This window comes from Acanthochromis polyacanthus, chromosome 2, assembly GCF_021347895.1.
Source record: "Acanthochromis polyacanthus isolate Apoly-LR-REF ecotype Palm Island chromosome 2, KAUST_Apoly_ChrSc, whole genome shotgun sequence".
Classification (NCBI taxonomy): domain Eukaryota; kingdom Metazoa; phylum Chordata; class Actinopteri; family Pomacentridae; genus Acanthochromis; species Acanthochromis polyacanthus.
In genome coordinates, this window is record NC_067114.1 from 6,283,125 (window position 1) to 6,571,482 (window position 288,358).

The window sequence follows — 288,358 nt, forward strand, 5'->3', positions numbered from 1 at the left end:
CCTCAGCATGTTTTTGGACTGTGGGAGGAAGCCGGAGTACCCGGTGAAATCCCACACATGCACAGGGAGAACATGCAAACTCCATTCAGAAAGATCCCAGGTCCAGGCCGGGTCGTGAACAGCGGATCTTCTAGCTGCAAAATGACTGCTAACCTCTGAGCCACTATGCTTATTTATGCTCAGTCAAAATAAAATCTGGAATTGTAGCTGCCAAGTTCAAGGTAAAAAGCACATATGTAGGGCTTACAGTTGCTTCGGTTCTGCTAAGAATAGAGACTTAATATGTATAGAAAACAACTGCAGAAATTCTGTATAAAAAAAAGTTGTAAAATGAGGTCGCATAGAGTAACTTCAGTGATGGTGGCACAATCATTTACCATCTTTTACAGATATTTTGCCTGTGAGTGCAGTGACCTTTGAACACTACGTACTGTGGTCAGTTGCATCATCCAGCATTTAAATGCTTTGCTAAAAATAATGCAGTGACCAGAAACTGACCTTTCCCTCGGCACATCAATAAAGCTAAAGGGAAAAGGGACAGTTTTGCTTGACTATAAAAAAACTACCTTAGGTGACTGGTATATATTGTTGCTGATGGCAGACATGAATGTTGTATCATATCTTTGAAACAAACCACACATCTGAGTCTTTGCAGCTAATCTGCATATAGTGGTTCAAGCAAAAGGGTAGAAAACACATACAGTACAATGCTTGAATTTTAATCATGCAAAAATTCAAAATACCACAAGTTTAGTCATTTCAGATTGTCTTATTTGCATTCAGTTTTAGCTATTACATTTAATAAAATATATATTTGGGGAAATTATCTTTGCCTCACATATGCTATATTGCCTTCCATATCAGCGGTTTCAATTTAGAAAAAAAAAAAATTAAAAATGCTGCACAGGTTTTTATTTGTTTCAAGTTCAGAGATGAGTGCAGGTAAGATTGCTGCCATATGGTTCCACGCCAAGATAGGAATTATTTATGACATATCTGCCTCACAGTTCAATTAATTATGCTCAGTCTAGTGTGCTTGTGCCAAAGCACGCAACGGCATAATGACAAATAAAAAATTTTGAATAATACATTATGAATATTTCCTTAAAATATCTGGATTTTTGATTCATCACTGAGCTTTAACTTGTCCAGGCATATTTTTGAGCAACAGGTAGGAACTGTGATAACCAATATTGTGTGATCTTGAGCAAATATTGATTCATTCTTGGATTCCCCCCCCCCCCCCCCCCCCCCCAACACTGGCAGTTCGGCATCTGGTAGACATTTGGCACAACCTGTAGGGGTTTTTTTGTGTGTTTTTTTGCCTGCATCTACAGCGATGTTTGTTGTCAGACAGCCATTCACATGAGAGAGGGCAGTCAAAAGATGAAAAGAGGGGAGAAAACAGCCACTCAGTCCCTGCCCCCGAATTCTCAAAACTCCACTTGACTACACCATGGAAGCAGTAGTGCCTGGGTGGCAGCAATTGTTGCCTGTCTGAACATGTCTTTCTACATTTTTTTCCCCTGCTGAAGATGACTGACAACACTCACCACCCACTCTGCACTGTTTCAGCACATAATGATGTGACTGATGTGTGTGGATGAGCACAGTGTTGTGTGGTGCCATGTTGTCAATCATGCTCAAATGAGCTAAACCAAGAATGGGCAGTTCCTCGCCTCTCGGGTCCATCTCACATTCTGATTAAATGCAATGCTAAAATAATCTGCTGACCATTTGTACATGTTTTGTTTTGGCATTTCAAAATACCAAACTAAATTTCATAAATGATCCAGTAAATGAGACATTGGGTACTGTGTTTGGACATTTTTACGACTCTGTTGTGCATGCGAGGTCTGGATGCTAGATGTGGAGCTACAAGTGGGAATCTGCTTCTGTATGCCCCAACGTTACGTACACAATTACTTGATGAACAGTGCCAAGAATTTATTCAAAGCTACAATCCAGGTGGAACGTGTACATTTCTCTCAGTAGTCTTGTTTATAACATAGCCCTTTCTGTCCCTGCTAACATCATAATTCTCAGGCCATACCAATTATCGTGTAATAGCACAACAAAGTCATGGACAGAGATGAAACACTTTTTATTGTTCAAACGGATATATAAAGAAAAAATAGAGGGCAGCACTAAAGCAAAATACACAGTCACATGATCTAAAAGTTCCTTAGATTAAAAATTTATTTTTATTATTTGTGGTTGTAAAGTAAAAGCATTGAAGAAATGAAGACGTTTACTGACCATTCCTTACTACTTTAAATTGATATTTAGTTTAACCTGTTGTCCCTGACCTGCCTGATCAATGCATTTTTTCAGAGTAAACCTTACCTTTCCATAAGCGTTTGAACTGAAGGTCCAGTGGACGAATTTTATTTTTAATGGCAATGTAACCACAGCAATAGGAACATTTTCACTACTACTGTGTTGTTGTGTGTCTAATGTGTGGAACATTACCATTAGCTTTGACTGTATTTAGATAGGTTGAAAACATTAAGACTGTTTTGAAACCAGTAAACAAGGACTTGGTGTGTTACTGTTTTCAAATCGCATCTTGTGCTTCAGCGCACCGAAGCTCTGCCATTGTACACATCTGTTGGCTTCACTCCTGCTCTCTGGGCTCGCACTAATTGCAGTTTGATAGAGCTAAATTCCAGCTCACATGTTATTCCATTTCTCAAACAACGTAACAATTATAAATTAGAGATTGAAACGCAACCTATTAGGCCTACATGTTAGCCAACAATCACTTTATAGTTATTTCCTGGCTCCAACTCCACATCGCTAAAACACTGATTTAACTGCGATATTGTCTGACCAACTCACCATTCATTTAAGTTAACAGTAATGGTTATGTTATTAATTCAGTGATATTCACATAGAGAATGAGCACTCAGAGAGATAGCCAGAAGCAATCGAAAGTTGTAGTCTCACACGCTCAGTCCCGCCTGTTTTGCTTAGTGCCATCGCAGATGCAAAAAAAAGAGTTCTTCTTCTTCTTCCTGAAGAGGGCACTAAAGACAATTAAACAACCTGTTTAGAATATGACTTAGTGTCACAGTAAAATTAAATGTCTTTGCAGTATTTTGAGCCAAAAAAATGAAAGACACATTCTCAGGGAATGGGAGACTTTTATTAATTTGCTGAAAATAACTGCATGATGGGGCCTTTACCTTTTTTTTTCAATGGCAAATGCTAAATGACATAGCGTAACTGACTGTGCCGCAGTAAAGATTTATTTATAAAGTCAGTCAAGTTTGACGGGTGGGGTGGCTGGAATGAGCTGAAACAAAATGAGAGGAACCCAGGAGGGGACATGTATTGGAGGAATGATTTGAGCACTGAGCTTGAAGGTGCGGTGACAGTGGACTTGATGAAGGCAGCAGACAGACAGCGAGACAGATACACAGAAATATAAAGAAAGAGTACCCACATTGAAAAGAGAGAGGGGGAAGGGAAAACACTTTTAAACCCATCTGCTGTCTGCCGGCTTGTCATTTCTAACCAGTCAACCAGTACCATAGGTGCCTTACTGAGGAGTGTTACTTTTTAGCACTCACCAGCAGCATCCCTAACAGTCGCCCAGCACACACACACAGACACGCATTCAATTAATATGTAACAATTCCAAGGCATTAATTTCATTAACTTTGCAGCATGCACTGATCCAAATTACACCAGAAAATCAATTCCCTAAACGCCATAGAAAAACTATTTCAGTGGGACAAAATGGAAACATTTGCATCATCTTTTAAAACTGGCATAGCATAAACGTCTTGTGAGAGAGCTATAATCTAATTACAATGAATTACTCCATGGAATAGTCCCCTAAATACCTTAATTATATACAGATTTAAACAGAACATTAGCATTTGTTGTAAGAGGCCTGAGGTCCTTTCTAAGCCTCATAAATAACAAGACATATAGCACTTATATGCAGCAGTCGCGTTGCTTTTGACATCGCATATCTTGCAACCAATCTTCCTTGCGGTGATTGCACCAGAAATGTGTGGCCAGTGCAGAGAGATAGTCTGCTAACCAGATCCTATTGGTTCAAAGCCCTGTGCTGGCCAGAATACCCGTGACATGTGTGATGAAAAAGGGGCCATGATTTCCCTGATGCCCACAACCACAAGCACAATGTTGGTATAACTGTTTCTGTGTAGTCTGATATCCAAGTCACCTTTTACATCCAAATAGCACACTGGTGGTGGCATAAGATGAGTCGAGGTTATATCCTCTTGTATTTGTATTCTACCCACTGAAAAATTTCTCTGAGACACCCACACTGATGTCAGAGTAACCACATTTGCCCCTGATAGTGGCAAACCATTTGTCCAGAAGGGAATTTTACTTGATTCCCATATTTGACTGGGAAATAGAGGAGAGAGAGAGTTCCCTGCCATGTCCCTGTGGGGGTGAAAGAACCATCAGTCATGCTTCCAATTTTAACAGGAGTGCCCCAGAAAAAAAAAATAAATAGGGACAGTGATTCCAAAAGTCTGGTGAAGGCTTGGATTCACAGCATTTGGTGCAGACATGGTCAGTTCCTGGACCACTGCCACCAGGAGATCCAAAAAAGGCTGGGGGAAAAGCTGTAGTCTGTGTAACTGGGGCCACTTCAGCTTGTGGTGGATTAGTCATGTTGAATAATGTTTTACACAAGGAACAGCTGATGACAAGATTGTGCTCTATTCTCTGAAAATGCTAAACCCAGTCTTCTGACTTGAAACTGAAACAAGGACAACCATTTCATGGCAACAATTAAATCTGGGAATGATGGCAGATTTGGTCATTTAATAATACATAGGAGGAAAAAAATGAAGTTAAACAGAGTACATGGAGGATTTTATCACTCTGAAATATCTGAAAAATCCTCAAGTAAGTTAAAATTACATTAATTCAATTGATTCAAGTTCAAAACTTTTGCAAATTATGGAGACACTACAAAGGCATGCTGACTCAGCTGTATATTCCTTAACATCTGTTAATGGAGCATGACATTTGTTGCATCTGATTCATCAGATTCATGGCTTCAATTAAAGGAAGTTCAATAAGAAGATAAGTACGAACCATCTGTGAGGGGTGGGGAGGAGAAAAAATGTCCTCTAAAAGTGTTCCAGTGTTCAGCTGTAAGTGAGAGGAAGGGGGTAACAGGGTAATGTGAGGCAGGTGAACCTTGGTGCCCTGACCAACTGGCTTGAATGCTGCCTTGTAGAGGCCACGGACCTTCTCCATGCAACCTTTAACCAGGTGGCCTCTGGAATGAATTTTGAGAGGATCTGAAGCAAAAATTACAAATACACCATAATAATAACAAATGAACACAGGTTAAGGGGTTTATGCAGATGGAGGTCAAAACCCCAACACACAATGTCTGCACAGATTCAAAGAAAATAACCGAAACTGCGTTCTGATCCCAGTACAGAGGTTCTGAATACTATGATGGCGCCACATTACTGATGGCTTAATGAAGGCGACCTAGTTAATGGTTAATAAAAACAAACATGTGAATCGAATAGATGCTGATTAAAGTTAATCAAATACAAATTAAAATTAAACTAAATACATGACTCTACACCATGGCAGCTGCAGTGAACAAGGGTAAGAGCTGCAAAAATAGAGGATTTGCCTTCACAGTTGAGGTAGACATTGTGTTTTTAATAGATGCATTTAATATATGGCTGTGGAGAATTTCTAAACATATATTTTTAAAAAACTACTGTAAACGCTGCAACGAGAGGATTTGCGTTTCTATATGATGTGTGTTTATGAATAGATGCATTTAACATGTGGCTGTAGAGAATATCAAAACATATCTCAAAAAAACTGTACTAAACATAGACATGTAGTTCTGCTAACTGGAGAATATACATTTCTACAACAGGACAATCATGTTATTGAATGGTTATGAAAGAAAAACACTGAATACTGACATTATTTTTTGATTATGTCATTCAGCTGAGCATGTTCCTGTAGTCCCATTTGATGGCTATTCTGTATCTTTCAATATACAACCAGGAGTTACCTTTGACTTGACATGTTCCATTTGAATTTACATTTTAAATTAGGAACTAAATAGAAAGAAAGTAAAAAAAAAAAAAGATCTTTAAATGGCACACCTCGTTAGTGTGCCATATCATAGTGGGTTGCACAGTGAAGCAGCCAACCAAACAACAGCACAAAAGGGTGAAAAAAAAACAAGCAATTTGCCTTTACCAGAGATGACCTATCTTCACATAACAGATTGTAACTTTGAATAAAAGAATAAAATGGAGTGGAAAAAGAGACATGAAGAGAAAGCAAGGGGCCACAGTGATAATAGGCTGCATTAGCCATATCTGCTGGGAATAGGCCTGCAGTGAGGCTACTTGCTCACTGAAGTGTAATCTTCAGTGGCCTGGCCCCTGTGACAGCCAGCATAGTGAGTGGTTTGGGTGAGGCCAGTGGGGCCTTACACAAAGCAATGAGTTTCACTATGGCAGGTAGGGGATACAAATAACACACATACAGCATAAACACAGGGGGAGGGCATCAGACCGTGTACGAGCCCAGCATGAAAGGTAGATCAGCGATGATATAGAGAGAAAACTAGATGTTGGAAAGGGGACTGTGGGGAAATTGGCTGGAGGGCGTGAAGGGATGAGAGAGAGAAGATAGAAACTAGACAGTAATGGTAAATAGAACAGAGCTGTAGATGTGGAGATGCAATGGGAGGAAAGGATGGATGGAATGATAAAGAGGGTAACTGTGGTGTAAAGAGTGAGAGCTGAAAGGATAAAACAAAAGATGGTAGGTCAAACAGGGGATGTAAAAGGAATAGATAACAGCGCAGACATGCTGGATCACATGTTCTCAAGACGACGCATTATGTTGCTAGGTAGAGGAGCCGAGTCATGCTCTTACACGTGGGCAAACGTCACTCTACATGGTGGGCGCTTTATGACAAGTTGCGTCTCCACTAAGCATTTAGTAGATAAAATGTGTTTTACTTGTGTCACTAACAAGACAGTAAAAGAAAAAAACTGCACCACTTCTATGTTACATTACAATGCCTGTATAATAAATACTATACAATATATATAACACCTACTATAGAATGCACCTGTGAAACTGAAACTGTATCTCAATAATGTAGCTGAATTTCTTAGTTTTGAATAATCTCTACACTGATTTTTGATGAATGTCTTACTCCGCAATAAATTAAAAGACGTTTGTTACATTTCATTTGTGCATTCGAATTATGAAAGTAAAGTGTTAAAAAACATTTGTAACATCCTTGAACAAAATGTTCTCCAATGCACCTTAAATCAAAGGTCAGAGCTGAATCAGCACAGAAACTACTGAAGGAGCTGTGTGAATGCAGACTGATCATTTTACATAAGGTGGTATTTACTGCAGGGTTGTTGTTCCGCCTTCCTTTTCATTGTACAGATGTGTCTTCAGTGGCTTTAACAATAATCCACCTCACAGAATCACCAAAACTAACTTCAAATGCCCTTACATGCAATCAAATCACATCACACATATGCATGACCAGCTTAGCCAGCCGTGCCCCTCAGGCCACCGTGCATCTATTCTAGGTGATGATAGCCATAGCCAAATCCACTTGACCAGCTGACTCGACCATGCCATCCTTTGTCCTTCAAGTTGTGACTGGGCTGTTTACGAATTGGAGGTACCACTTCATCCCCTCTTTTTCCACGTCCCTCCATCCTCGCGGCCCTGTGGGTGCCTGACCTTTAAGAAAGTGTCTGGTGAAACGAAACAGGGAGGCTCGGGAGATGTGCGTACCCCCCAGGGAGATGGACAGACTGGTAGACATGGGAAGTAGTGGCACTTGAAAGCAAATGGGAATTGGGATGGAAATAGAGGCACATCAGTAACTGTGGCCCGCAGGGTAGAGAGAAGTTGTTTGGTGTGCACCACTGAGGTGGAAACGTGTGGATGGCCCGGCATGGTAGGTGGGCAATAGTTTTTTTTTTGTTTTTTTAAATTAAAAAAAGAAGAAATGAGAAGCATGGCTATGGAGATTTGCCTTAGAGTATGTTTATCAGTCTCATGTTCAGTGGGATCTCATTCACAACATGACTTAAAGCCAGCATCCTGAACCTTTAAAGTGGATCTCGGTGTTCCTGATGGTTACAGATGCGTTGATCAATAATGTCGCACGAAGCATGTGCGATCTTTCTAGAAATGAAAGCTGTTAAATGTTCTGTTCATGTGAAAAAGTAACACCTGGTGTCTGATAATGCTTTTGTTAAACTGCTCTATCACACATTTCACAGGACCAACCTAAAGTAGGTAGCTTCATTCATAAATGAGAAAGCGTGTTCTCCCATGCATCTCAGCCTTAACTGGCAAAAGCATTTACTGTGCAGCGCTTATAAACAGCTGATTAACGCTGCCTCCACAAACAATATTACAAGCATGTTCACGTGCACAAACACATCATGTAAATAAGGAGTAATCCTTTACAATGAGGGCTGAGAGCAAACGGCAACAATTTTACGAGGTAATAGAGTGTGGAAGGTGACAGCTGAAAAACCACTTCTGAAACCACACACAGCCAGATATGAAACTGAGCATACTGTACATCCACAGCAGCAAGTGACTCTACATTGATACAAATGCGCTTTCTCTGTTTTTTCACATTGTCACAGGGTAGTACAGTATATGCAGCATACCTGTCACTGCAGCACATGACAAGGGCGACGACAGTGGAGTTCCTTGTCGAGGAAATCCAAAATTTGTCGTTATTAAAATCGAATTTCAAAGCCATCTGTTTCCATCAGCAGCATTACCCTTTTGCCTCTAAAGGGCTTATTGATTTGAGTCCTAATCTACAAATAAATATATTGTTTGAGTTTATTCTTCTCCCCCCTCCCCCATGCTGTCAGCAATGTTAAAAGGACACAGCTCATCTGGCTGATGGATGGGAGCAAATGTAGCCCAGGGCCTAAGGGTGGACTGCAAGAGAAATGTACCTTATAACACACATACAAGCTCACACACATACACACATAAACAACCCTTCCAGATGGGTCCCCCCTTGTGAGCAGTGTGTAGGGTCCAATTATGTGTGTGTCTGTGTGCATGTGTGTGTGAGTGCGAGTGGATGCGGGCTTTTTTTATTTATTTTTTGTTGTTGGTTTTTTTTCCCTCTCTGTGTGTTCCGGAGAAGAGGGGAGTGGAATTTCTTGTGGCAAACTATCACTGCAAAAGTCAGTTGCAAAATGCTTTAAGTGTGAAACATGTTTTAAATGAGTCCTAAGTAAGCTGTCGTCTATACACCATATACTAACCACAGCAAGTGTAAGTCAGCTGGTGTGGTGTAATTGTATAGGTCAAGTCTGTGGGTTATTGTTACTACTAAATAGGCTGTAAGGTACTGTACAATTCTGCCCCACAACATTCTAGTCATTGTATTTTGCAGCTTTGTCTCGTTGCTTGTAGTTACTGGGCGCTGACTCGTAAACACAAGCTTTAACAGAGCAGCAGATGAAGGAGAGAACGAGATGGTTGTGTTGCTGCAAATGAGGGGCTGTGACACAAAATCTCTGGATGTCACCTCCTTCATCTGCAGAGCTTTCGGATCACAGGACACCACTGCATTTATGTTGCTAGTGCTAGCAGTGACTCTGCAGCATTTTTGATGTAAATGTTTTAGCCTTTGTAGTGGAAGCTGGTAGTTCTAAGGACGGCGATGTATATGTTGCTGCGTTGGCTCAGACTGCTTTGGTCTGTTTGGGTGTAGGCAAACTCAGCTCTGTATACACACAGACCACTGAATCCGGCTGGTAGCAGAGCTTTTTGATTATCTGTATTGCGTTTTAAAATGCAGAGGTGATTCATACCAAACAACAAACCACTACTTTTGAAAGTATATATAATCTTAAAGCTAAATAAGAGTAATGGGAAAAAATTATTGGCAAAATACCAGTAACACCTTAGTTAAAAGGCAAAGAACACTTGCTGTGGCCATGCTAAACCATTTTACAGCTCCCTTTTCCAGCCACCAGACAGCCAGAGCAGCACAGAGAGGTCAAAGCTGAGCAGAAGTCCCTGTGGGAGCTCTCTTGCCCTTCAACCTTTAGGTGCTCATCCCCGATGTTCATTCCCCAGAGGTGTCAGATGAAGACAAACCAAGAGGTGCTGTATGCAAAGGCGAGAAACAGAAGTGTGGGAAGGGAGGGATAGGGAACTTGAGAAGGTGAAAGAGGACAGAAAGTGCTTTGAATGAGTGTGGTGAAAGAGAGAGTCAAGGAGAAGGGAAGGGGGGAGTAAGGAGGGAGGAGAGTGCGGCTCCAAACAGGGTATGTGGGGTTAACAGACAGCAGAGAAGGAGGGAGGAGAAGCAGTGCTTGGAGAAAGAATACAATGAAGATGAGGCTGCATTAGCGACACGTCTCAGGCCAATTACTCTGCTGCTAACCCTCTCTTCTATCTCTCTCCTGCTCTCGTTCTCCTTATGTCCTCTCCTCTCACTCTCCTTTTCTCTCCCTCTCTCACACTTTCTCTATCTCTGCTCCAACTATCCATGTGCTGTCAGCAGCAACAGATCCCTATATGATACCGGTCTGCACTGGCAGGTTTTATCTTCCCGTGCTACAATAGGAAAGAAGGATCTGAGAAAAGATAAGATAGGACCAACCAACAGTGACAACAGAAAACACATAGTGGCTCGATACAGGCCTGGCACAGTGCTTCACTGCCATCTAGTGGCAGGCAGCTCAGCAGGACCTCCATCACAGGGTGCTGATCATTAGTTACAGGCAGTTGCATTACAGTAATGTGATCAAAAAGCCCATCTAAGAAGGTGTTCTTCTTTACAGATAACTGCAGAAAACCTAAAGTCCTGAAATATGTTGTGCACCTGTGCACTGCAGGGGTTGTGAGACATGGATGTGCTGTGAGGTTTTATGTTTTCCACTGCATCCGTAAACTGAACAAAAAAAACATCCATTTCTGGCTAACTGACTGCTAAATTATGCAATTTATGTTTTCTTAAGCAGCTTGATGCCATGCTGATAACTACACTGAGGAGAATTTGATACACATTGTGGCAGAGTATCTGAAATTTTAGCCTCTAAATATATGTGTGTGGTTGCTTGGATAATGCAGATGTAGTCATGGGAGTGTCCAGTTTGTGGTACGAATAACTTGCTTGATATATGGATTGTATAGGAGGCTGGAGAGAGAGAGAGAGAGAGAGAGAGAGAGAGAGAGAGAGAGAGAGAGAGAGAGAGAGAGAGAGAGAGAGAGAGAGAGAGAGAGAGAGAGAGAGAGAGAGAGAGAGAGAGAGAGAGAGAGAGATCAGTGATATATCACACCAACCAAAATTTATTCACACTTCAATTTTCAATGAAAAAGGTGTTTGCATCCTATATAATTAACCTAAGAGCAGCTACAACACCAAATTCCAAAACCAGAAGATCAAAGAGCCACAATCCGGCCCAAATCTTAACATTTCTAACCATCTCAAAGAGTAATCAGCCAAACCTGGAAAAGCACATCTAAAGTTATCCAGCACAATAAGGAAAGCATAATGCAATTATGTATTTTTAAATTGTTCTTTTGGTTGCTTTTCTTGTCACAGTGGTTTGTGTATCAGAAGATAACTGATATGTTCCAGCCCTACAAAGGCAAACCATGTTCAAATTGATAACTTATCACCAATCCTAAGAATGTTTAATTGTTTCTCCTGTTGTTGTTGTTGTTGTTGTTGTTGTTGTTGTTGTTGTTGTTGTTCAGACTATTGATGGAAGGCAGTGGGAATTACTTAGCAGTCACGATGCAAGTGGCCAGTGTGACCAGCTAGATCACTGTGGCTGGAGTGCAAAACTGAAAAGCAACACACCACCAACAAAAACACTTTAAGCGCAACACAAGCAGGTTTAGCCATCTGCAGCAGAATGCATTCATGTATTCCCCAAAGCTTGACTGTCCTTTCAGAGCTCTCTTGGAAGTATTTTGTTGAAGCAAGTTGCAAAATATGGTAGAATGTAGACACTGTGGCATTAATTGGACCTGTTTGGGGATATATGTGTTTGTCTGACAAGAGATTCAGAGATTGAAAAATAAGGAAGGGTGGCATTAAGTGGGCCGATGTGACAGCAAATAATCCAAACTGTACGCGGGGGAAAGAAAACCCTTTAATTGCGTATTCATACGCTCAATTAAGTGATTACTGCAAAAGATGAAAGATAACACAATGTGAGATCATGTAAGAGCACTGGTATAACTGTCTAGTAGCCCATTGTAACACATGTGGAAAGAATAAAATAATCTCTTTAGATATTTTTACACTCCATTAAGCAATCGGTGGAAATTTTGATTGCAACTATTAATTAACAAGAAGTTTAGGGTTCCTCACCAGCCAGCTTGATATACTGTGTACTTCATAGTCACAATAAAATACAGCCATGAGTTTAAATGGTACTTATATGTGCTGTCTATATGAATAAAAGAAGAAGAGGAACAAAAGAATATATGTGAAATGATGTTGTTAAATACTATGGGCACAGTTTTTCACCTGTTATCTTTTAACTAGAAGAAGTTTAGATCAATTACAAACATGCACTAATCACAAAGGATGTTTTGGACAGCGTCTTCATTTACATGCAAATGTATGCATGTGTCCACCAGTCCACTGCAGCACGTGGATGTTTGTGTGTATGTGGAAGGGGAGGGGGTTGAGTGGGGTTAGTATAGGTGCAAAGAGCTGGAAACAGATAAAAATAAAATCACAGGACCACTCCAGAAATAATGGGACATCTGGTCCAGACATCTGGAGCCAGAGGACTTTTAGGAGCTTCCCAGCACCCTCTCACCTTGTGGGTAAATTAGCAAAGTGAGAAAATATGGCAGGGGTAAACGATGCTGACAATCACACAGAGGGAGGACAGTTGAGACAGGTTGCCGGGGAATTCATCATTTGGAGGTCTTTTTTTGTTTCCCATGAATAAAGGGTGATAACGGATGGACAATGTGGGAGTTGGAATGTGTGAGCGCAAAAAGACAGGGAGAGAGAAGGGTATTTGAAAGCAGATGGAGGTGGTAACCATCTCATTACTCTTTGGCAAGAATTGGTCAATTTTCTACATTGAGCTAATAAATAAAAATGTGTTCCTTAATGGAGATTATTAGCACAGGTATTGCAGGCTGTAGAATGGATGATTGACAGTTGTGTTCCTCATTCAGACATCAATATAATGTTGTGATTAATAAATGGAAAAACAAACATGGCAGCTATTCATGAAATGTCAGATTTGTCATTGGTTAGTTTATAAAATTAAGATTAGAATAAATTTGTGAAGTAGAAACGGATCGTGGTTTAGCTTTTAGCTGTAGTAATAGTTGTTCTTGAGTATGGATAGACAGGTCAATGATTAAACTTTTCCCAGCTTTAACTGTTTGTCAGGAAAACTGAGCTTGCAAGATGCTGTCTGACTTTGCAAGTACACATCATGGCTGGATGGGTTGGCATGTGTCTGCTTGAGAGGGAAAGAGGGAGACAGAAAGAGAGAGTGAGAGAGATGGTGTCAGATGTGATATTGATGACAAGCCAGTGTGCTTGTCTCTTGTTTCCCCTTGGCTTAATGTAAGGTCACAGTGGAAAGGTGGGACAACAAATGCCACCAAGTCGGTCTGACAGCTTGACCCCTGGGAGAGAAAATACCCTTTTCATCAGATGCCCCTCCTTCCCAAACTCCTTTCAACTTCTTCTCTGTCGTCTTTCTTCTCTTTGTGTCCAGTTCATCTTTGCGTAACCCATACTTTTCTCTATACCGTCTCCAACTCTTTTGCCCTCTTTGTTCTGTTTCTCCTTTCCATCTTTTCTACATAAACATGGACACATAAAGATACAGAAGCAGACGCGCAGCCTTCTCTTTCCAGGCAGTTTCCTTGGGCCCTCGATCTGATGTCACAAATAGGTAATAAAGATGCCATCAAAAGGACACCAGAGGATCAACATTCTGCCTTTGTTCCCTCCCACTCGTAACTCTCCAGAGGGCAGAAGGACATACATCACCTGGAGAGCTTGCTGGCATAGGAGTATGTTGTTTAGAGCAGCCTGCGCTCATCCTGATCCAAATGCATAACACTCAAGTGCACCGAGAAAGAATAAGAAGCGCACTGTGCAAATACAACTAATGGTAGCCAGTAAGTGGGAACCATTAAGTAATCTGAAATATAAAGCAAAATGTATCTTAGAGAGGCCCTGCTCAGCATGCTAACCACAGAGAAGAAGAAAGATGCAGGAAGCACACGCTGTATTTATTCCACTCTGAGCCCTCCTCAGACAGTCAGATAGGCTCTGCCCATAATGTCTAGTCAAATATGACCTTGAGCAAGTCCATTGTCTCTCAGGATCTTCACTCACACTGTCACATCAGACCACTTCAGTGTTCTCAATAAAAACAACACAGCAACAGCATCCAAATGATGTATTGCTGCACATCAGCTGCATTAGCAAACAGCTGGGGCAGGTTTGTCATTTCCAGTTATTGGACACTAACAGTGGCTTCAAAAGACTTCCCAGTCAAATCTTTTTGATTTAGCTTGTCTTGTTCTTGTCTTTGTTTTAGATGGCGTTATACAATAACTGTCGGTTTTTGTTTTAATCAATTTATTTAAAGTAGAAGGGACAAATGGCTTCTTATTTTTTTGCAAAAAAAAAATCCCATTGTGAGCAGGATTTGCATGTATTGCAATGTGCACTTCCACTGTTTAGGACATTCACAATTTGGAGCTGGAGTGATGACATTTTGCATATGAGCATGCCGGGTTCAGTGTGTTGATTTTAGGTGTCAAATTTAATGCAGTGCCTTTGGGAGTTCTCTCACCTCCATGCAAACGGCAAGCTGTGTTGTGAGGCTTCAGCTAAGTGGCATGCAGTTCTCAACTGTGCCCTTTTGGTATTTTGGTGGCAGTCAAGTGACTCACTCATGGTGAGTCACTTGACTGCACCTTTGTGTGACGAGAGGCTCATTTGGGGGGTAAATGACCTAACAGTTCAAATTATGATGATCTAAAGAGTTGTTTTAGATTGGCTGCAATGCTCAGGATGAGTGCTGCATAGATTTAAAGTGGTTTCATACTTAATGGATGCCTTTCTGTAAATCTGCCTCATGAGCTTCAATCTTAACCTTATTCTTTAGATTATGGCCCCCACCACAGTGTTGTTACTGGAGCCTTGTCTCCCAAAAATTACAGTCTATACATGAATAAGTTGCATTCTCAATTACATTTTGAGAAGAGGGTGTTTTGCTTATTTGTAAAGTATCACAAATATGCTTCTAATCAGCATATCTTCTTGAATCATTATATTGCTTTCCAGCTGTCACTCCTTTTCAGTCAACCAATCACATGTGAAATGGGACAAGAATTATCACCTTAGTGGCAAAGAAAATTAAACAGTTTCAGGACCTAAACCTAACAAAGCTTCTAATGAGCAGTAAACATGACAAAATGGTCCATTTTAACCCAAACCATAACATTTCCCTCAACCTAACCAAGTACTTTTGGTGCCGAAGCAGCGAGTTGAGCATAACTCTAGAAATAATAGACCCACAGGGGAGACAAACCACAGTCTCTTGGTTGACAGCTCTGTAATAATTTGGTAATGCTGAACTAATTAGGAATTTAGCTTAGTTGTACAGAAACATAATTTTCAGGACAACACGGGGTTTTGTTCTGTTATAGTCTCAAGGTGAGACTCGTGTTAATGCGGTACATTAATTAGTGTAACATTAATGAATGTGCCAACATGTGAGACCTTTAATGTAATATCACGTTTAAGTATCTGATGAATCTCTGATATGCTCCGAATACATATCTGATTAAATTACAGTATTTTATGTTGCCTTTAATTTGAACATTGCTGCTACAGTGATCAAATCACACCGGAAAAGAGCGACTTCGTAGGCGAGCTGGAAAACCTAAATTACAGGCTAAAAGCACATAAATGCTTTTCACCCGCTGTTCAGAATTTGAAATTTATGCAGAGTCTGCATGTAGTTTGTGCAATTTCACCGTCCCTTTGGTATTTTAGTCATGTTGTGTCACTTTCCATTTGTGCACAACACAACTGTAGTTACTTGGTTTTACATTTGAACTGGTTTTATGAGTTATCTCTGGGTGACTTCATTCTTTCTGGGTGTGGTAGACTCACTTTCTTACTGCTGGAATCCATCATTTCATTGTTCCTGCTCAGTGTTCTTCTGAGGTGCAGTTAACCACAAGACTATGTTCAGAACTGATACACTCAAAAGACCAAAGACAGAAAGAACAGAAGACGGAAGGAAGAAATTGCCAAAATTTCATTATAATTAATCTTTAGAGACAAAACTTTCCAGAAAGTTCACACCGTATTATACAGTACTCTAATGTCAACCCTGTCTCACAAAACTTACATTCCTATACAACTGAAATGCACTCTCATCTATGTTTTGAAAGAAATGTATTTTCTCCACAAGAAGTAAGACTATGATGTAGTAGGAAACATATTCAGTTTGAAAGAGGCACAAAGTCTGGGGAGGCTGGAGGCATCAGTGTGGAACGGGACTTTCACCCCGGAGACTCTTCATGTCCTTGCTCGTTCCTTGGTTTCTACTTTTGTTTCTCATTTGCTATTTGGTCAAGTTCAGGCATCACAAGTTGATTTAGAAACTATAATACATTTTGCCAGAATTCAGCCTTTTACAGCATTAACTACAAATTAGAAGCTTTAGGTTTAGGAAAAGTTCATGGCTGTAGTGAAAACACATCTTTTTTGCTGTGTATTTGAAACTCCCCTATTTTCTGGGTTGCCAAGGTGATAAGTCATTTTATTTATAATTAGGTGGCTGAAAAAGAGCAACACTAATGCAGCAAAATGCAGTGTACAACAAATATGAGAACACCTTTGTTAAATATCACTAAAATGTGAAAAGATTCACCCCTCAATAACTGCATTATTTCTGAGTTGACAAGAAGAGTGATTTATTTTATTCACAAGTCAAAACAAATACTTTAAAAAAAGACTACATTGAAAATACAATTCCCAAAGAAACTATGATCACTGACACACAAGTTAGAAATCTTGTGATCACTGAAACAAAACTGAGGTGATTTTCAATCAGCCTAATCACATGAATGGTGTTATAAAATGAACTTCAGAACAACAGAAGACAGTTTTAGACCTACGGACTGTGATTATCTGCATGTCCTTATCTTGGCTTCAAATGGCAAATAATAAACAGAGAGACTGAAAAATGTTATTGTGAGACTTCACAAAGATGGGAAAGGATACATGAAGCCTGAATAGCAACTATGAAACAGTGGAAATAGCAGCAGTAATCAGGAGGTATAGAATGAGATGAGCCATAGTGCCACTAATCAGAGTCACAATGGTCATCTTCCAGCAATAGTTGCAGAGTAGTAAATGGTTGCATAGTAGATAGTTGGAACTATCTACTACAATGGCTAGACTGCGTAATAGATAGATACTTGTGCAGTCTATGAAAAATAGATGGGCAGGTGGAGTTTCTATCACAGCACAGACAGTGTGGTACCTCTATCTATCAGTGTTTGTGCTTTGACCTAAAATTGAAGTTCAAACTTTGCAAAAGAACATGGAAAGATGTTTGATGAACATTGGAAGCATATCCCACTTAACTAGCCCAGATGGGTCCAGCATGTTGGGCATGAACCTGGCCAGGACCACCACAGTGAACCCACAGTCCTGACAGTGGGGTGCAGAAGTGAGAGTGCGATGACACGTGGTAAAATGAGTGCAAAAGGTGTTGGGGAGGTGACATCTATAGATGCAAAAAGAACACTTGTGAACATACACTGGCAAGATGACCCCTACTCTCCAAAAGCATTTCAGGACAGGAATATTCCAGTACGCTAACACACTGTTAAAATGATGCAGGAGTTTCTAAGGAACAAAAAAAGTCTAAACTATTACCTGGAAAAGTACATCACCTGACTTGAACCCAATGAAACACCTTTGGGTTATTTTAAAGAGAGAGGTAGAGCAGAACACCCCCCTCCAGTGAAGTACAGGGAGGGTGTGTCTTATCACAAGCAAAAGTGGAAATACGATCTAGTGAAATAATAGAAGACTCTTAAAAGAACAAAAGAATCTAAGTAATGAAAGGTGTATTGATTTTTGTTGCAGTGAACTACTGTGGGGCCTGTGTTTTTAATCAAGTAAATGTAAAATGCAACTCTTCAGAATTTTACATAACAGCAAATACCCTACTGTTCAGCTCAGAAGGAAAGCAATCACTGTAAGGTCATGCAATGTTGACTCATTTGACGTTTTGGTGATATTGCACAGGGCTGTACTCACATCTGTCATACACTCTATAAGGCAACAATATTTTTGATATACCAGCAAAGTAATCCCGCAGAAAATATCATTCCCTCAAAATGAAATTGAAAATGCAGTTTAGTTGTATCGGAATGTTATTTTTAGGAAGCAGGGCTGCTAATGTTGAATACAGTGTATCATAAAGGAGCTTATTCATATTCAGGTTAATTTAAGAGTCTGGATCACCATCTAAGCTAAACTCCATGTCTGATATTAGTTATTTCCACACATAAAATTAGATTCCTTCTTGTGCTGGAGAATGTGTGCGAATTTAAACAGTCGTGGCCATGCAACTAAATAAATCCCTAGTTGAAAAATGGGGAAAAAGTGTTTAAACAGATAAATGAAACCTTAATTACAAGCAGTAATGACAATAATAGTTGCTACTTATTATTCTTAACCTTGTTACTGCAGGACAACTCAGACATGGAATAAACTTAAAACCTTTCCAGAAGGTCATGGGCATACCTGTTTATTTAGAGGATGGAACTTCTTTTAATATTACACTAACCATCAGCCTCTGCCTGCAGGGCATCTATTTCATCTTGCTTTTGTAATCTTCTCTTGTTCACATTTAATGAGCCTCGCTGGTGCCTCACTTTCCTGCTCTTAGCTGACGGGAACAAAATGGAGCGCGACTTTCTGCTGTTGTATCTGGATCATATATAATTGAGGGACTTTTTGAATGGGATTTATCTTGCATATGTTTTTATTAAAAGTAAAAAATCTCATGTTTTTATGTTCATTGTGATCATGTCTTTACAAATTCCAGAATTATTTATTGTAGAAACAATCACTTATTAATTAAAAAAATGACTGGATATCACTAAAATGTCAACTAAATAACCGTTTGAATTTAATAACGACCACCTTCTAATTAGCTGAACAATAATAAATGAAGCTTATTCAACATTTGTTTTGATTGTGTTCTTTTTATTAAGTTGAGATCATCATGACAGATATTTTTTTTTGGGCAAAATATCAAATTTTATATAGAAAATAACGTATTGTATCTGTGTCCGAGAAATCACTTTCAGTTAAGTTACCCATTACAAAAACACCTCTCAAGGAAGTGTGTTGATTCCAGATCACATGACCTGCTCCACATGATGTCATTTCCTCCTGAAGAAAAGACTGGAAAGACTCCAAGGCTTTCTGACTTCTTTAATATAAAGTAGTATGTGAGTCAAGTGTGGATTTATGGCATGTCAACAGGTTTACTACAATATCTTTATAAATATCTTTCAGTTTCTATTTTACTCAATTGTATATATAATATTTAGAATAATCTTTTTGTTAAAATGTCATGGGGCTTTTTGTTTTAGGCGGCCATTTTGATTTTAGGACTGAAAACAGCAAAAATGTCAACTATGATACCTGTCAACTAAAACGTCCTGCAATTCTAAATTGACCCATCTACTTTGAGGTTTCACATGTGCATTCAGCGATGCTCCTCTGCATGGCACTGTTGTAACACGTGCTCACATCAGTTACCGTCACCTTCCAGTCCCTTTCTGCCAGTTTGGCCATTCTCCTCCAACTGCGCTCATTAACAGGCCATTTTTGTCCACAGAACTGCGGCTGGGACCCCGATGTTTACCCAGAACATGAACTGAACCTCATGCGAGCTTATTAGTATGCAAAAACAAGAGACACACATTGTTTGGACAGATGTCAATCACTGCGCATATCAGAGTTACCGCTAAAGTGCCCATTTCTTACCCCAAATACAGTGTGTGAACGCATCAATAAATAGCATTTAATTAGCAGCACGGCTCCAGTCATGGCACAGACTGTCACTGAGCAGTTTTCAGTTGATGTGCCCTTTTAAGCTGACACCCTTGTCTGAGAAAATAGTCCTCGTGTCACAGATGGCCGACTCTCACAGCTCCAGATGAGCTTTCCCACATCACACTTTCTTATATTTCTATTCATTTTTGGGTTCTTTATATGTTTCCCTTCTTGTTTTTACAGGTGCTACTTCTTAAATAAACTATACTATTAAAGAACAATAGGGGAATTATTACCATGTAAATTAATATTGGATATGTAAATGCTCACTGAAGCTTGGGCATATGTTGTGATTATTAGTTTTGTTTGTTACTGCACATCTGCTGTTTGTTTGTTTGTTTGTTTTGTTTGATTTAAAAGGCCATTATAAAGCCAATTCCTACCTTTTGTGGTAAAAGAAAAAATATACAGGAATATATTTGAATAATGCACTTTACCTGATGTGTTTTTGAAAATGTGGCAAGGGCTAAAACAGCCGGAAAACATATTATTGATAAATAATTATGTCAGCAGTGGAATGACTTGGGTTTAGACTTCTTGGGCAATATGTTCTCACAGGAATGTGTTTTCACATCTTTTCACAGTAACAACAACACAGGAGGGCAAAAAAACAACAGTGAATGTGAAGTATTGCCAGGGAATAATCCCAGGACAAGAATTGATTTTCTCTAACATCGATGAGGCAAAGATTGACTCTGCTTTTGAAATATGGATGTATAAGAAGTCGCTAAGCGATTATTTTCCATCAACAAATCGAACCCTCCTGGAAACTCAATTTTATATCTTAATTGATGTACTCAAAAACCTCAAACTGAGGCTTTGAAATAGTCACACTGTTAGCAGGCAGAAACAAGAACCTGTGGTGGGCCAATCGATAGAAACTTCATTACCGGGAAGCCAGGCTAGTAATCTCCTTGGCTGCAGCTGTGAGGGGCATACATTCTACCACAGCACCTGTTCTTAATGATATATCCAGCCTGCACCTGCAGAGGCACAAAGGCACACTCACACCACTTGCTGTTTTAACACTCCCGTACTATCTTACCATCTCTTTCCTCTGTCTGTCTGCCTATCAAACACGAGCTCACGAGGTTTTCACGTTATTTTATGCTCTTTCCCCGTGCCTCTCTCGTGGCTCCAGATGAGCTTTCTCACATTCATGCCAGGATGCATCTTTAGCAACTGACAAGAGGAGAACGGAGAGAAAACTGATGGGAGAAAACGGTGAACGAGAGGAGAGCAGCAGGGGAGGTGTGAGGAGGGGAGAAAGGAGGGAAAAAAAGAGGGGGGGAGCAGGATGAGAGCAGTTGAGTATTTTTTCAGTTAATAGAAAGAGGCCTTTGGGGTTCAGAAATTGTGTAGTATAATATTATGTTAGGACAGCTCCATTTTACACCAAAATTGGTTCCATGATGGCAAGCCACTAAGACATTTTAAAGCATTTTTCCTTTGTAGCTTTCCCTCTCTCAGAAAATTGGTTCCCCCGCAGCAAAAATGACAAATCATCTACTTATCAAGAATAAGTACTCTTACAAGTTTTTAGCCTTGGACTCAACTCGCACATTTGTAGCAATCTAATTCTGCTTTAAGAACAAAGGCCAGTGAAAACAAAACCATAGATTCAGTCCAAAATTGCATTTGAGGCCAACGAGAAATAGGCCACTACTGGTTTATGGGTCTGAACTAGTAACATATAACTGAAACATATATATTTTCTCCCTTTATGTTAATCCAGCCAGTAGATGGCAGTGAGAGAGCAAAAACAACCACTGCTTAGTTCACCCTAAACCACTACATACAAAGACAAGTTCATTATATCCCTGCAGTAGTGGAGAAAATAGTAGTCCCATTTATTTACACTTCATCCCATTTTGCAAAAGGCAGAACTAATCAAATTCTACTCGTCCCTGTTCCTGCTCAGTGAAGACTACTCATACAGTGGGGAATACTAAAGCCCTTGAGACACACGGATGCAGCTGCTGTGTCTGATGCACACTAGAGAGCACCTAGCTGGAAAAGACGAAAATAAATAAAGAGGTTTTTTTATTGTCTTATATCCTCTTGTAGATGTCAGTCAAAGTGCTAAAGGTCAATACTGGGACTTAGTCGAGGGAGAATATCTATATGCTAATAGTGTCCATTATGCATCCCTTTATTGCAAAGTAAAGCAGAAACATGTGGGCTATCTCCAGTGGGCCACTCTCAACTCTGACTGACATAATATATGTGGACAGAATGGATTTCTGCCCGTTAATAGACTTACTGAGCAGTGCATTGTGTGCTACTCCATTAAACTGAAATCTGTGTTTAATCTGCAGCAATTATCATTTGTTGGTAAACACAGGAAATGCAGGTTTGATTAATTCAGCGGTATAAAACAAGTATTTCTGACTGCGGCGCATTGATTTGCAAACAGGCATTTCCACAAACACTTCACAACAACACAGCTGTGATGCATGTTTCTAGAAGTGTATAATACTATAGGAGGCGGGGATTCCAGCTGGCATGGTAAACAAATTCAGTGTCCTCCGCTTTCTGACATTTTCAAAATTACAGTAATTAGTCTAAGAAGAGTGTGGTGGAGCGGTTCGTTAATTTGTACTGCATGAGACAATATATCACACACAGGAAGTAGTGCAGATCCCCAGTGTTCTGCCTTAAAGGGAGGCAGACCAGGGCTGGTCAAAGCAGTGTGGTAGATCTGTTTAGGGCGTCTGAGCAAATGACATATTTTGCTTTTTTTTTCCCCCTGAAAAGAAGCAAATACATGCAGTACAACAGAGAATTTTCAGGCTTGTATGCAAACTTTTTTTTTATTTTTAAGTCAAGATGACTGTGAGTGGCATTCCAGATGCTTCAGCTTGTGTTTCTTGTAGTCGTTTCTGGTGGATTTTGAGGTCTGCTTTGGGTCCTGTCACAGACACGATTCTATTTTCAGTTTCTGTTTCTGCACTGGCTAGTTAAATCTGCATTAAGAATTTACTGATATTTAGTGCAATTTGTTATTTCCTCCATCTGCAACATTTCCTGTGCAGCTGGCTGCCAAACAGACACACAGCAGAATATTTCCACCCCCATGCTCAACAGTTGGCAGCGTGTTCTTTTCATAAAATGCGGCTTCTTTTTTTTCCTCCCCATCAAACATACGTTTGGTGATTGTGGCCAAAATGCTCAATTTTGACTTCATCTGTCCATGGCATTTGCTTCCAAAATGACTCTGGCTTATCCAGATGTTGCTTTGCATGAGCTGATTTCACAGGTAAGTTTTTTCCCTCTAAAGACTCTTCCACCTTGTCTCTAAATTTGCTTTAACTTATCTAAAGGTTTGCTCGATCAGCCATGTCTTGTCTTGACTTCCAAATTTTTCTTTAACTGCTATTTCTTAATGGTATTTCAGACAAACGTGTTGTACTTTGATGTGTTTCCATAGCTTTCAGCTGCTTTGTAGTAACAGTGCATTGACATTTGATGAAATTCAGATTTTTTAAACGTCTGCTATGTGTGCTTCTTTTCATTCAAAAATCAGGAAAGTATGTAATTTGCCCAAAAGTGCCCAAACTTTTGCACATGCCAAGGCCTCTGAATAAGTCCTTTTTGTTGTTTTTAATTAGTTTTTAATCAGTATATTTGCTCAAATGCACCAAATATGTTATTTTTGGAAAGCTGCTCCTGGCATAGATTGAAAGTGGAAAATATGTGCTGCCTAATTTCATTCTTTTTTAAAAAAAAAAAATTAAATGGCAAACTGTTTTTAACAGTAAAGCCATTTTCAGTTAAAGCGCAACAGCAGAGATTGTTTTAAATGATTCTACAAAGATTCTAAACCAAAGTTTTCAAGCCACTATATCTCCTGACAACACTTCTGTGTGGTCACATCCATCTTACTTAGCAGCCATGAAGCTGTCTCTTTGCTATCAAGATAGCTTAGAAGCCCTTTGATTAAATGAAAAGACCGAGGTTAACGGGACATCTGTTAGGAAATCTGGGCAAAGATTACCCAGCCTCATCTCACACAGACTCAGAGCAGCAAATGATGTAATTAAGACCAAAGTAATACTGCTTCTTGGCCTTGGCTTCTTGCCTTATTCAACCTTTTATAGATGTTATTTTGCTGTTTTGGGGTTGTTGCTTTTTTTCCCCCTCTGGCCACTATATTTAACCATGATGTCACATTTTAGAATCCACAAAAAAGGAGGAAAGACAGAGAGGGTAGTTGGAATAATACTCTTTACATGTTGCAGAGGAAAATGAGTACAGTTGGATTTTTCACACTCTGTTCTGACCTTTAATTCTTATGAAGATGATTGGAGAAGGATGTAAAATCTAGATAAAGAAACTGATGTATGGCATGAAACCAAGACTTTGCCATTCTACAAAGATGATTCACACAGAAGTAATGCAATAATGATATTCGTCATGCCCTTGCTTTGTATTTTAACTGATTCTGGGTCAGAAAACATTCATTTTCCTGTGTCCTCCAGCTTGCTGCTCGTGATACCGAGATGAGTCGAGAGTTCAGAAGTTGATACTGAGTGAGTGGGTGACTGGTGGGAACAAACAGACACAGAGGTCACAGTATCAGGTTGACAGACCTGTAGCATCAATGACCGTCATCTTCAGCTCCTTGTCATGTACGTGCTACAGAGTAAATAATGTAAAGCCCACAGCTGCATGTAACATTTGCTTTTCGTTGTTGGTTTGAAAGAATTCTAATGCTGCTGATCCTCAAATCTTTTATCTGACCTGATTGGATTAGGAGACAGCATTTCTTTCCCAAAACATACTGTACAAAACATTGATTTCTTGAAGCTAAACGCTTACTACAATAACATTTTTGTTGTGCCATTTAAGGTAACTACACCTCAGACCTTCTGCACTTGAAGGCAGCTCTCCAGTGACTCTCATTTCCCTGATCTGCCGCTTTCCCACGCTCTAAAGCCTCTCAGCCTCCCGTGCCTTCCGTCTCTGTTTACAGAAATATTTCGTAGCTCAGTGCAAAACTCTGGATACCGGATGTAAGATGGATTTGTAGATGATCCGTTTTGATATACTGCTAACTCTGTCACAGGAATATATTGCACTGTGTTTTATGTACGTGTGTCATAAAACATGATATATTTTGTCTTTTTTTTCTATAATCTCACCAAATAAAAAGGAAAATAAATTAATTGCGTTATTAGATCCAGTTCCCAGTGATGTACATCCCTTATGATGAGGAATAGCGACACAAACCTAACACAGTTTGCAACTAAAAGAGTGTGTGTGCCTGTCTCAATCTGTCCTTTTCGAGAGAACTTCAATCACTCAATTTCTCTGAGCAGTATGCTTCCAATCCCAGCAAACAGCTGGCCTGGCATTTAGAACACACGAGGATTAGGGGCTTGATTTAGTTAAAGGCTCAATCCAGAGTCAGACCATAGCACCACTTATGATGCGAAGATCACATCTCTGCTGGCTTTGTTTAGGATATTATCATACCTTTATTTAACTGACTACATGCACGTCTGAAGAGGCTAAATGTGAACTAATTTCACAGTTTGGTTATGGCTGCAATTATAGTAAAATATCTTTAATCCATCTGTCTGTTGATACATTTAGAAAATCAAATGGTCAACATTTAGGACTGCTATGAAATATTCCACATCATCAGTCTATCATTACTCATTTGCTTTAATTTAACCTTTTTTTTTTTAATTTATCTGCAGTGTTTTTTAACTACAGCTGGATTAAAGTAATCTCTCGGCTGTGGATATTTTACATCTTGCTTAGTCTCCCGTGTCATTATAAGCTCAGCTGGTGATCATATGCTCTACTCTGCCACATGAACACAAGGTATGCAGCTGCTTGTGACAACATGGGTGTGTGTGGAGCGTGCAGGTGTGTGTCGACGTGCCTTTGATGACGTGCTCAAAAAAGGAATCTGTGAACTCAAGTAGATTTCCTTTTGGCCATCGCCTCTCATTGGTGAGCATGAAGGATTGATTTGCATATGGTGGGAGTGTCCTGAGCCAGCACTGGGATGAATGACTTGTTCAAGTCAGATAGAAATAAGGCATTGCACTTAGAAGAGGTCTGCACGGCTCAACGCTCAAAATGCCTGTGTTACTTCAGCTGCCACTCTTCCTGCTATAAGTGGAAAGTGCTGGACTAGGACATAAACATGTTCAACAGCAGACACCCCAGCCTTAGAAAAAGAGGAAGAATATGGGTAAGTTTGATGATAATTTGCTTTACAGAAATAATTCACTATAAAGCAGCTACAATTACATTTGATGTTATTGTGAATTTTATTTCTATTCTTCTCAGCCCCTCTCACTTTACATGTTGATGTTTCTATTCTCATGTCTCTTTTTAAACTTGTGAAAAAAACTTCTATCAATTCTAATTCACTGATTGATTTAAATAGCTCCTAAATGATAACAGTAAAAGAAATTGATGTCATGATTGTAGTTCAAATCATTGTTGCAGACCACTTTAACTGATAATGTAATATAAAGTCTCACACATAGTAATTATACATTAGGGATACCTCTTTTTGCAGCTCTTCTTCTATTCTGCAGCTCTTTTATTAAACTGTATTATCTTTAATTATCTTGTATTGCAGGGATTGTGCGTCCTCTTGCTTTACACCACCCCCCTTTCCTGTTTTGCAAATTTCAGTCAAGCAAAAGAGCTCATCTATAAGATAAAGGAGGGATTACCCAGGGGGACCTTCATAGGCGCCATCGGAGTAGACTTAAATTTGGATTTCACTGTTGAGCCCCCGTTTTTATTCAATCTCCCGCAAAAGAAGGTCAGCGAACAGTATGTGAACCTCAATAATACCACCGGGGAGCTTTTGACATCTGCTACAGAGATTGACAGGGAGACCTTGTGTCCTGATAACTCGGAGGGACAGGGATGTGTCCTCTCACTGGATGTGTTTGTATTGCCTCAGCAGTACTTTCAGCTTGTCAAAGTTAAGATCTTTATTGAGGATGTGAATGACAACAGGCCAAAGTTCCCTGTGGATGAGATCTCTATGTCCATCCCAGAAAATGCACCAGTCAACGCTCGTTATGCTGTGGAGCAGTCTGCGGTTGACCCAGACCTGGGTCTTCATGGAGTGCAGACCTACTGGCTGGTTAATGACTTCAGCATGTTCACACTGGATGTTGAGGAGAATGAGGGAGGCGAGCTGACACCCTTCCTCATTGTGACAGAGACCTTGGACAGAGAGACACAGGCTGAATACATTACAGATATTATTGCTGAGGACGGAGGGATCCCTCCTCTACTCGGTGCGGCCACTTTAAAAATTATCCTCACAGATGTGAATGATAACTGTCCCCAATTCACGGAGTCACAAATTAACGTTACTCTGCATGGGAATACCACCAAAGGGGCACATTTGGCGCGTCTGCATGCTTTTGACCCTGACCTTGGTGCTAATGCTCAGATCAGCTATGCTTACAGTGAACGTGTGCCAAGGGACACCAGGAGCTTGTTCCATTTGGACAGAATCGCAGGGGTGATCAAGCTAGCAGGGAAAATAGACACTGGCACAGCCACATTTTACAAACTCACTGTTCTGGCAAATGGACCTGGCTGTATTCCTGCTGTTGCCATTGTTACCGTCCATATCATCAAAGTTGTGACTGGACCCCCTGCGGTCATACCCCGGTACATTGCACCAGAAAAGGATGGAGTGGTGACAATAAAGGAGTCTGAGCCAGCTTTTTCTCCAGTTGCTTTTTTTACTATTAAAAACATTGATATCAACCAAAGGGTGGACTGTCATCTGGAGGGGAATGGTCCCTTCAGGCTTGTCCCCTATCAGCTGTTTAAGAATGAGTTCCTGCTGGAGACTACAGAAGCCCTGGACTATGAGAAGACTCAGGAGTATGAGCTCATTGTGGTTGCTAAGAATACTAAAGGCCTAGTCATCAAGACTTTTGTTAAGGTGCAGATTTTGGACGAGAATGATAACGCACCTGTGTTTCAGCAGTCTCTGGTGGAAATATCAGTTGAGGAAAACAATCCACCAAACACCTTTCTAACCCAGCTCCAAGCTTCAGACCAGGACAGTGAAGGCCGAGGGGAAGTCATCTACCTCCTCGGAGGTGACGCCCCCGGGATGTTCGTTGTGGATCGTGTGACGGGTGTCCTGACCGTGGCCACATCTTTGGACCGTGAGGAGAAAGAAACATACCGGTTCATAGTGAGAGCAGTGGACCAGGGGACGCCTAGGAGGGAGTCGATTGCAACAGTGGTGGTGACAGTGCAAGACCGCAACGACAACAGCCCACGTTTCATCAATAAGGACTTTACTTTCTTTGTCCCTGAGAACTTCCCGGGGTACGGTGAGATCGGTGTTCTCTCTGTGACGGATGCTGATGCTGGGGAAAACGGCTGGGTGGCCCTTTCCATCCTCAACGGCAGCGACATCTTCATGATAGACACTGGCCGAGGGGCCCTGAGGGCCAAGACGTCATTGGACCGCGAGCAACAAGGAACCTACCAGCTGTGGATTGAGGCTGCTGATGGTGGGGAACCCGCACTCACTTCTGTTACAATGGTGACCGTGCTGCTGTTGGATGTAAATGACAACCCACCAATTGTCCTCTTCCCCCAGTCCAATCAGTCTTACCTGCTAGTCCTACCCAATACTGTACCCGGAACATCAATCACAGAGGTATACGCTGTGGATAAAGATACAGGCATGAATGCTGTGATTGCCTATAGCATCATTAAAAGGAAAGGAGGTGAGCCAGGGTCCTTTGCTATTGATGCAGAAACAGGAAATATCACATTAAAGAGGGAACTTAGCAACCGCGGCCTCTACAGCCTTCTGGTGAAGGTCAGTGATCACGGTCAACCTGAACCGCTTTACTCGACTGTCATGGTTAACTTCTTTGTCAATGAAACAGTGAGTAATGAGAGTTACATCCAAAGTCTGCTGACCAGAGAGGCTGACATAGAGGTTGAAGAGAGGCCCTGGTACATTGGCCAGATGACCGAGGGGCCCGAGAGGTACGAGCTGTTCCCCTGTCAGCCTGTCCTCATTGCTCTTTCAGTGACATGTCTGGGGCTCTTTTTCTTAGTTGTCATGTTGACATCTTACATATGCTGTAAAAGGTTTAAAAAGAACAGGAAAAAAGATCAGAGGTAGACATACCTTTGAAAATGAAAAACGACTCAATGCAGGTTGTGAACAGGAAGCTCAGGCAGATCTCAAACATCTGATATTCAGTTGTCCAGACATCCAAAACCCACCACTGTTTACATGAATGTTTACAAAACTCACTGTAAGAAGTGTAGCGCTTTCATGAAGTTGCTCTTATGGCCTATGTTATATCATTTGTTATTACTGGAATATATCTGCATTGTGATTTAACTTGTATGCCACACGTTTCTGTCATCAAAAAGGGCACAGTAACCAAATTTCTAGTTTATTTTTTGTATCTACGAAGCACAACACCTCATTCTAATGTGATGTTTCAGAAAATTATTCAAAGTGATAACACAATGTTACAAAGTGATAAGAGCAGCTCATTGGAGAATACTAAGGTTCTATGTAAATAATGTACAAAATGTTTTACAACTTTATATGAAGCTTTTGCATTGACATGAGAAGGACACATGGAGGCACAAGAAATGCTCCTTTATTCCATTCTGTTTTGGAAAAATCCCATCTCTTTACACTTCCTGTCTTCACTTGGAAGCTATAGAAATCTAAATATATTTATTTTTAATGAAATATTCAGCTTTATTCATAATCATACATTTTTCAACTGACTGAAACAGAAAAGGCTAAATAAACCGTGGTAGATATGCTAAAAGACTATGCACAAATGTACTGACAAGGTATTCTGTAAAATGTCAAGGATGGGAATTTCTGAAAACAGACCAAAACGAAAACCGATGAGTCTTTCTAAAGCTTTCAGTTATGTTTCATACTGTGAGATAAGATTGAAAGCTCCACAAAAAGCCAATAAGTGCATCTTGAGTTTGTTTTTCTTTTTTCTTGGCAAAAATCTGTATGATGTCTGACAGCTCTCTGAGTAGCTACTGTACGCCTTCCAGATGTGCAGACTCACAGCAGCTACAGATCATACATGTAAAACCTTTGGATACCATGTCAGAACAGCAAAGAGTCCCATATTTTCAGCACATGGAACAATTAGAAGTGTGTCCAAACTATCATTAGACTGCTTTATGTCACTTAAATCACTCCCCTTTATAGAACCATGAAAATCTCAATGTGTCTGTGAAAACATGCAAGTGTTTGTGAAAGAAAATCAAAGTAACTATTAAAGATAATTTATTTTTGTAAGACACTGGGTGTTATTCTGTATTTATATTACATGTGTTTGCATCAAATGTGCGTGTAAAAGAAATCTTTGTCTTATTCAGTGCAGTTTATATGCAATCTATGCTACTAACACACAACAGGTTAATGTAATTTACTGATCTTCTGATGTTGCTCAAGTTTTATTCATTTATTTGTTCTATTTGAAAGCAGTACAGAGAATTAACAAATATACATCATGCAGATTTTTCATTTGTAACTGAAACTCTTGCAGTTGAGTCAGCAGACATGCCTCAGAAGTGAGGCATAAAATCAGTAGTAATCATGTGGGATATATGCAGTATTGTTTCTTTTACCTTTTCAGTATTTATTCATTAATTTATTATTACTCAAATTTGCATCCTCTTCAGACAAGATTTATTCTGCTTTGCAAATTAACAGCTGTACTGACACTTGCACGATGAAAGAGACGTGAAGCCGTTAAAGATCAAACACCTGAGGTTCTGTACTGTTGTTGTCATCACCTTCACAGGGCTGGAGCTGGTGAGGTAACACCCAGAGTCACACTTCGAAGCAAAACCACTCCACTGCTGTAGCACTTGTCTGAAACGTTGGAGGATCAAATCAACATTTCTCACTTTTCAAGAGTAGTTTTGGTAATGGCTGCACTACTAGTACCACCACAACTTTGTGAAATGTCACCCAGGAAATTGTCAAAGTGGCTCTGGCACTTTCTCTTCCAACAGATGAGCGCCTTCTGCTTTAAAAGCTGCGGTTTCTCTCTGTTTATGTTTCTATGCTTGCTTGTGTGTATGTTTACCATGAAAGTTGTGTGGAGAGAAAAGCTTTAGGTATGTTTGTATCGCCCTTAACTATGCACACTCCCAAGCGAGGAACTCTGTTGTATTATATGCCACCTTTGGAACCTGTTTGGGTTTGGCTCTTACAAAACAGCAAACCTGCAAACAAGTCTATGCCGAGAATGCATTCACATTTGCAGCTTCTCAAGTTATCGCCAGCCTTTTGTAGGACGGAAGCACATCATGTAAGCACAGAGCATATCAGGAGCTAGAAACAGCTCAGTGTAATCCTCAGTAATCACCTCTGGCCAAACTGTGCATTACACAAATAGGGTGAAAGATGATATACATGCATTCACTGGGTGTGCACACAGTTATGCCTTTGAAGACAGGTAATAATAGCAAAATAATTCAGAACACATTACATAAAAGAAATTGCATTTCATTTGCCTTTTGTTCTACAAGTGTAGCTGACATGTTGTTTAAGAGCAGGTGACAATGTAACTGGCTGAACAGGCCTGTTAGTTTCCAGTAAAGCTATTTAAAATCAAAACAACAAACCGTGTAAGCAGACTCATACCTACAATCTGTGTGTTTCTGTGTGTGAGCAAGAGGGAAACCCTATTCACCAAGGAAACTGTTTTCTATGTGTGACCAAAGCATTTATATTTTACATTTATTATAATTTCATGAATTTTAAATGTGCTTTGTTCAAGATTAGCTGGTCAAGATGTCCGCATGTCCTCATGTAGAAACATAAGTCATACTTATATAAGATGAATTTGAGTTTGTTTTTGTTGTCGCACTCTAATAGTTTCACTGTGCAGATCAACTATTGACTATGGGAATCGTGGGAATCAAATGCTGCACAGCCTTAGCAAGTCCAGGTGTGATATCATCATCAATTCTCCTCGTTCATCAAGTAGAACCGATACCCAGGCAGTACCTTGGAGATGCATTCCATATCTGCTTACAGTAACAGAGTCAGCTGCCTGGCCACTGACTGTCTGTAGCCATAGAATTTAAGAAGGTGTCTGGGTAATTTTACATTTGTTTTTTGACACTGTGCCAACAATTATAACATATGATTAATTGCAGTAATAACAACGGAGGTCTTATTTCACTGTATCTCATTTCTCTTTCACCCACACCAACTCTTGCAATTAGTCATTTTGACTCAGCATCTTGGGACAGGAAACAGTCATACAGGCCCTTCAGGCCTATTATGGCTCAAACCCAGCTCTTATGATGATAGAGTGTGCTCCTCTGTTCAATAACAAACAGTGGTGCTGGTTAATAAATGGCAAGGTTAGATAATGACATCACGTATCTTGGAAAAAAATGCTATATTTGCTTTGTTAGTTTTTTTATAAACTGCTTTTCCTTTATTTTGATAAAATTCATACCTGCTGTAATCATTACAGATCAAACATTTTGTGTATCTCGAAGGACAAAATGACAGGAATTTAATTTTATTCTGAAGCAACATTGTCTGTCATGACTAAGAGACAGTCTGCAGCCTCCTGGCAGTTGTGTGTGATATGGTGCTTGAGCAAAATTTTAGTGGTTTCATGCAGACTTGCTCATAATGACAACATCCTGATGTGAAGTGGTTATATTCCCCATGGTCACCAAATCTGCAACAAAATGATTGTACTGGCAAGAAAGAACAATTTGTTATGAGGAGAACTTAGTGTTCCAAAATTCATATCAATTTATCCAATAATTGTCAAGATATCTCCTTAAAGACTATCACTGTCAACCTCATGGTAGCATTTTATATAAATGACGATCACCAAAGTTGCTAGTTTACAAAGTTTGGGAATCATTTACCAAACTTTGTGCCAAGATGTCAACATATTTTTGTGGCAGCGTACAAACTTGAATGTAATAGGATGATCACAAAAGTTGCTGACATTCCTCTTCACCATATTGCACTTTTTTTTTTTTTGATAAGCCATAGTGGTGGTGAATGTTGCAAAATCCTGATTTGGCTGCAGTCTACAAATCTGCTGCCTGTGTCAGCAGGTCCATTGCAATTTGTTCTGCAGTCAGAAATACTGTGCAGTATCAAATAGCAATGTTATCCATACATTCCTCCCTCGGACATAATCCTCCAAATGAACTTTAACCTCTGCTGTAATTGTTTTTAACCCTCGGTGAGAGTGTTTAGATATATCTGTCTCATTACGTGAATCCTGCTCTGGATTGGAAACAGCTGGATAGAGGGTCACCCAGACTGAGACACTCCACTGCTTTTCTACATGACTGATCACCTCCAGCAGTAATCCTGCTGACAGCCAGTTCGGCATCTTCATACCAGGGGCAGAATGGACTTTGGAGGGGTCACTCGGCTTAAAACACGACCTTGAACCGTTTGTGACCCAAGGAATTAGTTGTCTTCATGCTCCATGCAGGTTATTAGAAAGATACTCAGCATGGAAGACTACAGTCATTCATTGGGGTGAATTTCGGTAAGTCAAACTGGTTTCCAGTTTACTTCTTTATTTAGCTGTCTTGCAGATGTTTGTCTTCATAAACACATACAGATACATATGGACATATATACATACAGCGCTCAGCTATTGCTCCTGTGATCGCTCTCTGTCTCTTTTTCTAGCTCTCTCCATCTCTCTCTAACCTCCACCCCCCTTCCAGGAAAGTCTATCTGAAATTACATTAAATTCTTAATGGTGTAGACAGCAAGTAATTACCATCAGTCACAGCCCGATCCCATTTCCAGATTGGCTTTATTGTAATGTCCCTGCCTTGAAATCAAACAAATAAAGACACAATGAGAGGCCCAGGTTAGGTTACACAGGTCTGAATAGAGGAGGTTACATTTCCCAAGTTATGACATCAAATACGACCCTCCAACACGCACACACACATGCAGGCACGATGGCACACACACACTTTGTTCAATCTTCAATAATGCATCTCCATATTCGCCCCCCTGAAAATCACAGCCTTTGATCTAAAACATCTTTCATTTGCTGTGATGCAACAAAATAGAATTCAATCGCACTCTTTTGATCCTGCTGTGGATTACGTTACTAATTTCCTTTATTCCTCCATCCCTATTTCTCTCTCAGTTTCATCCAGTTTCATCCCAGCAAAACACAGAGGGGCTTCCAGGGAATTAACTGAGGCAATTTATTTCTGAGCAACTTATTTTTTTTCCCCCACAACTGCTAACAATTTAATACCATCCTGTCATGCTACTGACCCTTAAGCAGTTCATTTGGACAATGTTGTTTCTGTTCACACGGCAAAAAAAAACAACAACTAAAGATATTGCTATTATTATGCTCTAGAGTAATGTTTTAACATTTGTTCACCTTAAAATAGTCAGTTCTTTCCAACATTTACAAAATTAAAAGTCTTTAGAGTCTTTTTTGACAGTGACAGTAAGCATGACACAATCAATCTATATTGTTTCAGTGAAGTGATGTTATCTAGTGTAGGTAATGTGCATTTCATCTTCTTTTTGGATACTTTAATGAGAACCGTGAAGCAGGACGATTGCATTTATAACACACCTTTTATTTTTTTACATTTGTGTGAATATAATGCATGTAAATACCAGCTTAAATGCTAGTGTAGATGCTTTATCTTTCCATTTTCTATAATGTTTACTTCAAAGCTTTAGTAAACATCCTCTGTTGAATGCTTCCTGGTTTTAACTGTGTTAAATTGTTCTGCTTTCACAGAAATGGAATGCTCAAATATGGAACATGAACTCTTCCTTTGGCATTGCTTATGGGATACGCAATTAAGGGATCACTGACCTAATTGCCTGGTTAGCCCTGAAAATGGCAGTTCGAACTATTTCAGGACAAACCTGTTTTGGCTGGAGTCGTCTTTCTGACAACTTGCTGTGAGAAAAAAAAAAAGAACATGCAGGACTTTTTGCCAGGATTCAACACAAACGAACCTGAACTAGAAAGCATACATTTACAGCAAAATCCGCCTGTATTGTTGGTGCTATGGGGACCTCAGCAACAGGTGAGTTTTAACAAATTGTTTTCAAATTAGGATTACGATACTCACACTTTATACCATTAAAGCTGAAACTTTGGGCACATATGCATGTTCCTTTGGCTTTTCTTGCCACATAAAATAAAACACCTTATCTCATATTTAGTGAGGTTCAGGATGAATCAATTTGGCAAAAGTGGCACATGCAATGGTCTCATTTTTGCATAAAGTGACAACATATTGCTCTGTTTTCCAATTATGCACTTCTTTCCTAATCTGTTTATCTACAGGTCTATACAAATTGCAGCAAACAGTAAGAGATGACATATTTGCCTCTCTTTTTCATATATATGTATGAAAAAAAATGCCATTTTACCACACTTTAGGAATGTAAATAAAATGGCCCTCAGCCAAGCAAATAGCATCTATTTGCCATTAGACCCCAAACTGCCAAAGAGAAATCCAACAAATCACAACACAAGTCCACTAAGAGCATTTTACATAGTAAGACCCTATATGAAATTGTAGAAGTATGCTTAACAATTCTCCTTTCAGCCACCTCTTGGAAAGAGTGGCACAGAAAAACTTGCCTTGAACAGGAAGAAGCAGGACCAGACTCAGGGTGGGTGGTCGACCAGTTAGCGTGAGAGGCGAGCGGAGAGAGAAAAGGAGAAGGAAACAACAAACAATACAACATAAACACCGGGCAGGCTGGCGAGGCCGGTAATCACACAAGTGAAACAGGCCTCTCCAGAGCCAGAAATATACAGCGAGAGAGAGAGAGAGGACGGAGAGGACAAAACTCAAATTGCAGGAGAGAGAATCAATGACATGCAGTAATGGCATATAAAATCAAGGAGAGTGAAAGAGAGGAGAGGTGTTCAGTGTATCATGATGAAGCTGACAGCAGCTTAGACCTGCAGAAGCATAACTAAGGGATGGTTCAGGGTCATCTGAGCCAACACTAATGTAAACTTTGGTTATTTTTACGACATGTCATGTGTTTTATATGCACCTGGACTGCTGTAGACAGCTGCACCTCAGAAAGGTAGTTGCTGTCCACTTGGAATCTGCTTGGTGGGTTGTGTTCCATACATGTACCGTAAATCAATGTCTGGATATCCTGCATTTGCACATCACTGCTCAGCATGTACACTACTGCCTGTGTAGCACAGTTGTCCACATGGGCACAAATTGTAGACTTCATATGGATATCTTTAGAAGGCTCTATGAATGCTAGCTGACAAAATTCATATCATGCATACTCCAGCAGACCTTTAAGAACTTGTGGACACAGACAATATAACACTGGCATTGAGTCATGATTATAGCCCCAATATACTAATTTTCTTGTCCACTTTGATAAATCTGTTTCATACATGTAAAACATGTACGGGAAGTCATCTGCACATATTTCTTAGACAGACACTACTGCTGAACATGAGTACCACTGGGTCAATGGATAATTGCGAGACTTTGTGTAACATAGTTGACAGGTATCATAGTTTACATTTTGTTTTTTTTCAGGCCGAAAATCAACATGGCCGCCTATAACCAAACACCACATGGCTTTTTTTGAATAAAGACTCTTCTAAAATGTTATATACACAATTGAGTAAAATTGAAATTGAAAGTTGTTCATAAAGATAATGTGGTGAACCTGTTGACATGCCATAAATCCAGACTTGACTTTCACATTATTAAATAACTCAGAAAGCCTTGGAGTCTTTCCAGTCTTTTCTTCAGGAGGAAATGACATCATGTGGAGCAGGTCATGTGATCTGGAATTAACACACTTCCTTGAGAGATGTTTTTGTAACGGGGAACTTAGTTGAAAGTGATGTCTCATGCACAGAGAGAATTCGTTGTTTCCCATAAAAAAACCTGATATATTGCCAAAGAAGACTTGGGGATTTATTTATCATACTTGTATAAGTAGAAAACTGGCCTTACAGTAATGACTCAATCGCATTCACCGTGTATTCCATTTTCTTCCAAAATGATGCTCTTCATGCTTGATTGTGGATGCTTGACTTTAATTGGAGCCGCAAATAGCTTACCAGACGAGAACTAACTAACAAAGCTAAGGATTAAAATAAAAATCACATCAGTTAGCTGACTACAAGGTCAGCTGGATCATCAGCATTATTATCAGTGCGCTTTAGTTTACAGACCACTGACTCCCCCTCCTCTTGCTCTTCTTCCTCTCAGCTGACTCTGTTTCTCCACTGACTGTGACAGCAGCACGAGCAAAAGAGAACATGATATTTTAATTTACAGACTGGTGGTAAGTCATTTCAAAAGCCTCAAGACCATGTTTCATTTGATTTCAATCTGATACACTTCACTTTTTGTCTGTTTATTTTTCACAAAACGGTTCATTGAAGTTATTTTACTCCCTAAACGCCATGGTTATTGCATCTCTGCTTTTGATTCTTCATGTTGCGTATTCCCTGTGCTTGGTGATTCATTCCTCTTTGATAAATAAAGACTCAAGCCTCCTCATCTCCTTGTTTTTTAAGGTTAATTTAGGTTATTCAAACCTAAATCAACCCAACCGGGTTAAATTTTGATTACACATCTCTTCCTATTTAAATATCTTTAATCCATGCCTTTCGGTGCAATACATTCATATCCCTATTTGTATTATATCCGTGTTTATTTCTGACTTGTTTGATCATGGTTATATATGCTGCTTTAGTTTTGAATTCTGTACACAATGCTGAGTTGTCATCCTACTATACAAATTTGCTCATGTCTAGTTTGGAGATGCTAGTTTTATGGTTTTAGCAACACACATTTCCTTGAACTGTACTTTTTCAAAGTATCCAACAAATACAAAAATATTCTTAAAAGGTGCTGTCTATAGTGTTGTTAGAGCTGATTTCAAAGTATTCCCTTTTTTTGGTCTCAGGCCTTGGCAAAGAAACTTGAACATGCTTTGAATATTAAACATTCACCAATCAACCAATATGAATGGAAATGAAAGACTCGCTGTTCCCAAAATCTAAACGTACTTGAAAATGTGAAGCCAGAGATCCTCCATGGAGGAATAACAATCCTAATTTGGTGGCAGTTTCAATGTGTACAGGTACTATTGTGGGATTATGGGTGTAACTGTCAGTATGACGCTAATCCTAGTCTACCTGTCATCCACTTAGCTTTCCTATTTACTTAGTTATTTGTTATACACCATTCTGTCAGGATGGAAAGTATGTATGCTTATGGGATTAGTTATCATGTGTAGGGTGTATGAGTCCACAAAGACTGCCTCTTCCTGTTGTCTTTTTTTCAACTCGGCATGCTGCTGTGTAGATGGGCTACACAATCAAACCTAATATGCCTCACCTGTGTAGGCTGGACAAAAAGGTATTTAGGTTGCACCCACACAAATGTGCTCATTTGAAAAGACAACTTCCACTGCATTTCCACCCAGAATCCACATCCCACCTGAATCTTTAGGCCCCCTGAAATTGAGACTTTTGGAAACAGAGCTGGCCCCTGTTTAAAAACTGTGGCGTTTTCTGGAAGATATATTTAGAAAGACAAAGAAATAAATGAATTCAGTTTAGATTACAAATTAGATTTAACTATGCTAGCATACCTGTTGTGCATTTAAAGAAGTCTCGCACCCTTTTTAGTGGCTAAAGTTGTGAATCCACTTGCAGACACAAAAGGCAGGAGGCAGAAGAATAGTTAAAACAGTTGATTTTATTGCAGCAGCACTACTGGGGCTAGGACTGGGTGGGACTCTGGGAATCTGGGACCTGAGGCCTGGGTTGGTTACTGGGAGCCTGGAACTGTAGGCCACATGTTGGGCTGGTAGCTGGAACCTGGGGCCGAGGCTTGGGATGGTTGTTGAGGAACCTGGGCAGAGCAGGGCAAACAGGAATCCAGAGAGCTGGGAGGTGAATCAAGTGGAGGGGAAGATATCTGGTAACACAACGTGGAACATTCATGGAGCTCCAGGCACAGGAAATGAGGGTTAGTCAAAATGTGATGGCAGCAGAAATGCTGGAAGGCTGATTGAACGCATGGGCAAAGTTTACACTCTGCCAGAGTGGAAGGGGCACGGCAGAGCGTCAGAAGCATGATCCTGATGAACTGCAGCTGACTCAGCTCAGCTCAGGCTGAAGTGCCCCTGTCTCCACTCCTGCAATTAAGCACTAAGACACAAGTACACAGAAGGAGGGTGAGAAAAACTGGCTGCAGGCAAAGGAGGAACTGGAGGCAGAGGCTAAGGCCATGGCAGTGCTACTTTTTGCTCTTCCTCCATTATATTTTCCACAACCATGAAACAAACTTCCTGCTTCATGTTTGTTTCCATATGCCCAGTGTGTGTAAGAAAATGTGCCTTTACAGGTGCGTAACATGGAGATTATCTCTGAAACACTGCTGAAATGCATGTCACAAAAATTAGAATACAAAAAAAGAAAATGTATTATTATCATGGATGTAGCCTAAAATGGTCTCCTTAACAGTCTCATCAGCACCATTTAGCCTTTTAGTTTCTCTTTACTTTTGCCTTCAGCACCTCACATCTAATTAACATTGCAACCACCAACAGTTAACAAATTTATTTATGTTGTTTACACTTGTATTTTATTAATAATGGTCTATTTCTAGCTTTATATGCCTTTTTTAAAATAAATTAAATTAAATTTAAAAAAAACTATTTTGTAAAAAATGTCTCCTATGTACAGATTTACCACTATGGGTATGTGTTCCTGAAGTTGCTGCCTGACAATAATTCCTATTATTTGTGATAAGTGGCCAATGTTTTCAAAGCAGGGGTTAGAAATAGCACGGTATGATCACTGAACCAGCTAACAGGGTTGGTCTGCTTTTGGATTTGATAAGTTATTGCTGTATGAGTGTGAGGATGTGAGCATGTAAGCTGCATAACTGCAGAAATGGTATCATGGATCATAAAATAAAAAGTGGCTAAAAAGAAAGCACCTGCAAAGGTAGGCCAGGAAGCTGATGCATGATCAGAGACTCCCAGAGACGAAAACAGATGCAGCCACCAACTTTAGCCTTTGGAGGAGGAGGTTCCATTCAGTGCAGCCAGTGTATTAAAGAAGTGGACGGTGAGTTACTGCAATAGTCCAGCATGACACATAGTGTGACTTTGTTGGAGTCATATTTGCATTTTTGCTCAATAAGACTGGGGGTTTACATTAAAATGAAATTAACTGAAAAATTTGAGGAAAATTTGCTTAGCTATGACTTTTATTTTTTTAGTACAGTCATCTATTGGTACAAGACTGCACTAGTGCCAGAATTTTGAACAGGTTATATCAGCGTTCTTTATTTTGTGGAAATAATGTTCTAAAGATCAACACAACTAATAAAGAGATTTTAACATGAGAAAACAAACATTAAAGAAGACTGTGATGCATTCTTCCATTCAAGGTAATAGACATTGAGTGTTGAATGTGTCTGTGGTATTGCCCAAGTAAAGCCTTCCTTCCTGCACTCCTAGAAAAGAAAAAAAAATAGAGGGAGAGGCGCCCTATATGGTCTGATTGTCTGTCTGACCAAGCTGCAGCATCAGACTGAGTTAATGGAGTGCCAGATGAGCGTTCCTTGTTAATATCAGCCACTCATGCATTTCAGGAAGCCGTTTCTTCTGTCAAGGGGAACTAAGTCTGCTCACCTAATTTGGTGAATAAAATGTGCAACAGTTTTTTTTAAAGGGGAAAAAAAGATGTATCTTCATTTCTCTCATGCCGCTTTTGATTGATGTTGATCACTGATCTGTTACATCATAATTGAAAAGGCATACCTTTTGTTTTGTTTTTTCAAAATGGGGCAGAGCAGTAGCAGGATTATGCCTTCACACAAACATGCACTCTATGCACTCTCCCTGTGAGCTAATTTGACATACTTAAAATCTCATGCTAATTTTCCGGTTTTCCAGTAGATACACTCCAGGCTGAATGGCAATAATAGATCACATGGAGAGAGAGGGAAAAAGGAGAGAGTAGCTACAGTTATCTGTTTGCACTCTATTTGTGGTTCTAACCTGGCAAGAAATTGAGGAAACAAAAACACAAGGAAGTAAGGAATTACACAGACAGTGCATTAAAGGACAGAGACACATAAAAGGACAGGTGGGCAGAGGAGTAAGAGTTCATGACATGAAGCTTGTTTGTGAGGGCTGCTGCTCATCTGCCATATGGCGCATGTACAAAGTGGTTTGTCTTATCTCCACTTCTCATTTAAACACTTTTAAGCCAAACAGAAACCTCTCTTAATGTTTTCTCTTTCAATTTTTTTTAATTTTTTTTTTTTTTTTTATTGGAAGAGTTGCTTTTCGAATCCCAGAGTTAAAAGTCAAACTATTCTGTTCTCCCCTCTGCACAGTCACAAGCTCCGTGACTCACTGGTTTAGGTGCATGCATGCACAAAATTGAGGCAATTACTTACTGTTTGAAATCCCAGGGCTGGCAACTGAAATCTGGGTGCAGAAAATTGAATGAATATTCCCCTTCAGCAACGAAAAACTTGTAGTTAGAAGCAGAGGTAACAGCTACGACTGTTTTTCAACGCAAACGCTCCACCTCGACCTCCTCCCTAACCTTTTATACAGACAGTATAGAAGAATTTGATGCTTGATTCTACTTGTGCCTTGGCTCCCGAGAGAGAATAATCATTACCCATACCACCACAAGAGGTACTTGTCAGAACAACATAAAGATGTTTTAAGAGTTCAATAAAACTAGCAACATTAGTTCCTTCAGTGATGGCAGGTTCACTGTTGCAGAAACAACAGTTTTTTTAGTAACATTATCTCTCAAAAGTCATAGAAAGCCACCATTTACAGTATTTCGGTGGCATGTGGCTGTTAATCCACAATGAAGTGTTTACCATCACTGGTCATTATGGTTTCACAGGACAAAAAAAAAGTCTTTTGTATTATCTCAAGCTAGACCGGTTCAAGAAAAATGATGGATTAGTCTTTGGCAGAGAGGTTTTAATTAACCAGTCACCTGTTCCAGCTGGTATCATGTAATGTGGCCAAGAAAAAGTCAGATTTTCCACTGTTGCATGCATTTCCGTGAACCATATCCTAACTGATGTCACACCCTGGCTCAAAATAGTCACAAAGGAGCGACGACAACACATACCTCTCAAAGAAAGCAAATGGTTTCAAATATATAAAGTACAATAGTGCATCCGGTGTCTGTGAATAGCATGATGTGAAACGCAAAGAATAGTATCAGCTGGTCTGCCGAGAGAAAAGACGGCCCTCCAAAAACCCACAGCTGCAATATCATAGAGTGGTCAAGGGCCTACTTGTGTGAATTTATATAGTGCCAATTACAGTCAAATTGTCTCAAGATGCTTTACAGAACCCATATGCCTGACCCCCAGAGCAAGCCCTAAGGCAACAGTGGCAGGGAAAAACACTCTTAACAGGGGACAAAAACCTCAAACAGAACCCAGTTCTTTATGTGAGAGGACCCATCTGCTACTGGCCGGGTGGGTTGAGAGGGACAGAAAAGGTAGAGAGGTAGAAGGGTAGAGGGGTGGAAAGGGGGAGGGATGGGAGAAGAGGGGTTGGGGAACAAGGACATAATGCACAGTTGGGAACATGTATGATAAGCGATATGATATATACAAAGTATAAGCTAACATTGAAATTGATTCATAGTTTGCCGTTATGGTGTACACCTCTGGCACTACATGTACTACATATATAGCTGGCAGTAAAATTCAAGCAATATGCAGATTAGCATATCAAGTATAGTATGTGAAGGATTTCTGGTAATTGCTAGAGTGCACAAGTGTCTATTAGGACTGAAAGGATGTGAAGCATTATGAGAGGTCAGCGAGACTCACAAAAGTCACAAATACTAATATTATACAAGGCGAAATATTACATTTATAGTCACTATTATGAGGATGTAAATGGTGGAACCTATTTGCTCTATTGTGTGTAGGAGAAATACGGCGTACAGTTTTGAATGGTTAATGATAGTTTATGTATAAAATGAGTTTCTCAAGCTTTTCAAAAAAAGGTTATGCTGTGTTTAATGTTGTTTTGTTGGCAATGTCAGATTTTGAAGTTGTTCCATTAATGTATTGTGTTCGGGCATGGAGAACAACCGGACTGAATCCAACATAACGTTAAAGTTAAACTTTCAATTATTTTCATTACTGTTGGTCCAAAAATCATCCCATTAGCATTCTGCTGCCAACAAATAAATCGTTCGGTGCAGGGTCCTGGTGTAGCTCCTAATTCCTGTTCAAGTGGTAATAGGAAAAAGTGCATCAGTGGATGTTGAGTGCATTGTATGTTTAATATTTGACGTCAGACGACCTTGCCTTTAACCTGACAGCAAGTGCTTCAAGACCACAAATACGTGGACTGGACACACTGAAGGTCTCAGCTTGACCTTCTGAGTTCCAGGAACAAAACGTAATACAGATACGGCCATCTGGAGGAGAGAAAACCTTGAGATGCTAACAGCGCTGATGTATGAATGGGCCTTATTTATTACAGAAGCAATTTATATAAGCAGTGTAATGCTAAAGAACATGATCCATGTTGGATATATGCTCCTCTTTCTCTCACAACTAACTGAAATACAAACTGTAGGCTGCATATGCTGCTTTTTTGCATCATGGCCAGGGGACTACAGATGAAAACTAGCCTTCTGGCTAATTCTGGCTTCTTTAACCATGTGTGATCATGTGTTTTATGAAATTGTATTGTCCCCTTTCAAATAAACTAAACTGAAACTGTTATGTGTTCAATTCATTAATAACTGAAAGTATTAAAGTGCTTTGTTTCCAGCTGCAGGCTCTGAGTTTTACCCCAGTCTTGACATTTTTCTGATTATTGAGTGAACAAAAGACACACAGCTTGACAACATTGTGAAGGAGCATGGGATCATGGGAGATGTTCTTTTTTTTTTCTTTCTTTCTTTTTTTACTGCTATTGAATATACAAATCCATATGACATGAGTCAAGCGAATCACGTTAAAGCACAAGGTGATGTGCTAATGTGGTAAAGTTTTATTTATTATGTTTGGTCACATAGATGAACAATGTTTAATTTCACACTCATTTCAATAGACTAATAACTAATGTAATGTTAATTGGAAACTTACCCTTGGATGAGTCGATCCACAGTGCTACGGTAGCTAATATTATGTGAAGTAATGGATATTTGTGATCAAACAATTACACTAAAATAATTGTGGTTCTTTATAAGTGACTAATACAAATATTAGAATTTGTATTAGTCACTTTTGGTCTGTCTATGCAGAAATATTAAGGCATTTATACCTAAAATTCTATTATTGGGTTTTATGTTTGACTGTTTATAAATACCTCACAACAACATAGTTTAATTAGGTGCTCTGCTGTTAAAATTTAAACATTGGTTTGTTGAGCAACAGCAGTACTGATTTTGCAAAAGACACAAGACAAAAGAAATTCACTGCAGTAAAAACAACTGCAGTTAATGCACAGATGTTTCATATTTTACTTTGAATAAAGTTCTGTTAGTTAGATAAGTTTCACTGTTTTTATGTACTTTATCAACTACATGGTTTCATTTTCAGTTGGATTTGGAGCTCTGATGTTAAAAATGAAGCATTAGTCTGCTCAGCAAGGCTAGTCGATATTGACTTCTGTAAATAATTCAAGACAAAAGGCATTCACATTGTTGGAGCACACTAGAAAGAGTAGATTTCTCCCACTGCAGACTTTCCTTAATATAACCTCTAACATTTAAATAGCCTTTTCCCTCTAAGTGTGATTTCTACAAAGGCAGTGAAGTGAGTATGAGTGGCATTGCACTCAATTTCACCTTGTATGTCTATGCTGGCAATGTTACACATCTCTGATCAGCAAAGTGTGCCAAGTTCAACTTGAGAAGATAAGTATAAACACATACAAGAGGCCTGGAGGACACCAAACAGTTTGAAGCTTCGCTGTTTTCACAATGAAGTGCTCTGCCAAATTGGATGACATACTGCAAGAGCAACGCTACTCACCCCTGCTGAGAAACAGCACTCAAAAAAGGAAGAAAAAGGAGTGTATGTTAATGGTGTTAAAGGTGTAAGTTCCCAGGTACATTTTTTATTTGTATGTTTTGTCACACAGGAAATTACAACTCAAAATCTGAAGAGGGATTTTGATACCTCTACACTTTTTATGTACACTACACTGCCAAAAAAAAAAGGATATGATCAAAATGTCTGCTTCTCTACTGTAGTGATACTCAAAGTGCTTTAGAAATCACACACCCACCAATACACCAATGGCGATAAAGCTGGCATGCCTCACGCACATTGGGAGCAACTTCGGGAAATCGAACCACCAACCTTGGAATTAGTGGACAACCCATGTGTGTAACTACTCCCACTGTATGATACATGTACACACACATTATGTAATTGTCAACATTAATAAGTGTTTGACTTTCTCATTATAAACACCATGGCCCTCCTACACTATTTCTCCCTGCAGACAAACCTTTAACCTTTGTCGCACTTCGCAATCATACTGTAAAACACATAAACCCAGGAACAGGAGGAAATAAGCTTCTTTGATATATAAGCCTCTTTAAGGGAAGAGACGCCTTATGGCACTCATCGCTGTTGATCGTGGTTTGTGGCTGCAATGCAAATCTCTATTGTCCACAGGTTAAGCCTGGGATTTAAGGGATTTTAGGTGCTACATCGAAGCCAAATTTAGCTGCAGTGAATGCAGACAACGCGTTGCACCCTAATTTAGTGATTGTATACGGCAGAGCTGCTTGTGAGGTGATATTTTCTTTAGAGGTACAGAGGGATTTCTAATGCCTACAACCAGTGCATGTTGAGGTGATTCACTGTGAAGCACACCGCGATAGGAGGAGGAACGTGTGGCAAGAAATGAATTCCTAAAGTACATCTTGCTTTAACCAATCATTTCCTGAGTGAGGAAGTAAACTGCTGGGTTACTAAACTGCATTTGTGTTCTGTGCTATTTTCGAATTAGGTTTCTTACAAATGAAGTCCATAAACTTCATCATCATCATGAACTTCATTAGCACTGTAAACCCTGACCACCTGCTTGGAGGAGACAAAGGTCTGGATGAGTCAAAACTTTCTCCAGCTAAATAGCTCCAAAACTGAAGCCGTTCTCGTCGGCACCCCTCATCAGGTCCAATCATCCTCTATAAGCACCATCACCATGTGTGGACAAGACATTCCCCTCTCATCGGCAGTTACCAACCTCGGTGTGAGACATTCAACACCCACATCAAACGTGTGCAAGTCTTCATTTTTCCACCTCAAAAACATTGCTAAACTCCGTCCCACCCTAGCCTTTTCTGATGCAGAGAAACTCATCCACACCTTTGTCTCCTCCAGGCTGCACTACTGCAACGCACTTCTCATCGGGATCTCTAACATGCAAAAGCTCCAGTACATTCCAAACAGCACTGCTAGGATCCTGATGAGAGTATGGAAGCAAGACCACATCACACCCATCCTCCGTTCACTCCACTGGCTCCCCATCTCCTTCCAAATCCGGATCACTCTCTTCACCCATTAGTCCATTCATGGCAATGCCCCAGACCACCTCAAAGAACTCCTCTGCCACCAGTCACCCAAAAGAAACCCAGAACCAAGCTCCAGACCATAGGAGACAGAGCCTTCAACATCTGGAACTCCCTCCCTGACTCCATAGAGCTCCACAAACAGTGGATGTCTTTAAAAAAGGCTCAAAGACTTTTCTTTTTACTGAAGCTTTTAATTAAACATGTTCCTGAAATTCTTATTTTTTATTTTTGTTTCACTTGTTTGCTTTGTTTTTATCCTTTTATATTTTTATTGTAGCACTTTGAGATTTAAAGAAACTTGGCATCATCAGTTTCCCTCTCTCATGCACAGACAAACTTTCACAGGACACATTGGAAGAGTTTTGTGTAAATCGGTCTGAATTTACAGAGCGGTCTGTGCAAAGTGCAAACACTCTATTTTTTTTAATGCACACTCAGAATAGACAGCTATTGGGCAATCGGGAGAATGTGACAGAAAGGACATTGGATTAGAATGGCATACCTTTGTCTTCAATACATGCAATGCTTTTATTTTGGTATATAATAACCAAAAAATAAACATACAACAGCCTTCCATTTGTTGCATAACTGCTGTATGTAATTTAGCTTTTGGTTTATATTTTTGTGCAATATATATTGTATTTGGTGCCAAACATCATAAAACAGAGTCATAATAGCACAATAGAGTTGAACCACCACTTATATGACACAAAGTCAGCCACAATAAATATTTATTACATGGCTGGAACATTACATTGCTATCTGTTATCTCTCTGGCACAGAATCACCACCTGTCCTTTCTGCTTACAGGATCACATTTTATATTCTGTTGATCAACCCTAGTCATTTATAATCAAGGTGCCAGATTAGTTTTTTGATGTCTAAACTCTACACTTTACAAGGAGAATGAGGTCATCGGACCAAATTTTTTATTTTTTTTTTTCACTTTGTTCCGACCAGTTGTTTGCATTTTGGCCATCCAAGATCTGAAATAGCCTTGCGAGTTTGGTTAGGGTGTTGTAAATGTGAATCTTCTTTATAAAGATGGACCTTTTACTGATGTCTTTATCAACTGGGGTATGTCTATGTCAATTATTTTTGCCTTATGCGAGGCACTTATGTCTGTACAGGTGTAAATGTCGTCAGAGCAGGAAGACAGGCTGTGCTCCATCTCTGCATTGGTGCAGCTTCACAAAACCGCTTCCAATGTGTGTGTCTTTTTTTTTTTTGTTAAATCCCATGGTGTTTTATAAAATTCTTTTGTTCTTCTTGAAGATTTTAGAGATTTCATGTCAGACTCAGAAGTTGCGAGCTCGTTTTCCAGCACAGTTCTGACCTCTGTTTTCAGTTCGCTGACTAAGTCCTCTGTCAGGGTGGACAGTATCTTGTTTCTAAAAGCCTCCGAGCTGAATGTAGCGCTGCCCCAGTAGTCTCTCTCACAGTATTTCTAAGATAGGACTCAAAACAGTGTCTTTTCCCTCTGGGTCAAAAGGGAGATCCGTGCTTCACAATTCAACACCCACACACCATACAGTAATCACCTAATTAGGAAAGTCATGGAAGCAGAGATTGAAGGCAGCACAAGACCAAGTGTTGTTTTTTTATTTTTTATCTGACTAGCCTGATGGACTGGACAGCTTTCTATTTTTCTGGCTTTCTTTTCTAATAACAATAATATATAATGCATTTTTGTCTAAATTACTGTGAAGCTTTTTTTGTTGAATGACAAAACATTAATTTCTAAATCCTGGGTATTACAGCTGACTAAATTGTGTAAAATGCTCCTGATTTTGCTCCGCTGTGCTTTTGTTCGTGTTCTTCTTTCTTCTTATTGATCACAGTGTTAATGAAAAATGAGTGATGGTGTAGAAGGGAATAAACCTTGTTTGCAGGCAAGAGCAAGCCTCATAAATCGCAGCAATTCTTCATGACTGATCTGCTGTCCAGGCTTTGATGAAAACAGAACTGATATTTTTGGAGATGTGAAAACAAAAATGTCAGTAAGAGCAGGTAAAGAAACTACATTCTGTCATGTAAAAATGCAACATTAAAGTATAGCAATTACTTTTTGTTTGTCACCACATCTTGTCAATGTTAATTACACCATTAGACAAAGAGGCAATGAACTGAATCTATTTTGTTAGTTTAACAAAGTGCTTGAAACCTGTTTGCTTTCTGGATTTCGTCTGTTTGCATTAAGTTTGGTTACATTATTCAGTATTGATGCCTTAATGATAAAACAAAGAGAAAGGTAGCACATAGAGGATTTACAAAAGTACAGTTAAATATCCTAATTCTACAGATAACCCACTGCAGATTTCTAGCTCTAAACTTGCTGATCTATTGCACCGTGATGAAGGAAATATTCTCCCTTATCCTTTTGACACCAAACTAAAAAACAACTGTAAGTATGTTGTTCTTCAGTCACTGACCAGTAGTCATTATCTCATAAATATAGTACAAATGTTCACTTGGATTCGAGGATCAACTGATTAGATTTTGGTGGTCAAAGGTCAAAGTGACTGTGAGCTCACCAAACATGTTTTTGGCCAAAACTCAACAATTTTTCTGGTATTTATGGTAAGATTTCACACAAATAAGCAAAAAGACTAAAGTAATAGAAATCTGAAAAGTCAAAGGTCAAATCTGAACAGACATGCATGCAAACTGCAGCTTTCAGGAGGCAAAAAAAAAAAAAAAACTCAAAAAAACCCAAGGCAGCAACTCCAGTTCTTTCTGTTTTGGAGAATCTGTGTCAGGACTACAGACAGTGGAACCAACTCTTTTAGTCATGATTATGTGAGCAGAAACCTGACCAAAGTGTGACCCCAAGATGTTCTGAAGAAGCTCATGCGTGGATAAATGCACACAGCACTATTTCAGTTGTTTGTGTCAGCAGATGTGGTGTTTTTTCAGTTATAACCAGCCTCAAAGCCCATTTTAGGAAAAGAGAAAACCCCTACAAAAAGTTGATGACTGTGATATGGGCTGTGAGTTTTATTTTGAAAATGCTTCGGCTTCACTGATGTACAGATGACTTAATGAAAACAAGGCACTGCAGGTCTTTTGAAGTGGCAGTGGCAAAATAAAAACAACAAAGGCAGCCACATTAGCTGTAGTCAATAGCTCTTCTCCTTCATGTGGCCATTTAGCCATTAGGTGTAACTGGACAGGGTCCATGAATGTGACTGAAAGGTGCTTTAGCCTATGTTTGCTTTGTTGCGTGAAACCATATGTAGTAATGGTAGAGATCAATACCCAGCTGCTGATTCATCATTCACCCCGAGTCCATACTGTCTTTGGTCAAGCTAACTGGCCCCATTTGACCATTATATTGTCATGTGTTATGAGTAACACAAGGGGTGCTTGGCAACAAATGCTTGGCAGGATGTTTGAAGAATGACCCATACAGGCCATGGTCTGCTGCACACTGAAAAACAGCCATTACCACTGACAAGCAGCACCTATCTTGCTCATTAAGTGCTGAGCCTCTGAACTGCAGTTCAAGTAATAACACTGAAGTTTGAGTCTCAGCCAAACTTTTTTTAATATACTGTTGAGTAAGTGTCGTTGCAGAGTGTGTCAGCTACATTGATTAAATGAGCATATTAACCGATTGTGCAAGATTATACAATTGATCAGTGTTTCTGGGTCAATATATAACTGAGGAACTTTTGAAGCCCATGGGATATATCTTGCATACGATTTTATTAAAAGTAAAAAAAAATAATGTTTTCTTATGTTCATTATGAGCATGTCTTTACAAATTGCATAATTAATTATTATGGAAACAATCACTTATGAATAAAAAATGACTGGATATCACTAAAATGTCAACTAAATACCCGTCCGAATTTAATAACGACCACCTTCTAATTAGCTAAACAATAATAAAGGGACCTTATTAAAAAATTGTTTTGATTGTATTCTTTTTATGAAGTTGAGATAATCATGACAGATATTTCTTTTTTGGCAAAATATCAAATTTTATATGGAAAATAACAAATCGTATCTGTGTCCGAGAAATCACTTTCAACTAAGTTACTCATTACAAAAACACCTCTCAAGGAAGTGTGTTAATTCCAGATCACATGACCTGCTCCACATGATGTCATTTCCTCCTGAAAAAAGGACTGGCAAGACTCCAAGGCTTTCTGAGTTATTTAATACAAAGTAGTGTGTGAGTCATGTGTGGATTTGCATGTCAAAGGGTTTGCTACAATATCTTTATAAATAACATTCAATTTCAATTTTACTCAATTGTACATATAATATTTAGGGGAACCTTTCTCTGAAAATGTCATGTGGTGTGATTATCGGCAGCTATGTTGATTTTAGGCCTGAAAGCAGCAAAAATGTCAACAATGTTACAAAAAGTCCTGCAATTATGTATTGGCCCTTCTGATTTGCCTAAATGACATCTTCCCCTAACATGTTTAATACATCTGCAACTTGATGGCAACACCTTTGACCAATCGCACTCGAAGCACTTTTTGCACTTACTAAAGGTTTTTCCTTATGTCTGAATACTTGCTTGTGTTGTACGTCGCTTTGGACAAAAGCGTCTGCTAAATGAAATTGTAGAATTGTAGAATCTGAGTCAAACTTCATGTTCTGGTTGAAGTAGAACTTCAGATAGTCTTGCTCCTCATCAGTCATACCCTTTTCTCAATTACTTTGCTGTGCGTAGAGCTGGAAAGGTAAAAAACAACAGTGATGGAACAAAGATGACAAATAAGCATAAAACCCTTTTTTTTCTCTCCTGTCACTATGAGGAAATGAAAAATAGTGTTGCTTATTATATGGACGTGCAGTTTTCAAGAGCACACAGTGTGCTCAGACATGCCGACGACGGGCTAAAAAGAATGATTGCCCCATTATTTGCCGCGACTATTACCTGCACACAGCAACTATGTATCATTGGAAAATAAAGAATGAATAATGAAAGTCCCATTTCCTTTTAAGAATAGATTTCAACAACACCTGTGTGTATAAAGCTTATAAAACACTAAGCATGTTATGTCTATACTATTCAACTCTGTGTTCAGCAGCAGGGTGGTGGATTGTATGCAAAGGCTGGACGTGATGGTGGCGTTCCATGTCAGCTCCGACACCACGGCTGTTATAATTTCACTCGTGCGAGTAAGTGCTGCACTTTGCAATACAAATTACATTTGCCTAGAGATTCCAACAAAGAATACACACGGCCCTTGTTTTGCATGTTAGTGGTGTAGGCACCTACCAGACGGTGGTTCAACTTCATATTCTTATATTCACATGCAAACGATGACCCTAAGCCTTCCCCAAGTAGAAAAAAGAGAATAACTCATCACAAACAAACCTTTCTGGACACTTAAATCTCTTCAGAATACTGTGTTGCCAAATTTCTTTAAAAGAAAAGTTGATATGTTTTCCTTTTTAACTTTCGAAGACAGAGACACCGGAATGTGGAGAGTTTTGGTACCAAATCTGACTTTTTCTGGGACAAATAGTCAGATTTTTCGTCATATTGCTACAAAGAATACATCTAGACATCTACTTTAATGATCATATCCTCTTTGCTTAATATAGTTACAGCTACAGTTGATGTTCTTTCACTCAGTCAATGTGAAAAATGAGAGTATAATAAACTAAAGACTTTAGTTTTTTTCCCACAGTATCCTTACTAAATCATAATTTAACCAGGTTTGACAACTGTATTATATGATGGGTCCGACTGGTCCACTCAATACAACAGCAACTTCCTGTAAAAGTACTAAATCTCATTCCTGTCCTTTCTCTGGTACAAAACAAACTACATATGCTAGCAAGAACATTTGCTCTTTGGTCAGTCACTTTGAAGTAACCTCTTTCTGGTCTCCTTTTTTCTCTGCCCATCTAAAAGAAGGAGAGAAAGGTTTGGTTTGTTGAGGGCCGATGTCGAAATTATGTAAGAAAGGATGCATTTAACAGGATCGCAGGGTTCAGATGTCACTGCCACAAAGGTACCACGGTGGAGGGATGGAGGGTGAGGGGTCAGGTAAGCAGAAGGATAATGGCCAACAGCTGTGAATGGGGGATACGAGGAGAGGCAGGCAGGTGGGAAACGAAGGGGCAGAGCGAGGGGGATGTTAATGTGGGAAAGGAGGTTGTTACCTGTCGAGGAGTGAAAAGCACTCCTCCTGTTTCTGAAGGTTATCGGGTTGCAGGTGGAGAGAGGCCTGGAAAAGGCAACAGACGAACGAGCAAGCTTGTTTCCACGCTTCAGAGACAATACTTTGCGAGGATGCCAGCAACAGGGCTCTTGGGACGTCAGTTAGCTGGTCTGTCTTGTCAACATGGTGAACATTATAACATCAGCACTCTAGATTTGTCACTGTAAGCAGCATTCGTCTGAAGTCTATCACACAGCTTACATACGTGGGGGGACACCCTCGCATTCATACCCACAGGCAATCTGACTGTCACCAGTTCCCTTCGGACTGTAGGAAGAACACACTTGTCAAACGTGAACACATTGCCGTTTATGCTGTGAGGTGACATGACTAACCGCTGAGAAATCGTGCCACCGTCTCATAATCCAATAAAAATGGAAATGCAATCGAACTGAGCCTGACTGTGCTAAAACCTGTCAAGCACCAAACATTAAGAAAAAGTGAGTTGCTGTCTCAACACATTCCATTCCCACTGTAAATCCCTTCATGTAAAATCCAATCATAACACAAGATTGTTTTGTAGTGTGCAGGGTAATTGAGATCATATCTGAGCATAAAAAAGGTCCACGGTAGCTGTCGCTGGAAAACACGCACTGGATCTGAAGCTTTTGATTTACTCTAATCACAGGGCCAACAAGATTGCTTCAACCGTGGAGTTACATAAACATGAAGAACAAGATGTAATCCAGTCTGTCCGGCCCGCTTTCACAGCCTTGCACTTTCTGTGGTTTAAGTTTAGAAAAAACAAAACAGCATTCCACTTCAATCAGGTCACCTATTGAGTGTTAATTGTGGCTTTGTAAATATAATAACAAGTATGTACTCACGCCTAGAAAATTATTTTGAACAGGTTTTTACAAGAAACAGCATTTTAATAAAGCTAATATGCACTTATTCAATAAAAAATGTGCTCCATGTGCTTTATGAAACTAGATAAGGATTTTCTATCAGTTTGCACTTCTGAAATAATAACCGACAAAAAATCTGACCTTATAATATGCAGCATAAAGATTTGAACACATAATAACCGTACATTTATTGAGCCCAATAACAAGTGAAACCGTAGGGATTCTGCTTAATATGTTTTGCCTGCAGGGCCAAGAGAAAAAATATTCAATACAGTGCGAAATGGGCTTAATTCCACTACCAAAACATCACCGTTTATCTGATTGAAAATCAATCCTTCTTTATTATTTGGACAGTGTGTCATAGTCAGTCCCCCAGAACACTTTCAAGAGCATCACTTTCAGTTCCTCCCTTGCGGATAGGTTTCCATATTACCAGTCGTTAATTATTCATCTATGCTCGCTTGGCGCCTCAGTTGGAAAATAAAGCAAACCCTTTGGACTAGCGATACAGAATAACACGGTGACCTCTCTGCTCAACCCTGATGCATTGTCCATTTATCTCCCACTGAAACTGGAGCTGAGGTGGGGATTATTTCTTCATGTGTACAACTTGTCTCTCGCACAGCACAAGTCCATAAACAGCTAGCAGAGTGTGCGCAGTGCTTGAAGAGCTCAGTACAGTCCTTTTGTAATGTGCAAAATGATATCTCTGCAGTGTAACCATCTCTATTACAAGGGGAAGAGATTGTCTTACCCTTTGGATTTGCTTCAAAGAACACGACAAATGAGCTAGAGCTGCTTGCTATGGACTTGTAGTGCCTATGCCTATCAACAAGAGGAGAAATGTAAGGCACAACTTGCAAAAATTGAAAGCGCCGGTCTAAAACACTCCCATTTAATCAGTTAAACTCGACTCCAATTAGCAGTTATCTCAACTGATAGTCCTTTAGTATTTCAACGAGAGTGAAAATGAAACCAAGGACCCCTGAGAATTTTCTTTTTCTGCTTTGCATTACTTTATTCATTACTTAAATTGAATCATTAAAACCACAACGCATTAAAACAAATCTGCTACATACTGATAATAACTGTTTATTCTGATGCATCCATTTGACAAATCTCGACAACATATACAGTAGATATGTCCTTGACAAAATAAACAGGAGCTCATGTCAGTTTTTCTTTTGTTTTTGCATGATGTGCAAGCCCTTTGAAAAGTTCTGGATGTCCCGACGACGTGGACACTTAGAAAGTCAGGAAGCACTCTGGATTGTTGCAGAAAGTGGAAGGATGGGGGGGACAAGCACACTGATGGACGGAGAAAAAGAAAATTATTATATTTACTGAAATAACCAAGTCTGCATTTTCATGCCACATGGGCATCTTACAAGACCAGAACTTCTGGAGGCTTTGTGAAATAGCTTTTACATAATGCACTGTACCAGCAGTGAAGTGCAGTGTAATAATTTCTACATAAATATGACAAAATTGGCTTTTTTTTAGCTTTGGTTTGCAACTGTATCTGCTTTGTATTATACACAAGTAATAAGGGAAGACACAAGGTTATAGAAAAGCCTCCAAATGACAAGCTATATTTTCTTATGTCTATCACACAACTAACTTCAACTACAATAGTAAGCAAAATGTATGACAAATAATAAAAGATTCCACATGAAACACTCAAGTTTGAGGTTTAATTACAAGGAAAAAGAGAACTCTGTCACATGTTTTTACCTGCCAGTGTAAACACAGACACATCAGTCTCGTGCCCTGGGTGGCTGGTAGTACTGCTGTGTGGGTCTTGTGCGTCGAGGCTGTCCATCTCCCCCGCGGCGAAACTCTAGTGAACTGTCATAGTAACCGTCATCTTCCTCCTGCCATTGTACATTTGATACGGTTGTGATGTTACTGTGAGTAATCAGAGAAGATGTCATTCCAATTTCCTCACCTTTTCTCACCTCACTTGAGTACAGCTTAATTAGATGCTTATGTTCCGTGTTAACCAACCCATTTTGGTGTTAATAATGCTGAATGATAAATGATAGTATTGTTTTCTCTTTTCTTACCAAGACATCAGCAGCAACAGGTTTGATATTATGCAGGAGGACCTCTTCACAGTTTCCATAATCACTGAATACAACCACAGCCGTGGAGCCAGATGGATGCACAGCATCTATTCTGGCATGGTAGAACTTCACACATACACAGAGGCAGAGAGAAACAAAGACAAATCTTAGGATATTTTACACACACATTTACACCTGTAAAGACATGCATGTAACAAAGTCACTGTCAAAATGTTGACAGGATAAAGATGGGTCACCTATCACACCGATTATTTTATGACAATATTTAATGTCAACTGTCAAAGAAGCTCTCAGGCAAAATAGAAAAATTAACTAAATGCAACAACTTGCATTATCAACCATTGCTAGGTTACGAATCAAGGAATTACAAACCTTGCTGTCTTCCCAGTACAGCGCCAGGCACTGGTCTCCAGGTTTCCAGGCATGTTCAATGAGATGGCTTTTCTCTGGTCCTCGAGGACCTTGACCTTTGCCTTGTCCCGGCTTTCTCTTAGGTCCAGGGTTATTAGAAGTGTTTTTCTTGGGAAGCGGCTCCCTGTGGGGGGGACAGGATGAGTTTGGTGGCTTGATTGGCCCAGTTCTTTTATTTTCCATATCTCCATTCTGGAAATGAGAAGGATCTCCTGTCATTATTCCGGAACCGTGTGGTAACCCCACGTTTTGGGAAGTCCCTGAGCTTCCTCCCCTCAAGTTAAAGTTTGGTGGCCCGTTCTCCCTTTGTCGGTCAAAGTGATCCGAGTTTGACCGGTCATTCTTCCCCCTCCTCCTGCTGTTGTTGAGTTCTTCATTTCTGTCTGTACGTCTGTTATTTCCTCTTCCATCTGCTTCATTTCCTGCAGAATTACCGAGTTTAGAAGTGGGTATGTTATCTTTTACCACTTTCCTATGAGACGGTCCAGACATATTCCCACTGCCATCTCCGTTTCTGGATCGTTGCTGGTAAGATCCACTAAACTCCATCTGCTGCTGAGGTTCCTTTGAATGACTCAAAGTCGTCATGAAGGAAGAAGGAAAAATCTGTTCGTCTCGCATGTCTCTCCTGTCATTTTGCAATCTGTCTGATGTGCCTCGTGACCATCTCTCCTGGCCCTTCCACTGCTGGGTGGGAGCTGATGTTTGAGAGGTTGCAGAGTTTGGGAGTGGCTCCTGGCCAGGTTTGGGAAAATCTGTGTCCCTGTGAAAGCGAGGCGGCCTGTCATTCCTCTGTTGCCTGTGGTCATTATGCGAGGAGAACTTGGTTTGAGATGTGTCTTTGGTGTAATAGTCTGAGTGGGAGAAATTAGTTTTTTTCTCATGCTGTCTCTGCGGTGCCTGGGCCTTTGGCTCTGAGGAAACAAAAGAAAAAAGATCAGTGTAATGAAACACTATGGCAAAACAATGAGATTCACAAAAATAGGAATATTGGCATGTGCTAGTTGGGCTTTCTCACCAGTGCTGATTTCAGGCACTGAGAGAGCATGACTTGATTCCCCTTAGCTCATGGTAGCCATCTGTCTGAAACTAATCGTGACTCTGTTCATGCTGAAGTACTGTTATCAATTAGCACATTCTTACCAAAGAACTGCTTTTAAAAAAGGATGAAAATGTCAACCATTTTACAAAACATTGGATGTTTTTTCCATTAGAAAGTCTTTTAAAAAAATGTGATTCTTCCTAAACCAAACCGAGCAGAAAGATGATTTCATGGTTGTGGACTTTAGAGAGGTGTCACAGCAATTTAAAATATTAAACGATTCACCCACCATCAATTGAGAAAACTCCCATTTTAGATTCCAGAAAGTCAAACAGAGTGCTTGGTCCAGATGGCCTTCCCCCTGCTCCCTCCTCCTCATCTTCATTTCTGGACCTGCCTCTTCCCCTTCCTCGGGCTGATGGGAACCCAAAAATCACAAAGACAAAAGTTAAGAAGTTTGCATGTGTCCACCTCCGAGCCGTGGGTGTCTACATCTAAAGTATGTAGCTCCATGTGTCCTGGTGTGTGCATATGTGTGTGGGTGTGTGTTGATTAAAAATCGGAAACCAAATGAATCCGATATTTTAATTTGGAGCAGTGTGAAAAGTACTTTGTACTAACTCCCTGATTGATCTGTGTACAAAGCAACAGCAAGAGCTATAAAAACAGTCTCTGTTCACAGTTGTTGCACCACAGGCTGAAATAAAAATCTTAGTAGTTCAGTGTGATTGGAAGAGTTTCAAGTTGCAGCAAGCTGATTTTCAGTCCTAACACAAAAGCCAAAAAAGTGACTAGAGGGAAAGTAGAATATCCATCTGAAACCTTGTGGTATGCTTGGGGAAGTAGTCGGCACAATAAAAATGGGCATGCAATTTTTGGTAAATGGACTAAAACAAGCAAAACTGCCGCTGCGGACCTTTAACTAGGCTGTTGGTGATTTTCGCTGCATTTAAAGGACCTCCACATCACTGCCCCAATCTCACTCTTACTCTGTAGACACATCAAGTGTTACTGGGCCGAAGCAGGCACAAGGCATGTCTGTGTTTGTGTGAGTAAAAACCTCTGGGTTGCAGCTTGTTAGATTCAGCTACCACCGGGCCAGGTCTGCTACCAGAGGAGCCAGTCAGTAGGCTGTTTAGTGCCACTTCAAGGTTGTTATTATTATCCATCAGAGCCTGTCGAGCGGCCTCCCTGTTAAAGCCCATTTCCATGATGTCTCTCAGAGCACGTTCATCCACCTACCCGCCGGACGTCATGAAAGACAGAACAAAAAAAAACAACTAAAAATATATATTTTATGGAGAAAAGGGTACAGGAAGAGGAGGAAATTGCATGTGCACATAATGTCTATAACAAGGTAAAACAAGGTAATTTTTGAAACTCAGATAAGGTTCAGCACAACAGAGAAAGGTGGACTGGATGGACAGTGAAGAAGGGGAATTAAGTCCACCACACACCTTTCTTTTTAGGTTTGTTTTACCTTGGATCGGTGTGCATTTTAGTCTCAAATCATCATTAAAATGTGATGAACAAGCTTAATACTGCAATATCCTGTTCCATCCATTTTTATGTGTTCAGTCCAAAGCTGGGTGATTTCAGCCTAGAAACTGGCAGGTCACAACACAAAGCAAGACAAATGGATTGCTACTTGATTGGAAAACCTGACCAGGCCTCCAATTCATTTACATTTTTACAATATCATAATCGATGCCTCATTCAGTCTCTGAACCATGAAATAAGACTTCAGTCCAGACCAAAAAAGAACACAGAACAAGTTCCAACTTTTAAATTGCTTAGTTACAGTGTATGGAGGTTTTGGTGATTTGAGGTAAAACCATTATCTCAATACAGGCATTTTTTTTTTTTTTTACAGGTTTGGACCATGCTGGTCGTCTCACCAGCTCTCTGTAGTTTCCATCTTGTCTGCTTTCTGCTCTTTCTGCCCTGTCGTCTCGTCTCCTCTGCTGGTATGAGTCTCGGCTCCGGGAGGAGGAAGCAGAATTGGATAAATTACTGCCTGCATTTCCTCCACCGCCAAATGTGCGGGGGCCCTGACAAGAAATGAACAGAAAAACACATTAGGATCAATACAGCTGCAGGGGGAAAAAAAAAACAAGACCTAGAACTTTGTAGTTGACAAAATAATTATGATTTTTTAATTTGAAGAGTTACTGAACTGTCAAAGGCAATTAAGGTTAAGGTGAATGCCAATAAGGGGCATGTATTTTTAAATGGAGGACAAATTTAGTAGCTTGTGCAAAAATTATGATGGATGGGAGAACCAGCAAATTTGGCATAAACTGTAACTAAAAATCAAATATCAAACAATGGAAGGTGAAGAGTAGGGTGGAAAATTCTAAGCTAGTTAAGGATATTATTGGAATTTGTTGCCTAAGACTAAAATAATAGAATATAATGTAATATATTGTGAGATGATGTTTAGAAATACAAATAACAAAATAATGCAATACATATGTGAAACAATTACGCACACTGGAGTTAAGACACAAAAAAAGACATATACTGTACATATTATAAGATGTACATACCTCTTTGGTCTTGGCCACCTCAGCAATAGCTGCTGTCCGCTGCTTTTCAAATTCATCATTCTCATCAATGCTTTTGGCCACAACGTGAGTCTGGAGGGTCTTCCTCTGGTCTAGTTCTCTGCTGTCAACTTCATCTTTCCGTGCACACTTCTACGTGGAGAGTAAAAACACATCCTCCTCAGTCATGTATCGTTGCTTAAGAAAAGAATCATTGCCCTCGACAATTTCCACATTTTGGGGATTTACACAACTATAATGAATTCGTCTGCAGTGTTTCAGGGTTATTATAAGACTGTTGTTGTAGTACCCAATAGCAACACAAATCCTAAAGCTGCCTCCCAGCTCACAGCTACTGTTTTGAAGCTTAACTGTGAACGAATCATACTGAATTTCGAAAGCATCAATAGTGACTCGGTAGGACTGAGATGGAAACGTTAGTTTTTCTGCAGCTGTAGGAAGTGATGATTCAACCAGGGAAGTGAGCTACTGACTGGAGCAGTGACCTTTGCAACAAAAAGAGTCTGAACCTGCTCAAAAGCAAAGACTAAACTGATGACCTTTTTGGCATCAAGAGGATTTGGGGTGGAATGACAACAGGAGTGTTGTGCAAAAGAGGAAGTTGTTACCAACAAAGCAGCTTTGACGTGTCAAAAGTATGGGGTATTAAGAGCTTATTCTAATTATTTCTAGTCATATCAAGCCATAAATGATAGTATGGGCTACATTTACCCAGGTTTTAAGATCAATCTCACCCAGAATCCTGGTGCTATTCAAATTCAAAGGTGGATAAAGCTTTGAAAAGGGGGGTTTAAGAAAATCTCAATAGCAGTGTCTCTTTCTAGAGATAATGTTCAAGTTATTCTGAATACTTCACAGACCTCGCTGTTGACAGTTCACTGTTTTTACATTCAGTAGAAAACTGTTTCTGAGGATAAACTTCCATGAGCACTGTAGATTAGCCAGGCTAACCAAGGCATTACAATGCAAAAGGATTCTGGGAGGGCAAGCAGATAAAAACCTAATCTATCTGCATAGATATTATTAAGATTCTGCTGAATAATATTGCAAATTTGCACTTTTATTCCCAGGCTTTGAAACAAACCAAACAAAATTATTAGATTGTCTGATGTAAGGTAAAACAAGTGCTCAGGAGAAATGACGCATCCAGTGAAAACACTCCACGACTCACTTTAAAACCATTCCTGTTGTAAAGCATGGTGGTGCCAACTCCATACTGTGAGAATCCTGAGTAGCAGGAACTGGGAAAAGTAGAACTGACTGACTGACAGAACATAGAGCCAAGGAAAATGAAGCCACGGATATGCTTCACAGTGCCAATTACCTTGGAACTGAGTAATATATAACAACCCAAAGCAGACTTATTCAACACTAAGTCCTCGAGTGACCCAGCGTTAAAATTACAGCTGCACTGAAAATCTAGAGAATGTTTAATGATAATTCCCAAATGCTCTTCATCCAACTTTGCAAAGCTTGAGCAAATCTGGAATGAAGAGTGGGTGAAAATCCCCAAATCCAACTGTCAAGTTGATATGGATGCATCAAACTCTGAAGCTGTGATCCTTACCAACAGAGTTTTGACTCAAAATGAGTAGCTTTTAAATGTGAAAAAAAAAATCTGAAGGCACTGGGAATTGAGAAGAGTTATTCTTTTCAAATGTATTCCTGTATACAGATTCCAATTGTTTGACAAGGGGATGGAAGTAGATGCTACACCTTCAATGCCTGCTTATCATCTTTGATATAACCTTTTAGATCAAATATCAGGAGCTTGATATTTGAATATATAAGCCACCGTTACACCACATGTTGTAGGAAGGAGAACGATTGTAATAATTCGATAGAATGCACCATGTGCAGGAAAATAACAAAGTAGAATTAAAAAGCAGTCAAGCATTTTAAAGATTAAAACACAGTTGTTCAGAAAGTTCAGACAGAACATTGCCAAGAAAGGGACACTCTCTTAACCAGACCTGAGGCTCAGCCCCTCACATACATTTATGAGGTTATTGTTATTCAGCAGTACCTGACTGTCACGAAATGACTGCTGGAATCTAATTTCATAAACATTTCCTGACTCTATTATTTTTCTGAGTTACTTTACAATCTTGTTTCCAGCTTGGTATTTTTATTCCAAGTGCTTAAATCACAGCCAACTACTTGACAACTTTTGATTAGAAGAGTACACTGTTTATAATTAACTTTTTTTTTTCCGTACCTGACCAAATGGCAAAAAGGGAGGAGGTCCACCTTCTGCTCCAATGTTACTCCTGCTGTGTTTGGCCAGACTCTGCAGGTTGAAGGATAATGGGGGCTCACTCTTAAAAACTGAGACAAAATATATTCCAAGCAAGACTAATGACAGACAGACCACTGGTGGCCTTTATTACAGATTTAAAATGATCACGAAAATATGAATTCTGTATTTTTTTTGAGCCAAAGTAGCTGACCCATCATTAACATATCGATCCTCACCCTTTGTAGTTCCCATTTCTCCACCATGTGTTCAACCTCTCCTCCAAGGACAGAGATTTTTGAGTCATCAAGCAGCAAAAGACCATTTTTAACCTGGACTGTACCAAGGAGCTTTACCTTTGTTCCAGGGGGGGTATTAAGACTGAAAAGACAAACAATAAACAACTATAAATATAAGTGTGAAATGGAGCTTCACATATTTATTTTAAAACCAGTGTTTAATATGACACACATTCAGGGGGCTTAACACATTATAACTGCATATACCAGACTCCACACCCTATTGCCTTACCCATACCACTTTATAAATGACATGGAGCAGTGCCAGCGGAGGGGTGGGAAGGCTAGGAGAGACTATTAATAATCCCAGCTGCTCACCCATCCTCATGGTAAATTAAAAGCCCCTCTATCTCATCAGGCCTGATAAGGCCTCTGCCTCTCTCATTAGGAAAGCACAGGGACTTAGAGGGATTTCCAGCTACTGATGCCGGATGCCAAAGCAACAATTAGAGATTTCACTCCAAACCACTGGGATAGATGGTGTTCTCATGATAGCAGCAAATGTAGAAATGAGGCACAAGCTATCCTTGACTCAGTCACATACAAGAACATATATTCAATCCTACAAGCACACTATTCATCCTCAGTGTTGCTCTGTAATGTTTAATTGCCATGTCCCTATACTACATCACTTTCTCACACACACTAAACAGTCCTATAATCTATCTCATCCTTCTTTGCCACTCACTTATGTCCTCACGCACGCTGAAGCGGACACTTTCATAAGAAACACTAACCACCGCTGTTGGTAGCCAGCATGTGTGTGCCGCTCATAAAGAGGGGATTTGTTCTGTTCTCTCCTCTCTTCCCATCAGGAAGTCAAGGCCCACATTCTGGCCACTCCACCTGTACGCACTGGCTAGTCACCATGGCAGCAGTCACCAAGGCCACCGTTGCTTGGATGGAGATGTAATTAAGGCTGGGAATTGTTAGATCAGCTGCCACCATGTGGAAATTGCAGATAAAGGGAAAAATCATGCATGTGGTGGGGTAAGAGTGTTGACAAGCTGAGAAAGGAGGAGGCTGTGTGCAGAATCTTATACATTAGCTTTGAATATATATCAAAGTATCTAAATACAACCTCTCTTTTATCTATGTAACTAAGAAAAATACAGTTTTTTACAAATACAACATTTTAAAATAAGCCCTCTTTAGATCAGTGATACTTACCAGACAATTTCACTACACTACAAGCCTTGTATTTGTGCAAAACCTGCCATAGTCCTAAATGCAACAAAACTGTTTCATACCTGATTTTAGACAGATGTTTATACTCCAATCCAACACAGGTGGTATGGCCATCTGTCATTTGTAGGCGCAGCATTCGCGGCGCACCCTGGGACTCCTCGTGGTCTTTAGGAGCTGAGATGTTTCGCACCTTCTGCACCTGGAGAACACATGGCCCCTCCAACTGGCCATGTGAAAAAGACAACAAAATACTATAGCTTGAAAGGCAAATCTGCAAAATGCAAGGCAGGATTGTAACAGCAAAACAAAGGTATTAAGTCCAGGAGCTGCAATATAGATTGAGGGTTATACCAAAACATTTTTAAGGCACACAAAGAATAACTCGTGGCCTTTAGTGTTCTTATGTTGGCAAAGGTTTATTTATTCTTCCAGACTGCTTCATGACTGACCTTTAGATTTAAAGTGGATATTTTGTTTAAAAGCCCTTATATAAGAGCTATCCACATAAATAATTGTTATAATTTGTGTGAAAAAGAATGAGTAAATGCTACCAACATACTGTACAATACTGCAATGTTCTGTGTGGAGCTGCTTTAGATGCTAAAATGGCATTCTGTTGGACATGGTATATAAACACTGTAATGCACAAGCCAGAGTGTATTGCCTGGGTAACATGCGTCATTTCATATTTTGAGCCTGAAAGGAACAGGAGGTAAGGACACATTAAATTACATGTTTTAATTTCTATGACTTTTTTTTTTTTTTGTCTTTCTCTATTTGCTCAACGCCAGTTTCACAGGCTCAGCGGCAGTTATTTGATTTTGCTTTGACAGTGTGTTAGGGACATCTAGTGGCATTCATGGAAACTGCACTACAGACGTTATCTTGAATCTGCACTCCAGTGACTTTGAGCTGTAAAGAAACTGTGACTGTACCGCATCATTTCCCATCGACTTTCATAAACTGCATACATTACAATGACTGTGAAAATCTTTGTGCGACTCACCTTCTCAGTTCTTCCACTATTGACATCAGATGGCAGAAACTTTCTCCCAATAGGCCTCAGATCACTCTGCAAAATACGCATGTCTTAATTAGAAAATGATAACCAATGACGTTTCAATCATAATAAAACTGAACTAAAAATGAAACAATCTGCCTAAATCCAAAATTAGGGTCTTTCTCTTGCACAGAAATAGACATCATGTAATTATTCCTGTGCACTATAATGCAAATCTGCTGTAGTTGCAGTGCCACACAGTACATATATAGCATAATTTTGATATATAAGGCTTGAGTATGCTATAATTAAACCTACATTTCTATTCATGCTAATATTTAACACGGTCATACAATTTCAGACAATTTTATTTCATGATTTTATATTCCCTCGTAGGCAACATAAATCATGATCAATTCTTCCAGCAACTGGCTCCAAATATATTTTGTAATTAGCTTTAATTCACTGATTTTAAAGTCCCACAACAAAGTTACTACACTCTGCAGATATGCAGTAATATGCCAGTAGATCTTTCTGGTGGCACTCCAGTCCAAACCTTAAAAGCGACTACTGTTTGTTCTGCGCTCATCTGCTACTGTCGGTCATATCAACATATAAAAAAATCATTGTCTTTTCAAGTGCCAGGAGGAAAAACTCTTCTAATTATGTAACTGCTTATGGTTCCTTTAAACATGTATTTAAAGGACACAGCAAAGTGAGCAAACCCATGTGCAATATTACTTAAATGTTTAATGACTCAAAGCTGAGTCCTATTACAGCATGTGCATTATTTCTAGCTTAAACAGTTGGAAATACGCTCATATGTAAAATTAAAAAATAGCATGCACATTTTCTAAATTTAAAACACACGTAATACTGGAGGAACAGCCAAAGTCAGCAGACCTTTCATTTCTGATCTTCAAAGCTTTTTTTAAATAGTTTTCATGACCAGCAATATTTTTGATGGCAGAGTCGTCCTCTACATGTGATACACAGAATCTGGAGAAATGTTTTGCCATTTCAGAGACAATTTTTTGTTCTTTTAGGTTTACATAGGGCAACAAACTTGACCAGGTACAGATATTTACTTTTGTGTTCTGTCGCAACTCTTTGGATAGTGTATCTTTGTATTGTTGTTGTGCTGGAATATTTCTGCCAAACTTCAGGAGACTGGAAATCATCTTGTTAGCAAGTATTCTGGTACATCTACAGGCATTCACAATGTCATCTAAAAAATGTTATCTCATTCATTCTGTCCTACGGCATACCCCCCCCCCCCCCCACCCCAACCTATTTCACTATTGTTACGAATAACATTTTTCTTGACTTGACAAAAGAATGCATTCTCAGTATTTATCAGGCTTATTTTCATGTTCTTTAGAGAAGTCTTATCTTGCCATGTTGATGTTACTTTAGAGTTAATATTTTATGATGATAAGCAGGTGTAGAGTAATCTTTTCAATAGAGCTGTGGCTATTGAAGATAGAGTCTTTGCTAGAGTCTGCTAATAGTAGGCCATAGACAATGTGGGAACGTAACCTAGTACATTTACTCAAGTATTGATACAGTATTGAGTTACTTGTACTTATACTTGAGTATTTTCCTTTGCTCTAATTTTATACTTCTACTCCACTACAGTTCAAAGGCAGGTATTATACTTTCCTAGTTTGTATGTATTTCAATTTTGTAGTTGTTGTTACAAACTTACTTTAAAATTACAAAATATAATCCAAAAACAAATTATAATGTGATACTCTAAATTGGAGTGAAAACTTTACTGATCCCAAAGGAGAAAATCACAAGCTACCCAGTAGATAAATTATACTGAGAACCTAAATTATCTATACCAGCCAGAACGTTAGGGCGAGGAGTGCATTAGTACATCAGTAATAATCCAATTTTATACCACTGGATTATTCTGCAATATGCAATTCTGCACAATAATTTCATTTTAAGGGCTTTGAGTATATTTTGATGCCAAAATTGTTGTATTTCAACTCAAGGAAATATTTAAATGCATAAATTTTACTTGTACCAAATTATTTTCAACATTGTGGTATTAGTACTTTATTTACAACAATTACATTTATACTAATTAGAAATAGGCTAATATGGCTAGTAAACCAGTCCATCTCGTTAGGGAATCTATCAAACATAATTTAAAATCGAATGCTGATAGATTTGGATTATTATTTATGGCCACGTAAACGCGTGCAAAGCACTGACAAACTTTACAACCATCAACCACAATCGTTGTTCTGTAAGTCCATTACTAAACATAAAATCTTCAAACTGCTACACAGACATTAAGCAGAGTGCTTTTACACGGAGAAAGTGGCAATGTAAAATTTGCAATAGTACAACTCACATCAAGTGCAATACGAATAATGTCACTGTATGTTATTTTCTCAGCAGATCCCTTGAGTTCTGCTATGCCTTCATCAGTGAGGTACCTGTAAGATGAAACAAGAGGTGGAGATGAATTCAAAAAGTTACAAGTTTACATGCCTCGTCACAAGAATGCTGAAACTTTAAAAAGCTTCTTGACAGTATCTCCCCAACGATAGCAAGTCTTGTCGAGTCAGTTTTATTTATACATTTCGATATCATTAGCCACATTTTGCTTCAAAGGGCTATACAGTGTGTACAGAATACCCACAATTCAGATAAGGACCGTGCATGAAACGTTATTGCTGTTTAACACAGATGTAGTGACAGTGTGCGTTATGATAATAGCATGCTAAGTGTGTATTAGCTAGCTTGCGTCTTTATCTCGCAGGCTAAGGCTAGCCTTAATTTCGCTTTACCAAACACAATAACGTTATCGCTACATATATAATTTCAGATGCTGGGGTAAACTTTGTAATTATGTTTTAAGGTAAAAGTGTATTGGCTTGCGTTAGTTAGCTAATACCATTCTGGTGTCTTAGTAAAGGGGTAGCTGTCTGACATTAGCTACCATGCTACATACCAGCCCTCTTTGGTCAGGGAATCTGTCAAATCGGCCATTTTCGTCCAGCCTGTAAGTGTGTAAATAGCGACACAAACAGGTTTAAGGTGAGCACACTTGAATAACGACTATCTGGTTCTGTAATGCATATTCTCCAGCTAACAAAGCTCGCTAATGTGATACTGAACGACCCTACGGTTTATACGTCACGAAACGAGACGCTTTTGACAAGTACGGAGCCCTGAGAGGCTCAAAATAGTGTTGCTGTTTCTCTTGTCGTTCTGTGCAGTTTCAGTGGGAACAGTTGCCGGGGACCATAGGCTATGCCTGGTACCTAACCAATAAAGGACGACTTTTCTTAATAATCTCGGTGCAGTTACATGATGTTTATATATCCAAGAGTAGCATCCGAATTTTTGAGAGGAACCCTATACTCTGAAGAACTTGCTGTACAATACTGTAAATACTGTAAATTTTACAGTGACTGTATTTTTTACAGTGTAAAAAATACCTCTAATTTTAAAATCTATAGAAATACTATATGTAATTACTATCAATATGTAATATTTACACCTTTTAAGGCACGTTGATTTAAAGTAAATTTGAGTGATTTAAAAGTGACTTTGACAAGTATTAGGAAAACAGTTATATTGAACTACCTAAGGTGCATAGACATTTAACAATCACAGTGGTCCTAATGTGATCATGACTGAGACTACCCCTGACCACTCAGTGATGAGTTGTGCAGTCTGATGGGTGTCAAAAGCCTGTTTGTGGAGCTGCCTGATCATAGTCCTGTGCAGAGGACGTTGGGTGTTGTCCAGGATGGAGAGAATCTTCTGCAGGGTCTCTCTCTCTGCTGCTGAAACCAGAGAGTCCAGCTCTGTGCCCACCACTGAGCCAGCTTTCCTCACCAGTTTGTCCAGTCGCATAAAAACAAAGGCCCCTGTACTTCCCTTTCCTGTCTATCCTCCACGCATCCAACAATCACCATGTCGTCCAAGTACTTCTGCATGAGGCAGAGCTCAAACTCTTACTGGAAGTGAGATGTGTAGAGAGTGAATAGAACTGGGAAGAACAGAGTCTAATGTCTTACCAAGACAGCTGTGAATACTGTGCAAAAAGTGACAAAAAATGCATGAAAAGTATTTGTCTTATATGCTAAAAATGTGAGACTTGGCATGAATTTAAATATGGATTACATTTGGTTAGAATTCTAAGTTTCAAACTTTTCCTTCCTCTGCAAAGAGTTGCCTTCAAAATGCATTGTGTTTAGCTTTATAAGCCGACAATGTTTTGTACCTACAAAGCTGTTCGGGCAAATTCTTATTCCATATTCCCCCGTGTCACATTGTTCTCAGAGCAATTTTGGTTGTGAAACACTCAAATATCGAAGGAATTAAATGTGCACTATTTCTCTAAATTTCAGATACGTGTTTAAGGAAGCCAGCAAGCCAAGTCCAATGAGTTTACTTCTTGGCCCAAACTTCAGGCCATGAAAACTTGGTAAACAATTACAGAAGTGCCAGTGGGTCTTTAAGATGATTAATAACAGAATGTCTACGTGCAACCATTATTAACAAATCTCAGACACACATGATAATGGACAGTAGATCACATTACCATCTTGACATATTTGTCCATGGAAGCTGTATCACAAATTTCTACGTGATGCTGTTTCGTTCGATTATTTTCTTTGTAATTAGTATGTGGAACTATTTTGCTGGTTTGACTGTTTTTAAGAGTAAATGAAATATTAGGTGAAAAAAAAATGACAAAAAGCTTGCAGTTTTTCCTCTGTCTATATCTTTCTCTCATGGATCTGATAAACAGGGACTCAAATTTAACTATACAGTAAATGTGCAAAAATCAAAATGCTGAGCTATATCAATGTCATAATGAGAAGAAATATCCTAATTTTTAGATAAATAAATGAACTTCGCTGTGATAAGATTTCACTGGGGATATTTTTAAGCTCTCAGGGGGTCCAGTATGGCATTTTAATTCCTTCTTTATGCTGCCGTAGCAAAATGTGTTTGAACAAGGACATCCATTCTGCATCATAAACATAACAAACCATACTCTGAGCGATGTGTTTATATTAAGTTTTGATGGTTTTGGTGATGAAAACAATTAAATGCTACTAAAAAAAATTGCTTTCTTTTGCAGTAGTAATGCATTTACACTACTGTAAAGGATCTGTGAAGGACAAATGACACTACACACAGAGTAACACTCCTAAGAGGAAACACCTGGCATGGTTTAATTACCAGTAAAATGAAACTCAGGGTCACAGCGGAGTGAAGCTATTTAACTGTAACCACAAGATGGCAGTATCTGCACACTGAAATGTTGAACCAGTGCACAATCGCCATATAGAGTTTTAGCAAGATTTAAAGCTGTTTTTATTCAGGAACACCAGCAGAAATGAACTGCTCTAGTAATCAAGCTCCATATTGAGGAAAACACTTTCCTTATTAGGTCAGGGCTTTTATGTTTCAAATCAAGAGTTTCTGCTCTCAGATTTTAATAATCATTTTGTTCAAAACAGGGAGTATTGAACATTCCTTCATTGCATAAATTGCATTATCTACTTGAATTTGTAATATAAGGTTATATTGTGCTGTTACTGGTACACACACTGCCGTAAAATGTTTTCAAAAGATGCAAAGGGATTACAAAACATATAAAATGTCTCTGCCTGTCTAAGAAGAAACATTAAAATTCTATTTCTGGCAATAAATTAAATGACAAAACATTTCAGCCTATCGGAAAACGTGTCTTATTATCCTTAAATCTCATTTTACTAACTGATGCTCTATTTTTTAGGAATTCTACCTTTTATTATTTAATCATGCTATGACAATTCACTCTTCAAACACTCATGCCAATTAAAGCACACATAATTCAATTAGAAAAAAATCTAAATCCATTTCATTTAGATGGATTATCTTGATCAGGAATGTTTGTTTTAATATCCAAGATCAATGTACATACCAATAACAGAAAAAAATAGAATTTAAATTACTTGGCCTTTGGGATTTTTGATTATATAACCTTGTGGCAGTTCTTTGACCGATATAGAAGGCTCAATATTTCATTGTCTGAGAGGATTATCGTGAGGCACAATGCCACAAGGGCTGTATTTGGCAAGATGAAGAGTGTTAACACATGGCTGGCAGTCATGTAGATGACCTTCCAGGAATTCGAGGAAAACATCTTTCAAGATAACAACATTTCAAGATGTGATATTTAAAGAAAAGTCAAATTTGATTTCATTGCTGAAGGTTTCATCCAACTGTGATGTTTAATTTCAAGCTTAGCTTCATTTTAAAGGTGCATGGAAGATATGTTTCCAGCAAATCACATACAAGCTTGTGCAAATCTCCATCTGTTTGTCAGTTTACCTATGAATGAGTATTTATCCCAGCACACTGTATTTTTGCAGACAGGCAAAGTAATAATTGGAGCGTAATTATACTCCATCACTGCTTCACTCGTCAAAGACTGATGCAAGAGATAAAACAGTTGAGAAAATTACACGAGCTACGAGATTTCAACTGAAATCTGTCTCTTGCCTCTTTTCCAAGTGGAGGCTATTTTATTTCTCTTTTTTTTTTGCTGGTAGTGAGGACATGTTCTTTCATAAAACTGTCAGTTAAAGTTGCAGTAGGTTACACATGTCCAGTTGTCACAACTTCAATGCTAAGGTCTTACAAAGGATTAAGATGGTCTCAACTGTCTGGTGGCAGAAAGACAGCGGGGAGGGTAATATTATTTGTGACTTTTTATCCCATTGTGCTCAAGAGTATACTTCCATGAGATCAAACATAACTGCTGAATATCAACATCAAGCATGTAACAACTTACAAAAAGCACTAACCAAGTCAGTCACCTATTTCATGTGGTTTATTCGCAGCATTCCACACAATGAATACATTCTCCTATAATTTATGAGCGTCACTGACAGGTGCACAAATATTTCAGAGTGGTTGGTTTTAAATTGAAGAACCTCCTGTGATACTACATGTCTTCAGAGAGAAAAATTCTTGTGTTGAGTAGAGCACATGAGAAGCGTCTCATGTGAAAGTTTCTCATAGTTGCATCACATTACCTTGTTGCTGTTTGCATCAGATGAAGTGTTGGGAATTTACTGTAGCCCCAGCTTACCTTTAAATGGGAAAACAAAGCTGAAAAGCAACAGTGTAAAGCATTTTTAGTAAACCATAAGCATCAACTTTTTTATGAAGCTAAACACTTTGTTGAATCCCTGAAATGCTACAGCAACAAAACATGCATACATTTTTCAGACTAGTTGGTAACACTAATGTTTGTTGCTGATGTTTTCCTCATCTACCATTTATTGCTTTTCAAAGGCTTACCACCTGTGCACCAATAGTAAGCCAATTAGGGCCCTTCTTATATGACTGGCTATATATAACAATTGGAATACAAAAATTTTTAGATTCATGTTGTTAAACATGAAAAAACAGATGAATTTAGATGGTAGGCCTTTAAAATTCTGAATATTCTACAATCTTGTTTAATGAATATGGAGTTTGAGAGTTACTGAGGAGTCTCCTGTCGAACGTTCCTAACAGTGTGTCAGGTTTTTTTTTTTTTTTGGCAACTATGTGTTCATTATCATGTGCCTCTTGGGTCGATCAAAGTCAAGCTGTAGTACTGGTAAATGTCCATCCATCCATCCATTCTCTATACACCGCTTTATCCTCACTGGGGTCGCAGGGGGTGCTGGAGCCTATCCCAGCTGATTTGGGCGAAGGCAGGGGACACCCTGGACAGGTCGCCAGTCTGTCACAGGGCTACATATACAGACAAAACAATCACAGTCACACCTACGGACAATTTAGAGTAACCAATTAACCTCAGCATATTTTTGGACTGTGGGAGGAAGCCGGAGTGCCCGGAGAAAACCCACACACGCACAGGGAGAACATGCAAACTCCATGCAGAAAGATCCCAGGCCCACCCCGGGATCTGAACTGAGGATCTTCTTGCTGCAAGGCGAAAGTGCCAACCACTGCCACTGTGCAGCCCACTGGTAAATGTGTAATTTTATAATTTCTGTGTGTCAATACATTATTACAGTAACCACAGAGTAACCACTTTTGAACACATTGGTGAAATTTAACCGAATATTTAAAACTTGATGCTTTGCTAGCAAATTGATTTATTTGTATATAGAAAAATGTGTATTTTTTTGTATATTTTGCCTCCCACTGACATTCTCTACATATTTGCCTGTACATATTCTATGTAAGTATTGATTCTTCCCTGGATACTAAGATATTGCACAGAAAAAAAGGTCTGTGGATATGGAAAATAACAATATTGCACAAATTCTTCCATGAGTAGAAATACTGGTCTTTCAAAAAACCAAAAAACATCTACATTGCACAGTTCATGAAGTGTAATTACTGATATTGCATTATTATTAGTATTACTTTTGTTGTTGTCATTGTCTTTGCTGTACTTGGTATTATAACTATGTGTGTTACTTATGTTATTCCTACAACTATTCTACTTAGTAGAAAGGTCGACCCCGATTAGAAAAACAATCGCACCTACGGGAGACTCAGGTTCAATAAAACGAACAAGCCTAAAATGAAGTACGACTGATTGACGGCTCCCTCGGACCAATCACAGATCGTTTCAAATGTAAATAGTGAGGGGGTGTAGCCATATGGCTTTGGATGGACCAATGGCGAGTCTATATTTGTGGCTCACTGAATGCTATTGGTCTGATTAAACATGCGGAGCAATTGTCATCATTGCGCGGGTATGTCCAAAAATTTTCCACATAAATTTATCCAGCTAACGCCTGAACTGCTGCTTGTAATGACTGCATAGCTTTCAGTTACTGAGTGGATAAAGGTGGACATTGACGAAAACTGTATGTTTCATTCAGCTTTTTTCCGTTTGTGGAAACTCGATCGTTACGTGACAGTCCACAAATTGGATTAGCGCTAAGTAAAGCCACCAGTGAATGATAGTGTAGCAGCCTTGCTAGCTGGGAGTGAAGGCTAACGTTGACGTTTAGGCTTCTCTAGCTTTGACTTGCTGTTGTATTTTGTTTCTATGCGTTAATCACAAGTAATGCTCAGCGACAGACAATTCTTTGAGTGTCGTCCTTGAACATTGCTAACATTGCGTATATTAAAAAGTTGACGTCGTAAATTCCTGCCAGCTCGCGGAGAAGTCATTAGGTTAACATGGATAGTCACAGTCAGCGGTTTGACTCCACCACAGGACGAGACGGCAAACCTCAAAAGAAGAAGGGCTTCTCCAACTACAGCAACTCATGCTACGATGAAGGAGACCGCAAACAAAAGTTTGTAAGTATGGCAGACAAGTTTACAAAGTTGCATTGTACTTTTGTGTTGCACAAAGCACTTGACTATATATATTTTTTACGTATGATATTCTCTCAGTCACTGTCTCTAATATGCACTGGGAGAGGATAAAATCTACAAAGAACAGGGAATGCAGTAACTTTTATTTTTCATAGATTGCATATCTTTGCCCTTTTCAGGATAACAAATACATGGCTCTACCTGGTAGACATGTGAAAGTGACCTTGATTGAATTAGCTCTATTAGGAATTAGTTAATTATTTCAAAATTGCCTCTCGCACCTTTGGACACACAAGCAAAAACAAAACAACAACAACAAAAAAGGTGGAGTAGTACACCAATGCTGGAGATATGCCATGAGTGAGGCACATGATGTCATGTCTGTTGCTGAGAAAATGCAGAGAATTGCAGAATATTACCCACAGTTAAGAAAACATATACAAAATAGAGTGTCTTCACGTTACAATTTTGTTTGTGAGAAATGACCTCGACTAATTATTGACTTTGCTTTGCATGTAGGAAATCAAAAGGTTAAAATTAGCACAGGGTTTAGCCAACACTAATCCATGTTTTTCCTGCTACTACAAACCAACCAGCATTCTGTCTGCCTAGCATTCGTCTGCTCTATTCTTCAAGGTGATATTGGAAGATGTTGCTACCTTGGACAAAACATTATTGTTATTACTGGGATTACTGGGAGTCTTAATTAGTGCTCTCAATTAAGGGTTCTGTTATCAGCACACGCATATCCCCCTTTCAGACAGGCGACTTATGAATGACAGATCTACTTAATGCATACTTAACCTGCGCTGACCTCGTTCTTTAGAGAGTGCTACCACACGTTATTAACTTGTTGTCAGCGTTCAGAGATTTCTGTCTACAAGTAAAGGTCTGCAGGAATAGATTTTCATTCCAGACTGTTATTATCCACTTTCACTGATGAGCTGTTGCCTAAATTTACCTGAAACACCTGTTCACCTGCTACGATGATTGTTCGGCGTCGGATGAAAGTGGGTTTGCAAAATCAGGTTGGCGGATGTGTGTTAAAACAGTCAGTTTGATTGCTAACATGTGTTTACACTGCATCACTGCTCTGTCAGTCTGAAATGGAGAAGCACGGGCATATGTTCCCTCTGTTTATACAGTTTTTAAGAATTATAAAAACTTTTGGTTATAGAGTAGTGAATCAATATTTTATAATCACTTTGCACACTGTGGTAACTCATGGTCATATTTCCACAAATGCCAAGATTGTGCATTCTACAACTGGATCAGATTGTGTTTCGTTGACTGATTGGAATGCTGATTCTTGGCAACCTGCCACATAACTTGTGGAACTTCTGATCATGGAAAGTCTCTTGACAGATTCAGCATAAATGCAAACTTGAAATAGCATTCTAGTAATAAATCTTTTATGAGTATGCACAGTGCCAATAAATAACAATAAATACCTTGTCAAAGAGGAAAAGAACAAATGGTAGTATCTCACGGCACATAATGCATAACAAAACAATCACACACACTTCAGAGCTCTGGTGTGTGTGGAAACTGAGAAGATTATAGGACCTATTTCAGCTCAGGGATGGCTTTAGTGTGCATGCAGGTCATTCATGCACGTTGTTAAAGACCATCCTCATCTATATATAGCATCCCTCATACACTTGTTGTATCTTCGGATGACAATTATTGTTGAGTTCTGATTGTTGGATCTGGCCTTAAAATACCAGTAATTGTTTAGCTCAAATCTGTCTCTCTCACTCTCTACCCCCTTTTTTTTTTAAGCCAAAAACATGTTGAAAACATACAGGTTACATCACTAGGTTGCTCTTTTATAACTGTTACTGACCATTGCTTTTGCCTGTTAGAAATGACCAACATCACCACAGTATATCAGCTGCTGCTGTCACCACCCTGTGAGGTAGTTCGACATTGTTGCTACTCTTCTGTATGGAGGTGATTTGCCATTAAAGGGCATATTATGTGCAGTGGAAAACATGTACATGCAATGTCTTAATGTTACTATGAGATTCCATTTTACTCCGTTTTATTATAGGGTAACTAAAAACCACAATGGGAGGAGTTGTGTTAATCATTTGTGATTTGTATTTAATCAGTAATTATTGTACTTGACAAGTTTTTATTTCATCAAGCATATTCCTTAATTTAATTTTTAATTAAGGAAGTTACTTTGTGGAGTGGCTTTGCAGCCAGTCACTGTGATACTCCCTGCAAGGCAGTGCTGATATGATAGGAGATTGTTTAACTGGGCAGTTGAGAGACAATAAAAATTTGAGAGAAAGACTCCACACTGACTCTCGTGTGGAGGAAAGACTTGTGGCACTTCTTTAACAGAGTCAAGTTTGTTGAAGTACTAATCATACATGTATGTGTCTGTTCGAATTGTGAAATCACTCAACCATGAAAGAAAAATCTGCCATTATTATTTATGAGGGCACTTCTGCAGGAAATGAACATTTTTAGAAGCCCATAGTGTTTAGTTTTTGAACTCTGGTGCAGAACTGTTGTTCCATTCAATGTGAGAATTGTGATAAATGTGATAAATAGTTGCAGCCCTTCACAGCATGTATCCTAAAAGTTCTAAAATAAAAAGACTAAACTTGGCAGTGTACTTATTGAATAGTCCAGATATGTTGATTAAACTTTGAAAAATCTATGCCCATGGAGGCTAGTTTTTGTGGGTTTGTCTTTAAATTTTATCTTAAAATTAACTTTTGCAAACCACAGTCACTTAAAGCTGCTGTCCGGAGTTTGAATCGCAGCGTCTCCCCAAACACTGTTGGTCCCACCCTCCCTCCCTCAGATTTTGCCCCTTTATTTGTGCACGCGCGCAGTACATGAGAGAAGTGCCCGGAGTGCTGCAGCATCTTGCCTGTTTTGCTGTTTTCCCCTCTTCTGCATTTAGTACATTTAGTAAATAATAAAAGAATTACGTTAGAATGCTGTATTGAGTCTAACTTGTCCTAATACCAAAATAACATGAATCTGCTAGGACGAACGAGTAAAGTTTCAATATGTGATTACACTCGTGTATCCCTCTCGATGACGTTGTTTATCAAACTTAGTGCATTTACGCGTGTATATGTGTTCGATTGTTTATTTATTTCTATCTAGAGTTCAGAATTGCATGACTTCTCTGACGAAGAGTATGTCCCAGACGCCCCAACAGCTTCCTCCAGAGGTCGGGCATCTAAACGAAGCCGTCAGGCGGGCTATGGAGGCCGTGGTCGGGGAGCGACGCGAGCACCCCGAGCCAAAAAACGTCCTGCAGTCTCTTGGCCTGACAAGCCGTGGGATTGGTAACTTTTCTGGAAGTTGCTGATCCCTGATGCTCTCTCCTCCACAAGCAAAACAAATGTGTGCGCGGTTGCGTAGTGCGTAGCTCGCCCACCTCTGCATGGGCTTGCTTGCTGTGCGCGTAACCGTTGATTGACAGCATGACAAAGCTGAAGCTCGAACTTGATTGGTCGGCAGCAACCGGCGCTTTTTGGAATAACATGGGGGTCTATGAGAGGAAGGCGGAGCTCAGGAATAAATTTTCATATCGCGTTATACTAACTTTATATTATAGTATCGAACTAGACTAACACATTTAAGCTTTGTTAAAAAATGATACATAAATTGAAAACAAACGGAAACTCCGGACAGCAGCTTTAAAGTGTTAGGAGTTGTATGTGGCAGTTTTCTATGTACGATTGATATGTTTGCTATTGACATGTTGGCCAGTAAATGCCTTTTAAAAAAGAGATATATCCTTCCACAATTAATGACTGACAAGCCCCATTTTAGGTACTTGCTAATCTGTTGGCCATATGTTGCTACAATCATAGCAATACTGATTTGAACAATAAGCTATTAAGTATTATTTATGCTAGTGTTGTATGAAGAAACAATATCTCACACAAGAACTTTGTTTTTGAACTGAATGAACGTGCAGTGAAATGAAAAAATAGTGTCAGTGAAAGAAAAATGTAGATCAAAGAAAAGTGAAGATTACTGCAATTCAATGTGTCCAGTTTTATGGTGAGTTGTCCCCTATGATATAATTTCACAGCTTCTAGTGTGAACTCAATCTGAGTAGACTAATGCAGGAGGATATGTGGCTAAACATTTTCATAGGTCACATTAGTGCACCTGACATTTAGTTGTTTTGTCTACATGCAGTCTCTGGGTGGCCCACACTGGTCGATAATATTGCTCTGTTTAAACTTAGGTAAATCTTACATTGCAGCACTTTGTTTTAGTCATTTTAAACATTTTTTCCTGGTCTGTATGAGTTGCATGGTCAGTAACTGAGTGGTAACTTTAGGTTTCTCTGTACCCAGCTGATGCATTTAGAGACATCTGTAAATTGTAAATTCAGAAAAAAAACCTGCGTTACTCTCACAAAATTAAAACTGCATGAGTCTCTGCATGCTCATCAGCCACGCTGTGCTACCCACACCAAAAGTAAATTCTCTGCTTATGCCTTACGAGGGAACAATGTCTTTGCTATTGGAGCATCAGCATTCTGAATTGAAACCTTAAAAAAAAACAGTGTTTTTCAGAAATGGTGCTTGATCGGCAAAGCAGCCCCTGTCTGCACAGTTTTTCAGTGCGAGGCAGCAGCAATTAAAAATAAACACGCTCCGCTTAAAACATCCCCCGCCTTATATATAGTGCCTCTAAGTGCAAGCAATAATAATATTTACTGGATGATACACCTACAAAATGATACATCTTCACTACAATAAAAAAACAGTCAGGTCAAGGTCATACACCCCAAAAGGCACATCTACATTACCAACAGGCTTAGTGTGCGCAATATGAATGAAATCCCTCAAGTAGTTTCTGAGATATGATCCAGAAACAAAATAATATTTGGAGTGCCTCACTATGACCTTGAAAATCAGGTCAAGGTCATACACCCCAAAAGGCACATCTATACTATATAGAGATGGCCTGGGTGCAATATGAATGAAATCCCTCAAGTAGTTTCAGAGATATGCTCCGGAAACGAAATGCGGCCGTACGTACATACGGACAGACGTGCCCACGCCAATATCCCCCTTCATGCCGACGGCCAGCGGGGGATAAAAACAGTGTTTTTCAGAAATGGTGCTTGATCGGCAAAGCAACTCCTGTCTGTGCGAGGCAGCAGCAATTAAAAATGATTGAGGTGTCAGATATGATAGCAAAATCTTACACCGTTTGTAATACAGCCGAAGAAGAACTACCATTTAAGTTAAAGAGACCATCTTTATGAACAAGAAAGAAATAATGTTAAAAACATTTCTCTGCACCTTTAATCCTTTTTGCATTAGTTTATTTGAGGTGTTGCACTACTGTTGTGTATGGAAACTGACAAAATGGTAATATTTATTTGGCAAGGAAAAATATGGGATGCACCTAAATTATGTGCTGGTACACTTAAATGAAAAAAAATTCGACTCAGCAGGAGAATAAATGTAAAAAGTTAGTCTGCACCGTGAGTGTGAGATAAAACGTTGCATGAGATTGTTCAGTGTCTGCTCAGCTGTCAAGGCTAACCTTACTAGCATTCTGTTGGTGATAGGAGACAACTGGTGCTCTGCCAGAACCTTCTGATAGAACTTGCACTCTAGAAATTTAATTCTGGGAGTGTGAGTTTGTAGACATTCTGGGTGAACAAAAGTCTCATGCTGAACACATCCTGCACTGAGCAGATCAGGGCAAACACATGTACTGTTACTCAAGTAAGAAATGGTGTAATGTGACGGCACTGTGCATCATTAGATTTAAGTTCCTCTTGTAATTAACCAGTTGCATTTTCAGTTTTTCTTTTCTATCAGCAGTGCATGCTTTGGGACTCCTGTTTCACATACCATTTTTTCACAAATATTTAGTGTTGAACACATGAATTAACAATACACTGCCAGAGTGGACACACTCCTAAGAATACATTATGCTCAGTTAAAGATAGTGGGAGTTGAGCGGATTTGGCTGAAAGATAGAAAATAGGCCTAAATAAATAAACGGTACAGAATAAATTTGCCTAATTAAATACTAATTTTTGAAAAGCTGAATTATAATGCAAAGTTTGTGAGAGCATGGTGAAAGTTTGCCTGTCACTTCTGAGTCACCAACCCATTGATCATCAGACAAAAAATTAAATTATTGTCAACACAAGTGTGCAACAAAGGACATGCAGGGAAAAGTTTGTAAAACAGAGGAGTCTGTAATAAGCCTATAGTGAACTGAGTTTTCCATTATTTCACTATTTGTTACTTAATGTATATATATTCACTGCAGTTTTTCACATACTGTCTGCTTTCTTTTATATTAACATTAAACATTTAGCATTTGGGCTATTAAAAAAGTTATATCATAGTTAGTTGTAGGACTGCATAAATAATCAACAATTAATCTCGATCACAATTTTAGCTTCTTGCATTTAGATGACATTGTGGGCCACAACATTGCTTACAGAAAACTCTACTGCATATCAGATCAAGTGCTTACTTAACCAGCAACCAGCCACCAGGCAGTGATCAGGATACTTTGACTTTCATTTGGAGGAACTTTCTTCCACTGTATCTACACCACTGCAGCAGCAGCAGCAGCCTGTGTGGCTGCAGTTTAGTAGAGTAAGAGAGTGAGAAACAACACAGAGCAGATGGACCAAATGAAAACCAAGAGACTGAGAGCTCATCCCTTGAAATGGATCGCCTTCTATTGTTTGGAAGTATTTTGAGTGAGTGATATTAAACAAGAATAACTCATATGCAAAAAGTACATATGACTTGGATCCTTGCTGCAAAGTTATACAACCAGCTTGTTCAATCACCTGAAAGAACGCTATAGACTGCAGTGCAATGAATGCACGAAGGCTGAGCTCAAGAATGTTGTCAGTGATACCTTACTCTGTGTCCCTGTGCTTGTCCACTCAGATACCGACTCATAGACTCTATACAGTGCTGTCAGTGTATTGAAAATGTGAAAAATGTTGATTTCTCCTTGGGCAAAATGTTTTGTTACAGTTTTATTCATACTTTGCTTCAAGAAGATGCAGTCTGAATAAGACCCAGTCTTATTTTGATGCAAATCTTCCTACATGAGCAGTAGAGGATGTAGAGGCAGTGCAATTAAAATGTTTGATCTCATTGGATCTCACTACTGATTAGCGTGATCTTGAATATCTTTTTTGCCATATTTATAGAGCTCTAGTTAGACATGTAGCTGTTTTGATTCATCTTAGTTTTGCTTAAATATATGCCTACTCGGGCATAGTTTGACAGCTGTGTGAGATTAGCTTTGACCGTTTGTCAAGCTGATCAGTGGAGCCAATTATTCCTACTGCAAACATATGATGGCTCATTTTATTATTGTTCTCTCTCGTCAACTTTGTCTCTTTCTCTTCTAGCCCATTTTGAACAAAAATGTATGTTGTTAATCTCGGAACAAGTCTTCAGGTGGACGACTTATTGACAGGTTGACTTTTTATCCTAGGCGAATTTCTAGTAATTAAATACTGATATTCTTTGAAGTTCTGTTTGGTCTGTTTTCATGCTTGAGGGAAACTGAACCTTTCGATGTCACTTTTTCATTTGGTATTCCATTGACATCATATTGAAATGTAATTTGTTCTGTTCATGTATTGATTTCCCATTCCTTATTAGGATTGTTCCTAATTACACAGCACAGATTCCAAAGTACAGATGGCAAGCTCCCAAGATGTCTACAGAGAAAAGCAAACAAACAAACAAACATAAAGTCTGTTAGAGTAGAAAAAAAACAGCAGACAAAATGTACCCAGCAGGCACTGAGCTGGTATACACTGATAACAACAGGCCAAATGCCAATGTCTTCAACCACACAGGGGATTTTTTCATAATTTGAAAACGGGGCTTGTTGAGAAAAACATTTTAGGCAATAGTTCGTGTTAATTTTGAGTCAGACACTTGGGTTCATACATTTAAACCTGGGTTTAACAGCCCACTTACCTGTGTACCACAGAAATGTTTCTTTTTTGTATGTGCAGTTTGGCACCCATCTCTTGTATGTTTGCAGGCTCCAAGGGAATGTGAAGTAGTTTGGGCAATTAATTCATGTGGATCAAAGCACTGAGTTTGCCTTTAGTATGGCCTCCCAGCAGGTTCAACTATTTCTGAAAATCTGAACGATAATCCTAAACAATCCTGATTTATCAGTCCTACTCATTTCAGATAAATGATGCCAAAGCACTGATGTGGAATCAGGAAGTGAGCAGTAGCATGTTTTGTGTGGTGTTGACTCAAAACTCGTATCGTCTTTGGCTCCACCTCAATATAAACACAATACATGTGTACATGAAAACTGTCTCTTTTTTTTCTCTTCCAAACAAATGTAATAGTATACAGACAAAACAATACCAACATTTCACATTGTGTTTATTTTTTCAAAATGTGCTGTATAGGAAGTTATGCAACACAGAATGTGAAGAAAACATTTATCTTGATTGACAATCACCCATATCTGTTCATAGTGTCAAAATAATTGCCCATAGGTTGCTGTGGAGGAAAAAAAAAGTTATGCTATTTGATGCTGTTGCTACATGTGTCTCTGATTTGTTTTTTTCTGCTCCCCACTTATAGCACTTACCCTTTAGAAACATCACAGATGATGTGGTAAGATTACTGATGTGTTTTCTTCTGATGTCCTTTCTGTTATCAGCCTCTGCAACATCTAACATCACCTTACTTGAAATAATCTAATCTGCTCATTTCTGTTGGCAGTGAAATTGGTCTTTACTGCCAAACGACGGATTCATTGACATCACAGACCACAATGCTTTCCTCGCTAACTAATGTCTTTGTTGACTCTACTTCTAGATCAGTATAGTGCTTTACTCAGCATGTGTCAAGCAGAGTATGAGCTTTGTTCATACACTATTAGCTTTCTTTTCTAACTCATCAACTGACTAATTGTTCTCTGTCTGAGTTAAGTATGCCCGTAGTCTAACACTTCCTCTGCTTCTCTCAACGTGACACTGAAAATTCTTGTGTTATTTGTTCTTATTTTAATTGTGTTTTCTCTGTTCCCTCTGCAGCTGGACAGATTTGCCAGTATCCGGATTCCGGGGAGCAAAAAAGAGCGGCCACCCTTAATGCAATCCAAACACAGCTCAAATGACTGGTCCGCTTCTTCATCATCCACCTCTCATCATTTTGAGGAACTGTCGTCCAAGATCACCTCGGAGAAAGAGATCCTGGCCTTGTTTGAAAAGATGATGGTATGTTGCTTTGTTATGATTTAAAAGTTATCTTACGTTTTCTTAGAAGTGTATCAGCTAATCGTTTGAAGCCTTCATCTGATACAAGGGTAGCCAGAGAGTGTGTGGTGAAAATATGGATTAAAACCGAAGAGAAAAAGTGAATATGGCAAAGGCATGTACTATATTTTGAAAATGTTTACTTCGATTCGACACATTTTCATTACAAATGATCATGTCAGCTTAAGAATTTGAGTAAGAAGTTGAATCTCTGAAAAGCTTGATCTCAGCGTGATTTCACAGTGTTCCAAAGAGCTTCTTGTGATGTCAAGAATGCTTCTCGTTTTTCAAGTGCCCCAAAAAATGTTCAGCGGGTTTGAGGTCAAGTGACTGTGTAGGAAGGTCTATGACAGTCAGAACTCCTTGGTTTTCTTTGGTCCTCTTGTAGTTCTTACAAATCTTTCAGGTGTCTTTGAGATCATTGTCCCACTGCAGGATGAGTCCTTCTCCACAGAGATGCAAACCAGAGGGTACAGCATGTCTTTGAAGAATGGAGTGCTTCTTCTCCTTGGTCAGAGTGTAATTGATTCGGTGCAGGTGTTCAGCTGTAGAGCTGGCAACACACCCCCAGACTTGAATCCTCCCACCACCATGTGTCACTGTCGGTCTGATGCACTGCAGTGTCATTCCCACCCCCCCGTGTGTCTCCTAACATCGACCCTCATATTTTGATTTATCAGTAAACAGGATTTTTATATTCAGTATCTACTGTGAAATTGTGATATGTATTAGCCCACCCCAAGCGATCGGCCTTAGTTCCCCCGCTGAGAAGTGATTTAGCGAGTACTACGCTTCCTCTGAGACGGCAGCTTTCTTTTGACACTCCTTTGAATGATTGAAGTATTTTGTTTATGTCTGAAGTTGCTTTTCTGTCCATCAGTGAGCAAAGCTTAATGTATTGATGTTCTGATGGTGTGCTCACTTTCGGTCTGCATGATTTTGCTTTGGATGCAACTAATTATTGCCACTTATTTGCATGTATTTATTTACTGACTGTAGAAATAATGCAGGTCCTAAATACGTATTCTTTATTTTACATGCTGTAGGCTCTTATGTTTTTACATCCTCGATCTTTCTGATTACTTACAGATTTGCATTAAACTATCTAGTCTTAGATTTCTGGTCCTAAATGATGTAATATTAAAACAAGTTCACAAACAGCCAGGCTGTTCATGCTTCACCAAATGACGACAGAATAAATCATTGTATCACAACTCAATCAAAGCAGTGTGCATCTCAGTCAAGCCAGCCACCCCCCAGACATATCTGCCTTTGAAGCCTATTATCTACTTAATTGTGGAAATATTTCCAAAATGCCAATTTGCGCAGTGATCAAAAGAAGTGAGTTTTGCTAATGCCATAATAGTGAGATGAAAAAAAAGCTTAGCATTTCATGAGAGAAGTTTAAGCTTTTTCAATAGACAGAGATTTTTTTGGAGCCAGCATCTAGTGAATTTCAGGTAATTGATGATTGCATTTTAAGGTACTTCTGCATTGGTTTTCAGTTTCAAGCTGAGGTTATTTCCATGTGATGCAAAACTTTTTTTGAAATAAGATTCAGCTCTGCCTTCTGTTTTTCTTTTCCTTTTCAGGAGGACATGAACCTGAATGAGGACAAAAAGACTCCTTTGAGGCACAAGGACCTCAACACAAAGCGAGAAATGGTCATCCAGTATATGTTCACTGCCTCTAAAACTGTGAGTTTTCAATGTAAATATATATATATCCTATTTATTCATAATTGATTAGATTTAATGTCTGGAAATGAATGTTTATGTATAGGTGTAATGTTTTTCTTAACCTGGCTTTGCTTAATTTTCGCTCGGTCACGTTTTTTATGAAAAATTATGTCTTCCATCGGCTTTGGCCTGACACACACTAGGGAGTGATTGGATTTAATTATTCACCATCAAAAATAAAGTATGTACTGTAGGTTTACAAGCTGGAGCATTCTAATTTGCCCTCAGTCCTCAGATTACTGTTATTATTATACCTCTGCTGGGAAAAATACACACGTTGTATCAAAGGTGAGAATATTTAATGGAGCTGTCAATAAATTCAAGATTGAAAAAGTTTGCAAAATATCTTAGTCATTAAATTAGGGAGGCTTTGAATTGTTAAATGATAGAGCCCACCCACCGATACTGGACGCCTGCTGCCTATTGGGCTCAACTCTGTCTTTCCCTCTTTCTCTGGTTTACTCACTCTGTCCTAAAATTTGATCAAAGTAATTTTTAGCTCTAGTATTTTACTTTACTTTGTTGTGCAACACAACAGGAGTTGTTGAATGTTTTGACTAATAGTGCATTTTAACACAACTCGGCAAAGTTTTGTATTTCGGCTTAACATTTGTGAGTGAAAGTTGAGTGAGTAGACTTTGTGTATGTGAGTTTTATTGTCATGGTTGATTGGTCCTCCTTCAAAGTTTTCAGCAGTGAGCCTCGAGCTTTTTCTTTACTCCCTCCCAAAGCAGACAGACGGATGGAGGGTGATAAAACTGTCAGTGTTTGAAGGAAAACAATTAAATGTCCAAAAAAATGAACCCTGTGGACCATTATTTCTCTGCCAGACCAAAGAGACCTTACATTGACATATCTTACCCTCAAGAAAGTCAAGGTAAGGACCACAAGTTGCAGGTGATACTCCATTAAATACTGACAATATGTACATTATTAATATAGTTTCAGTCTGGTATACTTAGCTTGAAAAATGATGAAATTATTTATGTAGTGGAAAGATCCAAGTTTTGCTGAGAACCGTCAGCACAGTACTGTAGAACACAGTATGTGCAAATGCTTTTGATTACTGCACGTAAACAAGTTACATTGTAAGATAAATACTTCCACTTTCAGTAGTTTAGTTGACATGATATAGCAATCTATTCCTTAGCCATTAGAGGCAGGAGCTAAAATGTACTGTTTCAGACGTGGGGTGAAACAAGGTGTTGCAGAAATGGACAGTGTGAGGGGAAAAATAATAAGTTTTATGAATAATAAAGCATATAGATATTATCCAGCACACCCCTGAAATGTTTTTTTTTTTTATTATTCTGCTCAACAAGTTGGCACTGTGTCCTGCAAAAAAAGTGGTGCATTTATTATATTTGTTATTACCAGACAGCCCTCCAAGTTGCCTTAGGCTGTCCATCTTTAGTTACCATGGGGACTGGCCTGTTTATGTGCCTGTATTTGTTTACCTGCATGCTACAATACTGTGGCCACTGGCCAAAAAACAGCAAATTAAAATTCTTCAAAACACCACTTTTATCACACTTGCATTTACATAAGAAGTGGTAAATTACATGTTTGCTGAAAGAATTGCAAATGCACCGGTTGAAAGTGTTTATTAGTCATCGGGGGTTCATCTTTTCCCTTTTTCAGTTTACTAATTTCTTTGACTTGAATCAATATTTCATTCTCACAAATAAAAGAAAAAAACCCCCCAAAAACACAGAAATAAGAGAAACCAAGGAACCAATTTTTTGACACACCCCTTTCAACCACATGTCTGCTTTGCCAATTAACCTTTCATACTAGATTGTAAACTGATGTATTCCACTTGCTTACACAATCAAGTGTGCTTCGAGCTTGTGGATTTGGTGGATAGCCTTCTAGAGAAACAATTTCCATGTATTTTGTTAGACAAAATAATTGCTGACCTTTGACAGTGCATTTTGTAGAAGGCGCTGTCCTGGAATAACCATTCTCCTACTTAGAGATGCCAGTGTTGATTTGTCTGCAGTGGCCCTGCTGTGTAGCGAAATTGTTCTTCACTTATTTCTGTACTTTATAACACCTAAAACGATTTTTCAGAAATAGTCTCTATAGTCTTATTTCACAAAGGCTGAGGAAGGCGACAAACTAATAGCTCATTAAAAAATACTCAATATTCTGTACCAGGGCTTAGTGTTTTTATTTTCAGTGTTATTTTGCAAATATTGCACACATTTTAGTGCACAAGCCTGTTGTTACGTACAATAAAATAGTTAGTGCTTGTAATTGTTCTCTTGTACATACCAGCTTTTGGTCCAGACTCTTCATCAGTCCATAACAATGCCTCAGCTGTCATCTGAAGTAATTCTAGTGTCAAATGATGTAGATAAAGTTGCAGGCAGCCAGCAGCAGGCCAACAAGTTGCCACTAATGCTTCTTTAATGAGAAAGACCACAAAGTCTCTGTCTGTTACCACCACATGTCGCAGTCATGGTTTGCTGCTGAAGTCCAGAGAGGTCCTAGGAAACAAAGAAGCTTGTCATCATCATTTCTCTCCAGGATGGGAGAGGCAGTTGACCATTGGGACAGAAGAGGGAAAAGAGGAGGCAGACAGACACTTTCTGTATTCTTGATGTGCAGCCAGGTAGTGATTCGCATTTTAAAATTGCGACTGCTGTTCCGCTTGCGTGATGCAGAGCAAGAGGCGCGTGAAGCAGGAGTTGATCTTGGCTGATGACGCCAAGAAAGGGTTGCAATCAAAAGCCAACATGTAAATGGTCACGACAAGGCCACATTTAAGCCATCAAACAACACTGGTGGGTTTTGCTGCTGTATGAGCACTAGATTCATACCTGATAGGAGGGGAGTGATTGGATACAGCTTGTGGTCATGAGCCAGGAGCACTGTGAGGTAAACCAGTGGTGAAGTCTATTAGAAGGTGGAGCACAAAGCAAACAGAACTTTGTCCAAGAGGTTCAAGCCGTTTACCAAGCTTTTAGGGCTGGACCCGAATATCCTGAATATCCGAATATTCGTTCGCTACGGCACTATCCGGATATTAATTTTGGTATGTGAATATTCCCCCCCACCCCACCGTCGGACGTCACCAGACGTAAAGAATATGCAGCATTACTGTCTTCCCTCCGCCTTCGGCCCACATCCGCTCATCTCGTCCTGTGATCACATAAACATATACACATATGTCGATGTGATCACCCCCTCCTCCCCCGAGACGAAAATATTCGGAGCTCGTCTCTTCCCTGCGCTTTCGGCCCATTTCGGCTCCTTCATTCGTGTTTGTAAACACCACCCAAATGGCCGGGTGGCTGCCGACTCTGACGTCACGCTTCACTTCGTTGCATAAACACAATCTTACAGGATTTATTTGGCGATGATGGCCAGTTACTATCTTATGAAGTATTTATGAGAAAATTTGAATTTCCTGTCACCTCTAAAGAATTTAATTATGTCATGAAAAGTGTTCCTGAGGGACTGAAACAATTGATGAAGTCATATACTAAAGGGCAATCTCCAAAAATAACAGAGCCAATCATTATTGATGGAATAGTTTTTAACAGTCTTAAGTGTAACAACAAATTCATTAGAAATAGCATACAACTACATGATCGAACTAAACCGGCTTGTAAAGCTTACTGGAATTCTAAATATATATTGCATTAATAATAAAATAAGAGAATTACACTGGAAAATAATACACAAAATCTATGCTACCAATTTAGCAATATCTAAATTTCTAAAAGAAAAGGATCCAAAGTGCACCCTGTGCAAACAAGAAGATGAAACAATTGTACACCTGTTTTATGACTGTCAAGTTGTTAAAGAATTCTGGTCAAAAATAGAGCTAGTAATTTTCCAAAAAACCAATTACAAAATATGTTTAAAAAGCCAGGCTATTGTAACTTACTTTACCCATCAAGATAAAAGACTAGATTATCTAGTCAATTTGTATATACTGTTAGGTAAATTTTATATACATAAATGTAAATATGGTGAGTCAAAACCTTCGATTAAAGTCTTCCAATTAGATATCGACATATACGTGAATACTTTATTAAATGTATCCCACACAAAATCTGTGAAAACTCTTGAGATAATGAGAACCTTAAAGGTTATCGATGCCTAAAATGTTTATGGTTAAAAGAGAATGTTATATATATTATAATGAATTGTACCTTGGAATTAGGCATATATGCCTATTTGTTGTCTTTTTTTCTTTTTTTGTTTTTGTTGTTCCTTTTTCTTTCTTCCTTTAAACTTATTTTATTGCAAGCTTGTATGCTATGTGTATGCATTGTAATGGGAAAATGACAAGTCTATGTAAATACAATGCAATGTAAATAAAGGAAAAAAAAAAAAAAAAAAAAAAAAAACAAGACAAGATGCTGAAGACCGGTGTTTGGGAATTCTTCAGTTTAGCTAAAGACTAAAGGAGGGCAAAATGTGGACCCGGGAGACCAGACGTACAGATCCGACTATTCGGGCCTTCTCCGCAGCCGCTGCCGCACCGCTGCACGAACCACACGAACGGATCCGAATATTCGGGCCGTCTCCTCCGCCGTCTGCGCCGCCGCGCGCACCGCACCCCATGCCGCCGCCCCCCGTCGGCCGTTATGGGGCGGAACGAATATCCGGATATTCGTCTTTAATAGGGCCCGAATATTCGGAGGCCAGAAACCACTATTCTAGCCACTCAGCATCACATGAGAGGTAAAGCGATAACTTTCCTGGCTGCCAGTCAGCATGTTCATACAGATTTGACTCATCCTATATTGGTAATAAATTTCTCTTTCTACAGGAGTTCTTTTGGTCATCACAACACACAGTCCTTGATGAATAAAGATAACTGGGGTTTTTGAGTGAGATTTTGACAGCTAATTTTATTTGTGTCAAATATTGAGGAGACTTATTATAGATGTGGGGTTGATGTGTCAGCGGAGAGGCAGACTGGACATAATTCCATTGTTTTGGCAGCCTGCGAGGGTTGGAGATTATTTATTCCCACTGATAGTGATGCAGGTTATTATCTGAGGCCTTTCATGAATCAAAAATGTATCCAATAATATGTGACATCTTGGCATTAGTGCAGCCGGATTGATAAATTGAATAAGTGCAGCTTTCTGTCACCGCCCTACCACTCTAAAGCACAAAACACTTCAGTTTGAAGTGTTTTGCTATTGTCTTGTCATGCTACAAAAAAAGCTGTATCCAGGTTTTTTTTCTCCCCCATATGCTTGTGGATTATTACGAGCGAAAGTTCATGCAGGTGCATTTCAATGAGAAACTTGTACATTTACAGCTGTGTCACTTACTGTGATTTATGTGCTGGTGAATGGAATTTCTATAAACATCAAAACCTTTAGTTCTGTTCCCTTTTATTAAGGTGCCATTTGAGACCTGCTATTGTATATGTGTATTATTGAGGTTTTCGTGTAAAATATTTGAAGGTTTGGAAAATTCCTATCACATAGAGGAATAAGCATTTATTCAGGTTTATCCACAGCATTGGCCTTGGTTAAGGATAATTAAAAAGCCTGGAAAAATGTACTGCTTAAAAGAAGTCATTTTTACCTGCAATGGAGGCCTATTTTTACATCCAAGTATGACAATATGTTGGACATAAAAGTATGCCTGTAATTTTTAAAAACTGTGTAGTGTGGAATAGTTTTTGCATGATGTATATGACTGTCATTGGTCCAGGTTTCACATCATCTGTGAATTCAGGAACACCACACTTATAATGTGGGTACAGTAGTTAAGAGTCTGTGGGTTCTGATCAGAAGCTTAAAATCCTGAGAAAACACTGCCTTCATACTAAACGATGGATTCCTCTTTGCTTGTCTACCCTGAGGCAGGCTCATACTAATGCTAATGTATAGCTGACACAGTGATGCTGTCATGTTTTATGGATGTACCTGCACTATTGCAATACACTTGAGCTGCTGTTGATTGATTAGCATTGTGTTTGAGAACACAGTAAATATACCACCATATGCTGTTCAGTGGAAGAGGCTTGTGATTTGCTTGCAACTCCGTGATAAGGGAAGCTCGTTTCATCTTGTACTGGTGATGCAGCATATGTCTGAACCTTAAATACACTGGCATTGATTGATTCGTTTCACTGTCCGTTTCCAACCGTTTTCTAACAGATGTGCAACTGTTAATATCCTGTCACTTTTAAAAGGAAAATCCACCCTGACAATGATCTGTCATTTTGTGACATGGCTAGGTTTTCAAGAAGTTCTCAAGCAGCTTAATGAGTGCTGGTGACGGTTGCATACTCCTGACAAAATTGTTAAGACTGTAAGGTTTATAAAGACACATGTGGGCAGTACTGTCCATTCTACACATTTTTTACTCTGCCAAGGAACGCAGTGGGGTTATGTGGTGATCGGCTTACGTTTGTCTTTCGGTATGCAACATTACTCAAAAACATAACAATGGATTTGGATAAAAGTTTCCAGGAAAAGTCAAAAATGACACAAGGACCACCTGATTAGATTTTGACAGTGATGCTGCTTATAGTCTGGATCTTTGTTAAGGATTTCTGTATCATTGCGAGATAGTGGCACCGCGTCACTGTAACTCTGACAACAAGTGAACGCTGTCACTTGCCTGCTGACGATTACATGATTGAGATCCTGTGACAAATTCACTGCTGCGGTCTTATCGAGACGGAAATGAAAAAACGACTGAGCAACCTTAATGGAGTACTGCGCTCTCTGAGTGCTTTTCTTGTTGCTTTTGTAACTGTTCTTATTTTTTTGGCCTCACTTTTAATCATATTTTGCATGCTGAAAATAAAGAGTTTTCTTTTTCCTTTCTGTTTTTCAGGGTAGCTTGAGAAGCAGCCATCAGATATCTCCTCAAGAATTCCTTGGTGAGCTCAAGTCAGGGGTGATGGACGAACGTCTGTTTGCCTGTCTAGACTCATTGAGAGTGTCCCTCACCAGCAACCCTGTCAGGTAGAGTACAAAATTATGGAAATGGATTTCCTCTCTGTTAAAGTGTCCTCTCTATTGTTTCTCTCGGAATTTGTTTGCTAATCAATACACCGCTTGACCTACCACATCGTCAGATCACCAAAAAATGCCATGTTTTTAATAATACTTTGTTTACATCTTATTTCTCCCATTATGACTTAAACATACATTTAATTTTCATGTGATTGTGGTCTGATCATCTGCCAAGCAGAGTGTAGTGTACGGTCATGCTTTAGGGGTGTTCCAGCTTTTAGCTATTTCAGTTGTTGATCAAGGGTTCGGAGATCATAAGCCATGGAAATTTGATGTTGTTTGACCAAAATCAATACATTTTCACATCATTTCAGAACATTGTTACATCATTACTTAGTAAAATTTCTGCTCTGTTTAATGTCTACAGCCAGGTCACCTTCTTAGAGTGGGGTTTGCAACTGCCAGCTAATTCAGTTACTGTGGCAGTAAAAGTACTCTCACCCACATTTCTCTCAGAATCATTTTCTCTGACATTTAGCATTTTTCACGCTGTCTTTCAGAGTGTGTCATTTATAAAGATGTAGCAGCAGCATCTCTGGTCATCTGTCTGTGTCTACACAGGATGCATCATGCACAATGCTGTGCTATCCAAGCAAAACACATTACAGGAGCCCTCAGAAACTGTTGCAAGTTAAAATGAGCTGACAAAGCACCTTTAGGGCTGATTAACTCTTAAAAACTGCCTCAAAATGGACTTGTTCCTGCTACAACATTATGGCTGCAAACATCCCATAAGGCAACACCCACTGTAGAGGAATGTCGTTTTTACTTTTAATCTCTTCATTCAAAAAGAATATCTGATGACATAATTGCCTATTCAATGTATGATGACCTCCACATAAATTGGAGATAATATGGTAGAGCTGGAGGGAACACTCGGCAGTTTTTTTTCTGTTCATTCAGTTAAGTCTTATAATAGTAAAGGGAATCCTGATAGCTCCAGAACTCTGGATGTATAACTATCACAATTCTGTATAGGCCAGTAGTTTAATGTCATTGCCTTCTCTGTAATCAAATTAAATCCAAACCAATAGCTCAAGAACCACTGCCTTTTTATACATATAATGTTGATTGGTTTTGCACAGATTCTGTTAAAGACGTGTAATTCTGCTGCACAGTAAATGATTTTTTGTTAGAAATCTTTGTGTTCATCATACCTGGCTACATCAGGTGTCATGGCAGTCCTATAATCTAATGCGAAGAACAGCAGTGTATGTTTTCCCACTTCTCTTTATGGGAACCTCAACCGTGTACTCCTCGAGGAAAACATCGCCGGTAGACACTGAACTTCGATGAAGTCACCACTGATAAAACAGATTGCCAGGCTCATGAATAATGACACAGTTTGGACTGGACCATAAATCTGCCTTGGCTAGAAACAGTGGGCCGACAGCAGTAACCCCTAGCTATCTTACAGCGCCATTACAGTCCTGAGTTGTGGGATTGATTTGGCAGTAAAGGCATTTTGTCTGCCACTGTTTTTGGATGCTGATCAGTGTGACTTTCTTGGCACTGATGAAGCAACTCTCGCACGTTTCCCCAATCCAATGATTGCATCCCGCAAGTATGGGCTGACAGACTTATATGCTCTCCCATCAGGCACTCTCTGGCAGAGCAGAGAGACTTCGAGGTAATTTGGAACTTCTTGCAGCTCTGCAGCCTCACCTCGCGATGCTCGCCTCTGACTCCTCTATACCTTATCCACCTGAGCTGCGCCGGCTCTCTCTCCCTTCCTGTGAAGAGAGGCCATAGTATGAGCTCACAGGAACTGCAAGGCTACAAGATGTAATTGTATTAAACGGATTTGATAAATGGATCTGACAAACAAGTGGAAATTGGTTTTTGATATTATATTAAAACTGACCTTCAGGTTTAAGGCTCCAGATTTATTTTTTTCAGTTTGACTATACAGCGGTGGAAAGTTTAACATCCCTCTTCCTTATACCAATGTGTAAGGGAAACCTTGAATGCTCTCCCCATCTCCCATAAACCTACCACCCATAAACTGCACAGAACGAGTCACAGTTGCTTAAACTGATCATACTGACAGTATTGTCATAATACAAAATATACCTACAAATGCCTTTTCTTCTTTCACTTTAGTTCATTGTTATTATTAGTTCAACGACCACTTAATTGGGAACAGCCTCAAATGTTATGCTAACTAATAGAAAAGATCAGACATGTGTTGTACTTAATCCTTTAAAAAGAGAATGATGTTTAGTTTTGACCGACACAGTCGTATTAATTAAAGCTGACAATGATGAAAATAGTCATTTCCATACATAGAAGTCGTAATTTGTTTGCATATTTATTGCTGAGTTTGCAGTTTGTGTTTAAATGGACTGCTAAGTATTTCTAATGTATTGCTCATCCCATTTACAAACAGGAGGATGGGGCTCCTGAAAGAAAAATATATCAGGATAATGTATTCTAGTACAATACAGCTGCAAAGTTCTGCCTCAGTAATGACGAAAAATAACACACACGTAGGAGTGTTTTATTTCCTATCCATGTTATGTTAAAGTAGTAGGCTATGTATTCCATTGTTTTAATAATGAATCGAATAATTTAATATTTAATTTTTAGTATTACATTTATTTCTGTCATCACTCTCATTGTGCTACCAAAATTCTGATCATTTAAATTTGAATTTGAATGGTCTAAATCACAATTTTGAATTTCAAAGTTTGAGGAAGTCACGTTAATTGTATAATATTACAAGGTACAATGTGACTTTTTAAGTGCTGCCTGAGAATCTGCTTTGATTAATTTTCTCAAAAAGACTTTTATTTTGTTGATTTGGCCAACTGTAAATATATATTTTAGTTTTTTTGTTAATATTAAAAGTAAATATGTAATCGTGTACATTATTTCACACCTGTGTCAAAATACATGAATATCTGGGCCATTTTATCTATTTAAAATACCGTAGTTTATAGAAGCAGTGTGTGTGGCTGTTGCCTGCTAGACTGATGTAATTCAGGGCTCCCTGTATAAAATGACCTTTCCTTTATTTCAGATGTCCCACATTACTGTGACTTCAGCCTCCTTCTTTTTCCATCCCTAGAGAGCCCTCCTGTAGTCAGTTACCTTGCAATCCTCGGACAACATTTTAAGTTAATTTTTTATTTCTGCTTCATAACTGCTTTAGCGGAGTGCAACGCCGCGCTGCTCTGCCTGGGAACCTTGGAGGCATTCTCCTGAGACTCTGTTAGAAGTCAAGCTACCTTAGCTGTGAAGTTAGCCAGATAAGGCGCCTCATTTTTCTCTTTGATTTATGACTGTTTTTGTTTCCCTGGGAATGGGATGATGAATTTGTTTTCTTTTTTTTAATGCTTTCCCCCTCACTCTGTTTCTTGGTGTCTTTTGGACATGATAGTCCTCAGCTCAGTATTGCTGCACTTCTTTTGCAATGTTGATAGTGAGGTGTGATTACATTGGGCTCTGATATCAGAGTGAAGAATAATTACTGTTTATTGCATGTACAAAAATTGAATAAACGTAGTATACAGTGTTTCATCCATAACTTGGGAGACTGATGTATGATATAGGAGAACATTTCAAGAAATTTAAATCGCACATGAACCAGACAGAAAAATGAGTGTTAGTTTAAGATAGACCGATACTACTACAACCATATTTTTTCTGGGTATGTTCTGGTTTTAGAACAGAGCCAGATTTCATCTTTGTCATTCAGCACTAATGAAAAATCATGACAAATGATGACACACTTTGCTGCATCTGTGACAACCACATGTGCAGATCTGCTCTGTGACTTGTGTGACAACTGAAGGTAACCCAAGCCATGCCGTGCCATGAAACTGTGCGTGTTACTTCTGTGTTCTCCGTGGGTTACTAAATATTTAATGACAGTCACAATGTGAACAGGTAACAATCATGCAAATCATTCCTGTGGTTTCTCTGCACCAAAAGAAATTGTGGAAACTGTTTTCTGATCATTTTCGCACAATGCTGCTCCAAACATTGAGGACGTTTTAGTCAGCGAATGTGATTGAAGTTTTCTCATTTGGGGTGTGGGAGGGGTGCCAGATGTTAGGAACTAATGAAACCCAAGGGCTGCAAGAGCTTGTTAGATTAGCAAGCAGAAGATAAAATGCTTTAATCATTTTAAAATCTAGACAGACAGTATGTCAAATACAAACCACTTAACTGCACAAGGATAAAGAAACTGGCAGACGGATTTGGCTGGATTTTATCCCTAAATTGGTCACACATGGTCAGTTACATCTTTTTAAATTTCTGCCAGAATGGTTGTGGTTTTTGGGGGGTCATGATGCCCCATTAATTACCCAAATGAACTACAAACTGATTCCTGGTAGGTTTTGGCGATTTTCAGAATTTTTGGTCAGCCGTTTCACAGTTTGTGTCGTTCTGTGCTCTGATTTCTGAAACAGCTACTGTCAAACAATCTGTTTACTACTTCAGCGATATTTAACGTGTTGCGGCTAGTAGTACTGACACTGCTGTAAAAACAACAACAACAACACAAGTTTGCTGTAGTACAGACAAACCATAATGTCCTTCAGACTTAGTTGACTCCGTTTTTTCTTTCTTTTTTCTTTTTCTATTAATAGAATTTATCAATGGAATGGTGCCTTTCCTTCTATTTACCAACAGTGACAAATAGCCATTTGATAGAACTGTCACTGGACAAAATCTGTCGGGGAACCGGTGTCTGTAGTCGGCACAGCGTGGGCATTAAAGCGGCATATTCTTGTTGGCAAAAGGAGTCTAATAGTAGTGTGATTTAGCACAACATGCACGATAAATAAAATTGCCCTGCTTTATTTCTCTCCCTGACCTTCAATAAGGACAGAAAGAAACACTCTGTAAATGAATTATTGCCTCTCCCTTGTGTAGTTTTTTGTTCCCCAGGCAATGTTAAAAACTGCTATATTGTCTCTTTCTGTCCTCTGACATCTCCAAAATATCTGAAAGCCAAAAACTTCAAAAAGCCTTTGAAAGCTCACTTATGCCACGACGATCCCCTTCCTCTTTTCCGTCACTTGTTTCAAGGCAAATGTCTTTCAGATTTTGTTGCAGCAGAGCCTGATAGTGCAGACATGTTGGTTTCCTCTGCAGTAATTCCTGTTATAGATCAGCTGGTTATTTTCCTTTGCTTTGACTCACGCGCTGATTTAAAAATTAGCATGCAGTTGGCACTAAGCTATTCATTTCATTGGAGCTCTTGTCAAGACCTCTGCCCTGCCTACTTTGACTCCAGAATGACAGAACCCATAGCCCAGTCACAACTGTAGTTTGCTTGTCTTCCCTGACATCATCTACCTTAGCAGCAGCGTTCCCTGCCTTCTTTTGCAGGGCATTAACAGTTTTTGTCTGCATCCTTCATTTCCCTGACCCAGTCATATACACATAGTCCTATATTATTATGCTATAGAATTTTCTTTTTTTGTGTCTGCTTGAAAGCAGTCAAGAAAAATGTTTTCATAACCATGGTGATTTTAAGTCAGCCTTCCTCTGCCAGCATGCATGCTTAAATCACGATGAAAGGGAAATTATAAGGTTTTGAATTCATTCATACAATGAATGCCCTTGACTATTTAAACCGTCAAGTACACCATGACGACATGCTACGCTTGCCTTGTACATCGCTCACCTTGGCTAAATCAATTACCTGGATGACTGATGTTGAAGTTTTTCTGCATAATTTTTCAAAACAAACTCACCAGTACATCAAAAGCAGTAGCACCTGCCCTGAACCTTTTGCAAAGTAGTACATCTAGCTTCCAGGTAGTAATGTGGACAGAAAGACTAGAACTTGTATAGAAATACACTGCCATTCAAAAGTTTGGGGTCATTTATAAATGTACTTATTTTTGAAAGAAAAGCAGGTTTTGGTCAGTGAAGATAACATTAAATTAATCAGAAATTGTTGATGTGGTAAATGACTCATATTCTAGCTGGAAACGGCAGATTTTTTTTTTTTTTTTAATGGAATATCTCCATCGGGGTACAGAGGAACATTTCCAGCAACCATCACTTCTGTGTTCTAATGCTACATTGTGTTAGCTAATTGTGTTGAAAGGCTCATTGATTATTAGAAAACCCTCGTACAGTTATGTTAGCACATGAATAAAAGTGTGAGTTTTCATGGAAAACATAAAATTGCCTGGATGACCCCAAACTTTTGAATGGCAGTGTACATGCACAAGATGGTTGAGAGTTTGCAGTATTTACATGTAAAATTGTACTATATTCAACAAACTGAAAGTCCCAGTCATTTTATCCTTTAAATTCATGGCATGCACATACACATTTAATGTGTGCACTTAATGCTTATGGAACCACTGCACTCAAATCAAACACAACTAAATCAGTTTTTGTGGAGATTCTTTGTTGTGACTCGAAGGCAATTCACCTGTTATCTATGTGACCAGCATAGATGCAAGTTAAGTAAGACCAAAGAAATAAACAAGCGGTAAAATATTAAATACTATATTATTTAGAATTCCTATTAGTTTTTAATGCAAAATAAATCAAATTGGTTATTTCATACCTGACATTGTAACAACAGATAAAGGAACTCATGAGTGGCACACTCTGCCTTTTACTTTTTTTTCAAGAAATTAAATTCAGATAACAGCTTCTCATTTTATCTTGTCACCTTGAGAATTTCTGTAGATTTGATGCTGGAGGCATGCAGCTTGTTGATTAGAGCAGCAACTGTGAATGCTAATGTTCCGAAAAGGGATTCAGGTTCAGTCAAGAGGGAGGTAGTAGTCCCGCTCATGGTGCCTTTGTATGTTTTCTGCATACCTAAAGGTTTTCATCTAACTTTGCAAAGTCATATCAGCTCATATTTCCGCTCCTTTTTTGTTCTGCAGTGCAATTTCTGTTTGTATGAAAAGCGCGATACAAATAAAGTCTGATTGATTGCAGGACTGATTATTTGCTTAACAGTAAAACTTCTCTTTGAAAAGTTATTTCTGCTTTTGTTTCTATCGATTGTGTCTACCTTAAGTGAAAAACTCTGCTATAAGTTTTATTTTATGGAAGCCAAACATTAGATTTATTAAAAACGTATTGATATCACATTGATAAAAACACTGTCCTTTCTTTTGTGTCTGACACAAAACTGTTGTTAATAACTTATATTACTGATATTCCCGTTATCTACTATTGTAGACTTCAGTTGGGGTCAGGGTTAGGGATTTGGTTCGTTAGTCTGAATCTCTTTGTAGACACACTCAACATCGGCATTTTCAAAGAATGGCTCTTCAGGGATGTGATTTTTCCGCGAATTCGCGGAATTCCGCTTTTTTTCAGGGATGGGAATTTACTGCGGATCCGTGGATTTCATTTATTTGAACGCCGATTTCACAAGTTTGAACACTTTATTGTCGCTGATACTCCCGCGCGATGGTAACGACGTTAACGATAGCTTGTTGACGACGATTGTAAACGGCCCAGCGATTGGAAGTCGCTGCCCCCCCCCTCCCCCAACAACTTTCCGCTAGAATCAGAACTTGCTGATCCCATCCCTGCTCTTTGAGTAAATGGGAGGAACTGTGCCCTTTAAAAAAAAAAAAGAAATCTGTGTTATATGTTGGTTCTAAGCTTTCGATATTACTCTTTAATCACAGGCAACAGTCTTTGAGATCCACCAAGGGCACCTTCTCTATAAGATGTGTCTAAATTCACATAAAGAACGGCAAGAAAATGTGAACTTTCTGTAGCTTTTTTTGATGGAGAGGTGTGAACTTGCTTAACCTCCTTTGGAGAGACACAACTCATAAATATCACTTCCTTCAAATATAACTTCCATAAGAATCTAATTCTGTCCCCTGACCCCAAACTTCTCTCTCTGCATTGTGATTTTTTTTTTGTCTTTTTATATTTTTCTCTCTGTATAGGGGGATTTTTAGTGTCCCACAAAGAGTGTTTTTTAACCGATTTTGTTTGTGTTATTCAATGTAAGAGATATTTCTGTGTAGCAATTGTATGTATATATATATATAAACAGGAAAATGCATAGATTTCTGTCAAATAAGACAACACAAACTCATTGCCTTTACTGTATGTGTTCAGACAGATTTTTTTAAGCTGAGTTTTGGATTGGCTTAAACAAATGCATCGCTTTATTGATTTGTTGATAATTGCTTTCCTAAGAAAAAAATCTCGTTGAGTAAAATGAAAAACAAGGCTACATTGTTTTGATGCTGTGTCTCTGTGTTAAGGCATATAAACATGGAACATGGAACATAAATTAAACTCAGTCAATGCCTGTATGCCAGCTTATTGAACATATCCTGGTTAAAGTGTAGCAAACATGGAATTTCAGAGGCAAAATAGTAAGCGTATATTTCACACCATTATACGATTTTTTTTCCTCGTATAGTTTGAACTGTGTTAATGTGCTTCCAACTTGCTGTTTCACTCTGTGTACTATTCGAGTGCAGTCTTCTGTATCAAGCCTACAGTCCAGTGTTTACTACTGCTCCTTTTCTCCTCAGCACAGAGTGCTGTTTTTTTTTTTTTTTTTTCTGTCTAAAGCTTTCCATGGTGGTTGATGAGTATGAAATTGTTTTTGTCAGTTGTCAGTCTGACTCTGTTGTGGTATTGATTTAATGTTTGTTTTTTCAGCTGGGTGCAGAGCTTTGGGCATGAGGGTCTCGGACTGCTGTTGGACGTTTTGGAGAGGTTGCTATTTAAGAAACAGTAAGTTTTTGCATTCACTCGTGTGTGTTCTTGCACAAACACCTGCTTTTTTGCTATAATTACTTGTGAATCCATAGTAATATTGTAAATAGAAAAATGCATTTTCTAATTTATTAATATTCACCCTGCTTATTAATTTAACAGAATAATAATGCAAATCTGATATTTTACTAAACATAGCTAAAAAAGTAGTATTTGTATTTGTCTAAGTGAATTTTCCTGTTGAGTTCTTTATCGGTATGAGCATGTACACAACCGCCCTCTATACACTCTGTATTTGATTGTCTTCCTGCTGTAAATTAGGCACTAAATGCTCCTCTTTACTCCTTTCTCTCTAGGCAAGAGAAGATTGACAAAAAGAACCAGCATAAAGTTGTCCAATGTCTCAAAGCCTTCATGAACAATAAGGTAATGACATGAGTACTTTGTTTTGTGTGTAAAGCCAATTGATACATTTCTAAACTTTGCTTATACAGTGAGTAGGCCATTGACATGATGCTGTGTTTGTACTACTGCTATTATATCTGCCGAACTATGACGGGTAAAGGAGGATTTGCATTTCCAGTTAAATGGGCATACTACTTTCATTAGCATACTCTTGATCATATGTGTGGTCTTAGCCTGTGAGGATGTTAATAGCTCACATTGATTTTAGTTTGGGGTATAATGAAAAGCAGGTGGCTACGAAGACCCACCTACGTCACAACTTCTAAAATTGTGCTTCTATTTAAACTTTGTGTGTTTGGGCAACGGAGTTTACACCGTTGAAGGAGAAGAGCATCACCATAGCAATATGGAGACAAATGAGGGGAGTTTTCTTAATGTCCTGATACAACTGGGATGCACATACAGTGTCTAAGGTTCATTTCCTGCAGCAAGTTCTCATTCTGGCTTTTGTTGTCTCTGATGGCTTATGAGTTATAAAAGAGTGAGTGTGTATGCGAACAAGAGTGTCTAGTGAGGAAAAGGCAGAGTATGGAAGAGAAGCACAACTTTATTTGCTAATTGCTTCAGTGTGGCGAGATGCAGCAACCCAAATCACATAACAGTGCAACTGTGTCTCGGCTGTTTTGTGGTGTGTGATTGTTGAACCCCAAAAGAAGGTCTTCTTTGTAATTAAGATGCATTTAAAATTGAACAGGACTGTGCAAAATAGACTGTAAGTTTTGAGTTTAGTTCCTAAGAAGAGTCACACAAGGGAGGTAGACAGCTGTTGAACACAAATTGTGTCTTACAGAAACAAATTAACTATACAAGCAAACAAACAGCAGAGCATTTTGAAAAGACATTCAAAGCTGAGCTTGAAGTGTATTAAAACTGACATTTGCAATTATGTTAAGTAAATTAATTTTTCTCAGATAACTTTTAATTCGTGGTCATCCCATGGTCAGGCAGTGAAAGTTTCTGATTTTCCCAAAACTTTAATATCTCATTTTGCTACTTTTTAATTAGTTTGTTTTTGCAGTTTGGTAAATGCAAAAAACAGAACTCAGTAAAACTAAACTAATATGATCATTTTGTGATGGCATTTAAAGTCAGCAGACAATTATAATGACTTATCGCTTCAGCCTAAGCACTGGTAAATGTGCTCTGTTGAAGTGGCTTTATTCGTAATGCTTCAATGTTCCCTCCTTGTGTCCTGTTAGTCTGCGAGTATCTACAGAGAGGAATAAAATCTCGCCACATGGAGCTAAAACCCAGCGGAGAAAGATATACAGCCCCGCTGGCACAAAGTGTGCTGTAAGGTCTCATGTAATCCTGCGTCTCAACAGGCGCCAGACGCCAGCATTTACCCGTAGGCCTCTCTGTCAGCCAGACCTTTCCCTGGCTAGAGAGGGCATCTTGGGACGAGAGTTACCCACAATGCCAAGAAGACAGTGTTCTCTGCCAGCTGTCAGTGCAGCCTTTTCTTCCTCTGTCTTGCTGTGTCAAGTTACACACTTGCATATTTTCCATTGTCTGTCACCAATGGCATAATAATGTAATGCTGAAAGTAACCATGCTGTGAAATTTGAGCAGGGTTTGGCCCAGTAAACTGGAGAATTACTAAATTACATAGTTATGATACATGCGTTTACAGTAGTCTTAGATATACTACAAACATGAGCCTTTACTTCTGTGTAATTTCAACTAATCCGTTGATGTTTTCAATTGGGAAGCTGAGTGGGGGGCAAATAGTGGGTGAAAAGCATGAAGCAGGAACTTCTGTTCTGTCCCCTCCTACTTTGATGCCAGTAAATAATAATGCTAAGCTGATCTGCATCTCTCTATAGTCTGTTTGTTGCACTAACCTAGCAGGGTAGTACATCTCTGGGTCTTTCTTTGTTTCGCTTGCTTGCCAGTCTCCTCCAGAGTTGTCTTCTGTGACTTAGTGCCTGAGAAAATGTAGAGTAAAATACAGCTATTACCTATGTTTTGTAAATGCCAACAGGCAGTGGTGTTTAGAAAGTCCAGCTCGGATAAGAGAAGACATGTTCCAATTGTTTCACATGCCGAGAGCACGAAATATAACTCCTGCTTTTCCAGCAGCAACGTCTGCAGCACCATTCCAGCCAATATATGGATTTGATTGCACTTCTCCTAGGTACACATCATTTTAAAACAAGGTCTAGTTAAAACTCTGAACTAATTTGAAAGTAGAGAGAAATGAAGTGAGATAGATTCTTGATTAAATATTGAATTTAAAAAATAGGGCATACCGAGTACAATGGATGCACATCTCTCAGTTACTAATACAAATGAAGTATTCATCCCAGGCCATAGTATAAATATTATTTTATATCTGAAAATGTATTAAAGGAAAATCCTAGGGAGCAAGTTTGAATAGACCAATGCAGGTGATAGAATTAATACCGGTGTTTTTTATCTACTGTTCTTAGACTGACATATGGAGCAAAGCGTTTAAAAGGAGAGAGCGTGATATGGTTTATATGGCTCACACATCAGATAGGAGGACCCCTTAGCATGATTCTGCAGAGGATCCCAGGGACATCAGAACAGACATACAGAGTGTACCTCAAGATAGTTTTACTTAATGTTTTGTGATTATGTTTTGTGATGTTATGTCTTCGTTGTATTTTGATCTTAAATCATCCAAAAACCTTCAATTGTGTATTAACATCACTAAAACTTTATCTTGCTTTAATTAATACCACCGTACCCCTCTACTGATTTTAGTTTTGTGTCTTGTCACCTTTTTACACCTCTAAAGTTGCAGGTCTAAATTTACACTGTTTGTATGTGATTTATATATTTGTAGTTTGTAAAAATTCAAAAAGAGTATTGATGTAAATACATAAATAAAATTAACCCCTGCATCTGCATATATTACACATACATACATACATACATACATGGATACATACATAAAGTGTATTTACATGTATACACACAGTCATACTTACTTTAGCTTGCACTTTCCATGTTTTAAATCTGACTGAAAGACAAATTGGGCTCTTTTGGATCATCACAGCAACAGAGGAGATGAAACAGACAGTCTTTTTATTAATGGAAATTCAGCATTCGCTTAGGTTTTCTAAAAAATAAACACAGTACATCAGTACTGTGTTTGATTAATGTACTGTTGTCACGATGTATATTTGGTAAATTTTTTGGATTTTATGGGCAGTTTGTACATGAAGTCAAAGTAAAGATGAGGAACTGTACCTTCACAGAAAAATCAACCAAACAGTAACATTTTCTTCAAAGTAAGCATTCAGTTTAGCTATTTGTGTTTAGCTTTTCAAGTCCAAGGACATTACCTGAATACAGCCAAGCTTGGTTAAATGCCTCTTGAAAAGTATAAAGCCATATTAAACAAACATGATTAAATTGCTCGGTTATGCTTGATTTTACTAGCACATCTACAAAATATTTTTTAAACTGTTTTTCAAATCAAACTCCAAAAGTAAAAAGAAACCATCATTTTTTGACTCCATCTTTGGTAAAATAAACCTCTTTGATTGCCAATAACAGAGGGAGTCCATTTGGATTTATTATTTATACCGAAACATTTTCTTTCATGACTAAATCAGACATTTCATTTTGAATTGATTTCCTCTGTAGAAATGGACAACAAATACTAGATTCACCCAAATTCTCACTGTTCAACAATGGTTGCCATTCTGAATGTTGTCAGCACTGTTCTTCATTGTGCAAAATTGCTACCGTATTCCAGTGCTGTTTGACAAAAACAATATTAATTTTAGGAATGGTGGTGTTCTTGCAAGATTGTGTTTTCTCTGTTCAATTTAATCAAAAACAAATTACATATTCCTAAATTGTCACATTTCATCATAAGTTGAATGAATTGGGCAGGCCTCCTGATGGTATTGCATATTCTGTGTAATGCATTGCTGAAAGAAGGGAAGTCGCTGGCATGAATGTTGCTGCAGTCAAAATGTGATCATTCAGACATATTTAGAGTACAGATATGTATCTACAAAGAACATAAATCTATCTTGTATTCCTTGGTGATACATTTCATTTTAATTACTTAGTGTGACACTGTATTTTTTTGTTCTTGCAAATGGACCAAACTGCTGAATATGTGGGTAATCACGCTTTGTTTTTTTTTCTTTCTTTGCAGTACGGTTTGGATCGAATTCTGGGTGAGGAGAAAAGTCTTGCTTTATTGGCAAGGGCCATTGATCCCCCAGTCTGCCACGATGACGGACGTGGTAAAGCTGCTGTCAGCCATCTGCATTGTGGGCGAAGAGAACACGTACGACTTCCATTCTGTCACCATCTATGGCTAACTGCTTTTACAGGATATCTATTTTTTAAACATCATAGAGATGATGATCATGATCATAGAGAGGGTCATCTTAGGTAAAGTGAAATACTTGACATCATGAAAAATATAATAAAGATCTGTAGGTCTTGTGTGAGCATAATTGTCAGCCATGGTGTTTTTTAAGGATAGAGAGGTTTTTATTCCTTTGTACTCTGAATTAGATTCTGTTCGCTTTTGTGCGATAGAAAATTCAGTAAAGTTCAGATTCAAGTAAGTCATCCAGTCTTTCCAATATTCTTCACACTTTCTAGTGGCATGTCGAAGTGAAAAAGTCTAAACCAAAGGAACCCTTCAAACATTTCTTTCATGAGACAGGAGTTTAGGAGAGGGACGAGCATATGCAATAGTTTCAATCAGACTCCCTCACACTGTCTAACACTATTTGCCGGATGAAGGTGTAGCATTGAAACATTGGCAAATAAATGTGTCCCTGCAAGTTAGACAATGCGCGGGAGTCGGACTGAACGTTAAGTGACAAAATCTATAATATAGATTACCTAAATTATTTCTGTTCAAAATTGTTGTAGCCAACTTGGCACATTTCTCAGAGAAATGTCACTGAAGTCAAAATCAAGCTAACGGATCTAATCTGAAAAACATATTCGGACACTCCAAAAAAATGCTTTTTTAATGAAAAGAAGGAATATCTATTATGTCTTGTTATCAAATGAAATAAAAGACCTGCTATGGTGGATTGGAAAATGTGTTAAAACACAAAACCTTACAGAACAATGAGAGAGCGATCGGCCTGTAATGCCCTTTTTCCTCAGTACTAATGGCACTGGCTCAGTCCAAGGACCCTTGGATACAGTATAGAAGGAAAGACAGCTTATAGTCGAAATCCCTATAAAAGAATGTATTACTTCATTTCTTTCTCAGCTGTTTGCTCATGCATTTCATGTTCTCGTTTAGTCTGGAGAAGGTCCTTGAAGCCATCACCACAGCAGGGGAATGGCGAGCCATTGAGAGGTTCAGTCCCATTGTGCAAGGACTACGAGATCGCTCAGTTCAATTACAAGTGAGTGTAAAGTACATTTACAGCCACTGACACTTTTTGTTTCCCTCAGTTTCCACTGAAAATCCATAGAACGTTTGTAGCTTCACCATTTCAACGTATCACAGCCGTCAGGAGTCGCTTGGATACCTTTATTTTCTGTGGCCTTATAAAGTCTTGTTTTGCAAGAATGTTATAGTTATTTTGTCATTGCTATGTTGTTGTTTTGCAAATGACAAATAGAGGCTGTGTATTGTTTTTCTTTATAATTTTGTTATGTTTCATTTTAGTCAGTGTTCATTAATTGTTCTTGAAGAATATTTGGACACATGCTGTTAAATGTCTTCGTCAATGAATTTAAAAACAAGCAACTCTGAAATAAGAGCGAGTCGAGAAGCTGTTATGCGATTTACTATCTGCAGTTGAATAAGGACAGATGCAGGGGAGGGATATCCCAAACTCAATTTAACTCGCATCCAAAATTGATTTGATTATTAGTTACTTCAATAAATTCGAAGAACTTCAGAATTTAATCTTCAGCTTCAGTTTTGCCCACGAGAGAAAATCGCTGTTTATGTGGATATATCTTACTATCGTGTGTGAGTGCATATTCAGTCTGCCACCTCTTCAGTTCTAAACTTTTTCTTTTCAGAATGTTAAAGACTAAAATGACACATTATTTGAGGCACGTGTAGATCAAGATATAAAAGATCCCACCATGTGCAGAGGCAACAGCATTAATATTATGAAAAATAAGGCTCTTACTACTGCTACATATGGACTGGCAGTACCAATACTTCAGTTGTACAGACCACCACTTTAGTGATGCTGTGAGCACAGACAGGACAGAAATAAAAGTCTGCCCATAATTATTTGCACCGTTGTATTGAAAGAATCAGTCTGATAGGTGCAGACAGTTGAGACGGACTGAAGAAATCCCAACAGTGTTCACTCAGAACTTTGTTTCATCAGTGAGCAATACAGAGCTAATATCAGTGTGTATAGGTTTATTTTTCAGTCTGTCTTTCTGGTAGATGCAATGTCTAGATTGACAATGTATCCAGTTATTATTTATGTAACTTTTTACTTATAGTTATCAGTATCAGGATTTAAAGAATTGTTGTTGGACCATTCAAATTAAGATACGGCTTCTCTGGAAAATCTTTTCATCCTGTCCAACTAATGAGCATAGTCTGTGTAGCTGCACAGTTAAGACAAAGGTCCTCCATTATTCAGGGTTGGAAAGTGTAAGCCTGTGCTACCAAATTGACAATGATCCTTAAGGCATCTGAATATCTAGCATAGCCATACCCTCTTTTTCACACATGAGTGGATTGCTTTACTGATCAATAATTGATTTTCCTGTTTGTGTTTGCCCAGTGAGTTGAAGAGTCACAGGATGCAGCGGTCCCTGTGTAGTAAACCGAACTCGTAGGGGAGCGAAAAACAGCTTCCAAAAGAGCGAGTTTGCCCTTAAATTGACAGGTTAGTTTTGTGTGTATGGCTCTGCAGTTGTTGCATTAATATTAAAATCACCCCTCCCCAGTTGGTGACTGGAGAAAATAGACATGCATTAGTTATGGTCCTTTGCTTCCAAGGGACATAACTCATTTAGAATGCATGCCAGCATGCTTTTCATCAACTTCTGGAAGAAGACGTCTGTCATCTCTTTCTTTGGTTCTCTCTCTTACCTTTCCTTTCTTCTCCTTTGTTGTGTTTACCCTCCATGTTGCAGGTGGCATGCATGCAGCTCATCAATGCGCTAGTAACATCTCCTGATGAGTTGGACTTCAGGCTGCACATTAGAAATGAATTTATGCGCTGTGGCCTGAAAGAGATATTGCCGGTAAGCAAAATATGACCACACACACGCACACACCTCCACACGTGCACACACAATACAAACTTACTCTTACCTTGTATTAATATTTAAATGAGTTGTCCACTTCAGTGAAATATTGTCGATTTGCTCCAGCAAATAATTTATGAAACACAAAGAAGAGTTTGCACGTCCTCTTTCTGTGCAGCAGCCAGAAACCAATAAAGTTTCTAGTGTCTTTGCTAATAATCTACCCACTGGCTTTTATATCTACCTAACGTGTTTATCTGTTGTAAACATTGTTGCTGTTGTGGCCAAGGAAACAAATATATTAAAGGATATACACCTTTATATCTTGATGAATAATGGTGCTTAAAATAAGCTCCTTGTCTTGACTTGGCCTCAGTGTTCTCTTTTTGGTGCTAATGTCATAGAGGGTCTCGGGTCTTTATCTCTAATTTAGTTTGCTTAATTCTTTATCTCTTTGCATCTGTTTTACCTTTTGTTCTTTTTCTACCTTGATCCATCCTTAGCAACTAATAGCCATTAGGAATGAGGCTCTTGACATTCAGCTGAAGGTGTTTGAAGAGCACAAAGAAGAGGACATGATGGAGTTCTCTCATAGACTGGAAGACATCAAGAGTGAACTGGAATATCCTTTTCATCATTATACACCGAAGCATAGAAATCACAAGTCTGATTGAGTGTCTGTTCCTTGTAAATGTAGCTAATATAGGTTGGAAATGTTCATGGCATCCAGTGCACATCAAGTGTTCCTGTCAAGATGCTGAAGAGTTAAAAATAGTATTCCATATTTCTTTCATTTGTTTTTAACTTCAGTAGCTTCTTTTTTCATGTGATAATGCACTGCTTCCATACGAGTCCTTGACTCTCTGCACTGATGCGGGGGATGTGTTCAGTATTGTGCAGAGTATGGTGAAGGACAGCAGTGCAGAGCCTTATTTCCCTCTATACTGCAGCACCTGATTGGCTTATACGCAATGACTACTTAGTCAGTAAAAATCAGCAAACACAACTGAACAGTAATAATCTGAAGTGTGATGAAGCATGCAGACTTATTTATTCATTTTCCTTTCTCTCATGCACCTCATTGCTCTATATGTCTATGACTTTGACTTTCTAGACTTTTTTTTTTTTGGGAAAAATCAACTCTATCATGAAATTGATTCTTTATAGACCGAAGGTGCTAGGAGAGTATAGCATTGTAACTCATGGTCCATGTGACAATAATGATGACTGACATAAATTTGCCCACACATGCAAATGTCTCAGCCCTTCTGAACCCTGTTAATGATGTGCTCTGGTGAAAAGCTTATGTTTTGTGGGGGTATAACTCCTTCTGCCTTAAATCCTCTCAATGACATTGGTTAACAAAGAGAATGCTTTCTCTTTCATCTCCAAGCCATCTACAGCAGCCATGGCTCCAGAGCATTTCTCATCGCCTATTAATGGTGCTTTTCAAAGGCTTATTTTATGTTGGTTCGCGCACAGTTGGGTGTGACTTAAACCTTAGCTTGATCAAAAGATGGAGCTTTTATCTGAAGAATACGAAATGCATCACCTGCAGTTTTTTTTTTCTCCCACCCAAAAACAACACCTGTCTGATACTCTGTTCTGGTTCTGTGTGTTTATTGTTTTCATCTGAACTCATTATGAAATGCTAAACACCGGCGCTTCTGTGACTGCCACCATCAATGCAGTCTATTTAGTAACTCTGTAAGAATAGTCCAGTGTCCACGCAAAGTCGCATATTGCTGCCCTATGTTCACTTCTCACTCATCTTCATTTATCCTCTGAAAGATAACCTGTTGAACCACATAGATTACAGTAACAGTTAACCATGATATAAGTTATGTTTCTGCATCAATTCAGTATTCCATTCTGCAGTCTATCAGTGGAATTTATTATTGCAACAGTACAGTCAGTTGACCGTTCATTAACCCCTCCATCAAAAACGGAATAATAGTGCCCCCATTATAGCTTAGCAACTGTAATTGGGTACCAGAGGCCTGGCAAGCCTTCCACCTCCATATGCTGATGAAATGTATATGGAGCTCTGTCAAGACTGACACCTATTCTATAAGGAATATAGAGAGTGAGATCGTTAAAAAAAAAAAAGTAACAAATGCAGATTTCTTTTAATTGGGGATCCTTGTTTATCAGAATAAGCAACTTGTCTTCTCTCTTTACATGTAGTTTGACTAACTGAAAAAAATGAAAATGTTTTGCAGAGTATTTTTGGATCAAGGCTGCCCTACTACCGGTAGTTTTATTTATTTTTTTATTCCCCACTGGATTATCCAGTTTATTTACAGTGCTTGTCTCCCTGCAAAAACGCCACAACAATTCCACCAGTCACTGTTCTGGGAGAACAGCGAAGTCTACTCTTTTGCTTATCCCGCCCATGATGACTGTGATTGGTTTAAAGAAATGCAAACAAGCCAAAGCAAGTTTTTCCTTCCTATAGCAGAATGATAGTGTGGTGTGGACAGATCATTATGTTCTGCAGAATGGGCTGGCAAAGTGAGACGATGCTACACATGATCCCAGCTCCTTTCTGATCTCTGCTATGTTTACATGTGACTTCGATTTCTGTGTGATTGTTCCGCCAATACCTGAACTTTACTTGTGAATGTACATATTATAAACAGCTGCACTTTTGGACCGTTGACCTTCTGTCAACATGTTTCATGTGTATTTACACAGAAATGCGCCCCACATTATTGAGAAAAGGAGAACTAAACTGCTGCTGTGCACTATGTTGCGAAATGTATTTACTTTATTTCATGGTGACAGAATTTTAAAATGAACCACAGACCAGGTTAGTGACCACAGCTCTACTGTGAGATTGACCACACTGACATTTAAAATGAGGCATCAGTGAGAAAATGGCTAATTACATTATTCTTAAAAATTAGAACTATTTCTACACTGTAATAAAAGCATGGTGATGTTTCTTTATTTCTATGTCCTCTTTTGCCTACAACATGCAGGTTTAACTGTTCATCTTTTAGTGTTTTCTTCATAATGTCAAGTCACGAACACATCCTATAATTTTACCTTAGAAACACCAGGAATATAAAAGAAATCTAGTTTAGTGGCATGAGTATTTTTCCCTGGGATTTTAGTCCTATGTTTTTAGCACTTTTTTGTTTTTAAACCACTCTCTTCTTGGCCTACATTTCTTCTTCAAAATAAGTTCACCGGTTTTGTTCTGGTAGTTCTGTCATGCTCTAGACGTCATTCATTTTCACCACGAGCACATTCGGCATCATGTCTAAATGTGATCCTTTGAATGCACTGCATATCTTGGAGCTGACTGGTACAGTAATTTGTAGTTATTGTACTCTTGGAATGCTTGGCGTCAAGGATATATGGTCCCCTTTTACCTTGGGTCTCAAAGTCACAGAACGATAATAAACATCAGTAGCTTGGCCGATATCATGCCTTATTCCACTGTTAATATTTTAGTCTGCATTCAGACGATGATGCAGCTCATCTTCAAAGTCAGACACGGTATTCACTATCAGATCCAATCTCTGCATCATTTTAAGAAGAGTCCAATGTCCCAAATTAATCACCGTTTGTAAGTATCAAAGTATTAGTTAATGATTTGGTGTAGAAGGGATTAGGACTCTCAGTGGCATTGTTGTAAGATAATGAGCAGATCAAACAGACACTTTCTCTTTAACTTGCAGTAGCACTGTGGCTCCCAGCGTTGCATGTCATCTGTTGTTGTAGTATAATTTTTCCTTTTGCTTATTGAGGCTAGCCCTCGGTTATTCTGTGATTAGTGTGTTCAACGGAGCCATATGACACAATTGAACTGCAATTATTCAGCAACTGCTAATAGGATGGTGTGTATTCCCCATTGTTTAGCAAGATCAAAACAGTGCTTATATTACGCTCTAAGTATAAGGTATATAAATGGCTGTTTGTAAGTTTATTTGTTCTAAAGAAGAGAAATAAAGACTGCACTTGTGTAAAATTAGCATGCACCTTATGTAGGTAAGACAGTTAAAGCTAATGCAGGGTTTCCATGTGTGGCTCCAAACTTGCAGGACTTCAGTGCATACTGCAATTGGGGATATGCATACGTGGATAGGTTCTGCACATGCACAACCATGATGGTGACTTGACTGTATCCTCAAGCACACATGCTTTTTTACTTCACTTCAGAAGTGCTTGATGATGTAGAACATAAACTTTGCTTTACAAGTGTACCATCACAGGAAAGCATTGCAACTATTCAACAAATGTAAAAAGCCTCTCCTGGGAATCACATTGCTGTCTAAATGGTGCAAATTGGCATAACATGAAAACACCGCACCACAAGTCTGCAGCCAGAAGTAGGTGGTGTGCGTTTTTTACAATTTGATACGAATTTAAATAAATTGCTAAAGTTGTTTATGTGACCACATCAATCGGATCCTTTTACAGTTAGAATTCTACCGCATCTCAATTCATAAATGGTCAGATCACGATGTAAAATGTGACACAGTATCACTTTCACCATTGTGCATTTCATGAATAAAGCATGAAATGCCAGTCTTGTTTAAAAGAACATTTAAAAGGAAGCAATGACACAGCTGCTGTCATATGATGTCCGCTGCATAGCTGACCGGATGTTTGTGGAACTCTATTTTGCTTTGTTGCTAGGTCTGTTGCTATGTTTCTTTGTAGCAGCCCAGTGTCCTTTGCAGGTGATGTAAGGTAAACACAGCAGGCAGCCATGCATAATTTTAAGAGGTAATTTAAATGCATCTACTGGCAGGCGAATGATTAATTAAAATGGTTAATTTACTTTACAGCAGGGCAAAGTAAACCTGAAGGTCAGGAAAACACTAAATATTAGGAGCGCTGCTTACGGAGGTTGTTAGGCAGGCACAAAAATAAGCCCCTTTGTCTTCTTCTCAGTGTCTCTCTTGACTTTCTTGTCCCACTTGTCTCGACACCCAGGCCCCAATACTTTAAGATCATCGAGGAGTGTGTTTCTCAAATTGTGCTCCACCGTAGTGGCACTGACCCCGACTTCAGCTACCGCAAACGTCTAGATGTTGACTTCAGCCACCTCTTAGGCAAGTTGCAGATTCCTAGTAGTTTATTTACATTCAGGATTCTTAAACAAAGCATTGACAGTTCTGTTTTTTCTGTTTTCAGAGGTTTGTGTGGATAAAGCTCGAACGGATGAGTATGAACAAAGAGCTTCAGAACTGGCACAGAAGGCAAGTATTGACTAAAAATCAAGTAAGATTTTCATTCTCCTGTATATCCTCTAGACCACTGGGACAACACACAACCATGACATGCTAGCATTTATACCAATTTGTTGTATAAAATAACATCTGTTAATAAAACTGAACTGCTGTGAAGCAAAGCTAACACTGCCAAATCCTCAGGGAGTCTATTAAAGTAACACAAGACCATAAACATAACGGATAACTGTAAATTTAGAGTAAAAAAATTAGTAGTTAATGTCATGAAAAAGAGTTCCTTTGAAAGTGAGCATTACAGAATATGACATCATGCTGTGCTACTGATCCTTAAACGCTCAAAATCCTTATTACTGTCAAGGAAACTGGACATTTTTGTAATGTGTGGTAAAAAGTAGTTTTGCCAGTAACAGTTATGTTATACATGTGCCCTAGATTTTTTTTTTTTAGTGTGTTGCCAGTAAAACCTTTTCTTTTTATATCATCTTGCATCAAAAAAATAAGTTTTCTGTCCAGTTTTGAATGTCTTCTCCAGCTTGTGCTGTTATATTTAGGTGAATGGTTTCATGATCAGATTTAAAACATAAAGAATACAAATGTAACTTGCTATTAGGTTGAGATTAAAGCTCTTCACAGATGTACATGTTTGCATTTCACTTGAATTCAAATGGGTTGGCTTCATCAGTTAAAGTCAGGTTAGCAGCAGGTTGTAGATCTTGATTAGGGCTCACTGACAAAAGGTTGAAATTTAATCAGTAAATGAGAGCAATCAAGCTAAAATTAATGTTAATTATATAAAATGTATTACACTGCTAGACTTAACACTTTAACATGCACTGCTTATGTTAATTCCTAGTTGCATGATTTTAATATAAGTGTGCTCTTGTGTGATTAATCTGGATGTGCATTTCTCTTTAGTTTGATGAGGAGTTTCTCAGCAGACAGGAGGCCCAAGCTCAGCAAGTGAAGTGTGAAGAAAAAATATCTGAACTCCAAGCAGAGCTTCAGGCCTTCAGGTCCCAGGTATACCCAGTTTATCTCAGTTTTCATTGTCAACTTCTGCAAATTTGCTTTTATTCTATATGGGATGTAACATGTAAGAAAATGCTGGGGTTTGATTACTCACCAAAACCCTCAAAATCTGAAACAGAATAGCAATTCAGCCTGCTTTCTTACTTTTCATTATGAGGCGTTCTTGTTATTTTGGGGTGTGGGTTGGGGTGGGGGTTTTATCCACTGGAGCCTGCAGTTTCGTTTGACGTGGAAGCTGCTCTACTGGTTAGCTGACACTAAGTCTAATGAGAACACTGACCGGTCCTCCACGTTGGCCATTTCTAATTCTCTGATCTCTATCCCATAAGAGGAAATTGTTCTAAAAGCAATTTATTCTGACAACCCCTTCAGCTTTACTACTGGGTCTCTCTTCAACCCCACACTCCAACCAAAAAAAAAAAAAAAAAAAACACTCCAGAGAGTTGCTCCCACACTCTGGCACTGCAAGATAACTACACACTCAGAGAGGGGGAAAGAACTTCCTTTTTATTTTCCTGATAATTTTTCAATTTGAGAGTGCAAACACAGAATGAATACTCAAATACTACCTCGGTTTAAATGGTGATGCTACATTCAGCCGTGCAGGTACATACACACCCACTTTGTCTCTGTCTTTGTTGGTCCATGTCAGTCCTATTCTCACCAGCACACTCGCATGCACACACTTGTTAATTCAGCAAAGGTGTTCTTCCCTATAGAGGCGGTGGCAGAGTAAGGGCCCAGAGCTGACCTTTAGTGTGTGTCTTTAATCTAAAACTGGTGCACGAATCAATAAGCCATTTGCTCTGTATGATACAATTTACAAAGCTTGTAGGGCCGGTTATAACATTTGATTTTTAGCTTTGGAAAAAACAAATCATCGTGGATACATTCTGAACAGAATCTGGACTGTTTATGAGCATTTGGCTTTTGCTGGATGGTTGAGAGAACACGCCTCCGTTATCCATAGCACAATGGTATTAGACAGGAAGGCATACTGTGGGCTAACCACTTGGAAGTTGCTTTACTTTGTCTGCTCCCATTTATTTCTGTCTAGTCTCAGTCATTTTTTCTGACATGGGAATCCACTGTTTATTCTATTTATTTTGGGGAAGGTTTAATTTAACACTGTTCCCTGCACTGTAAACAAGCAAAATATTCTCTTATCAAGCAGTGTTCACTGGAATCAAGCATCAAAACAGTCTGCTGATGAGATAAGAATCATTTAATAGCATTTGTAAAACTAGAAAAAGGAAAAGCAAGAAAAGCTGCTGAAAAATATTATTTGACCTTTAAATAAAAAAGGACCTTTGACCTAAAAAAACAACCTGTATAGTTTTAAAGACGGTGTGAAAATGCAATTTTGGGAAAGGATCCCACACATAGATGATTTATTTATATCCAGAATTAAATTAGGATCATAAATGTGGCTGGTGCCACTGCCCAGATAAAGGAATGTGACAAGAAAGGTGAATTTTGTCCAATTAGATTTTAAAGTTAAACAAAATAATAATCTTGAGTTTCCTAAAATGTGTATGTTTGGCGTTTGCCTGCTTGTTTGTGACATTCTGAGCTAACGCAAAACAGTTGGTCTCATTTTCTTATTATGAATTAAACCCCCGAAGAGACCAAAACCAAGGCTAAACTGCAACAGTTTTGGATTTTGAATTTCTAAGTGAAATTCTATGGCACTGAGCCTTAAGCTACAGGCATTAAGATCTGGTGATTGCGATTTGGTAATAAAAAAATGACATGAGCTTAGTGTTGAAGTGCCTCGCTTCAAGGCAGTCAACAGGGCATCTTCAACATTTAAATGGCAATGTTGTTGTTATAAGATCGTTTGTTTGATTGCAGGCTGCCATTTGGTGCCATGAAGTAATTGTTTCGAATATGGAGAAGAAGACCTCAGCCGTCCTATTTTGAATAACATGCTTAGTTTTTTTTTTGTATTTTTGTCCGTGTGTTTCTACATACGTGATTTCTTCAGTTCGGAGCTGTGCCTGTGGCTCTGACTTCTGCCCAGGCTGGACAGGCGTTATCTTCCTCAGCATTCCCGCCTGGGTCTCCAGCCCCTGCTCCACCGCCCGGGGTGCCACCTCCCCCTCCACCCCCTCCACCGCCTCCATTACCCGGCTGCCCCGCTGCGCCTCCTCCACCACCTGGGATGCCTCCTCCATTTGGTGCCCCCCGCCACCTCCTCCAGGGTTTGGAGGTGGTTTCGGCTCACCCACACCCAACGCTCTGCCTTATGGCCTCAGGCCTAAGAAAGAATTCAAGCCTGAGACCTCCATGAAGCGCCTCAACTGGTCCAAGGTAAGAAACTGCATGATGTTTTTAATATTTATCCAACCGTGCTTTTGTACACAGGGAAGACATGATATCAGAAAAAACAGTACAGTGCAGTATAATATACCTCTCATAACTGGTCATATTGCACATTTCTATATTAAATGATCTACAGTATAAAGAATAAAGAGAGCTGTTTTCCCACTGTGCTGTATTGTGGTTTAGAAAAACTTTCTGACAAGAAACTACAAATTTAGGCCATGTATTTATAGTGGCCCTTTTCTCAGCTCTCTACTTTGTTCCTGATGTTTCTTGGCAGCAACTGAACAGTACAGATGTTTTTCAAAGAATTAAACAACAACTTTTTTTACATTTGTGCCAAGCCAGTAATAATTGAAAATAACAGATGATCAGACGCTATTGTCAGAGCAGCCTCCGTGGTACCGCTACAGATGTTGTTCTCTGCGGAGCGGTATTAGTTCACACCACAAGTGAGTGTTAGTTTGTGGTTTGATTAATAATTTAATCTCCGATTTACAGCAGTACAGGTGTTCAGCAAACTAAACCATATGTTTGGAATTTCAAGTGAACCTTTTAGTGTGACATGAAGAAGACCTGTCTTTTGTACAGCTGTAGGAGACACCCCACCCCCCCACCCCCCACCACCACATATGGTTATGTTTGGGACAAGGCTGGTTTCTTAAACTTCTTCAGTAGTAGCACTGCAGAGTTGCACTACTGGTTTGTCACTTTCTTAATAACTACTATACTGTAAACATCTATGAGTTACAGCATCATATATACATCCTGTTAGTGTCACATCTCACCTGACTCCAGTAGGACCCCAAGTCAATATTAACAAGCACTTTTGAGTGATTATGGTACATTGAGTCCTTAAAACAGTATACAAATATTTAGATAAATGTGCAGAGAAAAGGTGTTAATTATGCAGGGCCTTGTTTTGAAAATATTCTTCAGCGGACATTGAATTAAATTAAATGTGTTCTCAGCCCAGATTTGTTTTTCTTAATATCTTGCATGCATTTTCTCACAGAACTTGGCTGTTAGTTTCAGCTGGGTTAAAACTTCAGGCTTTCTTTTTGGGCATTTAATTGCATGTTAATGTGGAAAGCAAGTCAAACAAATTAACATATTTATTACCAAATTTCCATTTCAACTTTTTAAAAATTTGTGTTGCCCCTCTTCCTCTACTTGTGATGTATTACTGTGTCTTTTGTAGCTTCAATATGTGACTGAAATTTAATTGCGTTTCATTTTTGTTTCTTTATGAAAACTCAATAATGAGTAAAAATACTGAATCTTGTGATCACTGAGAATTCTGAACTGTTATTTTGTCTTTTCAGATTCGTCCCCAGGAAATGTCAGAGAGCTGCTTCTGGGTGCTGGCTGATGAGACCCAGTATGCAAAACCGGAACTGCTGAACAGAGTTGCTTTTACTTTTGGCTCACAAAGAACAGGTAAGAGTCTACATTTCACTATACTTAAATGGTAAAATGGTAAATGGTTGTATTTATATAGCGCTTTTATCCAAAGCGCTTTACATGATACGTCACATTCACCCATTCACACACTGATGGCGGAAGCTGCCATGCAAGGCGCTAACCACCCACCAGGAGCAATTAGGGGTTCAGTGTCTTGCTCAGGGACACCTCGACATGAGCTCAACGGGCCGAGGATCGAACCGGCAACCTTCCAGTTACAAGACGGCCACTCTACCCACTGAACCATAAATACTTATTGATTTAATGTTTGTCTCCCAAACTGCTGCATTTGTATTCTAAGAAAGCAAGGGTTGTCATTATGCAGCAGATGTTTTCACGTTATGCAGCATTTGTACGTAATGTATTACTTGACCCTATCATTACATATTTCTTTGTTGCTTCAGTGAGCTTCACTGTTCTAAAATATTTCCAAACCTTTGTTTAATTCTGCAGTCTGTTTCTACTACCTGCTTTTTCTTTCTCCACTTTTCTCCTCCATCTCAGTGCTCTAGCTTTCGAGCACAACTGAAGTGTTGCTGTGACTTTAGGGAGGAAAATGGTAGAGTTCCTCAGCTACACTGGAATGGTAGAACCGTTTCTTTGCTGGATTTTAGTGCTGATGAAGGACTTTTGGATGATAACTGAACTAGAGCATAGATTTCTCTCAATGCCTCGTTTTTTGATTCAAAGTTCCCCTGACCAGTGCTGTATTAGATGCGTGATTAAATAGTGCTGGTGAAAGATATGGGGCAAAATAATACTAGGATTGCCACAGCACAATCTCATTGTCAACAAAATGGAAAATTGATGAACAGTAATACTTTAAAAGGCCCAACTCTGTCTGAATGCTCTACATGTGATGTGTTTGTACTACCTGTTAGCAGCCAGCAGCCCTTGCTGAATGAGGCTGTCTTGTTGTTTTGTCTTTTGCTGGGTTTGTTTGAGTATTTCTCGTGGTCGTGCTGCGTGATAAAACACCACACAGCTACGTCTTCACACTTCAGTATGGCTGGTAAGATCTGGAATATTCATGTACAAGGTTGTTGGAATGATTAAAGCGAGAGCAGGAGCTAGAACGAGATGTTATCACTTTTGTCTTCCCCAATGCTTGGTCTATTAGTCCCTTCACTGATGATTTATTCACATATCTTGTGTTTTCTTTCGTGTCTTGTCATTGCTTCAGCTAGCTCACGCCAGTTTGAATTATTCATTCAGGTGTTATCTACCTGTCACAATGCTATGCTGCTCCTCTCATGGCACACAAGACCCCCTACACAACAGTGCACCTCAGCTCCCTACCGTTAAGTCGCTGAATAATGGAGGCAGATCCAAACAGCAAACAGGTAGACAGTCAAACAGGTGTTCTCTGGGGAGGACAAAGGAAGGATGTCCAGTAGCAGACAATTGTACTTTTCTGTTAAGGTAATGGCCCAGAGCCTCTAAACATTCACATGGGGGCGGGGGGGCACGCAAACACACTCCTGCTCTGCAGTGTGCCGGCTGCCTGATTTGTTACTGCTCATGGGTAATGCATTTTAAATTTGCCGAGAAACGCATGAAACATTTGACTAAACTCAAACCTTTCACATGATTTGAATCTATTCTCTCAGTTGTTTTTTCCTCCCCGTTTCTTCCAGCCCCAGTGGAAGATGTAGGAGCAGCACGACTGCTTGGTTGTACTGTCGGACCCAGTTGCTACTGCTGCTTTGTGTCAGTGAGTGAACTTGTATGCATACGTGCATGTGGGCTTGTCTTCTTATTAACACAGCCGTGTAGCATCATGTTTCATCTCACTTAAGAGCAGCGGCATCTGGATCAGCATTAAACATTAAAAAGGACACACTGTGAAACAGTACTCACTCAGTTTTCCTCATTAAATATTCATTTGTATCTCTTGAAACTTCCTTATTCTTCCGTGATGTTTGTGCCTCTTGTAGTTTTCTGACAGACTTCCTGCCACCCAGTACACAAACTGCTGAGTTTGAATTGTGACTGGGAACAGTTAGCTATGAGGCCACGTTTTCATCAGACCTCAACTCAATCAAGCATAGGTAAAAATCTAGTCATATTATTTTTTTCCCGCATTTTCCAAAGTTCTGAAAGAGTCTTTGGGCAGGAACTTATATTCAGAGGAACAAAACAAATGTATTTGAATAAGCTGACAATATATTCACAGTTGCTGTATCCTTAAGGCTCATCTTTCGTTCTCTGTATTTTTTTTTTTTTTTTTTTTTTTTTTTGCCGAGAGGTCAATTGAATTGCAATATATGAGGATTTCTAGTTTTTAGCCAACATTTCTGACAGAATAAAATTAAAGAAGACCACACACTTGTGCCAAGTCTTTGCTCTAGCTAAAAAATAATCAATGATGTCCACGCTGAGAATGCATTGAATTTCCAGTTCAGCTGTCCTTATTTACATATTTTCCTGTTTCTGTTGTCAAACAACTGAACGAGTCAAGTATAGTGACTGAATCGCCGCCCATTAGGACTAAATGTTAACCAGCAGTCACTTTGAAGCTGCTGCTCTGCACAGCTGAAATCCTCTATAACCACAACAATGACTAATAAACTCACTATATGCAAGAGTTCATAAAAGGTTGTGCTCTGAATTCACCTGAAATTTCATAGAACTCGATGCTACTACCTCAGAAGAATTGAGAATAGAGAGAAAATTAATTGCTTTAAATGTTCCAACTTTTGACCAATATACAGACTTATTTTTCTGAATTTATATTTTTATTTTGTGAAGGGGTTCAGTAGAAACTTGGATTTCTTTTGACATTTCACTACTGACCTAGCCCTCTTTTTAATTCTTTTTTTGTTTGTTATATATGAATTTTTAGTTTAAATCTTCAGTTTTGAACTTTAATATGCATATAATAAAACTAAGCTGATGAAGTAATCATTTTGCCTTTTTAGAGGAAAACGTGGTATTTAGTCGGTAGATAGTCAATGGATTATTGATTGAAAAATACAAATACAGAAATAGTTGTGGCAGCCTTACAAATGTCCAGTCCAAAACGATAATAAAAATTAATCATTTCGATTGGGGACAGAACACAAGAGACAGCCTGTTTTTGAAGATAGATGGGTCTCTCAATCAAAACAGAATGAAAACACAAACTATAATGCTGTGAACTAGCAGTGGATCATGAAATCTCCAACATCACTGACAGAAATCATGTTCATTGATGAGGTGATTGATTAAATTTTCCCTTACATTATGTTCAGACACATGTATTCACATTGTCATTTAATTCTAATGAGATACCTGCAAGTAACTTCAACCATGTAATTTGCTACCTCAAATTTATACTTATACTGCTACTGTAGCTAATATTATGTGGTGTATTCAGTTCTTGTTGGAAACATTTAAGATAATGCAAGAGCACTAAATATCGTACTTTTTATATAAGGTAGAGGTTTTCTTTGATGCCCAGTTTAATACATTTTAACATTTACAACATAGATTGCACATTACTTTCAGACAGATTATATTTCCTGATTTCAGGTCATAACAATTCATGGACAGCTGGGTTCCTTTTATTGACTTTGCAAAAATGACCCTTAATAATTGGACCTGCAAAGTGCAGTTAAGGATCAATCGATTGTGCCCATAAATTGCTTTTCAGATCCGTCAGGAAGTATCGGAAAAGAAAAAAAGAAGTTGTGTCCTCATGTTTATTATTTTCATACATATGTACCTAGTCATATTAACAACATCCTGTTTCAACTTCTGTTCAAAGATTATTCTTCTTGTTGAGCTTACCATTACCTTCAGCACTGCAAGCTATTCAGCACTTAAAAGTTAATATGTTTTTTTTTTTTTTTTTAATGGAACTGGTTTCTGTTAAGCATCTAAGATCAACGGAATGTCCTCTGCTAAACTTTCTCATGGTAAACAAGAAGAACCGGGTTCTCGCCAGCGTATTTCAGCGCAACGGCCCGTTACGCTGTCTAACAGGCCGTTACGCAGTGGTAACGGCCTGTTATGCTGTCAGTTTAAAAGATTACACCGTGATTAGGGCCGCTACGCCAGCACATTTCAAAGATTACGCTGTTATGAGAGTGTGTGGCTCCGTCATGAGAGAAGGAGAGAGAGCAGCGTGTGTGTGTGTGTGTGAGAGAGAGGGGGAGAGCGAGATATCCAAGCGACCTTGAATGCAGCGCGAGCGAGAGAGATGGCAGTCGGTTCAGTAGAGGAGGAGAGAAGGTGTGTAGTTGCTGGGTTGGCGGTACTGTGTGGTTCAGCCACTGTTTATAGACAATAAAGGCTGCAGTGTTCTTCGATACGGCTGGGCTCCTGTGTCTTTGCCTCTACGCCTGCTGAGGAAGTGAAGGGGGTTAATCCCGGGCTTCCTGACCATGGTCGGGGGCCGAACAGGAAGGGTTAACACGGTGATTAGGGCCGCTGCGCTGTTATTTTGACAGATAACGCCATGTGCGTTTGTTTTTATCGACTGGGTGCCTATCTAGGTTAATTTATGTCTCCCCACCTCAGCCGTACTTTCCTGTCGATTGACCCGTTCCCGTCTATTGCGCACGCGTGCGCAGGAGGACCTGCTGTTATGCTGAAAAAAAAATCCTGGTGAGAACCCTGAAGAACCCTTTGACAGTCATAAAATAATTACTTTATCCTCTTTGCAGCCTTGTATCTTGACTTTTTAACCATTAATTGACGGCATGAATCAGAGTTTCTTTGTAGCTCAAAGTATTCATTCCGTTATTAGAAATTCTCAATCTGATAGATGAACATTAAACATGTCTACAACAATGCAAGGTAACAGCCGAATTAGTCTAGAGGTACATTTCACCTATGCTGAATACCCAGTGTCTCAAGTAACTGTGTGCAATGGGCCCATTTTTGTTTCTTTCCAAGTAACAGAAAAACAGGCAACATTCCACATGTTGATTTTCAAAAAAAAAAAACACAAAAAAAAAACCTAAAAGACAGTGCAAAGCAGCAATACAAATGATGGTTTTAAAAAGATGTTATAATGTGCATTAGACATAACCATACTCTTTGAACGTGCTTGCAAAAATAGGCATTTAATAATTAGTAGTGCAAGTAAAATTGCAGCAGATTTCTGCACATTTGTTGAACTTTTTATCCATTAAAGGTCAAATTGGGATTCAAGAAAAGAAGTGTTGTTGCGTCATAGAAATATTGTGTGCAGTACAAATGGCCCCTAGTGATTCACAGCTGACGACAAAAGTAAAATGAAGCAAAGAGAGTTCATTTAATGTTAGTTTTGGTTTTAAACAATTCAGTACACATCAACAACTCTCCTAGGTACATTTGCACACAGTTTTTCAAGGTACTTGGCAGGTAGGTTGTCCCATGATGGATAACAATCTAAACATCTGAAGAGCCTGAAGCTCTTGCGGACGACTGCACATACACTCAAAAACACATACACAAACTCAATTGGCTTAGTATACATAAGAGTCGCCGCAGGAGAAATATTCATGCTCAGTTCTAATGTTAGATTAATATGACTCACCGGATGTAGACTTACTGTACAAGTCTATCATTTTTACTGCACATTTCATGCTGTTATCTCCTCCTTTGCAGTTTGCATGTATCCGTTTTAAAAAATGCCCTACACCATGAGAAACACAAACCAGAACAACCTCTAAGCAGCATCCTGTATGCTAAGAACAGAATTTCTTTTGTTAAAGTTTGGATAGTGCAAGAAAAGGGTCCACTTGGTTGGTAATTGCAGCTTCCATATCCCTGCATGCAAGTGTACCACCAAAACAATGCCATGTCACTTTTTAAGGAGAAATACTGTCACTGTAGATTGTGATCATGAACCAGTAATAGCAGATAACATTACGGACAAATCATTGAATCCATGGAGCAACGGGTCAAACAGGTAAATCTAGTGAAGAAAAATTGTGGTTGGGTTACAAAACTTTTCGTAACCCGGAGCTGCAGTGTGTGACTCCACAGGTACCGGTCAGTGATTAAGACACAGTGACCGAGTCATCATCAGTGCTGCCATTGTGTCATCAGTCTTTTTACTGAAAAAAATAGAAACTGCTTGTGCTAAAGTTTGCAATACTTGCACCTTCATATGTTTTACAATTCTTGCATATAGGTTTTTTTTTTTTGTAAATATGTGTGAACTTTTTGCACAGTCATGTTCAGGCCTTTAGCACAATACTTATCCTTACTGAAAAGTGGTCTACTGGCCATTCAGACATTCTTTTAGAGGCTCCTACCAAGGCAGGTGGTGTTGCCATTTAGTATGATGGATTCAAATCTGCTTGCATGTAGTTTCTCAAAAGAAAAAACAGCCTCTATGTTTATCCCTATATTTAGTGGCCACAACCAAACATATGCCCATCTCATGTCACTTGCACACACATGCATTCTTTCTCTCAGCTATCCCTGTGAGGTTCTGGCCAGTTCACGTCATTTCAACTCCACGCACGCAGTCCTGTTTCTTCCTACTGCCTTCGTGAGATGTTATCATTTCCCCCATAGCATATAACTGAGGTTATATTAGTTTATTTCGTATAGATTAAATCTCATATCATCTGTGTGGCAATTTCTCTAGAAACACAGATAGTAAGAATTGTAAACTTTTACATAAATATCAGTTTAGCGTATTACTTTTGTCTTATTGTTTGCTGCGTTTTCTTAGCGATGCAGGTCAACAACAAACATCATAAACATTACAAGTGTTACAAACAAGATTGTTCCTAGCTGTTTTAACTGATGAGATGCTCTTAAAAAAGTAACTGAAAGCAAACTCATTGTCACAAACTGTATTTACAAGCTGAATATGAGAGCTACTTTTTGACATGTTGTAATGGAGTTTTAGGTAAATAACCTTATTAATCGTGTCCTTCCAAATAATCAAGAGATTGATTTGGGTATGATGTAGAAAATACATTTAGAAATGCATGCATTTTTGGAATATAGGCAAACGCATAGGGATTTTTTTTGAAAAGAAAGGAAGTAAACGCAAACACATTTCCAATTGTAAGGCATTGGAATGGAAGTATCCTGCTTCTGCCGACACAAGAGAAACTCCATTATTGGTAGGAAAAATGGATTTCACACGTTACTATCAGCAAATTCTAACTGCTGATATCATGAAGCCAGTCAAGAAAGAGAAGTAATTCACATTTAACATGAATTCTGAGGTTTCAACCAAAGTTCATCTTTAGATCTTTACGTGAGGTCTGTCTTATTGTGATTAAAACTGATTATTAATTAAGCTTAGTTTATGATGCCACAGTGTCTGCCTCTGAACTGGGAGCTTTATTCTCCTCTCTGGACATCTGACGACTTTAATTGCTGTCTTTGTGGTTACTGTCTCATTTGCTGAGGGTAGAACCCGTAAGAGGAGAAGGAGTCCTCCTTCACAGAGCTTCATCAAGGAACTTCAAAAGAGAAAAAGAGCCGGAACAGAAAGTGGCATGAGCTGTAGCGCTATTGTAATTCATTGTAGCGAATTGTCTGCTGACCCGTGTAGTGAGTAGCAGAGAAGAAATGAAAAAAAATATCAATTTTTATAGTGATTTCTCCTCTTTCATGATGGCACACACATAAAAGGGGATTTTGCGTTTTGTTTTATGGAAGTTTTTTTTTTTTTGAGCATGTGGATGTTAGCAGAGGAATATATTTTTGTTTGAAAGTATTCACATACACATGAAAGAACGGGAAATCAATGAGAAAACTGTTTTACATTTTTACACATTCTCTCTCTCACAAACACCTCAGAATATAAAGTCTCAGATTCTTCAACGCATCGTTTCGAATCCCTTTGTACACATTGCATGAAGCTCACGTGACTTTTTGTTATAATCACTGCTGTGAATGTGGGCAAAACACAATCACACGTGTTAACAGTCTGACAGCCAATATTAACATGTTAATGCATGTAATGAGAGCAAGCAATTTGTATAATTCCATTCAAATGAGAGAAACAAGACCTGACCTGTAATGTCTGATGTGATTATGAGACCGTCATAATCGCCTATCAGTGTCACTGGCGGCGAAAATCACTCATCATGACAAGAACATTAAGTCTATTTCCATGAATGCCGATCTCACAATTCTGTAATCCTCTGTGACTACAGGAAATGCTGTAGTGTTTTTCCTTCGACATGTTATTGTGTCCAGGTTTTTAGCAGTTGTATCATTTCTGTTAATACATACACAATCTCTCAACCTGTGGCATCACTTTTTATTCATTGCAGTGCTTTGCTGTCTTTCTGCAGAAAATAAAATGTGTAAAATAATGCTAACTTCAGACATCGCTAACCATCTTTTCTTCTTTCTCCTGTTTGCTCTGTCTCTGCTTTTCTCCCTTTTCCCTCTTCTATTAAAAATAAAATCTCTTCTTGCAACTTCTGCTTGGCTGCTTGATCTGCCTTCATGTGTATTCTGGAACAGAAACAAAAGGTTAGTAAATCTTTTTTTTTTTCCTAAACTATAACCTATTAGTTACTTTTCTCCTCAGCTTACACCACTGCTTTTAGTTGTTTCCTCACTTAATTCAGAAATGCTACTATCAAATATTGTGAGATTGCAACCTGAAGATGAGTCGAGCGTGACCCCCTTTGGTGTTTGCTCTGAAATAATTTCCATAAATACTTCTCTTGCTCTATCTCTTTCTCTTTCTGTGTTTTTTAAAAAAAAAAACTGTTTAAATTTCAAAATCTCTTCCTGGGTGAACTTCACTGAATGTCTCAGATAGCTTATAAAATAAATGCAGGCATTGCTTTTAAACAACAGAATTGCCATTGGTCTTAATTGGCTATTTTTTAAATAAACGTTTATGCCATGACTTAAAAGCAAAGGCCATAGGGCTCGTTATGAACTGATAAAGATGGTCTAAATTATGGCTAATTAAAGTACTGTGTTAATGATGCTCAAAACATGTTAAATAGGTCAAAGATGCTCTGGAGTACTTTCAGTTTAGTTAAAGTTATGGCTATAAAACTCTTACTTTCACTACAGTGGACCTTGGTTTCTATATTACCATAGCAACCTTTGATGTCTTAATAGAGTAGTTTTCAGTAGTTAAATGTGTATTTAACTTAACAACTAACTCGTGATTACACAATATGGGTTTTTTGGGGCCAATGCTGATTATTGATACTCAAGACAAACCAATAGACCGTATCTGGATATACATTTGATGTGATGTTTTAACAGCATGATGTAGCAGCAACTTGTCATTCATAGCTAGGCTTCTTCATTAATAAGGTTGACTGTAACTGAATATGTAAAACAGTAACAGGAGTGGCTCTCCTCTGTTTATGTGGGATCAACTGAGATTTATCAATTTGTCTCTTGCAGTTACGTTGCTGTTCTTTTCTATTTTTTCAATATTTTAGAGTTTCACTTTTATTGCTCACAAATGTCCATATCATAAAGCATTATTAATTATAGTTTACCAGACTCTGCTTCAGGGTAATCTGTGGCTGCCTTCTAACTTAGCCGCTAGCTGTTAGCATAGCCTTAACCATTGAGAGAGTGGCTAATTTACTTTTTTGTGTTAATGGCTTGTGCTTCTTGTACTGTTTTTTTTTCAGTCTTTACTTGAGAGACTTAGACCTTTCTTAAACCACAGAGTAATGACACACAGAGAGAGGATGCTGCATCAGACCTAAGTAGTGCATTTAATTTCTCAATAATCGAACATTAACAGTACCGATAATCGGGAAAATGCCAAATATCGGCCACAATAATTGGCTTGGCTGATAATCAGTCTGTTATAATTAACTATGACCTTTCCTAACCATTCTGGAACATGGACTTTAGTTGATGTTTGATCTTGACTGAGAGAGTTCTGTAACTTCAACCCAACCCAATTTAGTGGTTTTTGGACTTTAAAAAGGGTGTAATTTCAACGTGTTATCAGCCAGTAAAACGAGTAGCAGTATTGTAGAGAAAACCAAAGATAGACTGTTACTGTGAACAGTTGTTTTATAATCACAGTGAATAATGTGATATACCCAGATACTCTCAGCCTCCAGTTTTCCCCTTTTGGGATGGTCAGAGTAATTAACTCTAATTAAATATTTATAATGTCATCGGACTGACTATTTCTTTGAAATTCATTTTTAATCACACACATTTGAAAACACGGGGGATAGAAAAAGACCTTTATATTTTTTGTTCGATGCTTTTCTTCGTGGAACAGAACAGAAGAGAGAAGGGAGAAACAAACAAGCAAATGGACTGAGTGTATGACTAGAGAAAATGCTGACAGCTCTCACAAGTTTCTGTGATTTCACGGATAGCCTCTGGAGAAGCTCTTTGAGATCATCATTGTCAATAGATAGAGATAAAACATGTATAGCAGGGCTTCCCGATGGGTGTAAGTGTGAAGAGAAGGGTGAAAATCACAAAATATTTTAGAGACACTGGCAGGTGGGCACTGAGGGATATGAGAAACATGTCCTGCTTTTACTGTGCTATGTCTCATCTGTTTTTATTGTATCTCTTAGCTGCCTGCAGTGAGGTTTCTGTCCTCAAGTTTAACATTTTGGGCACCATTGAAACAACCCACCAGAGTGCTGCCTCTGTTTGTTCAAATTTTTGTTTTGAATATTAGAAAGAAATGCTAATGCAGTTCTCTGTTAAAAGTAGAATTGGATTGGATCAATGAATAGGGCTGCCTAAATTACATGATAATCAATGTCAGCTTTTGGATACACACACAATTCATGTTAGCCATGGTGGTGGTTTGATTTACCTTGTGAAACTTGCTTCTGTAGGCACACAGTTTTGTTTCTTACCACGACTGTATTTTCCCATATGTGAAGATTAATGTACTTGTCAAAACGTGCATGTTATTATATGAATAGATTTTTTTCACATTTACACTCTAACTAGAGGTATCTTAATTGACATCTGAAAAACACCAGCTTTTTTTTTCTCCTCACCATCTCTTTCTGTTTATCAAGAGAGGGCAGAGAGATGGATTCGTCCCCATAGTGCTCAGAAAATGAGCAACAACATGAAGAGAGCTGCCCTTTCCCGGGGCTTCTTTTCAGCTAATAAATAACATCCAATTAGATGAAACTCTCAAAGATCACAAAATCAGTTTGCCATTTCTCTCCAGGATACAAGCATCTGCTAATAACCTCACTCTGCTGCAAAGTTACAGCACTGCGAGACGACAGACAAAAAGACAGAGAAACAGAAAATGCAAGTGTTAGTAATTGTGAAATATAAAAATGTTAATAGCTGTTTCAGCAGCCAGTTTCTTTTTTGTTTGTTTGTTTTTGGTATTTGGTGCAACCCAATTTTTATAGGTAGGGTGTGATCATGTCCCCAGATCTGAATTTAGACATGCCATAACTTTTCTGTGCTTGGGTAAGTGTGGAACTAAATTGCTCTTAATGCTAAGCTAAAATACTGTGTACAGTGTACATTTGACATTTTTATACAAGTAAAATGTCCCTTTGACTTTTCATTCAGTTTGTGCCAGTGGGGGGGCACTAAGCATGTAGGTATTGCGTTTAAAAACAAACATTAAAAAAATTCTTCAGAACCCTAAACTTGCTGTATTTATCCTTTCCAGTTCTGTAGTATTCATATGATGATAATTAAATATCACTACATACCAAATTGAATAGTAACTCACTACTAGAGCCTGAGCGAAGTCGGATTCAACATGCATCAGTTTCTAAAAAAATGTTTAAAAAGGGACATATTATGCAGCACAAATGCGTAAAACATTTGAAATTTGTGTTATTTAAGTGTTTGGTTAACAGACGTAGAATATCCCTGCTCCACTTCTAACTTCAGTCAAAATGTAGCACTGGCATAGGAGTTACAAAGTAATCATGGCATTTAGCATTTGTGAGATGAGTAGAACAGAAACTTTGAAAAATGGTTCCATTGTTTGCTTTTAATCTGGCAACCAGTTGTTAACAACATCCACGTACTGAGAATGTGGAGATATTGCATTAGTTGCATCCATGCAAACATTGTAATCCAAAATCTGCCTTAAGCTGATTACTAATAATCAGTGTTTGTATGCTTCTTGTTGCCCTGGTGATCGGTTTGTATTTTTCTCTATTGTACAGTTTAATAATTAATGTATGTATTAATTAATGGATTTGACTTAGTCATTCATTGTAAGTTGTTTTATATCAGTATTAGGAATCACAGATGAATATATATATATTAAAGCTGGTAAAAGTATGCAGTTTGTTGTATGGCTCAGCAAGAAAGCTCTAAATATATTAGTGAATAAATTGTTTGAAGCGAGGCCATTGGTATTTAAAACTTGCACGCAATACTTCACACGTGTCCTTCCTTTTTTTTTTTTCATGTTACTTACCATAGCATTAAGGCAGTGTTCTCAGTGCTTGTCAAGCTCTTCAGATCAACATAGCCTGTTAAAGAGAAAGTTGAGGAAAGACAAGCTCTTTTCCCACTGCTGGCATGTGGTAAGAGATAATTAGACAGCCTATTTCCATATGAATATAATGGCCTGGAAAGGAAGCATGTTTGTGTGGGCTCTGTCATTCTGCACAAGCATATTTAGGGAGCACTTGATGGAAATGGGGGTTGTGTGTGGGAGGGGTTAAGCTTGTATGGTTGGTGTAGTGGTTTAGATGTGCACACCATCAAGGAAAAGGCTCCAATACAGACGTACAGACTGTGGTCAGAGCTGACAGCTTGTCATGACTTGTCAAACCGGGGCTGATGTGACACATTTAACAGTCATGATCATTCAAATCCTGTCAGTCTTGACTACAGTAACCCTCCGACTACCTCTAAATTGGAGCCACTTAACATTTCCACATAGTGATGGTTAATAGGTCTCTTGAATGCAAGGTGGGCGTATTTCTTGGAGCGGCAATGGCTTTTGTGGTCTGCTGTGTGGAGAACTTGGTAGGCTTTTGAATTACAATAGCACAAAAGGAACTGAAGAGGTTGGCTGGCACAGTCACAGGAATTATGAAGAGATCGAGGACTGGAGAAGGTGGGGATAAAAAGACAAAAAAAAAAGTAAAACAAAAAGGAGAGAGGGTAGTAGGTGGTCTATTTTTATTATATCAAATGCAAAACTGAGACTGACCAAGTCAAGTATCTCAAATTTAAATAACTTGAATTATTATATTCTCATTTATGTTCAAGTTTTATTGAATAGACTGCCTAAATTACTATATTCAACTTACCTAGAGAGATTTGGATAAAAATAAAATGCAGCATATGTTACCTTGAGAGGTGCTTGGAGTTCAGTTGTATTTACTGGCGGCTGGAGATAGAATTAGTTGCTAAAATGGCTTCAAAGGCTTTAAATATAGTTTGTTTTGAATCAGTCTGTGTATCTGAGCAGAGCAGCAGGATGTCCATCTCACGCTGCCTAGCCGTTAGTGTTGCTCTCTACTGGTGTGTATATATATATATATATATATATATATATCTGTTCTCATCAAATGGACTTTCTCTCCTGTGCTTCTCCATCTTGCTTGTGCTTCTAGCCTCCTTTTTCTTCCACTCTCTTTATGCTTTTGCTTTGACATTTTGAAGAACACCATTAGTTCTATAATGACTTTTCGTGTGGCTGCAGAAAATTTGTACCATTATGAGGGATCTCATCAAATGCATAATCATTAAAGGCTCTTTTCATTGTTGTTGAAAGGAAAGGCCTGATCACATAGTACACACAGGCTATTTTATCCCATATAGTGTCCAGGCACTATTTTCATATATGTCCTTAAATGTACCAAGAATAGCAACTTATTCTGGTATCAAATGGGCAATATGTTACAGTAAGATTGCTTCCTGTGTACAGCACCATTACTGGACCGACGCACCAATTACCTGGACCTGTGACAGTATTCTGAAATGCTTGAAAATGTCACAAGTTTTCCACAAACACACACATGCACATCCATTGTTCTCACTGCCTGTTTGCTTGCCTCTTTCTTTTCTGTGTGTGGTTAACCTTCTCTGTTTTTTTTTTCCCCTTTTGGCTTTCCTTTCCTCCTCCATCGTTGCTCAGTTCCCTAAAGCATCAGCACTTCAATTTAGTCCCAATTTGTGTTTTTATGTTCTCATATCACCAAAGTAATGGGCGGGCTCGTTAAAAACATATTTGCTTTTGCGACTTTATTTTTCTGCGGTGATTTTTCATCCACACATGTAGGCTTGTGTACGCAGGTTGGGGGGGGTGGGGGCAACTGGTGAAGGGGTGGGCACAGACATGTTTGCAACAGCAAAGGCAGAAAAAGGGAAAAATGGTAAATTACTTGAGAGGTGAATGATTTAGACTGTCGTCAATCCATTGAATGACTTGGTGAGATGTAAGGGTGGGTTTAACAACTGTTCACATCAGACTGGTGCTGTCACGGCTAAATGAAATGGAGATAATAATGCTTTGTACCTGATATGACAGAGTAATCAGAAAATACTCATTTTAGCACACACGCATGAACACACACACACACACACACACACACACACACACACACACACACACACACACACACACACACACACACACACACACACACACACGCCAACACATATGATAGGCCATCGGTAGGTCTCCGAGAGGCCTTTAGGGGGCACTGCTCCACAGAGAATAGAGCTGCTGGTTAAATTCATCCCCACAGGCCAGTACACACTGATTAACAGAGGCTTCTAATCAATTATGAATCTTTTGATGTAGTGTCAGTAGCGTCGGTCCACATTTGCAAATTTATTTTAAAATATGTAAACTTACACGTTCTCTTTGTAGGATGTATTTGCTGCTTTGTGAAGAGCAACTGCCTACTGGATTTTTTTTTTTTTTTTGACAAAACGAAGGAAAAAACAACACTTCACTTCTTTTCTGGCTCACTTGCATGGAGTACCAGTGAAATACAGATTTGATTTTAAAATTTTTGCTATTTGTTTTTAAAGCCCTTACTGGTTTGGCTCCATAATGCATGACTGATCCGCTAATTTTCATATTTTGCCCCCCGGTCACTTAGGTCAGCCTCCCAGCAGCTCCTCTCAGTCTGCCACTTAGACTCCAAGACCAAAGGCAACCCATTTTTTTTCTGTTGCTGCCCCCAGGCCTAGGAATAGTTTCCTGTCTCACCACTGACAATTTCAAATCAAATTTCATTATTTTTTTTCTCATGCTTTTAGTTCTGTAGTCTGCGGTTGCTCCGTTGTTTTTGTCAGAGTCCCCTTGTAATTTATTCTGAACCTTCTCTTGCTGTGTTTTAATCTTTTATTTCTTTGATTTTGATTTTATCATCTTATTCCTTTCATGTGTTTTCCATTTTAGTCACACTTTCTATGCACTATTCCTTTATCTCATCTATTTTACTTCAGTTTTACTAACATTTACGTGTTTTTCTCTTGGTGCTGTTTTTAATGGGTACTCTCTGTTCTTATTATTCACGCATGCTTGTGCTGTTAATCCATCTTCCTCAGCTGGGAAGCACTTTGGTTCAACCCTTGTTGTTTTTAAATGTATTATGGAAACAAATGTGACTTGACTCGACTTGATATGTGGCAGATGCTGATGCTTGCATAGGAGTGCTTTTAGTGATCTTGGTGCAGCAGGAATAGAGGAGGAGAGGAGAGAAAAGCTTAATGAAGTCTGTTAATTTGCTGCTATCAGAATGAAAGTCTCAGACTAATTATGGCCCTGGGTCATCTAGTCTGGATCACAGGGAGAGGTGGCCCTGCATGGTTCACTTTGATTAGCTCACTTACAACACAGCTCCTCACTTCATTACTCTGATCTCCCTCTCTGTCTCACGCTCACCAGTTCTCACAGACCCGCAACGCTTGTGGAGGAGGGTAGTCCATGTGCAAACAGACCAGTCAAGCTGTCATCTGACTGCTTTTCAGGACGGTGGAGTGTGTGCATTGATAAGGCAGAGAGGGGGGAAAAAGGGAGGGCAGGTATGCAGAGTCCAAGTAACTGCTGGACATGTGCCTGATGTCTCTTGTGCTTTCTGTCAGGCTGACTGAAGTGCAGGACTTAGCTGGATCCAAACCTTACAACAAGTCAACAGTCAAACTGTGCAGCCGGTTTGACTGTTCTTCTCCCCGCGGTTGACTGTAGCGTTGACAGATGTGTCGGAATGGTGGATTTGTTCACTTGCTGTCGACAGCCCCCCTCCTGTGTTTCAGATGTCTCATAGTGCATTTTGCTTCAGGCGATGGCGTGCGTGCGTGCATCGTATATATGCTTGTGTGGGGTGTTTGCACATTGAATTGTGAGACCTGCTCAATTATCCCTGCTACAGAAACCCCCTTAATAGCAGTGATTTAAACTTTACCTGCATGACTGCCTTGATTGGCCATTGGAAACAACACTGTGATTTAATTACCCTTTTGAAGATTGCTGCCCTCTCAACTTTCCCCTTGCTGTGCGCTTATCTGCTTCCTCTGGTGGAGACGATCATGTCACTGTATCGTGCCATAGATAATGAAGCTTCATCAAGACAAGAGGAAAGTCTCCTGGGAAGTAAAATAGACACACATTGGATAAAATGATGACAGATTGTGTAAACACACATGCACTTTCGCTCTGGTGCCTGTCACACTCTCACCTCTGCTAGTTCCTGACTTTACCTGATGCCTTTTTAGACTCAAGTATCAGTTATCGAGTGCATGTTTTTTCATTTGACATCGGTGTTGGGATTTTTGGTGTGCGCCTGTGTGTGTGCAAATGGCAAGTCAGTTCCAGTAAGGCGTTTTCCCTGATTAGAAATCTGTCTTGATAAGATGAAGTGGTGGTGTGAGCGTAAAGGCCGAGGGAGACGGAGGAAGAGGTTTTGTGTGTGTGTGTGTGTGTGTGTGTGTGTGTGTGTCTGAGCGCAGTGGAGGGTTGGGTTGGGGGGTTTCGAGGTGTTACTTGCTTGTCTCTGAGGCCTGCCTGTCATGTACGGCATCAGTCATGCTCTTTCACAGCAGTTTTATTTCATCCACCACTCCCTTTAGTGCTTTGATGGCACAATTCACTGATACTGCCTTGTGGGAAGTGCTGCTGTTTGGGAAGTGTGTGTGCGCGGTGTTACACATTGTCAAATTTTTGTCAAGCGACTTTAAACTGTGGCAGAGATTGGATCAAAAACCAGTCAGTGGAATTATTACAAGTGAGAAGAATAGATAACACTTAAAATTTCCAGCTTTGAATCCTCATCTAACCCTGAGACTAAAGACTACTTTGTTTTTATTAAGAAAATAATAACATTTCCCCTTTCTTGTACACCTAGCAAAGGTTTTGACAGGAATGAAAATTGACATATTTGTGTTGTCTCTTTTTGTCTGTTATTTTGGGCACAATGCAATTCACTTTCCCCAAAGTATACAACGCTGGAGGTGAAGAAAAATTGTGGAAGTCCTTCATCTTTCCTGAATTTTTCACACTTTCTCTCCTCCTACTTTGACCACAATCCCACCATCAAGTTGACATTTATCACAGGCCTTCATGAAGAGGCTTTAACTTACTTAGATGCTAGATGGCTCGATCTTTGACTGCCGTGGCAGAGCAGAGTGCGTCCTTTCAGCTGAGGCTGTTTTTCCCAGCGATGGCGTCTATCTTTAATGCACTGCTTTCTCCTGTCTTGTGATTGAGTCCTCCTTTCCCTTTCTGTGTTATCTCATCTCAGCTTCTGATATTAACTATGGTATCTAGTCAGTGGGTCAGTTTTTAACTTTTCCATCACACTTATGTTATTAATCTGTTTTGCACAATCTCTCGAAGCAACTTTTTACTCCGCCAGTTTCATCTTCTCACATAAATTAATGTTGGAAAAATCTGCCTTCCATTAGAGCCTAAAGTATCTGCTGTTGTGGCACCATATCTTTAAAGTGCCCTTTGCTTTTTTTTTCTCCTGCTTTTGCTGGACCTGTGATGCGATGCAGACTCCCCACTGCTCAGCTCTCACAAGTGTATCCTTATCTTTCCCACTTCCTGGGTGATAGCGCAATCTGATAACTACAACTGTTGCCACTCCCTCAGATTGATTAACCAGTGACCTCTGACCCCCTGCGGGACATTTTAATTGGCTGATGTATAATGAGCAGGCTTCCCCGAAGAAGAGCTGTTTTAAGGCCATAGAGGATGCGGGGGTGATGCTGGAAGGGGGCAATCTAATTAGCTGATTTAACCGATAACACCTGAGGCAGCTTGGTGAGAGTGTGTGCGTGCAGTGTGATTGCTATCTTATTGCTATCTCTTATACGATAGAGATGGATGTAGCCCTTGCAGTATTATGTGAGGGTGATTCATGGATTGTATGGCCCAGCCACAGTATGTTTATATGCGCGGAAACAGTGTGGTTAATATTCTGCTAGTGCGTGTTTATTGTGTGTGTGGTCAAGAGAGCTTCAGTGTGTGTTGTAATAAATGAGATTCTGTTGGGCTATAAGTTATGATGAGTAGATCAATACAACATCTTAATGCAGTAAGCTGCAGGCTTTTTAGGCCTGGCTCCTTATATATAAGTGTGTGTAATAATGTATTGCTATAAATTTATACCCAATAGCAACACATTTAAGATGATATTACAAAAACGAATACTTTAGTTCTCCACATTTTTATTAATCTCATTTGCATCTTTTAGTTTAACGTAGTTTTGTTTACTCCAAATACAGTGTATTCATCAAAACAATCTACAGTGAAATGTGATGTGTCATTACTTGTTGAACATATTTGCACAAGTAGTAGGAACCCAGTAGGGATGCTGTTGTACTGGCAGATGATGCAAAGTGACTGTTGTCCTTCAAGCCTACTTTTATTAGACCGCTTTTTTCTGTTGACAGCTTGACTGGTTTTGCACCACTTAGCCTTTTGGAAGTCAATTCCAGGCATTTAAGTTAGTGAATAGATTTGTAACCTTGTACCATGGCATCGTGTAAACATCATAATCTCTGTTTCAGCACTTTGATTTAGCTTGAGTGTATGATGTTTAAGATTTCTTGTGTTGCTGCATAACATCAAATAATAAAACTTCTAAATGTATTGAATTTCCTCATCATAAACAACTTCAGAAACACTTGGATTGTGACAAGCCCTGCAACATCAATAATAACAGCAGCAAAGAAACCACTGATAAATCTTCAATCTGTTTTTACAGTAGTCTTTAAAATGTAGAAATCAAAGGTCCCCAAAGCCTTTGCTGAGAGATTTAAACTGTTTTGTGTTACCAGCAGTCTCAAAAGTAATATAAAAAAAACATGCTTTTGATGAGATTAACGTATTTAATCTAAAAAGATTAGTGAAATAACAGAATAATTGCTATAGACTGATTTAGTGCCTAATCATTCCAGGTGTAACCTTGACCAGCAATGCACATTTTTATTCTGTGTTTGGTTGTATTTTTTGAGAAAGGAAGTCTGTTCAGAGGGTCCTCGGTTTACGTCATCCTTGACCTACGGCGTTTTGTTGTTACGTTGGAACTCGTCATGTGGAACTAGGTGGCAAGTGGAGCGGACAAATACGTTGTCACACGGCGAGTGGAGCGGTGCAATATGTCGTCACGTGGTGCTGTAAGATGGTTTTGTTTCCATTCGCCGGTTGTACGTCACCTTGGATTATACCACAAGCGCTAACTTTTTGCCCTTCATTATGCCTCCCATTCCTGTTATTCTGTTGTTGTTGTTGCATTCATATTATGTTCTGTTGTCTTCTTATAAAATGACTCATACATGCATAAAAGCCATTAGCATTCATGGCTTTTCCGAAAAACTGATCGATATCGTGATTCACCTAACAACTTTGTTTACATTTTCACCGAAGTTCCGACTTACGATGACAATCAACTTACATCGGGCCATAGGAACAGAACTCCGACATAAATCAATTGCCCCCTGTCCATCATAATCTCTGTTTCAGCACTTTTATTTAGCCTGAGTGTATGATGCTTAAGATTTCTTGTGTTGCTGCATAACATCAGATAATAAAACTTCTATATGTATTGAATTTCCTCATCATGAACGTCTTCAGAAACACTTAGATTGCAACAAGGACAGCAACATGAATAATAACAACAAAGGAACCACTGATAAATGTTCAATCTGCGTTTGCATTGCTCTTTATAATGTAGAGATATTTAAACTGTTTAAACTTTAAACCAACCGTCTCAAAGGTAATTCAAAGAGATTGATATATTTCATGTAAAAAGATTAGTGAAATATCAGAATAGCTGCTGTAGACTGATTTAGTGACTAACCATTCCTGGTGTATTCTTGACCTGCAATGCACGTTTTCATTGTATGCTTTTTTTTCTTTGAGAAATGAAGTCTGTTCATTATTTTTTATTACTTCATCTAACTTTCTACTTCTTAGTGTATTCAACCATTTCCATTTAAGGTTTTATAGCATATTTATTATTTCCTTACTTTAGTCTTTTGTGTTTCACGCTGCAGTGAACAGAATGCAGTCTTATGAAAATGTATTTTTTATTTCTCCATTCTCTCTCCTCTCCTCTCTCCACACTGCATTTTTTTCCCATTGTCCTCCTTGTGTGGCTGTGTTTGTGGTTTTTTTTTTTTGCCTCTCTCACGCAGACTGTGAGGAGAGTGTACCAACAGAGGAGCCACGTAAGTCCAAGGATAGCTCAGTGTGTGGCCGTGTTTGTGTACATCTGTGTGTGGAGGTGCTGTACTGTAGGTGTGCATGTTTGTGGACATGGTAGCAGGCTTTTCATGCAGGAGCTCCCAGCACACCTCTTCACTTTTTAATTAGATACAGGCTCCCTGAAAGAAGACCATGTGGAACAGCAGAAATACCTTTCCTGTGGATTAACCCTTGTACTCTTTACCTCTGTTGCCCGCTTTTTCTCCTCCCCTCTGCTCTCCTCTCCTCTCCTCTTTTCTCTCATCTCACCACACACATGATAATTACAGCACCAGACAATTACCCACCATGCTCTTGGGATGTACATTTTGTTCTCTTAATCTGGTGTCTTAAATAATTAAAACCAACCATGAACTCTTTGAGCGTGTGGCTCAAGAGTGCGTGTGTCTGTGTCTGTCTGTGTTTCTTGTTTTGTTGCTTTTAATCCAGATCTCATTCATGGTGCCTTTCCCATCTACCAGAAACACCATCAAAATCCAACTTACCTGGTTCCATGTGACCCTAAACAGGCTTACCGTCACCTATAACCTGATTCCCGAATGTGCCACTTTGTGTTTATGTAGAAGCCGTGGTTTTCCGTTCCCATACGTCAGCGGTGTGATCACAGCAATTTCCCTTAAACCCTTACTCCAAGCTTCTCTAGTAGCATGGCATCCTGTCGTTGTGTCATTGTTCACTTGCAAAAATATGTAAATACAGAACAAGAAGAAAAACCCAATGATGTTTGCAAGCGTATTTACACATCTGGCACCTTAACAAACAGTAAAATAGTACAACTCGATAAATAAAGATTCCAGCTAGGCGTTCACGTTTCACTCTTACAGTCTTTATGTTTCAACATGAGACTGAAATCTAAATCTCATAATCTTACTGTCGGAATTTCTGTGTGCCATGCATATGTCAGCAATACAGTAAGTGCGTGCATTTGTGTAAATTTTGCCTTTGCGTGGTGACAATAATTCAGTATTTCTGTCTCCATCAGCCAAAAAAGAAGAGGAGGATCTGGAGGATAAGAAATCCATAAAGAAGAGAATTAAAGAGCTCAAGGTGCTCGATCCCAAGATTGCACAGAATCTGTGTAAGTATTTGTTTCCTTTCAGCTCGCTCGTACCAAGAACTGGATTTATAAACATATGTGTGAAAGGATGTCAGAGCCCACTGGGTCTTTTTGGCCTCACTTTTGCTCTTTATCTCACTTTAGTCGCCTCCTGTATCTTTTTGGATGCATTTTTTTGTAACCATAAGAGACAATAATAGCAGGGAATGAGTTAGACCTTTGCTTGTTGCTGTAGCACTTAAAACAAGCCAACATTTTCTATGAACCTGGTCATCACTGGCTGTGACTCATGTCCTCTCACTGAGCTAATTAACAATGTTAAGGATCCATTAAGGAAGGAAGAAAGAGAAGGAAAATGCTACTGTGTGTGATGGCATTGATCTGTCTTTCATTCTCGCTCATTCTTTCTCACTCTCTCACACACATTCACACATGCATGCTTGGTCTTGAAATGGCCATTTTAAAAGCACTGGGCATTAATGAGGATCCAGCTGATCTCTTAAGCACTCTCAGATCTTAGCACCTCATTGGCTTATATCAAGGGGAGCCGTGACCTTTGTTTCATGTATTAAAAGAAAATGAGACTAATCAGCCCAGTAACAGTGATAAATCATGCAGCAGAAATTATAGAGTGGGAGAGGGAGAGGGAGAGGGAGTGGGGGTGGGGTGGGGGGTAGAGAGTAGGCGGTTTATGTGTTCTGCCATAGGAGGTAAAGAGACTAAAAGGTTTGATTGAGGTTGAGAATGAGTATGTGGGGTTTTGTTTCTTTTGCTTGATTGATGCCGTCACATTTAGGATAGAATGGGAATTTATTCCATTAATACACTCTAATGTACTAAAATTTTCTCATTAGCAATTAAAGGAAGAAGGTTACGTCACTTTTTTACATGTGTTTTATCAGGAAGCGGACGAGTTCGTCAGATAGACCTCAGCTGAATGTGCACATGCATTTGTTTTTATGTTTCTTTAGTTGAATGCTGGAAACCTCGACTTTGCTTCAAATTAAATCAGTAATTATCAGTAAAGTGCATTTTATTAGTGTGTTTAGTCTTATTTAAATTTATAGAAATCCTCCAACATGACGTTTCTTTTTAATGCTGCTCGGTTAAATGCTTTATATGTCCTGCCAAAACCGCTGATCAAAGTTGTGTTGCTGATTTATTTATTTTTTCCATGAGTTGTTCCAGGTTCTACTGTATATCGTGTACAATTGATGCCTGTATTTGAGTCTGTTGCACCTGGCAGACTCAAATACAGAACACTTATTCATATTACATCACTTTTTAACTTCAAATATTCCCAAAAAATCTTTATGTTCTGCCACATCCGACTCTCAGCTAGTGACATATATTTTAACTGAGTTTGTAGTTTTTTTTATGTTTCCACTGGCTGCTCTAATGACTTACACTGACAAGGCATTTGCCACTCTGTCCCCAGTTGTACCACTTGCTTGAAAATTTCATGCTTGCTAAGCCAGTGCAATTTTTCAAATCTATTTTTTTCCCAAAACAGTTTCATGTCTGACTGACTTATGCAATGATGTGTCTTAAACTTTTTCTTCTTTTCTTTGGTTTCGACTTCATGCAGCTCATGTGTACACAAACTGTTCTATTTCACATCATTGTGTTTTTTTCATTCGATTTGCTTTCACTTTGATCAATTTTCTAAAATTGCAACATAAATTGTCGACGGTGAATCATCTCTCTTTCCATTTGTTTCTTTTTTTGTTTTCTTTTTTTCTGTAAAGCCATCTTCCTGGGTTCCTTCCGTATGCCTTATCAGGAAATTCGACGCATGGTCGTGGAGGTGGATGAGGAGCAACTCACTGAACCTATGATTCAGGTGAGACAAGTTTTGCATAGTTGTAAAAATATTCTGAGCTTCGGTGGATGACTTCTACAGACCAGCTAACTCTGGATCAGAGCCTAACTGTAGGATGGAAACTATATCGCAGGCTAACTCAGCCTACAATGTGGAAATACCCCTTGAGGGGTATTTTTAGTTCTGCCCTGCTCCTACTCAGTTGGTCAGGTTCATGCCCCAACTCTTGTTTTATTGTCTTGATTAGCTGTCTACTTTAAAACGGCATGTTGCCTCAGGCTGCAGTATTGGGCATCTGTAAAGCCTGCGGTATAGCAGGTGTTTGAGCAGTTGGTGAGCACAGGCAATCTGTCAATAAAAAATAAATAAATATGCACTATGCTGATGTTCAGCTGATAATTTTAAATGATATTTTTCTGGTGCTGTATTTTTTGCAAGTGTTTGACGACTTAGCTTCTTGGTCATAACTTCTATGAATACCACATGTACAACCCAAACGTGTGTCTGTGTGTCTGTCTGTGTGTCTGTCTGTCTGTCTGTCTGTCTGTCTGTCTGTCTGTCTGTCTGTCTGTCTGTCTGTCTGTCTGTGTGTCTGTCTGTGTGTCTGTCTGTGTCTGTCAATACAATGAGCTAACTTGACTATTTTTCACTTTGTGAAGGAAAACTTGCCAGCCACTATCACTTCTGTTACTACTGTTTGTATCTTTTGCTAGCCTTTCTTAAATGAACAGAAAGAGGCAGAGTTAGGTGACCTTTTATCTTGCTTGGTTCATTTCTTACTGAGAACATGCTCACGGTCTCTCCCTCTATATATATACATGTTTACTCCACTTGGCTGAGATTTGATCTCAATGCAAACACGGCCACCTCCATATGCACTCTGACCAATTAGGTGACATTCTCTTTATGTTTGCTTCGTGTATTTAGACTTACATTAGTTTTGTCTTATCAGAATGGAATATCCAAATTGCAGTGCCAGGTGGAAATGTCTGTTTCTCCTTGTCTGTCTGTCCTTATTGATTCTCAATTTCTAAAGAAAGTTCTGTTTCTTGTCTTCTGTGAACCCAGGCTTTTGTCCATGCTACATAATGCAAACTTTCTCCACAAGGAACAAAGGAACAAAACGGCGATACTTTTGGTGCTTGAGTCTTTGCGATTATTAGGTTACCCAACCAGTTCTGCACTGACATACAAAGATAATATCTGCAAAAAATCTTTTTTGCCTTCCTAAATAAAACTGTAAAATTTGTTTTCATAGATTAAATTGGTCAGCACTTTTTTTCTGCCGTTTTTGTTTCCTTTCAGCGATCATAAATGGCAATACTGACTAATAACTTCCCTTGTAGTTGCATTGTAGTTTAAGGTATTAAGGCATTGATACAATGTCTCAATTACTATTTTTTTAAGTTTGATTTTAATTTAATTTCCACTCCGAAATTATGTTTTCCTTACAGAATTATCAGAAAATGTATACTCATAAGAGCATATAAAGTAGATGAATAGAAAACATGTTATTGAAAAAAAAATGAATAAAAATAAAATTAGTTGGACACTGAGTTAAAGCCAGTTTTAAAAAAAATACATATAGAGCTTCTGCTTCTGAGTGTGTGCACTAAACAATGTGGAAGTTCAAGAATGCTTTTAATTGTTTTAAATTATTTACCTACGATAGTGGGTAAAGTGAGTTGAAACAAATTAATAAAAAACAAACCTGAACTATGGATGTACATTTTAAAGAATGAATTCAATCAATAATTGTTAATTACAACACACACATAATTAATAGTCATTAAGGCAAATTCCATTAAAGTGTATCGATACAAACTTAAGTAATGGGCGATATTTGTTGTGGCTCCAGGCACCGGGGAACAGATGTTCAACATGTTTTAGATGTTTGTCACACAGTAGCAGCGTTTGTTGATGTGACTGTTTACATTCAGATGAGAAGTCAATGCAATTAACATGGCTCAGATTATTTTCTGCTGGCAATAATGGAAAATAATCGCAGTTTGTCTTCATGCGCATATTTACTGATATGTCTGCACTTTATAATAGAAAATATTGTGTTGTAGTTCCAACAGTTGCTCGCCAATGAGGCTGAAACTCACCAAAGCAAACAACAAATAGATGAGGTGTAGGTTCGACTTCTATAAAGCTCCGTGCAAAGATCGATAGGACTATCGTTCATTCTAACTTAAGTTACAGCAAAACACCACATCGGTCTTTAGAACAGCCACACTGGTGTTGAAACCCAGACAGAGCCAGTCTCCCAAGAATTAGATTATTTTTTTTGTACAACAGTAACAAATTGAAACATGAAAATGAGGAGGATATAACATAGCGGCAAATATAATTATTAAATTAAAGTGTGTCAAGTTTCCCGACAGCTGCTCCTTTCTTCTGTTCTGTTTCTCACACCTGTTCTTCCTCTTCTTTGTAGAACCTTGTAAAGCACCTACCAGAACAGGAGCAGCTGAATGCACTGACCAAGTACAAAAACGAGTACTCCAATTTGTCAGAGCCCGAGCAGTTTGGGGTTGTGGTGAGTACACACACACACACACACACACACACACACACACACACACACACACACACACACACACACACACACACACCAACTCTCCAACACCTATGTCTCTATTTGTATGCAAACATGAAGCTCAAAAACGCTTTTGCTTCATATTGCTGTATTTTTGTTGATGGAAGACCTCTGAATTTGTACAGTTTTCTGTGTCCTCAAGGTTTAAATTCAATGCAGAATTAATTTAATAATTCAACAGAACATAATTATGTCTAAATGCTTTTGCAAAACAGTTTTATTACTATTTTAATGTTATACTAATGGAAACCTGTCTTGTATTTGCATCATTTCTTTCTCTGTGTCCCTTTTCCTTATGATAACACAAACACACACACACGGAGCACTTTCATACGATTATCATAATCCGGAGCTTTTTAAAATTCTGTCTTTTTAAGCCTTAAGAGGAAAGGCAGGACACCTGTGGACTGATGCACTAATTTATGCACATTAAAGAGCAGCACTGCTGTCTAATTATGTCTGCACCATTTTCTTAAAGACTTTTCAAAGGAGGTTTATTCGGAATTATGCACAAGTGGTATAGGAGTTTGTGTGTAATTTGCGTTTCTGCCTAGTAACTCAGTTAGTCACAAAAACATACAGTAATCTTCTTCTTTTGCACTATGTTTTGTATTCACCCGTGAAAGGGATGAAAAGACCGAAGACTGAAAATGAAGGGACTAAGTGGTCGGTGTGGGGGTAGGAGGGGGTGTGGTGGAGTAAAAAATAGAGCGTGTTCAGCTGTTGTATATAGTTCATGAGGGAGATGCACAACAAAGAAGAGCCTGCTTATATAATGTTGTTTCGCTACTGTGCCTGCGTGGGCCCAAGGAGGCCTGTGTGCTTTCACCTATCAGAAAGACTCAGGTTCAAAGAGAATTTTTAATTTACCATTGTGCAAACACATGCATTTTATCTTTCTCTTTTTTCAATAACCGACACTCACACTTGATTTGAACTCTGCTTTGTGTGTCGACACAATGTCTATTCCAGGAAATAGACCTGGTTGTAAAAAGTGTGTACAGTGCCTTTGACACAGTGGCAACGTTCCTGTTTAATGTTTCTCTCTGCAGCAAAGAAGTTAAATGTTCTTGTGAGATGAAGTCAAAATGATCTGAACTCTGGTTGCTGTTGACACTCCATGGAGACATTTATTACAAGTTGTCTAAATATTTATGCATATTAATTTGTTTTCACACTATGTGGTGCATTTTTTTAGATTCAGCGTTAATACTCTCACACTGCTGATAGCATGAGAGAAATGTATGGCATGTCAACAGAGCGGCCTTTTCCCTCCTAGCACCTCCTTGGATTATGACTTGGCAATAAACAGGCAACATTTTCCATAACTTCCTTTTCATTTCGTTGCATTAGAACCCGTCTCCTCTTGTTGTCAATACTACCTCCCAATACCCTCTGTAGCCTTTATGGAAACAACAGCTGCGCGCATTCATTCTGAGAGTGTACTTCGCCTTCTTTATTCTCTGATTATTCTCTGCTAAGTACAATATCCTCATCACATAATTCATCCCATCTCTTTGCTTCATTTCAGCAGAGGGTTTGCTTCTCGTGCACCTTGCTATTTCTTAATTTTGCCGTCTAATTCTTCTGCTCTGTTTCCTCCCTCCTTTTCTTGCACACAAACACACACAGTGCACACACCCACGCACACACTCCCTCACTCGCTGACTGACTGAAATAGTCATTTGATAACATTACAGTAGCTATAATTAAACCCTTGATGGAGGACATCAAACCGCACAGCCAGCTGTTGTGTGAAACAGACAATTGGAACCTGCACCCCTCCCTGCCGCCCCGCACACGTACACAATCACTGCTGTGGCCAGGTCCTGGGCCCAATGCAATATTTTCCAATTTTCTCTAATTGTGTGAGAGTGGTAATCCAAGGCAGCCTATTGTATATTCCACCCCCTCCACTGCCTGCCCTATATGGACACTAACTCCACAATTAACTTACCAGACCTGGGTCCCAAATCAAATCACTGCCAGCATCTATTACTACTGCCTAGCAACACTTTTCAACATGCTGGTTGCATAAATACCTTTTTAAATTAGATAGGCTGAGTGTGTGCCAAAAGTGTGATTGTAGTTATTTTAAATTTGACTGTGTTCTCTGATGTGGTTTTCTCTCTTTGAAATTATTTCTTTTCTTCTTTATGTCTCTTTTCTGTAATTTCCCTTTTCTTATGATTCTTTTCACATCCATACCTCTGTGTTTTCTTGTTTTCCTCTCTCCCAGATGAGCAGTGTAAAGCGGCTGCGTCCTCGCCTCAGCCACATCCTCTTCCGACTACAGTTTGAAGAGCAAGTAAACAATCTGCGCCCAGATATCTTGGCGGTAAACGCCGCCTGCGATGAGGTCAGGAAGAGCCGCTCCTTCGGTCGCCTGCTGGAGCTGGTGCTGCTGCTGGGGAATTACATGAACGCAGGCTCTCGAAACGCCCAGTCATTTGGCTTTGACCTCAGTTCCCTTTGCAAGGTAAGGGTTGAAAGATTCACCCTACTATCAGCTGTTCACATATAGTGTCATTTATCCTGCCAGTGGCAAAGGTTCAACATACGTGAAGCAAGTTCAATTAAACTCATGACAGGATTTTTTTTCTATAGATTTTACACTGCTGTGGTTGCAGTTGTGCTCTTGGCTTGACTTGAATAATTTTATTCAAAATTTTGCAAAAAAAGTGGCCTTTAAGGTTCTTCTCATTCTCACTGCTCAAGTCTCATTTCATGTATTCAGAAACCTGGAAATAGTATCAATATTGTCTTTCCATATTGTGCAAGCATGAGTCCAAAACACTGGGTTTTCACTAAGTGACATTTGTGTGTTGTACTCTCAGCATTTGCATGTTTGTGATACCTGTGAGTATGTCTATAAACTATCCTCCTCCCAGAGTGTTTCCTCACATGTATGTAGGTGTCAGTGTAGTTTTTTTCCCTTTATGTCACCTTGGCTGAGCCTTATCAGTGTCCTGATCCAAAGTGGCTGCTGCGATGAGACGTTTTATTTTAAACTATTTCACTTGATTGAACACTATCAGCCCCACAAGACAGGGCTTTCTCTATCAGCTGGCTTCCATCAAAGCATCCCAACCCAGGAGTACTTTATTCTCATTCTCCTGCTCAGAATGATAACTGAGGCTATGATCACTATCCCTTTGAAAGTTCACACAACCCACAGGACTCCCCCATGCTTTTGTGGGCAGACACAAGCAAATACCCGTACCTGTGGATTTTATGTCACATGAAGGTGGAACACTGAGTTTCCCCGTCTGATAGTGTTGGTAAGAACAGAGTGTATTCCTGGAGTAGGAGACTCCTCCAGTCACAGGGGTTACGTTACAGCTGTTGGCACTCACGCTGCAGTTTCCACAGTAACAGCCACCGCAGCCATTTGTCACTGCCACATCTTTGCCCTGTTAGAGTCAGATGCGTCTCTTCGTATAAACACCACTGCGTGTGCATCGACAAACATGGATTCATAAATACATGATGGATTAGGTGCATTACTGTGACAATATAAATCAATTAATAAAGGCCTGTTATGGTGGGTGTTTTAGCACAATGCTACTGTTCCAGCTTGTCTGCTTCTTTATCTCTGTGCGCACATGTTGTCTGATGAAGGTGTGAGTCGATGTCAGAGGCAGGATATATAGAGGATGACATCACCTTCGTGCCTGCCCCTGAGTTTGACAACTTAATTCCACGGCACACTCCACAGCACAAGAAAATTGTGCCCAGCCCAACTGGAAAAAGGAAAATGTTTACATTGTCAGCTATGATTTCCATCCATCTAAATTCAGAAAGGAACCTTTTGTGAGCAAGCACTTCAAGCTTTTTAAAAAGAAAAAAAAAGGAAAACAGAATTGAAAAGAGAGAGATGAGAATGTTTGATTAGGGGAGATAATACAAACATGATTAAACCCAGCGGGTCTGAGTACACTGCTGTCTACCAATAGATCACCTAGAGAGATACACAGCAACACGCTCCACAGGAGGGATGTTTGGCGGGGATACTGAGAGACATTGTGGAATTAGACTGTAAAAGAGCAATGATGGAAATTTATCAGAGAAATTGAAAAATTGTTGTGTGTGGGCGAGAGAGAGGCACCGAGTGCAGTGGGTCATCACATTGTGAAAATGCTTCTGCCTGTATGAGCATGACACATAAAATACTCTGTAACACTGTCAACACTTAGCATTCATAAAGCCAGCATTCAGAATAGCTTATAGTAGCTACATCAGGGACAATGACACATGTTCTGCTGTCACATGTCAAGTAGATAACAAAGAACACAAAATCTATTATAATCATTTTTATATACACTGCCTGGCCAAAAAAATAAACAAATATTGCTACCTGAAGTAGCAAAGCAAATAGTTAAGAGCCTTCCAGTGGATAAGTACTACAGTGATGAATACTTTTCAGCTGGCAACAACTTTTTTGACCCTAGCTGATGCAGTGAGGGGCTTCTGATTTCTTAAACAACCATATTGGAAGACATATCCTCTGGTCATGAAAAAGATGTTAATCGTGTCTCAGAAGGGTCAAATTATTGACCTGCATCAAGCAAAGAAAACAACTAAAGAGATTTCTGAAACTACTAAAATCAGGTTAAGAACTGTCCAAAGCATTATTTAACCTGAAAGGATAGTGGTGAAGCATCATCTTCCAGGAACAAATGTTGTCGATCATGTGGTCTGATGAATCCAGATTTACACTGTTCCAAAATCACTGAGGCATCAGATGGAGCATCTCAGAGTAAGAAGAGAGGCAGATGAAGTGATGCACTCATCATGGCTAGTGCCTACAAGCCTCTGGGGATTAGAGTTATGATCTGGGGTTGGTCCGGTTTAGCAACATTATGTTCCCAAAGAATGAGGTCAGCTGACTACCTGAAGATACTGAATGACCAGGTTTTTCCATCAATGGAGTTTGTCCTAACTGATGGCGTGGACATGTTCCAAGATGGTGATGCCAGAATTCATGGGACTCTCATTAAGAATGAGTGGATGAGGGAGCATGAGACGTCATTTTCACACATGGATTGACTTCCACAGAGTCCAGACCTCAGCCCCATTGAGAATCTTTGGGATGTGCTGGAGTCAGCTTTGTGCAGTGGTCTGACTCTCCCATCATCTACATAAGATCTTGGTGAAAAATTAATGCATCTCTGGACAGAAATAAATGCTGTGACATTGCAGAAGCTTAACGGAATGATGCCACAGTAAATGAGTGCCATACTCAAAGCTAAAGGCAGTCAAACAAAATATTAGAGTGTGCAACTTTTTTTTTTTTGACCAGGCAGTATTTGTATATGTATTTGGTGTCATAAGACTGTCTGTCCCCACAGTTTGGCAAAATTCGATAGGATACCAATCCAGGATTCATATGCATCAAAAGTCTACATAAATGGAGACCTTGTTTCAGATATAGCCATCAAACCTTGCATAACTTAGTAACTTCTGTCATAGACAAGTCGCACTGAGCCAGACAACAGACCAACTCACATTAGCTTTCCCACTGAAGTCTCCTCCTGAACTTCCTAACCAACTGCAACGTGTCTTGTCCTGCACCTTAGCTTGTGGAAGCAGCAACTACAGAAACATTCATTAGGGGAAAGTGCCCTGCCAACATCAGTTTGCAGGTTAGATAGTTAATTAGCTACTCAGCTGCAGTACATTTAACAGCATGTGAACACACTTGAAAATATTTTTTGGTTCAGTTAGATGGCTGGTGTGTTCTTCACTCTTGAAAACCACATCATGCCATCTGCGTGTGACATGTAGGCTGTGGTGCAAGTTAATTTACTTTATCGCGATTTACCTGCGAACCAGCTGCTGTCGATCGGATAATCTCGAGTTTAAAAAAAGAGCATCCCTGATATTCTAGAAAAAATCTCATTTCTTCATCTTACTACAGGAACTGAACTACACAGCATCATTAATAAAGCATCTACTGTATACTTAGTAACAAGGAGAGTCTGAACTTTCACATGGTGCAAAATATGATCTCATGTGGGATCAGATTTGTGTCCATATAATCATGCAAAAGTTTGTAAATTTCAAACAAATATTCTGAATACAATTCACTCAAACAACATGCCATCACAAAAGTAAAACTTGCAACTCTCTAACAAGCAAATGTGTATCTGTTTACATTTGTGTTGGTATGCTCTTTTGTTTACGGTTCTATTTGCTGCCTTCTCACAGATCAGACTTTTACCCTCACTGTCTGCTTTGCCGTTATGCTCCCAGCTCTCTGGTTGTGCTGTCTGACTTTTTGTTCACAGTTATGGCACAAACCTTTTGTGTGGGTGATGTGTTTCGGAGTGGGATGCCCCCTTTTTATTGCGTCTGACTTTTTTCTCTGAGTGATTGATTTAGTTGTAAATATAGTTTGAAATACAGCAAATCTGTTTTCAGCAGCTTGTAAATGACCTGTAAGCGACTGCTACTTAAATGGTCTTACCGACATGTGTTTCATATTTGTTTTTTTTGTCTAACCCAAACACAAAATCAAACTGCTTTTTGGGATGTTGTGAGACAGACAGATGTAAAGGGTTGACATGGGAAGGATGCAAATACTGAGCTGTCACTTAAAAACTCATCACCAAATGGTGATGCATCTATTAAAAAATGAGAGGAATTTGTATGAGAACTGCAAACAAAAAGTCCAGCAGCACAACGAGCTGGCAATATGACAGCGAGGTCAAATGTCTGATCAGTGAAAAAGATGCATTGGGAAGTATAAACAAAAATACATATTTCGTATTGTTTTCAGAAATCCATGTAATTATTATTTTGTTGCTGTAGTTGAATGTTTTGTCTCCTCAATAGTCTCCTCCACATTGACACCGAATTGTGCACTTTCAGGAGGCTTCTTTGCATTTGCAATGCCTCTGGCAACATTTCATGCTGCCACAATGTAAGAGTTCAAGGATAGACTGGTTTGCCTGTGGAACAGCTGACCACAATGCTCTCCACTTGCTGGGGTCCAAACAGTTTATTTGGTAGTCGACATTTCTGCAAGCTTCCTGACCAGAAAATGACTGTTTGTTTATTCTTTTTTATGACTAAACTAAAATAATCTATCTTAACTGTCCCTTAATTGTTGCTAGTGGTATTATTATTATGAGTCTTGACCATCAAAACACATGGGCTGATATATCTTTTCTGTGTTCAAAATACTCACTACCATAGGTCTTTGTGTGTAACTGTGTGCGTTTGTGTGTATGTATTTTACTACAGCTAAAGGACACAAAGTCAGCAGACCAAAAGACCACTTTACTCCACTTCTTGGCAAAAGCATGTGAGGAGGAATTTCCAGATGTGATAAAGTTTGTTGATGACCTGGAACACGTGGATCGAGCTAGCAGAGGTACGTTATAGCCCAGACCAACCATCCGCCACACACACGCATAGACTGACTTGAACAGATTTGCCACCCAAAGAGAAAACAACAGCCATCGCTGTTTACCTGCACATTCAGACTCTTTTTAGCCATTCAAGGATCACTACTCACGGTGCTACTTGATAATTTTAACACTGTGGTTTACCTCCCACTTTCTCTGAGGTGATAGCACACTGTGATTATGGCTGTTATTTTGGTCGCCTGCTGGTGTCAACTTAAGTTCTTTAGCTCTCCTAGGATAAAGTTTCATACACTCCTCAAATCAACATCCCTGGTAATTACCAGCAGGGCTTTGTCAGCTGGTCTTACAAATGGGAGTTATTAGTAATCAAATAGTTAGGATTTTTTAGAAAACAAAAGCCATGCAAAAAGGAAACTTTGATTTTTGTTCCCTTTTTTTTTGCTCTCTGTTTTGCAGCTCTGTGTGAAAAAGCCTGTCTGAGCCGACCTCTTTAGCTTTGAATTAAATGAGAAAAGCCTTTTATGTTATCATCTGCACAGCGTGTTGTTTAGGAAACTGTGGGCATTATTAAATCTAAAAACTGAATAATATTTTAGAAATATAGAAAGACTTGTTTGGCTTAATGTTTGATGGTGGCCATTAGGCGCCATCGTCTGACATAGATGGTGTGGACAATAGCAGATTTAAATAATGGGAGTGCTGTGCCTAATGAAAACATAATGAGATATGTGTGTTGTCTGACCGTACAGACTACTGATATCATGAACCTCATTGCATTTAACATTGCCTAATTTCATACCAGCTGTGTTTAGCCACCGAGATCCATCAGCAAGCACACCAAACAAAATATTTAATGTTAGCTTATGCAAAGTAATCAGGTTAGTAATAGAGCATAGGAAGTGATAACGTCCATCACAGAGGGCTACGTCCCGTATGAAAACAGCACAAGTGTGACATTATATCATATTGCATCATATTTTGGTAATATAAATACATGTAAAATTTTATAGTTCATATTTGTTTTTTGTTTTTTTTGCTGTGTATTAGCAGCAGCAAGTCTAATGCACAAACTGAACCGCCTACCGAGACAGAAATGGGGCATCCTTTCTCTGCGTTCCTTTGTTTTACTCGGAGCTTTACTTTTACCTTTCTACTTTTGTAACTCTCTAGGGATTATTGTGGGATTAGATGCGTGTTGATTCTGTAAACATACATTGTATTTTATTGTTTTCGTGTTTGATCTGTGCTACATCTCAGTTCATTTGCGCTGCTGTTTGATACTAACATTAATCTTTTGCTGTTGCACATTTACAAGTTAAAGGTTTATTTTTCCAGCAAATGCTTCAGGTCATGTCAGCAACTGAGATGAAGAACATTAGTTTGTTTGATTGTATTTTAAGAAACCGTGTTGGTGTTAACACAGATCGGCAGTTGTTTTAGTTTAATGCTTTTTTTTTTGCACAGGTATGCACACTGATATGGCTACACACATATAGTCTCACAGTGCTGTGAATTTAGCCAATGCATCCAGAGTATTGTAAAGGTCAGAGGCGAGCAGGGGCAGGCTGGGTGGTCCGAACAGATCTGGACACCTCTCAGACAGAAGCAGTGAGCTGCAGTCTGTGCACAGTTTATGTTTGCGTGCGTGAAGTTGAACTTTCACAGTGTGTTTCCCCCTGCTCCAAAGACGATTTTACCCATTGCTCTGTTCCCAGCAGGAAGGAGTGTTATTATTGTTTGGACTCTCGCCGTCATAAAGACTCCTCCAGCCCTTTTTTTTTTCCCTCTGTACTTTGATAATCTGTAGATAACGATGCTCCTGTCGAGTGTTTCATTTTTCCCAACTGTGCTGCATGTCCGCAAGCCCTTGGCCAAGGCTCATAAGTACAAGGGTGAGATCAATGGAAAGCGCAATCCTTGGATCTTTCTTTAGGCTTTGTCCACCTCCTTACTTCAGAGACCCCAAGCTGAGTATATTTGCATCTATATAGAGTAGTAGTGCTCTTCCTCAGCAACGCTTCTTTTTTCTCTGTCTCTCAATCATTATAAGATGCATACACTAAGTGTCTATCTCTCCATATCTGGTATTAAGACACACAAATCCAATTTCTTTGTGAACCAAGCTGTTGAGTGGCTTCTTTTTCATTAAGTCTGACAGCCATTTCAGTGGCCTGTAGACACACTAAAAGGCTGCATTACATTCACTAACCAAAGAGCTTACTTGAGCATGAAAACAAGGTTGGGTAGAGGTAGCAGTAATGATTTGCGTTTCTGTTGTAAAAGCCGGTGTCTTTTGACTGCGTCTAACACAGCCCTCGTTTCCCCCCCTCTGTCAATGCTGTTTCTCATGGAAGCCAAACTGTAGTTTAGTTCAGGGGGTTCCTTTTGTGTCTGTCTTTTTATTTTTGCCCCCTCGCTCTTCTTTTCAGCTCCACAATCATTATTTCTCCTGACTTTGAGAAGCACTCTTTCTCTGCTGCTCCTCTCTCTGTCATTTTCCATGTATCTATTTATCTGTCTGTATGTAAAGTCTGTGTCAGTGTGTCTTTCTTGCTCTCTGTCCCTTTTTCTGTCTCTTTTGTCCCTTGTTAGAAACACACACACAGGTGTAATAGACAGATAGCAGGTTGGGGCAATTAGGATGGTTTGTTGAGTGGAACTTGGAGCTGATTTTTATGTTGGAAGCAGACAAATACAGAGACATATTAATGTGCCCAACTAGACTACTTCAGCTTGTAACTTATAATACCATCTGTCGGCAGCAGAAATGCCGCTTGCTTGCTGCGTGCAATGCTAAACTGACATTCCTGCATAAATGTTATTATGCAGGAAAGATGGAAAGGCTGTTCTGGTTCAGCTCCTTTTCAAGGCTTGTGGCCTTGAGCAGTCATTAAGGAGTAATGTGAGTGTTCTGCTACATTGAGATGGCTCTCTATATGGTTCAAGCTTTGTTTTGTAGTTTTGCCACATGCAGTCTGAGCGATGAGCCTCTGGTTGAAAGTATATAGAATGAGCACTCTGCACTGCAATTCACTGACTGCCATGCTCTTTTGGAATGTAGTGCTGCGGGTGCTCAGCATGTTGAATGCGTGCACCAGGATTTCCTACAGGTCTCCTTTTCACAGCCTCGAGCACCACCAGTCTAGTCACACTTGTCTGTCAGGCTTTGGCCTCACAAGGCCCATCTGCATTTCTTCACTCTTCAGATTTCCATACGTCAAAGGATGATCTGTTGTGGAGGTCTGCGTGTAGCATTGCTGTTTGTGAGTAGGCACGGTTGTGTGCTCCATTCAGTCTCATTTATTGCACAGCAGGTTGGCAGAGTAATAAAAGGATGTCAATGGGGGATTTGACCTCTACAAATATTTCAATTATTATTCTTCTAAAACACCCTTTATCTGTCTGCAACCCCTCCGGACCACAGAGGCATCCGCTGCTCATAAAAATCACTCACGCTTTAACGCACAGAAAGGGAAAGCAAGAGCAGGGTGACCAGAGAGAACAAGGAAAACATGGAAACACCCTTTTATATTTTATCTCTGCTTGTCACTGTACCCCTGAGCAATTATTTCACAATTCCTAAGTCGTATATAGCTTACATAGAGCATCAGTATCCTCTGTTTTGAAATACATTTATCTGTGTGTAGCAAAACATGTCAGCTGCTGGCCACAATTCTGAGCAATATCGTGCTTTTTTTTTTTTTTTGTTGTTGAAGCATATGCCTTCCGTGTGAGGGAATCCGATGACAAAAGCTCAAAGATTGCACTGTGAAGCTAAGAAAAAAGAGGATCCCTTACTGTTCTACTGTTTGTGTTGTCCTCCCCTGCTCTTTTCTCAGTCAGTGCACCATTACTGGGCTTTAATTATTTCTATTAACAGACTGCTGGTCTGGCCTCCTGCAGGCTGCCCACACCTTATTGAACTGATATTTGCTTGGTAATTCAGAGGGCTTTAAGGGAAGAAGAGAAAGACTGAAATTGAAATGACACAGCAGGTAAACAGTCAGATTTAGATTTTTTTGACATAGGTTTGGGCTAAACTAATGCTTTATTTGTATTTTGAAATTATGTATTGTGACGATTTACAGTTTTAGTAAGAGTTTCAGTAAGAAGAAGTCAAAATAGTGCATTGAGGACGAAGTAAAACATGCAGTTGGTACAATTCATGTGACGATGATTTGACAGGTACGCATATAATATATGTAATGTATCTCGTCTTATGTGGTGTTTTTCTTTTTCTGATCCTTGTTGCAGCAGTCTTTTTTGTATTTTTTTTTTACAAACAGAAGTGACAATAGAATGAAAGGTGTCGTCTGCCTTTTTGCCTTTCCTTTTTTCCTGCAGCTGAAAGCCCAAATGTGTTTTTTTTTTTTTGCTCACTTTTAACTGCAGTGAAAGGACCGTACACCGTTAAATTTCGAATTTAGAGAGAAATTGTACAACTTCAGCTACTGCAGACTTTTTAGAATATTAAGATGTCTGAGTGAAGTACGTGTGTGTGTCTCTTAAGACAGTATGTCCAAGACGGTATGTTCCCGTCAGTAAATGGGGTTTATGCTATAAAGTCAGTGAGAAGCTTAGCTACACTGAAGTTCTTTCTCTCTCTTATTTTTTTTTTCTTTTTGTAAAGCATGTATTAGGATCAAGGGGAAATTTGAAACTACTTAAAATTAAGCAGCTTATGCCTTTTTGTCAAGTAGGGTCTAATCGGGGTAATTTAAGCCATATGCTGTATATTCAGTGACTAGCTTAAAGTGTCAGCCATGACCAACTTAACAGAAAGTTAGGCTCGGTGTTCCCCTGCTCTCCCATTTGCATGTTCCAGGCACCTGTTGATCAAACTACAGTCAAAGGATGAAAGGTGAAGAAAGATTTCGACTTCCGCAGCAATCTTCATACCTTGAGGCTTCGTTTTCTGTTTGTGTCTGTTGCTCTGTTTGTTACTGCGAAGCCGCACGCTCAGTGTAAATAAATGAGCAAACAGAGTGATCATTTGCTTTCACCACCCTGTGTGACAGGAAGGGCACTGTATTTTTATATTAATTTCATTGTTGTGGCATACACAGGAGCATAAAGCAAACAGAACAATGAAAAGCTATGTACTGAACATACTTTGACTTGATGTTTATATTTTCTCAGTCATTGTTTATTCCCATGGCGTTTCTGGCACAGTCTGAACCCATAATAAGCGTGCTTTGGAATTGAGCTGGCTTCTCTTTCGTTTTCCTCTGTTTTACTTATTTATTTATTTTTGTGTGTTGTTTTTTTCTCTGATTCTTTCACAGCCTCAAAATAATAATAATAACGCATTTGATTGTACCTGTAGTTGAGTCGTCCTCTCTGTGTTTGTTTTCTTCACATTTGCTTAGGATGTGGATGCGTTTCTATGTGCTTTTAGGAATGTATGCGTGCCTGAATATATGTGGGTGTGTTTCAGTGTCTGCAGAGAATCTGGAAAAGAGCCTCAGGCAGATGGAGAGGCAGCTGCTGCAGCTGGAGAGAGACCTGGAGACTTTCTCCTCCCCCGATGACCCCAACGACATGTTTTTCACCAAAATGGCTATATCCTTTACTCGTATATGCATACGCTGCACAACTCCGGGGCATTGTTCAGCAAGTTGATTATAATGAATCAAAGAGAACAAAAGTTTGAAGAGTAATACTGAAACTGAATTTATATACTGACTTTTATTCCCATTTGCAGTAGAGCAGGTTTTCTACCTTAAGTCCAGCTGAACTTCTGTGTTTCTTTTGCTGTTCAAACACCTCCACAAATGTACTTCACCTTTTAGTTATTTAAATGAATGTGCTATTTTGGATTACTTTTGCAATACCCCCCTCCTCTGATTGTTTGTTATATTTGCTCTGAGGATTTAGAGGTTTAAACGTGATTCCATCCTCTCCCTCCAAATCTGAGTTTTTTTGTGTATAAGAATTAACCTCACTCACCTGTTTGGCATTGCTCAAGAAAATAAACAGCATTTAATATGCTGTTTAAACACCAAAGAAAAGGTAGACTTGAATGTCTCGTCTTCCCACCCTAGGTCACCCTTGGTTTCCTTCCTACTCTCAATGTTGTGCACAGGTGATGACTGGCATCCCATTCCATAGTCAAGTTATTGCACCACCACACCTCTCAGCTCTTTTCTGAAGGGTGCTTAAGACTGTGAGGAACTTCAGAATGAAGGGAAGGGTTTGTGCGGGAGAATTACGGTGACTTTGACTTTGTCATTCTTTTTTACTCTCACAGTCGTCAATCATTGCTGTTTATCGCTGAAGACAGAACAAGAGCAATTTGGTTTTACCGAATTGTCATTTAATAATAACAAAACAAAACCAAAAAGTACAGGCACACAAATGCACAACTTCTTTTATACTGTTTCACTGCCCATTTGGGATATCTTGGTCTGTTGCTGACAGCTGTCTATATTTGTTTGACAGCAGTATAAATTATTTAATGTCTTCTGAGGTCGCTCTAGAGGATCAGGTTGACAGGTATGTCTCAGGCCAGGTGCGTAAGTGTGTGTTCAATAATACACCCTGTACCTAGCCTCCTTCATGTAGTTTTGATCAATGGCCTAGGGGCTGGGGCACTGATGGCTTGTGCTGTAGTAGTTAGCTGAGAACTTGAGTGCAACACAGAAAGGCTCACTGAGAATGGATTTGACAGCGTTGTCTTTTTTTCTACTTTGCTTTTCAATTCCAGGTGCCTCGCACAAAGTGTCTAAGCACTGATTAAAAACTCCATGATGTATAATGTAGGTGAGCAACTTAAGTGAACAGCTAAGTGTCAAGGTTTTCATTTTTACAACAGACAGCCAGTAAAACCAGAAAGTCAGCTAGACGTACGAAGGCATTTCTGGGCTTAACTGTGCCATATCAAATGCACTATCCAAATTTTGGGTTTCAAGCTGCTCAGATGCTGTATTTATTCTAAAGCCACCCATATGTGAACCTCATATCTTTTGAGTTCTAAATGATGCCAGAGTTTAAAACCTACCACATATTTATCATTTTGTCTCTCAAATAGTTTGAATAAGCAAACAACACAAGAACAAGTAAACTAACTTCTGAGCCCAATTCCTTTACTAATCGATCTATAAATATGCCACATCATGTGTTTATAATGAAGCTCTGCAAAGGGACTTGTGAATTTACCATTTTTCTTCTGTATAATACATTATTGTTACCTTATATTTATGTAGATTCACAGCCATCCAGCACAGAGAAAGTCTAAATGCACTTGGTCAAAGTCAGAGGCAAGGGCATTCGCTGTTTTATTGTTGAAGACGTTTCACTGCTTCTCCTGAAGAAGCCTCTTGAAAAATGATACAATCATGTTAAAAATTTATACATGGCAGCTGCACCTGCTCCTGATGAAGTTTGCTGGTGACAGTCATTATTTTGATCAGTGAAATCCACGGGCAGCATCCAAACATGAGAAGCTGGGAGTGTCATGTTGGTGACATTGAAAATTCCATTTTCACTTCATGCGCCTGTTACTGTTACTCTGTTATTGGTCTAGCGTTGCACTTCTGAATCTGCACCAAGCTTGCCAAGGTAGCAGATTAGAACAGGGGGAGAATCGGGCGAAGAATGAGCAAATGAAGAAAGGGAGAATGAAATATGATGGAGCAGAGGGGGTGAAAGAGAATTCTTGAGAATGAGCTGCAGCGGACCACTGCTTTCTCTGGAATAGGGAAGAAGTCTGGAGAGAGGGAACAAGAGGAGAGATATTTCACACCCCATGATACTATCAACCACAGCTTTCAGCATTTTTTTTTTCTTTTCTCGGTCTCGCTCGCTCTGTCTCTCCCTTTCTGTCACCCGCTTAGACTTTCCTCATGCTTCTTTCCCTCAGCTCCTGGCTTGGAAAGATATTACTGACAAGTCAATCTGGGAGGAGTGCCTATTGAACAGCATTTACCCAGCTGTGAATAGGTAGTCCCGTCCCCAGCCAGATTCAGCTGAGGCCAAACCTCAAATAGGTCTATCAGTTGAGCTATAATGAAGGGGCACAATAGGAGCCAGAGAGGCTGCCCACACTCTTGTGTGATGCCACACACGCAGTCACTGTTGCCTCTTATCTGCCATAAGACGAGAGTACCTCAGCCATCAGCAGGACCGATGGTTAGGGACCACTGTCTATATTAGGGACGCATCATTTTATTAGATTCTGTTATTTTTCACAGAAAATTACCCACACATTTAATATAAAGATATAATAAAAATTGGTTCAGATTGTTTCCAACTTTTTCATACAGCTGAGGCTTTGAATTTTATTAAACAAGGTCGGCATGTGTAAAAGACAGACAAGGATACACCTTTGAAAATGGAATAATAAAAACTCAAGAACTAATAAAATAGCCAACATCAGAAGCAAATTCATGCTTTGTGTATTTCCACATTGAGGGAATATTGGGTGTGTGGTGACTGACAGCAGATTTGCTCGACTGTACTGTTTGCCCTGGTGGTTAGCAAGGTGTGTTTCAGTGTTGTCATGTTCCGCCACACTTTGCTCTGACACCAACACCTCTCCAGCACATGTTGGCACCACAATTACCTATTTGTCCTCGTCCACAGACACACAAAACAGAGCTGCCCTTTGCTTTTCTTCAATCATGAGAACCTTGTAATGCTCTTTAGTCTTGAACACGTGCCTTTCTTGAGGCAGATGACGGTATATGCAGTCGTGCGATCTGCAATATTTGCCGAATGTGTTTGCTGAAGGCTTTAGCCATTTCTGTGAGAGCCAGCACTTGACACTGGTCTCTGAGCATTTTGAGGTGCAAGGACATGCTGTTGCCTAGAAATTACAAGCAGAAGAAAACTGAGCCAGTGCTTTTTGCTGCATTTGGCACAGAGCCAATGCTGAGAGCACAGTTACATGCAAATGTGGTGTTATCTGCTGTTTACATAACTGGGAAATACTTTTCAGTAAGTCTGAATCTGATTGGTTCGGCTCCAAAATGACAGTGGCAGATTTGTTTTGAATTAAAATAATCTGAACTTTGAACGCAGGTAAAAGGTAGCAGCCCTGTGAAGTTTGTTTGCGTTGTTTTCAGAGCTGAATATCACTTTTTCTTTGTTTGTGTTTGCAGCTAATATTGTGCATGTCAGATTCACTAACACTCTTTGCCAGCAGCTAGACATGTGTCACAGATGATGTAGGCTGCATGGGGGTGAACACACTTTAGGTAACCTGACAGACAGCATCAGAGCTCTTAATGCCAACATCACAGTTTACCACTGACTGATTTCCAGCTTCAGACCCTCACGCAAACAGGAGGGAATGCTCTCCCTTTTTTTATCCTCAAGTTTTTAGGAAAGACTCGTGTCAGAGGCTAATAGGTACTTATCGTGTGATAGATGTATTGTTGACCTTGACCACCACCCTCACAGCTTCAGCAAAGTCGCACGGGAGCAGTATGGGAAGCTGGTAATCATGCACAGCAATATGGAGACGCTGTATCAGAATGTGCTGGAGTACTTTGCTGTTGATCCTAAGAAGACCTCTGTGGAGGAGCTGTTCACTGATCTCAGCAACTTCCGGTCCATGTTCATGGTGAGTGTACTGTAGTGTAGATGGACACTGTAAAGAATCACTAGGTTTGTCACATGCAAATGAAAAACTGAACATGTTCCTGTAGATGTTTAGCCTAACCGCGTTAGACAACCCACGGCAACAAATTTAATTCTCTGCCAGGGTGGGTCTAGTTACCCTCCATAAGGCTCGAGGCTGGATGCTCCTAAAACTGGCCGGACGAATCACCATGAAGTGTAGAGTCAGAAGGCGGGCGTAACTAAGTGACGACAGAGGCTTTGACGATTCTGACAGAAACAACCGGCGCACAATAAACAGTTATCTTTCGACTCGGCTTTGGCCACAGCCCTTAAAGATTTGAAGCTAAAATTCAACTTGAAAGATAAACAAAGGACGGCACTGAAGTGTTTCATTGAGAAGAAAGACGTATTTGGACTTATGCCGACGGGATATGGCAAATCCTTAAAGCTGGTGTCCGGAGTTTGAATCGCAGCGTCTCCCAAAACACTGTTGGTCCCTGCCTCCCTCTGATTTCGCCCCTTTATTTGTGCACGCGCAGTACCTGACAGGAGTGCCCGGAGTGCTGCAGCATCTTGCCTGTTTTGCTGTTTTCCACTCTTCTACATTTAGTACATTTAGTAAATAATAAAGGAATTACGTTAGAATGCTGCATTGAGTCTAACTTGTCCTAATACCAAAATAACATGAATCTGCTAGGACGAACGAGTAAAGTTTCAATATGTGATTACACTCGTGTATCCCTCTCGATGACGTTGTTTATCAAACTTAGTGCATTTACGCGTGTATATGTGTTACATTGTTTATTTATTTCTATCTAGAGTTCAGAATTGCATGACTCCTCTGACGAAGAGTATGTCCCAGACGCCCCAACATCTTCCTCCAGAGGTCGGGCATCTAAACGAAGCCGTCAGGCGGGCTATGGAGGCCGTGGTCGGGGAGCGACGCGAGCACCCCGAGCCAAAAAACGTCCTGCAGTCTCTTGGCCTGACAAGCCGTGGGATTGGTAACTTTTCTGGAAGTTGCTGATCCCTGATGCTGTCTCTCTCCTCCACAAGCAAAACAAATGTGCGCGCGGTTGCGTAGTGCGTAGCTCTCCCACCTCTGCATGGGCTTGCTTGCTGTGCGCGTAACCGTTGATTGACAGCATGACAAAGCGGAAGCTCGAACTTGATTGGTCGGCAGCGACCGGTGCTTTTTGGAATAACATGGGGGTCTATGAGAGGAAGGCGGAGCTCAGGAATAAATTTTCATATCGCGTCATACTAACATTATATTATAGTATTGAACTAGACTAACACATTTAAGCTTTGTTAAAAAAATGATACATAAATTGAAAACAAACGGAAACTCCGGACACGATCTTTAATATACCAGTTGGCTCCGCTGGTTGGGAAGCTAATGGGACTTAGCCATAATCCGCCGACGCTCTATGAACTACGTCAGCCTATTCATTGCACTGATTGGTTGTATACCTACCCAATTGCTGCAGAGTGATTTGAAAGACAACCTTTTAGCCCGCCTCCCTTCCTGTTGAGCGGTCCTAGACCCTTGTGCCTTCAGAACATGGGTCTAGCACGGCTAGGCTAGTAGATGTTAGCATTTGATTAAAACTGGGTGACTGATTGTTGAGTAGTTGGTTCTCAATGGGACTGGCCGAACTTTTACATTACAGGAAGACATTGGAATACATTTTAACAGGAGGAATGATGTAAAACTAATCAGATTTTATAATATTTTTCAAAAATGTGTTAATTTGCCAGCTGAAATCTTGGAACTTTGATACATTAAGCAACTACGCCTTTTAAATGAAGAAATCACAGTGACTGGTGTTTCATAATGCTATTTCTGGGTGTTTTTTTTAGCCACTGTGGGTTCATTTTTCACTCCAGTGTAAGGTCCTGCACATCTATGAAGAAACTCAAAACAGGTTCTGGACAATCTAACAAGGTTCTAATACCCTATCTCATTAAAAATTAGCCTGCAGCCACAGGTGGTTTAAATATAGGGGTAAAACATGGCTGCTTGAGATGTTATAGCTACAGCATTTTTAACATTTTAGTTTGTTTCCAGATTTTTCTTCTATCTGCACTATTTAAACACAGCCTGGAGTTCACTGAAGGTTCAAAATGTGTCAATTCTCAATGTTTTTACTCTCTTTTGCTCTGAAAAATGGTGTAATTGTAGCAGTTTTGTAAAGACAACATGTCCTTTAAACCTGCTGGCAGATTCTGGGGTTCCAGGGGTTGAAGGCAGTTGCTTGGAGCTTTAGATGTATTTGTATACTGCATTTTATCTCATAAAGATAGTAGAAAATATTGTTAATTCTGCGTTACTGCTTCTGACTTTATAAACATGACCAACAAAAGCCGACCTTTAACAGCATCAAACTACTTAATAAGTTGGACTTAGTTGTCTTGTAGCCTTGTCCTTTACAGTGAAAGACCTAACCTTGTGGAAGTGAAAGCTTGTTGCAGGTAGGTGTTTAGATATTTCACGGAAAAGATTGCATTTAAACTTGAGTACCAAAAAGCACAAGTAAAATGTCTGAGAAAATTGCAGTCAATCTCAAAAATAGTGGCTGTTTAGAATCCTTTTTAAACGTTTGCCCTTTTAATTTAATTGGCTGTATTAAGATAGAACCTGTGCTTCTTTTTTTGTCATTTTCACATCAGTGGCCTGTGGTATAACGCGAAGCAGAACAGTGCCAGTCCTGTGTAGTCCAGTCCCACCCAGACATTTATGTCATCACTGAGCTCTGTGGCCTTATCAGTCTGGTGCGACTGCGAGCTGTGGAGCTGTGGAAACCCACTGTGTTTAATCAGCAGGATTAGTGGCACAGGCCACTGGGCGCAACAGATAATAGTAGCTAATTAGCCTACTAAAGTTCTTGCCCTGCCCCCAACTTAACATCTACCACACACACATAAATGGATTTCATGCTTCTTTGCTTTTTTTCCTGCTTAGTCATCTGTTGTACTTTAGTTTTTTTTTTTCTTGTACTCTAAAGCTATGTGCTTTTCGAGAGAGTTTTGATCACGTTAAATTGTCAGCATAGGATTGTGATTGTATCTTTTAAAAAAAAAAAAAACAAGCAAAAAAACGCTCACCTTCATTGTAAAGCTTCTTTCCACAAGAAATGTGTGGGTGATTTCACTATCATACAATCTTGTAAATGAATGTGAGATCTCGCTTTCTTTCCTTCCTGTCTGCCTGAAAGACAGAAATTCCTGCTTACTGTTCACAAACATTCTATATCCTACACTAGGCCTAAAGAAAGGCTTTCAGACAGTTTTAAATAGACTTACAGCTAACTATTTGATGCCATCTGTTTTGCCCTCCTCTCTTTTTTTTGTCCAAATTCAGTCTAACGCTTAGTTGCAACACATCGTTATGCTGTCTGCTGTATGTGGCGTCTGTGACTGAAGTAACTGGAGTGTCTGCACAGTCTTCAGATGCTCCAGAAAATAGTCTGAAAAAAATGTTCCCAGGTGCATTGCTTCTAGTCTGGCTGCTCTTTGTTTCTTTTTTTCCTTTTTCTATCTATTCTATTGATCCCAAGACTTCTCTGTGCTGTAATCCTTGTCACACTTAAATAGCCTCTACCCAAGTCACCACTGGCTGTGTTCAGATAGGAATCAGACCCGGAGTGAACAATATAAACCCTTATTGCACATTACATGCATTATTAGTGACAAATAATAATAAGAAATGAAAATGTTTCATATTTCAGCTCCAGTCCCTTTTGTTTTTTTTCTCTTTAGTTCAGGTTTAGGTTTTGCAGTTTTTATACTCTGGCCAAACATAACAGTTAATGATTTGGCCACAGAAAGGTGAACAAGCCAAGTGTTGTAAAGGCTAGCGTTATATGGTCAAAACTCCCAAGGTAGCCATTTATTCCCCTGTGATAGGTCAAGGCGTAACCAGCTTACACCCTCAGCAATTCGTTCAAATGGTCACATCACACAGACATATCCTGGGAAAAGCCAAGGCTAGGTCAATGAACGAAGGCATACAGTAAATCTCAGCATCGTAACCTCTCGGTCAAATCTGTGTCAGCATTTACCCTGTTGTGCCAAGGCCCATGCTAATAGGTGCGTGCTGTCTCTAGACCGCTGCCCGAGGCAAACTGAGCCTTGACCCGTGTGTATCCTGCTCACATAAGATGTGTGCATGTGTGTTTGTGTGCGTATGTCATTCTGTCTTGGCAATTTTTTTTATAGGATAAGCTGCTTAGTTTTTTTCACGCACATCGACGTACACACTCATGTGCGCACACACTTGCAGCATGCTCAGTCACCCGTAGGAAGGAGACCCAGGGCGAGGCCGCACATCTGACAGGAATCCAATTGAGCATGTCTAATGGCGAACATCCAGGAGAGGAGGAGGGCGAAGCAGACCTGCAATGATGAAGGAGAGTGGAGGGCAATTTCCTCAGAGAGCTGGTTCTCTCTCTCTCTCTGTCTCTCTCTCTACCACTCTCTCCCTCATCTCAATATTACAGTAAAAATTAATGTTTTGTTGGAAGACAAAAATAATAGGGCTCTCTTTTTTTTCAGGCTTGCAACGCCATGTGATGATTTAGAGTGATCTTCTCTTAAGCGAGCCCACTTGCTGTATTGATCCGTTATTGACTAATCATTGTTTTCCCATACTGCTGGAAACAAGGGTCCAGTTTAAAAAAAAAAAAAAAAAAGACATCTGTTTTGATTCTGCACACTTCCTTGGTGGACCTGCATAGTCATATGACTGAAATAATCTGCCTCTAAGTTTTGACCATTGATTGATGAATGGCAATGAAATTTTCTACACACATTTATGGTCCCAAGAGAATGAATCCTGCTCACTCCTGTAACGCATCTATAAGGTTTAAGTTTAAATATCCTCATGACTGTTTGATGGATTTTAATGAACTTTGCAACAAATAATCTAGGTCCCGAGAGGATTAATCCTGATGGCTGATCCTCTTAATTTTCCTGTAGTTTTAAATATGTATTTTTAATTATTTTATTATAATAATTATTAATTGATAAAAAAATTATATTGAAATAATATGCTTCTATTTGTGGTTGATAGATTGCCACAAAGTTTTGTATAAACATTGAGTTTCCACGGCAATCCATCACATATACGAGTCTTGTGATGCCAAGGCTTTTCCTCAAGCATGATAAGCAGGTTGACAACTTTACTTATTTAAATACACAGAACTCTATTGTATGGATTATTGTGATGTGTTGCAGACATTCATAGTCCCTTCCAAATCTCAGTTGAATTCTAAGTTTGTAAAGTATCTTGCTGGTTTGCCCCTTAGTTGATAACAAACTAATTTTACATTTTTCTACAACTTGTTTTAGTTTAAAATATAAGTTTAATGTTGGATCATCCAACCTGTGAAGCTATTGTCAATGGCAACGATTTTACCACTGACTAGACTTTAAATGAAGTTGTATGGTTTAAGGGTGCCAGGAGCTCTGTTTCATTACTAATGTATTTACTCTCTGTTTTACTAATTGAATTTGACTTTTTAATGAGCAAGCTGCTTTATTGTGAAGAGGGGAATGAGCGTCAGAGTTTTGACAAAGTTGAAATTAGGCATCCATCATGGCTGTCTACTTGTGACCTGAGAGCACTCAATTGTTCCCTCCTGAAAATGTATTCTGTGTTGGTAATCTTGTTCTTTTCTTTTCTTTTCTTTTCCTCATTTCCTGTGCCCCTAATTACCAGATTGGATGCCCATTAAGAACTGAGTCATTTGTGAATCAGTGGTTGCCATGAGCAACTGACAGTCATTCCATCAAATCAAAGTTAATTTTGTGGAGTAGTTGGTTTCATTTAAAAATAGTTTAAAAAGAGAGCTCTGAATAGCTTCAGCCTCAGTCATTTTGTATTCATCCTCCCCCTCTCCTTTTCTTCAATGCTCTCGTCTCCTGAATTCCTATAAGCCTGCTGAGTGGTGCTCATCAGTGTTGTTAGCTACTATTGTCTTTTTATGTGAGCAAGTTAAATGTGGATTCAGAAAGTTTTCAGACCTCTTCATGTTTGCACTTTTCATTGTGTTGTAGGCTTCCAACCTGACCTCAATAACTTATAATTAAAAAATGGTGAGACATTTTCGTTCTAAAACATGTTTTTAGAAATAGTGAATCAGTTACAATGTCAAAGTTTCCAATTGATCATTTACAAAAGTATTCTGACCCATTCAGTGCTTTGTAAAAGCCCCGTTTGACAGAAATTACAGCTGTCTTTTTGGGTAGGATCTACAAGCTTTGCACACCTGGCTTTGGGCAGTTTATCCTATTCCACGTTCTAGATCCTCTCGAGCTCTCAGATTGGGTAGAAAGTATGTGTGAACTTCCTACTTCAGGGGTCTCCACGGATCTTGGATGGGCCTTAAGTCTAGGCTTTGACTGTGCTACTCAAAGACAGTCAGCTTTGTCTGGGCTGAATGCTTTGGGTCATTGTGAAAGGGTCAGGATATTCATATAATGCAGCGAATTGTCTTGAAAGAGTTCTCTGGTTTCAGCCTTCAGCCTATTTTTGTTGCTTAGAAGCAACCCCATAGCATGATGCTGCCACCACCATACATCAAGATAATAACCAGCTGATAAGTAGTGACTGGTTTACACCAGGCATAGTGTTTAGCCATCTGTCCAAAGATTTTAAAATTTTCTCATTAGACCAGAGAATATGTTTTTTCATGGTTTTGGTCCTTTAAATGCCATTGGCAAATTCCAAGTTGGCTGTCAAATAGAGGACTAGCTTCCTTTTAGCTGCTCTGCCATAAAGGCCTTGTATATACAGTTTGACTGAGATGGTGATCATTCCAGCATATTCTCTCATATGGAGACTTTGACTTTTAAGCTCTGTTAGTTCATGTTGGTTCCTTGACCAAGCTCCTTTGCTACTGAGTTACTCAGTTTTAAGTTTGGTAAAGCTATAGGAAGACTTATTATACAAACTATTATACAGTCATTGAGGTCACATTGCTCCTGGGAACACTCCAAGCTTTAGATATTGTTTAATGTATATATATATATATACATAGTAGTTGCACTTATCTATACTTGCTACACTTCTGAGATCTACAAAGAAATTCCATGGACTTCGTGACTTGGTTTTTGTTCTGACAATGTGAATTGGGGAACCATCCATCCATCCATTCTCTATACATCGCTTTATCCTCACTAGGGTCGTGGGGCGGGGGTGCTGGAGCCTATCCCAGCTGACTCAGACGAAGGCAGGGGACACCCTGGACAGGTCGCCAGTCTGTCACAGGGCTACATATACAGACAAACAATCACACTCACATTCATACCTATGGATAATTTAGAGTAACTAATTAACTTCAGCATATTTTTGGACTGTGGGAGGAAGCCGGAGTACCTGGAGAAAACCCACGCATGCACAGGGAGAACATGCAAACTCCATGCAGAAAGATCCCAGGCCCACCCTGGGATTTGAACTGGGGATCTTCTTGCTGCAAGACGAAAGTGCTAACCACTACATCACTATGCAGCCGAATTGGGGAACCTTTCCATTTAAAATGTTATTCATGAAAATTTCAATACATGCTTTCGCTTTGTCATTATTGATTATTAGTTGTAGATTGGTGGGCTAAGTGGGCAATTTTATCTTACAATTAAATATACCACAACAAGGAACTAAGTGAATGGGTCAGAAAACTTCATCAAATCACTATATTTTTGCTAAATTAATAACCAACCACAAGTTCCTTGTGGTCAGTTCTTGCATACGTAAAAACATTAACCTTAAAACATACACAATATGGAGGCATACAGCATTTAATGTTACTTGTCTACACATATGCAGCCATACTTGACCTTAGAAAACAGGATTCAAGCCATAAACAATGTAAGCACTGTATAATGTTACAACCCTACTATTAGCAATTTACACATTTGGCTGAAGTTGCTATTTCTCTTTATCTCAAGTGGCTTGTTGCTGAATGGATTACACCGGGCTGTTTTGAATTCAAGTTGACTATATAATTTCCAACAATGGTCACTTGTATGCAGGCATAATAAGAGGCTGTCAGTGTGCCTCAATAAATGACTCCCCTCTTCAGTGTGCCACTGTAGTTCTCCATATACAACACAGTTCTCCTAGTGTGTGTTTTTGCGCGTGCCCTTTCATGTTGATTCAGCATTACTATTCTTCCACTGACCTGCCAGTCAAGCTGAGCTGTGTGAATAACACGAGAGGAGGCTAGTTGAAGGGGAGGAGCTGGGTGTTTGATGAAAGCCCAGACTCCTTTGCTTTAAGTGACTGGCTATTGATCAGGATGGCAATCATGCAAGCACTCTATTAAATCATATGCAGTCTGCCTCTTGGCTGTGGCATTATTGAGCTATTGACACTATTGTTGGAGTTTATCAGCAGGGGTTATAAGAGCCTGTGCATGATGTGGGTGATGTATAGGAGGTACTATGCCTATGGAATTATTCTTCATAGACAGACAGGTTGCAGGTAATGACATGACAAGTTTGGAAGTTGGCTTCATCAGTTTATTTAAATGTCAGTATTTAGTGACAGCCAGTATTAGGTTGTGGTCTCAATGAATTCTGTGCAAAGATCTATACACAGGTGAATAGGAGCAGTGATATTTAATATTGTGAATTCTACCCCAGTGCTTCTTAAGACATCAGAATGTACTGCTACAAGTGCAGGAAACCCTCTGGAGGGCAAGAAGTACTATTTAGCCCAGAAACTGAAGCTGTGTTCCTGTGGTGAAAAGGGGACCAAATTTATTAAAACATAAATGTTTGGTTTATTATTATTATTGTTATCCCTCCACTGTTAAAGCTTGTGTTCATTGTCCAGTTGCTTCTTTTGAGATGGGTCATAGTAAGGTCATAATAATATCAATTCTGAGGCTGTCTTTAAAGGAGATGAAGCTGTTCTTCATGGAACATGTTTTTTTTTTTTGACTCAGACTACATTTTGCAGTAGAAAGACAAGTATTTCATTTTAATATTTGTTTATGGTAATATGATCATATGTTTTATGCATTCCAATTAGAACAGTTCAACAGTAAAAAGAATAATCAAAGGAATAAACCTATTTCTTTCACTGTAGGTGTTTTTATTATTATTATTCATTTCTTTCTTATTTTTTTTACAGTTGATGTACAAATAGTGTGGTAGACAACCATCTAGCTTCACAGCTGCACTGCTCTACAGCCAGTTGAATTGTATTAAAATCTATTAGTGATGTTACCTAACTCACCTGCTCTCACCTGACTTGACAAAGTTCACACATTAGCCACCACATGATACTGAAGCTGTCCTTCTGACCCTAACAGACACTGTGTACACAAACAGAAAAAAAGTGGCCAGATATCGCCAACATTTTCACAGTTTGTGTGTTAGTAGCACTGTAATCACAATGGAATATTTTCCAACTGGTCGGTAAAGTGACGCTGTCAATGATGGGTTTATGATCTCTGAAAAAAGTGAAAAACTAAAGAAAACAAGTAAAATATTAAAACTGAGATTTAAAAAATCTGTCAAAAATATGGCTATGAATCAGTAAGAAAAACATTGGAGAAGAAAATAGCAAAAGCTGCTGATAAAAACAGCCTCTCGTCGTGTTGTGAGATCATCGTTCCATTGGTCTTACAGATTTCTAACGTCTGAAGTACCTGGTGTGAAGTTATGTTCTATCTGGGAAGCTCAGAGTGGCAATGCACCTTAGAAACTTCATCTGACTTTAATGGTGCCTAATAAAGATGTCTGTAGGGTTTGACAGCTGCCTCTGCCTTTGACAGGCTCTACACTACTGTAATTAACCCCACTTAGCAATCCGTCATGTTTTCTCTCTCTGTCTTTTTTTTCACTTTTTCCTCTTGCTCCCCTACAGCAAGCACTGAAGGAGAACTTCAGGCAGAGGGAGTCAGAGGAGAAACAAAGGAGAGCACGGGCAGCGAAAGAGAAGGCTGAGCGGGAAAAGAAGGAGAGACAGCAGAAGAAGAGAAGGTTGCTGGAAGTCAATGCAGGTAGAGACTGTTCAGTTTGCTTTGCCTGTCAACTCTTGCAGAGATAAGCCCTTTACAGAGAGCTGTATGCTAAATCAATCTTAGGTCAAATGGTGTAAGAGATCATTCAAAAACAATGACTCTCATTAATCAGCCAAACAAACACATTCCATTTTAATGGATTAGAAGAGACACCCATTTTCTCACAATTTTTTATTTGTCTCTTGAAAAACTTCATCCCAGATCTCAAGAGAAGGCGTCTGCTCATTCTGAATGATGAAAGTAGCTAAGTAATGTTGGAAATATTCTAAATACAAAATCATCCATTGTGGGATATTAAAGCACATTCTCAAAAATGTTTTTAAATAGTTCCACTGTCCATATCAATCCTATCATAAAATATTGTCTTGACTTTTATTATTTCTAACATAATATTTATCAAATGTTGTTTCCAAGAAACACAACACATGCATTATCATACCAGGCATGCACTACATGGTAGCACACCTTGTGTCATGTTGCTCATTGTGTTGCCTTCCATTGTTCACTGGATTGGTGACTTCACCAAGGTAAAGTTTTTGACGTGTTGAATTGTGCAGACTTATGATTAATTATTGATCAAAGAATTAATTAGAGGAATTCACCTCTGACTTAACCCTTCTAGGAAGGTCAGAGCACCGGGTCAGCCCAGAACAACATTTGACAGGATTCAGTGTATTGGTACAAGACACTTTAGCAGTGTCTGACCTTTTAACCTGGAACAGCTGGTTGAAGGACATAAATGCTGCCATAAATCATTTAGTAATTTCTGCACATTCTGAGTGCCTTGAGCATTATGCCACACTATGTAAAAGATCGTGGTTGAATCAATATTAATTTGATGAAATTCACAATTACAGCCATTCCAGATATCTTTACATTATATCTTCATATTGCAACTTGACTAGAACAAATTATTGACAAATTCACAAACAAAAGATTTGACTACTCAGCTGTCATGAATGCCAAGTACAGTAGAATGAGAGTAATTTGATTCAAGAAAAATATCAATTCTGTTTGTGCAAATAATTACATTTACCAACAGGATAATCACAAAATGTGTAAGAAAATGTAGCAATGTTAATGATTAATTATTAATCAATTAACCCCTTAATCTTCAGTGTACCGCCGGCGGTACACCTACTAATTTGCATAGGAATTTCAAGAATGTCTGACGGCTGCAAACACGATTATACAAACACTATACGCCGATGGAAAGCTTAGATTCTCATGAATCCGCCGGTATAAACCACTTTCAGATGCGATTACCACAGCAGGTGAGAAAAACACATTTGTCCGACAAAAACAAATATTCATCCATCCGTTCTCTATACACGGCTTCAACGCACACAGCGCGACTCACATTTCCGGGTTTATTATTACACACACAAAAAAGATTCCACAAAAAACCGCCATAATCCAACCTTTTACATCCAGACAACACAAGCCAGTAAACTATTTTATCCAAAACATGTCCTGAAGTCAGTATAAAATCCCCGAATCGGTCATTTTCAAGGAAATGCACCTCGCGATGCCCGTCCAATATTCCCTGTATTTTTCGTAATTTTTTTTATTTAAAAATAGAATATTAGCGATTTTTTTGTACTGAAAACGGCTGGAATTGACTGAAGCCTAAAGGGTTAAATGCCAGTTCATAATTTGACTGATTGCAAAATACAAACTGATAAAACAGAGGATGCTGGACATGCTTGTCAGAAAATGTACTGCATACTAGCTGTAGTAACTGGTTGCAACAGCAGCTGGATCCTCTTTCTCTTGAAACCCAAGGATTGCCACTTTTCTGTGTTGGCAAGCAGAGAACGCTGTGGGAGTTTAACTAGTACAGTGCCACCATGAGTAAGACTTTTGTGAAGCTTAATGCCTACTGGTCAGTGCCCTAACCTTGTAGGCTGAAATGCGTTATGATGGTGTCACTATGGGCTAGTGGTAGGTAGTTTTGTCCAGTAGAGTAGTCCCCATGCAAAGTAGCGTAATCATTTCACATGACTGGTTAATCGTGCATGTGCAACCGATACTCTTGCCATCCAAGTCGTCTCATTTCCTGTTAACTGCCTGTACACGTAAATGAGTGTAAATAATCGTATGGCTCTTCTTTCTGGCTTTCTGATAATCAAAACCATCATTTTGCAATGGTAGCGATGCTACTCTTGTTTTCTCAGTGATAGTGTGTGAAAGACTTTTTGGACTCAGTTTGCATCATGTGATGAATATGTAAGGTGAAGTAACACTGTTTGGCTGTTATACTAAATTCGCTCGCCATCAGTTTTTCTTAGGGCTTGATATGAAGCCCATGAATGCCTTGAGATTTGTCAGACATTTTTACCCACATTTGAATCAGCAGCAGCCTGTGTCACAAAAGCTTCGTGATTCATTTGAATGAAACCAGTCTGGTGAGGCAGTAGGTCTGAGCAATGAAGCTTCTCCAGCAATAAGTCAACAAGGATTATTTTTTGTTTAGCGCCTTTGAAAGTTCTCCAGCTGGAAGTCCTGTTAGACATCGACATGCAATTGTTAAGCGAAAAATTCTCACTTATACAAACCACTATGCAAAAGTTTTGGGAGCTCATAACCCTTCAAATGTATGAATCTGTTACTGAAACAGAAATTACCGAAAGTAACACAATCCCTGAGTTTTTTTGTTGTTGTTGTTGTTGTTTTTTTTTAAGGACTTCTACCCAATATATTTTTTCTTGAACACAACTGTGTGCTGTGGTCCTCCCGGATAGTGTAGCTGGAATCATAAGTATTTACCAAGCAGGTTTAGACATAGCTCTGAAGAAGGCAATATCTGCTGTATGCCAGAGAATCTGATTCCAAATGCCAGTTGTTTTTATTTTTTCTCCTTTCCCCTTTTTGCTTTGGAGCACTGCTGATGCCAGAAACTTGTTCAACAGTGCAGCCTCCAGACTCATTTCCAATGCCAAAGCCAAGGCTGGCAAAGCAGATGAGCTTGGCATTCCTAGCCCTGCACCAGCATCTATAGCTAACTCGACTATGCCAGCCACTGTAGCACTCCTGTAGATGTTAGAGTGCAAGAGCAGGACCACTGTGCTCCATACAGGCCAAAATACTGCTGTGTGCATACTATCTAGCCAAACCAACGGCCTGCCTTGGCTAAAACACAACACGAACCGTTCCCTTTTCCCTTTATTCTGGTCTGGCCATCCTTCAGTTGTCACCATTTTCCACAGATTGCCTGAAATTTTACATTGCTGGGATCATCCAAACACAAGGTCACGTCTAGTTAAAATCAATGAGCAGTATTCTCATGGCTAGATTATTTTCTGTCTGCTAGTCCAGCAGTTTGTACTGTATCTCATATTTTGGTTATCTGCAAGTACCAACAACAAGGTTAAATCTGAAAAATAAATGACCACACATGGGCCAGTGTTGTATGGCTTAGGTTCATGATGTCATGGAGGCTTGATAATATCCATCGATCAGTTGTGAATGGTCTCTAGATGTACACCTGAGGAGCTGTGTTTGCAATTATTGCCAGACACAGACACCATGTGTGAGGAAGATGCTCAGTGCTAATATTTTAGGGTATTTATAATATAACTGAATATCCATGTGTCCCAGCGTTTTCATGGTCATTATTATCTGATTGTTGATATCTTTATGTTTTTGATTTTGTGCCTCTGTAAATATATTATAAATCAGATGTAGTTTAATTGTGGTTGTGTATGTGAGAGAGAGATACATTGTGCTGTGGTGAGAATGCATTTGTGCTATTCAGTCATTTGATTAAACTACGTGTTTTTATGAGCCACACCCCTCACTTGAATAGAAAGATACCAAACCTTTACCTAAAGCATGTTAGCTGTCGATTCATGCTGGATGTTTATCTGCAGAAGTCACGAGAAAGCTTGTGAAGGTAGATGCTAAAATGATTGCAGCAGATTAGAGAAATTGTTGGAAAACCATGCTGTGATCTTTAAATGGGCTATAATAGACAAAACCCAAGTGCTCTCCTTGGGTCTTTCCTTTCCCTGTCAATCCGAATGTTTGTCACTGTGCGAGCTATTCAGGTTTGTAGCCTGTTGTGATGATATAACAGGTGAAGCATGGCTGTCTTCTCCCCCTTCTCTGGGCTCCTCTCTGCCACTCATTGAATAGAGCAGATGAAAAGAGGTGTGGCTGTGGCCCCTCAGCCACAATTAAGTTGGATTTAAAGCTATTACACTGAAACAGTCGGTATGGAACAGGACTAAAACCTTGCCTGTTAATTCTACCCAGGCAAGGTAGAATTAACAATCTATGCAGTGCTTTAAGCTGAAACCTAAAATGCACATTCTAAATGACATATAATTAACCTGTTAAAATGGGGTATGATATAGGACCTTTAAAAAAACCTACAACTTGGGAAAACAATTGAACTTTCAGCCAGACTGGTTTTAAAATGAGAATATTACTGAACTGGAGTGGGCAAATTAGAATCCAGACCACAATCAAATAAGGAACTGATGGTAGGATTCGAAAATTGCACTTCACTCAGATGCCATGCGACTAAGCAGAGACCTGAGCAGTTCTGAGCGAAAGAAAAGCTGCTCTTGTCCATATGATAACAGCAATGTTATGTTTTAACAGCATGTGATGGTAGAGAACTTGTCATTCCTAACTAGGTTTCTTCATTTTTAAGCTTGACTATAACTGAATATTTAAAATAGTAACAGGAGTGATTAAATTAGGACGCTCTCCTCTATTTATGTGGGATCAACTGAGATTGATCGGTTTGTCTCCTGCAGTTACATCTGCTGTTCTTCTCGATTTTCTTAGTCTTTGACTGTTCTGTCACTTTTATTGCTCACTAAGGTCCAGATTTTAAAGCATTATTAATTATAGTTTTTCAGACTGTCTTTCAGTGTAATTTGTGGCTTTCTTCTGACTTAGCTGGTAGCCGTTAGCTTAGCTTTAGTCATTGTGAGAGTAGCTAGCTTCTTGGTTTGTGGCAGCACCTTGTTTTTCTGTTCAGGTTTTGCAGTTTCTACTTAAGAGATATTTCTGATTCTTCACTGACATTAGACCTGAAGTGCATTTAATTTATCATTGATCTGGCAATAATTTGCCATCTCAAATAATGAAAAAAAACTTGAAATAATAACAATAATCAAAAAAGCCAGGCTGATAACTGTCCTATCCCCAGTTAAAGGTAGATACTGTAATCTGGAGAAAGAATAATATTTAACTATTCAACATGTTTAAATAGTTGGCATGTGCCAGGTTTATTGTTGTCACTCTTTCTGCCCTCTTTTTTTTCCTGTCTTGTGCACAAGCACAAACATGCACAATCGCGAACATGCACAGGACACTGGAATAGTGCTGTGCGGATCAGTCCGAGCCACTTTGTTTCCTATTTACAGAGCCAGGGCCGAGCTGTGTCCCAGCACCACATTTTTATCAGAACAAACAGCTAACCGACTGTGAAAGACACTGAGTGAATTCAACACAAAGACTTCTGAACTAGAATTGCTGATTTTACTACCACAACTTTTCATTTTCATACTTGATTGAAATCAGTTTATTTCCACTTTGGCGTGATGATTGTTTTTCTGTTTATTACTGTCAGAGAGAATAATAGCAGTACATCCACTTGATTTCTGTGTTGTAAACCAATAAAAGAGACTTCAATATTCTTTATTGGCAGTGAGCACTTTGGGTCCTTATGTGAATTTTAATAACTCTTGCATGTTTAGTTTGTAAATCACTCAGATTGACAGCCTGGAGTTCCTTCCCCTGTGCTTGTGTGTTGACTAATGTTTCACTGCAAACTTTTCTATTTCAGAAAAGTAGTTCAGAAGAAAATCATAAGAATAAACTTCAGCCAAATTTTGTCAGAAAGGCTTAAACAAATATGCCTAGAGCTTGAAATTTATTTAGATATGCTCAATTTAAGATAAAGCTACAGGCAAACTCGGTGACATCTCTAAGAAGTGATGTTTCTGGCAATGTACACGCGCGCACGTGCACACATATGCATACATACACACAGATTGCTTGGATGAAATGAATATGTGATAGAGATTTGGCATTGTGCTGCCAACCCAGGACAGGATTTACTCACTCACTCTCACACACTCTCACTCTGTCTGTCTCTCAGCCTATTTATTAACTAAAGAGCTTTCTCTTTGTTTGTCAGGGAGGATTGTCCTCAATAGAGATTTTCTGTGTAATCATCTGATTATCCATCAATTCTCTAAAAAGCCCCAGAGAGGCTGTGTATCCACATTATGCTGAAGGGCACGGCAATGAGAGACAGGGAAGGAAGGGGGAGGGTTTTTTTTTTTTTTTTTTTTTTTTTTGCTTTTTTTTAAAAGGAAATGATCAAAATGCATTTTATCTTCTTTACCTGCCACAGGTATCTGCCTTACGTTTGGTTGGTTTAAGCTTTGCCTCTCCATGTATTCCTGAAATGTGAGGTTTCACTCTCATTTTCCTCCATCACGTTTACCTCCCACAGACTGGGCTTCTACCTACACCACAATGCACAGCCTGGTTTCGTCATTGCTGTGTTCTGGCAGTTTGAGAGAGCGGGAGCATCAGCTTGCATGCATTTGCATAGAGCCCTATGGAGATTGAAATTCAGATTGAATAGGTGTTTTTTTTTTCCCCTCCTCTAGCTGTGCCTGGCTTGTGTATGACAAATCTGTTGCATTAACTCCCAGGGTAGGCCGGGAGCAGGAATGTTTGTGGAGCGACAAATTACACATCAGAGCTTTATTTAACATTCCCTACATGGCTACAAGCGATGAACTATTAAGACGTCAAATAGAAGAACAGCTAGAGATGCAACCCTGCATGCAAAGATGCTAAAAGCATAGGAGGGGCATATGAAAGAGAGAAACAGAAAAATCTGTTGAAGTGTGTGCTAGTATGAGAATCTTTGTGTTCTCACGAGATATTTCTTATTCTGCTACCATAGGCAAAGCATTAGGCTCCATACCACCCATTAGTACTGTACTGGAACTCACACAGTTGTCCATGTTTTATACTGTTCTGCTGCTCATTATTCTATTGCTAATAAAAATGCGCTGAACCTCTTTCACTAGTTGGGTTCAGCTGAAGCCAGCTTTTTTATTTACCATTATGAATCCATAAATAAAAGGGAAACCAAATGGTTCCCATATAAAATGTATATAGCCGTCATTGTTGGTATTTTGTTTTGTTGTTAATGTAATGTATTGCATTGTACAGATGGCACTTCTAGCCTTATTCATCAATCATATCGACTTCTGTTTCTTTGTTCCAGTTTTTAATTTATTTATTTTTGACAGATTTATACTACTGTTGTTTTTCTAACTTCCATTCGACATCATTTGCACATTGTTATTTTAATTCTTTTTTTACCAGACTATCAATTGTAAAATTTCTGTTACTGCCACAGCTGATACCTACAAAGGTTTTCATTTTGCCACCCCTAAGATTCAACTCTAAACTTGTGGGGAGATCCTGGAACACCAGATGGGGAATTACTGTAATGGGTTAATTATAATTTTACAATGTTTCTCCAAAAATATAAGGATCTTTAACTTCTTTTTTGTATCACTTTATTGCACTGTTGTGTGGTTAATCACCATTTATCAACTGCAGTCTTTAGTAACTGTCATTTATGCCTCAGTATTTGTCATCTACTGAATAGTTTGGTGATTTGCTGCTCAAAGTAAAGTCCAACCAAAGGTATTCAATAAAAGAAAGGGGACTGACTAGGCTTATAGCACCATTTGTCTTCTAAGTGTCCAAGGGAACACAGTGGTGGGGCCTGCATTCATTGTACTCAGGCATGTAATTTTCTCTTCTTAGCTTTTCCATCCCAGCCCAATTGACCCTATTTCTTGCCTTGCTCTGGCCCACCTCTGCTACACACTGCTACAACTGGGTCATCATCCTGATGATAAGTGCCACATCCTGTTGAGTGAAGTGGCGGGAGACATTAGTCCGGGTCTGAATAGAGGGTAGACATCGACACACAGACAGGCTGCTTGTCCAGACAATGGAAAACGCCAGTCTGAACTGGCTCTGATTAAATAGATGGTGATTGAAGTTTCACTTTAGACAGGAAGATAACTATAGCTTTTTCCCAGACATGGAGGTTCAGCTTGGTCTTGACTCTGTTCCCAGAGTTTGTTCTTTTTGTTTGGTGATAGAGTAAACCCCTTACTTCTTTTATCTTCTTGTTGATCTGACCTGTGCACTTGCACATCTAAATTTGTTCTTTCAACCACACATTTCCACACATTTTTTTCTTGTTACCCAGTGAACAACACACTTGATCTTGGTACATCTCATTAGAGCTCATTTGCTGGTTCTTGGTTTTTTTTCCAACTAAAATATGAGAATTTAAGTGTATCATAGATTTGCATTGAAGAACTTGTGAACGCATGGTAGACACTTACTGTTCTTTATATAGGCTTCAGAAAGACCTAGACTAGCTTTCGAGAGAGAATTTTTTTTGTGTGTGTGAAAGTTAAAGCAAAAGTCTCTGTGCACACTGCACACCTGTCACGAGAGCTTTGATCCCAGATGCAACAGAAAAGAAAACGGTAGGCAAATTGTGCACATCAAAACACCAATCAGTAGCTGTGCTGCAGGAACTGGGATACCACTCTTCACTCTCCTGTCTTTGTTCTCTCGCCACATCCTCCTCGACACCAACTTTCACAAGCGAAATGACTGTTTCAAACCCATTTCACAGCTGCTAGCTTGACTAATATTCCTATGCCATGTGTTCCTCCTCCATTACTTTCCATGTGACACGTCTGTGATATCGCTCTCTCTAAGTTTGTGAGCATGTGGGTGTGAGTATATAAATATGTGTTGTGATTTTCAGTGTCGGGATGTCTGAAAGCACCCCTTGTCTACATTGTATAAAGCAGTTTTCTGTCTCGGCCTGTCTGAGTTGCTTCTGATTGATGTGTAAAATTGGACTGTTTTTGCTCCCATATATTCCTGAGGCGGGAGATCTGAGTGGGTTTCGTTTTTCCTCGCCTCCTGAGGCACACAAAACGTTTCATGTTCTTGTGGGTTGGAGTCAAACGCAGTACTACACATGAAGGCACACACTGCAGGTTGCAATAGATTGATCTGCTCCTTTTTGCTTGTTTTGAGTGTGCTTTCTGTATTTTTGTGTATGTGTGTGTTTGGTGTGTTGTGGTGAGAGTAAAGCTTGCTGCCTGTGATGAATTGCCACAGCTGTGGAGACAAATTTGGACGTCGAGGAGCGTTGGTTTTGCTCAGAAATTTTCGCTGTCTCTCCGTTCTGTGTAATGATGAAGAACTAGGCACATATCAGCCAGAGGAGGAGTGCAACTGTTGCAAATGAAAAGCACAACAAAAGTACACATAGGAGCAAGCAGATAGGGAAGTGGGCCATTATATATACACTGTGTGTTTGTTTTTCCAGTGGCAGTTTGATGTTCAGGGCTTTGGTACAGCCACAGCCTACTACTATTAGGCCCTCTGGGGCTGATGTAAAGAACTGTGGAGCTGATTGGCAGTTGTTCTAGGTTTTCAGTATACATGAAAGAGGGTGAAAATCTCAGTTTTAAGGCCCCATGCTACATTGCAACTGTAGTGGTCATAGTTAATGTCTCATTAAAGAAGTTAAAGAGAGCAGACGTCTCAGATGTGGCATACTTAGCAGCAATCTGAGTCCTCATTAATATCCTTCATAGCTGTATTTTCATGTATATGAAGCAGTGTACTCTGTCATGTCCTCAAGTGAAGGGCTTTGATTTTGCTCAAGTACACGACTTGACACATAACATTTTGTTGCTCATGATACTTAGTCTCACAACTGAATCACATATTCAGTTTTATCAGTTGTCGCTTGTTCCATATCAAACAGATTTTAACTGCGTATTTAGTTCCAGTCTGTCATGCTGGTCAGTCTCAGAACCGCAGACTAAATCAATCACTGTGTGTTTGACAGAAATGCTTATAATTTCATCAAGCCCTTTTATTTCTTTAAAAGGCGAGTATTTATTTTTACACATTCTGAGGCATCCTTACCTCGCAATAGGTCCGCATATATCAGCTTATAGACCACCTCCTGCTCTACACCAAAATTATTTGAACCCTCAAATGATGGCTGCAATTTTCCATTTGCCAGGCTCCCGTTTTAGGCATGATTAAAATGTGCACTGACGATATACCATCGAGTCATCTAATACGACCATGTGAACAGCAAATGACTGCTGTCTCGTTTTCCTTAATGCAGAGGCTATTTAATCGGTCATAGTATGGAACAAATTGTGCCGTAGTGAATAAATGAAGGTGAGAATATAGTATAATAAATATATTAACCCTTTACGCTTCAGTGCGTAATAGGTGTACTGCCGGCGGTACACCTACTAATTTGCATAGGAATTTCAAGAATGTCCGACGGCTGCAAACGCGATTATACAAACACTATACGCCGATGGAAAGCTTAGATTCTCATGAATCCGCCGGTATAAACCACTTTCAGATGTGATTACCACAGTGGGTGAGAAAAACACATTTGTCCGACAAAAACAAATATTCATCCATCCGTTCTCTATACACGGCTTCAACGCACACAGCGCGACTCACATTTCCGGGTTCATTATTACACACAGAAAAAAAGATTCCACAAAAAACGGCCATAATCCAACCTTTTCCATCCAGACAACACAAGCCAGTAAACTATTTTGTCCAAAACATGTCCTGAAGTCAGTATAAAATCCCCGAATCGGTCGTTTTCAAGGAAATGCACCTCGTGATGTGCGTCCAATATTCCCTGTATTTTTCGTCATTTTTTTAAATTTAAAAATAGAATATTAGCGATTTTTTTTTTTGTACTGAAAACGGCTGGAATTGACTGCAGCTTAAAGGGTTAATAGAAAAAGGTCCCATGTCTGCATGTAAGTAATATTACAATACAACTTTTACCCAACAATATCTCCTGCCAACCTTTACATGCACAGAGCTGTGCAAACACCTTTCAGCACTGGAATAAAAAAATATAAATTCCACCAAGGAAAGATTTATTGCAGAATTTTTGTATCAGATTGGATTAGGTAATAAACTTAAAAGTATGTGCATTTGAGTGTAAAATAATTATATTTGGGATACTGCACATTCACACCTTGGGAAAGCCAACGGTTTGTATTGGTAAGATATGTCTCCCGCTTATAGTGTCTGCTTTCGGTTCCTTTACGCCAGTTGGCATGGTGATGTTCTGCAGTGTAGTGTTGACTCTAGTCACTGAAATTACAAAAATGGAATTTCAAACCAACGTGTTCTTTAATTTGTGCTTTCCAAAAAAAGAGTCCTGTGTGGAGAGTTAGTCATCCTCCTTTGCTGTGTGTTATTGTTCAATAGGGAATTGGTGGACAAAATAAGAGCAGGAAAAATACACTAAATCAGTGGTAGGACTCAGCAGTCACACTGTGGCCGTATCTCCAGCTTGGCCAACTCATGAAACCACTGAAGTTGTAACAGCGTTTCCAACGCATCAGACTCTTCTACAGGCAAAACTTGAGAAACTTCAGAGTATCTATATAAAAAGTTCAGTTTTACTAAATGTAGAGTCCAAACTTGCATTTGCCAATGGTTTGTCAGTGAATGTGCAAAGAATGAATGAGTGTTCTATGTATAGAACACTCTATGTTCTATGTATATTTAGTGTGTTACAGTGAAACATGCAAGCTATTATAAACTTATGCTGCTTGGCATATTATCTTCTAAAAACAGTATTAGTGTGTAATGTTAATTAATTACATTCAATAACAATAGAAGTAAGTTTGCATGTATTTTATACGTTCATCAATATTTAAATAGAAAAACCGCTGGAATTGAAAACAGCAGGAAAAAATAATTATGTCAAATGGCTTTAAATCAATAGCCGCACCAGTTGCACTGAACTAGAGGCCATGTCTGCTTGCTGAAATGTGAGTGCACATGTCAAACCTGCACTAGCATGTGGTATGACTGCATTTGCAAAAAGTACTCATGGATGGAAAGATTTTTACAAAACTTTTTTTTAATTAAATTGAGATAAATGCATACAGGGTTTTCTCTACACTGCAGTTTTTGGCACATACTTCATTTTGTATTCTTGTTAAAATTCACTGTACCACAGCACTAGTATGAAGTGTATAAACCTACAGCATACAGCAGGTATGAATGAGTGAAATATTGCTTCAATACAAAATGTTGTAAAATGCAATAACCTCTCAGTAATTGCATTAGTTAGAATTTGACAAGGAGAGTCATTTTATGCACAATCAAAACCAATGCTATCGAAAGAATATATTGAAAATACAGACTCCAAAATAAAAACTGAATACTTCTTACCTATGAACACCAGGACTTTCTCAGTTTCTGACCTATGTGCTGTGTCTACATTACACATACCTGCATCATGGCTTCAGATTCACAAGAATTCCCAATGGAACTGAAAAAAATGTCAGACCTGACAATAATGGTAATGACAGAGGAACAACGGGGGCAAACAAAAAAAATCTTTCAAAATTTGGGTAAAGTTGAAATCAGGAGATATTTAACAAGACATAGCACCATGAATCAGAGCTACACTACTTTGCCAAAATTCCTGAAGAGTTTCTAAAGAAGAGGAAAAAAAAAGAAAACTAATATGTGGTCAAGGATGTCACGTTGAATCGAGTCGAAGAGCTTTGGGGTATTTCAAAGAGAAATATAAACAACACAACCCCTCAAGCAAAGAATGCTGAAATGAAATATCTGATTGAACATTTCTGCAGAAATTTGGTGTTCTCCATTCTGTAGAGGATTGAGTTGGACATCAAAAATTGAGATGGACAAAAAGTTTTGAAAAAAGTAAAGATAAGAATCTCAGGTGTACAGGCTTGTTAAACTGAATTCTTGCTGAGGGTCTGTATTATTAATATGAATGCCCTATCGTTTAAATTAGAAGTAATGCAAATATGGTAAATCATGTACATTGTCATGTCTGAGTCAGTTAAAACATTTTACCTACGTGACAGAATTCTCAGTTCGTTCCATTTTCCATCTTTGGTCTGATTTTACCTCCTTTCAAACTTATTTCATGAAGGAGGTGATTTGATTTCCTAACCAATCACAAGAGGCCAACATATAAATCGAATGTAATTTAAAGTGTTCTTCTTCCTTCATCTTCTTTATTTTTCCATCTTCCTTCTTTTTCCTTCTTCTTGGCTTTATCTTCTTCCTTTTTCGTCTCCTTTCTTTCTTTTTCCTTCTTCTTCATCTTCTGTTGTCGTCCTTCCTTGATAAAACTTAGCGATGGTTCAACACCATCGGTCCCGCCCATGGCACTGATTGCTAACTTTTAATCCTTCTGCAGCTCTCACTGAAGCGATTGTTTTTTCAGTCGAGAAGCCGCTGTTTCATGTCACAACGCTAGACGGGTCCATCCACTTGACTGAGTGGATGAATTCAAAGATCCGGACCCAGGCAACACAAGAAGCACCGAAAAGAAAACACCCACGCACACATATTCACATTTGTATGGAAACCACTGTACAAACTTTTTTTGACACAGTGTATCGTTTCCTAACGTTCCCATATAGTTTGCCTGCTGCCTGTTTTTCCTTCCATCCACTGGAGGTTGTTTTTGCTGCATATTGCTGGCCAGGTCTATCATTTTACCTCAGGTGTCAGGGCCAGGTTTTCAGCTCTGCCAACACAAGGCATGATTTAAATGTCATATCTGCAAACTGTTTCCCTTTGTACTGTATATCTTTTAGTTCCTTTGCTTCTACAAAGCAAAGCTTTGCCTGACTCAAGAGTACTGAAACCTGAGGAACACCATGTTTTCAGGTTTGAGCGTTCTGTTCCCCCTTGACAGTGTACTGTGCATCCCTGCATTTGTGACATACTCTATTACATGCTGTCCTTCATGTTTTTGTAAACTGCAATACTATTTATGACTAAATCACACACAGCTGCAAACATCAGGGTGTGCATTTGCATGGTGGGTTGTATACAAAAGCCTGCTGAGTTGTGCATGACTGGATTTGCTTGAAACTACTTCAGATTTAACATTTTGTGGGCATGTGACTTCACAGTAGGGCAGCAGGAAAGAATATAGACTCTACATGTGGTGCAGTATGGACTCCAATTTGCTGCAATGTGTAAAAGTTTGTACTATAAGAGACTACACTTTATATGATTTTGTTCCTTTACCTCCTACTTCTTCTAACATCCCCTTGTTCTTTGGGTTTTTCAGAGAATGATGAGACAGGCGTGATGGATAGTTTGCTGGAAGCTCTACAGTCAGGAGCTGCATTCAGAGACCGCAGGAAGAGAGTGCCAAGACCCAGAGGTGAGGCTCATATTACACTGTTAAGCACACACATAAAACCTAGTACCCATAATGTCGAGGAAATCTGTAGACAGTGTTCTAGTTCCAATCAGATGTTTAAAAACTATAATGAATTCTGCTTCTAACCTGCTAATTTGATGTATTTTTTTTCTTGTTTTGTTTTTAAAAGTCGAGAAAATTGAATGCATCCTTAGGTTCTTATGCTCTGGCTCAGTACACTTCCATTCTCAATCACTTGCAGAGTACACTGATCTGTTGTTTGTACACATGCTTGCTAGCAGCACAATACCAGAGAATCCCCAGCTTGACAACATTACTACAACTGTTTGATGTTTGGATCTTTTTGCTGGCAGCCTTAAATCCATATATCCAGGAATTTAAAACTTGAAAGAACAAACACATGTGGTGAATCCAAGATTGAATTTGTACATGTTTTGAATTGATTTTCTGTTAAACATTATGGACAATTGACAGCCGAACACTGAAACACTGCATTGCCTGTTAATGAACTTTACTTCACAGCCGTACTTCAGCGGGTGATTGCCTCCTCATCATCTTTCTGTTATTGCATTATTTGTCCACTGCCCTCCTTGCAGATAACCAGCAGCAGACAATCAGTCCCGGCTCCTTCCGCCAGGTTCTCAGGCCTGTTAACTATGGTAAAGAAAGATATAAAAACCCACACAGCTAAAGCCTCAAGCATGCTCAGCTTTGCCTTTTTTTTTTGCTGTTTGAAATCAGTCTGAAACAACTGTTGCATGTCTTATAATGAAAATTCCACTTGACAGTTCATATGTCCTGCCTTTTTCCTTGTGCCCAGTGACCTTTTCAGTTGTCCCTTTGCCTTTTTGTGACCTTGTGCGCTCTGTCTGAAAGTGTGAAAGACCATTGGTGAAACAGTTCGAGGCAGTGCAGTGTGCAGATGCTGAGAGGAGCAAGGTTGAGATTCTTTGAAAGTAGTGTGTGGGCTGCTCTGGTGGCTCAGTTTAATAAAGTTCCTAAATTGTTCAGCTACTGCAGCGTGTCGAGCTCAACCCTGTGCTTTTAAATATAGTTGGGAACTTTTCATTTCTTTAAATCTTAGTGAGAAACAGTTTTTGTTTCGTTTTTTTTCACTGACCTATGTGGTGTATGCTTTTGAAGTGAGGGGAGGCACCAAGATCAAACATACAGATTAAATAATATGGCGCAAACTGGATATAAACCACTTTGTAAAACCACTTTAGGTGCTCAGTGCTCGTCACCGTCATTCAGAAAGTTCAGACTATTATTCGAATGTAAAAGGGCTGTGACTTCCTGGGAGTGCAGCTCGGATGAGATGCTGATTATGCCAAATTGAATTGTCCTATATTATTCATAGTTGTGAAAAGATATTGTGCTTTTAGCTGTTATGAAAATAAACAACAGCTTTCTTTTGTCAAAGGTTTTCTACAATCATTACTGAAGCACTTAAAAAATTATGCTGTAACCCTATTACCTCTTATTACTTGTAATTGGAATCCCAGTGGGCTGGGTGCAGGCACACATGAATAAAATTATTCACGCTCAATCCACCCACATCATTGATGGCAATGATAAAGGGCCTTGGTCTGTTGTTCTGCTACGGCTTATCTGAAATTAGATTGGAAAGGGACGAGGGGGAGGGATATATATAGGGTGGGAGGAAAGAGACAGATAGATGTGGCTGCAACAGAAGAGATCGAGAGAAATGGTGTGAGGAAGAAAGATCGAGCCAGTTCGTAAGGGTGCAACTCAGGAATAATGTGGGAGAGGAAAAAAAGGGATCAGATGCTGTTTGTCTGTGTGTGTGTGAGAATGTGTTTGTGAAAGGAAGTCGGTAACTATAAGACAGAATAAGCCAAACTTATGCTGCATTAACAGGGGATCGGGTAGGAAAAAAATACAAGTCTGTACTGTCAATGAGCTGCAGCTCAGCGTCCATGTTGTGAAAACACCCCATGGTGTGTGCTACAGGTAAGAGGGGACTGGGAGGTTGCTGACCCAGCTGCCCCCTGCTGGCAGCTTCAGACATGGCCTTGTTGACTAATAAAGCTCAAGGCTTCATCCTGTCACTGCAGGCATCATACTCACTGCCAGCCTCCCAGAGCAAACACAGCTAATTACTTTTCTCTGCCCATCCCCAGCACCAGCTCAGTCCTCTCAGTGCCCATTCATCTTAATTTCCCCCTCTCTGCCGTCTGCCTCCTAAATAACACTCCTCCTCATTTCCCTACCATCCCATATCCCTGCTGTCTTCTTCTATACTCTCACGGCCAGGCAGTGGCCCTCCCCATACGTAATTGCCTGTTATTGGTATGGAGTCTCTCCGCTGCTCCAAGCCTTACCCTATCTCTCCCATTTTGCTTCTCTCCTTTACTCCTACAGCGGTCCAGGACTTAATTGCCCTGGGTTTAGTCGCCGGAGTAAGTGAAACCCACAGGATACTCTCTGTTTAGTTGGGAGGTGATGAAGTTTCGTCTGCGGCACAAGTACTTAAACAGCTGCTTTCACTTTCACACCACCCTTCCACCTCCTTTTTTCCCACTGTTTTAAATACCCTTTAATAATTGATCTCAGGGGTGTTGCTGCACTCCAGTGGAGCAGCAAAGAGAATTAAAACAGAAACATCTGCGCTAGAAGATACTGTAATTAGTGGTGAAGGGGAGAGATTTGAATGGTCAATCTGAACATGCATGGTGCCATTAAGTTTTTACACTAAGGGAGTCTCAAATGTACCAGTGTTGTCTGTACCAAACAAATCAGATGGCCGATAAAGTGCTCCCCATCAGACTGTGATGAGACTGTGGAGTAGTTTGATTACGGCTATAGTGCTTTGTAGCCATGATGAGTGTGATTGCCATGCAATCGAAAATAGGATTAGAAGATGCCTTGCAGTCTTCTCCGCTGTTTGCTGCACACAAAGGGATGCACATTGTTCTCTCACATCTTTTTTTCTCGTTCCCCTTCCTCCCTGTTCTGAGTTAGGGTCCTGGCCTGAGTTTCATGCATTTTTCCCGGCTTGTTCTGTCTCTCATCTTCTCTCCTCTCCTACCCCTAAATTGGCTCAGCACACTTTAACATGAGCCAGCAGCTAAGGTGTTTAGCTTGGTATGCAGTCTCCTTCTGCACACATATACACACACACACACACCTATAAAAGTACACAAACACACCCGCAGACTTTAGGGGATGAAGGTAAGCAGGCTTTGCGGTGGCTGTGGTCTGGGTTAGGATAAGGCTGTGGGGCTCTGGGGCTCCTCAACACTCTAAATTGGATTGGGCTCCACAGAATGATAGATCGATGATGGTTAGCCACACAGGTGTAAGATACTTATTGAATCTATAAAGCAGCCATAGCTTTTTAACTGTGTCCTTCTGAAAACATCTCTCCAGGCACTGTCTGGTCATTTCAGCCTTCTTTGCAAGATCTCATCACAGCCTTGCTGACTCCCCAGCTGGTGTGTGCGTGTACATGTTGTGGAGAATCAAACAGCTACGCTTTTCTTTTTCTTTTTTTTACTGTTCTGTTCGACAGAAGAGGAGGAGCCTTCAAGTGTCGAACACAGCACAAGCCAGAGGTGCATTAAGAGCGTATGTGCATGCTGTAATGCCCTTGTCTTGGATTAATCCATTATGGAGAGTGTATGGGGGGGATGGGATCCATGATAGAGTAAATGTCTCTGTCGTTAGGAGCAATTACTTCAGATATCTTTAGTAACACCTGACCTAACAATTATCATGTGTGATATAGCTCTGAACTAGAGCTTGAAATTGATGTAAAGGTCACTTCACGAAGTCAGTGAACCCCTTTACCAAATGGAGACAGGAGTTATTTTTTCTTACTTGCAGTTGGAAGCATTAATGTCTTCACCCTAAAAGCAAGCCTCTAGTTATTGGAGATCTTGTGTGCTATGTATTTGCTGAGTCAACTTTATGACCCTTTTTGCGGAATTTATGTTTCTGTATGTAACGTTGGATCCGTGGTTCACGCAGGCTGCTATTCAGCGCAGACTTTAAGTGGCTAGGGTATAGGTGCGAATGGTAGTAGAAGATGACTAATAGGCTTAATTTGAGACTAAACCCACGGTGTCTTTCAAAGGTTGTGTAGCAGAAAATCATTAAGACGAACCTGGGAAGAGTGCAAAGTTTAAATGAAAGTCAAAAAAGTAGGATTAGAAAAAAGAAACTTTACTTCCTCACATCTTTGTGTTTTCTGTGTACTCATATGTGAGACATTTATGAAAAACTAGCAGTGAGATTCAGTCTCTGTAGCTTCCTGAGGCTGGGATACTCCAGTGGAATCTGGCGTTAGATGCCTGCCTTTTTGATTGTGCCTCTCGTAGACTGATAGACTGTGATATGTGAATTCTACTGCAGGCTAACCGTATCCTGCAGACAGCGTATGTGCTTTTTCATTCCTCTTTCACATTTCTGTCTCTTCATATCAGTGTCAATTACATGAGAAAGCTTCCCAGTCCTCCAAAGTTCCTCAGTGTACTCTTTACTTTTTGACTTTGTTTTTCCTTCACTTTATCTCCTCCCCTGCTTTCCTGCTTTCTCCCAGACATGACATAAGCAAAAAGAAGGGGTTATTAAATCATTTCAGTAAGCTCAAGACAAAAAGAGGAGCACAGACGCTGTCCTCCCAAGATCTATTTCAATTGATGCAACACGTCATTGTTTCAAAAGTGTAACTGTAGAAGTTGCTGATTTATCTGCATTTGGTCATAATATATCATCCACACATCACATAGACCCTGTGCGCTTTTCATTAAAGTGACAGATTATCTCCAAGGAGCTTCTGCTTCCGAGCTGCGTGTTCACTCTCCCATTTCCACACGTACATACTCATGCATACATGCATCAAAATTGCCAGCTTAAACCCTGTGTTTTAATCATGTGCACGCAGAAGGTTAAAGACCATCCTGGGGTCGAGGCATTAGCTTTGTCTAAGGCTTGGACAGGTGTATTGTTCTCTGTATTCATGTCTACAGTCATCTGGCCACTTGGAGTCAAAGTGTCTCTCTCATTGCCACACTTGATTGGGGGTTTAGCTGTTTAACTGTTCTTGTAGACAAAGGTATATCCAGATGGGAAAATGTACCTTGACCTGCCTTTGTCTGTCTGTCTGAAGTGCTGCAGTTAGTGTGTGTGTATGTGCACGTACTTGAGCCTACACACACATGCATTGAACAGATGGAACAGGAGGGCACCTTAACAAAGTGGCTGGTGTAATTAGGTCTAGCCTGTGCAGTGAGACTTGTGGAATAGTAATTGAGGGTTGTAGAGAGCAGTGAGGGAAAGATTTTTTTTCACCTTTATTCAAGTTTTTTTTGTTAAGAACAGTGCTCTCTTTTGCTGGAATCCCCTCCTGCATGCTTGCACAGTTGGACTCAGTGACACATGGAAACTGCCCATTATAATACAGCCTGATCTGCTGGCCACTTGTCTTCTCCTGTTGAGCTCACGGGGATTAATATTCTTTTTTTATTCTATTGGCCTGACATGAGTTTTCTCGTAACTTGCCATCTTGAGGCAGGTGTCTATCTCAGGACAAGTGAGTGCCATTTATTTGTAAAGACCACGTGCCCCATGTGTAATACAGACAGTAATTAAGATTATGGTTTTCCTCGTGGCATGTCATACTCGATATGATCATGCTGCTGTTTACTTCTTGAGTTGCCTTGAAGGCAAGGACATAAGTAATGGGAAAAAAGGTTTTTAATGGCTCCCACTTGAGTTGTTGTTATAGAATATTGCCTTCTTAATATTCAGAGGTATTTCTCAATGAAACATGTGGAATTTTAATGCACACACATCAAGTTGTGCTACAACCAGGGTTTAAGTTGTTCGGGGCTGCCCGAGGCTCAGGCTTGGCACGTTCATGTCTTCAAGGTCATGAGGAGAGACACAACTTCACTACATTTATCTTCAACAATTTTCACGATTCTTGGTCTTAAGATTTCAGACAATGACTAAAGTCTTTTTGTACTCATTCCATTATGTCTAATAACTGTAGAGTAATTGCAGCTGTGGAGTACATAAAATTTTGCAACTTGCAAATAGCAGATGTTTCTCTGGGTTCTGCTCTGTACTGTCAGTGAATGTCCTGAAAATCCACCTTGCATATCAGCTTCTTTTACATCTTACAGATTGGTGTCTTCCATCAAACATTCTGCTTAACCAATGCACGTCAATTTTTACCTTTTAACTAGACATACTGTAGTTCTAGTTTAGATAAGCCATTTACTTTCAGTTAGCTGGAAAACTGAAGTTCATATTAGCCTGTTGTGCTGTGTTGTGAGGTTATCACAACAACTGAAATTACACAATGAATAGTTACATCAAGTTTGTCTAAGCATTTTCTAGCTATAACATGATTAATGCCTGTTGTTATTCTGAATTAATTCCATTTTATTGTATTTTTTTTAATCACTAAAAGCTTTCTTATTAATATTATCTCCTCCTTTTGTAGTATTCTAATACCCCCATCCCTGTGTTTGATATGGATGCATAGGACAATGTATTTACAGGAAGGTTTTAATGTCATCAGCTGCTCCTTTTGCACATTGCCACATTCAGAGCAGAAGGTTGTCAGGCCTTGTTATAGTTTATGTACAATCTGTCTGTTCGTACAGCTCCTTTTTAACATCTATAAATAGTTTTTGATTTAGATTTAGGCCTTTGTATGTAGAAACATTTTGCCTGTCACTGTTACTGATGTGCAACCATGGCAACCCTCAGCCCTCCATATTACAAATCCCAATTTAACCCCAGGTTAATACTAATAATGACTGCTTAAGCCTGTGCTAATATGGTAAACTTAAAGCACCTCTAGCAAATTTACTTAAATTCATCAAATTGTAATCTCTGTTATCCCTGCCCTGTCCAGAATGTAAGACGGTGAGAAAGTGAAATAGTCTGCTGTATATTCTCTCGGCTGGTTGGAGAAGTCGGTGTAAAGGATGAGAGCAGACTGGACACACATTCACGCACACACACAGACACCAAACTCCACTGTTCCCACTCGTTCCTAAATAGAAAACAGATGATAACGAACACCTCTGCACTCTGCTCCATGTCTGTCTGCTGTACATCCCACATTTTTAGCCAAGTCCTAAGCCGATCAGGCTCCTCAGATATCCACTTTTAGCTGGATTATGAGGAAGCTGGGCTGTAATAGAGGCTGTGAATCGTGAAATAGAAAGTGGTGTTCAGCATGTCGAGCCAAGGACCCTAATCAGCCCATCCACACCAGCTCAGGCCCTAAACAGCAGGTGAAGCTGCTAATGTGGGATTGTTATTCAGGCGGCTGCTGAGATCCTCTCCATCTTTTCTTTTCACATGCATACTGTGTCATGTTCCGACTTACTTGATACACACCTTATGTGCAAGAGACAGAAACAGAGAACCCAATGCATACAAGTTTGAAGATTTTCTGACATTTAAATTTTATATGAGCCTAAGTGCCATGTTGTTGTTCTTTCAAATCTTAGATGTGCCATTGTTTATTTTCCTGTATCTCTTTACTTCTCTTCTTCTTTGTCTCTTCTTTGCTACATCCCTTTTTCTCATGGACCTGTTATTTACATTGATTGAGACTGGCCTCTTACATAGTGCTGTAGTTAATAATGCAGTGAGAAATTAAGTCATTTTCACCATGGCTTTGTGCTAATTAAATTTTACAGCAGCCTTATCGCCCCAGCCACACACATTCCTGGTCCTCCCACATTTACCAGTGCCAGCAGCCATATCACATGGCCGTCAGGGAGAGAAAGAGCTAGGGAGATGATTATATGAACTTATGTTGTTATGGGAGGGAAATTAGCGCTATCTTCCATTCATATCTTATGTCCTCCACAAAGAGAAATGCTCGAGTTCTGTCTCTGTGATAACACCTTTGATAGAGTAGCATTAAAAGTACTGTAGATTTTTTTTTCTCACAAATCTCATAGAATCTACCTCTATGTTGTCGAACATTTGTCTCATTCCTTTATTTGTTTGTCTTTTTTAGCACTTTGGCTCTCTGCTTTTGTGCTTCAAGCTAAGATTTGTAACTGGTCACACTGCGGACCTTGGCAGAAAGAAGTACATCTCTGTTTGCTTCTGTTGTGGTTGTTGCCGCTAAGCTGTCTCGACTCAAAGGGAGAGACAAGAACTTAGGTAGGAGTGATGAAAGGGGATAATATCTTATTTAAAATTCCACTCACCTTCCTGCTATAACCAATCTGCAAACAGTCCCATATCCAGGTATCAGTCTCTGGTGCACCATGCTCATTCAGAAATAGGAAGAGATACCAAGGCTCCCGCTGCAGATGAGTCCCAGGACCACTTAAGTCTGTGGTGATAAAATGATCACATTCTTCCAAACTGTCTCATCTCTCTGTCGCTCTCTCTTTGGCAGACATTTCTGCTGCCACTCCACCTGCTATGTGTCTCCTCACTGATCCAGAAGCTCTAAGTGCAGCGACAGGAGTTTCCATGCCGACAGAGCGGGAAGGCCAGCCCTCAGGCAGCGAGATCTGTTTGATGCTGGATTCCCTTTAGAGAGTGGGATTTGCGCTTTGCTGATCTGCTCTTATACCATCCTTTTATGTCCATACACTCACTCATTCTCACATTTGACTGTATACAGCCACATGCATACACTTGAGCACGCACACACACACACACGCCTTTGTAGACACTCAGCCTTGAGGCACAGGGCCATGTATGTGTCTCTGGCCTCTGGGCTAAAGAGCTTCATTAGTCTGGCATTAGCTTTGATTAGCATCCTCAGGGGTACAAATTAGCAAACAAGCTCAAGTGGTCCTGTGAAGAAATACTCTCTGTGGGACTTTCTGCAGATGTATGAACACTTCAGAAGCATGTGATTTTCCCTGCCATTGAGGAGATGACAGTTTTACCTTAAGTCAAGTTTTGCTTTAGTCTTTTCAGTGAGAATACTCTCCAAGTGGGTAAGAGAAAACTGCAGAATTGTGTTTAAAGGATGGCAACACCAAGAACATACTGTAATGAAACATTATTTGTACTTCAATAACATTAACACATGCGGAAATTTAATTTTTCTGTGTATATGAAGAAACAGTAATATTCCAGCAGCTGGGACACAGAAAAATACTGCAAAATAAGTGAAAATTACCAAAAGACAAAATGAAATTCAGTTTGTAGCCTTAATTTTACATGAGATCGTGTGAATCAGTTTCTTTTAAATGTTTAATGAAGGATATTTGCATGTTTAATAACAAACTAAATTAGATATAAATATGGTTAATCACTACAGAACAGTGCCTTTATTATGTTATATGTTTTATTATTTTTAAGGAATTTCATGTTGTAAACAAAAATCTTATAAAAAATTTAAAAAAATTCAAAACGAGTAATTGCAAGAATCTACTGTGAATTTTAGACTACATCAAGTTTAATATGAATTTTTACGCTTAAATTTATGTTCAGTGATGAGAATTTCCATCTCATAAATGACTGGATTTACCTACATTAAATTATCCATCCATGTGTAAAAATAATATTCAGACCACAGGTGTTCAGCATTTGATCTTTATCTTGTAGAAAATGTCAAAATACTTTAAATAGTAGCAAATTACAAGAAACTACTTTTAAGTTTAACTGACATCAAGCACAATATGAGCTTTTACATGTGACTTTACATTAAAATCTTACACATTAAACAGATATTTAACATTAAGAAATATATTGACTTTATAAATGATTAAATTTAATTTTCAGAAACTGTCTAAAAAGCGCTTGAAAACCAGGTATTTTTGATGAGACAGTGTGATTACTGTACTCTGCGTACCATAAAGCTACGAGGATTCTGTCCAATTAGCAATGGTTGGAAGTCAGTAACCACCATGGAAGTCTCTGTCACGGTGGCCTGTTGCTTGCTAAACCCCCACAGTGCTCTTAGCTACACAAACCTTGAAAACCACCTCTCCTAGCCACACCAAACAATTGAAACACAACACAGCTGAACCAGCAATTGCAAATCTTCCCATTTAACAATTTGGACTTGAAAATTAGCATTCCCATGAATCAGTGAAGCTTCTTGTTGTCCAGGTGACGCCTCTTTGGTTCAATACAGTGTCAAACAGCAAACGAACCGCAGTCTTCCACAGTGTATATCCTGTGATGTTATCAGTCTCGTCACCTCAGTTTGATATCAAAATCCCCCCATTAGTCCAGCGGCTGTAGTAACTATCAATTTTTAATTAAAAAAACTGTATTTTGACAGTTTACTGGCTTGCTGATGCACACTGATGAAAACACATTCATTCAACAAGCTGGTATTGAAAACTTCTGTAACTTATTACAAACAAATTGAACTCAAGAACCAATACCTTTATCAAATTAATTATATGCAAATTGTAAATAATTTTAGAAATATCTTTGCATTATTAAACTTAAATTTAACGCTTGTTAAAAAATGCACTATTTGGGAAATTCCTATGAATTTAAAAAATTCTTTTAATGTAGAAAAGAAAGCAATTTTCTTCCAAAAGGGAAAAAAAGGAATTTATGCTTAGAAGCAGAAGTATACAGCACTAATTGCTTCTTCTGTTTCTACAATGCACAGCAAATCTGGAACGATAAAAACACAAAATCAGTTCAAATACGGTGTGTGCTTTTACAGTGTGCATTGCTGTGCCTGTTACTGTACCATGTGCATCTGGATGGGAATGAATTAATTCACTGCCCTAGCAAAGGCAATAATGTGTGGAGACGTTGCTTGTGCTTGTGCATGTGCATTGTCCGAGAGGGTTTTTCATTCAGGTGAAAATTCCTAGAGCTGCTGCCTGCTCTATAATAACCATACTTGACATTTCTCTCTCCTCCAGCCTGTGGAGACTAGCAGATGCTTTCCATTCCAGTTGAACCCATTAAGTCTTTCTCTTCTCTACTGCATCCACTGGCCTGTCCTTTGGCAGGGCCCTTCTGAATGTCAAAACTCACTGTTTAGCATCACAATAAAGCAGATACGGGGCAGAGGAGTAAAGGAAAGGAAACGGCTACTGGCTAGCAAAGGGCACAGACAAAAAGATTGTTTAAAAAAAAAAAAAAAAAGGTCTGCCATTGCTCGCTCAGTGCTGTAAAGCCAGAGAATTTTTTCATCCTCTGCATTTCTGTTTTTTTTCTTACTGTAATGTAAGTCTCTCCTAATGTCCAGAGTGTTGACTTTTCTTCAACAGGCCATAGAATGTGATGGAAACTTTTGGTTTCTTCATACTTGTAATAAACTCATTATGACATCTTTTGTGATGCATGATAGAAATAGACTCTAATTTTAGCTTTGCTACAGGGGTTTTGGCATTAGATTTTTTTTAAGGAAGAAGATTTTTTAATTTCTTCCAGACCCAGTGGTTCACAGGTTGACTGACTGTCAGATCTCTCTGCAGTGCTGAACTTACTGATTGTCACATTCACATGACAAGTAGGGAACAGCAGATGACAGCCACATAATCTCACACATTTCAATTTAGTTTCGTGAAAGTTTGATGCCCCCGTTGTTGTAATCATAAGTTCCCTGACCTTTCTTCAGGTTCCACTTTCTTTGATTCCGTTAAATGCGTCTCTCCAAACTTCACAGAGGTTGTTTTCCAACCAGTGTTACTAATGAAGTAAAAATTGTATGGGACAGTATAACACATTTAGCAAATAGTCCATGTTAAGCACCCTTAATTAGCCACATTAGAGAATAGCGGGGATAGGAAGATTTAACAACAAATTCAAGAGGAGCAACTGATTGACAGAATATAATGAATAATTTAGAAATTCATATAATAATCTTTGTAAAATGAAATGATAGAATAATTGATGACTTTAAATCTTAATGCAAGTTTTGATTAAATAGAACGCACAATAATCATGCCCAGTAGACTTGATGATTGTTTTGGTTTTCAGGCCGTGACGTCTGTGGCTGGTCTTGATTTGTGTACAAACCTGATTATTTTTCTAAACGGGGAGGTAATTAGCCTGGCTAGTTTGAATGGTAATTACAGTGTCAACCAAAGAGGAAAGAGACTGTCTAAATGTATTTCACAGATAGTTCTGTTTTTGTCCACACAGGCTGGCACCCGCAGATACTCACACTCATGCACACACATTCTATTCAACGTTGCAGGGACATCTCTCGCCAAATAGAATTATTTATCACATTTGTTGTGACATAACCTCACAATTGCTAGCTAAAAAAAAAAAAAAAGATAATAATAGTTGCTCGTTTGGCTCTCCAGGATAATATTTTCTGGGAACACTTTGAGTTGTTGCTTGTAATATTGTGTCCAACATTGTTATACACGCAGACGGGTTCTCCTAAATGCTGCTGAAGCCATGACTTTTTTCTTTTTTTTGCAAAGCAAAAACAACATGCATATGTGACTATTTTTCACTCAAATCTTGCCTTATGTCCCTTCTGTTTCATTTTGTCGTTGTATCCTTTTCCTTCAAGCCTCCCTATAATATACATGTAAGCAGATAATTTTATTGACGTATTTGTTGATGACTATAACTTCTCTCATGGAAAAGCGTACAGCATAAGCAGATAATGTATGAAAGCACAGTCAGATATACATGTAAACATGTAAGATACGACTCCTTATGAGAAGTTAGAAATCTTGCCAAACACTGCACATTATCCCCTTACCGCTCAGTGGAAATTCTGCTGCTGTATTTTGAATGTCTCAGGCATATTTCTGCATCAAATTATACGTCATTCGAAATCACAAAGCCTCACAATTCGAATGGTGTAAACCATTTTAAGGTATGAATACTAAAGCAGCAGCAGCAGCATTGGTTTCTTACTTTGTGATAAGAGTGCTGACATAGAAAAACGGTAATTTCTTACATTTTCTGTCTTCTACAGGAACACATGCTGGCTGAGCCACTGCGTGCTGCACATTGTTTTTAACCTGAGAGTTCAACAAAGACAATGCTGCTGAATTTTTAAGAGTACAGGGTTAATAAACACTTAAAAATCCTTTGTCTCTGTATACCCAACACTAATTATTTCCATGGTTTGGCTATAGGCCTTCATAGACAAAAGTCTGGAACATTTTATTTCTTACATTTGAAAGCAATAATAGTCAGAGATCATTATTTGAACGCTTCAGTGGTGTGTTGAGGCTAATCCTTTCCTGATAAAGTGACAATTCAGCAGCATGTACTCTGGTCTATTGGGTTTCTATCAAATTGGATGCAGTCATAGCTGTAGGTTTTCTCGTTAAACACACCACTGTTGGTTATGTGTTGCCTTGCACAGTGCATTCTGTCTCTTGTTTTCCTCCTAATTGCCTTGTATGCGCTTTAAACAGTGTTGTTTTTTTTTTCACCATTCGTGTTTCTGTTTTGTTGATGTATTCAGCTCCCACATCTACACTTTCTATGTGTTTTCTATAGGGCAGCTCAGCTCTATCCCCATAATGCGTGTTGGAATTAGCTTTCAGGCAGCTGCAAATATAGTTGTAATAACTGGAAAAGAGCATGTACAGTTAATATCTTTTAAATTTTTATCCAAGGACTGCACGCCCCCGGACCGCCATAGTTGTGGCAAATTTTATTTTGTTTTTGTCCCTTGCCTGTTTGCATCCCTGTAAAATGTTTTCAGAATCTTTAATGTCAGCATTACAGTGGTACTATTCCAAAAAAAAGTCTTTTGCTGAAAGAGATTCTTCTTTTTAAGGAAGGGGAGGACTGAGCAAGAGGTTCTTTCATCTAGTCTTTGGGAGTAAACCTTGGCTTTTCTGCTCTTTGACTTAGACTAGACGGCAGCTTTAAGAAGACAGCACCAGAAACCTTTTTCCCCTGCCTGTGCACGCACACGGACACACATATGAAGCGGCCCTTGGGTAGCATTTGTCCTTATTGTTCTCGTTTTAGCACATCGACAAACTGCAATACTGGCCATCCCACATGAGCTCAGAAGTGTGAGAGGGTTAATGAACAAGGCTTATCCACCTAGGAAGGTTTTCGAGAGGAGACTGACTGCCTGTAAATCATCCATCAGCCTCTGCAGCGGGTTGAGTCTGAGCTCTGACAATGGAAGGTGTTTGGGCTAGAGCAGAGAGGACATGATTTATCAGGGAGGTGAGTGATTATGCGAGTCCCCTGTACGTGAGAGACGGGCTGAACTAAAAGATGATCCCACATCGTTTCATGAAACATGCAAAGAGTAGTCTATGGGCGCTTGTGAAAAATAGCCACGCGAAGACACTGTGGATAAATGAACTGTGGGTGTGCTTAATTTTAAACAGAGGACACTGTAAAGGGTTCAACTTCAAAAGGGACTGTTTCCTCTAAAATAAATATAAAATTGCATGCAAGAGCTAAAACTCTTCCTGGTGGCTTGATGTCATTTTCTGGTTAATTACTATAATCATTGGCCTTCCAGCCTGTCACTCTGCTGTGGCATATTTAAAAACATCTTACTGCGAAAGAACTGACAAAATGTAGCACTTTTTTTCCCTTTTTAATGGATAATTATCTGTCTTAGGTGTTAGAGAGGGGAAAGTGATGAGCTCCAAAATAGATCAGGGAAAGAGAAAAGTCTCTGATCTTCTCCTGGCAGTGTGGTGGAATCAAAAATGAAACACTTAACGTTAAACCACTGTGCTTTTCATGTGCAAATTCAACTTCACACATTGACAGTTCACACTGGCTCTGTAGATGACTGGTTTGAATCTTACTTATGTCATCTTTTTTTTTTTTTTTTAGATGTAAGTCATTATCTTTTGTTTTGTCCCAGTTCCCGAGACCGTGAAGGATTCATACTTCGATGAAAAGGGGGGTTAAAGGGGTTGACATCCATTTTAGTTGTCTTAAATGATTCACTTTGAAGATCCAAACAGAGATAAATAAATATCAACAAACAATGACTGCAGACCATCTCACCTCTGTTAGTCAGTCAGTATTTCAGCGGTGGTTTGATAGATGTGTCAGATATGGAGATGGGGACTGAGAGAGAGAGGTATGGAGATGAAATAATGTTGAAGCGTACCTGCCTGCTGACCGTTTTTATACATGTATTTCTTTAGTTCTTTTAACTCTCCAGCCGCAGGCATAGTTTTAAAAGCAGAGCATACAGTTGTCTAATTGTCAGATTGTATTGCTCTCACTAAAATATTGCGATTGGCACCATAGCAAACGAGTGATTTAGGTTTCATGCTTGAACGCTCTCAAGGCAGATTTTGGCTCTGAAACAATCTTGCTGTGTACAAAAACAATAGTGAAGACTGGAACATGGTTATATGACAAATTTGCAAAAATGAAAACATAATATTTGAAGACAAAAATGGATTGTGAGAGTCAGAAAAGAGTGGTAGAAGTACATGTCTCCAGAAATGTGAAATCCAGGTGACATCTATGTTGTTTCTTCATTGTGGCTCCTTTTTTTTCTTTAGATTATACATCAAGCATAGTAATTTCTGGATACATTTTCTATCTGTATTTCACAGGAACACTTGCTTGCCATAGCTCTTATAACTGCTCATTATGAATCTTATCATCTCACTACAACACAGCTGCACTTCTCGGGACAACTTGATTAGACCTCACTTTCGCGCTAAAGTAGCCAAAGCATGTGCAATGGGAGAGTGATTTCACCAATTTGTCAAGATGTGACAAATACTAGTTATTGTATAGTGTGTGTGCGCCGCCTTGAAAGCATGCATTAAATAAGTACACGGCGGAGCTGTAGTGTTTTCTCAGCATTGCTTGAAATCAAAACTACAATTGTCTGATGCACTGATAGAACAAGCCAGAAAAACGTTTTAAAAAATCAAACAATTGAATTTAACACATGGCAAAACAACACAAGTATTAATCAAATGCTGTTTTTTTTCTCTACCTACAGGCAGGAATAATTCAGCAGAAATATGCTTTTTTCCCCCCCTTATTCATCTTTACTCTGAAGGGTCAAAGGGTCACTTCAGCCAAATCGCACAAAAATCACTTTTGATTCTTTGTATTGATGTGGCAGCAGAAATCTCTTAAATCCGTGCAGATAGAACTGAAACTGTCTGCATGACTAGATGCCACCAGGGCTAAAGGGAAAAATATGTCTTTTTGTAATTTGTGTGAACTGACCCTTCAAGGTGAGTTACAGCACAATTCCTTTGCGTAAAGCTGTCCAGACCTTATGGTCTTGTATTGCATAGCTGATAGGCATTTCTGGGTGAGCATACAGGACAGAAAGTAAAAGAGGAGAATGGAATGGACAGGGATGCTGAGCTCAAAGGGAAAAAAAACAAATGGAATAAACAATGTTAAGAGACAGGTGTCTATTTCTTTTTTTTTGTCACTCTTCCCCCTCTCTCTCACTCTTGAATGATGAAATTGCCAATGATTTATAACAAATGTCAGTGGCAGGCGCCGCAGACTGCTGTTTTGTCCCTGTCAGAGCCAAGTAGAGCCTGAGGTAGGCAGCTCTGCTTATCAATCAACACCTCTCCCTTCTCTTTCACCACTACTCAGGAAAATGCTTACTGGTTCTCCAGCTCCTCTTTCCTGGGACTAACAAGGTAGTCATGGAGATAGTAGCGTGTGGTTGCAAAGAAACTGCAGTAAACAGAAAGTGTCAAAAAACTCTCAAGGTATCACCTTGTTGATAGCAGCCTTCTGTTTTATTTACAGATTGCTGGGTGAGAACAGTCCCTTTGTTAGCACCTATCCAACTTCTCCTGCTACTGAAACTACCACACAACTCAGCACCCCCCCCCCCCCCCCCCCCCCCCCCAAACTGCAGCTACTGAGGGGTAGTTGTGCATGAATAATTTTAATACACACAACAAGAGCTTCCCTGAGTGCCTCTAAATATCAAATTCTGTGACCTGTGCTTCCACTCATGCTGCTACATGCAAGCAGTTTTGCCTTTCTGCTCTCATGAACATAAAGCCAATGATGCAAAGTAACTGAACTGCGTTGATTATTTGAGGATTCGCAAGGAAGAATCATCCTCCAGACACCCTTAATTATCTATCAATTCCAAACCCTTGACATTGCATTTACAGACAATGATTTACTTTTTTTCTCCCTTCATAATTCATACCCTATTGTTAGTTTATGATGAGGTCTTGCTGCTTAATTACAGATGTGTTTGAAAGGTCTTTGCCGCACAAGAGCTAATTTGTTAGACTGTTTTGTCAGATAGAAGAGAGTAGGGCGAGGCTGATGTCATTTGGTCTCCGCCACCAAAGTAAAGCCTTGCACAGGAAAACGGCAGCAAGTGACCTGAGCCATAAAAAGCTGTGAACCATGAAAGGCTGTCAGCTGTGCTTGGAGAAGTTGGAGAAGAAACAGAAACTTTTTATGTCACATAAGTGTCTTCAGGTAGATGTGGAAAAAGACTGGTGATTGATTGCACAGTCTGTTGTTCCGATATTTCAAATTGATAATGAACTGCTCTTATTAAAAACAAAAAATAACACTTTCTCTGAGTTGACAGCAAATCCAGGACTCGCTGAATTTAGGAGATCAGAACGGCATTGGACTTCTTTTTTGTCAATTTGGTTCCATCCTTTGTAAAGTAAAATGATTCATGTAAATGCAGCTTATGTACCAAAATGTAAAGACATGCAGTATGTGGAAAGCTCTGTTTCACTGACATTCGAGACATCCAGTCCTTCCTCTACATTCCCTCTGCTTTTTCTTGTCATGTCTGTACATTTATGAAGGGTAAATTCTTTCAGTCAAGCTGAAGCTTTTTCAACTTGTTCTGTAGGTTCTATACATTAATTTGCATTCAAAGTGCGGCTAAACAAAGTAATGCCAATTCATGTCAAATCCCATCTTTTTATGGACTTTATCTGCAGTCTCTAAATTGCTTCAGTTTCACTTTGAATATACTGTAACCTCCAGTGGACATGAAACATTCAACTGATTTTAAAATTCACATTGTGACTGTAAAATCTGTGTTAAAACTGTTAAAGGTATCATTTACCTTGTCTATAGAATGCACATTTACATCTACAGGTCCACAGTTGCTATTGTGTCTTTTCTTGTCAATAGATGGCACTGGGTTGCTTAGGACTTGCTGCTTAAACAGAAACTTAGCAGCTGGATGGCACTCTGAATCCTTAATTACTTTTAGTGATTTAGCAATGCTTCCTACACAGAGTTAGGAAAGCCAGCTGGGTTATTATCGGCCACCAAAGCACATTTTCAGTGACCATTTTAGCATTTTTTTATTGCTGTCTTTTGTTCGTCTGAAAGAATGATGCCTTACGCAATTAATTACTATATTTTCCGAGCACTGATTTATCTGTGTTGGCCCACCACAATATTTTATTATGAAAGTTCAGTTGATTTGTAAAATTTTACAAATGCATAGATTTGAAATAAAGCAGTTTGGTTGCAAGGATTTTTACCACCAATGTATATTACATGTAGCCTAGCCGCGCTAGACAACCCATGGCAACGAATTTAATTCTCTGCCAGGGTGAGTCAAGTTACCCTCCATAAGGCTCGAGGCTGGATTCTCCTAAAACTGGCCGACGAATCACCATGAAGTGTAGAGTCAGAAGGCGGGCGTAACTAAGTGACGACAGAGGCGCGATGATTCTGACGGAAACAACCGGAAACAACTAGCCTAGCCGCGCTAGACAACCCACGGCAACGAATTTAATTCTCTGCCAGGGTCGACAACAAAAACGACAACAGTCATTGAGCTCCATTAGCACCGACTCCGAATAATCTTTCTGTTAACATGTCTGTAATATACTTGAGGTTCACCCATTGACTGTATAAATAAGGCTTCACCGAATTCCCGCATCCTCTGATTTCCGGCGCTCTAGGAGCCTATTCGTTGCGCTGATTGGTTATATACCTACCCAATTGCTGCAGAGTGATTTGATAGACAACCTTTTAGCCCGCCTCCCTCCCTGTCAAGCGTGCCTAGACCATTGTGCCTTCAGAACATGGGTCTAGTGCGGCTAGGCTATATTACATGGTCTCTGACAGTCAAGTGACAGAATGTGGCCGCAGCATATCCTTTTAGAAGAGCCTGCTGTGCACATTTGCTCTGCATCCTCCCTTCTCAGCCAGCAATAGAGAATGTTCTCTAAAAGCAGATTAATTGGATAATGGCTTTCTTCTTTTTTTCTGTTACTCCTCTTGCCTGTCATCAACAATTACCAACTCTGTCAAAGCTGATTGTCCATTCTGCCGTATTTGAAGACAGTGTTCTTCCTTAGCGGCCCTAATTTAGCTATATGAGCCACTCCAGTGTACGAGTCTGCTTAAGCAACATCTTCTAGTTATGCTGTGGTCCATGGTTCTCTTGTTGCTGCATTTAGAGCTCAGGGGATACACTTTAGTTAGCATTGTAAGGCTTCAGTGGACTCTCAGAAGCCTTATGATAACTGACTGCACATATGCACAGATCAGCCACAACATTAAAACCATCTGCCTAGTATGGTGTAGTTGCCAGCAAATAACCCAAACCAGTTGGGGAATAAACACTGGAATCTGGGGGTGTCCTGTGGAATTTGATCTTAGGATGCAGGCAGTGGATCCTTTGGGTCCTGTGGTTTACAGAGTGGGGCTTGAGTGTACCGGGCTTGTTCTGTCGCATTTCACTGATGCTTGATCAGATTGGAATGGAGGGAGCTTTGAGGTCGAGTCGGCACCACGTTTCTAGGGCTGTTCCTGGGAAATTTTTTAACTTTAGCGAAGCAAAACTAATTGTTTTTGGTTTGCGGTAATGGTTATGTGCCAAACTAACAAGTCCATGAATGCTAGGACCAAAGGTTTCCAAGCAGAACAACACATTGTAATAACAAGATGTTTAATGTTATTCACTTCATCTGTCAGTGGTTTCAGCATTTCGACCGATGCTGTACGGTAGCACACACATCTAAGGCTGTATCAAATCCCTTCTCATTTCTAAATCTGATTATTTTATATACTTTTGTCTACATGCTCACATCTCTGAACATACGTATGGATTGAGTGACAATGTGTGGGCAACGGCCTCTCATGGGGACTCATTAAATACAAAGAAAGTGAAAGTGTCACAATGGAAAAAAATCTGAAATGTTGTAGCATCTATCTTACATGATAAGGGAACATCTCTTTTATACGCCACAAAGATAAACTGTGGCTAAAATATCAGGATTGCATGCAGAGCAGGTTCTACCTTCAGTTATAACAAAGTGCATCAGAGAGGTAATTTATTTTAATCTGATTTACTGAGAAAAGAAATTTTTCAGGGTAAAAATGCAGTGGTTTTTTAGACTTGAAAATAGACACCAGCATATTCATTTCCTTGATCACACCACTGAATAGTTCATGTTCGCATTGTCCATGAATTATTCTTTTTTTTTCTTTGTGTATGTTGTTTTTTTTTTTTTTTGTTTTTTTTGCTCTTTCCTTACAAGCAAAAATTACTTGGTTAGGATTAGGAAAAAAATCTTTGTTGCACAATGCTAACCACATGCTACAATCGAACTTCTCCCTTCAGCAACAACCTTCCCTCCACTTTCTTGGTTAGCTGCCTCGGGAATCTAAAACGTCTATGCAATATAATGAACAGACTATTGGATCTCAAACTAAATGCATTGTATTAAAGATTCACATTAAAGCAGTGAGGCAGATATGAAGAAGATGTGCATTTTTTCTGAGGTGTTTTGTGGCCATTGGTGTTTTACTCTTACGACTGCTTGATCCCTAATGCAAGGCTCAGATATTTTCCTGTCACAAGTATGAAGGGGTTTTGTTAAGCACAGAAACTGAGCTTCAGTTAATAGGTTTTTCCACATGTGTGTGTGCGTGTGTTTGTGCACATGTACACTATGAGGTGGTGGAGTTGAAACGAAATTGAGGTTGAAGGAAAATTTCGGAATCTAAGTTTGAAGAGAAAGAACAAAAGCAGTAGAGAATGTAAAGAAGGAAGAAAATTATCATCTGTATTGGGAGCATTACAAAGCACAAATGAAGTTAAGACCCTACTGCTTTGTGAAGTCTGAATTGTTTATTGTATAATTTTTTTCTTTGTTGCAAAGGAAAACACTGTTTAATATAAATCTATTGCTATTTAAACCAGAAACACAAAGAGCTGAACCTGAATAACTCAGGACTTCCTGCGGTTGCAGTGTCGTTACCTAACGCAGACAGACTCATCGCCTAATCGCCGCTTATTCATATCAAATCTATCTATTGCAATATCTGTTCTGCCCAGCTGGCAACCTCCTCAAGCCTTTGTTTCTCCATTTGTTAACCATGTCTCTCTCCAAGATTCCTATGCTATAATACCAGAGAGGCTTTACACAGTTTTAAATAAATAAGTCACAGTCAAGCACAAGTATAAATCACATAAAACCCAGCGAATGGGTATTCAACATATTTTGCAGTGTATTTCATCATTTACCTATCTGTATATGTAACACAACCACAGAGCTGTTTGGTGTGCCTTTTTTGTTTTATTGTATTTTGAAACAAGGGTGAAATCATTCGCACAGCACACTGCTCGAAAATGGCAAGGGAACACTGGAACATGATGGGAAGAATGAATTAAAACTCTAGTTATGGGAATTACTGTCATTCTGCACAGGTTATCAATTTATTAGAATTCCTCACACACAGCTTGCTTATATTTTTATCCTTTGCAAACTGATGCAACAGCAAGCACATTTCTTCAACTACAGCTTGTAATGAATAAGTTCCCTCGTGTTTATTTATTTTTAAGGACTTTTAAGGTCTTTTGAACTTTAATTTAATGTGCACACATCTAAGTGTGTTTTGTGAAAGCTTTTGTGAGATTGCCATATGATATGTCCTTTGTTAATTATTCTTTAGTCATTAAATCATGATGGATAGATTGGACCAGACTATGACCCCACTTTTTAAACTTTCTTTTTTTTTAACTTACTGAAGTAACTCAATACGTCTTGGTCAGATAGATTAGTATTTACGGGTTTAGAGAGTGATGATAACATTTTTTGTATGGTTCATAATTCATAAGTACAATTCATCCATTTGTATGCGGACAGTTTGTTAGCTTGATGGAGAATTTTGATATTATCATTGCTTTTAGGCTTAAAGTTTCATCTGTTTTTGGGGTCGGGTCATGGAGGCAGCAGGTGAAGCAGTTTCAGCATTTCAGACATATTCTCCCCACCCACACTTTCCAGTTCCTCTTTGGGTATCTCAAGGGGTCCCCAGGTCAGCTGAGATATGTAATCATGATCGGGAATTCGATAATTTGGAGTATGAGTGTACGTTGTCTGTGCAAAGTTCTTGATCGCCTGACTTTTAGTTATAAAATTCAACAAGTCAAATGTTTGTTTTATAATCATCTACCTGCAAAACTAGTGGCATTCTCAGTTATAAATTGTCATTAGTGCAAATACACATGTTCACACTGTAAACCAAAAAAGGAACCTGATGAATATGAACATGAACAAGTACAGTTTCAAAAAGCTGCTGGTATGACTGTGGGCTCATGTGTTTAAGCTAGAATTAACCTAAATTAATACTGAGACAGTGAAGTTTACTGATTCCTAATATAAATTACAAATACAGGCGTTTAAAAGACTTATAAAATGGACCCTTGTGGAACTCAGTCCCTTTTGTATGTGAGAGTCCCTTTTTCCTGTTATTATTTCTCACTGCAAAAGAGATTACTTTTTCTTTGCAGAAAAATAAAGCCTCTTTGTTTGGCTGTCACAGTTGACTAGTAGCTGTCTGTCACAAGAAAAATAATGACAATTGAGTAGGAAAGGCAGAAATACTCCTCAGAATCTGAAAGAAAGGAAATACGATGAAAAGAGTTGTGAAAATGTGATGGCTAGGAAAAAGAGAAAATTTGAAATATCGAAGACGGCAATAACAAGAAAGGGCTATCAAACAGCCGTTAAGAGGTAAATAAAGAAGTGGAACAAGATTAGCTATAAAGTAAAAATTAGAGTAACAAAGGAGTGAACAAATGTACTTTATTTCCTTGGGTGTTTTGGGAGTAAGCTCATTATTAGTTATGCATATACTGAATCCACAGTGTTGTTTCTTTATAGCCATTGATTCAAAGCGGGTGTTTGTGCGTGGAAACGTGTGTGTGTGTGTATCCCCGTGGGTTGCAGCTAATCATCAAACAGTGGTGTGGGCCAGAGTTTGCTCATGATAGTCTGCCAGCCGATGTTCATTAAACATTTGGCACCCGGCTGGCTGTCTGGACACAGAGCTACCCGCGTGTGTGTGTGTGTGTGTGTGTGTGTGTGTGTGTGTGTGTGTGTGTGTGTGTGTGTGTGTGTGTGTGTGTGTGTGTGTGTGTGTGTGTGTGTGTGTGTGTGTGTGTGTGTGTGTGTGTGTGTGTGTGTGTGTGTGTGTGTGTGTGTGTGTGTGTGTGTGTGTGTGTGTGTGTGTGTGTGTGTGTATTAATGGTATTAGTAGTAATAGTACTGTGCAAAAGTTTTAAGCACTCAGAGTAAAGTGAGGATGTTTTCCTTAGACATGTCATGAATACTTTTTATTTATCAATTAACTTCACAGAAACTGCAGAAAACAGAAATAACGTCAATCAAATAAGTACTTGGTGTCACCGCCTTTTGTAATAAAGCACCAGTTCTCCTAGATGCTCACGTATAGTTCAAGATAGTTGGCTGGTAGATTGCTCCAAGAACTTCTGTGTGTTTGGGCTGTGGCATTTGTTTCTGTCTTCATGAAATTCCAGACTGACTTGAGATCAGGGCTGTGTGAGGTCCATACCATCTGTTGCAGGACTTCTTGTTCTTCTGGCCGCTGAATATACAGTAGTTCCTCAATACTTTAGCTGCATGTTGGGAGGTGTTGATGAATTTGGCACATGATCAGACTCTTCCTCGATAGCATTGCATGATGGACAAACATCTTACATGGCAAAAAGTAAAAGCGTGATAACAAATTGATGTTAAGGAGTTCACTTGTGTCAACTGTGCCAACATCTGAGCTGAGGTTTGGAGACTTCTTGGTTGTCGAGAACCTTGTGGAAGTCACTGACACATTAGAACATATAGGATTGAGACAGATGGAATCTGTCGCTAAGAGCAGTTCTAACAGAGAGAGAGAGAAAGCATTAAGAGATAAGGTCGATATAACGTGCTTATTTGTTTCAGATACGTGTTTATAATATCGTCTTCACTCAATTCATCTGTACAAAAGCTTTGTCTGAAAGCAATACAGGCATGATGCAAGTCATAACAAAAATGCCCGATAAAAGATGAAGTAAACAAGAGTCCAACCTCGAATTTATTGCCACTTTTCAGTGCTTGACAGTTTTTGACACTCCCTGTGAAGGACACATTTTATCCGGTCATCAAACATATTGACAGTCTATTCCGAGCCCTAAAGTGTCAAATTTTTCTTTTTTCTTTTTTTATGTTAATGCGTCACACTGTGGACTCGAGTATCATCAAAGGAATAAGACATCTTCAGTTGTGTTCATTAGTCCTGTCCATCTTTTACTTCAAAGTTTGTGTATGTTATGTCTTTTTTGACTCTGTTCCACTCATTTCTTAACAAGCATCTTATACTGCGTCATTGTTGTCTGTGGTTTTGAAAAATATCTCTTTTTTTTGCGGTGAAGTGTTCACCGTTGTGACTCATGTGTTTGAATAGATTGGCATATAGATGTGTGAATGTGTCTTTGTGATTATTTTACACTACATACTGTACACTACCAGCTGGATCCCCCCTGGCTCAGGAGAACAGAAAAAGCCGAGGCTAACAAGACGGCACAAGACTCAGGCCTCCTCCTACAATGTCCACAACACACTCAGCACACACTTTAAAACAAAGAGGTGTCTCTTTCCTGTGATGTTCCCACACAACTGCACTGTCCATCAAAATCGCATCAACCTCCTCTTATCTTACAGCACGATGCATTTCACAGTTTCTTCTGCCTCCATCAAAGTCTTTGTCTATGATGTACAGTGTAGCCTTAGAAACATGGAAGTCTGTGCTTGCCACAGCCATGGTGATTTTTTTTTTTCTTTTTCATGAATCCATCAGAAATCTGTCTCTCTCTGTTGCTTAGCCACTGTATCTTCTTTCATTCATACGCACACAAAGTTTTCCCTCCATCCTGCTCGTATTCCCATGTTGACAGAGATGACAGTTGAAACCACCCCCTAACTGGTTGGCCGTCAAGCACCATTTTGCCCCTGTCATTCAGATGTCTTCACCTGACTCTGGCTGTGTCAACCCATCTCAAATCATTACCTCAAGGTCACAGCTGCTCCATTTCAATCTCAGAGTCTATGATAACAAAAAAAAAAAAAAATTTTTTTTCCAAAAATCAGCTAATCATGCTAATTTAAATCAGCAAAACCTAAAGGAAACTTCCTTCTGTTAGATTATTTGCTCACATGGCATAGAGAAAGATATTATTGATTTTTACACCACTTTTGAAGAACAAACCTGCACAGTGGAGTGATAATATTGGGACAAAGGTTGTGTAATGGTAAGAACAATGTTGTAATTTTTAGAAAGTTCTTACACTTTGATAATTCAGTTGTAATATTAGAAGCAAATCTTGTGAAGTTATAACAAAAAGTGATAGTAGTTCTTTGAGTCACAAAAAAAACAATTCTGCACATATGGTAGAATGCAAATACAGAGGCAGTTTTCTCTTTTTTGTTTTGTTTTGACTGGCAGTAAAGGATATTTTCCAATATCACTTATGATACCCAGATTCTCATTGTGTTATCTGACTTAATTTACCATAGGACATCTATTACAGTAACTATAATTTACTAAATCTTGTGATAAAGTGCTGGACATAGCAAACTGAGTTTTAATTATGAACCAAAGTTATTGTAAAACATACCTCCAGAACATCCTCCACTTCCCTGATTTTGATATACACTAATCAGCCACCACTTTGAAACCACCTTCTTGATAACCAATATTGGTTTTGTCGCTCTTGTGCTGCCAGAATAGCTGTGTTCTGCCAAGCCATAAACTCCCCAACACCTCTGAAGATGCCCTGTGGTATCAGGCACTAAGATATTAGCAGCAGATAATTTAAGCCCTGTAAGTTGTGAGGTGAGGCCTCCATGGATTCTACTTGTTTTTCCAACACATCCCACAGATACCAGGATCTGGGAGACCAAGTCAACACCTTGGACTCTATTTTTTTTTTTTTTTTTTTAAAGCCATGCTTACAATTTTGTAATGTGACCAGGCACATTATCGTGCTGAAAGAGGCCACTGCCGTTAGGGAATACCATGACGGGGTGTAGATGGTCTGCAACACTTCCTCCTCTATCTTGTCTTCTTTCTATTCTGCACCCTGCTGCTCTTTCTTGGTAAATGAGACACTTACACCAAGACATCCACATGATGTGAAAAAAAAATACAATTCCACAGAGCAGTCCATGTTTTCCTGTTCTGTGTCGCATTTCTGCTGCTCACATATGCGTTTCCAGTGGTTTTTGGGCAGAAGCTATGGGTAAGAATGGACACTAACTGGTCTGCAGCTAAACAGTAAGCCGCTATGTATGGTGTGTTCTGACACCTTTCTGTCATAGCCTGTATTAAGAGTTTCAACAATTTTTACAGTAGTACAATCGAACCTCACTGGTCAACTTTTGATAACCACATGCATCGGTGCGTATTATCACCAGTTCACTGGTTCTCTGTGGGTGGAGCACTTTTAGTAGTAGGATGGTGTGATCCAGTTGTCTAGCCTTTGTTAGAGTCTCTCAGATACTTGCACTTCCTAATTTTTCCTATTTCCAACTCATCATATTCAAGAGTTAACAGTTCACTTGCTGGCTAATATATCCCAACCTCTGGCAGGCAAAATTGTATCAAGATAAGCAGTGTCATTCACTTCACATGCCAGTAGTTCTAACGCTGTGGATGATAGTTGTATCTATTTCCCTGATAATATGTACGTGATAAACTTGAAAAAAAGAAATTGAAAGACAGACAGATCTATATATTTATTTATTTATTTTGGTTAAAATCTAAGTTGGTGGTGCATTCTTTTTTTTTGTTTTACTTTTTTTCCCTTTATTTCCATCTCAAAAATAATGTGCTTAATCAGAGTTTTTCATTTTTGTATTATTTTTTTTCCTGGTACACAAGTAGAATAATTCCAAAATTTTTTCTCCTCATTCCAAAATAAAATAATATGCATAGAAGGTCTGGCTTGCTGTCTGGTGTCGTTTTATTACTTCATGACTTTGTTGTCACTTTTTTTTTAAAACCAGAGTTTTTTTGACCACCTAGAAAAAGGCGAGTTATACAAGCACAGACTTTGCCTGTCAGAACACTTTTGCTGTCACGATGCCCAAAACGTGTAAAATACTATCATGACTTCTTGCTAGAATGAATTATAGAATAATAGGAACACATTTTCTGAAAGAAAAAAAAAGGGAGAACTATCTTTTCATATGTAGTCAAATAAATTGAACCTTTGGTCAAACTGCTTTCAGACAAAGGCCAAAAGAGGAAAGGGGGAGTGAAGGAGAGTAAGATTGATAAATAAGAGATGACAGGAAGGAAGAGGAGAGAGGGAGAATAATGTAACAGGGCCAATCACGCCTCAGTGGTTCTACTAATCATGCAAACAAGGTCACTGTCTGCCAGAGCCAAACTGGCAGGCTATATGCATTGGAGGCATTGCTTCTCTCACTCTCTTTCTCTCCCTCTCCCTCTTGCAGTGTCTTTCTCCTTCTGTTTCGGTCACACAGTTGATCAGTTGGATACACAGGCAGCTGCCCACAAAGGGGTTCACTGGAACATCAAAATTATTGATGATTATACAGTACATAAAAGCAGTCTATGCATTAGAGTATTGAATTCAGAGTGGAATAGCAGGGTGGCAAAAAAAAAAAAACGGTTTTGTTTTCTGTCTTTTTTGTTGTTTTTTTATGTAAGCTCCATAATCTCAGATTGATAAGTGAAAGGATGTCAATTTTCTTTCTTTCCAGCTCCTCAAAGGTAAAGATTTGTTTTTACTGTATCAATATTAGTTAGTGAGACAAAACAAGACACATATGTAAACAGTGATACAGTAATGACTTCAAAGACAGAAAATTGGCTTCCTTTCACTTGTTGACCTGAGATATGCAGTGTATGTACATGTCACCTAAGTAATTATTTTTTCTGTGCTTCAGACTTTATAAGCAAATAAACTAATAGTCAAACAAGAAACTAATTAATTTATAATAAAAATAAATAACTGATATATCTTCATCTGCTGTTAAAGTAGTCATCTTGGCACTCAAACAAATTCTGAGGTAAATTTGGAGTCTCAGTTTATTACAGCTTCACAGCAGCTTTCATTGACTCAGGATTTGCATATTGTTCATTACACACTGCACAAATGCATGTTTTGCTTGCAGCTGTGATGGCAAATAATATAAAACACCTGCAATTTCAGTTTCATTTTCTCAAGCGTGCTTGTAATTGTCCAGCTTTCTCCCTCTCTCTTAGTTATGGCTCTCTTGACGGAGCATCTCGTGTTTCCTTGCTACCCTTAATTAGCGGCGTAGTAAAGAGAAGACAACGTTGCAGTTTTAAAAATGTTAGTGGCCATTTCTATTTAGAGTCTGTTAGAAAGTACAAAAGAATAATAAGAGGCTCAGGAGGCTCAGACATCACATAAAGTCATCACCTTTTTTCCCTGTGTGGAGCACTATCCACACAGAGACTATTCAGCATATATATTTGAGTGTCAGGGTTTAATTCGCCTTAGTTCAGTTCAGACACCAAGGCTTCACAGAGCGCTTCCCATAAAGGTGATGAATTAAGTCATTTGGTTGGGTTATTTTCTTCTGTTTCCTTTGATCCGCAGTTGAAAAAAGGGTTCATTTGTACCTTTCAGGTAGCCTTCGTCTTTATTAGTTCTCTACTGAGTTTGCATCGTCTTTGTATTTTAATCTCATTCAAGGTGTTGCAACAGCGTGCTAAGAGATTTTTATTATCAGGAAATGTCCTCATGATGTTTTCATAAGGTTGTAGTTTGATGGATATTTCCTTAAAAAAAGAACAGGAAATGCATCAACTGTTCAGTTGTCAGCTGTACATCAGAGCTGTGACACTGAATTTGAAAACGTGGGACTGAGTGTTGTTTTGGAAGGGATCCTGTGACTTTGCTGCTGCTTGTGGAAGGCGGCCCACGCTGACACCACAAACCCGTTACCTTTGCAGCATTGTTACAGTGACAAGCGGTGAACTGGTAGCCGTAAGTTTGTGATTTCTCAAGGAGGATTAGACTCAGCCCAGGTTGTGACATGGTCAACACCCTGATGACAAACTACATAAATGTGAGGAATCATCCATCACACACAAACGCATACAGCATGACCAATGTTGTCCCAGTGCCCCAAAGCAGAAGCTTTGTATGTGTTTATGGCCTTAAGTGCTGCTGACAGGTGAAAATAAATCCCACTCTCCTTTTCTCCTTCCTTGTGCCTTTTCAGCCCGTGCACTTTTCCCTTCTCCTCTCCTCACCTGGTTATCGGTTTCCATCATTCCTGCTTTCCCTTTTTTGCTTTTTCATTTTATCCTCATTGTGTCTTCCTGCTGTGTGCCTCCACCCCGCAGTGTCATGTATTCCTGTTTTATATGCTGAAAGGCCTTCCTCTTCTGTGAGGGCCTCACAGCTCTTGTAATTTGAAAACTGAACTCTTAAATTTCAAACAATCTTACATGCCTACAGCAAGTTCTTTACTTCCCATCTATGCATCTGCAGACATGATGAAGACCTCATCCTCCTTGTCTTCAGTATATTCAAATACCAAAGACTGCGGACCAAAGGCATTGTGCCCATTTGCCGCTGAAACACCTTTTGCATGACAGATAGTGATAAGGGAAGGAGGGAGAAAGAATAGTAACAAGGGAGCTACTGTCAAGATTCATCACAGTCCTACTGTATAAAATGCCACAAGCATTTTGAAAAAAGAGCCACAGAGGAGGAGACATTTGCATGATGTGTGTCTGTGCATGCTTGTCTGTGTCCTGGGGCCATTTTACTATTGCAATACTGCATGCGTACAGCTGTTTCAAACAGGTCATATGATGGAGTTCTAATGAGATCCAGCTAGTCCAATATAAAGGATTGTGTATTGGGAACTAGGTGTCTTGCTCCTGTTGTTATAGTGAATGGAAAAAATATATGTGTATAGTGAGAAAGATTTGTATCCATGCATTCAAAAAAATGTCTGTACATTCACATGTACATAGGCGATAAAAGGGCAAGGTGAAGAAGAGACAAAAACGTCACCCTTTCCCAGCTGTCCTTTTTCCTCTGCCTTGCTTTCCTTCCTTCTTTGTTTTCTTTGTGTTTTATTCACAGCAGTGACCGTGTGCACGCTGAGTAGAGAATATGAGCCCTCCAAAGATTATGTCTCTCTTTCTTCTCCTCCACCCACCTATGGCAATGAACCATTAGTAGCCACCAACCAGCACCACAAAGCAGCCTGTCCAGAAGGTGTCTGTGTTGACTGTGCTGGTTTTGTTCCAGGTATAACTGTTAATAAGACGGTGTGTATGTGCTGTATACCTCAGTGGAGTGTTCGGCTTAGACCTTGATGATTACGCAGTTCCATCCAAAAATAGACATTTGTAGCTCATGTTATAGTTTCAGAGAGAGGGATAAAGAAAGACGTGTCATTTGCAAAGCCTCCAACCTCAGTGGAGACACAGCCTGCATTCAGAAATACTGCTTAATTATAAATATTCTCCTGTCATTTTGTTGTCATTCAGACACAGTGAATTTTGGAAATAAGAGTTATGAGTAGGTGAGTTATTCAAAGTGTCACGTTCACTATTTATTAGCCTTTAAAGCATTTATCCCTAAAAAAATTCTATTCAGCATATTTCTGACTCGCATCTCTATAGCAAAAAGGCACCCAGCATATACTGCTTGTCTCTATATGGTTGTAATACCCAGTCTGTGTGTGTGTGTGTGTGTGTGTGTGTGTGTGTGTGTGTGTGTGTGTGTGTGTGTGTGTGTGTGTGTGTGTGTGTGTGTGTGTGTGTGTGTGTGTGTGTGTGTGTGTGTGTGTGTGTGTGTGTGTGTGTGTGTGTGTGTGTGTGTGTGTTCTTGTACTTGCTACATTGTGAGAACCATTTTCTGCATTTAACTATCAAAGTGAGGACATTTTTACAAAGTGAGGACATTTTGGCCGGTCCTCACTTTGAAACAGCCATGTTTGAGGGTGAAGACTTGTTTTTAGAGAACAGGTATGAATTGAGGTTTGGTTAGGGTAAGGGATAGGGTTAGGCGATCAGTTGTGATGGTTAAGGCTAGGGTAAGGCTCTAGGAAATGCATTACGCCTATGGATGTCCTCACTAAGATAGAAGTACAAACGTGTGTGTGTGTGTGTGTGTGTGTGTGCAATATTTAATAAACAGCCCTGTGTTGTTTCACTATGAACTTTGAGCTCTTTGGCAAACTAGCACACATTAACATAGCTGTGTTTCCCTCAATTAAATCATTCTCAATGTAAACTGGTCCAACACCGAATCAGTGTTAATAAGTAACCGCATTGAGATATTCATCAGTTAATTCATTAATTTCCTCTGTGCACATCTCTCTTGCCCTTTTTCCAAATTGTGTTTTTAGAGACATGTTCCTGGAAAGAAGTGTCACACTGTAATTAATAGTGAGCCAAAATCATGATGCTCCTCTGGGCTAGTCTCTGTTTCACTGGCCTCAAAGAGCAAATACTGTCCAATATTGTATTAGAACAAAACTTATATTAAGAAATTAAAACGTTTTGATTCTAATAATGACAGCAATTACTTTGAGGACGCAGAAAAAATCTTATGACAGAAAAATGCAATCATATGTTTATATTTGTATAGCTGTAAGACCTCACTCTTTTCTCAAATATTTTTTCTAGCTTTCTAATTATTGTCTAAAGTTTTACCTCTGTCTGTCCTGCTGTTGTCAGAGACACTTCTGAACTAACTGTGACTCCACAGACTCATGGACTCATCCTCTCTGTCAAGCCATGATGTTTAGCCCACGAGCGTCTATGCGAAAACATAAACATTGACTAAATAGTGATAATCCATTATTGTTATGTTTTGTAGTTGCTATAAACTTGTAGGTGTTAAATACAAGCTGCAATGGCATGAAGATGTCTACTTCTGTCATTTCTCAAACCCCCACACAACTAGATAGCCTTCCAGCTTTACAAGCTTGTGAGAATGTGACTGAAGTGCTGCGTACATGCACAAACCAATAGTCGTCCAACTCAAACTTTGTATCATCATGCCCACTCACTGCCTGCCTCTTGCTAGGTGAGTCATTCAGAAAGAGCAGCTTACTGGCAATCCACCAGGTTTATTTATTCTCAAGAGTTGCTTCTGCTAACTCTGAAATGTCTCAGACATGAGCAAAGTTCTCCAAATGTGCTGCTGTTGATTGTAAGAGTGAACACAACAGTGTTCATGTACTCCAAGCATCTAGGGAACTGAACACCCAATGAATTGCTGTTTTTATTGATGGCAATGTGACCATAATAACAGAAAAGCCTTAGTTTTCACACACACTTGGCTAATCAGGCTGTTGCTATTAGTTCTGTGGAGATTATAAAGCTGAGTCACATTCAGAGATGGTGGAAACTAAACAAAGATAGTGCATGGATTAATACCCTCTGTGTACACATGCACTGCATTTTACCATAGCTGAATTCTCAAAAAAAAAAAAAAGCTGTTCTTATTCATTTGGTTCTTGGTATTAGGTAGCCAAACAAGTATGAAATGTTAGACAGCAGTCACTTAATAGCCATTTCCTAAGTTGCAGCTGGACAAACTCCTCATATATACGTTTTTAAAAACACGACTGTGCTGTGAAGTTGCCGTACATTTACATGTAAAACGATCACTCAGAGAGGAAATTAGAAGCAATAGAAAGTCTCACCCACTCATTCAAGTCGGGGTCAGCTGCCTTGGTCAGCTGGCTTTCTTTGTGCTGTAAATTACATATGCAGAGAGAGTTTTCTTTGTGAAAGTTTCAGGAACAGCAGCAGCTTCAGACACTGAAATGACCCATTCAGAACAGGGCTAAAACCAAAGCTGATACAGTCATGGTGAATTGAGCCATCTTTGCAGTATTTTCAGCTCAATAAATATGAGACCTTTAAGGGCTTTGTTATCAAACAATTTGGTATAATTAACAAAATAAGAAGCTTGAGTCGAAGCATTCACTGTGTTTCAGCACCATCCATCTACATCTGAACAAGATTTTTGTTGCACACCGGTCCTGTATGTGTGTATGTTGTACAGGATAATACTCTAGGACTTACCGGATATGTAAGCTGGTTCTTCTCCTGTTATCTTCCTTCTGGGTTTAGAGATGTCTGATTATGTCCAGACTCAAGCAATTCCAATAACAATGTAAGCTTGGCCTCCTCGCCAAGTGGTTTGGCAGATATGAAATCAGTGCAAACAAAATCTGATTTCTGCATGCCCAGAGCTACAGCCTCGCATTACTGAAGTGACTACTGTAATTGTAGTCATGGATGTGTTATAAGCCACATTTCAGGACATGTTTTGCCGATACTTCGGTCAGACCCCATTCCACTTACCCAGTGTGCTCCTTCTCGCTCATTGCAATTGCAGCTTTACTTTAACCCTCGCATGTCTTCTGTTTACTGCATTAAAGCACTTATTGCAAAAATGCTGCTGTAAAAAGATGAGTTTTGTGGATGACTGTGATGAGTGTTATCTACTGATGTCACAGAATTGATTGGTGTGTTTCAGTTAGCTTACAGACAAAAAGACTCATCGAAATACAGACTGTGTGTTTGCAGGTTTGTGGTTAGTGATGTAGCTTCACTGTCTCATCTAACTGGCAATGTAGTACTTAGAGATTTTCATCAGGACTGTGATGAAGTCATCTTAATCAAATGAACATGTTATTTACTATCTACAGTTGAATGAGTTGATTAGTGATGCACAGCATCTTTAAAAAAACGATATTAGCAAGCATTTATTATAGCCATCACATTTGCACCCATTGGATTATTATTCTTTAAACACCTGATGCTTGTTTTTTATTAAAATTATAGAAAATATTTCTGATTTCTACTCTTCTGATGGAATCTGCTGATGTTGTTGCTAAAGCAAACTGCTCAGGTTGGGCTAGTGTTCAGTGATAGATACCTTGTTTAATCATTTCCCCCTCTCTCTTAGTTTGCTGATAATGTTAGGATTTAAACTGTATTTTTTATACATATATTTGTTATTTTCTCGCTTGCCTATTTTTTTTTCTGCTAAATTAAAATGAGATAGTTATAGCCAGAGGAAACTGTTAACTAACTTTTCAAAGCAGTCAAAAGACAGCACACATGTGCCTACATAGCCTTTCTCGCGCCTCCTGTTTTATATCTCCTGTCTGATCAATGCTAGCAACAGACAACAGCACCAAAGCTTCACTGATTGTTTCCAGACAGAGGGTGTTGCATGCTGTCATGGTGCTTTGTCTTTTTTCAGAAGTTATTCGCTGTTTGTTTCCCCCCTCGATTTCTTCTTTGTTTTTGTGTTTGTCTTGCGCCTGTTTGCTGATTGGTGTTGTGATAATTACAACTAGGATTGTGCTGCAGGCGCTCCTGTATGCTCTGATGTCTCACACTGAGCCATTGTTCTTTTCATTGGCTGATTAAAGAAAACAAGCACATATCTAGCTGTTATTTTGCACATTCGACTGTGCTGAATAAATGGCACAACTGTGCAGGTTTATAATGCAGGTGTGTTGCTCGTGTTCCAGCACTGATTCCAGTCAGATCTAGAGGAATAATATTTAATATACTCAAAATATAGTATAGTTTAACTCATACCTGCGTTGACACACACACACACACACACACACACACACACACACACACACACACACACACACACACACACACACACACAGAGATATATAATCTCTATGTGTGTGTGTATATATAATCTCTGTGTGTGTGTGTGTGTGTGTGTGTGTGTGTGTGTGTGTGTGTGTGTGTGTGTGTGTGTGTGTGTGTGTGTGTGTGTGTGTGTGTGTGTGTGTGTGTGTGTGTGTGTGTGTGTGTGTTTGGCTTTGGCTTTGGCTTTTAATTTCCTGAATCCAGTCATATGTATGACTACTTGAGATGCTAATGACAATAATTCCATTATTTTTGGAATCCCCTTCTGTTAATTACAATAAAAAACAAGATTCCTTCATCCAGATAACTTGAGTAATCAGTTTCATCCATCATCATAAATTATTCTATCATCATAAAGAGCTGTTCTTCAGTTGGAGGATGAAGCATCATTTTGATATCTTTTTGTTGTTGTTGTGGATAAATGAAGGCAGTAATTCTCCCTCCCACAGAGAGTGCCATGTCATCTTTTAGTAAGAATATATCAGTGCTAGATGTAATGTTACGTGACATCTAATGTTACCTGGGCTGTTATGCATATTGGCAGAGTTAAATTTGGTGTTACAACTTTATTTCACATATTCAAAGTTTGTCTTTCCTGAGATTCTGTTTCACTAAATTTCTTAACAAAATATATGTCACGTAAGGCGGCAGAGTGCACAGTTGCTGCTTTTATTTCTTCTCTTCTTTTGAGCAAAGGGTGGTAATGAACTGAACTTTCACAGAGCTGACAAGACTGGCAGTTACAAGAGAGGGAAACACACAGAATAACAGACATGATTAGCTGCTTTAAAAAAGATGTGCTCGTCATATCATGCTTTTATGACACAGAAATGCCAACATCGATTCACTGCGATTCCCTCCCAGCTTTGCCCTGATTCAACCAGTTTGAATCGATGCAGCTGTATCTTAGACATTAAACCCAACTCATCGATCCCACTTGGTGAATCGTGACACCCTCTGTGTGCGTGTGTGTGTGTGTGTGTGTGAAGACACACGTGTTTGCTTTGATTTATTTCAAGGTTTTCTACCAAAGAGAAAGCTGAAAATGTGGATTTTAGGCATGACCATGTACAAGGACTACCTTACACAACAAACACTGTCTGCTCCACATGTTTCTGTAGGTCAAGGCTAACCCGAACATTGAGCCAGCCAAACTATTTTGTGTGTGTGTGTGCGCAAGGCCAGAACTTTGTCAGCAGGACCTTTTGTGAGTCTCTAATTGCAGATGCAATCATGTATGGATGTGTGCCCATTTTTATTTCAGGTTTCTCTTTCTTTTTGTCAAACCTTTCACCATGTTGCAGCCTTTTTGGCAGTAGTCTTCTCCCTGCAATTTACAATATTAACCCATTCTATTGTCCACACTGCTGCAGCCTCTGCTGTTGAAACATACAACATGTCTGAGGGGAGCATGGATTGCTATGGGTCCCAAGGGAGCTTTCAGAACGAATGAGATGGATGACACACTTACAGTAAAGCGGTGCACTTTTCCCTGAGGCCAGATCTGTTAAGGATGCTTTTGTGCTAAACCATCAATACATGCACAGATATTACACAGATGTGCTATACCACTGATGGGATTTTTGTTCACCCTGGAAAGTAAACTAAAAAAATAAATAAATTATTACCCCACACGTACCATTTATGTGCCCACATACATTGAGGTCACTGCCACAGGTCCCACTCTGCTTGAAAGTTATCCCCTGGGTGTTTGCTGACAACTAGCTGCAAAATGGGGCTTCACAATTTAAATGGTGGTTCCTCATCTGAAGAGGACACGCACCTCTGCTCAGCCCTCAATTGATTAAAATCAATATGTTCCAATCTCATCAGCGCCACTGTCCTTGGCTTACTGATGTCTGTCTTGCGCAGGACTTGGAGTGTGTGATGAACTACAGCTTTCTTTGGGCAGATCCATACCTTTTGAGGTGGTTGAGTTAACGTTTTCCCCTGAGCAATGATATGTACAGCCTCCCATTTCACAGCATCATTTGTCCGCTGCATTGATTAGAGCTTCATTGAATGCAACCAAGCTGACTGACCGTCAGTTCTGAGTGCACAGACACGCGTGGCATTTGAAAGAAATGAATTTCACTTCTCACACTGTTCGGAATAGCTTTTCCCATTTGCATGTGTGTGTGACTTGTGTAAATGTATGATTATATGTTCTTCGTAGAGATGTGTAGCCCACTGATGCATGTATTTTTAATTGCCAGGCCAGTGTAAGAGTTAGAGGAAGAGGCCCCTGGACAGAGGCAGAGCTAAACTCAGCCATGCTGCCCTGTCACTTAATTTGTTTCCTCTCAGACTGCCTCCCTCACTCTCTTGCTGTTTCTGTGTTTCTCTCCTTCTTCCCTCTGTTAGTCTGAGTGGTGCTAGCTGACCTTCACTGGGACACAGCCATGACTCTAATTGCATTGATATGTCAGTGAGCTCAGATGGTTGCAGGAGAGCATAGCAATATTACCCCACAGCACTGTGGTGGTGCCATGCCAATGTTTTTTTTCTTTCTTTCTTTCTTTCTTTTCACTGATGACTCACAGAATCAAGCTGCTGAAATGGAATAGACAGTCCAACACTCGCACATACATAACACTTCAGGATTTCATCTCAACGTGATGCAAAGGCAGTAGCTAGCTTTGTGTGTGTGTGTGTGTGTGTGTGTGTGTGTGTGTGTGTGTGTGTGTGTGTGTGTGTGTGTGTGTGTGTGTGTGTGTGTGTGTGTGTGTGTGTGTGTGTGTGTGTGTGTGTGTGTGTGTCTCCAAGGCGCAATAATCACTTAAAGCCCCTCAACCATAGCACAGATTGCAGAAACGCATGCAGCGCCCGTGATGTTTCTGATGGGATGTTTTGAAGCTTGGATGAGTAGCCACTGCTTGTTGCACTTTTTTTTCTAATTAGTGAAGCCAGAAATTCCTAATTTGTCTTCGCTCTCCCCCAGTTCACTAGTGTTTCTAAGCAAATGCCCCAAACATGTGTGTGGAAGCATTTACTTTGAAGCAGCTTCAGGAAGTGTTTGGTTTATAGAAACAGTACAACAACATCAAAAACAAACAAACAAGCAAAAACCGTGTTCGTTCCTGTGCACATGCTTTTCTGCTTGCTTTTATTCTTCACAGTTTTTACTCCTTGATGTACCAAGCCTACTGGCGGGATGTTTATTTTGTTTTTCATCCTGCTTTAAAGTTTTCTTCTTTAAATGCTCAACATTGAATCGTGGTCAGTATAATTTGGACTTTTTGACAAGAATTTACTAAAAATACTTTGTCATGTCAAAACAAAAACAGTCTTCTACAGAAGTAGACAAGCCCTCAGTAGATGGCAGAACCACACCCATGCATGATGCTCTGTATCAATTTTGATCATCCTACGTATATCCCTTCCTATACAAATGATGCAATATGCAGGAAATGTGCTAAGTGACCCCTGTGACCTTGACCTTGATCTGGTGACCTCTAACTCCACAAGTGAGCAGGGGACCTTAGACCGATCTTCAGTGCCAAGTTTGATCATCCTGACTTCAGCACTTGCAGAGATATTTGAACGGACATACACACACACATACATACTTACCCAGCCAGATACCGAAGCGAATGCAGTAACCCCGCTGACGTGTACGTCAGGCGTGGTTAATAATGTCAATTGATTGAAATATAAAAATTAAAATATGCCAATGCAGAAGTATTCACCCTTTTCGAGTCAATATTTAGTAGGTGCACTTTTGTCTGCAGTTGTTGCACTGACCCTTGTTGGATAGGTCTCAATCAGCCTGACATATCTGGACACACAACTATGCCTTATTCTTCTTTTTAAAACTGCTCAAACTTTGTCAGGTCGCACAGAGATTGTGAGAAAACAGCTCTTTTCCAGTCCAGCCACAAATTCTCATTTGGAGTGAGGTCTGACTGAGCCAATCCAGAACACTCATCTTGTTGTCTTTGAACAATTTCTGTGTAGCTTTGACTGTATGCTTTGGATCGCTGTCTTGCAAAAAAAAACAAAAAACAAATCGTCTCTTATGTTGCAGTTCTCTTGCAGATTGCATCAAATTGACCGCCGAAATTGTTCCAATATTTAAGTTCCTTCATTTTACCCTCTACTTTTTAAGTCCTCCAGGGCCTGCTACAAAGAAGTGTTCCCACATCATGATGCTGCCACCACCATGCTTCATGGCAGTGACGTTGTGTTTATGATGACGTGAAGCGGCGTTTGTCAAACACTGTGTTTGATTGCCGAATAGCCCAATTTTGGTGTCAGAGCAAAGAACCCTTTTTCAAACTGATGTCAGAGTCTCCCACATGCTTCATAGTGAAGCTAGAGTCAACATGTTTTCTTCAGCAAGTGTTTCAGAGAAGTCATCGTTGTCTTGGTGGTCGGCCATACTAGTCTTTGTTTTAAAGACAGTCTGTTCCAGGCACACATATGACTTGGAAATTTTCTTGAATTCATCCCCAGACTTATGCTTTTCAGTCAGCTTTTCACTGAGTTGTGTGGAATGTTCTTTTGTCTTCATGGTGTACCCAAGACTATACCCAGGATTCTCAAGTGACTGGACCTTCCAGATAAAGGTATCTTCATACTACAATTACTTGAGACTCATTCACTGCACTACTTGTGTGACTTCCAGCTCCAGTTGGCTGCAGTTCTGTTGAATTAGATGAGTCACTTTGAAGGAGATGAATACTTGTGCAATCATTTGTTTTGTGTTTTTTTATTAATTGGCATTCATATGTTTTGCAATTTATCATGAATTTTTTTTTTTTTTGTAAATTCTTGTTCAAATAGTCTAGTTAAGGTGCCCATGATTCAATGAGGTAAAGAGGTGAGGTGGTATTTTTTTTTAAATCAGTACTCTATTTCATAGTACTATCACCGTGTTTTTCTGCATCTTTGGTTGATGCATTGCCTCCTCTTAGTTTTAATTCTGGTATGGGTTGATTTGATCTAATTTTTTCCCTGCCAACTAGTGGGTGGCTGTATGCTCCTGCCCACAGGCTTTTTGTGCTTTTGTGCATGTGTGTGTGTGTGTGTGTGTGTGTGTGTTTGTGTGTGTCATGTTTATTCATCAAAGATTATATCTGAAATCAAGTGGAAGCATAAAATTAGCATATTGTACATTTTAGTCACTTGATAAAAAGCCATTTCCGTGGTCTATATTAGTAGGTCTGGTTAGACTCCTTAAAAATATTGTCATTGTTTCATTTTAAATTGAATTTCCATCACCATACTTTCAATGCCATTAGGCTTAAATAGGGTGAAAATTTGTCATTACCTACCCAGCGATGCACAGTTAATGTATATGAAATACAATACAAGTTACAATTGTTTTAGAGTGGCATTACTTTTCTTTGTTATATTTCAGTTATCTGATTATGTAAATGACTTTAGTTGCATTTTTAAAGAATGTTATTCTAAAGTAATTCTGTGTTCTTCAAACGGTATTTTCAGTGATTTACTCAATGATTTTTTTTAAATCGCATCTTCATATGTGAGTGCTGTAGCACATTCCAGACAACATTTGCTTTAAGCTGAACCTCTTTCTGTTTAACAGTCACTATTTGACCGGGTTTATGTACAATACTTTCAATCTCAGTAGAAATAATGAATATTAAGCCTGTCTTAAAACTTTTAACCCTTTGATGCGCACTGTGGGTCAGGAGATACCCATTTTCCATTGGATTTGGGTCACTTTTGAACCATGTTCTGCATCAACGTGGTTGTGAAGAGAAATCTTTTTTAAGAATTGTTTAGAAATATTAGAGAAAATTTTAAAAATCCACTATCTTTGAAGTAATTTACTAAACACGACATTCACATTTTGGTAGAAAAAACAGTTTTGCTGCCTTTGTATGTTGATCAATTGACATATCATATATGGTGACATACATCATTTTTAAGTGCTGATTGACATGTCTGACCTGTGTATCCTCTATTGTAGGAAATCATTATTTGGAAGGACAAATCTAAACATCATCATGGACTTGACGTCACTGAATAAATCTCATACAGCTCCTTGATTTGGGTTGACTTTAATCATGTCTAATCAGTCACTGATGGCGTTTCTGTTATGCGCTGCATTGTATATATACGTTGTTTTCTTTTTGCTGACAAAAGTTTCACTTGATCCGCTGTGAGGTAAATGCATGTAATGGATATGCTGGATTTTGTATAGGACATTATAGGTAGATGAATGCTTAAATATGTTATCCTTTCTTTACAGTCAGACAAAGCCTGTCCAGGGACGCTGTGGGCATAGTGTGGGTGAAACTCACTTTTTTCAACACTATCCATTTCTCACGTTCTGATGAGTCAGTGATAATTCTTTTAAAATTAGTCTGGACTGCTTTGATCTGACTGAGAATGGGCAGTCAGTAGCAGGCTGCATTGCGGTCTGTCTCGACTAATTTTGCTGCTTTTTGACAAATCTTATGTTTTTTTGCTCACTTCTTGAAGAAAAAAAAATCTATTCTATTTTGCAGTAGGAGAGAAATCGAGAACCATTTCTTCTACCTGGTGGTCTATGTGACTTTCGCAGAAGAGGCAGATTTGAAGGACAGCTGAGGGTTGAGAGTTACAGCACCAACAAAGGAAAAAAATTGTGATTTCCAGACAGCGCGGGAGAAAAGGGAAGCGAATGAGATAAAAGAGGCAGTAAGAAGTGTACAGTTGTTTGAAAGAGCAAAACCTGTGTTGATGGAGACAGGCTGGTTACCAGATGGGTTTTGTCAGAGAGAGAGAGAGGGGAACAGAGAGAGGGAAATGGTTAAGAGATGGAGGCTGATGTGGCTGTCTGTAATGCGATATGGCAGATGCGATTTTATTTTTAGGACACAAGGCCCCAGAACGATAGGTTTTATAGGGTTTTGAGTGGGTTGATCTTTTTAAATATTCAACTTCAATGAAATATGGAGCATGACTCCAGGCTGTTTGGAATTCATAAGTCTGTTTGGCAGGACTGGCCCTGCATATTGAGAGCTGTCAGAGTGTTCAACACAACCCTTCAGCTGGCAGTAGAAACAATGGCAAAAAAGAAACACCTTAGTCGGAATACAAAAGGGACAAAGAAGGGATGTCTTCCATTGGAGGTTGAATTATTTAATCAGCTTTTACTGTTAAGACAGAAGTCGATTCTGTCTTGTTTTGCATTTACGGGTATGAATGAATGATGCCATCCCAATGAAACCGTGTTGCTAGATGACCATTTGTATAGTAACTGAAATGTTCCTTAGATATTTTTAAATTTTGATAGAATAGCTGAGTTTTGGTACTGAAGAAATATTTTTTGATGTCTTATTTGGAGACATACACTTTTTCATAAAAAAATAACATAAACTGCTTACATATTTATTCCCAGTAATGAGACCTGAAATTCTGCTGCTCATTTAAAAAAAAGAAAAAGCTATCTTAAAATCTTAGAAAATGGTTGTGTGATGGATACGGTGGCCTGTTATAGATTATCAGCTTTGTTCTCCATAATTCACATCATCCTGTGTGTGAACAAAGGAGGAGCCCATTGGTTATTCTTCTCTTCTATAAACTTCTCCTCAGTCGACAAGTTTATTAATCCATGTACGCGAATGATTGAAAGCTAATAGAGAAATGTGTGCTTCTATCTGTCTGCGCATTTGCAAGTGAGTCTCAGCTCCGTGTCTGGAGGCGTGTGAAGGATCAATATTTTCCTCTCCCAGTGTGACAGGTGTACACTGTTGGAGAAAGCGGCTGATAGAAACCCTTAGTTAGTGTGAAGTCACTGAGGGGAAATACATATGCATTAGGCTGCGACTGCTGCGGATATTTACCAGCAGTAACCACACACAAACAACAACAACAACAACAGGTAGCAGAGCCTGAAACCAAGACATGTTTAATTCATGACAGATGCAGCAGAGTACACTGGCTATACACCTGTATCAGTGAAATAGCCGGTGCTTATTGGAAAAGGACTGTGTGCATTTGTGTTTGCTTCTAAGCAGTGATGTGTGTCTGTCAGCTCATCTGGCTGTGTTTGTATCTGATGTCTGCTTTTCTGTGTGCATGTGTGTGTGTCTGTCTAGCTATGTGTGTATGTGTGTGTGTGTGTGTGTGTCTGTCTGAGCCACACACAGCAAAGAGAGACCCCAGGATGTGATGCTGTCCCTGTATGAGGAAACATTCTCAGTCCATTACCCTGCATGTAGATATAATTAGTGTAAAGCAGGAGTAAGAGCCCGGGTTGCTAGAACCATCTGCCAGGTGTATTTCCTCTTTGTAATGCAGGGAGGCAGATTTGTTTATACTGTGACGACCTGAACCTCTTCTTTTTTTATTACAAAAAGCATATTTATATTATCACTGACCGTGACCTCTTGTACAGCAGTTTCTTTACATCTTGCTCAGACATACGGAATGCCTGAGATGTTCAATTTCTGCGAGACTGTATTTCTAAACTGGTAATATTAGTTAAATGTGTATTCATTTATCCCTCAAATTGCACGAGATATTTGCCAGCGTATGTAGTATATCATAATTTGTTTGTTTTACTGCATGTAATGTTGAACATGCCTTTAATTATTCACAGTTTTGTGTATATATTGATCTATATTGGCACTATGTCAAACCGTCACTTTTTGAAAAGGCTGCTACGAATGAATTTGTCATTATAACACAGTTATTGACGTGTGGCATCTTGAAAATCGTCATATCGCTAGCATTTGATAGCGAAGAGATTGATCGTCGGGTCCATGAAAACAGAAGCTTTGAATAATTGCATTCTCAATAGAGCATCCTGTGCAGCGTGAGCCTGTAGTGTGTGTGTAGGGAAGCAGTACGAGTGGCAGAGAACCAGGCTCACTTTTGAGGCATTGTTAGACGCACCAAGGCATGCTAACGCAATGTCATGCTTGGCTGCAGCTCACAGTGGCTGGGGTTCACACTGAGGGGCAGAGGACTTGAGGGACATCCAGCTCAGCCCTTTCATATCCTCCTCATCACACTTTTTGGTTTTAAGCAGCAAACCACTCCAGCACCGCTACCAGCTATCTGCTCACTTTGTGATGTACACTTGATTTTAATATTGCACGTTTACTTATGCAATGCAGGTGAAATGTGGTGACCTGTCTGTATGAGCACATCCCTTATGTACACAGCGACGCCTGTTCAAAGGCCATTGCCATCTCCACTTATAGAATATTTAAAAAGATGTAGTCATAGAGGATGGCCTATAACTGCCAAGGGACTGCCCCCATTCTCTCTTTTGAACCAGTTATCCAGGCTCCATTTGCTGGGTCAATATGTAATTGCAGGACTTTTTGTAAACATACTTCACAGGTATCGTAGTTGACATTTTTGCTGTTTTCAGGCCTAAAATCAACAGGGCATCATGTGGATCAGGTCATGTGATTTGGAATTAACACACTTCCTTGGGAGGTGTTTTTGTAATGAGGAACTTAGCTGAAAGTGATTTCTTGGACACAGATACAATTTGTTATGTTTCATATAAAATTTGATATATTGCCAAAAGAGAAATATCCGTCATGATTATCTCAACTTAATTAAAAGAACACAATCAAAACGGCTAATTTTATTATTGTTTAGCTATTTAGAAGGTGGTTGTTATTAAATTTGGATGGTTATTTAGTTGACACTTTAGTGTTATCCAGTCATTTAAAAAAAAAAAAAAAAAGATTGTTTCAGTAATAAATCATTATGGAATCCGTAAAGACATGATCATAATGAACAAAAAAAGCATTAGTTTTTTAAACTTTTAATTAAAATGTATGCAAGATATATTCCATGGACTTCAGAAGTTCCTGTATTGACCGTGCTGCGATCAATGATTACTTTTGTACCGATCAGTTATTTGTGTCGTATTTGACAGTATAATTGGTGATCAATACAGAAGGTTTACCTCATAGCTAGTCACTCATTTGAAAAAATAGGTAGTGTTTATCTCCAAAACATTCTGAATCAAATAAAAGTCTAGTCATGTGCCTACGCTCTAATCAAAAAGCACACAAGCAGAATGTTTTTCTACAATTAGCTTTGATCCTTTACAAATTACCTTTACCAAAGTGGTGATTGTTCACTTTTGTTTGGAATTAAATATCACTGTAACTAAATCGAAATATTTGCCTCTGACATGCCTGAAAGATATAATAAATGCCCTTATTGCTGGGTGCTCTTGTCTGTCTTAAGGGTGGAATCTGCATTTCTGGATAGAGACTGTTGATGTTTCTCTCCACTCTCCTTCCTTTTGTCTTGTCTTGTGCATGCTTGAGCGTTGTGTGATCGATCTGATCTATTTTGTGTGTTTGCCATTTGCAGAGTGAGAGCTGTGTATGAACACCACAGATTTTTTTCAGGATACACATAGAATGCACTGCTGAGGAGATATTTGATGAGTTTACCAAAAAAGTGTGCTGAAATAAAATCATATACTCTACCTTTAATGTAATATTAATGTAATCGATGCCAGAAAATAGTCTGCGGCACGTTCCCAGAGCTCAATCTGACACCATCAAATTGTTACTTTTTTTTTATTAACAACAAATGTAGAACACATAAAACAATATTTTGTTGAGAGCTTCAGCACTGTTTGAATCCGACTCCTCAAGCAGTTGTTGGCTTAACCAAACAAACAAAAAAAAAGACGGTGCTCAAAGGGAAAAAAAACTCAAAAAATCCAGCCTTATCCATAATTACAGACTGGCACACATCTTTTACAAGGCTTTCTAAGGTGTTTCTTTTCCACTAACACTCATCTATTTTTTCGTATTTCCACAAAGATATTTGATATGCATTTGAATACGGGCCTCAGTTACCTATAACAGCACTGGTTTTCACATTACCCATAGGGCTTATTGTAGTGCTCTTTCTACAATCTATCCCCACGCCACTTCTATTCTCTGTCCTATTCTCTCCTTATAACTCCCATTTTCGTACTCCATTTTAGTCTTGTCCAAATTACAATCATTGCCTCCAAATCATGCCACTGTCTTGAGGCTGTTTATTTCGTCCACCTTGTCCTTTTCTCTCTTATTGGCGCATTTCTTCCAAGCGCTGTTCTCCTTCAAGTCCTGTTTCATCGCTTGTTGCCTGTCTGCTCATCTTTATTCCTGTCTGCTGTTTTTTCCTGTGAAAGAGGAGCGAGACAAACCGGTCTGCACGCGCACACACACACACACACACACACACACACACACACACACACACACACACACACACACTTAACTACAACAAACAAGCAAGAGACAAACCTTCAGTGACTGGTGCACTGCCAGGTAATGATCTTTAATTACCGCCAGCTTAATACACACGGGAAAGCTAACGAGCTATCTGCTAGCTCTTACCTTTGAAAATGCTTGCAGAGGGACCCTGGCACATGACACACATTTATGACACCACACAAGTCTTAAATGTCGCTTTCCTTTGAACATCTTCTTTCTTTGTGTACAAAATCAGACAGCACAGAAAACACAGTTTCATGCTTATGGACAAAATAATGAGCCTCTTCTGCATCAGCAGTCTGGCCTCAGGGACGACGTGCCACCTTCATTACAGGAAAGAAACTTCCGACAGTTGTTTGCTGATCTTGGTTTTACTTCTTTAATGTTTATTCAGTTGATCTATTCTGAAATTAAATCAAAATTCAGGCTGATATTCATACATTTCATAAGCGTTGCATTTGCTGCTTTTTTGACTTATTGACCTTATGGACAACTTTTTCTTTTGGCCTATTTCCATGTTTGTTTTCTAATTTCCGGTTTTAAACTTAAGTCAACATTCTTGTGATCTGATGACATGACTCATCCACACCCACTACCGATACAAGAATGAATAACGATGATCATCAGCACAGTTTAGCATCGGACATGCATTATCTTTAGGCTAGATTAACTAGGTTACCATGTGGGAAGCTTCATGTTTATATGGCAAAAACTTTCAAGATCAGTGTTGTCTAACTTCAATACAATGAAGGAAATTACTGATAAATAATATCAAATTTTTACCATTACTGAGATTTTGCTGAAGTAAATTTTTTTTGTTTTTCGGACATTTTAGGCTAAATAATCACAAAAAGCATAAACAATAACTACATTGTTTTTAGTATTAATGTGTTTCATTTGTGATATTGTCTTTAACTGGTCTACACTGCTGTCCAAAGGAAGTGCATCGCCTTTGAAATTGCAATTTCTTACAAACTGAATCAGATAAAATCAACATGCATAGGAGATGATTAACTATTGCACCAAATATTACTTTTTACGATCTAATCACGCTAGACCTGCAGACTTGTAGTCATTCAATTCAATTCAATTCAATTCAATTTTATTTATATAGCATCAATTACAGTCAAATCGTCTCAAGACGCTTTACAGAACCCATATCAAACCCAAAGGTGACAGTGGCAAGAAAAACACCCTTTTAACAGGGAAGAAACCTCGAGCAGAACCCGGCTCTATATAGGGGGGACCCATCTGCCTGCTGGCCGGGCGGGTTGAGAAGGACATTCCTTGCTAGTGTCACAACAAGAGGGCTTCTGATAACATTTTAGCCATATTTACCCAAGCTGTTTGGAATTTGGAATATTTCTGCCTTCACTCTGTGTAAACATTGTAAGTATGAATATGTATGTTTTGTTTATATCTATAGATTCTAGTCATTAATGCAACATTCCATTGTGAATAAAGGGCTAGAAATGTGAAATTTGAAAGTGAAGCACTTTCTTTGAACACCAGTGTATCTGACCTGACTCATACGAGTAAACTGGCCCCAGATGTTCCACTTGTAGACGCAAAGAACAGGGCGAGTAGTCATCATTAGACAGAACATGCAGCGCACTGCCAAGCCAGCTAGCTGTGTTTTGATTTATGGAGGATGTAGAAGTGTGTGTTTGATCTTGCTAACTTCAACTTGTTGTGTCAGTCACTCCGCCGAGAGAAAAAGTCACTTCACTGTCTGTATTTTTGTGAGTCTGCATGACTACTCTCTTCTTAAAGTGATCAAATACAGCAAACTTCATAAGATTGGAGGGAAAGGGAGGGAGCGAGAGATGAGAGGAAAGGCTCATCTGCATCTGTATTTGAAGTGGCAAATGCAAATGGACCAAATGATCTGACAAGAGGAAAATGTGAATTCCTCTCTGCCCCTATTTGCAGATTGAAAAAAAAAAAAGGAACGCTCCGTTTTCTCTATTGGACAGAGCCTTTTACATTTCCACTAAATGCCATCCTATCAGACATGTAATAAACCACCATGGTTCCATCTTGAAATTCCCAGTGATAGTCTGGCACCATTCAGAGCAACGATTAGCCTGTTTTGTTTGAGATTTTACTTGTCTTTTGCTGCAACAGCACCAGTGTCAGTAGCTGGGTAAAAAGCTGTGGGCTTTGAAACGCACAGTTTAAAGACATATTTTACAGCAAAGCTGAGAGCGAGAAGACACACAACAAGCTCAGTCTGCCAGCTCTTTTATCACTGTTTTTCAACAGTTTTTCTTCTCCAGTCTGCCTCCCAGCAAAGTAAAGGACAGCGTTGGACTGAGGACTGTGATGGGCCGGTAGTTTAACACAATCACACTGTGTTCATGGTTTACACGGTGGAAAGTGCCAGTCTCCAGGCTTTCTCATGTGTTGACTGTTTTGCTTCAACCTCTTAGCAGCTCCTCATGTAAATGAGTGTATTGTTATCACAGTGAAGGCAGTGTAGCTTTAACATTCAAAGAAATAAGAAGAAGACAGGCGAGCATTGCTGTGGCCCAGACTTCACTTTCTGTGTCTCTGCTGAGGTTTCCAGCCTCAGCCTGACTACTAACTTCTCCAAACATCAAGAGAGCACAGGCTGGAGGGAGAGAAATGAGTAAAGGCTCATCTGCATCAGCTGAAGGAGCAAATATAAATGTAGCAAATGATCTTAGGTGAGGAAATGTGAGCTCCTTTCTGCTGCCTTTTTGCAAATGGAATAAAGGAAAATGTCTCACATTCTTCTCTAATATTGGACAGGGAGAGTTTTCCGATGAACTACTACCACATTAAGGAGTGAAGATTAACTGCTGCGTATTGGAACATATTGGAAAATCTAAGTGTGAGCGATGCTGCTATATCAGTATGCTGATCCAAATCCAAATTCTATATAAAAAAAGGCAAAGATTGATCCGATTCTGTTAATGACAGAAAATAAATGTCAGAATCTGCTGAGTCTTGACAGCCCAATCCTGACAGAAGAAATGTGCCGTGCAAAATATTCCACAGCAGCTTGAAAGTGGCTTCACCAGTTTGCTCTTTTAAGAAAACAACAAAGCAGCTAACGCCACTTCCCTAAACTGCTTGTGGTCAAAGGCAATAACTGAAGCAATAAGCTTTGCTATTTACAAGGACATGCACCTATTCAGAGCTCGATTTAGATGGATGACCATAATCCTGAAATCGAGGTGAACAAATAACCAGTTGCTAGGATCTAAGAGAAAAAAAGCAACCTTCTTGGTAGGCGTTTTTTAATTTCGCTTTCCTTCCACTGCTAATTGTTAAACGGGAGCTTCGCAAATTTTGAAAAAGTGTGTTCACAAGTTAGTTGCATTTGTGGAAAAATTCATTTTTTGGGGGTCTCCGCAGTAAACGGTGCAAAGTCTGCTTAATTGCTAGAAGTGGTGTCAACTAGAGCTAAAGGTTTCAAATTTGAGATTTGTGACTTGCGTACAGCTCAGCATTGGGCTCTGTGCCTGAATTTGCATGTGAGCTGTGAAGTTTACGTTGTATTGTGCTTCCACAAAGAGACAAATGCGTGGAATTAAAAGATGATACGTAGCTCTGGGTGATTGATGTTTTATTTTTAAGTGGCCAGCAGTGTTGCAGAGATAAAATGGAGTTCTCTTTTATCAAGCAATAGTGATTGAAATAAAAGAAACAAGATGCAATTAAAAATCAAGGTTTTGCTCAATTTCAGTGTACTTGCCTCTTACTGCATCTGTATCAAATTGTGCAAAACATATCTCAATCTGTATCAAGTTGCCGGAGAGGGGTAAATGCACACCCCTATCATCTCAGCATGTGTTCAATAAAAGACTGCGGTTTTGTCTTCAAATTCCCGACCATTCAGAGGAGCAGTTTTGATTAAAATTCTACTTGACTGCTTCTCCTACACAACCTTTGTCAGTTGTTGGTTAAAGGAGTACAACCTGCGAGATAAGACATGTTTTACATCTCTCAGACGTGTTTTACAGCTTAGATGAAGGCATATGTTGAGAAGCTAGCGAGGCTTCAAAGGAAGGGGCAGCTAGGTGTCACAGGCAGGCAGAGTGAGAAGAAACTGAACTTGCCAGCACTTTGATCATGCTCACCACTAAAGGCCAGAGCCCTGTTAAGGAGAAAAGAAATGCACTTTTGGATAAGAGGTCTTATTTGAAGTCTAAATATGTATGTATTCAGACAGCTCTTTGTACTTCTATCCAGTACATGTTTTTCAGAAATAACAATTACCAGTTAACCTAAATCTGCAAATAATTAAATGATAATTCATGCTAATAAATGTGGAAATTAATCTAAATCCAAGATTCACGTTTGAATTTTCGTCACACTTGGTGTCTGATAATGCGCGCACTTTCTTTTGAAGGTGACAGAAATAGTGTCAATTTATGAACAGAAGTGCAAATAAGATGTCGAAATGCAAATTGTTGATCATTTTAACATCAGCTCCAGATGCATTATATGTAAAGAAAATGTGTCTTTGTGGGGCATCAGTAAGCTGAAAGAGGCAGGAATGGTGGGCGTCGAAGTTTTCAGAGGAAGGACGGAGGATCAAGACGTGATCGGGAAATTGTGAAGCGCAAAGGATCGGCAGAGGGAAATAATTGTCATCTGTTGCAATTGAGACTGCTACAACGGGAAGAGGGAGCAAAAAGGGTTAGATAATGAGAGGAGACATGGATTTTCAGCTGTGCTAAATGTTCATTCACAGCAGCAAGGCAACACACTCCAGTCATTTCATCCTTTAAAATCCCCCCCACTGCCTCTTGTTTGCCCAACGAGTTTTTGTGCAAATGTGCCAGTGTGTGCGTGTGCACATGCAAACGCCGGCTTCCTTTGCGTAATTTTGCAGTTGGTTCCTTCTTCTCTGCTCTCTTTCCTCCCTTTATCCTTATTTATTTGTCAGAGGTTGTGTTCAGGGACGTTCCTTGTCATTCGTCAGCTCGGCCCATAAAACACACTGTCATGACTGACTGGCCACGCTCCAAACTCATTACCGATTGGCTGACAGAGCGGGTCGCTCTGTTCTGCTCTACTGTGTTTGACTCCTGTTTGCCAGACATTTCAGGCTCAGGAAACTTTAAATGCGCTGGTGTCTTTCCTTGCGCCACTCCTCTCAGCCTCATGCTCAAGGTCACATGAATATGGATTTACCCTCTCCTTCCAGCGCGCACATACTGATGATGAAGTCTAAGATCTACTCAGAGGGATTATAATTCAGAACGTAGGTCTGATCTTGGCATCTGGGCGTCGCTCTGTTCCACTGTCTGTCTGGGAATGTGTTTTAAGGAATAAGAAAGATGAAGAGGACTTCTGTAGGAGCAGAAAGCTGAGATGAAGAGCCGAGAAAGGAGAATGGATGATGACGGTGGAATCAGGGGAGGTGGAGCTGGGTAGGAGGGTGTCATAAAAGAAAAAAGGGAAAGACTAGGAGATTGGAAAAGGGCAACATACAATGTTATTGAGTTTCTGTTGCAGTTGATCAGCCATATCCATTTCATCACATTGCGCTGGCTCCGTGCCACAGTCTGCTCCTGAAAATTTGTTCTCATCAGTGTGTGTGTCCGCAGTGTGTGTAACCTGCCATGGTGTTTGTGTGCACAGTGACCTCGTGTATATATGTGCATTTATTTTGCATGTGCATATGCGTATTAAAGTGCTTCTGATGCTTTCTGATGGGTTCTCTCATTTCAGCGTTTAGCGTTTGCTGCATCATGGCTGACTACATTATCAAGTCCCTCGCTTGCTTTTTCTCCTCCTCTCTGTCTTGCTTGTAATTTAATCTGTAATCTGATTAACCTCCTTGCTTCCTTTCATTTAACGAGTCAGTCACGCATCACCTTCTTCTACTCTCCTCCCTCATTCTCATAGTTGCTTTGTCTCTTTTTTTTCGCTCACAGAAAACAACAAGGCCCCTTTACAAAGGTCTCGCTCACGGCAGAATATAAATGCGAATTCAGCGGCGGCGAAAGCTCCCCCTGCCAAGGAGGCCCATAACGAGTCTGAGGGCCATCCATCTGCAGCCAGGGCCAAGGTTTCTGCGTGTTCGGAGCCAGGCCGCAGGATCAGGAACATCCCAGGTTACAGCTATGGGCTGAACAGAGAGAGGGTGGTGGAGGCAGAGATGGTTAAAGTGACTGAAAAAGAGACGGAAGTGGAAGCAGACACTCCAGCCTTGCAGCCGTCCTCTGGTCCTGCGGTCAGCAGCTGTGGCACCAACGGAGAGTCAGACGTAGAGGCTCTCCTTGCCAGACTCAGAGCCTTGTGAGGTTCGTTTCTTATCTTTGAAATAATATGCAGCATATAGTATTTTTCTACCCGGAGATTTAAAAACACTCTGAATGTAACCTAAGATTTTCCTTTGAAGGTTTTGTTAACAGAAGGAGAATTTAGTTGTTGAAAGCTGTCAGGCACGAATAGTCAGTCAGCTGTACAATATATTTAAACAATAGTATTCTAAGGAAACATAAATATAAAACTTTATTTAAAAAATAATACATTTTTATAAAAGTGCTAGCGAGTTTGAGGACCATGCTTTTAATGCTTGATGGTACGGATATAAAAAATCTTTTTCCAAAAGAAAGTCCTGGCAGATGGAGCACAAAGCTGGTCACACACTGGTCTGCAGAATGTCCTCAGAAGTTATTTCAGGAAATGCAGACTGAATTTTAACAGTTGTGATTTAATGGAAGTACTTAAACACACGAGTGTCATACATTATAGCCTAAAAGAGAAAATACACCTACAAAGACCCAAAAGGTCTTTATCCGATCCTGCAAAGTGCACTGCCAAAAATGTCTGGCCGTCCTTTACTTCCCAAACAGTGGGACTCTATCATAGCTTTTCACTGAATGTTAAAATGCAATGTTGCTGAGCACTTTTTATAATCAACTAGTATGCAAGAATAAAGCATTTGCTTCGATATTGGCATTTTTACTTCTTTATCGCATGAAATCATCCTACCTGTTTTTGTTTTTAATTACGCTGTAGTTATTTTCATATGAATGGTATTAGTCGAGTGCACATGAAGGCTTTTATTTTCTTCTTTTGTTTTTGGAAGTTAATTGCTTTTCATGTTTCTCTGTCTTTGTTTCTTCTCTTTTGAGGTTTTTGTCATCCATTGTGGGGCTTCTTTTATACTGAAAACATTAGCCTCATTGTCTATATAACTTTAAATATATCTGCAAAAGTTCAATCTATGATTATATTTCCACAGGTTATACCTTTAATTACTGTCATTTCATTTTGGATTTACTCGACTGTTCTTTGCCTCTGTGTTGGTGCTCGGGGGAACAAGACGGAATAATTCTGCAAAAAGGGAATAAAGTCTTACTGTGTTATTGTCCAGAATGTGGCACAAAACAAACTCAACTGTTTTTCTTCTACATTCCTGCACAAATGACTTGCATCTTAAGCATTTTTTCTTGTACCTTCATTCGTACTCTTCACTTTTATAGACCCGTTTACAATAAAACAAAGCTAAAAAGAAAAGGGTTTTCTTTTTCTCTTTGTCATTAGTCACAAAAGCCACATTGTCGGTGTTTCTGTGGCTGTTAGGTGTGTGTTTTTGGTGTCATTCTTGCTTATTATCATCATAGCACTTTAGATGTGATTGATCTGGAACACAAACTGATCTGCCAAAACATTAAAACCACCTGCATGATATTGTCTCATGATGCCAAAAGAGCTCGTACCTGTCGTGGTATGGAAATGGGATGCCTGGGGTTGTCCTGTGGTGTCAGTCACTGGTGGTTAGTCCTTGGCGGTTTCAGGGGTGGGGCTACCGGGGCTCAGCTTGTGGGTTGCTTGCTCTATAGCAGTGATTAAGTAGGTGGTACGTGTCACACATCCTCCACATCTATGTGGCCGCAAGCTGGATGCCCATTTCATCACCTGTCTATGGCCATGATTGGTTTGTGCGGATATTACACGTGCAGCCTGAAATTTATCACCGCAGCTGTGCCGTTTGACATATGTATGACATAGTAATAATCTAGTAGGGAGACACCCACTGTTCTAATAACTGCTGCTTTGGACCATATTCATATCTTCAGTAGGACAGTGTGCAGCAGGGAGCACTCCAAATGTTACCACACGATTCTTCACTGCTCTCTGTCTGTCTGTGAATGTCCTCTGCACAGTATGTTCCGTTGTTCTGTCCTTTATTTTTATTGACATATTTCCACAGTATGAATACTGGACTCTTCTAAAATGTACTGCTATGGCTGAGTAACATATATTACAAGACTTTATAGTGTGCAGTGTCCTTGTAGAAGTTTTTTTTTTTTTTTTAAATTGATGTTCCTCTGTGCGTAATTGGCTGCATGAGCACAGTTTTCATATGATTCATGAATGGATTTGCTCATAAAAGGCTACATAATCCCGTGTACAGATAATAGTTTCTGTGCATTTGGATTGTTACATTTCCCAAATAAAACCCACACCTGACTCGCAGCTTGTGACGAGCATATGTGAACTTTTATCACTTATTTTTATTAATTAAACAAGACCTTAAAATGCAGTGTGCAGAACAGGCCGCCTTTAAAACATAAATCAGGTGTGGGGAAATGTACAGTAGAGTAAATCCGAAAGTCCCACACAATCTGGGCAGGGAGAGAGCTGAGAAGTGAAGGGAGAGAGAGAGAGAGAGAGATCTGCTGACCAGTTAACCCGCTATCTGACAAGGTCTGCTTGCTGTAACCTGCCAGCTGGTGAATATCTTTAGCACTGGGAGCAGCACAACTGTCCCCGTCTGGATCAGAGCCAGAGACAAACATCTCCCCAGTGATGCAATCAGCAGCTTCAGAGAGCAAAGCAGTTGCTAACCAAGCTCCTCCTGTGGCCTTGATTTAGCTTTAGCTGGCTGCACCGTGCTTTTTACTGAGCAGTTTAAAATCAAAGCAAGGTCTTTTATAGTTCTCTGCAAAGACGTAACAGCAGTCACCTTCTTCTTCAGTATGTCAGTTTTTCTGTAACATGTATGCTTCAGAGGAGAGTTCATTTGTTTTTCCCCCCGCTTTTCCTTTTGCAATTCCACTGAGAATTACCTATATACTTTTGTGTCACACAAATTCTTTTTTTCAGCTTCCAAAATGTTATTTTGATCTCAGAGATTATGTGTGTGGGTGTACTCCTTTGCCTAATATGGTGTTTCTGAGAATGTGCCATCATGTTGGTACAAGATAATTGATGTGCTGTAAACATGCGTCTGATTTCCAAGTGATTCGAGTTCTTAGCAACACACCAGCAGCCTAGATGTCACCAAAGGATTTGTGAATGTTTGGGGGATGTTTTTCTTTCTTCCTCCCTTCTTTTTTTTTTTTTTAGAAAACTTGACATAAGACATTATATACAAAAAACTACTTACACATTTTGCTAAACTGCGACAAAGAGAAAAAAGTACAACGCCTTCAGCAAACAGACATTAAAATAAGCCTTTTTTTTGTCATTTTAATCCACAAATACAAATTTAAAACACTCATTATTTCATTAACTCATGAGGCCAAATTAACAACAATACTCTCCTCTTAACAAATGACTGAAGATTCCAACTGAAGCTAATTAATATTGACAGAGTAGGAGGGGCGATATAGAACCACTCCAGTTTTCCCCTGCTCCACATGATGCAAAGAAATGGCAGTAAAGTTCAACTGTGAAAGTTGAGACAAGATCTAAAAGAAAACAAAAACTTTCGGATTAAACACTGCTGGGCAAAAAGGCAAAGCCAGACTTGTGCATGACCATAGAGGAGCTGGAGGAAGGTTTAAACTCACACAGGAGCGGCGGTTCTCCTTTCTGCTGCACGGCTTTTGTTCATGGTCTATGTGGGACAGTCAGTGACAGAAGTCAACATCTAAGCATGCAAAGCAACATCTGGATAAACCAGAGTTATTTTTGGAAAATGGTGCTGTGGACAGATGGATTTAAAACTGAGCTCTTTGGCCACAATCGCCAAATGTATGTTTAGAGAGAGGGACACAAAAAAAGAACAAGCGTTTGATGAAAGAACACCTTGCCAACTGTTAATCATGGGGATGGAAATAGTCTGCAGTTTGGTTTTGTAGCAGCCAGTGGCACCTGAAGCTCTGCACGCATGGAGGAAAGAATAAACTCTACGAAATATCAACAAGTTCTGGATCCAGATGTCATCGTGTCACTCAAGTAGCTGAAAAGAAACCGACTTCTACAATAGAACTATGATCCAAAGCATGCCACCAAATCCACCATGAACTACATCAAGGAACGAATGCAGAAGCTTTTAGAACGACCCTCACAGTCCCCTGACATGAACATCATTGAATTCTGGGGGTAGATCTTAAACATGTCATGCATGCAAGAGACCTTTAAAAAGGCAAAACTTGAAGTGATTTGCAAAGAACAGTGGATGAAAATCCTTAAATCAAGAAGAGAAATACTTTTAGGTGGCAACAAAAAGCTGTGTTATCTGCCAAAAGGGAGGTATCAGTTACTAAATACTGACTTATGAGGGTGTCCAAACTTATGCGCGACACTATTTTTAAAAGCAGTTCTTTAACACATGAAATACAAGCAACAGTGCACTGAGGTTTAATTCTTCGGGTCAATATATAAGTGAGGGACTTTTGAAGTCCATGGGATATATCTTGCATAGAATTTTATTGAAAGTGAAAAAGTAATGCTGTTTCAGTTCATTATGATCATGTCTTTATAAATTCTATGATTGTTTATTATGGAAACAGTCACCTATTCTTAAAAAAAATGATGGGATATCACTCAGATGTCCACTAAATAACTGTCCGAATTGAATAACAACCACTTTCTAATTAGCTAAATTATATTAAAATGAGCTTATATATAAGCTTATATTAAGTGGAGATAATCATGACAGATATTTCTTTTTGGCAACATATCAAGTTTTATGTGGAAAATGACAAATTGTGTCTGTGTCCAAGAAATCACTTTCAGCTAAGTTACCCATTACAAAAACACCTCTCAAGGAAGTGTGTTAATTCCAGATCACATGACCTGCTCCACATGATGTCATTTCCTCCTGAAGAAAAGACTGGCAAGACTCCAAGGCTTTCTGAGTTATTTAATATAAAGTAGTGTGTGAGTCAAGTGTGGCTTTATCACATGTCAACAGGTTTACTACAATGTTTTTATAAATAACTTTCAATTTCAATTTTACTCAATCATATATATAATATTTTAGAAGAATATTTCTGTAAAAATACCATGTGATGTCTGGTTATAGGCGGCCATGTTGATTTTAGGCCTGAAAACAGCAAAAATGTCAACTATGATACCTGTCAACTGTGTTGCAAAAAGTCCCGCAATTATACATTGACCCCTAATTGACATTTTCACATGTCCGTTTGCTTCAGGAATTACATTTATTTCTATTTTGTGAAATCACCAACCATAGAATGTGCCCATAGAGCTGTATTTGTGTGTATCAGGTTTGGGGATTTATAAAAAAAAAATGATTCCATTTTGTAACGGCATCTGTGCAGTCCCGTTTCTATGAAAAGAAGTCAAGAAAATGACCAGCTAAACTCATAGACAGTCCGAATTGAGAGGAGAAGGAGAGCATAAGGAGGGTAGGATCTTGTTATGCTGAGGGAGCCTTCATTACTCACAGGCCTGTGTTCCATCCATGAGGTTTATCTATGGGCCTAATAAAGTGGAGCAAAACATATTGTGCAGCAGATTGCAATCTGGGCTTCTTTGATTGGAGATGAAGTTAAAAATGTGTCTGAGGATTTGTAGAGGAGGGGGAACTACAAAGCAGATCAACAGATTTGTCACTATTTCTTTTCCCCAAGAGTCAAAAGAGTGAGAACTCTGCTGTATTTAGAGCTGCCTGTACACATCCACTGTGGAATTTCATGGTGCAAAAATTGCTTTCTATTTTCAGGTTGTTGGGCAGAACCATTTTGTAATCTACTGTTGAAGGTGTCAGTCACAGTGGTAGAAGGAGGCCAGGAAGGATGTAACCATCCATCCCTGTCTCGCACAAAATGTCTCCAAGTGCCACTAATTTACCTTGCCAAATACATTTTTGGTGGGAATGTAATTGCTGCCTGGATTACATTTGCTGTCACTGGTTTTTATCCATAAAATACGACGTTTGTAGACTTTTTTTCTCAAAAGCTATTTAGTTAAAACAACAAACCAGCAACTTCAGCCTCTTTTTAGAAGCGTTCTGTACAATCACTGATGCACATTCACTATAAATCAGTGCATCAGACCGAAGTGAATAGATCTGAAGACTCTTTAGGTTGCAGTTACTTGCATGACTTGTGAGCTATTATTATGTCCTGTTTAGATTGTTTTACTGATTAAAATTAGAGAGCATCTGTTCTACACAAATGAAGTGTGAACCGATCATGTTCTTGCAGTAACCATTGTGAGTCAGGATTTTTGTTACAATAATTTTTGTGACTACTTGCAGGTACACAGTCGCCATTTCACTGTCAAAGTCAGCAAGGATCTTCCTCAAAAGGCCTTCAGTGAGCAAACCTTCATTATCACTGGTGACAAGGGTTGGGTGTTGGCACAGAGACCAAGCAGCCAGAACAGTAAAAGGCACAGTAGATCATGGGCACACCAAGAGCACCAATTATCAATTTCTTCGATATATTTGGCATTGTGCCCCGGAATTCATCTCCAAGGGTCAGACTGTCAGCATGGGGTTCTACTGTAATATTCTGAGGTGTCTGAGGGAAAAACATTCAGCATGGGGATACAAAATGCTCACATCACAATGATATGAGCGACTTTTTTCAGTAACACCGTTATCACTCCCCACCTGCCCACGTTGTGCGACTCTTTCCGCTCCTAAATGAAGTTTAAGCTCCATGGCTGATGTTTTGACACAGTGGAGATCCAGCATGCAGAGAAGGGGATTTCCAGAGCACCTTCCAAGCGTGGCAGGAGCACTGGCAGCTGAGCATCGCTGAACCAGCCAAATACTTCAAATAAGATAGTGGCCAGATTTAAATCAGGTAAAGTTTTGTCTTTTTACAGGTGCAGACGTGGAGCTTTTTGTTCACATCTCATTCTGTTTGTTCCTACAAGCTCTGTTGTTTGCCTGGCAACTGTTCTCAGCAAATAGCCTCAGTTTTCCCTCGTTGTCTGTACATCTGGGCCCTAGAAGAAAAAGCATTCTAATAGATGTGTTTATCATTGCAAAAATCCTTGAGCTGTTCCCAAAACTTTCGCTCTCCACTACTCATAAACTGAAGAGACTGAGTTTGTCTTTGGCATGTGCTTTCTCTTTCTGTCTGTCTCCCACAACCTAAGAGCTGTTGTTTTTTTTTGTTTGTTTTTCTTTTTTTTTCCTTCTTCTTTTGAACTTTGAAGCTGCATCAGAGAGCATCGCTGTGTGGCAGAACCTGCCTAATCATTGTACATCTCAAGCCGAGTCACCTTGTTGTTGGGCTCAGATCCAGGAGGAGACAGTTATGGTGGTAAACCAACACCCTAATAGTGCCGTACGAGGACAAGTCAGGTTCTCGCTCTTCCTGTTTCCTGTTTATTGATCAAGCTAGACCCATCTTTGTCCAAATGCTCATGTCTATGCAAAGCAGTGTTTGTCGCTGAATGCCTAAATCAGCAATGAATTCTTCCCACCTTCTTTATTATTCCTCCCTCATTTCTGTCTAGCAGGATTTTCCTGTAGTGCTGTGCTGCCCTCTCCTTTCTTTACTGGGCCTACCTCCATCTGTCACTGCAGGTGTGGTTTTGTGTTCCTTGTCTGTATTTCTTTGATCACTGTTGCATTGCACCAGTGTAAATTTTTGCCCTCTTTCAGTTCTTTGTCTTTGTTGTTCTGTCTCACAGAGATGTTTGTTGATGTTTTTGTTGTTAAAACCATGAAAGACGGAAAATTCACCCCTTGCTGCTTTTCAAACAAATAGCCCACATTTGGCAATCATGCAAAATATCACAACAGATATTGAATACCTCGCTATCTGTCCCAACGCGCTGATTTATTCCCCCTTCAAACAGCTGAATAGTATCCTGCGGTCTGAGCATTCTGCATGTTCATTCATCTGTAGTCACAACAAATTAGTAAGGTTTGGTTCACTGTTGTTTTTGTCAGCAGCAGCTAATCTTTGTTGGTCGGTTTCTTGATAGTTTAATAAGTTTCGCTTGCAGGAATGGAGAAAAGCCATACTGTTTGTGTGAATGAGTTGAATCGTGATAACTTACTTGCAAAAGCACAAATATAAAAGGTGGGAATTATACTTTAACAATTCTGTTGAGCTGAAAGCACCAATTCTGCAGTTGAAACTGGTATTTTTGGAGTCAAGTGCTCTAAGAAAAGAGAGCACTATTAATGTGTAGTGGAGTTATCCAGAAACAGAAATATAAGTGACTTTCATCTGTCAACTTTAGCTTATTTTAATTTCTTATTTCAGCTGAAGAATGCGTCACAGTTTAAGATGAAAACTCTGTTGACTCTCTACATTTGTCTAATACTGTTGCCGCACATAGTAGAATCCCCAAAGGCAATGGCACCGAGCAGAGTGACAACTCTAAAAACACTAAGTACAGTTGCGCTTTGTTGGCGGCAACAGCAGTGAGCACATCTGGCTTTGATCACCATGGTGATGGTGGTGCAGGGAGTGACAGGGCATGCAGTGCGATGGAAGCGGTTTCTCAGGGGAATCATTATCCTGTTTAGTAAGCCTAATGAGAGAAAAGGTGTTGCTCCTCAGCTAACTGCTGTCCTTGTTTAAAACAGAGACATACACAAGCAAATACAGGGCTGCCAACTCTCACGCTTTGGCCGTGAGATACACGCATCTCAGTCCCTTCACACGCTCTCACGCCATACTCCAAGTATCACACGGGCAAAAAAAAATAAAAATAAAAATCCACTTTGTTGTTATGGGAATATGTCACCTTTGGGAAGATCCAGTTTGCGTTTTTACTCCAGAGAATGCCAGGTTTGTGAAAATCCGGTCTACATTTTCTGTCCTACATGCTCCCCAGTCAGACCAACTGTCTCTGAGTGACCACCTGTGTTTGAAAGCTTATGTAGCTGCCTGGGCAGTGGCAGATCTTCCCTGGGGGCACGTGGTGGACAGTGGCCCCCCCGTGATCTGATTGGCCACCCCATGTGCCCCCCGAAAATTTTCGTTCTAAATTTAAATTACTGATACACCGATTTCCGATGCTCCTGAACGCAATTTTGTTGTCCAACTGCACCTGAATGCACCAACGACATTAGTTTGATCTTTTGATTGTATTTGAAGAAGCTTTGAAGACGTTTCCTGATGCCGGAAAGAGAAGATGATCAGCTTTGTACCTTTGCGGTAAGAAGACTATGGCTGTTTCTCAGTACGTAACTGTCCGTACTTGTGTTCTTACGTACTCGTGAAACATCATCATGGAGACTTCATCGGACCAGACTAGTGAGCATAGATATGAATCAGTAGATAGGACCATAGACATGAACAGCACTGAAACAGAGCTACAGCTCTGTGTTTTGGACAGGATTTATTTTAAAAGCTACATTTGTGACGGTAATAATCCGCATCAGAGCAGACCTCTTTAGCACTTCCGCTAGGTCGGCTAACTTCTGGTCGCTCCATGGATCATGTTGTCGGTAATGTAGCCAGAATATGAATTAATTTTTTGTTTGGACTTGACAAAGACAGGAGCAAAAATATTCAGATGTTTGAAGATGATGTTTACATTTCAGACTAGAAAACATTTTAAGACCTTTTTCTGTTTTTGCTCTTTTTGATCGTTTTATTGTCTCTTCTGTTTAATTTGATCTTCTAAAGTCTAACTGGTGTCTTTTCAAATGATTTGTCTTTAGTTTGATTCTTTTTAAATGTTTAGTTTTGCTTTTTTTTCTCACCTTTTATTCTTTTCTAATGTCTGATTTGATTTTGAAATGTTTTGTCTTTTTATCGTTTAATTGTTTTTTCAAATGTTTTATCGGCTTATTTGAAAAATGTCCTTTTCTTTCCCAATGTTTAATTTTTCGATTAAATCTTTAAGGTTTTTCTTTTTAAATGTTTTACCACCTTTTAAGGTTTAATTTTCTTTTTCAATGCTTCGTTGTGTTTTCTGTTTAATTCCTATTTAAAGTTTTGTCTTTAAGATTCAATTTTCAAATTAAACTTTCTTTTTATTTAAATGTTTTTTTTTCAAAGGTTTAATAATCTAGTTAAATGTTTTGTATTTTGTAAATGTTTAATATTCTTGTTTAATTGTATGTTTTAAATGTTGATCTGAAGTATTTCATCTTTAATATTTCATAATTACATGTTTTGTATCTTCAGTTTAACTATCTAATTAAATATTTTGTCTGGGGCTGCACAGTGGAGTAGTGGTTAGCACTTTCGCCTTGCAGCAAGAAGATCCCGGTTCAAATCCTGGCCTGGGCCTGGGATCTTTCTGCATGGAGTTTGCATGTTCTCCCTGTGCATGTGTGGGTTTTCTCCGGGCACTCCGGCTTCCTCCCACAGTCCAAAACTATGCTGAGGTTAATTGATTATTCTAAATTGTCAGTAGGTGTGAATGTGAGTTGATTGTCTGTCTGTATATGTAGCCCTGTGACAGACTGGTGACCTGTCCAGGGTGTCCCCTGCCTTCACCCGAGTCAGCTGGGATAGGCTCCAGCACCCCCCGCGACCCTAGTGAGGATAAAGCGGTATATAGAGAATGGATGGATGGATGGATTTTTTTATTGATCAAACTTTTCAGGAAGTAGATGAAGAATAATTAAAGCTCTCATGTAGAGGTCCAACTTATTTTGGATCCTTGTGGAGAGTTTAGTCTTAGAGTTTGTAAAGCTGTTAAGTTTTAGAGTCACATGAATTGTTTTGACATTTAATAGAGAGTTTAGTGTGTGATTGTAATTCTGTTCAGTGAATGGATAATTTAGTTATGAAGATATGTTTTGTTTTTGCTTCAGCACTTTTTATTGTTTAGTTGGCTGATGTGGTCAACTTGAAGCTGTTGAGTGAGTGCATCAAAATCCTCCAAGACAATTGTTACAAAGTGGTTGCTGGAGTTTTTTCAATTATTCATATATTTATGGAAAAGGCTGAAATGTGTTGTGCACATCCAGCCACAGAACTTTCATATTTAATATTTTACATGAAGAACCATTTTCAATACTGCCTGCCCTTGCTCTGTTTTTTTTTCTGATTTTTTTTAAAGCTCAATGTTTTTTTTTATTATCCCTTAATGTTATCTCTATAATAAGATTTTAACAGGCAAAATGCTCTTAAATTACACCAGAATGCAGGAAATAGGATGAATAATTTTCAAAATTTTCTGTGGGAGAACCCCCAGACCCCATGTCAGCATCCGGCACAAATCAAATCTCACTCTAAGGTCTGGTCATAAGTTGGTAGCCCTGCAAATATGAACATTGTGTTTCACAGATGTAAATAAATCCTCCATCCTATAATCCTTAGCATTGCCATTGTCTGTTGGAGACCAACACGGGCTGTGGAGACACACATAATTACTCTATCGCAGTCCTCAGCAAATTAACACATAGTTAACATTCAGCAAAACGTGGAAAGTGTCACATGATGGTGTTAAAATGTGCTCCCAGTTGTTATTAATTATCAAAGTTTTATCCATTTAAGGCTATTACAACATTCACATAGGTGAATAATTACAATTTCAGTAATGACAAAACATAAGTCTACAAAGAGAAGAGATACAGCAGTAGGACTTCGTGAAGACAAATGAAAATAATAGTGTTGAATTAGAAGCCAGTTAATGTTCGACGAAAGAAGACAAGAAAAAGCAAAAGCTGTTTGTTATACAGGACTTTTTGTAGTATAGTTGACAGGTATCATAGTTGACATTTTTGCTGTTTTAAGGCCTAAAATCAACATTGTCGCCTATAACCAAACACCACATGGCATTTTTACAGAAAGATTCTTCTAAATATTATATATCCAATTGAGTAAAATTGAAAATAATATTTGTTTGTACAGATATTGTAGTGAACCACACACTACTTTATATTAAATAACTCAGAAAGCCTTGGAGTTTTGCCAGTCTTTTCTTCAGGAGGAAATGACATCATGTGGAGCAGGTCATGTGATTTGGAATTAACACTTCCTTGAGAGGTGTTTTTTGTAATGGGTAAGTGATTTCTTGGAAACAGACACAATTTGTTGTTCTTCATATAAAATTTGATATACTGCCAAAAAAGAAATATCTGTCATGATTATCTCAGTTTAATAAAAAGAACACAATCAAAACCATTTTTGAATAAGCTCATTATATTGTTTAGCTAATAAGAAGGTGGATGTTATTGAATTCAAAGGGCTATTTCGTTGACATTTTAGTGATATCCAGTCATTTTTTTTGTTAATAAGTGATTATTTCCACAATAAATAGTTATGGAATTTGTAAAAAAAAATCACAATGAACATAAAAAACATAATTTTTTTCACTTTTAATAGAAAATTATGCAAGATATATCCAATGGACTTCAAAAGTCCCTCAATTATATATTGACCCATGCATGTTTCCGTATATTGGTCCTAATGAACAGAGTAGAATGTACATTTGTGTTGCTCAGTGATGAGAGGTTGACAGCTTGAAAATATAATTGCAGATGATGCAACTGGCAGACATTTTTTGAAGGAATATCAATGGGACTGAATAATATCAGTCGTCCAACATCACCAGCATCCTCAACCCTTAAGGGTTTGGTTTCATTTAAATTCACATCCAAACAAACCAAGAATCCCACAGTCCCATGTGATCACTGATCACTGAGGACAGCCGGCATGCTAACTAGCTTAGCTACAGAATCAAAGAAACTCCGGGTGCACAAACTAAAAGATGTGAGACATAACATTCATTTGCACAAGATGAACAGTTCCAACCTCTGGAGATATATTTTGGAGAGGCTCACAGTCGGCTGGAGGAGGAGGAGGGGAGCTGTTCCTACATTTTGCCTCTAGCTCCTGTGTTATCTTGGCGTTGGTCCTGGTATGCCACAACACTGAAGCTTCATCCTCAAACAGCGCAGTCCCTCATTAGTGTGCCAAGGAACAGTGATGGCTTCGGGGTGGAGGGGGGAAGTCAACTTTGCTGTCACAAACACATTCATCAGGACTGTACAGGTATCTGGCGACATGACGCGGTCACCTCGGGATAATCTGACCGTCGCATAGAAATCAGCTTTTTCTTTGTCGGCCATCTAATATGTGGATCATCAACCCAGCTTTTATACTTGCTGCCTTGAAACGTGCAAGAGTTTATGAGAATAATCCATCCATTCTCTATACACCGCTTTATCCTCACTAGGGTCGCGGGGGGTGCTGGAGCCTATCCCAGCTGACTCGGGCGAAGGCAGGGGACACCCTGGACAGGTCGCCAGTCTGTCAAACAAGCACACTCACACCTACGGGCAATTTAGAGTAACCTCAGCATGTTTTTGGACTGTGGGAGGAAGCCGGAGTGCCCGGAGAAAACCCACGCATGCACAGGGAGAACATGCAAACTCCATGCAGAAAGATCCCACCCCGGGATTTGAACCGGGGATCTTCTTGCTGCAAGGCGAAAGTGCTAACCACTACTTCACTGTGCAGCCCTTACGAGAATAAGCGAAATTTAAATAAGACAAGAGCTGATCTGTACAAACAATGAATAATAATTATGGAGCAGATTAAACATTCTCTGTCAGTTTCAGTGTTGTGTGCCACTGACACAACTGCTCACCAATTAAAAACACAATGTCTCTAATCAGTACTGCATTTAAATACAGTAATTATGTATCTGTACCATATCAAATTGCAGCATGTCATTACATATTTTGTGTGTGTGTGTGTGTTTATATGTGTATATATATATATATATATATATATATATACATACATACAGGGACGGCTGGTATAAATGGACTAACAGGGCTAAGCCCTCCCAGGCCAACACAAAAAAGATGAGAAAATTATTTTTCAAATGACTTACCACAGATTGTTTTAAGTTTAGGTGAAACCAAAGGTAGCAACAGCACCAATTAGTCAAAAGAAAAACATAGAATATCTCTAAATGGGCCCCAGCGGATACAGTCCGCTTTCATTCATTCATTCTTGTAAGTGATTGACAGGTGTCATGTCCCACCCCCGTGATTTACTGATCATTTGGGCTAACTTCGGTCAGCCCACAGGCATTTGAGGCAGCGAGAAAAGGTTAAGCTATGGCGGGTGTTAGCATGAACGAGGTGGATTATTTGCTTTCATGTCCATTTTCCTCAATGTCTTTGGAGGAAAAGCTGCAAGTTAAGAGACTGGGATCACATCGGCCGTCGATGTGACCTTCTTTTCAAATAAGGTAGGCCCGTATTGACCTGTTAAAGGACTGTGACACCTTGTTTTTGCTGAGGTCATCTGCTGTACTGAAGGCATGTTTTGCACTACATGTTGCCAAACAGTTGTAATAAGAGAGTTGCAGCAGGCTATCTGTGGGCAGTCGTTGCAGTTGGAACACGTTTTGTAGTGGTGTGTGTGTGTGAGTGAGAGAGTGAGACAGAGTGTTGATGTAGAGCACTAAAAAAGTATAGTGTACCTGTAATTGATGTAACTGTGTATCATAGGTGATGTTGCTTTTGCTGCTATGTTAACCATTTAATCCGTATTATGCATTTGTTAGCCCACCCAACAAATTTCACCACCAGCCGCCACTGTGTGTGTATATATATATATATATATATATAAAGAGAGAGAGAGAGAGAGGGTGATGGAAAAATTTATTAGACCACCCTTGTTTTCTTCGATTTCTATCTTGTTCATTTCAATGCCTGGTACCGCTAAAGGTATATTACCTGAAGAATACAATGAACACAACAAAATGCAGTTAATCACATCATACTTTATGTCCTATTGTACATGCTTACGCTTAATTGTATTCACAGGGTAAATAAGAGGACATTTCATGTCATAAGGAGCACTGCACATGCAAAGGCCTAGAGTGGTTTCCTGCTTACATTCAAGCCGTAGCACAACTCAAGAAGTCGTCAGCTCTCACATAATGCCTAAAACTAAAGAATTATGTGAACTCACAAAGGCATCTTGGCACCGCTGGAAATTGGCATGAATGAGAGATAGGTAGCGAAAAAACTGAAGCTCTCCAAGAAAAGAAAAAACAAGGTGAACATGGTGCTACCAAATTGCTAGCTGGTTGCAGCAGGAAACATTTTCCTACTCCACGAGATGACGGTGCACTCATCCGTTCCTGTGTCAGGAATCATCGTCAGACCTGCAGGGACCTTAAAAATGAGTGAACACTGTGGAGAAATGGGACTTGTTGGCAAGGAAAGTTTGAGTGTTTTTGGCAGTATAATGCCATAGCTATTGATGTAAGACCTTAAGTGATTTTGGTTATTGTCAAGAAAATCATGGAAAATGTCTCAATATCAGATATCTTAAATAAAACTCTTTTGAGGTATTTTTGTTATATTTGTCAAAACAAATGTACCTGTAGTCATACCAGGTCACCACTAAAAAAGAAATTGAAGAAAACAAGGGTAGTCTAATATTTTTTTCCATGACTGTATATAAATATATATATTCCTATTTTATACTGAAAACATCCTTAAGACTTGATATCTTCGCTTTCCTTGTACAGAATATTTATTTTATTTCTCACAGCCTCATAACTGCATTCCAACATCTCAGTCAGGGACCTCATGTCATAGTCCATCGCTCATGCATTATTTGCTTCTTCCCTGCTTTCTATTTAATAAAAGAAAAAAACAGAATTTACCTATTGTTGAATATATATATTTTTTTACTCACATTTGTGTTAACAGCTTAACAAAACAAGCAGTTTTCCATGTGTGACTACAACAGGAGGTCAGAAACCGTGTGCTGCCTGCTGCCAGAACGAGTGCTGTGTTAAACTGCCAACAACTGTGACCGAGTACTCCAACATCCATTCAGCTCCAGCTTACTTCCTCCAACCCACAGCAGCAGGCTCCCAAATAAAATAAGACAAAGGAGTTTCTTTAAATTAGAGGCCCCGGTATTAACTTCTGCGCTCACTTTGCGCCCCTGTTGTGTGATGAGACACGTGTTATCGGGATTTTTTTAACAGGAAGTTTAGTGTCCGACAGCAGTGGACAGCTAGAGCCGTAAACTACAGCTTGGTGAAGTTCTGCTGGACAGGTAAATCGTGTGGGGAGTCTGGCTTATTGAACTTTGTCGCCGAGTTGATGAGCATGCAGCTAGGCAAACTGCAGCCCGGACAAATCACCTGGAGCACACTCACACAGACTGCTGGCAAATAAATAGAAAGCTTCTCTGGAGCTCAGTCTAAACAGACACCGCAGTCACCTCCACGACTTCAAACCTTGTCAGCCCAATCGCACACATCTGTTTTCGGGGTCAGGGCATGTGCGGATATCTACTAAAAGAAAAACAAACACACAAAAAATCTGTCCTCAAATACTGGCCTCAGAGTTCAGTCCTTCTCTCCAATGCCATTTTTCAAACTCGCAATTCACAGCTCGCTTGATAAAAAACCTTCTAGCGCAGTTCAGTACGAGTTTCTGTTCATGTTCAGCTCCACACAATTCACTTAATGTTGCTTTGCAAACTGACAATCAGATATAATCCTTTGATGGCACAGTTTGGACACCTGAGTGCAGTTTGTAAATAGACTATCAGAGGGGTTTTATCTTCTCCACACTTTTTATTAGGTTGGATGTCTATATCTAAAAGTAAAAATGTCGTCACTAGATCGAGCCTAACCATACAGACATGTAATAATCCTGTCACGTCTCAGTGAATCAGAGGCCGATCATATGAGCGTCCCATGTTGTGCACAGCGGAACGTGCATGATTTTTCCTTCCACTGATGTGGAAGTGAAATGATCATCTAGCAGCTCTTCATCCAGTGGTACTGATGTCATCATCTGCCTTTGGTGGATCACAGTCGTTTCTTGTTGTGTGTCCACAGACAACAGAATTTTTAAATTAAATTTTACTTTTTTAAATGCCTCCACCAAGCTTATCTTTTTTTCATTTGCTCTCTTATCCTGATGAATTCTTCAGCCACCTCACCTCACCTGTTGATGCCAACAAAAGTTCTGTTGTATTCAGAGGGAGTCTTCTCCCACCGCCTCCCTCCAAGAGCCTGTGATCAATAAAGCTCATAAGTCTTTTCCTCCAACTGAGTGAGCCTCTGCTCCCGACCCGCTGAGAATCACTGAGCGTCAGACAGACCAGACACACTCCTCCTTAAAGGTGCCTCCTGTCGCATACAAATCCTGACTCTGTCCTGCTCTCCTCCACCACATGCACATTCGTCCCTCGAGGCCAGAAACAACCAGACAAGTAGATAACGTTTTACTGAGTCCCAGCCAAGAAGAAGATTAATATGAGGGGCTGCACATTGTTTGTGTGTCTGTGTGCTCTCGTGGTTATGAATATGTTGATTTGCTTTCAGGCTATATTTAATGCATGTGCTCCCGTGCAAACATACAATGTTCAATTTTTTACAGACATGTTCTGCAAATTGCATTAGTGTCAAAGCAGCCACTGTCGTATTTGCCTAATGAAGGAATTAAGATTAAAATGAAGTTCAGGTCCAAAAGCTACAACATGCTTGAGAAATAAACAGCTTGTCTCATCTAATTTGCAAATCTCATGAAAATGTTTTGAAACCACTTTGATTTTGGGCCTCTCTGCTCTGCAATGTAAATCAGCCGGTGAATAAATGACTAAATGGTTTTGATTAATATGTATGCACGTCAAGCTCTCCTGTAGTTGCATGTCAACAGGTTTTGGGATGAACTTGGCTCCCGGTTCAGATAGACGGGCCGAGGTGGGCTGCGATAGGGGGTATTGTTGCAGCAACACGCATTAAAATTCCCACAACAACATTATTACCAGAGATTACACGCAGCATTAGAATATCATCAGGCTGAGCAGCACACACACACATACACACACACACACACACACACATGTGCATGAACCCCTATTCACTGGTGAAATACACATTGGTTCTGGACTCAGGCCCAGACGTGGGAATTTATCCCAACCGACGTCACACATGGCTACACTGCTAATAGGAGCAGGAAGGTTGTGGTGTAAATGAGAAGTTGAAATGGATGACAAAAAAGGAGTGGGGGAAGGGACTGACATTCAGGTGGGCAGAAAGCCCACTGATCCTCCCAGAGGTCCGACAGTCGGGTCAGACAAACCGGCACGTGGTTCGCCTGCAGATGTTGAAAGCAGCATCGCCACGAAAAAAGTCAGAGCTCTGCTTGATTCAAAGCCAGTAACACAGGCCTAATTGCTCTTTCATTATGAGTCACGCGGCAGAGCATTCATGTGCAATTAGCGAGCGATTCTATGAATGTGTTTGTGTTCATACATGGGGCCATATTGTAGGCATGCATGTGAGTAGATCAGCTCCAGAGACTGAAGTTTGATGTGTTTCCTTGATTGTATCCTCTGGCAGATAACGCTGCTGTGTGATTTGGGGCGCAGGGGTTAGAGCGCCTGAGTCAGCTCCAGCTTTGCTCTGGGAACAGCCAGTCTCCCACTCGTCTGAAATCACAGCAACGTACAGTCCATCTCAAGAATCAAACTACCACGGGCCGTTTCGAGCCAAAGTGATAGCTTATCTTCAGCGCTGAGATACTGAAGTTGACTGCCGCGTTTCATTTCATCTCGGGCCCCACCGATGTGATCAATTTTCACTTTGTGGCAATTTAAAAAAAAGAGTCAAAAGTTCTATTTGAATTTCAAAGGATACCCAGTCATCTGGAACAATCATAAGGAACTTTTCTTTGATAATATGTTTCCTGGATGTGGTGTGTCATTAGGGATGGCTCAGCTTGTGAATTTTTTGCTCATATATCATTATGGTCTACATATTCTGCTGTGATAGAACAATATGAAGACGACTATAAAAATAACACATATATTGAGTTGATTGTAGGTTGTAACGTCAGCAATTATCAGTAGCATGAAATTTACTTAGCCTGAACTTTTTAGTTTGTTTGTCTTCTTAAACTAAATGCTATAGTTGTTGCAGATTGATGCAATACTTGATGCTGGATGCATTGTTGTGTTCATAATAATGACTGTTACTGGGATAAAAAAACATTTAACGTGGGGTTAAGCCTTAATTCAGGTAGTTGCTGTTGTCTAAAGTTAGCAGTTACTCCCAAATACAAAGAATAATTAGCATGTTCTTGGAAAATGATGATAACCTGGTCCGGCCCACTTGAGATCAAACTGGGCTGAATGTTGCCCCTGAACTAAAATGAGTTTAATGTGCCCGTATTACAGAAAACTTACTTATAATAACAATTACTAAACAATGCAACTTGCTAGTTTGAATATTATGTTCTGTAGATATTTAATTAAAATGAGACATTGGTATTGCTACCGCACCGTGCAAAAGGGTAATAAAACTTTGATGAGAAAAAAGAAAAGGAAATTCAGTCATTGGCATTTAAGCATAATGAGCCTGTTGGAGGGGTAGCAGTAATATCAGTAGACATGTGTGTTCCTCAAATAGACGCGGACATTTGCCGCCAGCCGATCAATCCGTCTGGTTAGACTGCTTCTATTCAGCAGACCAGAACACAGATGACTGTGTTCAGTCCGCTGGATGTTCTGGACTCTGACAGAATGCCCAGATCATTAAGATGCGTTACCATCATTAACCTGAGAAGCAAACTCTTTTGTTGAAGTTAAGCAAAAGACAAGTATAATTAGGCCTCAGATGAACACACATCACAGCTGTTTGTTAAGAATTGCTATTTTAGGGTATTTTGGCTGCATTCCGAACACAAAACAGACAGATTATTGCTTCAGTCTTGTCCTAACATGAGCTTTTTTGTTTAAAGAGAACTTAAAATGTGGAAGCATTTAGACTCAGAGTTTAACCACATGATTTCTGTCATTCTTCTTCAATCTTTATCAAACCTGCTTTCTGATTTTGCTTTATACCAGTATTCGAATTGCATTTTAAGCCAATCATTCTGTCATGTAGCCTCGCTGCAGCGTGGTCAATTCCCCATTTAAATATAATTTAAAACTGACGATCAGAGGAGGGAATGCTAAGCCCTTTGTGGAATAAAATCCACATACATTGCCTGCAGTGAATAAAGCCACAGTGACTGCCAGTTGCTTTATTCTTCATAAATGGAGCTCCAATTAAAGCCAGAAGCTTTGTCTCGCTGGAGAGAAGAAACCAGGCTCATTTACAGCACCACTTCCAGTATCTTGAAAAGTCATGACAGATAAGGAACATAGTATTACTGTAAAACACCCATCTAGTGATTGGAAAGAGACTCGGGGGCAGCAAAAACAATTCCTGACATTGAATTGATGAATATTTTCAATGCACAAAAGCAATTTACAGAGGACTGAAATATCATAATGCTCTTAGCTTACAGTGCATTTCTCTGTTAAGTCCCTAAAGGCTCTATTTTCTTAGTCATACTGGGATTTAAATGCACTGTATTCACACTGATGAAGGAAAGAATCTGTGGATTTCGGATGCTTTGGGGGATTGGGTTTAATTTTTTTTTTCTGAAGTCATCAAGCCTGCATATGAGCAAATACTACTGTATGTCTGATATTAAAATCAGTCAACAGGGAACCGCCTCTGTGTGGTATTAAATGACACTACAAATGCACAAGAAAATGTACAGCTCAACTTTAATGAAATCCCATGCGAAGACACACTCTGCAGTGGAGAGAATGAGACTTCTTATGCAGCCATATATTCTCATTTGAGTACAGTACATATTTGATGTGTGTACTGTAGTTACTGTCTCCAGGTGCTGTCTAGACCGCAGGAGCCGAGCCAGACCAAGTGAGCAGAGTTGAATGGCCTTTTCTCCTGCCGTTAACACCGTTACTCTTCCAACATTACCGAGCATATGGTCAGTGTGTTCCCAGGCGGCCGGAGCACTGCACAGGCATGCAGCACTTAAAGCTGGCATCTTCGCCTACGCAGACAAGCTGGGGAAGCACACGTATATGCAGGCTGCCTCCTCTTGTTCTGTCTGCCCTACATCCCATGATTCCAGTTGACAGCGGCAGACGTGTCACAGCTGGCTCTGAGACCAAACTTGAACAAAGGCAAGTTAAGCCAACTGGGTCACATGTCTTCTTGAAGCTTTCAATCCCTTTATTCGCCCCACAGGGATCTTCACAGTTCTGTCTATGAGAGATTTTTGGTGTCATTTAGTTTCATGGCCCATTTACTACTTGGTAATATCAAAATATATAACGGATACAGACGTTACATCCACATCAGCACTTGGATTTTCAAGAAAATGTGGGGAATTTCAAAATGCTGAAATTTGTAGATTTAAAATATGTCTTTTTCATATTCTAATATCAAGACTTTTCCTTTCAATCTGAAATGCGCATTTTGAGGTTAGATTTTTTAAAATTACTTTTTTATGTCAGTTATTGTGCTATGTGTGTAACCAACAAGGACACATAAGGCAAATCCATAGAATCAGAATCAACATCTGTTTTCTGAGCTAAGCGCTACAAAGGCCTACCTAAATATACGTATCATAGAAAATGCTTTCCTTTCTGTAACATTACACTGAAAGCAAAAAAAGAAAAGCATCGAGCAGATCTCTTCTACACACACACACACACACACATCATTGTGGGGACATACCATTGACTCCCATTCATATCTAACCCCTAACCCTTACCCTAACCCTAACCTTAGCCAAACCCTAACCCTAACCAAAACAATGAAGAAACGTTTTTGCACTTTTATTTTTTTCAGTAACAACAACATGGCCAAGAAAACACTGTTTAAACTTGTGGGGACCGAAATGAGGTCCCCACAAGTGACATAGTTTTCGGTTTTCCTTCAGTTGTGGGGACATTTGGTCCCCACAATGTAGGAAAAACCTGGACACACACACACACACACACACACACACACACACACACACACACACACACACACACACACACACACACACAAAGAAATTAAGGGCAAATGTGCATTCCTGAAATAGTCATAATATGAGCATCACTACTAAAAGGCACTTCACTGTCACCAAATCACACAATTAAGCCTTTTATTCCTTCAGGGGAACCATAAAGCACAGATCTCTATGTGCACAACTGTTCTTATGGATAAGACTCCTGACTGTACAGTAGTTGTTTTTTTGTTAGGACACTATGCTTGCAATTTCTGCCAGTCAACAGCAGACCATCTTTGTTTGTGAGTTACTTTTTAGGTGTAATTATAAGTCATTTCTAAACACCGATCATCTTACATTCACAGCTCGTGTTATATTTTATTTGAAATGTTGTCATAAAAGCAATGACTGCACATCATATAGATTAAAATATGTACGTGACTAAATGCAACGTCAGTTATATAGCATACATTTAACAACTGCTGTCACATTAAGGGAAGTCCTGTTCCTCTGCCTCTGACATGGCATCAAATATGCATATGCATTTTTTAATGAAAATTGAACAACTAAGTGCAGAATCATCTGGAGATATCTCACAGTTTTGTTAACGTATCCTGTGCATGAATGAAAACCCAGCCATTAAACTTGCAGTGAGTTCTGTTTTGACTGCCACACAAGGCGCGAGCCGTGGGAGTAAGACTTGTTGAACTGCAAGGCAGTGCCAGATAACATGTGTCAAGAGGAAATGACAAAGTGGCTTTAGATATGGACGTGGGGAGGGGGAGGCTTATCCTGATGAAAAATCTATGCTGAAGCAAGCATCTCTAAACTCAACACTGATATGGCCATACAGGTTTTGGACAGGAGGGCAGGAGAGAGAAAATCCTGCGGAACGACTTTGAGCCATTTGTTTAGAGACAGGAAACATTGAGTAGATAAGTATGTACTCATGGGAAATTATGTATTTTTACCAAAACTAATCCGCTTCTTCTGAACACTCCAACTATAAAACTACTGCAACGTGAAATTGACAGATTTTTAGATACACTTTTATCAAGCAATTTTATTTTTCTTCACAGTTTACCTTCAAATCTTCCTGTGGAGTCTTGAATGTCCTAAGCAGCTGTGCAAACTTCATGTCCTTCCACAGTGTTTGAATTGTGACCTCGTGCCATCTTCATTGTTGACCAGCATCATCAGGTTCTCAGTAGTCAGAGGTGATGTATTTCTTTTTTTACATCTTTGTAAGTTTCTGTAAAAGCTACTGGCAAAACAGACAACGTTCCTCATCTCTGATCACATCTTCCTGCATCTCTCTAGCCCACCACTCATACACAAACACACAGAGGCTTTTGAATCTTTAATAACAGGAACATCTGCGTCCCCTTCCAGAGGATTGACCTCTCCCTCTTGAGCCCAGCCTCTGTTCAGGACCATCTAAGTTTAGCTTAAAGAAAAGACCAGAGACTACATGCTCAGAGGGGCAAAGCATATCTTATGAGTGTTATGGGTAAATGGTCCAACAAACACTGAGGTTGGAAGCCATCTATAGACAAAGAAAAAGCTGTCAATCAACATAATGCCATGTGGGTTTTAAATCAGTGATCAGTTAGTAAATGAGTATCCCAGAGCTAAAACATATATTATATTATTTGACTGAAGAAGAAGATTTTACATCCATTGCAATTATCGACATACTTTCATGTCAGTTCTTGCTGTGCAGCACTGATTGGTTCCACCTGCTCAGTGCTAATAATTTGCTATTTTACTTGTGGTGCTTAATTGTATCCTCAGGAAATTATACTGGGCATTTTTCACATTGACTGAACGCTCCGTAATAACACCAGTAGACTTCTGAAGAAACAGTTTTGGAGCTCAGTGTGGCAGCTCCAACAGTCTCCATCTTTCCAAAAATAAGTAAAGAGATGGAGGAAGAATCGAAGGTGAGCCAATGCACTGGCTTGTCCTTTAACCAACCCAGTCTTCATTATGTTTTGAATTTAACATACAACAAATCTTTGCACTTTATTTAATTGCTTTACTGGCACTCCTTTCATTCAATCAGAAATACTTGATGGGGCAGGACTCATCACACTGGTAACCTAGAAAATGCAGAAGGATTCAAACTGATTGTGAAATGATCATATTTATTTTATTTTACATAGATCCCCCCCCCCCGACCCTAACCAAGCAGTGTCTGTCCACAACCTCAGCCAACCTTCTAACTTGTAAAAGTTACTAACAAGCTGTGATAGTTTCCTAAATATAACTACAAAGTTGTTGTGACTAAACCTAACTAGAAAGCAAGAGGGGGGAAAGTACAAAATCGGACAGAAAACAATCCTAAATCAAGGACTGATGGTATCTTATTTCTCATTGGATGAAAACTGTGGTGATCTGGGGAGAAGTCCACTCACTGGATTTTGGCAATGTCCTCCCCTTCTTAACTTGTAATCTGGACTTTGTCCCTCTTCAAGACTGGCTGCTATTCCCACAACACCATAGGGTGACAAATTCGATTCACTTGAAAATGAAATTACGTTTCCCTTAAAATTCAATTCAGAATTCACATTAGTTGTATTTTTTTGGTGGAGATTAAGAATGTAACTCAAGTAGTGACACCTTTAGTTTGCATAATATTTAGCCTTAAATACAGTTTAAACAGGTTAGTTCTATATACATGACCCTATCATGAACAGGGAAATTAGCCACAGAGAACAAAATATTTTTGTACCAAGCTGTAAACATGTTTAATTTTTGCTGTAAACAGACATTTTAACATTGAAGTCTATGGGAATTGGCTCACTTTTGGAGCCAGCCCCAAGTGACCATTTGGAGGAACTGCAGTTTTTGACACTTGCACATTGATTTTAAACTAATTGCTGCTTAATTGTCACTCTTTTTTTTTGTCAATTTTTTAAAAGGTCAATCATTTTAAGTGAGGAAATAATTGGAAGAGAAATATTGCCTTCACAGCCTTTGTCCTATTTTTGAGCACCTTTAAGCTTGTACAGGTCAGTTTCCCTCATATTTTTCTTCATTCTACCTTATAGGTCACTGAGGTTTTTGCAGCAACTTTCTCCTTACAGATTGCTAAGGAAAAACAAGCACCCCACGGTCTTCACTGTGCACTGCCCTGTTGCCCTCACCTTCCTAAATACATTTCACATATTTCATTGCATGAAAAGTCTGCACTGGGCTCCAGCCAAACCCCAAGGAACAGCTCTAGGCAGCGTGATGTTTTTAGTTTGCTGGTTGGAGTCAGAGCTGCAGGTTGCACGACATAGTCTAAAGACGTGACCATTACAGAAGAGTACGAAAGGAAAACTCAGACCACTTCCTCACGACAAAAATTCAAAATCTACTCTTCAAATTGTCTTAAATTGAGCCACTTGGTTCAAATTTAAAGCTGAGAGACCTACAAATCATATAATAAATGCATTGTTTTAAGTGTTTTTTCTGTACAAGCAAGAGTTTTGAGCACATAATGAATGCAGTAACCTAAAAACACTTTAAAATATTTTGAAATACATCTGTGGTTTTCTCATCTGACATTTTTTTGTGTGTTTTTTTTTCTCTTTTTTGCATTACAAATTCTGCAGAAAAAAATAGCAGTATGAATTATTTATACTACAGGATGTTTTTTTTTTTTTGGAAGCTGAAATCCACAAAATTACCGTTCTGTAGGCCTGGACATGGCACTTAGCTATTTATGAATTCCACCTGCCCACTTCTTTTCTGTCTGGTCATTTTACTACGTCGGAATGTGGCAGAGAGGCGACATGTGCTTTGAGAACACTTCAGAAGTGACTTTATCTGCGTTTGCTCAGGCCCCATAGTCGACAGCCTCGTGGACAAATGTGTCTCTCTTTCTCTCTCGCAGACACACAAACACACCTATCTTATTGTGACAGCAGACCCTTTGTGTGACTTGCAGAATAGTGCATGAAAAATATCAGTGTTGCAGACAAGGAATGAGAAGCAGCAAGAGGAATCTCATAGATTCTGTCATTAAATGTTTTTGAAAAGACAATGGGATCTGTGCTATGTATCATGTGCCAGCTTTTGTTGTACACGGAGCTATTACATTATTTTATGTAGCTGTTTATTCTCCCAGTTTGTCTGTAGAGGGAAAACAATCAAAAGCGAAAATAAAAGAAGTGGAATATTTTGATAGAGGTCGAGATGAAATGGCTGTGTTATTGAGTGAAACCAGATTGTGAATATACAGTATTCAGGTATTGCAAATAAAGAACAGAGGTCACCTGCATCCTTTTTTCATATCTTCAATGTGTGGCGTAGGAATAGTGTTGGGAATAATAGCCATGTGAAAGGTTGGACATTTTTATTGACATGTCACTGCTGTGTTCAAAGCCCTTCTGGAGGTTATTAGTGTTACTTGGAAAGGTTGTTTATTCGATTCTGCCCATGTCCATTGGTGATTTCAGCCAGTCATTAGGACGGCAAATAACTCACTGTAAAATAGCAGTAATGAAAGATGAACAGAGCTGTGAAGATAATTCGCCACATAGGAAAAAAAACCCTTCCTTTGCATGAGCTTTTATGTAGTGAAAACATTCATCAGCCCTTTGTCACTAAACTCTTCAGATGGCTCCATTTCATAGTAAAGAGTGATGCTGCTGTTGGTTATATGGCCCTTGTAATAGTGATTCCAAGTGAGCTTGTCAGTTACAGCGAGAGATACCAGCATCAATCCAGAGGCTCGGAAACATAAAACTGAGTGAGGAAAGAAATGTCTGCATGTACAAAGCTAAAAGCACACATGTGCAAATGTGTCCACCAAAGTTATTGAACTCTGATTTCATGGTGTTCATACATTCTTTCGGTAATCTCAGCCATGCATAAACAGTCCTGATGCTACAGCGCTATTAGTGCCGAGTGGTGTTGACACATATGTATAATTTGGTTTATTCTGTATAAACACCAATTGTCACCATAGGCTTGAAAGCAAGACTGTATTGTTATGCACATGTATAAAGAATGCATGTTCAGCAATACTAATGATGACATTAATCTTGTTCTTACACGACTACGACATACAAGCAGGTGACATATTACAGGAAACAACCAACATAAACAATATACCTAGTGTCTCAGTGAGATTTTAGTCCTTTATGTGCCACCAGAAAAGCTTCTCCAAGTCTCTTCAACTCCACTGTTTGAGGATGGTAGTGGACTGCACTGTCCAACACGTTGCTCTAAAGTCTGTACAGTGTTCAACTCAAATGACATTTAGAGACTGTGAAGCCATCACTTATGATTCACATCATTTTCATACTCATCAGACCGTTCAGTGGTCCTTCCGTGCCTTTGGATTGCACATCCAGGAGGACACCACTCCCATCAGGACAGAAAGTTTCACCACGGCATAAAGGTGATCACTCAGAACAACTTTTTATTGATTTACTGTGACCCTTATCTCTCAGGGAACAAATAGATATAAACCATGCCAGAAAAGTGCCCCAACGATACAAGCCAGCGATGCCCTTGCGGTGGAGGTCGAGGGTTCAGTTTTGCTTTTGATTTCGTTAGATTGCAAATAAACACATCCTGAGGCTGCTGCTTTAGTGTGGTGGTGTGATTGAAATTGTGAATGAAATATCGCCTAAATTCACCATGAACTTTTGGTGTGCATGCAGAATTATCTACCTGGATGGAATTAAAATATTTTTAGGCATCAGAGTCAATTATCAGGCAAGTGCAAACTTTTCTTGTAAATACTGCTGTGTCATTTGAAAGCAGCCATTCATAAGCCCACAGAGTATCAAGTCATCAATTTCACATCACTAGTTGCTTTGGGCTTTGCGATCTGTCCTTAGACCCTTTATCAGATGAGGAAAGACTGTACAACAGACAAAAGAATGAAGGATGAATGCAAGAGGTGCAGATAATGGCGATGGCAACGTTAATAATGCAAACATATTAAGAGTACAGTCCCAGAAGATGTGAAGCAACTTACATAAATACAGCAAAAAACAACTGACTGCACACCCTTGACACATACCACACTAGAGAGAAACAAGATCTAAAACACTACAGGAAGAAATGGAGTTTTATAGTGACTTTCAGCTCATTGTGTTAGTTTCACAAGTCACAACATTGCGCTTGATTAGTTGCCATTCTTTGAGCATGAGCAACCTTGGAATATTCTACATTTTTAAATGGTCGACACAGTTAGCAGAGAGAAGCATTTAACAGTAACAGACCCTCAGACTTGACAGGAGATCAAAAATGGATGAAAGAGTAAAAAAATGTAGTTTATTTACCAAGTGGCCATCTTGAAACAAAAGCTTTGATCCATGCTTGAATTATGACATGTCCAGGCAATCGTGCCACATGAATCTCTGACATGTCAGTCAGATTCAGGCAAAGGAAACACGCACTCAGACATATTGCATAAATGTCCAAAAAATATTCCATCCTCTTGAAATTGAAAAATACAGGATAACATCATATTACATCGTAGAATCCATCATTCCACTGAACCGATTTGAAATGCAGCTCTACACCCTCACAAAAAAGTCTAGGTTTATGATGTAATACGGAGAGTTTTTTGTTGCAGAGAAAAAACTGCATGAATACGGTCTTATAGACAGGACTCGTGTGCCTTTAACTACTCATAGCGCTGTTGGGCTATAGATATTGCTCTTTTCTCCCATCACCATGCTTTCCAGGCCACGTGATCCTTTTCCCACTGGAGCACTCCAAGCCAAGGTGGAATCTAAGCCCTCTATAATCTGCCATGTTATTGAATTAAAGGCTTATGCCTGCTCTCACACATACGTCAATTATTCTCATTTCAATGGCACTCACTTATTTCTTTTCAATAAAGGTAGATCCAGTGCTTTAATATGGAGAAAAACATGTGCTGATGCATGTCTCATATTTAGTGATGCAGTCATGCATGATGTGTGAAATGAAGAACTCCACTATAGAGTAAGATGATTTGTTGTTGTTTTGTTTACCAGACCTCTAATGTATGGATTAAATAATTCAGTGTGTTTGTGCTGTACTGCTACAACTGCTTTGACTGTGGCGGTAAACAGTGTTTCAGTGATGTTAACAAGAAAGCCAGACACGCACCATCACCATGTTTCTTCTGTTATTTATTTCTTATAATAGCTATTAGAGCCAGGGAAGCATGGTCAAAGTTTAACAAAAGACAAGAAAGCCTGGTCTCTCTAATGAGCACTGATTACACAATTATTTCTACAAGGTTAGGGCTTTGAAGATGCATTACAAAGTGGACATGGCTGCTGCCTTTGTGTCTTTTATAGTCCTACGTTTGATAAGGAGGCTATTTATACATTTTTTTAAAATTTGAAGTGAAATTGACTGCATCGACACCCCGGTGTTTTGTCAGTGGGTGCGTGAGAAAGGCAGGAGAGACTTTCTTTTCTAAAACCATTTCTGTAAGAATTATGCACAAAGTGTGCTTCATGTCTGATTGTGTGTTATTTAAGTGGGGAAAAATGTCTTGTTCCATAAATAACAAAAAGATTTTCCTTTTTGTTGAAGTCAAAGAATTGGGTGGAACAAAATGATTCATTTTTAATAGTATGTTGCATGTATTTATTACATGTCAGGCTTAATGATCTCTGCAGAATGTTTTGGTTTTTTTGACACTCGTAGCCTGACATGAGCATTTAATTTTTTAACATTTGCCTCTTTGAAATGAATGACATATTAGTAGCTTAAAAACAGACATCACTGTGAAATACTAAGTAACTTGTGATACCTTGTATATGTGCAGCTTTATACGTGACTCTCGTCACTGCAGCAGAAGATCCCCGGTTCAAATCCCGGGCCTGGGCCTGGGATCTTTCTGCATGGACTTTGTATGTTCTCCCTGTGCATGCGTGGGTTTTCTCCGGGCACTCCGGCTTCCTCCCACAGTCCAAAACATGCTGAGGTTAATTGATTATTCTAAATTGCCCGTAGGTGTGCTGTGTGTGCTTGATCTGCAACAGTGTTTAGTTGGGTAGTCCATATCAAAGCCACATCCACATACATGCCAGGACCCAGCAGAACATCACATTGTAATCTATAGTTATACAGTTAATTCAGAATAGTCACACATATGCACTGACACCATCTGTGGTTAAAGCAGTCGTAGAGCTTTAAAGTTTCTTAGTTGAATAAGAGTCTAAGTACAAGCTGTGTCGCGGTTAATTCCAGCAGTGAGGTTATCACTATTAGAAACCAGTCTTCCCTACAGTTCAGAGTCTGTGAGGAACTTCTAATCTCTCCTATAATCTGGTGTCAGGATGATGAGCTCTGAACTCCACCAAAGATGTTAAACAGGAAGAAGCGTGCATAAGTATGCTGATGTCTGAGTACAGGCAGCTCAAAAAGAAGGAAACGTAGTGAATGACGGCACCGTGTCTAGGTCAGCAACGATGTAACAGGAGGGCAATGAGCTTAGCGAGAGAGGGGAATTGTTTCAGGTGTATAGGGATAGGTGTTTAAGTAATGAGATAAAAGTTTACTCTCAGGGTTAAAACTTTTTTACCTGAAAAAAATAACAAGACAGTCAACAAAGTGAGTTCATCATCAGCATAATGACTCTGACCTCGCCTGCAACCCACAGAAATACATTTCCAACAAAACTTTGTTTTAAAAGTCTGTGCAGTTCTAAATTGCCCATTGATTTTTAAAATTGCTTTACATTAAAGGATTTGTGGAACTCGAATAAAAATTATTAAATTCTTCCAGTATATTTCCATATCAGTACAGATCTTGGAGCCAGTAATACAGCATGTGATAGGAATATAGCAGAGCTTCATGTTTGACATGCTTTAGGCAAATTTCTTCACAGCTACCAAGACTATAACCTTCATTGTCTTTACTTCATCTACACACAGATGTCACCTCGTTGTGATGACGAAAGGTGACAGTGAAAACCGATGATCTGAAATGCTACACAACCGAATCCTTGAGGAAAAAGTGAAACTGAAAGAAAATTATACTCCATTCCTTTCACTACAAAATACCAGTGCATAGAACCTTGAATAAAACGTATTTATTGTAGCTGATAGGTGATCAAACATAAAACAAGCAAACACAGCTTCAGTGGATGTTTTTTGTATGAACATTGAGTGCAACAGTGTAACTGAACGAGGCGTCAGTTGTTGCAGAACCTTTTTAGTCACTGGAGGGTTGCTCCATTACTCAGCTCTGCAGCTGTTAGCCCCTTTTGTTGCCGTGTTTTCGTTCTTGTATTTAGTCTGTGTCTCAAAACTCTCACCAACTCCTGCAGCTAAAGACAAATCAAATGTACTCAAGCTGTATGGCAAAGCAGAGAACTGGAAAAAACCCTCGAAAACCTTGATTTTTTTTTCCTTAAGATTTGGTGGACCAAGCCAAAAAATAGGAAAGTTGACCAAGAAAAAAAACACACAACATAATTTAAAATGAAGACATTTCAGGAGTGGGGTTGTGTTGCTCAGAGTTCTAGTGAGTAAAAGTGACACTTCAGTTTATGCTGGCACAGTTTTTCTCCTCAGTGCAACTTGCGTGTTAATTTTGTTGTAAAGTTAACGCCCCATGTGGGTGGTAGATTTATTTTTTTTTTTTTGCAAATGGAAGTGGGGCAACGGGAGGCAGGAGTCAATACAAAAATGTTTTACTGACAAAAAAGGGAAAGATAATGGGAAAAAAATTCATCCCAGCGAAATAAAAATAACTTCAAGCTTCAATAAAACCAACGAAGAAAATCTGTAGTTTGACAGAAAACTCCCCCCCGACTACAGACCAGCAACTGCCCTTGTCTCAGCCTCACCAGACCTGGAACCTTTCATCTACTAAACTAAGCACAGAGGTGAAGTAGCAGGTCCAAATAAACAAACATCTCGAGTCTACTATGAACCCCAGTTGCAAACAAAAAGAAGGTCACCAACTTAATGGAATGTCATCTACTGTAACATCCACTAGTTTTACCCTTCAGCCACTTATGAGAGCCTGTGTCATTCTAGACACCTGTTCTCCAGTTAAACTGATCTGCAATAAAACATTTTCACAATTTTCACATTATCAGTATTTTCCGCAGAAAATAATATCATCTTCAGAGGACTCTGGAAATTTGCTGTCCTCGAGTTGACAAGCACCTGCTTAGCTGCTTTTTGCTGCAAAATGTGCAGAGATCCCTGTGAACAGAGAAGCAAGCAGCTGTTTCAAAGTGTCAATACAGATAAGATCTGGGTGTCACAACGATGCAAAAATGAATTTCAGTGCTCCAGCCTCACTGGTAATCCCCTAACTAACAGATTTTCTACTTTATCTCCTCCGTGTTCTACTACAATAGAATACAGTTGGACTTGGGTTACTGTCATTACACAGTGTAAAATGAAATTAAGCAGCAATCCTGCATGTGTATTCCCACAATCAGACATTTTTTAACCCTTTGATGCACAACATGGGTCAAAAATGACCTATATTCAATGGAATATGGGTATCTTTTGACCCATGTTCTGCATCAAAGGGTTAAAGGACAGTCAGAGATGCGTTAGCACAAAATATAAAAATCTGGTTTAAAAATTTAATGTACAAGTGCATCTATGAAAACAGTGGGATCGCTTAGTCTTTCAAAGATAATTTATATGTTGTATTAAGAATAATGAAAACAGTGTGAATATTCAACATTACTAAACATATATGACAAAATAATGGCTTAGAGTAATTACATATGATGTGCAGTTGTATGTTACAATCAGTAAATAATTACAAGGTGCATAGTGTAGTAGGTGCAAAGGTGTAGATATTTCCAGGTTCTGTGTTTGTAACAGTGAGCAAATTAACGAGAGCGAAAAGCGGGTTACATTTTAAACAAGCCAATAATAGGGACAACACAGAGAGACAGACAACCATGTAAGGTTGCATTCACACCTATGGTCAATTTAGAATCATGACTTTCCTGACATGCATGCGTTTAGACAGTGTGAGGAAACTGGGCCACTAAGATGGAACTTGCACAAGTAGAACATCCAAACTCCATAAACAAAGGCCCCAATCCTGACATCTCAACCCACGACCTTCTTGCAATTCTGTTTTATGATGACTTAGATCATTAAAAAACTATATCAGACGAGCCCTGAGGTTTATTCAGGAACCTCTGAAGTACAACTTCTAAACTACATCTCTGAATATCCCGTCCATCCTGTTAAATGAGTCTGACTAGCACTGAGTCCAAACACATGAAGATGATTAAACTCTCCACAACTTTGTTTTTTTATGTCCTCTATTTGATATCCCAGCACCTCATATTACAATGGGCTGCATAACTACTGTTATTCGTTAGGAAATAATTACTGGTAATTATTTTGTCTTGAACAGTGCTAGGTCATTAATCGCTACTAGACATTAAAAGACTTCCACCCAGCCCAGTCGAGCACCACTACGCAATCTACCACACACACACACACACACACACACACACACACACACACACACACACACACACACACACACACACACACACACACACACACACACACACACACACACACACACACACACACCCTAATACACAGGCCCACGCACGGCTGCATTTCTGTACATCTTAGCGCTATTGATCTGCCATAAAGGACCCATTAACCACACTGTTACACACACACGTGCATTTCTAATTGTTCCAGAGTTTCTGAAGGGTTCCCTGGCAACACAGCATTTTTGATTTCTCCTTCAAAAATCATGTTAGAATTATAGCTACACGGACATTATCATCCCCAAGGTCTGGGACGTAAAACTGTTAGTGGGCATAAATAAAATACGAGCGCAATAATGCCATGTGTATCGCATGAGAGGGCATAGGATCTCTGAGTGCTTGTGTTTCCATCAGCAGGGCTGCAGACTTGATTGATGAGGCGATTGAGGTTGGGGAGTTTGCTACAAATCAGCAGTGTTGTTATGAGGCTGGCTGGCCGGGCTGCTATGCTTGGATCTCGACAATGTCTCTACTGCTCCGCCTGAGGACTGAGTTTTCACAGCAAGGCCTGACCTCCGCGGTCAAAGGACAGCTGAGAAATGTTTTTATTCTGACCACTCAGCTGGCTTGGTTAGCAAGAAAGGCTTCCTGCCATTTGGACACACATGCGGACACGCACGCACACATATAACCTCTTGCCAGCAGTGCATCACCTTCCTCAGCCCAGCCTCTTTCAAGTCACGCAACTCAAGCACACAGATGCACACCCATGCTCACCCGCAACCCCCGTCCTCCTGCTGCCAATAAAAATATGAGGAATGAAGACAGTGAGATTGAGCTTCCTGCCATGGCACAGGGGGAGTTTGGGTAATATTCAGACAGCTTTGCCTCAAGCAATGAAATCAAACAGAAGCTCCCTGCAGAGTCAGACGTCTGTTATTAAAGGCTGTTCTTTTGCTGTCAGGGTCAGCACAGACCCTGTTATACCCGTGCCCGGGAACCCCCCCCCAACAGTGGTAGGTGCAGAAAAACAACAGCTCAGGCTGTGTGTGTGCACAATATACAACTCACTTCTCAAAGGTACCCTGTTAAATAATTTGCTGCACTTGAACAGGGTGAAATGTCTACATCTCTATGTTTTAAATCCTATTTGTCCCTAGTGCTTATAAAACACTGAGCTGTATAAACACGGGGAATCATGAAGAGTTAAATGTCCCTGACAGACAGAAGCACACTGAGTACAGCTGGATCAAGACATGTTGCACGGCCCAGCGCTTATACATAACAAGGCTTCTATAAAAAGAAATTCTGGACATTTCATAGCTTTAATATAACCCAACTGTAGATATGCACAGGTTTTTAATGTCCTAAAACATTCATTCATAATTGTAGAAGGTTTGTCCTCGGTCACCCTGGGGAAATGATGTCTTTTGCTTTTACAGTTAAGCTAGAATTATGTGTTTTATCAGCGACCACAGCATAGTTTTATGTCTGTGGAAGGAATACAATGCCAAAATTAAAACAAAGCAAACAATGTCTACATTCACTGAAATATAATTCACAATGATGTAAAGTATGTGCTTCCTTTTATATGTGCCTTTGCTGTGTCACGGTTAAATATTGAATCTTCCAAATGTTGACAATTTTGACATTTTAAAGCCATTTTACAAAGAAAGGCAGGCTTGTTTTCAGCTTTGTGACAAAGCATATTTCAAATAATCTAGTATGCTTTTTTTTTTTTTTAATTGTTTTACTGGAGAAGCAGAGGAATTTCAACCCATAAAAAACAATTATGTTTATTTTAAAAAATCTGGATCAAGAAAAGAAAAGACTTTTTGAATTGACTGTGACACCATTAAAAGGACATTATAAGAAAGGATAATTTTGTGTGTTGCAGTTGCTTTTCTAAGATAGAGATGCACTGCATTAGTTGCTACTGATGAAATTTCACACTCTTGAATGTTTTTTTTCAAATTGTAATGTTGAGATGTGCTAAAATAGGAGGCTTGATAGCAGCATTAACTACTGGGGGGTGGAACTCTGTGAACGGTTTTCTGGTACAGATAGAAAAAAAAGGAGTGTCTGCTGTTTTCTGCTCTTGAATCTTTTCTAATCTCAGAATTTTACCCCAGCTGTGTCTTTAAGACTCTAATGTGGCCTGTTTTTTTTGGATTCTAGATCATTTCTTTTCTTTATTATCGGCATGCACGTAGGTGGTGAGAAACATCTCACCTCTTCTTTTCTCACCCTTGGTGGTCTTCCAACCATTTACATTTTTTAAAGATAAAGAGAGCAAACAGGGAACAGTACTGCATCTTTTTTTTTGCCAGCCTTTAAGTGCATCTGTGCATTAGTCATTGACAGCATGGTTATTTTAAGAGATTGCAACCATATCCGAGTCTAGTGTTATATATCATAATATATTCTACATTAAATACTATCCACTCCGAGATGATCCTTGAAGATTCTTTCATACCTCATGTCACATGAACCCCTAAGTGATCAATCACCAGGTGCTTTGAAGAAGATACAAATTCCCCTTTTTCTGATCTTTCAAAGTTCAGCCAAACAGCTTTATCCGCTGTATAATGTATCTATTTTTAAGCTTACTGCTCAGTGGGATGCATATTTTAGCACAATCCCACGAGCATTAAAGAAGTGTGGCAATAGCACTGAAACGACTGTGTGTCACTGCATAGAGAGAACAAATTTCAAATTTTTGGTATTGAAGTTCAGCAATTTTGTGATTTTCATGAGGCTGGTTTAGTCGCACTCGGTGATCAGTCTGCACTGATCAAAAGTAAAATTATTCAGTGTGCAGTCACCTTTGTGTTTTATACCCTCTTTGTAGCACGTGGGTGTAAGCTCATTCGGCATTCATGTTCGAATAACTGGAACAACTCTGTGTCTGAAAGTTGAATCTCAACATGTAATTCACGTATTTACAAGAATATGGTTTATTCACACTTAGCAAACTAAAAAGCTGTGATCTACAAAACCGGGGATCTTCTAGCTGCAAGGCGAAAAGTACTACCTACCCCACCACTGTGCAGCCCATCAATTTATATAATGCCTAAATTAAATCTTTCTTACATAATGATTACCTAGACTTGGATTAGAGATTGTAACTTTAACATTACAGCTGTTGTTGTAAGAAGACACACATGTAATAGAACATTGTCAGATAACTATTTAACCAAAGTGAGACATCCACCCATCCTTCTGTACACGTAGCAGCCACATATCCAGAATTTAAAGCATCTATCCATCCATCCATCCATCCATCCATCTATCTATCCGCCCAGCGACAGCAAGGGAAACGTCACATTTTGTCCTATCCGCCAGCAAATAATTCTGCAGCCACACTGTTAAGACTCCCAGGTAGCTCCATGCCAGGTGGGAGATACGAGCCTTCAGTGTCTCCTTGTTCCTTATCAAGGTCTCAATCAGACAAGCCGAGAATTCCTCCAAAGAAAAGTGACTGATTCGAAACAGAACTACTCATTTTGCATAAACCCACGGAAAATGTGTTTTAACTATTATTAGTCTCCAGACTGCATTTTGAGATGAACGTTATGAATGGCTGTGAGTGGGAGTATGAAGTCTGGTTCAGTCACGGTAATAATGTAGAAAAAAAGTGGCATCTCATAAAGGTTAGATCACAACCTGATGACACTGAAGAGGTCAAAACTATCAGTAAAGAAGAACGAAAGAGGGTTTTCATATCTGTGTTTCTTTTCAGTACACTGAAGATAAGTACAGATCTGGATAGCACTTTGCAAATTAGTAACTTGATATGGCATTGGTACACAAAAAAAGGTTGTCTTTTTTCTTATTGCAATTTATTATCATTTTCAGCTAGCCAGTGGCTTGAAAAGAACTACTTGGTGAAAAGTTGTTTTTGACGGATTACTGTCACTTCTGCATTACAAAGCCCTACATAATAATGATAATGATGAAAAGTATGTGAATCTTTTAGAATAACCAAATTTTTTTTGCATGAATTTAGTCATAAAGTGTGCTCAAATCTTTCCTGCAAGTAGCCAATAACACACAATTTTAATCTTTTCTCTTTTTAAATAACACTGCAATTAAAAATTCCCATGGCTGGAGGTACCGTAAAATATGAGAGTTACTGGATTTGATAACTCATTGAACCTCCTTTGGCAGCAATAACCTCAAACAGTCATTGCCGGTAGGTGCAGATCAGACCTTTACAACCGCACAAGTTACTCTAGGCCACTCCTCCCTAGAGAACTGCTTCATCTCAGTCATACTTTTTATATGTCCGGTGTGAACAACTCTCTTGACATCATACAGTGTCTGTATTGGGTTATGGTCTCTGCCGCTCCAAACTGTTGATTTTCTTTGTTTGAAGTCTTGTGAATGAGTTTGTCTCTCGATGTTGGCAAACTATCTGTGGCAGTTCCTCTGATGTACTTTAGCAGCTGGGATGATGTTTTCATGCTGGTATGCCGTGAACTTTTAAGGTCATACATTTTGCTGCATGTTCTTCGCAAATAGTTACATTTTTGGTTTTATCAGTTCACAAAACATGTTCCCAGTGATGTTGGGGAGTGTCGATGTGTTCTACAATTCTGCAGTTTCATTTAGCAGATGCTTTTGTCCAAAGCAACATATAGTTCATCTGAGCAGATACAACACAAGGGCTCGTTAAGCAAATGTCAGGCATGCAGCGGTACTATTGGAGAGAAGAATCTTCCTCTTTGGTGTCCTGCAATTCAGTATTGGCCTATGGTAGACTCATTAACAAAGAAGGTAACCAGCACCAGTGACTCACTGACCATGTACTTAGCACCCTGCATTAGCTTTGTATGTACCCACTTCCATGTCGGAAGATACCACTGTATTAAACTGTCTCCATTTATAGACAATTTGTAGAACTGTAGATTAATCAATCTGAGCCGATTTTGTATGCTTTTTCCAGTCTTACTTTTAAGCCTTCTTTTTGCCAGTCAGGGTATTAGTAAATGCTTCTTGTGAATAACAAGAGTCAAAGTATCTCTAATCCACACCTCCAATCTTGGTTTGCAAATGAGTTTAAATGATTTTTCCAATTTACACTGTGATTATTTAAATTATGTGTTTGGTATGCTCCGAATCAACACAAAGATTTGTGTGTTATTAGCTGAAGTCAATGTGTGTTTACTACATAAACTGAGATAACTTTAAAGGTATAATCTTTTTTTCGATACATTACTAAACCCACTGTAGTGTAGGAAAATATATGTTGGCCTAAAGCAAACAGGAACATGTTTTGGATTAGGTATAAAGATTTGTCTGGCCCAATTAATAAAACAATATTGAGGTTAAACCTGTTATTCAGTCTGTTTGTGTCCAATGGGCACAGCTGGAAAGTGCCAGGCTTTTTTTTTTTCTCCTGGTCTTTTTTAAAAACTCATTTGCTGGATTTGTTGAAAATACATAGTTTAGACATGGATAAGTTTAAGTTCCAGAGGAAATAATGAGTATTTGGCCTATTTTCACATGCATTTTGCCCCTCTGGCTGAGGGTTGCATAGCAGTTTAGTTTATCTGGCTTGTATGCTCAGTGTCTATAAAAGAATACATTAAGTAACCATTTTATTGTGCCAGCGGGTCAGTTTTCTGATTGAAGCAACTAAGTAAAATGAAAAAAAGAGAGAGCGCGAGAAAGACTACTTATAATTCATAAAAAGGAAAAAAAATAATTAAGTAAATGGATAGTTCACACAAATGGCAAAATACAGGGAGAAAAAGCTAAAGCATGTGTGGGATTTTGTACTGTTACATCTGTGCCGGAAGCTCCGGTGATTAAATCTGCAACCCGATGTGACAAGACCACCACAGATCTGCAACACTCACTTCTAACTCTGTGGGAACTCTTTCAGAGGGAGTGTATATGTGTGAAACAACTGTTTCAATTTTTGCATGTGAAATTGATGTGGCACCCAGATAGGCGGAAGAATCGTCTCAGTTCATGTTCAAGTGTTGACACAGTTGGAAATAGTCACAGGAAATCAGCTCAGCCTGAATCTTGACAATGCCGTCATATCCCACTGAACCTAACACCGTCTCTGCAGTCTAACTTAATCTAAACTTTGACCAAGAGTGCAAATGCCGGAGCAAAAAATAAAGCAGGTGTGTATTAAAAGGTGCAACAGAAACTGTTGTTTTAGAGACATTCAGAGACAAACAGACATTAAAAGGCTGGAAAGTTCACAGCTGAAAGTGAAAAGAACACTGAAGAGAAATAGAACACAGCGCTACTACTTAAATAGCTACATATACACAACCCAGTGCAGCTGATGAAACATCTGGAACAGAGGCGCCCAGAGCAACATCAGTCTCAATAGTTGGAGCAAAAAAGAATGTCCCTGTACTCTGTATGTGCATGGCTCGTATCAGTGTGTGTTGCTTTGTGCGTAGAGTATGCATACAAAAAAACCTCATAATGAATCTCAAATCACACGCATCGGTGTTTCTGTGCATTAATGTGAATGTCTCTCATCGAACATGTAATGAAAAATATGTTGCTGATAGTTGCTTCTGTTTATCATCAGATAAGTGAGTAAATGACAGAAATTTTTAAAGAAGACAAAAAAAAAAGGCGCCGCTATGCTTTAACTAGACAGAATTTATACCCGCCTTTTACCGAAGCTCCAATTTTGTTTTTGGCTACCAGTCAAAGATAACAGCTGTGCACTTTGAAGGTTCAGTGAACTCTTCCAGCCCCTGGCAGCCAGGTATTCCCGTGGGAGAGGACCATAATTAGAAATGTTATGGGTCATCTTGAGAAGAGAGCCCACATTTGTAATAAATGAAGGAAGGAAGGAAGGAAGGAAGGAAGGAAGGAAGGAAGGCTTGTAACCCTATGTTTGACATATATAATGCATAGTCTGGTGCTGTAGCAGAAAGAAAGAAAGAAAGAAGTTCAGCAAGATCATGTGGCTACTAAAAATGAATCCAATGACCTCATGCTTGTCTTCTAGTGCTAGATATTTCTTTACTTATACCAGCTACAGTTTCATGTCTTAACGACAACAATGCTGAGTGACAGAGATAACTGTGTGGGATTCGAAGTCAAGACAACCCCGAGGGGATTATTATTTTTTTTTTTTAACTGCAGATGGACAACTGGGTAAATGTACAGCAGCGCATGGATTTTCTTCATCAGTTTCCACTGTTTCATCGTTCTCACGAGGAACTGTGACTTGTAGCCTTAGGACACGAGGACAGTTAGGATATAACAATAAGTGTCACTCTTTCGCTTTCTTGTTTTCACTCCCCGTCACTCCCTCGGTATTTTCAACATGGCCTTAGGTGATGCATAGTGACCCATTAGAAACTCACTGTATTCACTGAAATCACTTGTGTTAGTAACTGCTGACGCCCGGGGCAGTTGCCACTGGTCGGCATCGTCAAGAACCAGATATGTGCACTGCAGGGAATTTCTGATGGACTGGTGCATTAGCAGTTAAAACAATTACAAGTGGATTTCACACCATGCTACTTTCACAAAGGGTTTGGCATGATTTTGGAATGGAGACAAAAACCTCTAGAAACGGACTGTTAATAGCACTGATCTGGATGCTTTTAGTATGGTTAGACTGTCTAACAAGTTTTTCTAAGCTTCTTTTTGCTCATTGTTTTTTCTTTTCTATAATGCCTGCAGCCTGCTTGCTAGTAAGTTTACCACATGAGCCTCATATGGTGGTTTTGCCAGTGTGGTTGTACATTGTAAGTTGCCCAAAAATTCTCAACTGCTTGGGTAACTGTGGGGTCACTAGTTACTTGGCAAAAATACAAAGCAGAATAAGGCTATAAAATCATATTGCACCTCTTTCAAGGCATAGTATTTACACTGGTAAACACAGTTTTTGTCATTTATGAAATTATTACAGTCATTTGTAGAAAAAACAACAACAATAACAGAAAATCTTGAATCACAGTCATCTGCTCGGTATTCTTACAACGTGGTTGTTGCACAAAGCACGCACAACTCTGCTATTTTGCAGCTTAACCTGGAAGTAAACATGTAATATCTCCAGTCTTTGAGCTTTTTCAGCTTAAGTAGTACTGATTCTGGACTGCTCAAGAGTATTTTTTTGCTTTTTGAAGTCATGGCACCTCTTTGATTTTCTCCAGCTCTGACCACAGCAGCTGAAGGCCAATATATTCCCTGGAAAGCCATTGTGCATTTAGAGGAAGAGAATCAAGGAAATAAAATTCAACAGTCCTAAAATAATTGGATGTTTTCTGATTGTTCAGAGGACAAATAATCTGATGTGTAGTCTGTGCTTTGAATGGGTCTATAATTTCTGAATGACTTGTTATTTCCTGATTTTTAAAGTGATCTGATTCCTCACCATAAGTAGCCTCAGGTAGATCTTAGAATGCTCAGAAGTAAACACAAGCTAGCTGTAGCAGCATTATGTTACTGTGACAACAAGCCGAATAAACCGCTTCTGTATCCCTGTGTTTGTGTTCAGACTCTGTAACGGCGAGACAACCCTGACCTCTTTGTAACAGAAGACATTGTTCACGTTTGACTGAACTGCTGCTATGTAGCTGCAACAGAAATGAATGGGAAATGTACTTATAGAAACCAGACTGCTAACATGTTTGCTTCTGCTAGTTAGCTGAGCATTTTAAAACTGGAGTGAATAAGTATAACTGCTTTGCTTTTGGAGCCAGCCTCAAGAGGCCCACCGAGGAACTGCAGGTTTTGGCTTCATTTTTCAGAATGAAGAGATTGGGTTCCCAATGTGCTAGGATAACTTATGTAATTTTGACACCGGTTCCACCTTCAGGAAAGGTTCAGTTGGTCACATATTGGAAATAAATCCCCAAGATGGCAAACTGAACTTCTTTTCCATTTTCTGGAGTATATTTACCCTTTTGTACTGTTTTCTTGTCAAAATATTTGACCTCCTGCCAAATATAATATATTAACTGGAGTGTGATAAAGTGTCCAAATGTAGAATATATAATACAGCCAGGCAGTTCCTTTCCTGCAGAACGATAGTTTGAACAGAAAATGCTGTCTCGCTAGATCTTTTGCTTGTCCCTATGGTAACAAGAAGCAGGGCAAAAGGTCTGTGTGTGTAATAATTATGCGATACTCTATTGATCCCCTTATGGAAATTCTCTTTTTGCTTACCCTTGTGCGCAGGCAAGTCAGAGCGCTGGGTCAGCTTGAGAAGTGCACTCTCGAGGCTGGTATAAATTCATTGTTTTGCTCAAGGACACTTCAGTGGGATGAATGCTTGTCATCGCTTAGGCTAAAACATGGACCTTCCAATTGAAGGAGGATGGAAGATGCCCTTCTGCACTTTATCACCTGCTACCCTTCCCTATGTGCACACACACATACATGCATATATATATATATATATATATATATATATATATATATATATATATATAGGGAGAGAGAGAGAGAGAGAGAGAGATGATTTCCATGGTTTTCTTGATAACCAAAACCAGTTCTTACATCAATAGCTATGGCATTGTACTGCCAAAAACAGTAATTTTAGGCATTTCATGTAAGTACTTGATTGCATAAGCATTGTTTTTGATGACTGCAGACATGCGTCTTGGCATGCTCTTCACCAGCTTCTGACATTGTTCTGCTGTCACAGCAGCCCATTCCTGTTGTACAAATTCAGACTAATTTGCTTTGTTTTTTGGCTTGTGGTTCTCCATTTTGCGTGTCATGATTTTCCACAGGTTTTCAATTGGATTTAGATCTGGTGATTGAGCAGGCCAAGGCATGGTTCCAATGTTCTGGTTCTCCATCCAGTCTTTAACTGACCTTGCCTTGTGGCAAGGGGCATTGTCTCGTTGGTAAAATCCAGTCACTGAAGGCAGGAAAGAGTTTTCCAGCTGAAGACTGTTTTCAAGAGTAGCCCTGAACATGACCTGGTTCATTTGCCCTGCACACATTTGCATTTGCCCTGTTCCACCCATACTGAAACAACCCCAGATCGTTACACTCCCATGTTTTACTGTAGGGGCAAGACAGTCTAGTTTGTAGACTTCTCCATGCTTCCTCCTAACCAGTACGTTGGCTGGAGTAGGCATTAACTGAAAACTGGATTCATCACTGAAGAGAACCTTAGCCCAATCATCAACAGTCCAATTTTTTTGTATTCAAGATTGCGCCGCTCTAGTGGCAGCAGCTCTCACTCGTTGAATATTTATTTATGTTTATTTTCTTTTTCCTCGTTTTTTCTTTCCGTAAATTTCCCTGCTGTGGGATCAATAAAGGTTTTATCCATCTATCTATCTATCTATCTGATCCCGGGCAAAGAGTAACCGGTCTTTCTTCTGCCTTTCGTTGATGAAGTGCTTCTTCCATGCCCCTTTTTTTTTTTTTTTTTTGTCTGCAAGTCCGTGCCCCATTTGACTTCAGACCAGCTTCAAGAAGTTGGTTTCCAACTGTCCTTGTCAAATGAGTCCCATTTCTCCACAGTGCCCACTCAATTTTAAGGTCCCTGGAGATCTGATGACGATTCCTGACACAGGAACGGATGAGTGCACGGTCATCTTGTGGGGTAGAAAAACGTTTCCTGCCACTAACAGCTAGCAATTTGGTACAACCATGTTGGGATTGTTGTTTCTTGGTGTAATGAACGACTGTCTTGGAGATCTTCAGTTTTTTCTCTACCTGTCTCTCAACTCATGCCAATTTCCAACAGTGCCAAGATGGCTGCCTTTGTGGCTTCACATAATTCTTTTGTTTTAGGCATTATGTGAGCACTGACAACTTGTGAGTTGTGCTATGGCTTGAATGTAAGCAGGAAAAAAACTCTAGACCTTTGGAACAGGGTAAATCTGGACTCATCAGACCACATGACCAACCACATTTGTTCCTCAAAGATGATGGTTCACCACTATCCTTTTAGGTTTTAATAATGTGTTAGATGGTTCTTAACCTGATTTTAGTAGTTTCAGAAATCTCCTTAGTTGTGTTCTTTGCTTGATGCAGGAAAATAATTTGACCCTTCTGAAACAGATTAACATCTTTCCCATGACCACAGGATATGTCTTCTGACACGGTTGTTTAAGAAATGAGAAGCTCTGCCCTGCATCAGCTAGGGGTTAAATAAGTTGTTGCAGCTGAAGCATATTCATCAGTGCAGTAATTATCCAATGGAAGGCTCTTACCTATTTGCTTACTTAAATTCAGGTGGTGACTTTTTTTTTGGCCAGGCAGTGTAGAAGACCAGTATGCTGTAAAATGCAAAAGCCTGCATTAAAATAAAACATCTAATGCTATGATATCAAAAGACAATCAAAAATGCAGATCAAGAATACATTGTAAGCATAATATAATACACTGTCTGGTTCAAACAAGTGATCCTTCAGGGTGTTCAAGCGACTGCTCTATTTCCATCTGCACTGTCTCTATGTAAATTCCAATAACAGATTAGACATTTTGATTTGTTATGCTGTTTTGTGGTGAGCAAAAAATCATGGAAGAGATTACTCTGAGAGTTTCCTGTAGCACTAATTCTCATCATTTATCCTAACAACATGGAGGTCACCTCACTCTGCACTTGAGTGAGTCTTTAATGTCAGTGTGACCATCTGTGCTAATTTCTTGTTGTAATGCAAACAATTATATTCAGAGCCCAGTTCTGTGCTCACAGTCCAGTTCATAAACGTCCTACTCACTCACCATATGTACACTCTATGAGTGTGGATGCCTCCGTCTCTGTCTGTCTTGACACAAAACAGATCATCTGCCACCAATGGTTTTCACTCACTGACGGATAATACTGTGGCAGTGGGGTGTGCTTTTTGTATCCGTCTGGATAGGAGACATCAGTGGAGGCACAGTGCTGCAGTCACAGCTGCAGGTAAATTGGTAATTAGTAATCTTGTCTATTTATCTCCCCTGCAGTGAGGCTGGAGTCTCTCTCCTGGTGATTATGTACGCCAGCAGCATGCTCTCCGAGCCTCAAGTCCTGAGTTGTTGTTTAGCGGAGTAGGCAAGAGCCTTGGCTGTGTTGTTTATATCTAATAAAATCACAGGTATATGTTAACTGTCCCCCCGTGTGTGCATGCTTCTGGGAGGAATGAAGCTATTGGATCCTGTTACTACTTACTGAAGGTGCAGCTCATTTCAGGTCCCTTCATCCCCCCGTCCTCCTATGACCCATGCAAATTGATTGGGTCCGCCATCATAAATGACATCTCAATTCCCTTAATTCTGCTCAGAGGAGCAAGAGCACAGATGCTTGAGTGGAGAAAAAGAATCATCCTAAGTGGAAACCTTTATCAGATATAAGTATATTAATGAATGGATAGAGCAAGTGATGTGATAGCACAGGCTGCACTGAAGCTGCATATGTTCACCTAACAGCTTACACAGACTTAAAGTGTTTTTTATCAGGTAAACTAGTTGTGTAAATTATAAGGACAGCTGTCACCTTGGAGTTTCATTTTAAAGTAAACGTTGGCTGATTTTCAGGGAATAGATGAGGGTATACAACAGGGTCCAAAAATCTCAGATGTTGTTGAAGATATTATTTTGCATTTTTTAAATACAACAATTTTCATTACAAAAGATAAAATTTGCAGTCTGAACAGTAGAATCACTAAAAAAAATGTATCCGAATTTCAAAATGGCAGGCCTCCCTTTTCATTCAATGACAGCATCAAACTGGCACTGGCTCCACAGGTTTGTATAAAATGTTGTCCCAGCATGCTTTGAAAATGGCTTTCTCAGTCTTCAAGTGGGCCATAAATATTCAGTAGCGTTGAGGTCAGGTCACTTTGGAGGCAAGACCATAATAGACAGCACTCAGTGGTCTTCTTTGGTCCTCAAGTAGGTCTTGCAAAGCTTTGAGGTGTGTTTGAGGTCACTAACCTGCTGCTGCATGTGTCCTTCTCCATAAAGTTGCAGACCAGAGGATGAAGAATGTGTCCTTGATCAGGGTGTAGTTGACTCAGTGCAGGTGTCCAGCAGTAGAGTCAACAAAACACCCCCAGAACTGAATACTCCCACCCTCATGTTTTACTGTGGCTCTGATACACTGCGGTATCATTCTCTCTCCTGTTTGTCTTCTTACATTCTCCGTTTCTATCGCAGATCTCTAACTGGGACTCAACTGTAAATAGGACTTTTTTTCAGACATTATGAAATGCTGCTATATCTTAGATCACCCCAAGTGTCTTGCCTTATTTCCCCTGCTGAGAATTAGTTTAGAGATGCTACTTGTCCACTGAGACAACTACACCCTTCTTTTGACTGTTCTCTTGTTAACTGGAGTCTTGCATTCTTTATTAAGCAAAGTCTGCATCTGTGATGAGCTTACTTTTCTATCTTGGAGTAAATAAAGCTTATGATGGTGGGGTTTTATTCATTTTACATTTATTAACAATTATAGCATGGTAGACACAGACAGACAGACAGACAGACAGACAGACAGACAGATAGATATAAGTAAAAGAACATAAGAGTCAGTCAGAAGTAGTATCCTGTTTTTGCATCTAATAACCTTTTATTTTGCTAGATGAAGCTGTCACCAGGGCAGTGCCATGCCTTTCCTGTTAAATATTTGATTTAAATGGAACAGTGATACTATATGTGTGTGTGTGTGTGTGTGTGTGTGTGTGTGTGTGTGTGTGTGTACACACATATTTTCATCTGTCTACTGCAAGCAAATTATAGCGATTGTATTCAACATTTTAAGACTTCTGCCATTTAAGAATTACTTCATTGCCTGCCTTTCAATGTCTTCAAAAATGGTCCGGCGTGGGCTGGCTACACTGTTTCCCGGTACCAGGACTGTTGTAGCTAATGTGTCCACAGGATCATCAATTTCTCGCATCCCATTCATTGTCTATGTGAAACGCACCCCATTGCATGCTGGTTGCATTGCAGCGTGTTTCGAGCTACAGTACATTCCGGTGCGTTCTACTAAAGTAGGAGTCAAGTCTACTTGCAAATTCGGTGCTTGCAACGAGGTCTGACACATAGCAAAATATTCGTAAAATGTCTAAACTAGCTGTCGATAAACTAAAACGAGGACAGATTCAGCAACTGCACAACTTGTTTCTCGCCTGAAATGCTTTCAGAAATACTTTTTTTTCTGAAGTGTTTGTGTGATAGAAGAGACAGTGTGCATCCTGTAGGTCTAAAGCTGTGAAAGCTCTGGTGTTCAAATGTCATTTAAGAACAAAGTTAATGCAGTTAGACTGAGTGTTGGTCTGTCTGTCTGAAACATTTTTTAAAAACAGACTTGGATGAAATTTTCAGGGAAGGTCAGCAATGACATCAGCCCCACCTGACTAGATTTTGTGATTGTGATTTGGCTTATAGTCTGGACCCACGGATTTGTTAGAGATTTCTGTGTCACTGCAAGACTCAGCACAGTGTCACTGTAACTATGACAACAAGTGAACGCTACGTCAGCTGCCTCCTGACGATCACGATTGCGATCCTCTATTACAAATTGACCATTGCAGATTTATTGGGACTTATTCGTCAAAAATGATACAAGGAACAACTGATTGAATTGTGTGTGGGAGGAGGGGGTGTTTATGAGTCCCATCTATTCCCACTGCCCACTACATATTTAGATCACACTATTCGGTTTCCATACATAATGTACACATACATAACATATGCCTGTGCTCAGTGCAAGGTCATTTTGTTTGTGGGTACATCTATAGTAATAAATATATGACCACATGCTATGTTGCTGTGATTTCTGCCACAATTTTTTTCAAGCTTTCAGCTGTCAGAAATTATACTGCGCTCTCTGAGTGCTTTTCTGGTTTTTCATGTAGTAAGTTCTACATTGGTACTTATATTGTCAGCATAACCATTTTCAAACATTTGCATTTAATTATTCATACGAGCAAATATAAGTTATGTAATTATTTAGAGGTGATACAGTTTTGAATAATACAACATTTACCTGATATTGCACAGGGATGTACTTAATTCCGTTAGAAATGGCAGTTGATCAGCCCTACTATAGTTGCATACTGTGTTGCTGAGCTCTACCAGCAAAAGCCATTGTGCTCAAACCTCAATAAAACATGTTTGTTGGACAACTTCATTGTTGAACAGCTGGTAGCTCATGTAAAACAGCATAGTTTAACTGCCTGAGCATGCAAAACAAGTGTAGAAACTCAACTTTACGTAATCTGGACTCAAAATGCACGTTTAATGTCTTGCCCAACAATACATGTGTACAAATACACAACTGGAGGACATCAGTAACATTAAAAAATGAAAGTACTTGCAGTGGGAACTGTGCACCCAAATGTGTTTGACTGTGATTCACAATATCTGTTCAAACATAAACTCTACAAAAACAAACAAACAAACAAATGAAAGGCACAGCAACACAGCTAAAACCCTAACAGGTGTTCAGCTATGCAGCCATCATCAGTAACTGGCACTACTTCAAATGATGCCAAAGCCAAAAATAGACAAAAGATGGAGATATGAGATCATGTATGCATGCATTTTATATTATGATGACTGTATATGTAGGAACCATGAATGAATTGTTTTGTTGTAAGGTTAAGGGGCATATTAATTGTTGTTTATGTTTGTTTGGTTAAGATATTGTTTTGGTATGTTGGATAGAGGGATAGCGGGTCACATGTATATGAGCATGGATAATGAAGAAATTATGTTCACCTGTTCACCTGTCTTGACTTTTTTCATTGTTTGAGAGTGAGTGAGCCGGGTCCCTGTATTTCTTGTTGACCGCTATTTTTCTTTGATCACTTTGAATACTTTGATTATGACTTTGCTCATGTTATCATCTGCTGATTATCTTTTTTCTTTCAAAAAAAAAAAGGCTACATTTATTCTTTGGAAATCTCAGTGGATTCTTTTGTTTAGCGTGTCAGACAAACAGGCCCAGCCTCAGTCTCTCAGCGACTCTTGTTCGTTGAAGTCACTACACTATAGGATGAAAAAAATATGTTATTCTATGAAAAGTATCTGACAGATTAGGGGCAACTTTGTCTACGAGAACTTTTTTAATACAATTAGAAAGGAAATGCCATACTGGCCAGATTAGCTTTTCTTTCAACATAATAAAAAAATCTTATTTATATTCATCTCTGGGCTGCATATTTGCCTTGCAGCTAGAAGATCCCCGGTTTGCACCCCCGCCTTCTCAGGCTCTTTTTGCATGGAGTCTTCATGTTCTGCCTGTGCATAGGTTTTCTCTGTGTTCTCCGGCTTCCTCCCACAGTCCAAAAGCATGCTCAGGTTAATTAGTAACTCTAAACTGTCCATAGGTGTCAATGTGAATGTGACTGTCTCTATACGTAGCCCTATGATAGACTGGCGACCTGTCCAGAGTCTCCCCAGACTTCACCTTAAGTCAATTTCAAATAAAAAAAAACAGTTTTTCCTGGAAAATATTAAATCTCTGAGGCATAGTTTTTTTGATATTGTATGAGAAACAGAAAGTCAAATAGAGAATTCCATTGACTACATTTTGCTGTTGTAGGGGAGTCAGGTTTTGTTTTTCCTTATACTGTTAAAGAGGATGTAGGCTACAACAATAAGGTTTGTAGATAAGCAGCGAAGTATTTAGATACTTTAAGATCTGTTGAGAAAACTATTCAGTGAAAAAACTTTAATCCCACATCAGTTTTGCCTTTTAGCTTTTCTCCCAAACGTGCTGTCAAAGGAATATTGCAAAACATTTTATATTGGTTTTTGAGATCTAAAGTCACTAGACAGCAGTCCCCTCCAGCATTGCAAGGAATATACGAAAATAACTAATGATATTAAACAACGAGCGACTTCTGTGGAAATGGTAGCAGAATCTTAAAAGGTTGAAAAATCTCTGTTTAATCCAGCTATACAGTCTTGTGCATCACACTTAGCCAGCCTTTTTGGAAGGAATGTGCATTTTCATTGTGTCATTTTCTTTCAGTTTGGTTTCTCTAAGATGTGAACTCTATATTTCTTGTATGGCCAATCTCATATTGATTTAATTTTTGTACCTTGTATTTCAAATGTGCTTTGCAAGTAATGGTCCCATTTTTACACTGCCGCTGCCACTTAAACTCCATTTGCCTCCCACAGAAGGACTGCTGAGATCCTTTTGAAGTTATGAAACCACGCCATTCAATGTGGCTTTTAATCAGAGCAAGATCACAAGATGCTCATGCTGCCCCTCAGCAAG

The 288,358-nt window shown here is 39.3% G+C and overlaps 3 protein-coding genes across 4 annotated transcripts; 2 read left to right on the forward strand and 1 right to left on the reverse strand.

The window, feature by feature from the left end:
- The first annotated feature begins 25,859 nt into the window (after positions 1-25,859).
- On the forward strand, positions 25,860-30,487 carry LOC110952643 (protocadherin-20). The gene is given in 3 exon segments (XM_022196282.2): positions 25,860-26,378; positions 26,775-29,310; positions 29,313-30,487. Coding segments are annotated over 3 exon segments (2,667 nt in total). The 5' UTR covers positions 25,860-26,330; the 3' UTR covers positions 29,396-30,487.
- Positions 30,488-54,930: 24,443 nt separating this feature from the next.
- tdrd3 (tudor domain containing 3) lies at positions 54,931-67,872 on the reverse strand. Of its 2 annotated transcripts, XM_022196280.2 has the most exons (14): positions 67,653-67,871; positions 67,050-67,134; positions 64,688-64,753; positions 63,744-63,904; positions 62,434-62,575; positions 62,177-62,248; positions 59,941-60,090; positions 59,290-59,442; positions 58,452-58,629; positions 57,681-57,806; positions 56,311-57,263; positions 55,918-56,043; positions 55,586-55,725; positions 54,931-55,159 (listed from the first exon to the last, which is right to left on the reverse strand). In XM_022196280.2, exons 1-13 carry the CDS (start codon positions 67,688-67,690, stop codon positions 55,609-55,611), a joined length of 2,367 nt encoding a protein of 788 aa, XP_022051972.2. In that variant the 5' UTR covers positions 67,691-67,871; the 3' UTR covers positions 54,931-55,159; positions 55,586-55,608. The 2 variants fall into 2 exon arrangements, with proteins under 2 accessions (XP_022051972.2, XP_022051973.2); XM_022196281.2 differs by lacking the exon at positions 54,931-55,159 and having other exon boundaries at positions 55,620-55,759; positions 67,653-67,872.
- A 5,542-nt stretch (positions 67,873-73,414) lies between these two features.
- Positions 73,415-239,323, forward strand: LOC110952640 (protein diaphanous homolog 3-like). The gene is given in 32 exon segments (XM_051944694.1): positions 73,415-73,987; positions 82,615-82,647; positions 83,070-83,252; positions 84,884-84,988; positions 91,856-91,986; positions 100,666-100,740; positions 101,079-101,148; positions 105,329-105,393; positions 105,395-105,463; positions 106,448-106,553; positions 108,265-108,375; positions 108,882-109,000; positions 109,248-109,312; positions 109,315-109,337; positions 109,340-109,362; positions 113,326-113,447; positions 113,530-113,594; positions 114,501-114,605; positions 116,602-116,794; positions 116,797-116,927; positions 118,265-118,379; positions 139,970-140,065; positions 141,793-141,887; positions 144,307-144,408; positions 146,708-146,947; positions 151,717-151,846; positions 157,279-157,403; positions 161,242-161,406; positions 171,283-171,418; positions 185,664-185,759; positions 186,356-186,418; positions 237,733-239,323. Coding segments are annotated over 32 exon segments (3,648 nt in total). The 5' UTR covers positions 73,415-73,864; the 3' UTR covers positions 238,101-239,323.
- The last annotated feature ends 49,035 nt before the right edge of the window (positions 239,324-288,358 follow it).

Coding starts and splice junctions, on each gene's coding strand:
- tdrd3 (XM_022196280.2), bottom strand. CDS start 67,690: ATGGCCGATTTGACAGATTCCCTGACCAAAGAGGGCTG. Junction 62,249..62,433: donor AGAAATGGGAACTACAAAGG/GTGAGGATCGAT, acceptor TTCAACCTGCAG/AGTCTGGCCAAACACAGCAG. Junction 56,044..56,310: donor TGTACTGGGAAGACAGCAAG/GTTTGTAATTCC, acceptor GTATGTGTGAAG/TTCTACCATGCCAGAATAGA.